The following is a 224,694-nucleotide window of genomic DNA, read 5'->3' as shown; positions in this document are numbered from 1 at the left end:
CTGCTTCCAACCAAGGGCCCCTGTGAGAAATGTGCATCCACGCACTCCTTCTCTGACTATAGAGTATGATTTTGATTCCCTTCCTGGGGTTAAGATTTGAAGCTGGCCTTCTTTTGGACTAATGGGGACCTCCTCTGGGTGGTCCCTGTTAACCCAAATCTATTTTGCTTGTATTTTAAGAGCTTCCCCCTCTGCTTTCAGAGGGTGCGCTTTACTCCAAGAAACTGTTGCCATGGTTACTGGTCTCAGTCACACCTGCCTTCCCAACCTTTGCAGAATTTGAATGTGGGACACAGGAGTCCCACGTACAGTTAGGAAATCTGTGTCCACATGGACAAGAACAAAGAATGTGCTTTACTACTCCATAGGAAACTCGTTAATCCACAAACAAGTGTTAATGCTGCAAATAACAATTTTTTAAAAATGTTTTTGAAGCTTATTTTCAGCCAAATAGGAATATTGGAGAGGGACTGGCAGTGACCAGCTCTACTTGGGTTTTGGAAGGTCTCATCTCATTGGGGTTTTAGCAGATATGCTGAAGTTTGGGATTAGGTGGAACTTTTAGGAACCCTGCTCGGTGGGGTGGGCTGGGAGAGTTAAGGTAGTTTGACCCGCAATGCTGCGGAAGTGCCGAGAAATCCCCTGCACTTTAGGGCTGGTGAGGCCGTCCCAATAGCTGTTGCTCATTGACCTCTAGTGGTGAATTTCTAGAATACTAGTCCATTATGGGATCTTCCAAGAGTCAAAAGAGCTTTATCACTTCTGGGTGGTCATCAGCAAAAACTGGAATGTAGTGTCAGATGATACTGTGGCTTGTTTTATGTTTGTTTCCCTTATTCAAGAAAAAGACCAAGGAATATCATTCTGTAGTTCCTAAAAATACTGACTTTTTTCACTACTCTACATAAAGGGAAAGTTTTATTCTTTTATGGAACACTTCACCAGTACTCATTTATTAAAATAGGAATGTGAATGCTATATACTCTTTTTATATCAACTGTGTCAAGCACTTATTTTCATTCTATGCATTGTTTGTCTTTTATATAAATAAAATGTTTATTCGATTGAATAAAACAAAAATACTCAGGTCAGCTTCCTGCCTCCTGTTCCTATTCATAGGGGTCCACAAGCCTCATTTGGTTATTTTGCAGTTTGTGCAGAAAAAGCCACAAGACAAATCCTCTCCAACTTTTCCATATTCACTGTCTTCTTCAACTGACAGTGTCAGGTCCCTGTTTTTTTTGTTTGTTTGTTTTTTTGCTGTACGCGGGCCTCTCACTGTTGTGGCCTCTCCCGTTGCGGAGCACAGGCTCCGGACGCGCAGGCTCAGCGGCCAAGGCTCACGGGCCCAGCCGCTCCGCGGCATGTGGAATCTTCCCGGACCGGGGCACGAACCCGTGTGCCTTGCATCGGCAGGCGGACTCTTAACCACTGTGCCACCACGGAAGCCCAGGTCCCTGTTTTTAAAAAAGCAGTCACTTCAGTACTGGGAAATGTGACAGATACTGGTGGTGGCTTGCCCCTTATCCCAGGTCCGGCACGGTGTCCCTCTACATCCCCGACCACCATCTCCCCTGTCCCCGGGTCCCGAGAGCGGCCTGCATCCACACATGGCTTCTCGCGGGGTGTGCAACCGGCTTCTCCCTCCCCACTCCTCTCAGTTAACAGGCTGCTGCTATCTCCCCCCTCCCCCCACCCCGCCATGTGTCACGCTTCCTCCCTCTTCCTTTCTACCCAGCCACCCCATCCCACTTGGAGCTTTTTCATTGAGGTATAATTGACATACGAAATTGTATGTTTCAGGTATACAACATAATGATGCAATATTTGTATGTACTGTGAAATGATCACAGTAAGTCTGGTTAACATCCGTCATCATACAGTGTTGCAGAATTTTTTTTTCTTGTGATGAGAACGTTTAAGATCGACTTTCTTAGCAACTTTCAGATATGCAGCACAGTATTAACTATCGTCACCATGCTGTCACACATTACATCCCCAGGACTTATTTATGCTATAAACTGTAAGTTTGTACCTTCTGACCCCCTTCACCCATTTCATCCACTCCCCACCCCCTGCCTCTGGCCACCACCAGCCTGTTCTCTGAATGTCATTTTGTTTTTTCCAATTCCACATATAAGTGAGATCATATGGTATTAGCCTTTTTCTGACTTATTTCACTAAGCGTGATGCCCTCAAGTTCTGTCCATGTTGTCACAAATGGCAAGATTTTATGTTTTTATGGCTGAAAAACATTCCATTGTATACATACGCCACTTTTTTTTTATCCCTTCATCCATCAATGGACACTTAAGTTGCATGGTTATCTTGGCTTTCATAAATAATGCTGCAGTGAACATGGGACGCAGATATGTTTTCAAGTTAACGTCTTCACTTTCTTCAGATAAATACCGAGAGGTGGAATTGCTGGATTGTGTGGTAGCTCTGTCTTTAACTTGAGGACTGTCCACACTGCTCGCCTCCATAGTGGCTGCACCAGTATGTGCACTCCCACCAGCAGTGCACCCGCCCCACAGCTCCAACAACCAGGAATGTCACCAAACATTGCCACATATCCTTTGGGGGACAAAAATCATCACTCTCAGCTGAGAATCACTTAGCTGGATGATGGGGTCCTGTACTACTGTGGGCATTAGTTGTAGTGCTGTCTTAACTAGTAGCTTGGCAGTTTTAGAGGTTACTAATTTTAGCAGTTTCCTGCTCCTCCATTTACCACCTGTGTGACCTGGGCAAATTACTTACGCTCTCCATGCCTCCGTTTAATTATATGTACAGTGGGATTTTACAGGCTTCATCCCATACCAGTGACCACTGTGGTAAGGAATACTGGTGTTGCGTCTTGAACTTGGAAAGCCTTCAGTGCATACTGGCCAGTATTCGGTTGGTTTAGTGTGCCAGGGCTGCTTTCCAAAGAGGCCGATACTGAGATACATCCTAGAGGGTGTTAACAACACAGAGAAGTGGACACACACTGCAGGCCTGGAGCACAGGGAAGCTCCTGTCCTGGGTGAGTACTGGCCATCTGGGGAGGACGCCCATTCACTGAGTACCTGCCAAGACTAGGTCCGTGAAGTAGGTACTGTGCCCATTTTACAGATGAGAAATCACACTCGAAGGACCCCAGTAAGAAGCCTAGGGTCTCACAGAGGTAGGTCTGCTTGCAAAGCCAAGGTGTCCTGGACTTCAAATTTGAAATAATAATTTGGAATAATGCTTGGTTCTTTTCTCGTATTGTCTCCTGAGGGACCTGGCCTGCCCAGCAGGATGAGAGGGCTGTACCACCATGAAACATCCCCATAGCACCATCACTGTTCTCATCCTGTCTGCACAGTGGGAGCAAGGAAGGTGTGTTCTTATCTCTTTTGCTCCACTTGCTTCCACTCACATGAGAAGTGCTGTCTAAATTCTTGCCGAGAGCACAACTGGAGGACGAGTGAATAGTGCTGCCTCGTGTGGAGTGTGCCCACTCCTTCAGACACTTTCAGATTGTGCCAACCTTTAAAAACATTATTTTAGTGGGTCTGTTTTTATTTTAACATGTACTAGAAAAAATAAACACATTTACCCTGGGCTTTCACAAATATTATTGCTTGAAATATAGCTGGGTTTAAAAACTTGAATTGACTTTTTAAAATGCATTAAGTAGATAACAGTCCTTATTTTTGGCAACTGCAGGGGCTGGGAATATGAATGATGAGGTTGGCGTGCTCCCCACAAGGAAGCAAATCTGTATGAATTGCTAACATTCATGGAGCACTCGGGAAGCACCAAACACCATTCTCTGTGTTTTACCATCTTTATCTGCTTTAATCTTCACCACCAACCTATGAGGTAGTCTTACGTCCATATAAGAGGTGAGGAAACAGGCAAGGAGCAAGGTATTACTAAGAGTCCCACAGTGAGCGGTCTTAAGGCCAGGATTGGAACTGAAGCAGTCAGACTCCAGAGCCCGCATGCAGACCTTGAACACAAGGTGAAGCTAGAGTTGAAGGGCCAGGTGGAGTCCTGGAATGCTCGAGGTCTGATTCTTTAGGGTCAAATCCACAGGAGGAAGATGCAGTGCACACTGGAGGGGCCAGGGTGGCCATCAGGGAGCAAAAGTCATTCCTCAAAGGCACATGGACTCTGGGCTCCAGCCCAAGTGCTCCAGCCAAAACAGGAGCTAAGGTCCTCTGACGCCCCCCCTTACAGGCTCTGTTTTACCCGGGTTATTTCAGTCCTGGCTACTGCAAAGTCGGGAGCATTCCCGGTTGGCAGTAAGTCTCCAAGTGCCCTCAGCGGGGTCCTGGTCCTTGCACCCGTCAGCAGCTTTGGAATGCAGGCGCTCTCTGTGCCTGGCAGTGGTGGTTTTTGTTTTAAGCTCCCTATGCAAATGACAGGGTGTACACTAATAGTCTAGTCCCGAGGGAAAACCCTTCCCAGGGTGACAGAGTTTTCATCTAAGCAAGCGTGTCCATCCTTTTTCACAAGTCACCACAGTTGGCATCTGCAATTCTGTTCATTTTCCTTCTGAAATAGGCTGCCTAATCGTTGCTTATCACATTTCCAATTAGTATTTCTTTGCAGATAAAGACAAGATTGTGATCCTTCCCCCATTACATGGCCTGCCAATCAGCCTCACACGGTGTAATTTAATTCTAATACACCTCCTGATCTTTGGTGCATTTAAAAATAGCTTGTTAATAGTCTTCCTACTCATTAAGCTAAAATTGCACACGGTGTGAAATGTGTGCTCTCTCTCACTCTTCCTCTACACACACACACACACACACACACACATACACACAATGCTAAAAACTCACTCTGTGTGCACCCTGTGCAATCGGTGGTGCTGAAACTGTCCTTGAATCTTCCCCCCTCCATGCCTGCTGTGTAGACAATAGAATAATGATAGCCCTGGTGCTGGTGTGTCACCAGAAAGATGAAATGCCTTTGAAATGTCATATTTTGTCTAAATATTCTAACAAAATCATTAAAATTGGGACCTCTGGAGTCAGATCCCCTTGGTTTGGTTCAAATTATTGTCAGCTCCACAATGACTGACATGGCATGAACCTTTTAATCATTTTATTACTTTGGTTTCTTACCATGTAAAATGGGTAATGACAGCACCTACCTGAGAGAGTAGTAAGAATTACTATAAAAATAGAGTTACTGTTTTCAAAGTCATTAGAACAGAGACTGGTGCATGTAAGCATTAATTATTATTATCTACTCCAAAATGAATTTGTGATGTTGTCATATTTCAAAGACATAATGTCTCAACAACACTATCAGAGAAATGCAAATCAAAACTACAATGAGGTATCACCAAGCACCAGTCAAAATGGCCATCATTAAAAAGTCTACAAACAATAAATGCTGGAAAGGATGTAGAGAAAAGGGAACCCTCCTGCACCCTTGGTGGGAACGTAAATTGATACAGCTACTATGGAAAACTGTGTGGAGGTTCCTTAACAAAAACTAAGAACAAAGCTACCATATGATCTGGCAATCCCACTCCTGGGCATACGTCCAAAGAAAACCATGGTTCGAAAAGATACACGGACCCCAACGTTCACTGCAGCATTATTTACAACAGCCAAGACACGGAAGCAACCTAAATGTCCATGGACAGATGAATGGATAAAGAAGATGTGGTACATACATACAATGGAATATTACTCAGCCATAAAAAAACAATGAAATCATGCCATTTACAGCAACATGGATGGACCTAGAGATGATCACACTAAGGGAAGTAAATCAGACAGAAAGACAAATATCATATGAGATTGCTTACCTGTGGAATCTAAAAACTGATACAAATGAACTAATTGACAAAACAAAAACAGACTCACAGACTTAGGAAAGAAACTTAAGAGTTACCGAAGGGGGAAGTTGAGGAAGGGGGAGAGAGAAATTAGGAGGTTGGCATTAACACATATACACTACTGTATATAAAATAGATAATCAACAAGGACCTACTGTATAGCACAGGGGACTCTATTCACCAGTCTGTAATAACCTATGTGGGAAAAGAATCTGAAAAAGAATAGGTACATGTATAACTGAATCAAGTTACTGTACACCTCATAAGAACACAACATTGTAAATCAACCATACTCCAACAGAAAATAAAAATTTTAAAAAAAGGAAAGAAATGCCTACTCTATTCTCCTCAGGACTTGGTGACCTGGGTTGGTGTTACATCCCCTGGAGCCTGAGCAGGCTTGGGTCCCAAGGCTAGACTCTCATGGGGCTGAGGGAGCTGGGGAGAATGTACCAGCAAATGAGCCCCCCTTGGACCTGTAGTGCCTGGTCCCCTCTGGATGGGACCACAAGCTCCAGATCCAGGCAGGCCCTTCAAAAGCTAAACCAAGCCCATTGCACCCAAAGAAGGGTGGACCCTCTGGTTTGGAAGAGCTTTGAAAAGTCACCTGGTCTCCACATCTCCTGGTGGTGGGATTCCTACCTCCATCCTCCTTCCTTACAGTTGCCCCACCTACAGATGACAGCACCCTCAACGTACTGGTTTTGCAGGGTTGGGGTTTGTCTGGTGGGTGACGGGTAAGGGGGAAGAAGTAATGAGACACAAGCCCTCAGGAGTTTTTTCTAGCACATTCCACTCTGATAACCCAGGAATGCGAATTTCCTAAGGCTCTGGTTGCCCAAGTTGCCAGAGTGGGGCATATAGAAATGCTGCTGCCTTGTAGCCATTTCTCATCACAAAAACTTTAAAACTGGTGCTTATGGGTACTTCGTCTTAACAAGACCTGTGGGGGCTATAAATATACCTGCCCTCAAGAAATGTCCTGTGGTAGGTAATCAAAAAGGAATTCAAAACAGGGCCAACTTTCAAGAAGCCAATTTCAAGAGGTAAATTTTACTCACACTGTTTAAAAAAAAGCACATGAAAAGATGCTCAGCATTGCTAATGATTAGAGAAATGCAAATCAAAACTACAATGAGGTTTCCCCTGGCACCAGTCATCAAAAAGTCTGCGAACAATAAATTCTGGAGAGGGCATGGAGAAAATGGAACCCAACTACACTGTTGGTGGGAAGGTAAATTGTAACAGCCACTATGGAGAATGGGGAAGTTCCTTAAAAAATGAAAAACAGAGATACCATAAGATCTGGAAATCCCACTCCTGGGTGTATATCAGGAGAAAACCATAATTCAAAAAGATACATGCACTCCAATGTTCATGGCAGCACTAGTCACAATAGCCAGGACATGGAAGCAACCTAAATGTATATCGACAGATGAATGGATAAAGAACTGGTACGTAGAGACAATGGAATATTACTCAGCCATAAAAAAGAATGAACTAATGCCATTTGCAGTAACATGGATGGACCTAGAGATTATCATACTAAGTGATGTAAGTCAGACAGAGAAAGACAAATATCTATGATATCACTCATGTGGAATCTAATTTTGAAAAAAATGATATAAATGAACTTATTATAAAACAGATTCACAGATTTCAAAAACAAACCTTTGGTTACCAAAGGGGAAACATGGCAAGGGGGATAAATTAGGATCTTGGGATTAACATACACACACTACTATGTATAAAATAGATAACCAACAGGGACCTACTGTATAGCACAGGGAACTCTACTCAGTATTCTGTAATAACCTATATGGAAAAGAATCTAAAAAAGAATGAATGTATGTATATGTATAACTGAATCATTTTGCTCTATACCTGAAACTAACATAACATTGTAAATCAACTATACTCCAATAAAATTTTTTAAAAAGACATAATGTTCCACAAATCATTGGGTAAAATGGACTCTTGAGGAAGATGAGCCATGTCTTCTGTATAAAAACCTTGCCCCTAGCTCTGGTCTGTGGAGCACTCCTAACTACTTTTGGTTTTTTAATGTTTCAGTTTACCTTTAAATACACATGAATATACCACAATTTCTTCATTCACCTTACTCAAAGACACTGGGTTTTTTCCAATTTTTTTTTTATAATTACAAAGTGTTGAGTAGACAGTATGGATCTATTTTATTAGAAAAAGGAAATGATATCAAAATTAATTAAAATAAGATGATTTAGATTATAAAATTCATTGAAAAATATACAGATTGAGCCTGACTAGTGAAAAAACAGGATAAGGAGCAGAAGACAGCGTAATTGTGACACACACACACCCCAAAGTGAGAAAAGCTCTACCAGTTTAAATGCTAAAAAATTGTATGCAGGATCTGTATGCTGAAAACTACAGTAAACTGATGAAAGGAATATAAAAGACCAAAATAAATCGAGTGCTATTCTGTGATCATGAATTGGATGACTCAATATTGTTAAAACATCGATTCTCTCCAATTTGATCTATAGGGTCAAGACAATTAAATCTAAACCCTAGCACTTCTTTTGGTAGGTATCAGCAAGAAAATTCTAAAATTTACGTAGAAGTGCAAAGAAACTAGGATAGCACAAACAATTCTGAAAGCGAACTAAGTTCTATCTACTTTGAAGACACACTATAAAACTATGTTGACCTAAAACAAATAGACTGCCATTTATTTCTCCAGCAAAAATGGGTTTATTTTGGATCCTCAAGAGATTGCAATTTGGAGTCTGCAACCATGGCAAGTCACATGCAAGTCCCCTGCACAGCAAGGAGAGAACTCTTTTAAAGAGAGGTGAAGGAGGAGTGGGAGGTACAATCTGTGGAGTGAAAGATAGGCTCAGTGATGTATTATACAACATGGGGGATACCACCAACATTTTATAATAACTGTAAATGGAAGGTAACCTTTAAAAAGCGTATAAAACTTTTTAAAAAATTAAAAAATAAATAAAGAGGGAGAAAAGAAGTTAAAAGGGCTATAGTAAACAAAGAGTCGACTGGAGGAATTAAGATTTTGAAGAATAGTGGCTTTTCATTGGCTGAGTTGTGACAGTCTCTCATTGGTTGAGCCCTTGCCAGACATAAAGAGAACATCTTTCTTCTTCCTTTCGGGCTCTGCTATGGTCATAAGATGTTTGTTCTCCTTTTCTTTTTCTGTGGTTGATTTCTCATTTCATGCCACTGTGGTCATAAAAGATGCTTGAAATAATTTCTGTACTCTTAAATTTACATGGAGACTAAACTACATGCTACTAAAAAACCAATGAGTCAACAATGAAATCAAGGAAGAAATTTAAAAATACCTTGAGGCAAACGACAATAAAAATACAACCATTCAAAATCTATGGGATGCAGCAAAAGCAGTTCTTAGAGGAAAGTTCATAGTGATACAGGCCTTCTTTAAGAAACAAGAAAAATCTCAAATAAATAACCTAACCTACCACCTAAAAGAATTAGAAAAAGGAGAACAAACAAAACCTAAAGTCAGCAGAAGGAAGGAGATAATAAAGACCAGAGAGGAAATAAATAAAATACAGATAAAAAAACAATTTAAAAAATCAATAAAACCAAGAGCTGGTTCTTTGAAAGGGTAAATAAAATTGACAAACCTCTGTCCAGGCTCACCAAGAAGAAAAGAGAGAAGACACAAATAAACAAAATCAGAAATGAAAGAGAAGAAATCACAACTGTGATGATTCAACATACACAAATCAATCGATGTGATACACCACATCAAATAAAGAAAGGACAAAAACCACATGATCAACTCAATAGATGCATAAAAAACATTTGATTAAATTCAACATTCATTCATGATAAAAACCCTTATGAAAATGAGTATAGTGGGAACATATCTCAACATAATAAAAGCTATTTATGACAAACCTACAGCCAATATAATACTCAACAGTGAAAAGCTGAAAGCCTTCCCCCTAAAATCTGGAACAAGACAAGGATGCCCACTCTCACCACTTCTCTTCAACATAGTATTGGAAGTCCTAGCCACAGCAGTCAGACAAGAGAAAGAAAGAAAATGTATGCAAATTGGAAGGGAAGAAGTAAAAGTGCTATTATACACAAATGACATGATACTACATATAGAAAACCCTGAAGATTCCACACAAAAACTACTAGAACTGATAAACAAATTCAGCAAGATAACAGGATACAAGATTAACTACAGAAGTCAGTTGCATTTCTTTACACTAACAATGAAATATCAGAAAGGGAATGTAAACAAATAATCCCTTAAAAGTTGCATCAAAAAATACTTAGAAATAAACCTCACCAAGGAGGTGAACGACTTATATGCTGAGAACTACAAAACATTAATAAAGGAAGTTAAAGATGATTCCAAAAAATGGAAAGATAACCCATGCTCTTGAATTGGAAGAATTAATATTGTTAAAATGGCAATACTACCCAAAGCAATCTACAGACTTAATGCAATCCCTATCAAATTACCCATTCCATTTTCCACAGAACTAGAACAAATAATCCTAAAATTTATATGGAACTATAAAAGACCCAGAAGTGCCAAAGCAATCCTGAGGAAAAAAAAACAAACCGGGAGGCATAACCCTCCCAGACTTCAGACAATACTACAAAGCTACAGTATTCAAAACAGGGTGGTATTGGCACAAAAACACACATACAGATCAATGGACCAGAATAGAGAGTCCAGAAAAAAACCCACACACCTACGGTCAATTAATTTTCAACAAACGAGTCAAGAATAAACAATGGGAAAAAGTCTCTTCAGTAAGTAGTGCTGGGAAAGTTGGACAGCTGCATATAAATCAATTAAGTTAGAACACATGCTCACACCATGTACAAAAATAAACTCAAAATGGCTTAAAGGCCTAAACATAAGATATGATACCATAAAACTCCTAGAAGAGATCATAGGCAAAACATTCTCTGACATCAATTGTACCAATGTTTTCTTAGGTCAGTCTCCCAAGGCAATAGAAATAAAAACAAAAATAAACAGATTGGACCTAATCAAACTTACAATCTTTTGCACAGCAAGGGAAACCATAAACAAAATGAAAAGACAACCTACGGAATGGGCGAAAATATTTGCAAATGATGCAACCGACAAGGGCGTAATTTCCAAAATATACAAACAGCTCATACAACTCAACAAAAAAACAAAAAACCCAATCGAAAAATGGGCAGAAGACCTAAATAGACATTTCTCCAAAGGAGACAGTTAGCCAATAGGCACATGAAATGATGCTCAACATCGCTAATTATTAGAGAACTGCAAATTAAAACTACAGTGAGGTACCACCTCACACCAGTCAGAATGCCCATCATTAAAATCTCTACAAACAACAAACGTTAGAGAGGTGTGGAGAAAGGGGAACCCTCTTACACTGTTGATGCGAATGTAAATTGGTGCAGCCACTGTGGAAAACAGTATGGAGTTTCCTCAAAAAACTAAAAATAAGAGTTGCCATATGATCCAGCAGTTGCACTCCTGGGCATATATCCAGAGAAAACTATAATTCAAAAAGATAGATCCATCCCTATGTTCATAGCAGAACTATTTAAAATAGGAAAGACATGGAAGCAACTTAAGTGTCCATCAATAGATGAATGGATAAAGAAGATGTGGTACATATATACGATAGAATATTACTGAGCCATCGAAAAGAACGAAATAATGTCATTTGCAGCAACATGGATGGACCTAGAGATGATCATACTAAGTGAAGTGAGTCAGACAGAGAAAGACAAATATCATATGATATCACTTATATGTGGAATCTAAAATATGACACAAATGAACCTATCTACAAAACAGAAATAGACGCACAGACATAGAGAACAGACTTACGGTTGCCAAGGGGAGGAGGGGTAGGGGAGGGAAGGAATGGGAGTTTGGGATTAGCAGATGCAAACTATTATATATAGAATGGATGAACGACGAGCTCCTACTGTATAACACAGGGAACTATATTCAATATCCTGTTAGAAACCGTAGTGGAAAAGAACATAAGAAAAAATATATATTAAAGTATAGATACATATATATATAACTATAGTCACTTTGCTGTATAGAATACAATATTGTAAATCAACTATACTTCAATAAAATAAAAAATAAAATAAGATAAAATAATAAAGAGCCCAGAAATAGACTCTGCAAATATAGGCAACTGATTTTTAATAATTGATGGGGAAGTGTAATATTATAAATAAAATCTTCTGCTAATGAATAAAACCTAGCCACAAAGGTGACAGTTTTATTGTTGACTAAGCATTAAACCAGAGGTTATGTGCCGCTCAGGTAATATGCTAAAGAGATGGTAAAGACAGAAAGAAATAACACAGGATTAGGCACATGAGTGTTTTTCCAGTGGTTTAGCTTTAGCCCCAGGAGGGATGGAACAGGCCCAAATGTCATATAATCTGCTTATGAGTAATCTCCAGGATTGGCAATTCACCCTGGATTGTTCACGTTAGGGGACATGATGCAGAAATTCCCACCTAGACTTGATTACGTGACTGCAACTACAACGCGCATCCAGTGCTTGCAGGAAGTGGAGAATCTCAAACAGATCCTTATCATTTTGCACACCAGATTCGAAGGAATGTGTGTGCTCCTGCCTGGCAAACCAGCAAATCCCTCTAATATGAATATAAGACCTCTCCAGAAGCCATGCAGATTGAGGTGTGTGGTTCTGCCCCAAGGATGTGAGAAATACCAAAATTTATCCTCTAGAAAATTCCTCTCTGGAGACCCAAATGTGAGAGGCCTTAGAAAAACATGGCACAACCTAATAATCATTCAACTAAAAATTCAACTCACATGTTGACTTAAGTAGGATTGGAAGACACATTTTTAGGTTTAGCACAGGTTCTCCAATGTGACAGTAGGGCCCTCTTCCAAGGGCAGGGAGGCGAGGAGGCAATGAAGTTCCTCCAGCATCGATGCTCACCCACTGCCCCACCCAGCCCACCACAGAAAGGCCTCCCCCTGCAGAGAGAACAGCTGTGTTTCCACTATGGTGTAACAACCTTCTCATCCCTTGGTCTGCACCAGAACATAACCTGCCCATAGAAGAGCCTTCAAATAACAGAAAAAAATTGTTTAGGACTCACTATTCACTTGGGTTACATTTTGTGGCTATTTGTATTCTACATTGTTATCAGCTATCAGTCAGAATTGCAGAATATGTCAAATATGAGTGGGTCCTAGGCAGTGTTCATAAAATGTTAACCGATCTATAACTTGTGATTCTTAAAATGAATATGGCTTTAGCCTGACATTCTCTTGTGAGAAAATATTTAGAAATCAAAATCATGCTACTCCCAAGAAGAAAAGTTTTCTCAGATAAGTCAATCTAAATTCATTTTTAGGGGGAAACTCTTCTCTTTTCCTGCAGGGATGCATATACTAACCAGAACACTTGACATTTCAGTTTGTAGCATGTGTTTTAAGATTAAAGGTGACTTCTGTTGGTGGGAATGTAAACTGATACAGCCACTGTGGAGAACAGTATGGAGGTTCCTTAAAAAACTAAAAATAGAATTATCATACGATCCAGCAATCCCACTAGTGGGCATATACCAAGAGAAAAACATAATTCAAAAAGACACATGCACCCCAGTGTTCACTGCAGCACTATTTACAATACCCAGGTCATGGAAGCAACCTAAATGCCCATTGACAGACGAATGAATAAAGAAGATGTGGTATATATATACAATGGAGTATTACTCAGCCATAAAAAGAAACGAAATTGGGTCATCTGTAGAGACGTGGATGGATCTAGAGACTGTCATACAGAGTGAATAAGTCAGAAAGAGAAAAACAAATATCATATATTAACGCATATATGTGGAACCTAGAAAAATGGTACAGATGAACCGGTTTACAGGGCAGAAATAGAGACACAGATGTAGAGAACAAACGTATGGACACCAAAGGGGGAAAGCGGCGGGGTGGTGGTGGTGGTCTGATGAATTGGGCAATTGGGACTGACATGTACACACTGATGTGTATAAAATTGATGACTAATAAGAACCTGCTGTATTAGAAAATAAATAAAATTTAAAAATTAAAAAAAAAGATTAAAGGTGATTTAAAAGCTTTTTCTAAGACATGAGTTAGTTATTTTACATTTACGCATCCAGGTGTTCCCTAAATAAAGAAGTTATCATCTCCAAAGGCAAACTAAATGCACCTACTTGCCAACCTTCCTCACAGCCACGACTATTTATTAATTACTATGTGCTAAGCCCCCTATGGATATTATAGTCTAATTTTTAAATGCATAGAGATATATAATTACAAATAGTGATACGAATATTTTAAGAAAATTATAGAGAGCTTATATTGGGACAGATTCCCTTTTGGGTGGCTGGAAGGCAGGCAGAGAACATCCCTAAGAAACAAAGAATCAAGCTGGGACCAGAACTGTACGCAGAAGTTTAGCTAGGTGGAGGGGGAAACAGCATTGTAGGAAGAGGCAGGACTACATCCACAGGTTTTGACAGCTGGGGTAAAAAGGAGGAGTGGGATCTGAAAAAAGCCCAACTTCCAGCTCGCATGAGGTGGGTGACAGCACAACACAACCTGTATGGGGCTGGAAGGACACAGTGCCTTGGCAGCCACTTCCAGAATTTGATCTTTATCCTGGGAATTAAAATCACCTGCTTTCGTATAGCGTAACTATCAGGGCCACGATCACCTACGCCAACATGATTTAATTTTGTTTCAGGAGATTTTCGCTCAGAAACTTCATGTTGTAAATCAGTGAGTAACTTTACTGTTTGCTTTAGGAAATTCCTGCCAACCAGCTTATCCAGAGAAACACTTGAGTCATCTCTCCCATCAGGACAAAAGAGGGCTCAGCTGTAGAAACAGCTCACTTATCACACAATTTATTTATGGAGACTTGTGCCAAGACACTCCCCTTGCTGTGCCCACCAACCCTACACCATTACATGGTGGACTGTGTCCCAACCAGTTTGCCTTAAAAGACCCACTATTTAAGCCACCTGAGCACACACCTGAAGCCTGTAAATAGGCTTCTTTCAACTCCCCCTTCTGAGACCCCACTGAAATTCTTTCAAGGCAGTGTTGCTCCATACTCAGTAGGGCTAATAAAGTTTTAATTAGCTTTGCGTGACCAACAGCTTTTCTGAAGATCTTCTGCAGAGCTTGTAAAACAGAAAGTGAGAGATAGGATCAGTTTGTGTTTTAATATGGTTGCAGTTTGGTGAGCAGATGGGACAAAGCCCAGAATCAATGTGTGGATGCAGTAAGAAGGCTATAGCTATAGTCCAGAGGAGAGGTGAAAGGAGTTTGGAATTTGGACATGACAATGGAGCTGGGATAAATGGATGGATTGGAGACATGTTTTGGAGGTAAATCCAACAAGGTCTGCTCGTAGGTTGGACACTGGGGGAGAGATGGAGACAGAGATATTAAGCATCAATTATAAATTCTGGTTTGCTGAACTAGATAATGATGTCATTCGCTGAGACGGAAGCATGGACAAAGGAACTTGTTTGAACAGGGGTGTAGAAAATCCTGAGTCCGTTTTGGGCACGCTGAGTTTGAGTGGGACCTGAGTGGAGTTGTCAAGTAAGCATTTGCCCGTGTCGGCATGGAGCTCACAGAGGTCTAAGAAAGCAATGGCCAAATACTAAGAAAATATTTATTCTCACCTCCACTGGGGTCCCTATTAAAATTTCTCACTATTTCAAATCAAAATGCCCTCTAGGCTATTGCCCTCCAACTTCAATGGCAAAAAGCAGACAAGAAAATTCCTATCCTCTGGTTTGAGAAAGGGGCCATGACAGTAAAATTATTGTCCTCTTAGACCAACCTAGTTCTTGATGTTTCTGTTTGCCAAGTAACTGTGGGATGTCAGACACAGATTGCTAGGATTAGTTCAAGATGACCCTTTTCTCTCTATACAGCTACACTAGCAAAGCGAAGAAGTTTAGAGCCTGGGTTCTGGGGTGAGGTGGATTTAGATTTGACCCTGGGGTCTACCACTCAGTAGTCTGATAATCTTGGAGAATTTTCTTACACTATTTGTGTACCAGGTTCCTTGATTGTAAAATGAAGATAATAAAACTCTCACCTTGATCGAGTTTCGTAAGGTGTGTGTAAGACCATGTAAATGTACTAGCTGGCACAGTCCTTGGCATGTCGTATGGACTCAGTAAATGTTAGCTATTGTCACCATCATCCTTGGTTTTCTGCATTAGAGGAGGCTCAAACTTGTAGAATTTGCCATGAGAAACACCGCACCTGCAGGACTAACAGGTTAAAGAAACAGGAAACCTATATTATCTTTCTCTTTTTGGCTATAGCACTCCACATACTCCCCCTGTCCCAGGGGCATTTACTTTAATGGTCTGGGTGTCCAATGCTTCATTGGTTCAGTCTAATGGCCCCCCGGAAGTTGAGACTCGTAACTGATTTCTTGTATCATATCTGGTTGGCTGACTTACAGCTCACATTTTACAAGACCAAAACCAGGTAAAGCTACTCTTCCTGCAGCCCTCACCCCAGTAATGGCAATTCCTTTCTTATGGTTGCCCAAGCCAAAGGTAAATGAAACTATCCTTCATTTCTCATTTCTTTTTAAATACTCTACTCCATTAGCCAAGATTCCACCTTTCAGTGCCTCTGGGATCAGACCCGTTTTCACCGCTTCCTTCACTACACCTCTAGCATAAACCACCACAGTCTCTTGTTTGCGCTATTGCAATTGCCCCCATTTGATCTCCACCCTTGCCCATGCACGCCCTATTCTCCAAACAGCAATCAGAGTGATCCTCCGAAAATATAAGCTGAATCATGTCAATACCCTGTTCAGATGCTCCAGTGTGTTTCCATCTAAGTCTCCATCTACATGGTCCAGTGTCCTGACTCCCAGATACGTCCCTGATTCCATCACCCTATCCTGACTACCACTCACCCCTATCAGTCCCTCCACTCCAGCCACACTTACCTCCACGTTGGTCCCTGGATGGATCACAAGTGCAGCTCCTCAGCCTTTAGCTTACCAAGCCCTCCTCCTGGTACGCCCTTTCCCCAGATACCCACAGGGCTCTCTCTCCACTTCCTTGACCTCCATGCAGAGGTTCCCCTGTCAGCGAGGGCCTGCCTAACCAACTTCTCTCCGACAGCCAAGTCCACCCTCACAGCTACCATATTCCACCCCTTTACTCTCTGTCTTCAAAATACACATCGCCACCTGACTTGTTACATAGTGACTTGATTGTCAGCCCCAAGGATATAGAAAGCTTCACAGGAGCAGAGATTTTGTCTATTTCAGTCACTGGGTATTCCCTACATCTTAGATAACAGTCTGGAACATAGTAGGCCCATTAGCAATACATTTAAAGGGTGAATGAATTACAATTAACCTTTTATCAAAAAATTTTTCTTGACCATTCAGTCAAGTACCTGATTGGGGGTGGTATATCTGAACATTTTAAGGAGAAAGCAGTGGGATGTTCAAAGTACTGGTAGCAGTCAAGTTTTTTTTGCCACTGAGCAAGGAACTGTCATCTTTCAAAAAAAGGCCCAACAGAAGCTGAGCTCAGGCTATTGAGTCTCCCATGACCTGCCTTGTAGATAAAGAAAGACTGAACAAGAGGCAAATCCATACTTGGCTATTAACTGTTTTTTCCACCTTATTCCAGGTGTTAACTAAAAAACAGACCACTTCCAACCTACTGTCTCAATTATTTAACTAAAATGCCAACAGAGCCCAAATTACTTCTAAAATGTATTGGTACCAATGAACTAATTTACAAAACAAACAGACTCACAGACTTAGAAAACAAACTTAAGGCTAACAAAGGGGAAATGTAGTAGAAGGGATAAGTTAGGAGGTTGAGATTAACATGTACACATTAACATATATAAAATAGATAATCAACAAGGACCTGCTGTATAGCACAGGGAACTCTACTCAACACTGTAATAACCTATATGGGAAAGAATACGAAAAAGAAAAGATATACGTATATGTATGACTGAATCAAGCTGCTGTACACTGACAACAAACACAACATTGTAAATCAACTCTACTCCAATATAAAATAAAAATTAAAAAAAAGATTTTAACACTTAAAAATATAAAAAAAAAATAAAATGACTGTGTTACTTACAAAATAAATAAATAAAATGTATTGGTACAATCCAGTAAAGGGGTTGACAGGAAGAGAAAAGCCAAACACGGTGTGCTCACGTTGCTTTTTATTTCATTAAACCCAAATTATTGCAAACATCAATTTCAGAACATTTTAGGAAGACGTTAAAACAAAAAGGCAACAAGAAATGCAATACACACATACTTTGTTGAACTCTGCACCCACACCTCTGAATTCTGTTTATTTCTTAGTCAAAGAAAATTCTGCTAGAAATCTAGGACCAGGATTAGATAGAATTACAATTATCCATTCCCAGGAGAAATGGAGGAGGTGTCTGCCCTGAAAGACCTCTAATTCTCAGATTCTCTGCCCAATATAAATCACTTAATAGTCTACACTGACATTTCAAAGCTTGCAAAAGGGAGTGTTGTATAACCCTGGACTTCATTCTGGTTCTTTCCTACAAGCAGAGAACAAGATAAAAAAAGGGCCCCTCAAGCATAGAGAGGTACCTAATTAGAGACATATATGCCTAACGTCTACTCCCAATTAATGACACGAAAGATTCTGGGAAGTGAATTAGGACTGTTGCTTTGATTAAAAGGACTACACTACGAAGTGTCTGTCTTTTATCCTTATCTCTAATTTAAATAATTTATAATAGATTATGGCTAATTTTAACTTTTGAGAATAAACATTTAGTCTGCATAAAAGATACTTTTTATAAAGTAACCATCTTATATAGTTTCTCTTTTAAAAAACACTTTTGATATACTTCTGATGACCCTAAACATTTGTGCTACAGATGCCACAGCTGCATTTTCAGAGAACGACTCAGGAACCACTGAAATATTAGATATCCTTTTGCTGGCAACACATAAGAGTGCTTATTCAGTCAATTCAAAGTTGTGCTAAACTACTGGTTCTCAGATTTTACCTTGCCTCAGAATCATGTGGAAGCCTCCTTAAAATTCAGAATACCCAGACCACCCCCCGAGTTTCCGATTCAGTAGGTCTGGCACAGGGCTGAGAACCTGCATTTCTAACATGTTTCCAGGTGCTGCTGGTGTAGGGATCACACTGTAAGAACCACTGCTTTAACCCACTAATTTCGATGTTCTTTCAAGAGAAATGAAAGCTTAGAATCCAGAGCCCACGTAGTACTCACTAAACTCTCTCCCAGGCTCTGCCCCAGGGATGATCTGTGAGAAAATCCTTCATTGCAGCAGTAGCACCCAGGCAGCTAAATAGTCCTTAACACTACTTGCTTAGCATTTTGGTTTTGCTGGGCAAGGATGTGGCATGTTTCCTATTTCTCACCAGAAGGGCTGCAATCTCCTATGTGGCCCCAGATGCCCTGGATCTGTAACCCTCCAGGGCAGGACCTGTGCCTCTGGGGGATCAAAAGCCATAGCTACATGTCCCTACCCAGAAGGTCTATCTCATCCAGGAGGAAATCCATGTCCTCCCGTCTGACTTGAGGGCTGATCAGCACCTGCCGGAAGAAGTTGACCTTCCCCCGGTGGGGCTGGTAGCCCAGCATGAGGCTCCCCTTCTTCATCATCCGCTCCTTAATGGCCGGGGCCACCTGCATGGGAGAGGAGGGAGGCGGTGAAAGACCAGAACACTGAGGCATCATGATTGCATTGTACCCAGTCATTGGCTACTCACAGGGCAGCCACTGGTGTGGATGCCATTCTCACACACACAAAGTTGACATTAATAATAATAACCTGCTGAGAACTTATGGCATATAAGTACTGATTCAAGCGCCTTAGATAGATGAATTCACTTAATCTTCACAATAACTCCACAAGGGAGATATTATTAATATACCCTTTCCAGATGAGGAAACTGAGGTGCAAAGAGATTAGATAAATAGCCTGAGGTCCTGCATTTGGTAAGTGGGAGAGTTGAGATTTAAAAGCAGGCAGTCTCACCCAAGCCCATGCTCAGAAACTTAAATCACGATGCAGTGATGCCACATTAAAATCAAACCAGGTGTTTGTTCTCAGGGGTCACAGTCTCAAAAGTGTCAAGTGTTACGTTCCCAAATTTGTTGGAACTAAAAAATACTCCAGTTCAGGCAATTCGAATAAAGAAGATTAGTCAGAAATGGATAAAAAGCACACAAAATAACAGCCATGCCTTGACAGTCTACCAAAGAAAACACTAAAACAGGTACTATGTGCAGTTATATTTTGCAGACTATCAGTTTATTAGTTTATTAATAGAACATACTGGTTTATTAACAGGAAATATAACCACTGTGTCACTTATTAAGAGGCGTACAGTTGGTAATAAAATTAGTAAGTCCATATTTTAAGGATTTCTGGTGAACATGGGAAGAATGGGCCCTGAGAGTCCAAGTGCACACATTTTTCTAATTTTCCACTTCCATTTTCATTTTAACTCTTTCACAGTTGCTGAGCATATCCTCAGTGAATATGGGCAAAGAGAAGAGAATGAGTGTCTCTCCTCTCCTGTCAGGAAGAGGAGACGTAGCTAGTCCAGAAGGGAGAAACGCATAATTAAATAAAACCAGGCACAACGTGGTATAAGATGCCTTAGATGAGGGGCATAAATCTTGGTTCCTGGGAGCCCTTCTCAGAGTGTGACCACCCCACACCACTCTGGTTTGAAACACTTCTATGATTTGTCAGATACTTCCCTAAACACAAGCCAAAGTACTTCACCCAGCTCTCAACAAAATGATCTATTCCAAGCTTATGGGAGGATCAATGCTTCAGACCTCTGGAGATATATGTTGGACTCAACCACAGCCTTCTTAAGCGATGTCCAAGGGTCATTTTAGCTAAATACTTTTTTCATCATGTGCTCATTTTAGAACTTAAATCTTGTAAAACATGAACTATTACTGTGCTTACAACAGCAAAAACGAAGACTTACTCAGCACAGTCACACTGTCATTCTAGCGAAGGACTGGACGTCTCTCACAGTAAAAGGAACATAGGGCTTCCCTGGTGGCACAGTGGTTGGGAGTCGGCCTGCCGATGCAGGGGACAAGGGTTCATGCCCCGGTCTGGGAAGATCCCACATGCCGCGGAGCAGCTGGGCCTGTGAGCCATGGCCGCTGGGCCTGCGCGTCCGGAGCCTGTGCTCCGCAGCAGGAGAAGCCACAGCAGTGAGAGGCCCGCGTACCGCAAAAAAAAAAAAAAAAAAAAGATGGGGAAATTAAAATGCACATAGATGTGTTTTAAGTTAAAATATTTAAGTTACGTATGCATCACATATTTTTCTAGGATTATTTGCTTTAACTTGATCAATCCTCTCCCCTTAGGTAGGTGGGCTTCTAGCGCATATGTGGGTATGAATGCATGTGTATGTGCATGTGTGTATGCATGCATGTGTATGTATGTGCATTTGTGTGTACATGTGTGTTTGTGTGTTGTGTATGTATGTGCATGTGTGGGTGTATGTGTGTGCACAATCACATGTAATTTAAACTTCTAACCCCCCATTTGTCATTTACTGCTCTTAAAATCCTCCTAGTCACAGGACAATGCAGAACTGTGGGCTGACTTAGGCTCATGACAAAGGTACATTTATTTTTAATTCCAAGAGCGAGTGGGCTCTTGCATGTAACCTGTAGGTGTGAGAGTAGGTATGAGAAGGCATGGCCCACAGTGCCCATGCTAATCAATGCCAGGAAGATCTGGTCCATGTGGGGCAAATGTCTGCCCAGGAGAGTCACAGACTATCAATTTTAAAGCTTACAGCTTGTGGTTCTGTAGGCTTTTTTTAAAACAAAAATTCCCTTCGTATTTATCTCCATCTTCCTCTAGGTAGTAACCAGGGTTTAATCCGCTCTGGCTTATAGCAAATTTTAAATTTAAAACAGGCATGTTCTTGGCTCAAACCTAATTTGCATTATCTATTCCTATTTATTTTTCCTCTATTTTTCTTTCCCAAATGATAATTTATGCCTTACCTTTGGAGAGCAGAATTTTGATTCCAGCTCCTAATGTGGCTCACAGGAGGCGCTTATCAAAATGAATGTCAGGTTTGCATTTCTTGTTAGCAAACCAAAAACATCTCCTAATGTGAGCAAGAAAGATAAAACTAAGAGGCACTCAGATGTGTTAATATAAAGATATTTTTGATCTTTAAATTCTTGCTCTTTATAAGGCATAAAAATTTGCTTCCATGGGCAGAACACCTGGCATCAGAACCAAACTTCTAAGCTAAATTTTGTCACTGACTTTAGAAAATTATAAAGAAATGACTAAACATCTGTGTGTTTCAGAGAACTAGCTAAGTAAGGGTTTGGCAGTACAACACACATCTTATTTTCGTACCCATGAATATAAGCTTAATTCCTAGAGGTAATTAATTACTCCTGGCCAAGAGGGGAAAACCTCCTTTGTTTAAATACTCCATGGGGAAAGCAAGCTGTAAGCAACACCAACATCATTCATTAAATCTGCCACAAATTATAACTGTAGTAGTAGCGGTTGTTGTTATTGTTAATATTTTACCAACTCTTTAACATTTGCAATGTGCTTTTCATGTCTCTGAATCTCATAAACCCAAATTAAAGCTTATTTGAAAAGAATCCACATTTTTGCAATTTAGGGACCAGAATGTTCTCGTGACTAGCCAGCTTGTCACCTTTGCACATTAAAAAAAAAACAAAAAAAAACCCACTTCCTATTTATAAAGCTTCAGGCATAATCCAATTCTTGGCAACTAGGATATTCTCTTTTGCTGATCACAGCAGAGAAACAGTCCTAATCCGACAAGATGGAATACTCACAAGGGAAAGAAAATATGTGCAAACCAAATGTAAATATCTGAATATCGCCCCTAAAGGGAGCACGCAAGGAGGAAAGCAATTTAGCAGGAGTGAGATTGCTTTCCAGCTCTCAATTATTTTACTGCTGGTTTTTCCCCCAAATTGTATATCAAATTCTTTTCTCCTGCCTCAGTGCTCTGGTCCCTGCATCTTAAGTGGAGGAAGATCCTGACATTTCTATTTGGTTGCACAGGAACTTAATCGACACATTTCTGTAGGGTTGCTGTTTCCCCCCTTAAATTATGTTTCAGCAATGATTTAGCCATTTAAACAGAATGTTGTTGCCACACCCCTGCTGCATAAATAGCATTTGGTATTTAAAAGTTGCTTAAACCCAAGGAAAAGAAAAAAACAACTCTCTCATTCTGGCCAAGTACAGTAATTTGTTAACAGATAACTGACCAGGTGTCACCAGAGCCTTTTATTAAAATAAAATCGTCATGTCTGTAAAATGACATTTCTTCTTAAAAATGTGTAACTTATTTAATGTTAAACAACATATTTTTTTTCAATATACAAAGTGTTTCTCAAACTCTCTGTGTTTATTTTTTCCAGTCCATTACATACTTTTGTGAAATACAGTAAAAGTGAATAACTAAATGAAAATTAATTACTAAATTAAAATGAAATAAAAAAGACATAAAAACAAGGTCCTACTGTATGGCACAGGAACTATATTCAATATCCTGTGATAAACCATAATGGAAAAGAATATATGTGTGTGTGTGTGTGTGTGTATAACTAAGTCACTTTGCTATATAGCAGAAATTTAAAAAACACTGTAAATCAACTATACTTCAATAAAATTAATTAAAAAAATTTTTAAAAAGAAAGTAAGAAGGTAAAAGGAAGACGTAATAAGTACAAGCTAAATTAGTGGGGTTTTTTTTTAATCAACAGTAAACTTGCTGTTGTTATAAAAGCTTCTGAACAGTAACTCTGGGTTCCCATGTTTTTCTTATGGCAGACACCCAGTTCATGGATCTGCAGGGTGCTGGAGACCACATTTTGAGGATTGCTGCTCTGTTTTAACTCCCTTGTCTCCTTGGGGGTGTATATAATTTTAGTTATGAATGTTGGTGTTATTTTTCATACTTACTTCTGCATATTGGCATAATCTCCATACCATTTTGAATCGTGTTTTTGTTTTTCACTAAACCACTGTGCCATAGTTTACCTAAACATGTCCCACTTGTTAAGTCTTGGAACTGCTTCCAATGGCACTTCAGTGAAACCATGAACCCAATCATGAAAACTCTAAATCACTTCTTCTAAGTCTAGTTCAGAGATGATAAATGTCTCAAAATCTCCTAGACATTAGGATCTTTATACAACTTTTCCCATCAGATGCTCTAAGGGTGAAATAGTCACATTTTCACCTGCAAAATATGGGGCAGCACAACCCCCAGCATGACTGAGAAGATAAGCCCATAATTAAAGGAAGTGATCCTTTTAAGTAAATATGAGGGGCAAAGACTACATACACTTCTACTGGGACTCTAGATAGCAGAATCATTCAGAGCTTCTAATAAACCCAGCAAGATTTGTGTTTTGCTAAATTCTCCCCTAAATTGATGTTCTTCAAACTCCAGATTTTAGAGCTGTTTTCTCAATTTCAATTTAATTAAATCTTCATTCTGTAATCTCTAAGGAAGCAAAGATTTTTTAAGGAGTAGGAGGCTAAACTCATAATAATTAGCACATCTTGTAGGGAGAGCATGGAGTGGGCAGGCAGACTAATAAACTGAAGAATAAATTAGAGTTTTATTGTAATTAATAAAACTTTTTCTAAGATTATTTTGCCTAAAGGAAAGTTAGTTGTATCAAATGCAGAAAATTATCTACAATATTTTTTCTCTCTATAAAAGTCACTTGAAAGAGTTTTTAATTTCCTTATATTTACACTAAACTTCATACATCTTTGGCACCTTTTGTATTTCCCAGAACAGAGTTTATAGCCATACCAAAGCTACTCATTGCAATACATGGTTAAGCAAATAAACACTGAGAAAGCAATATAGTGGGGGCTGATTCAGCTGCTATGTTGAATGTTATTTGCTCTAGCTCTAGTTTGGTAAGCTTTTTTTTTCTGTAAAATGCCAGACAGTAAATATTTTAGGCTTTGTAAGTCATACAAGCTCTGCTGCAAATACTCAACTATGCCACTGTAGCATGAAAGCAGCCCTAGACAATATATAAACAAATGAGCATGGCTATTCAGGGACTTTATTTAGGAACAATGAAATTTAATATTCAATATCATATGATTTTCACATGTCACAAAATATTAACTGCTTTTCATTATTTTTCAACCTCTTAAAAATATTAAGCCCATTTGTAGCTCCTAGGCTGTACATAAATAGGTGATAAGCTAGATTTGGCTTTGGACATAATGTACTACTCCCTGGTCAAAATGGAAAAAAATACATTACGATATATAAAATCTACCCCTTAGAAGGAAAAAGTGCATGAATATTAGGTTCACTGGGCTTCTTTCAGAAACTCTGAATTGGGCCAGGAAATGAAAAAGTTCTTCCTGTCTCTTCTTCTCCAGCAGAGCATGAAACCAGAGCCACAGATGGGTGGGCAGGGTTGCCACAGTGGATTTCTTCCAGAACAATTATTCTTGAACCATCACAACAAGTAGCTTGTTTTATATTGTCTTCCCAAATAATCTGGGTTCCAAATAAGCCCCATGTTCCATGTAAACTTGAGGTGGGTTCTTCTGAGTAGGATATTAAAATCTAGCTCATGAAAAGAGTTGGCAGGAAATGTCCACACTTGGTACCTGGCACCCAACACAAGACTCTTTCTGAGACTTATAACAAGGTATGTAACTCCTTTCCCCATTTAAGTCATTTTTTTTTTTGTATAGTTTGGGGACATCTCAGATTTGCTGAGCCCAGATAGAGATGCAATGCTGATCAAGGTGAGGGCCAGAATTCAGGGCATGAAGAGCAGCAACGGCCAGGATTTAAATGGAAGAATTCCAGTCCAAGAGAAGAATTAGCAAGACTAAACCAGTCAGAGAACTTAAGTGGGCTTTCCAGGGGCCTTCCTTCTTCTGAGAAAAGTGCAGACCAGCACAGTGACAATCTAGGAAGCAAACGGGGCTTTCCCAGTGCATATAAGCTGAAGGCCAATCAATCATCGGAGAAAAGCTACCCTGGAAAGATTCCCCAGGCATTCCTGGATGCCCAATTTTGCAGTTATAGAAAATAAGATGTGAGAAAGCCTGTAAATCCTTTATTTGTTCATTACTTTCCCTGGTATTTATCTCCATAACTAAAGCATCATGATGGTCCTTGCATGAGCCAGTGAATGGAAGGTCATCATAACACTGATACTGGATCACAGTCTAAACACAGATTTTCATCTCTTATTTTCCTTTTGGCTTCAATTAAAAAAAGATATACTCTCCAGTGGATAAGTGCATTCCATCAATTTCTGATCATGAAAAGAGCTCAAACATATAAGAACTTCCCAAAACTTAAATGAACATTTTTATCTTGATTTCTTCTAACTGTACATAAGAACCAGATAACTTGATTTCTTCTGACTGTACATAAGAACTGACTTTTCTAAATTTTAAAATTTGTATGGAAACACAGAAGACCCCAAATAGCCAAAGCAATCCTGAGAAAGAAAAACAGAGTTGAGCTGGGGGAATCAGGCTCCCTGACTTCAGACTATACTACAAAGCTACATTAATCAAAACAGCATGGTAGTAGTGCAAAAACAGAAATATAGCTCAATGGACAGGATAGAAAGACCAGAAATAAACCCACAGACCTATGATCAATTAATTTATGACAAAAAAGGCAAGAATACACAATGGAGAAAAACAGTCTCTTCAATAAGTGGTACTGGGAAAACTGGACAGCTACATGTAAAATAATGAAATTAGAACATTCTCTAACACAATACACAAAAATAAACTCAAAATGGATCAAAGACCTAAATGTAAGGCTGGACATTATAAAACTCTTAGAGGAAAACATAGGCAGAACACTCTTTGACATAAATCACAACAATATCTTTTTTGATCCACCTCCTAGAGTAATGAAAATAAAAACAAACTAATGGGACCTAATTAAACTTAAAAACTTTTGCACAGCAAAGGAAACCATAAACCATGAGAAGAGACATCCTACAGAATGGAAGAAAATATTTTCAAATGAAGCGACCTACAAGGGATTAATTTCCAAAATATAAAAACACCTCATGCAGTTCCATGTCAAGAAAACAAACCACCCAATCAAAAAATGGTCAGAAGATCTAAATAGACATTTCTCCAAAGAAGACATACAGATGTCCAAAAAAGCATATGAAAAGATGCTCAACATCAATAATTATCAGAGAAATGCAAATCAAAACTACAATGAGGTATCACCTCACACTAGTCAGAATGGCCATCATCAAAAGTCTACTAACAATAAATGCTGGAGAGGTTGTGGAGAAAAAGAGAACCCTCCTACACTGTTGGTGAGAGTGTAAATTGGTACAACCACTATGGAGAACAGTAATCCCACTCCTGGGCATTTATCTGGAGAAAATTCCAATTCAAAAAGATACATGCATCCCTATGTTCATAACAGCACTACTTACAATAGTCAAAACATGGAAGCAACCTAAATGACCATCAGCAGAGGAATGGATAAAGAAGATGTGGTACATATATACAATGGAATATGACTCAGCCAAAAAAAGAATGAAATAGTGCCACTTGTAGCAACATGGATGGACCCAGATATTATCTTACTAACTGAAGTCAGACAGAGAAAGGCAAATATCATATGATATCACTTCCATGCAGAATCTAAAAAAAAATGATACAAATGAACTTATTTACAAAACAGAAACAGACTCACAAATATCAAAAACAAACTTATGGTTACCAAAGGGGAAACAAATTTATGGAGGGGAGGGATAAATTAGGAGCTTGGGATTAACATACACACACTACTATATATAAAATAGATAACCAACTGTAACTATTACTGTAGAACTCTACTCAATATTCTGTAATAACCTACATGGGTAAAGAATCTGAAAAAGAATATATATGTGTGTGTGTGGGGGGTGTGTGTGTGTGTGTGTGTGTATACATATATTTGTATGTATAACTGAATCAATTTGCTGTACACCTGAAAACACAACATTGTAAATCAACTATACTCCAATAAAATTTTTTAAAGAAAGATATTTTCATTTTCACAGGTTTAACGTATTTCTGCTGTTTGGATATATGTGAAATTATAAATTAAGGAAAAATGAACACTATTATAACAATGAAACTTCCCATCAAAGAAAAAAAAGAATTGGCTTTTCCTTTACACATGCAATTCAGAACATATAGAAATGGGTTTTGAATTCAGCTAAATATATATCCTCCCATTTGTAACCTCTGTGTTACACAGGGAGGTTGTTGCTAAATGAACAGCTATTGAAAGAAAACATTTCCTTATGGTCTAAACATGATATAGTCCAAAGGAGAAAGTGATTTTTTAGTCTTAAAAAAAGTTCTTTGTGGTAATGGTTAGCTTTACATCCTTAAAATGTAGTAAATGGAATCTCTCACCCGATACTAAAGAAACAGTTGCTACCTCACAATACAGAAACAGTTCCCTTGTATTTCCAAACACTTTAGAGTAATTTGCCCCAAACATGACATTCTATATAGAATAGGCATTTGCCCTCCTAACACAGTTTGCTTTTGTCTAAAATTGTTCTGAGCTCACAGCCCTAAACAGCAGAAATTTTGCTTATGGCTGATCACACAGGCAGTTTCCATCCCCATGAAGGAAGAAACCAGTATCTGCCAGAACAACATTAAAGCACTTCCACATTTCTAAGAGCATTTCTGACTCAAAGAAGGGAAACTGTGATACTGTAGTGTGGATACATGACCATTGGACTATAAACTCTGTTCAAAGCTAGGTCTTCACCTTATTTTTCTTTATATCCCTCAGAACCTAATGTAAAGCCTTGCCAGGAGATAATGTTATGCACTTGTCAAAACTCACAGAACTGTGCACCTTGAAGGGTAAACTTTACGTGTGTGTAAATTAAGAAATGAATAAATTAATTAACTTAAAAACAACAGAGATTCTGAGAGGGCCATGTAGATCATGAGAGGGCCATGTGAGATCATGCAAGTATCTTCAGCTCCTAGTGCCCCAGTTTCCTTATCTCTAGGCAAGAGATAATAATAATAGTACAGATCTCTTCCTAAGATTGATAAAATATGGAATGTGATATTGTGGGTGAAGTGTGTAATGCTGTGAACAGACAGTCCATGATGGAGATTAATATTCTTACTCAAGAAGAATCTAGAAATACAAATCAAAACTACAATGAGGTACCACCTCACACCAGTCAGAATGGCCATCATCAAAAAGTCTACAAATAACAAATGCTGGAGACGGTGTGGAGAAAAGGGAACCCTCCTACACAGTTGGTGGGAATGTAAATTGGTACAGTCATTATGGAGAACAGTATGGAGGTTCCTTAAAAAACGAAAAATAGAGCTACCATTTGATCCAGCAATCCTACTACTGGCCATATATCCAGATAAAACTGTAATTCAAAAAGATACATGCACCCCTATGTTCATAGCAGCACTATTCACAATAGCAAGGACATGGAAGCAACCTAAGTGGCCACCGACAGATGAATGGATAAAGAAGATGTGGTACATATATACAATGGAATACTACTCAGCCATAAAAAAAGAACAAAATAATGCCATTTGCAGCAACAATGGATGCAATTAGATATTATCATAATAAGTGAAGTAAGTCAGACAAAGACAAATATCATATGATATCACTTATATGTAGAATCTAAAATATGACACAAATGAACCTATATATGAAACAGAAACAGAATCACAGACATGGAGAACAGACTGGTCATTGCCAGTGGGGAGAGGGTTGGAGGAGGGATGGAGTGGGAGGTTAGGGTTAGCAGATATAAGCTTTTATGATAAACCATAATGGAAAAGAATATATAAAAAAATAATGTGTATATATATATATGTATACATATGTATAACTGAATCACTTTGCTGTACAGCATAAATTAACACAGCATTGTAAATCAGCTATACTTCAATAAAAAATATTAAAACTGAAAAAAAAGAAGAGTCTAGAGAACAAAATCTGGAAAGGAAATGGAGCATGAATTGCAATGTTTCCTTCTAGTTCTACCACTCATTGCATGTCCTTTAGCAAATCACTTGAGTTCTCTGTATGTCTGAAAATGAGAAGGGTCATGTTGACCACTCTTAGATGCAAAGGATAAAGGTATTTTGGACATGGTGGAACTTGAAGCTTTTCTTCATGGTGGGCGGTGGAGAGTAATGGAAACTGTATGGTCTGAGGTTTTTTGGGGGCTTTGCAGCACATAAGATCAAATATAGTGGGGCTTCCCTGGTGGCGCAGTGGTTAGGAATCCGCCTGCTAATGCAGGGGACACGGGTTCAATCCCTGGGCCAGAAAGATCCCACATGTCGCAAAGCAACTAAGCCCGTGCACCACAACTACTGAGCCTGAGCTCTACAGCCCGCTAGCCACAACTACTGAAGCCCATGTGCCACAACTACCGAAGCCCATGTGCCTAGAGCCCGTGCTCCGCAACAAGAGAAGCCATGGCAATGAGAAGCCTGCGCACCGCAATTAAGAGTAGCCCCCACTCGCCGCAACTAGAGAAAGCTTGTGCGCGGCAGTGAAGACCCAATGCAGCCAAAAATAAATAAATAAATACATATATTAAAAAAAAAGATCATATATACTGTAATAGGGAAAAACAAATCTGACTTTATATTAGTTCTGTTCCTTTTGCTTTAACCTTTGTGCTCCGTTGCCTGTGCTTAGTAATGCTGGCTCTGCACCTTTTGTAAAAGAATGTTGCATATAGCCTGAAATATACAGGATAGCCCATTCTCAAGTCTCTGACCTTTAAGAGTCCATTCATATAAAGGTAAAAAGTTGCAGAACAGAGAATAACATGTGTTTTGTTGGAGGTTTACAGGAGCATCATGACCTATGTGGACAGTTGCAAGAATGAAGGATTCTGGCACCAAGAAGTTTGCAACTAACTCCCTCCTCCCTCTAGTTTGCCTTTAAAAGTGCTTTGCTGAAACCCTTTGGGGAGTTTGGGGTTTTTTCGGCACGACCCACCCATCGCCTAGCATGGCCCTGCAATAAACCTTTGCTCTGCTCCAAACTCCGCCGTTTTGGTTGTTTGGCCTCACTGTGTGTTGGGCACAGAAACTTGCATTCAGTAACAATATCACCGTACTTATTAAATAGAATTCACACATAATTATAGAAGATTTCAGTTGAGCTGTGATTGACTAAGTTAACATAAGGTTCATTATCTGTGATTTTGCAGTTTTTCTTTTGTATTTTGGAGCCATCTTTCAAAGTTAGCTAGTATTTTTATATGCCCCAATTCAATTCTTATACCCCACCCCATGCTTATTTTGCCTGATGACTAAATAAACTAGCTCTATGCACATATGAGTGGCCAAATATCCACTGTCCTCAGGACAGACTCAACTTATACCTGTAATTATCACAGCACTCCTTTTCACTGTTATAAGTGTCCCAATTTAAAGGCTAAGTTATATGGTTTAGACTAACCATAAATGGACCAAGACACTAGTTTACTGACTAGGGACCCAATTCCTGAAATTCTGTGACTCTGGACAAGAACTTTGGACTTAGGACTATGACTCCTGTGGGACTCATAGTCCTCTCTTATGAAAAACTGATAATCCCTTGTAGGACTGTCATGTGGACTAAATGAAATAATATAGATAAAAACACCAAGCATAGGGGCTTCCCTGGTGGCACAGTGGTTAAGAATCTGCCTGCCAGTGCAGGGGACACGGGTTTGAGCCCTGGTCCGGGAAGATCCCACACGCTGCCAAGAAAGTAAGCCTGCAAGTTGTGGCTCTAGAGCCCACGAGCCACAACTATTGAGCCCGCATGCCACGAGTACTGAAGCCTGCGTGCCTAGAGCCCATGCTCTGCAACAAGAGAAGCCACCGCAATGAGAAGTCCGCACACTGCAATGAGAGTAGCCCCTGCTTGCCGCAACTAGAGAAAGCCCACACGCAGCTACGAAGACCCAATGCAGCCAAAAATAACTAAATAAAATAAATAAATTTATTAAAAAAAAACAAGCATAGAGTTGGCATCTGCTAGGCACTCAATAATATGAACTAGTATTATTAATTTCTTAAAATGAATTGGCTTTTAATCAACTTACATTCACACCTGGTCTTTTATTACTCTATTTCATTATCTCTTGAGACACAAGCATTTGAAAGTGTTGTGAAAACATGACTTGTAATTTATTCTTTCTCCCCAAAGCACCTAAACTGTATTAAATAATTCTGAGAGGTTGTGAGTTAGCAGTTTTAGAAATTAAATCTTACACCTCATGTATGCTGCTTCTATATTAATCTTCTATTTATGTTCTAGGTTTTTTCCAAATCAGACAAAAATTAACAAAGCAAACTTTTTCTTTCTTTAAAAAGTAAAACAGTTGTTGATTATCTTGGCCATTTGATGGTGGGGAGAGAAGTTTCCATTGAAATGTACTGTGGGCAGGGATGAGTTTCTATTGTATTCTAGAAATTTCTATGTGCTGTGTAATTTTGCAGCATACAGAAATATTTTCTAAGTAATGAAGTTACTTCTTCTTTGGACATGTGAAAAGTTCACATATAATGAAAAGGTCATTTATCCCCATATTCGAGAGCTTGTATCCAAAACTTTAGTCTCTGTGTTGTCCTGTCACGTACATTTTTATCAAAGGGGGATCAAAGAGCTGTATTAGGTGCTTCCCAAGTGTGCCTGACAATACACGGCACCTGGATCCAGACCCCAATCCACAGAAGCTGAATCTGAACTTCGACGGGACAGGCCATTGGTCTGTATGTTTACTGACCAGGCACTCAAGTTCTTGCTATCATGATGCAAGTTTGGGAACCTGGACAATGGCAGTCCTTTAACTAGGACGTTGGAGACATATGGTGCAGTAGGAGGTGAGAGGTGCTGGACAGGAAAAAACAATTTTGAGAGAGGAAGGAGGTGAGATTGGGAATCTCCCCTTCCTGAATTGCTTATGTTGATTTCATAATAAACGAGTGACCTTCAAAGAAGCTGTTAGCCAACTTTTCTGTTAATCATAAAACATGAAAAAGTATTTAAAACACTTAATTACGGCCCAGGAAACAATGAAACTCTTTATACTGAATGCTTAAAGAATCAATTTTCCTCTCTCCATATATCTCCTGCCATTCCTTACCTGCTCAATTCTTCTCCTACTCCTTTGCCCTCACTCTTTTCCCCTGACGTCTCCCCTCTACAATTTAGAGGTGAGCTGCACTGGTGTGCCTCCCAAGCTTACATTATGTAAAATCGGTGGTCCAGAGCCCATGATCATTTGCGTCTAAGAGATCATTTCAGCTTGGCAGACATGGAGAAACAGGCCACACTCGGGGCATACCTTTTTTCAAATATGGATTTTTACCCTTATTTTCCTCTGGAGTATATCTCAAAATCAGCACAACATTAAAAAGCGCTCCACTTTAAAAGCACTGCCCTGTCTATAACCTCCCAATACAGATGAGCAAAGCCACAGAAACAAAGAGGTCAGACCTCCAGGAAGAATGAAAAACACAGCTTCACATGCGGTGTTTGTAACGTAGAAATGACAATGACGGCAATTCCAGTAAACCTAATGTCAGTCATACATTCAAGGCAGCCAGAATGAACAGTCATAAAAGGAAACCAAACTGAACTGAAAGCTTTAGCTGGAGAATGGACACAATAAATGTTCTACACACTATAAAGTAAAACCTTAATACTCAGTGGTGTCACATGAGCTCACAGCTCCTCAGTAACTGTTGTGGGCCAACCCCCAAATGTTAGCCCATGCTGCGAGATCCCTATATTGTTCCTTAAAATGGCAAGTTATTCGGTAATGCTCAGCCAAGGCTGGCACCACCTCTCGGGGGCATTTGGAAAGGAGTCCAGGCATTTTGGGTTATTGCAATGACAGCTGCGTGTTTCTTGCACTTGATGTGTGAGGTCAAGAGTGACAAATGCTTCACGATGGTTAGACACAACTTGCCCAAGGAAGAATGATGTAGCCCCAAATGCCAGTGATGCCCCTGCTGAGAAATGCTGATCAGGAGCCCTGTGGGCTCCAGGAACACCTTCTCCACTTTGTCTTGACACCTCTGGGTCCTTTCAGTTTCTCCCACAAGTTACTGACCTTGCTTTGAGTCAGAACAGATGACTCAGTTGATGGGTCAGCGAAGTAAATGGGACCCTTGAGGGCAAAAACTAGTCTTTCGTTGTTTCCCTTAGATTCTTTTTTTTTTTTTTTGCGGTACGCTGACCTCTCACTGTTGCGGCCTCTCCCGTTGCGGAGCACAGGCTCCGGACGCGCAGGCCCAGCCGCTCCACGGCATGTGGGATCTTCCCAGACCGGGGCACAAACCCGCGACCCCTGCATCGGCAGGCGGACTCTCAACCGCTGCGCCTCCTGGGAAGCCCTAGATTCTTTTTTTAATGTTTCATTTTTTTCTAGCTTTATGAGATCTATTTGAGAAATAAGAATGGTATATATTTATAGTGTCCAGTGTGATGTTTCGATATACACTTAAGTAACAAAATGCTTTAGCTTTGCACATACTGAGCAAATTAACAAAAGTGATTATACATTCTTCCTTATGGAGCTCCCTCAACACTGTTGAACCCAGTCCTTAAAATTAGAAGTTGCTTTTGAAGCCACATACAAGCCCGTGTATCCCTGACTTTTGAAGTAAAATGCTGACTCAAGAGTTATGATTGGGAATTGTGAAGAGGTAGAAACAGAGAACAGCTGTTGGGCTGGGGAAATGATGACAATTTAGACTATAAATCCATCACATATCAGAATCACCGAACTCCCAGTTCCCTGAAAGATACAGATAAAGGCCTGACACACTCCTGAGAGTTGTTTGTACAGGAAGCAGACCCCCTGCAGGTGGAAACTGCTGACCCCAAGCACATAGACCCTAGACTGGTTGAAACCAGAAGGTTGAAAATGCTGACTCCCAATTACCTCACCACCAGCCAATCAGAAGAATGTCCATCAGCTGATCACGTCCTCTTTGAACCATTACTATAAAACTCCTCACTACCCCCTCCAGGGGTACACAGTTTTGAGGGCATTAGCCCACTGTGGCCCCCCCTTTGCCTGGCAAAGCAATAAAACTATTCTTTTCTACTTCACCCAAAACTCTGTCTCCAAGATTTAATCCAGTGCTGGTGTACACCGGCCGAATGTCAGCGACACTTTTTCCTTAAAGTCATGGAAAAAGTGTTGGCTGCAGGGTGCTGCCCCTGGAAAGAGGGGCTGCCACAGAGGCAAGAAGGAGGCAAAACAGACAGGGCCCTTCTTGGCCTCAACCAAGCTCCTCTTTACCTGTCTTACATGTTGGAGTTCTATGTAAGAATTTGTGTGACAAAAAGGGATCTGCCACTTAAAAAGACCAACTTTGAATTTGATTGGCAATGTATGTATTAATATTATTCAAGAGCTATCATTTTGGAATATCTGCAAAATAGCCCTCTAGATGTTGGCCAAGGGAATGCTCCCTAGATGCTGAGTCGAAGGGCAGAGAGTGGACCCTGGGGTCTGACATTCTTGACCGGGTTGGGGAAGCTAAGAAAATTCACAGGGAAATATGTCTCCTTGCTAAAACTAAGCTTCTTTTATTTAAGAGTTAAGGATAAGGGGCTTCCCTGGTGGCGCAGTGGTTAAGAATCCGCCTGCCAATGCAGGGGACACAGGTTCAAGCCCTGGTCCGGGAAGATCCCACATGCCGCAGAGCAACAAAGCCCATGTGCCACAACTACTGAGCCTGCTCTCTAGAGCCCGGGAGCCACAACTACTGAGCCCATGTGCCGCAACTACTGAAGCCCGTGAGCCTAGAGCCTGCACTCTGCAACAAGAGAAGCCACTGCAATAAGAAGCCTGCGCACCACAAGGAAGAGTAGCCCCTACTCGCCGCAACTAGAGGAAGCCGGCGTGCAGCAACGAAGACCCAAACGCAGTCAAAAATAATTAATTAATTTTAAAAAAAGTTAGGATAATCCATATGTTGCCAAGTTACGTTCCAGTAGAGTAATAATAAATAACCAACAGTAATAAATGACCATTTCACATAATTGAACTTAAGTATGTCCAAAGCGTGGCTATGTAACAAAGCCATATCACATTCCAGGGGCTCTGTTGCCTCTGGCAGGTAATCATCATTCCATTCCCATGCTCTCACTCTCCTGTAAGTGCCCCAGGGTTTCAACTCATCCGCTGGCCACTTGAATGTCCTCTTTTTAAGAACTGCTTGTTCATGTTCTTTGCCCGTTTTGGGTAACCATCTTTTTCTTACTGATTTAGAAGAACTCTATGTTGGTAAGAACATTATCTGATGGCTTTACGTGTTGCAAGTGATTTATCTGCTTTTAACTTGGTTTTCAGTAGCTTTAATTACATATTACAATTTTTAACCCTTAAAATCCTTAAGAAAACCAAGAAACAAGTAATTGAACTGTTACTCTAGCATTTACTGTTTGGCAAACTTAAGAACATATTCCATAACCTCTAAAAACTTACATTTTTCTTATAGCATAATTTCTCCTTAATGTGGTACAAGATGCGTGTTTAATAAACCCAAACATCAAGTTCTACTAATGAACCCAAGGCTAAAGTCTCAGGCAAAGTGGGCTGTGTTTGTATTTCAAGGACATGATGAGAGCTAACTTCAAGTTTTCTCCAAAGTATATTTTTGTTCTCTCAGGGTCAGAATTCTGAAAACAGTATTTTATCAAGCTAGCTTTCTCTAACTGCATATGCAAACAGAACCAGTTTTGGAGTTTCAAAAGAGTTTCATCTTAACCATTTTTTTCCAGAGTCTAAAGAATACCATTGTCATATATTGTTAGAAAAATTATCTTTCTTTTTCTTTAGTTGTAATATCATAGCTAAGGTTTTTCCAATGAATTGAACCTTAATTTCCCATTTTACAAAAGACAACAAAGATACCAATCACACAAATGGAATATACACCCATACACCAGAAAACACAACTGTCACAAATCCTCCGAGAGATGACTGATAAAGTCCCAAACACTTCCCAACACAAACAGGCCTCGACGTCAGACACACATCAGAACCAACTAGCAAAACACCCAAATGACGCTTCGTGCTCAAAAGAGAAGTTTGCCGGGTGCACACCGGTGGACTTACTCAGTCTTGGAGCTCGTCAGCTCTTCCAGAGGCATCTTTCCGTTCTAGCAAGGGAAAGCATACATTGGCAGCCAGGGCTGAGCAGGGGAGAAACAGGGATAAGCTCTGAAACAAATGGTTTGGGCAGCTGCTAGGAATGTCCACACCAGACCCCTCTCTGGGCAGGTCCAGTGAGCCACGACCAGGAGGCTCCTCGCAGCCATCCCAACGAATCCTCATGGCGGCTGCCCTGCTCAGGAAAACCCGGGAGCCAGATATCGCGAGAGCCCAGCCTCACGCTGGGAACCAAATACTTACCTAAAGTGGGTCCTGCTGCTCGCCGCTCAAAAGCCAATAAAGAGGCAAGCCTGGGGGAAGGGAAAGCTTGCTTTATTTTGGAGGCCAGCAACCAGGTTGGGGGGCATGCTGCTGTCCAAAGGCCGACTCCTCCCACTGACAATCAGTCGTCAAAAGCTTTTATAGACAAAGGGAGGGGGCTACATGCAGAAACAGCACACTCAGCTCTGACAGTCATCTTGAAACTGGTCATCGGTGGTCTGACCACCATCATCTTGATTGTTTTAAATACAGTTAATCTTCAGTTCCAGGATGGGTTTGTTCCCATTTCTTTGAGGCCAGTTCTCAGAATTGTGGCAGCTTGTGTCATGGCGACAGTCTGGTCATCATGTATTAACCTCTTCCACCTGGTGGGGGTTTCAGTATCTATAAGACAGCTCGCAGGACACGGCTCAGAATACTATCTATAGCCTTTGAGGAGGTACTAAAGGTCCTTGACTTTGCTTCATGACTAAACTATTATTATTTAGTCTTGTTGGACTGTTTTCCTTTGTTTCTGCATTTTCTCACTTCTCTGATTAAACTTATTCTTCGGCTAAAGTTTTCCCCCAGACAAAAGGCGGGCTGAGAACGTGGGGGAGCAAGGACCATAGGGTCCTGCTCCATTTCAGATGGACCTAGAGATGATCATACTAAGTGAAGTAAGTCAGACAGAGAAAGACAAGTATCACATGATACCACTTATATGTGGGATCTAAAATATGATACAAATCAGCTTATTGACAAAACAGAAACAAATTCACAGACATAAAAAACAAACTGATGGGGCTTCCCTGGTGGCACAGTGGTTGAGAGTCCGCCTGCCGATGCAGGGGTTACAGGTTCGTGCCCCGGTCCGGGAAGATCCCACATGCGGTGGAGCAGTTGGGCCCGTGAGCCATGGCCGCTGAGTCTGCGCGTCTGGAGCCTGTTGCTCCGCAATGGGAGAGGCCACAACAGTGAGAAGCCTGCGCACCGCAAAAACAGAAAAACAAAGAAACACAAAACCCCACAAACTATGGTTGCCAAAGGGTAAAGGGAGTGACAGGGGTAAAGGGAGTGACAGATAAATTAGGAGTTTAGGAGTAACAGATATACACTTTATAAAATAGGTAAACAACAAAGACCTACTATAGCACAGGGAATTATATTCAATATCTGGTAATAACCAAAATAGAAGAGAATCTGAAAAAGATATATATATATATATATATATATACACACACACATATATATCTGAATCACTTTGCTGTTCACCTGAAACTAATATGATATAGTAAATCAACTATACTTCAGTTAAAAAAAAAAGAAGGGATACAAAGAGGAAAAAAACTTCTATTGATATGATTAAAATTATATTAGGCCTATATACTAATGAGGGAAAATTAATCTTCTCATCTAGAATTATAGTGTTTTCCAGTCTCTTTTTTTAATTATACAAATGGTTTATTTGCTTCATCTTATTATGAATATTATACATACTCAGTATAAAACACATACATGTGCATGTATGCATACACATACAAATCACCATCACCATTAAAAATATTATAAATTAGAAAATAAAGATTATCCAAAATATTATGACCCAGTGATAATACCCATCTCTATTTAACAAGAAAATTCTTAATTCGCAGATATCCATAAACAGGGTATAAGAGGGCTATTCTGGATCGTGTTCTCTTCTTTCTTCACTTTATCATTCTTAATAAGTCTTAACTTTTATTTTGAATTTTATTTATTTTTCTATACAGCAGGTTCTTATTAGTCAACCATTTTATACACATCAGTGTATACAGGTCAATCCTAATCTCCCAATTCATCCCACCCCCACCCCCACCCCCAACGCCCACTGCTTTCCCCCCTTGGTGTCCATACGTTTGTTCTCTACATCTGTGTCTCAATTCCTGCCCTGCAAACGGGTTCATCTGTACCATTTCAAGGTTCCATATATATGTGTTGATATACGATATTTGTTTTTCTCTTTCTGACTCTGTATGACAGTCTCTAGATCAATCCACATCTTTACAAATGACCCAATATCATTCCTTTTTATGGCTGAGTAATATACCATTGTATATATGTACCATGACTTCTTTATCCATTCGTCTGTCAATGGGCATTTAGGTTGCTTCCATGACCTGGCTATTGTAAATAGTGCTGCAGTGAACATTGGGGTGCATGTGTCTTTCTGAATTACGGTTTTCTCTTGGTACATGCCCAGTAGTGGGATTGCTGGGTCATACAGTAATTCTATTTTTAGTTTTTTAAGGAACCTCCATACTGTTCTCCATAGTGGCTGTATCAATTTACATTCCCACCAACAGTGCAAGAGGGTTCCCTTTTCTCTACACCCTCTCCAGCATTTGCTGTTTGTAGATTTTCTGATGATGCCCATTCTAACTGGTGTGAGGTGATACCTCGTGGTAGTTTTGATTTGCATTTCTCTAATAATTAGTGATGTTGAGCAGCTTTTCAAGTGCTTCTTGGCCGTCTGTATGTCTTCTTTGGAGAAATGTCTATTTAGGTCTTCTGCCAATTTTTGGATTGGGTTGTTTGCTTTTTTAATATTGAGCTGCATGAGCTGTTTATATATTTTGGAGATTAATCCTTTGTCTGTTGATTTGTTTGCAAATATTTTCTTCCATTCTGAGGGTTGTCTTTTCATTGTATTTATGGTTTCCTTTGCTGTGCAAAAGCTTTTAAGTTTCATTAGGTCCCATTTGTTTATCTTTGTTTTTATTTTCATTACTCTAGGCGGTGGATCAAAAAAGATCTTGCTGTGATTTATGTCAAAGAGTGTCCTTCCTATGTTTTCCTCTAAGAGTTTTATACTGTCCAGTCTTACATTTAGGTCTCTAATCCATTTTGAGTTTATTTTTGTGTATGGTGTTAGGAAGTGTTCTAACTTCATTCTTTTACATGTAGCTGTCCAGTTTTCCTAGCACCACTTATTGAAGAGACTGTCTCTTCTCCATTGTATATCCTTGCCTCCTTTGTCATAGATTAATTGACCATAGGTGCGTGGGTTTATCTCTGGGCTTTCTACCATGTTCTATTGATCTATATTTCTGTTTTTGTGCCAGTACCATATTGTCTTGATTACTATAGCTTTGTAGTATAGTCTGAAGTCAGGGAATATGATTCCTCCAGCTCCGTTTTTTTCCCCAAGACTGCTTTGGCTATTTGGGGTCTTTTGTGTCTCCATACAAATTTTAAGATTTTTTGTTCCAGTTCTGTAAAAAATGCCATTGGTAATTTGATAGGGATCTCATTGAATCTGTAAATTGCTTTGGGTAGAATAGTCATTTTCACAATATTGAGTCTTCCAATCCAAGAACATGGTATATCTCTCCATTTATTGGTATCATCTTTAATTTCTTTCTTCAGTATCTTATAGTTTTCTGCATACAGGTCTTTTGTCTCCCTAGCTAGGTTTATTCCTAGGTATTTTATTCTTTTTGTTGCAATGGTAAATGGGAGTGTTTCCTTAATATCTCTTTCAGATTTTTCATCATTAGTGTATAGGAATGCAAGAGTTTTCTGTACATTAATTTTGCATCCTGCTACTTTACCAAAATCATTGATTAGTTCTAGTAGTTTTCTGGTGGCATCTTTAGGATTCTCTATGTCTCTATCATGTCATCTGCAGAAAATGACAGTTTTACTTCTTCTTTCCCAGTTTGGATTCCTTTTATTTCTTTTTCTTCTCTGATTGCCGTGGCTAGAACTTCCAAAACTACGTTGAATAATAGTGGTGAGAGTGGACATCCTTGTCTTATTCCTGATCTTAGAGGAAATGCTTTCAGTTTTTCACTATTGAGAATGATGTTTGCTGTGAGTTAGTCATATATGGCCTTTATTATGTTGAGGTAGTTTCCCTCTATGCCCACTTTCTGGAGAGTTTTTATCATAAATGGGTGTTGAATTTTGTGAAAAGATTTTTCTGCATCTACTGAGATCATCATATGGTTTTTCTCCTTCAATTTGTTAATATGGTTTATCACATTCACTGATTTGCGTATATTGAAGAATCCCTGCATCCCTGGGTTAAATCCCATTTCATCATGGTGTATGACCCTATTAATGTGTTGTTGGATTCTGTTTGCTAGTATTTTGTTGAGGATTTTTGCAACTATATTCATCAGTGATATTGGTCTGTAATTTTCTTTTTTTGTAGTATGTTTGTCTGATTTTGGTAGCAGGGTCATGGTAGCCTCATAGAATCATGTTGGGAGTGTTCTTTCCTCTGCAATTTTTTGGAAGAGTTTGAGAAGGACAGGTGTTAGGTCTTCTCTAAATGTTTGATAATATTCACCTGTGAAGTCATCTGGTCCTGGACTTTTGTTTGTTGGGAGATTTCTAATCACAGTTTCAATTTCTTTACTTGTGAGTAGTCTGTTCATATTTTCTATTTCTTCCTGCTTCATTCTTGGAAGGTTATACCGTGCTAAGGATTTGTCCATTTCTTGCAGGTTGTCCATTTTATTGGCATAGAGTTGCTTGTAGTAGTCTCCTAGGATGCTTTGTGTTTTTGTGGTGTCTGTTGTAACTTCTCCTTTTTCGTTTCTAATTTTATTGATTTGAGTCCTCTCCCTCTTTTTCTTGATGAGTCTGGCTAATGGTTTATCAATTTTGTTTATCTTCTCAAAGAACCAGCTTTTAGTTTGACTGATCTTTGCTATTGTTTTCCTTGTTTCTATTTCATTTATTTCTGCTCTGATCTGTATGATTTCTTTCCTTCTGCTAACTTTGGGTTTTGGTTTTCTTCTTTCTCTAGTTCCTTTAGGTGTAAGGTTAGATTGTTCATTTGAGGTTTTTCTTGTTTCTTGAGGTAGGTTTGTATAGCTATAAACTTCCCTGTTAGAACTGCTTTTGCCGCATCCCATAGGTTTTGGATCGTGGTGTCATTCGTCATTTGTCTCTAAGTACATTTTGATTTCCTCTTTGATTTCTTCAGTGATCTCTTGGTTATTTAGTAATGTATTGTTTAGCCTCCATGTGTTTGTGTTTTTTTCCCGTCATTGATTTCTAATCTCATAGCATTGTGGTCAGAAAAGATGTTTGATATGAGTTCAAATTCTTAAATTTACTGAGGCTTGGTTTGTGACCCAAGATGTGATCTATCCTGGAGAATGTTCCATGCGCACTTCGGAAGAAAGGGTAAGCTGCTCTTTTGGGATGGAATGTCCTATAAATATCAATTAAATCTATTGGTCTATTGTGTCATTTAAAGCTTGTGTTTCCTTATTAATTTTCTGTTTGGATGATCTGTCCATTTGTGTAAGTGAGGTGTTAAAGTCCCCCACTATTATTGTGTTACTGTCGATTACCTCTTTTAGAGCTGTTAGCAGTTGCCTTATGTATTGAGGTGCTCCTATGTTGGGTGCATATATATTTATAATTGTTATATCTTCTTCTTGGATTGATCCCTTGATCATTATGCAGTGTCCGTCCTTGTCTCTTGTAACATTCTTTATTTTAAAGTCTATTTTATCTGATATGAGTATCGTTACTCCAGCTTTCTTTTGATTTCCATTTGCAAGGAATATCTTTTTCCATCCCCTCACTTTCAGTGTGTATGTGTCCCTAGGTCTGAGGTGGGTCCCTTGTAGATGGCATATATATGGGTCTTGTTTTTGTATCCATTCAGCAAGCCTGCATCCATCCTTTGGTTGGAGCATTTAATCCATTCATGGTTACGGTAATTATCGGTATGTATGTTCCTATGACCATTTTCTTAATTGTTTTGGGTTTGTTTTTGTAGGTCCTTTTCTTCTCTTGTGTTTGCCAGAGAAGTTCCTTTAGCATTTGTTGTAGAGCTGGTTGGGTGGTGCTGAATTCTCTTAGCTTTTGTCTGTCTGTAAAGCTTTTGATTTCTCCATCAAATCTGAATGAGATCCTTGCTGGGTAGAGTTATCTTGGTTGTAGGTTCTTCCCTTTCATCACTTTAAGTATATCATGCCACTCTCTTCTGGCTTGTAGAGTTTCTGCTGAGAAATCAGCTGTTAACCTTATGGGAGTTCCCTTGTATGTTATTTGTCCTTTTTCCCTTGCTGCTTTCAATAATTTTTCTTTGTCTTTAATTTTTGCCAATTTGATTACTGTGTGTCTCGGCATGTTTCTCTTTGGGTTTGTCCTGTATGGGACTCTCTGCACTTCCTGGACATGGGTGGCTATTTCCTTTCTCCTGTTTGGGAAATTTTCGACTATAATCTATTCAAATATTTTCTCAGGTCCTTTTTCTCTCTCTTCTCCTTCTGGGACCCCTATAATGTGAATGTTGCTGCATTTAATATTGTCCCAGAGGTCTCTTAAGCTGTCTTCATTTCTTTTCATTCTCTTTTCTTTATTCTGTTCCACAGCAGTGAATTCCACCATTCTGTCTTCCAGGTCACTTATCTGTTCTTCTGCCTCAGTTATTGTTATTGTTTCCTTCTAGTGTATTTTTCTTTTCAGTTATGGTATTGTTCATCTCTGTTTGTTTGTTCTTTCATTCTTCTAGATCTTTGTTAAACATTTCTTTCATCTTCTCAATCTTTGCCTCCATTCTTTTTCCGAGGTCCTGGATCACCTTCACTATCATTATTCTGAATACTTTTTCTGGAAGGTTGCCTATCTCCACTTCATTTAGTTGTTTTTCTGGGGTTTTATCTTGTTCCTCCACCTGGTACATAGTCCTCTGCCTTTTCATCTTGCCTCTCTCTCTGTGAATGTGGTTTTTGTTCTATTTTCCAGTTTCTTAATGAAGTGGTTTTTAAAATATGGCTGCAAATTCTTTGGCACTGCTATCATTAATTTCCTGGATTGGAGATGATTTGTGGCAGGTTAGTTACCAGTAGAAAGCAATAGACACTGTGTGGTCCCCAAGATGAGGTCAGGAGAGGTATTAGGGCAGAATCCAGCTAGTTCTCAGGGACACTCATCTTTTGAGGTCCAACTATCCTGAGCCCCCCAGCTCTGCTGAATCCCAGGCCACCTGGAGAGGCCTCCAGCAGGTGCTCTGGTTGACAGTCTCCAGTGAGTTTCCTGCCCAGGGCCAACACCAACAATCAGAGATAAGATTGAAGATGCTTCCAGAATATTCCAGCCCCAGCCACTGCATCACCCTCAGCTATGTCAGTCTCCCAGATGCGGCTCCAGACGTCCCATTCCCACTGTGCTGTCTGAATGCCTAACCCACAAAATCTGGGTGTATAATAAAATGGCTGTTTAAAGCTGCTATACTTCAAATAATTTATAAAACAGAAACTGTTCCTGGAACATTAAGGATATTTTTTGGTCCTTAAAATTTTATAGTTTTCTTCTGAAGGTACTATACTTCATTTAATTCAGTTATTTCAAGTATTTTTTGCTATTGTGGTGATGAAATTATTCTGACTAAAAATCTGCCTTCTGATATAAATTTCAATTTTCAAGCTCCTAATTTCTCCTTCTGTATGTAAGAAAAAACTTTTTAGGTATTCAACTTTGTACATCTACTATGGAACATTTCTAAGTTTTTTATTTGATGCCCTTGGGTCTTATAGGTATACAATCATATAACCTAAAATGAATGTATTTGGATCTTCTCCTTTTAAATATTTTAAAGCCAATGTCTTCTTCTGGGTATTAAGCTGGTAGCACTCTTTGAATAACATTAATACACAGAGGGGAGGGCAGATGCTCATAATTTGTTCCTGAGTTTAATGGGAAGGCTTTTTGCGTTTAATATAATTTAATCTTAAGATGTCATATAAGCAAACAAAATGATATAACCATGAGATAACCTCTAACCCTTAACATTATTTTTTTAATTGAAGTATAGTTAATTTACAATGTTGTGTTAGTTTCAAGTATACAGCAAAGTGATTCAACTATACATGTACATACATTTTCATATTCTTTTCCATTATAGGTTATTACAAGATATTGAGTATTATTCCCTGTGCTATACAGTAGGTCCTTGTTGTTTACCTATTTTATATATAGTAGTGTGTATATGTTAATCCCAAACTCCTAATTTATCTCTCTTAACATTAATTTTTTTCTTTTTTTTTTGACTGCTTTGGGTCTTCATTGCTGTGCATGGGCTTTCTCTAGTTGTGGTGCGTGGGGGCTACTCTTCACTGCGGTGGGCAGGCTTCTCATTACGGTGGCTTCTCTTGTTGTGGAGCATGGGTCCTAGGTGCATGGGCTTCAGTAGTTGCAGCACACGGGCTCAGTAGTTGTGGCACGCAGGCTCTAGGGTTCATGGGCTTCAGTAGTTGTGGTGCGTGGGCTCAGCAGTTGTGGCTCATGGGTTCTAGAGCGCAGGCTCAGTAGTTGTGGCGCACGGGCTTAGTTGCTCCGTGGCATGTGGGATCTTCCCCAACCAGAGATCTAACCTGTGTTCCCTGCATTAGCAGGCAGATTCTTAACCACTGTGCTACCAGGGAAGTCCCTTAACATTAATTTTGAACGTCATTCAACGTGTGTATTTTTTTTCAATTTCTAAGGATTTTGTCTTTCTTGCTTCATTTTAAGTGGGAGAAATACTTTGGGACTACTTTCTTGATTTACTTGTTCAGCAATAGGTATAAAATGATGAAATTGCTTTTTCAAACCTGCTTTGGCTGACATTGGAAATAATGGAGTTTGGCAGGATGGAGCACAGAAAATGGAACCTTGGGCACGTGGCTGACTAATCCATCTCCTCAGTTTTGGGGAATCCAAAAACACTATATAAATTAAGTTTGTCTTAATTCAAACAACTTTCATCTTCAGACTCACAAAAGGGTCAGCTTTCTTTAAAAGGATATGGAAACTTAAACCATAGGGTATCTTCTTAGGTTATTTGACTTTCTTTGTTGTAACCCTGACAAACAGAAGACAGAGATCTGGAATAACTGAAATGCCTCAGAATGGCGCCCACATGCTGATGGAAGTAAGTCGAAAGCTGTTGAGTGGACCTGCTTTACCTCACCATTGATTGTTTAGCAAGTCATGGGCACTCGCCCCAGAAAGAAAAATAGAAACACGTGCATGGAAGGTGAGGTAAGGCTGGGTGGTTAGAACAAAACACAGAACAATAACCCACCTGGAAGAGGAGGGGGATCGTGAAGTGTTTACAGGAAGCAGTAACTCTGAGATTTCACAACACACCCTGGTTACCTAAGGGATGGTTAGGAGGATGGAGGTTCTCTAGTTGGCAGATGGGGGACTGATTGTTCTGGCCTGCGGTAGGTTTTATTACTGTCCTCAATTATCCACATGTCCTGCTCACTATAAGAGTGTGCATCCTTGCCCTTGCCTCGCAGCCTGTGGGGCCTCCTTACAGCAGGAGTATGTATCATCCTTTCATCAGCATGTGACCAAGTACCTGCTGAAACTATAAGAGCCCTTGTGTATTTCCGTCAGCCCTTTCCTCCTTTCCCTTTGTTGTGAGGATGGCATGTCCCAGACAGGGGTCCTCCTTCAGCCTGGATGTGAGGATGAGGGCCCTGTGTCAGAGCAGAGCAGCTACTGACCCGCAGCAGACATAAAATGCAATTAAGAAATAAACCTGAGGGCTTCCCTGGTGGCGCAGTGGTTGAGAGTCTGCCTGCTGATGCAGGGGACATGGGTTTGTGCCCTGGTCCAGGAAGATCCCACATGCTACGGAGCGGCTAGGCCCGTGAGCCATGACCGCTGAGCCTGCGCATCTGGAGCCTGTGCTCCGCAACGGGAGAGGCCACAACAGTGAGAGGCCTGCGTACCACTAAAAAAAAAAAAAAAAAAAAGAAATAAACCTGAGATTGGGGAGGGGGAGCTCACTTGTTCTGTAGTATAACTAAGTGAACCCTAATGAATGTGACTCAAACTAAGTTATAGAAGGTTAAATCTAGGCTGAGTCCCACTTTAGAGGAAACTAGGTAACTCGTGCTTGTTTGGAAGTTTGGATCTAACTAATTCTTCCCACATTAGACAAGGGAGACTAAAGCCCTCAAGCCCTGATGACACCACACACTTAGATTTCCACAATGTCAAGGCAACAATCTGGTGATACTAAGCTATTATTCGATGAATATCTGCCATCATGAAAGTGGTTTAGTCATATAGAGAGAGCATCAATCTGTAGCACAGGGGTTGGCAAACTTTTTCTATAAAGGACCAGGTAGTAATAAAAACTTTAGGCTTTGAAGGCCATACAATTTTTGTTGCAACTACTCAGGTTGTAAGTGAAAGCAACTGTAGATAATACAGAACACAGACTATGGCTGTGTTCCAATATAATTTATTACAAAAACGAACACTGGGCTGGATTTGGTCTGGGGGCTGACCCTGCTATAGCATAAGAAAACTTAAAAAACACACAAAGAAACACAAAAAAAATCTTAAAACCAGACTAATGTTTTACAACCACGTTTCTATTGTTTTAACATTAAAAGCCCCACCTAGCAGCCACGGAAGGACATGCATAATTCCTCGGTTTTGCCACAGAGATAATAAAAGCCACTTCATAAGGCTTTTGGAGAAATTAATTAAGATGAAATATAAAGTGCCAATGAGTAAGCACTCAATGAATTTCAGCTCCTTGCATCCTTCTTCATTCTGCTCTACAGACTCAGAGTGGATTCTCACTTTAGACCTATTTAATGCATGCTGAGTTAACGCATGAGGTCAAACAGTAATGAGGCGAAGCAGAGAATCCTTTAAGTCAACATTTGCTGAGCAATTGGTTTGATATGACAAACAGGATAACTAAGAATAAATATTAATATCTGTCATGATTTACATGACCATTAATTAGATTCTTAATTATATTGACCTGACATGGAAGTGCCTTATTTTCAATTCAGGGGTGTATTTTTTTTTTTTTTTTTTTTTTTTTTTTTTTTTGCGGTAAGCGGGCCTCTCGCTGTTGTGGCCTCTCCCGTTGCGGAGCACAGGCTCCGGACGCGCAGGCTCAGCGGCCATGGCTCACGGGCCCAGCCGCTCCGCGGCATGTGGGATCCTCCCGGACCGGGGCACGAGCCCGTGTCCCCTGCATCGGCAGGCGGACTCTCAACCACAGCGCCACCAGGGAAGCCCCAGGGGTGTATTTTGAATGATAGATAATAACTCTGTGTTCTATAGCAAAGTCATGAAATTCCCAAAGCCTTGCATTAGAGCTTGTTCTGCATGGACGAGGAATAGAATAAAGATAGCATCTTAGTGCTATCTGCTCAATTACACAGAACTCAATTATATGACTTACTGAACTCAAGTTTTCTTTTAAAAGACAATGAATCTCAATACTACGTTGCTCTATGTTGTGTTAAATGTCTTCTGACATAAATCGTTAGGGTCAGATGTGCTTAGGACCCCATGGCTGATATCCAGCATCTTTGGTGCATGAGCCATAGAGACAACTGTGGAGATAAGTGAACCAACTTTTTTCTTCCTCTAAATGTACATGCCACCAGAGAAAAGTATATATATTTTTCAATGCATTTTTTTGGCCTGATTTAGCATATTAAATTTATCTTCCAGTCCTCCTCTTGGACTCACCATGTCCCCGAATTTTAAAATCCCCTCCCCTCCATTCTTTCCATTTCTTCTACTGCCAAAATAATGACCAACATCATTAACAACCACACAGTGTCTTTTCTGCCTAGGAGATGGATGATCTGACATGCATCTTAGCTATCACTGTTGCCTTGCAGGACACCAAGGCAGGTATGAACACCTTCCTCCTGGAATAGTGTACAAAGGAAGGGAGAAATATTCTCCTGTAAAACTGGTTATATACTTAAGGAAACTTCTACTTTTTCACAGGGTAGGGGAGATTTTTAAGGTAAGTGAAATTGCTCTGAGGTGATGGTATGGTTGTGTGTTTAAATAAACATATGGAGAAGTGAGTACAGAAAAGGGAGATGAGTTAATATTCATTTAATCCTGATGTTAACATACTTCAAGTATAGTGGTGAGTGGAGACAGTATCATTTACACGAGCCCTGAAGCACCCTGTCTAGTGTTTCCGGAATGTGGACACATTGCCTTGGAATCATCTGGAGATGCTTGTTAAAAATACAGATTTTAGGGTACCACCTACTGCAGACTTACAGAACCTTCATTCTCTAAGAAGTTGAGCCTGGAAATATGATTTTTACCAAAATTTCCCTGTGATTCCAATGTTAAGTCAAGTACAGGAACCTCCTTATGAAGATCATGAGTGAGGCAAACAGACATGACCATGAGTGTTTTCACATAGGCATGAAAAATGGCACTGGGGCCCATTCCACTGGGCAGCAGTGTGACAGGTGGGCTAACATTTCTGTGAGAAGCTTCTTTCTCTTTCTACTTTGTACTTTTCTCTAGGCCATCTGGCATCTCACACTCTCAGGAACATCAACAAATAAAAATGAAGTATAATTTGGGGACTCAAGAAAAAAATTATTAAAATAATTGTCAGTAAAAAATGCCATTTAAATGTTTGAAAAAATGAACCAGATCGATCACATGTACAAAAATCATTCATTTTCTATGAATTCAATGCTGTCTTTAAGCGTTCTTGAGGGCTGGCCATGGAGGAGAGTGAAAATGAACTAGTGCGAGTTTGAGCATTAAAGGGCAGAAGGCCACTGAAAGATCCCTCCATGAAAGAATGCAGTTGAGGCCAGAAACGTCCATCCTTCATCTTCACAGGCTCTTTTGCGTACCCTGTAAAATCACAGCAGTTATATAGGGATGTCTCTAAAACATAGCACCTTTCAGGGTCTTGCACTTTTCTCTTTGCCGCTCAGATGATTTTCATCATCACAGGCCCAGACTAAGCCTTGCACACGAAGCATATCCTCAGATCAGTCCATTAGAACTGGGCTCTGCTCTGTTTATGGTAACAGCAGAATCATCACAAGTGGAACCAGGCCATTGTTCCCTCCCAGAGATTTTAGACCCAGACCACTGGGTTGTCTAAAAGTTCTTTTTTCCCATGGAGCTGCCTCCAGACACAAACATGTCATGAAAAATTTCAGTTTCCTTGGCTACTGACAATAAGGAATCAACTGCATATACAGCTGTCAAAGTAATGGTGTGTTTAGCTATCTGAATAATGGAGCACAGCCTGGGGAGGAGAACATGAGGAACTGTGGAACTAAGTAGGATAAGTTCATATCTATTCATATATCTCATTGGACCGTCATTTTTTTTATATCTTCATTGGAGTATAATTGCTTTACAATGGTGTGTTAGTTTCTGCTGTACAACAAAGTGAATCAGCTATACATACACATATATCCCTATATCTCCTCCTTCTTGAGCCTCCCTCCCACCCTCCCTATCCCACCCCTCTAGGTTGTCACAAAGCATCAAGCTGATCTACCTGTGCTATGCGGCTGCTTCCCACTAGCCATCCATTTTACATTTGGTAGTGTATATATGTCAGTGCTACTCTGTCACTTCATCCCAGCTTCCCCTTCCCCTGCTGTGTCCTCAAGTCCGTTCTCTACGTCTGTGTCTTTATTCCTGCCCTGTCACTAAGTTCATTAGTACTGTTTTTTTAGAGTCCATATACATGCGTTAGCATATGGCATTTGTTTTTCTCTTTCTGACTTACTTCACTCTGTATGACAGACTCTAGGTCCATCCACCCCATTACAAAGAATTCAGTTCTGTTCCTTTTTATGGCTGAGTAATATTCCATCGTATATATAGGCCACATCTTCTTTATCCATTCATTTGTCGGTGGACATTTAGGTTGCCTCCACATCCTGGCTATTGTAAATAGTGCTGCAATGAACATTGTGGTACATGTATCTTTTTGAATTATGGTTTTCTCAGGGTATATGCCCAGTAGTGGGATTGCTGGGTCATATGATAGTTCTATTTTCAGTTTTTAAAGGAATCTCCATACTGCTCTCCATAGTGGCTGTATCAGCTTACATTCCCACCAACAGTGCAGGAGGGTTCCCTTTTCTCCACACCCTCTCCAGCATTTATTGTTTGTAGATTTTTTGATGATGTTCATTCTGACCGGTGTGAGGTGATACCTCATTGTAGTTTGGATTTGCATTTCTCTAATGATTCATGATGTTGAACATCTTTTCATGTGTTCATTGGCAATCTGTATGGCTACTTTGGAGAAATGTCTATTTAGGTATTCCACCCATTTTTGGATTGGGTTGTTTGTTTTTAAAATTTTTTTTAATTGAAGTGCAGTTGATTTACAATGTTGTGCCAATCTCTGCTGTACAGCAAAGTGACTCAGTTATACATACATACGCATTCTTTTTTATATTCTTTTCCATTGTGGTTTATCACAGGTTATTATATATAGCTCGGGTTGCTTGTTTTTTGATATTGAGCTCCATGAGCTGCTTGTATATTTTGGAGATTAATCCTTTGTCAGTTGCTTCATTTGCAAATATTTTCTCTCATTCTGAGGGTTGTCTTTTTGTCTTGTTTATGGTTTCCTTTGCTGTGCAAAACCCTTTAAGTTTAATTAGGTCCCATTTGTTTATTTTTGTTTTTATTTCCATTACTCTAGGAGGTGGGTCAAAAAGGATCTTGCTGTGATTATGTCATAGAGTGTTCTTCCTATGTTTTCCTCTAAGAGTTTTATAGTGTCTGGCCTTATATTTAGGTCTTTAATCCATTTTGAGTTTATTTTTGTGTATGGTGTTAGGAAGCGTTCTAATTTCATTCCTTCACATGTATCTGTCCAGTTTTCCCAGCACCACTTATTGAAGAGACTGTCTTTTCTCCATTGTATATTCTTGCCTCCTTTGTCAAAGGTAAGGTGACTATATGTGCATGGGTTTGTCTCTGGGTTTTCTATCCTGTACCATTGATCTATAGTTCTGTTTTTGTGCCAGTACCATACTTGGACCGTCATTTTTATAGCATCCTCAAATCCAGTTTGTTTTTGAAAGATAGTCTCCAATATCATTTGTGAATCAAATGAATTTTTCAGTATTTGAGAAAAGCAACATTAATTCATCATTTCCTTTGAAATGAAGACCCTAGACACAGCCCTGTCTCACAAACACAGATCCAAGATTTACATATGTGGGCACAGATCTGTACATTTCCCAGGTCTATCACCTTCTGTAAATATTTCTATTCATTATTCATCTGTTGGCCCCACTCAGGGGCCACACCCAGGTTTCAGTTCCTGTCGGGATAGTGCCTTGTGGTTTGAATTGACCATCTTCACAAGGGGGTTAAAACGAATTTGCTTGTGATTCCCAGCACCAGCGAGAGTCATGGGGGCCGCTGATGATGAGTTTAGCAAAGCTTCCTGCCAATCACACAGAAATGTCTCCTGTCAGAACCACTCCCATATACTGACATATATGGCCTGCAACACAGGTCAACAATATGCAGAACTACTCACTGGGTAGCAGGGAAAATCCAGCCATTCTTGAAGGCACAGGGAGGGACCACGGTCAGTTACAGAGGGATGGCTGTGTGTTTCCCCCATTTTCCTGGACCAAAGCAACCATGTAGAGATCACGGATTGATTTGGAACACCATCTAGCGAAGGATTTGAGGAAGTGCATGAACAGTGAAAGAAAATCCCAAGCCCAATCCTGATTCAACTCTTTCAGACTATTTTAAATGGTTCTGAAATGATGATGGTATGATTTTTTTTTTTTAATATAGGGCAAAAGCAAAACAGGATGACCCGTGTGCATTCCAGCAAAGACCAGATTCAGCTAGTTATCCCACCTGCTTCTTAGGATAGAATGGGCACTGCTCCCCTAGCACTTTCTCGTGGACTATAGTAGGAATGGAAGCAACACACGAGTCAGCCCAACCTGCCAGAAAGTCTCTTCTGGGAATGACAACAAAGGACTTGGGAAGTATGATGCGAGGGCACCAGATTTTCAAACACGCGTCTACAAACTGCCATGTTTTTCTTCTAAACAGTATATGTGTCAGAGGCCTTAGCTATGAAAAATTTTTTTTAAATTTCTAGAACTCAATAGCTTTTATTGCCAGAAAATGAGTACCAACATTACCTATTTCACAGCGGGCTACACACCAAAAGCACTCAATAAATATAAGATTGTTCAATAACTAGAGGCGGGAGAGAGAATTTTTTTGTTGTTTTTTTTGTTTTTTTTTTTTGTTGGTACGCGGGCCTCTCACTGCTGCCGCCTCTCCCGTTGCAGAGCACAGGCTCCGGGCACGCAGTCTCAGCAGCCATGGCTCACAGGCCCAGGCGCTCCGCGGCATGTGGGATCCTCCCGGATGCAGGGGGACTCTCAACCACTGCGCCACCAGGGAAGCCCACGGGAGAGAGAATTTTTAACTGGGGAGGAAAGCTGAATACAACTCAACCATTACATTTTGAATTCTTCTATATAAAGCTGTGTCCTTTATTTATTTACTTATTCATTCATTCATCTATAACTTAGCTCCACATTTCAATGTCACACTCCTCCATACATTGATCTACGTGCTCTTGGCATTGAATAAATGTCATGTGACTGCCTCTGAACTTCAGGGGGAAGAAATAAAGCAAACAACAACAACCTCGCACCCCCCAAGCTCAATCTTGTGGTACTTTGACCATAATTAACTATCAGTAGTTTCTAACAAATCTTCATTCATTTTATTCTGACTTTCAAAAAACCTCACTTAACATTCTTGATCAGAAGCTTGCTTTGTCATTTCTAGCTGTTGCTCAGAAGTTACACCCTCCGCTTGCCATTTGGAGCATCACAGTTTCTAGGAGTAACTGATTCTAGCTACTCTAAATGAAAGCAAATGCTGTATTTGTGTTTCTAATGTTGCTGAGTTTTCCTTTTCAGGTGAAGAAAAAAAGCCTCCATCAGGCCTCCCAGCCTCGATCAGAGGTCCCTGGGGAGATGGTGGCCTTCCATCAGGCCCTTGGTCTCTCTCTAATTAGAAGGAAAGAAGGCCAGCCAGAATGGTGGGTGGCTCTTTTACTTCTTCCTTGAACTCTTCTACTGACAAATGGCATATTACTGATTATTATCTTAATCCAGCCCTGCAGTGACTAAGCCACACTTATTTTTTAGCAACAAGTGACTCTCGGGACATTTCTTCAAGAAGTCAACACTTTAAACCAATTGGACTTACTCTGAACTTAGAGAATATAGCAGTTTTCAAACATTTCAACTATGCTTCCCTTACATTTATTGGTGGTCCTTTAACTAATAAGGAGGGAGGGTTGTTACCTGGCAAAACATTCTCAGTCTGCTAGACACTCCGTGAAGAGCACCTGTAGGCAGGCAAGGTGGTCAGATGCTGCTGTTACTGGTTTGAGCCCCACTGCCTGTGTCACTTGCCCTAGTTCAGCACCTCACACAAACAAGCCACCAAGGCTGCTAACAAGGAATAAGTAGGAAAAACACATCATCTCTCGGGGAGGGGTGAGAAAACATGAAAATGACTATTGCATGAAATGAAATGGATTAAATATCAGAACTGAAGAGTGAAATGTGATGGAGATTTAAGACACAGTGTTCTATAGGCAGAGATCAGGGGTGACGGAAAAGAATACTTTGGGCAGGAGAGTTTATACTTTAGACAAGGGTCCAGAGATACTGCTGGCGCTCAATCAGGTGTGCAGTGCGTAGGCAACTTATTATTAATCAGGTTACAGCATAGGAATTTGCAAGTAACTCTTCCTCTTCCTCCTCCTTCTTCAAAGTAAGTTAAAAGCATTTCAGGTTATCCCAATATAACACATCTCTCACTCCTCTGACATGCTTTCATGAAAGAGAGAGAAGGGGTTAAAATTACAATCAAAAAAGTGTATACCAGAGCATTCACCTCTGTTATTTATAATGTTAAAAATGTAGAGGGGAGGGATAAATTAGGAGGTTGGGATTAACATCTACACACAACAATATATAAAATAGATGATAAACAAGGACCTACTGTATAGCACAGGGAACTCTACTAAATACTCTGTAATAACCAATATGGGAAAAGAAACTGAAAAAGAATAGGTACATGTATATACCTGAAACTAATGCAACGTTGTAAAACAACTATACTATAATATAAAATAAAAATTAAACTATAAAAAATTGTAGAAGCAAATGTCAATAATGCAAGACTGAATTATGTAAAACAATGGTATAATACATGCATTCTCTTATGTGTGTAGCCATTGGAAATGCTGCAGACCTATATCAGACACCATGGAAAGATGTCTAAGTGTTTACCAAAGAAAAGCAAACTGTAGAACATTATATATAATATGATCCCATTCGTGTAAAAGTATATTCGTGTATCTGTGTACATATGCCCATATGTAGAGAAGACGAGAAGAATGTTTACCAAGCTGTTAATCCTAGTTATCTCCTGATTCTGACACAATGGATTTTTACTTGTCTTGCACTTTCTGTATTGTTGGGTTTTCCAATTTGTTTTTACAATGAATGTGTATCATTTTCACTAAAACAAAGGTCTCTTCTAAGATGATGCTGGTTTCATCAAACACATATATCAAAATTGAATAAAAATATGCTTTCTGCTTTTGGACCTCATCAGAGAAAGAATCGTGAACTAAAAAAAAAGAGCCTATAACTAGGATGCTGGTTTGCTCTGAGATCCGCTTCACTTTCAAAAGTGTCCTGAGTTAAGCAATACATTGTCTGGTCACCAGACACAAACTGACAGTCTATCTTATGGATGCTCTGTAAGTGGACGGAGCTGCCCAAGTGGGCGGGATGCATTAGCAGCACACACTGCCCCAGGAGCCTGTGGGTCTCCCTCTGCTAAGGTTTCCAAAATGCGATGTCTCCCAAGACATCCAAACAACATTCCAAAGGTGAGGCTGTAAGAAATGTCATAGTCCATTGAGAGGGTACCATTTTATGCTTTCATATGTTGGAAAGCGCACTGGATACAAGTTCCCATCTCTCCCTTCCTTCCCCAGACACCAACCTTTTGCCATACTGCTACAACTAACTGCCAATATTGGCAACACACACACACACACACCCCATATACACAGTCTCTCTCTCTCTCTCTCTCTCACACACCTGTGTATGTAATTTGTTCTGTGGTTTCATACTGCTTGATTTAAATAAGTATCTTCGTCAAACTAATTTACTTTCAGCTCAACTCAAAATAAGTGCTAATTGTCTTTGGTGGGGCTAATGGTGGACTGTGGGAGGGCTCACGCCAAGGAGTACTTCCTGGAACTTCTGCTACCATTGTCCTTGTCCCCACAGTGAGGCACAGCCACCCGCCACCTCTGCAGGAGACCCTCCAACACCAGCAGCCTGTGAAACAAAAACCACATTCACAGAAAGATACACAAGATAAAAAGGCAGAGGGCTATGTACCAGATGAAGGAACAAGATAAAACCCCAGAAAAACAACTAAATGAAACGGAGATAGGCAACTTTCCAGACAAAGAATTCAGGATAATGATAGTGAAGATGATTGAGGACCTCGGAAAAAGAATGGAGGCAAAGATCGAGAAGATGAAAGAAATGTTTAACAAAGATCTAGCAGAATTAAAGAACAAACAAACAGAGATGAACAATATAATAACTGAAATGAAAAATACACTAGAAGGAATCAACAGCAGAATAACTGAGTCAGAAAAACAGGTGAGTGACCTGGAAGACAGAATGCTGGAATTCACTGCTGTGGAACAGAATAAAGAAAAAAGAATGAAAAGAAATTAAGACAGGCTAAGAGACCTCTGGGACAACATTAAACACAACAACATTCACGTTATAGGGGTCCCAGAAGGAGAAGAGAGAGACAAAGGACCCAAGAAAATATCTAAAGAGATTATAGTCGAAAACTTCCCTAACATGGGAAAGGAAATAGCCACCCAAGTCCAGGAAGTGCACAGAGTCCCATACAGAATAAACCCAAGGAGAAACACACCAAGACACATAGTAATCAAACTGGCAAAAATTAACACAAAGAAAAATTATTGAAAGCAGCAAGGGAAAAAGGACAAATAACATACAAGGGAACTCCCATAAGGTTAACAGCTGATTTCTTAGCAGAAACCCTACAAGCCACAAGGGAGTGGCATGGTAACCTTAAAGTGATGAAAGGGAAGAACCTACAACCAAGATAACTCTACCCAGCAAGGATCTCATTCAGATTTGATGGAGAAATCAAAAGCTTTACAGACAAGCAAAAGCTAAGAGAATTCAGCACCACCAAACCAGCTCTACAACAAATGTTAAAGGAACTTCTCTAAGTGGCAAACACAAGAGAAGAAAAGGACCTACAAAAACAAACCCCCCAAAATTAAGAAAATGGTCATAGGAACATACATATTGCTAATCACCTTAAACGTGAATGGATTAAATGCTCCAACCAAAAGACACAGGTTTGCTGAATAGATACAAAAACAAAACCCATATATATGCCGTCTACAAGAGACCCACCTCAGACCTAGGGACACATACACACTGAAAGTGAGGGAATGGAAAAAGATATTCCATGCAAATGGAAATCAAAAGAAAGCTGGAGTAGTAATACTCATATCAGGTAAAATAGACTTTAAAATAAAGAATGTTACAAGAGACAAGGAAGGACACTACATAATGATCAAGGGATCAATCCAAGAAGAACATATAACAATTATAAATATATAGGCACCCAACATAGGAGAACCTCAATACATAAGGCAACTGCTAACAGCTCTAAAAGAGGAAATTGACAGTAACACAATAAAAGTGGGGGACTTTAACACCTCACTTACACCAATGGACAGATCATCCAAACAGAAAATTAATAGGAAACAGAACCTTTAAATGACACAATAGACCAGATAGATTGAATTGATATTTATAGGACATTCCATCCAAAAACAGCAGATTACACTTTCTTCTCAAGTGCGCATGGAACATTCTCCAGGATAGATCACATCTTGGGTCACAAACCAAGTCTCAGTAAATTTAAGAAAATTGAAATCATATCAAGCATCTTTCCTGATCACAACGCTATGAGATTAGAAATGAATTACTGGGGAAAAAACTTAAAAAACAAACACATGGAGGCTAAACAACACGTCCCTAAATAACCAAGAGATCACTGAAGAAATCAAAGAGGAAATCAAAACGTACTTAGAGACAAATGACAATGAAAACACAATCCAAAACCTATGGGATGCAGCAAAAGCAGTTCTAAGAGGGAAGTTTATAGCTATACAAACCTACCTCAAGAAACAAGAAAAATCTCAAATAAACAATCTAACTTTACACCTAAAGGAACTAGAGAAAGAAGAACAAACAAAACCCAAAGTTAGCAGAAGGAAAGAAAACATAAAGATCAGAGCAGAAATAAATGAAATAGAAACAAAGAAAACAATAGCAAAGATCAGTAAAACTAAAAGCTGGTTCTTTGAGAAGATAAACAAAGTTGATAAACCATTAGCCAGATTCATCAAGAAAAAGAGGGAGAGGACTCAAATCAATAAAATTAGAAATGAAAAAGGAGAACTAACAACTGACACCACAGAAATACAAACCATCCTAAGAGACTGCGACAAGCAACTCTATGCCAATAAAATGGACAACCTGGAAGAAATAGACAAATCCTTAGAGAGGTATAACCTTCCAAGACTGTAGCAGGAAGAAATAGAAAATATGAACAGACTACTCACAAGTAAAGAAATTGAAACTGTGATTAAAAATCTTCCAACAAACAAAAGTCCAGGACCAGATGGCTTCACAGGTGAATTCTATCAAACATTTAGAGAAGAGCTAACACCCATCCTTCTCAAACTCTTCCAAAAAATTGCAGAGGAAGGAACACTCCCGAACTCATTCTATGAGGCCGCCATTATCACCGTGATACCAAAACCAGACAAACATACTACAAAAAAAGAAAATTACAGACCAATATCACTGATGAATATAGTTGCAAAAATCCTCAACAAAATACTAGCAAACAGAATCCAACAACACATTAAAAGGATCATACACCGAGATCAAGTGGGATTTAGCCCAAGGATACAAGGATTCTTCAATATATGCAAATCAATGAAAGTGATACACCATATTAACAAATTGAAGAATAAAAACCATATGATGATCTCAGTAGATGCAGAAAAAGCTTTTCACAAAATTCAACACCCATTTATGAGAAAAACTCTCCAGAAAGTGGGCATAGAGGGAACCTACCACAACCTAATAAAGGCCATATAGGACATATCCACAGCAAACATCATTCTCAATGGTGAAAAACTGAAAGCATTTCCTCTAAGATCAGGAACAGGACAAGGATGTCCACTCTCACCACTATTATTCAACATAGTTTTGGAAGTTCTAGCCATGGCAATCAGAGAAGAAAAAGATATAAAAGGAATCCAAATTGGAAAAGAAGAAGTAAAACTGTCATTGTTTGCAGATGACATGATAGAGAATCCTAAAGACACTACCAGAAAACTACTAGAGCTAATCAATGAATTTGGTAAAGTAGCAGGATACAAAGTTAATACACAGAAATCTCTTGCATTTCTATACACCAATGACGAAAAATATGGAAGAGAAATTAAGGAAACTCTCCCATTTACCATTGCAACAAAAAGAATAAAATACCTAGGAATAAACCTAGCTAGGGAGACAAAAGACCTGTATGCAGAAAACTATAAGATACTGAAGAAAGAAATTAAAGATGATACCAACAGATGGAGAGATATACCATGTTCTTGGATTGGAAGAATCAATATTGTGAAAATGACTATACTACCCAAAGCAATCTACAGATTCAATGAGATCCCTATCAAATTACCAATGGCAGTTTTTACAGAACTAGAACAGAAAATCTTAAAATTTGTATGGAGACACAAAAGACCCTGAATTTCCACAGCAGTCTTGAGGGAAAAAAACGGAGCTGGAGGAATCATATTCCCTGACTTCAGACTATACTACAAAGCTACAGTAATCAAGATAATATGGTACTGGCACAAAAACAGAACTATAGATCAATGGAACAGGGTAGAATGCCCAGAGATAAACCCACACACCTATGGTCAACTAATCTATGACAAAGGAGGCAAGGATGTACAATGGAGAAGAGACAGTCTCTTCCGTAAGTGGTGCTGGGAAAACTGGATAACTACATGTAAAAGAATGAAATTAGAACACTTCCTAACACCATACACAAAAATAAACTCAGAATGGATTAGAGACCTAAATGTAAGACCAGGCACTATAAAACTCTTAGAGGAAAACATAGGAAGAACACTCTTTGACATAAATCACAGCAAGATGTTTTCTGATCCATCTTCTAGAATAACGGAAATAAAAACAAAAATAAACAAATGGGACCTAATGAAACTTAAAACTTTTGCATAGCAAAGGAAACCATAAACAAGACGAGAAGACAACCCTCAGAATGGGAGAAAATATTTGCAAACGAATCAACGGACAAAGGATCAATCTCCAAAATATATAAACAGCTCATGCAGCTCAATATTAAAAAACAAACAACCTAATCTAAAAATGGGCAGAAGACGTAAATAGACATTTCTCCAAAGAAGACATACAGATAGCCAAGAAGCACATGAACAGCTGCTCAACATCACTAATTATTAGAGAAATGCAAATGAAAACTACAATGAGGTATCACCTCACACCAGTTAGAATGGGCATCATCAGAAAATCTACAAATAACAAATGCTGGAGAGGGTGTGGAGAAAAGGGAACCCTCTTGCACCGTTGGTGGGAATGTAAATTGATACAGCCACTATGGAGAACAGTATGGAGGTTCCTTAAAAAAACTAAAAATAGAATTACCATATGACCCAGCAATCCCACTACTGGGCATATACCCAGAGAAAACCATAATTCAAAAAACACATGCACCCCAATGTTCATTGCAGCACTATTTACAATAGGTCATGGATGCAACCTAAATGCCCATCGACAGACGAATGGATAAAGAAATCATGGTACATATATACAATGGAATATTACTCAGCCATAAAAGGGAACGAAATTGGGTCATTTGTAGAGATGTGGATGCATCTAGAGACTGTCATACAGAGTGAAGTAAGTCAGAAATAGAAAACCAAATATCGTATATTAACACACATATGTGGAACCTAGAAAATGGTACAGATGAACCGGTTTGCAGGGCAGAAATTGAGACAGAGATGTAGAGAACAAACGTATGGACACCAAGGGGGGATAGTGGGGTGGTGGTGGTGGTGGTGTGATGAACTGGGAGATTGGGATTGACATGTATACACTGATGTGTATAAAATGGATGACTAATAAGAACCTGCTGTATAAAAAAATAAATAAAATCACATTAAAAAGAAAAGTGCTGGGCTTCCCTGGTGGTGCAGTGGTTGAGAGTCCGTCTGACGATGCAGGGGACACGGGTTCGTGCCCCGGTCCGGGAAGATCCCACATGCCACGGAGCGGCTGGGCCCGTGAGCCATGGCCGCTAAGCCTGCGTGTCCGGAGCCTGTGCTCCGCAACGGGAGAGGCCACAACAGTGAGAGGCCCGCGTACCGAAAAAAAAAAAGAAAAGTGCTAATTCATTTGCCTAACTTAGCTTATTTTTTATTTACAATGAAAACCAGGCCCTGGTAGAGCATATAATAAATAGAACATGATATATTTTACATAGTTTTGGAAGACACAGGACCTCATCTGCAGCCCAAGATCAACTTTTGTTGCAAATGTGAAAGGGCATATTTGGTAGAGAAAGAAGTAAAGAGCTATTTCTTAGGCAAACTGAATATACCAAGCAGAGCAGAAGAAAGCCCTCCAAGGTTTTGAATGGCAGTATCTGGGGAAAATAGGCTAATACACAATTTCAAAGACAAATGATTTGAGGGATGATCTTCCTCTCCCCCAGTCTATTTGTACTACAGCTGTGTCCCAGAGACATCAATAGAGGGACTGAGAAACTCAATTAGATTTCTGCTGCACTGACGCCCCCCACTGGTCTCACCATCTCACAGTTTCAGAGGAAAGCCCTTTAGAAAATTTTTCACAGATTTTTGTCACATGCAGGATTTAATTCAGCTTCCCTCTTCGCCCCCGGCCAATTTCATTCCCCTCTCTTTCCAACAAGTGAATGGCAAAGGGTAATGAGGCCAAGGATGAAACGGACAAAAAAAGAAAGAAAGAAAGAAAGAAAGACGTGTGATGGCTGTCCGTCTGAATAAAACAGGTCAAGGTTCTGAAATTAAACCCAGCAGGCAGAATTTTCCAAAGGCTGCCTGACCTGACGGCTGAAACCTCTTTCATCCAAGTTCCAAGTGCTGGTGTGGCTTCTCAGTACACACACACAAAGGGACCTTCACTGACACACCTGAGCTGTCGTCCTGCTCTCCGGGCTTCCTCAGGTAATTTCAGGGTCATTTCCAAGGGATGCAGAATCACAAACTGAGCACTAGCCCAGACTGGCATGAGACAAAGCATACCGTTCTCTCGTTTCATACACTGTAGGGCCTGCCTTTCCTGTCTGACAGTCATGGTACAGTTTAAGTCAGGGTACAGTTTAAGCATAAAATTCATGTAAGTGATGCGCTGTGCATGAAGGTGAAGGAATTTATGGTACAAGAGGATGGGAGGAACAGTGGAGTCTGTGCCATGCTGACCTCAGCTTTAGCTAATGCCCTGCATCTCACAGTTACCATAATTACTGTGCATTTACTGTGCATCTCCATAGCCCTGGAGATGAGGATCACATGGAACTCTGTTTGCTTCTTTAAATCACCAGAACCACTCTGAGACCCAGTCTCAAGGAGCTCTAAGTGACTCTTTCCTCGTTCCTTGTCTCTTCACCTCTCCCCCTTAACACATCTTATAGCTGCAAGAAAATGGTGGCTGGAACACACTCCACAGCAGATGGCAGGAGCAGAAGAGCACCATAGATTGTTCTAGAAGAAACTTCCACCATCTCCTAGTTCTCTTGTGGGTTTCTAGAAAAGATTTGTTTGTTAACATTTGAAAGATGTCTATCACCTGTTAAAACAACCCAACTGTTGGGAGACTAGTGCTTGCTTTATTTAAATTAATAGGATAATTATTTCTTAAAGTCTCAAAAAATAAATGCTAAAAAAGGTGGATGGAAGTCAAGCCAGTATAAGTGGATGACAGCAAACAGGTAAGTCCCTTGAAGTCAGCTAAGAATGTAGACTCTCATCCTCACCAACTTCAATCAGTGTAGGACACTCTATCATTAGAGCAGATGAAGTCTGTCTTTTTAAAAAATTTTTCGTTCTGAAGCATAGTTTTACAATGTTGTGTTAATTTCTGCTGTACAGGAAAGTGATTCATTTACACATATATATATATTCTTTTCTATATTCTTTTCCATTATGGTTTATCACAGGATATTGAATATAGTCCCCTGTGTTATACAGTAGGACCTTGTCGTTTGTCCATCCTATATATAATAGTTTGCATCTGCTAATGCCAAACTCCCACTCCATCCCTCCCCTGATGAAGTCTTAAATTAAATTTCAAGTATATTCAGATTCATAGAGGAGAGTCATAATAGGCATCTTTGTAAACCAGCTTCCTTTAAAACAAAACACTGTCACTGCCAAAAAAAATGCAATGTTTTCTCTTATTGATGAGGCAGCAATTCACAGCCTTTGTGATGTCAATCTGCTAAATAGGCTTGTGAAATATTAACCACACTACAGAGACCCCACCCATGATTGCTCGCAATCGTGTGCGTGGGGATGGTTCCAGTTGACATTACATGCTGTGTCCATAACAGCATTTTTTCTCCGACAGTTATTCCTTCCATTCAGAAGTCTTTCCTCAAAAGCAGCTTTCCTAGGTCCAAATACATCTTTAAAGATCCCAGGGAGAGATTTGCATACAATATGCATTTTGCTTATTTATCTTGGTTAATTGGGGTTCTTGCTTATTGTCTATTTTTAAGTTTTCTTAATTTTAATATTTAGGGAAAACAGAATATAATACTCTCTCAAGTGGTGATTTTTTCCCATTTAAAAAGAAATTAGACAGCAGAAATTAAACACAACTTTGAAAATCAACTCTACTTCAATAAAATTTTCTTAAAAAAGAAAGCAAACTACTTCTGTTAAGGAAGGGTGGTTTCTTATTGAAGGTGATTAATGAGAAACCCTTTTCCCCACCCACCACCACGGAGCTCATCCAACATAACCAAAGACCACAGATGTTAAAAGGATAACTGGTTAGTCCTCCTGCTGAGCAATACTTAAACTCACCCTCTTAACCCCATGTTTACCTGTGGGTCGGGACCTACAGGAGGTCCCGCTGACATGTGGGTAATCATATGAGGAAACCAACGTGAATTTAGTACCACGAAAAATAAACAATGACAGTCTCATTTGCTTCTTAACTATTAAACCTGGAAGGCATGTGTTTCTAGGTAAGATTTAGCTAATTCATAAACTGCAAGAAAACAGGCAAGTTTCTTTGATGCCTTAACCCACTTATGAGGTTCCCGACTCAGTACTTAGTTTTAGTGGTCTCTGCAAAAATAGGTAACTAGAACCTTGACTAATCAGAGAAGAGGAAGCAATTGCTTAAATGACATCACTAGCTGCTAGAAGCACGCTGAAAGTCATGGAGATGCACACAATTTCCCCAGGGGCGATGAGAGCCATTTGCATTACCAATTTCATTTTCTGTCTTGACTTTCAAGTGATAAACTCAATTACTGACACAGGCTCTTATAAAAAAGTAGCTGATTGATATGTGGTTTCTAAATGATTAAAACCCCTTTCAATAAAAAGAGAAAAGAAGGTGTATTAGTTTGCCTTTGAAGTGTGACTCCATCCTTTTCACTTTCTCCAGGGGTTACAAGTCCAGTGTAGTGTAAGGGGCAGGAAGTCCACCATTTATTTTTAACAAGATGTATAAAAAGGGTCCTACACGCGAGCCTTTTGGGACACCAACTATAATTTTATCCAACTAATGAAATAAAAGTTATCAAGTAATATTACCTTCTGGATTCCTTCAGGAAAGAAAAAGGGAGTACGTTGTGACTGCATTTTGAGAGTCATGATGCAGTGACGATGATAAACATTATAAAGCCTAAATCCTAAAGGCATAGGGAAAGAGAGAGCTCCACAGGGTTGCTGATGACAAACTTTTGAAGCTATAGGAGCCTGGGAGCATCAGGAGTATGGAGTCCAGCTTCTACGGCTAAGCTGACAGATGATAAAGTATATTACCTCAATGGGTAAATATTTAAGCTTCATGGAGTGTTAGATATCTGACTGTAAATGAGCCAAGAATACAAAATTAGAAGGAAAAAAACTGCCTGTGAAATTATACTGCAGACACAAACCCTCAACTGCCTGAGAGCCCCAGTTTTTTAAAAGCTGTGGTTGACAGAACAATTTAAGCAGTGAGAGGTTTACTATGGTTAACAGAGATAAACCAGCACATGTAAAAGGTGTAATTACCCAGCATGTTTTCCTAACAATGGCTCTTAACTCTGGGCCATGGGAGCACTGGTTTCTTTTCCTTTCTGAAAAATCATCTCAGGTGCTTGGGAAAAATTTTTTAAGTTTTCTTTAGAAACTAATAAGATGGTTAAATATTGAAAAACTGAGACTTTCATCGAGAAAGCATTATAGCATCTCTGAAGAGGATTTCCTGGATGAAGAATACTATTTAAGCTAGCAAGAAATCCAGAGAATTCGCATTTCTATCAAGGACTTACCTTTCCCTTAATGTAAATTACATCCCAACTAGATATGTCTTGTATTATAATAGGAGATAATAATTATTTATTGACTTGAAGGTATACACACAGAGATGTTTACATTATGAAACCATAAACCTGATTTATTAAAGAACCTGGGTGGTTTTTTCTTGTTATTAAATAGCAACAATAAAAGAGGACAGTTCCAATCTAGCTCTTGGAAGAAGAGAACCACTATAAATAAAGTTTTCTACATAATGAAACTTTTAATAAGTCAAAATTTTCTCTAAGCCAACACTGGAGTAAATACAAAGATAACTAGTCACACATTTAAAAATATATTAAGTTAAAGTCTTGGTGAAGATTCTACCTCTCCATTGGGCATTTCTTGAGCCTGTCCTAGGGTGGGGTTATCTCCTCTGCAATACTGGTAAGACAGGAAATTGTCAGGGGGCTTTTGTTAGGGTGTGACTTTGGAGAGAATATAAACTTTCTGAATGATGGTAAAGTTATAGTTATTTATATGTTTATCTGTATATTTATATGTATTAATGTTTATATTGCATATATACACACATACATGTATATATGGTATGTATTTATTTATTTTTATTTTTTGCGGTACGCGGGCCTCTCACTGCCGTGGCCTCTCCCGCTGCGGAGCACAGGCTCCGGACACGCAGGCTCAGCGGCCATGGCTCACGAGTCCAGCCGCTCCGCGGCATGTGGGATCTTCCCGGACTGGGGCACGAACCCGCGTCCCCTGCATCGGCAGGCGGACTCTCAACCACTGCGCCACCAGGGAAGCCCCTATGGTATGTATTTATATACACAAATGTAATGTTATTTATTTGTCTGTTCATCTGTATATTTATACACATATAAAATATGCACATATGTACATATATGTATATATACATGTATATACACATGTAAATATATATGTATATATAGCATATTTACATGTTTGTCTGCATCCTCTATTAGACCTTAAACTCATCGAGGACACAGAACCCTCCGAGAACAGAGCCTGACATATTGGAAACACTCAATAAATATTTATTAAATGAGTGAGTGAATAAGATAAAGGCTAAATGTCCAGAAACATATGTTATGATAGAAAATGATTTAAACATGTGCCAAAGCACTCTCTTTGCCTACTAAAAGAAAGTGCAAGGCACTCGTCTGTATACCCAACATTCACACAGGTAACCCCAAGTGAGCCTTAAGGGGCTAGTTCCTCTGGGAGAGCCATGCTACCTCACAGGTAGACCTCCGGCAGCCCTCTCCTATGTGATATGAAGAGCCCCCCATCCAGACCATCCATAAAGGCACCGTGCCCAGGCCTGGCAGCAGAGACCTAGCATGGGTCAGGAGACACTCACAGCCAGAGGGAGCTTCCCAAAATGCCTCAGCAGCGTGGAGCCAGCAGCAGCAGAGACAAAATGACTCACCACTCTTTGGGCACACATGATCTAGCTACGTCAAGAGCATTTCTTTTCCCTTCATCCTTTGATGTAATCATCTTCTCATGTGCCATGAAAACCACATGGGGCATGGTTACAATAAGAACTGTATTTAAGTCTTGGCTCCACCTCAACTCTACCTAATTAACTACCTAATGAACTGATCTGGGCCTCAGTTTCTTCATATGTAAGATGGGAATGATCATAAGAATGAAACTGACTTTACAGGATTCTTAGGCAAGTCAAGTGAGACTGTGGATGTGGAAACACTTGTCAAGCCACAGAACACTCTGCAATACGCAAAGTTATAAAGAAAGGGGTCTGTGTGGTAGAATGCTAATTTCTATCCCTCTGCCATGCTTTGCAATGTGACTTTTAAGTTCCCCCCATCAGCAGTGGTGGCGTCTATTCCTCCACCAAACCTCTTCTCCAATCTGTCTGGCTTCGCAATTTGCTCTGATCTATAAAAAACAGCAGAGGGCTTCCCTGGTGGCGCAGTGGTTGAGAGTCCGCGTGCCGATGCAGGGGACACGGGTTCATGCCCCGGTCCGGGAAGATCCTACATGTTCCGGAGCGGCTGGGCCCGTGAGCCATGGCCGCTGAGCCTGCGCGTCCGGAGCCTGTGCTCCGCAACGGGAGAGGCCACAACAGTGAGAGGTCCGCGTATCGCAAAAAACAAAACAAAACAAAAAAACAGCAGAGGTAATGGTGTGGGAGTACTGAGGGCAAGAAGTCCTGCAAACTTTAATTTTCTCTCTTGGAACGCTACCACTGCCAGGACAACGCACCCAGAATAGCCTGGTGAGGATTAGAGTCATTCAGAGGACGGCTCGGTTGTCCCAGCCAAGGTCATCCTAGTACAGCATCCAGCAGCAAACAGAGCCACGATGAGCAGAGCTGCCTGCCTGCCCCATAGCTGACTGTAGGCGTAAAAGGGGCCCAGCCAGGACCAGCAGAACCGCCAGACCATCTGTAAATTCATCAGGACTGGTGACAGCTTATTGTTTGAGACCACTGGGTTTGGGGGTGGTGCGCTACGTGGCAATGGCTCACTGACCTGGCATCATAGCTGCCTACCAGAGCCCTTGGGGACACGTCCAGAGAAGAGGGCTCACGTGGTTGGAAAATGTGTAAGTCAACGACAACTGCATGGTACAGCTTTTCCCTTCAGCTTCCTTCAGCATTTCCAGGGTGGTTTTAACCACAATTTCTGGCTGACCTCAGGACTAAGGCTGAGAGCTTCTGATCTCAGCAGAAAGCCTGCCCTGAGTTCACAGGATACCATGTGAACAGCTGTGCTTCTGCTTCCAAGATGCGATCTAAAAAGAAAATAAGAAATGGCCTCCTGGATCTCATCCCTCTTTAAGTATGCTGTCCCGGCAAAGAGCCAAAGATGCAGGCAGGTCTCTTTTTAAATATAGCTTCTGAAATCAACCTACCCAGACTGACATTTAAAAATCGGCTGATACAGGAAAGCAGGAAGGGATTAGTCAGCAGAAGTGGAAAAGGGAATAGATCAGAGGCTAGATCATCAGAAGCCTATAAAAACCATAACTGTTCAGGATGATTTGTGTGGCAAGGGGAAAGGTAATTAAGAAATAAATGAAAGGGTAAAAGCCATCAAAGTCTTCTTTATGACCAACTATGTCTTTGCTCACAGAGCTTTGGCCACCATAGCCAAGGCTAATGTGATGCCCTTCGTGAATATTCTGAGGATAATCACAGGCCCATGGATTAATGTTTCCCTATATTTTTGCCTTGTTCATGGGAGTTTTGTTTATTTCCTAGGGCTTAACTCTCCCATAGAGTGTGCATAAGCATGGGATGAGGGCCCAGGACTCCAATCATCCAAATATATCTCATGATTAATAGATCAGGTTCACTAAGTTATGAGGACTTGAAGGAATTCTACAACTCCTACAAATATATCCCCACCCTTGCTTAAAGGGTTCTCTTTCTATACTGTAACTTCTGGATACCCAGCCTTCTCTCTTTCTCCTTTATTATCAAAATACACCAGCAGCAAAGCTGTTTAAACAACCAACAGATCAGCAAAAACTAAGAAAAGCATATGAGCTTAAGATCAGAAGGCCAAGTACCCATAAACAATGACTGCAGATACCATTCACGGGGTACTTTACAATGTACTAAGCACCATGGTGTTCATACATTACCTCAAATTTGTCTCTCAACAATTCCATGAGTCAGGTATTTTTAAGCCCATTTACAGATGAGAATTGGCAAGATGCAGTGGCTTGTCCCAAAAGTCTCATAGCTACTTACTGGCAGAGCTGAGAGCAAAACTAAGTCTGGATGAGACCAAAGTACTTCTCTCCCAACAACCACTTGAACCTCAAGCTTTGACTCCAGCCAAAATTCTTTGCATTTGAAAATAATGCTTATTCAACATGTTACAAACTGCCAAGCATTTTGTCAGCTGCCTGAACCAAATGTTTCACCTTCCTGAGTGCATCCCCTTCCTTAGCAGAGCTTGGTCCAGCTCCCTGCAGAGCCCCTCCTGGATGACAATTTTTCTTGTGGCCACTTTTTGCAGCCTCTCCCAGCTCTGCCTTTTGCCCAAGCTCCATTCTCTAGACTTTGCTTTTCATCCTTTTTGCTCCCTTCCCTTTACCAAGAGCCACGGTGCCTGGGCTTAAGAACTTTAGTGTTAGACTAGCTCTGTCATTAACTAACTAACTGATTAACATGAGATGTTTGACAAGTAACTTACCTTCTCTGAGGGTAATAACAGAACCTACTTCATAGAAAAGACTAAATGAGTAGAACAGAAAATTAGCCTCAACAAATTTAAGAGGTTATTTCAAGCATCTTTTCTGACCACAATGGCATGAAACTAGAAATTAGCCATGGAAAGAAAAATGAGACAAAAATGATGACATGGAGACTAAAAAACATGCCACTAAAACACCAATGGGTCACTGATGAAATTAAAGAGGAAATTTAACGATAATTTGAGACAAATGACAATGAAAACACAACCATACAAAATCTAGGGGATGCAGCAAAAGCAGTCCTAAGAGGGAAATTCACAGCAATACAGGTCTTCCTCAAAAAACAAGAAAAATCTCAAATAAACAACCTAACCTACCACCTAAAAGAATTAGAAAAAGAGGAACAAACAAAACCTAAAGTCAGCAGAAGGAAGGATATAATAAAGATCAGAGAGAAAATAAATAAGATAGAGATTTTTAAAAATTAGAAAAAATAAGTAAAACCAAGAGCTGGTTTTTTGAAAGGATAAACAAAATTAACAAACCTCTGGTCAGGCTCACCATGAAGAAAAGAGAGAGGACCCAAATGAACAAAATAAGAAAAGGCTAAATGAAATTATATATGTACTGGGCTTAGTACAGTGTAAGGTAATATAGTAAAAGCTCAAAAATTGTTATGGAAAAATAAATATACGCCTTCCAGGAACATATAAATTTGGTGGAAGGAGAAAGCCAAAACTATTCCTAGATTCTTGTTACTGAGAAAAAGGTCTCCATGGTGACTCCATTCAAGAGGACTTCATTGGAAGTGCATAAAGCAAGTCTTCTTTATATTTGTTTGCTGCTTTACAATTTATAAAGTACTTCCATAAACAGAATCTTATGTCACCCTTGACATGAGGCAGCACTTTCCAAGACGTGGTACCAATGCCACACTCTCGATGACGTCTTCCCTGAACTTCCCGTAGAAAACATTAGGGATTGATTCAGCATCATCCAACCTCCTTCTAATAAAGTCTCTTTTGCAGCTAGGGTGTCTGATGTAATTGAAGGTTAGCCAACTATTGGAACGTGTATAAGCCATCATTTCAGAATCGACTGGGAGAAGGGGCATAATGGCAGGGATCCGTCTTTGCCAGGAAGGTCATGGTGGGGTAGCTGGTTCTGGTGCTGGCATCTCTTATGGCAGATTCACAATTCAACAGGCCACTTCAGACTCGGGAAGGAGCAGCAGTCCCCTGTGTGGCCCAGTTCTGGGGCAGGACTTTGAAACATGTCTTTTCAGCCCTTCAGTGATTATGTAAGACTTTAATTTTCTATAAATCCCTTTATTCTTAAATTAACCAGAGTATGTTTTATTTTCTGAACTTGGTCTCTAAGCAGTCACTTAGGAGAGGAATTCTTCTTGACCTCCTTTCTGTACCCACAGTCCTTTGTTCTGGCCCATAATTCTTGTGACATTTGACTTTTCATTATAGTAACTTTTATACATGACTGTCTCTTTTTCCAATTGAAGGCAGCTTGATAGAAGACATCATTTTCATCTTTGATTTTCCCCACAGCACTCAGCACAATGCATGTGCTGAATGGAACTGGGACTTCCCCACAGCAGCACCGTGGCTGGCGAAAGACTGATTTTGAAATATCACTATGTTTTATTATTCCATGTTTGATCTCTTGTTAAATTACGCCTAAATGTAAGTTTTCAAAGTGGCCATCTTTATTTGTGGTAGACTAGGTAGCTCTTCAGAAATATTTCTTCCCACTGACTCACTTCCAAGGGAGTACTATATTGATTTTGATCACATGGCTTGATTTGGCCTCACACTGAGGTAGAGCATATCTCCACCATCTTTTCATGTCGTGTTCAGTTACATGATTTGCTTTGGTCAATCATCTGTTAGCAGACATGCTATGACAGAGACTCTGGAAATGCCCTTACGCAGTAGGTTTGTGCTCTTGGGTCTCTTGTCACTGTCATAACAACATGCCCCAGAGGGTCCACTGGCTGAAGGAGGAGGATAAGGGATCCATGGAGCACAGCGCCCCCTCCAAGAGTCCAGCTTAAATTAGCACCCCCACCTCTCCTTCCCCTCTCATCTGCAGATGCATGAGTAATACATGCTTACTGTTTTCTATCACTGAGGTTTGTGACACAGTGTTGTTGTAGCAATAAGTCATGTTCCTGGAGAGGCAAAGAGGGAAATTCCCCCTTTCAAAGAAGACTGGATGTATTAGAAAGAGAAGGTGCCTCTTGTATGAAGTTTAATACTTTCCTCCACAACCCCCTTCCTCCTGGAGACTCATCTCCTTCATTTCCACCCAACACACATTGTGGGGTTGGAGCTACTTTCTGCCCTTCCCACCCCACCCTCCTTGTGCTTTTCAGTAGATATTGGCTTCTCTTCATTGAGTCCTCTTCTCTCCTCTCAGTATCATTTTTGAGGACTTGTATCACTCTCTGTGGAAAATTCCCAAACTCTAGCCCCAGTCCCTAAGTTGTCCTCAAGTCATAGCCACTGAGTTCCAGCTGCCAAGAGCCTGTCTCCAGCTGGCACTCCTCACGGGATCTCTGACACGGAACTCCCAGACCACAGCCAGCAACTTCTTCTAATTCACTCTTCTGTCTCCTCTTCCTTTGACCATCTCCCAGGTCATCCATACACAAAAATTGCAGGAATAAATAGTTCTCTTCCTGTCACCAAATACCTGCCAGATACCTTGTAGGTGAACTGATGTGGCTTTCAAAAGCACTCAGAGGGAGTTATTTAGGTTCATGGAGCTTTTAAGTTAAAGGAGCTCTCTCTGGAATAATTCTGTAAAGCAGAGAGACTTTGGCAATGAGGCTTTGCCCTGAATGTGTTCTCTAATTTCAGGATTTTTACTGTATACATTTTCCTTGAATTAGGGGCAGGGTGGTGAGGGACAGAAGATGGAGCCTCACGTATAAAAAGACTGTGGGAACCAGTAAGGGTTTTAGTGGGACACAAAGGGCATAGGGAAACTGTGGCCACGCCCACTTCAATTATCAAAATTAAAGGCTGATATCCTGTACTGCCCTATTCAAAAATCAATGGCTAATAAAAATGTAAGCAATATTAATTCAGGCTGGCAAAACAGGGATTAAAATTTACCATGCAGAACACAGCCCATAAAAATTTTGCAACTAGATTTTTTTTGCCATTCAAAAAGGATATCACACTCTCCAGCTTATAGACAGGCATTTAACGAAAGACTTCTAAAGAGACCCTGGGCATAAATCTCATGTTGGATGCTTTTTTTAAAAACTCATTTTGTATAATTCCAGCTTTTCTTCCAGTCTGGCTGGCTTTCTACCACACTGTCTGTTACTGAGATCTGTCGGGCAGGGACAGTAATGAGAATTCTGGGCACAGCCTCTAGGGAGGAGACGACGAGAGCCTGTCAGAGCCCCTTACCACGTTGTTGAGTTAAAACCAATTCAGAGAATATTTGTTTGGTGGATTCCAGGAACGAATGACAACTGTTTACTAAGTGTGTGTGTGTGTGTGTGTGTGTGTGTGTGTGGGCTTATTGACAAAACAAGTGGCTACGTCTTCTCCCAGGCACCCAGTGTCTGTAGCAAACACATTTTCACATCCCATTAACTGCAGGACTTGAAGTTTTATATGTTTATTTTTATTGCATGGTATATTTTAGCTCCTGTGCCGGCCAAGTGTTTTTGTGCAGATGGAAACTGGGCAAGCTTCCTTCCCTGACTCTGTAGTTGATCCTTGTTCTTTACCCCCCAAAAAGTCTTTGAGTCTAGATTAAACTTTGTCCCATTGAAAATAACAATATTTAGCAGACTGCAGTAATCAAAAAGGGGACTGGGATGAGATTTTCAGAGGTGTGTAGGGGGAGAAAGGGACAGAGAGAAAATGACTTTACTGGACCAGCATTAAGTCAAAAAATCATACTGGAACTCTTATTCTACACCATACCCACAATCGAGCATGCAGACATGTACCAACTGGGGCCAGACGTAAGGTTAATATTTTTAAGACAGTGTTGAAATAGTACAGCACATCAGTATGCTGTCTTTGGCCTTATATATAATAAGAAATGTTTACATGTGTGTACACATACACATACGTATATACATATGTGATATTTCAGGAAGATGGGATGATGAGTGCAGTGAGATTCTAAGAAAAGGGGGCAACTGGGACTAAGGTACAGAATAGAGAGATGAGACTTTGAGCTTGGAGCTCTGGGATCTGAAAGGAACTCGTGCAGCCAGGACAGGTGGGAGGTGTAGCTGCAGGAGGAGGCAAAGCCACACCCCCAAATGCCTCTATGGCCCTGCTCAGGAACCCGCATTTTCTAGAGAAGGTGGCGGGAAGGTCTTTAAGCAGTGGAGCACAGTGATTCATGGCCATTTATGCATGGCCCTCTGACAGTGTGAGGACAGGGGCTTGGAGCAGAGGCAGTGCCGGAAGCAGGTGAGTCAGGTGGAGACATCTGTGGCAATAATCTACATAGGAAAAGTGAGAACATAGGTTTAAAATAGCTTCCAGTTCACCCAGTACCTCAATATAATGTCCCTTTGGAAGGCTATAGTCAAAATTTCCATGTGATTTTTCAGAACTGCCATTACTTGAAAAAATACACAAAACATATCTGAGTTCTCCAGTAAAACAAACTGACCTCCAAAATCAGAGATTAGAAATTTAACAAAAATATTTTTATTAGCTTGTAAACTGTTTTTTATTCAACATACTTTCCACCCTTTGACTTCCATTAAAAGTATGTGTGTGGCTGGTCAGGATGGCTGTTATCAAAAAATCTAGAAACAATAAATGCTGGAGAGGGTGTGGTAAAAAGGGAACCCTCCTGCACTATTGGTTGGAATGTAAATTGATACAACCACTATGGAAAACAGTAAGGAGGTTCCTTAAAAGACTAAAAATAGAACTACCATATGACCCAGCAATCGCACTACTGGGCATATACCCTGAGAAAACCATAATTCAAAAAGAGTCATGTACCAAAATTCATTGCAGCTCTATTTACAATAGCCAGGAGATGGAAGCAACCAAAGTGTCCATCAACAGATGAATGGATAAAGAAGATACAGCACATATATACAATGGAATATTACTCAGCCATAAAAAGAAATGAAATTGAGTTATTTGAAGTGAGGTGGATGGACCTAGAGTCTGTCATACAGAGTGAAGTAAGTCAGAAAGAGAAAAACAAATACCGTATGCTAACATATATATATGGAATCTAAGAAAAAAAAAAGTCATGAAGAACCTAGGTGTAAGATGGGAATAAAGACACAGACCTACTAGAGAATGGACTTGAAGATATGGGAGGGGGAAGGGTAAGCTGCGACAAAGTGAGAGAGTGGCATGGACATATATACACTACCAAACGTAAAATAGATAGCTAGTGGGAAGCAGCCGCATAGCACAGGGAGATCAGCTCATGCTTTGTGACCACCTAGAGGGGTGGGATAGGGAGGGTGGGAGGGAGGGAGACACAAGAGGGAAGAGATGTGGGAACATATGTATATGTACAACTGATTCACTTTGTTATGAAGCAGAAACTAACACACCATTGTAAAGCAATTATACTCCAATAAAGATGTTAAAAAAAAAAATTGCAAGAGGACTACAGAGCTTCCATACGCCCTTCTCCCAGTTTGCCTAATACTAACATTTTATACTACTGTAGTATAATGATCAAAACCAGGACATTAACATTGGGAACAATATTATCAATCAAATGACAGGTTTGATTGAATTTCATCAAGTTTTCTCTGCTAATGTTGCAAAAATTGAATCTACCACCCGGTATTGTATTTAGTTCCCTTGTCTTTTATGACCTAGAAAAGTTATGAACTTTTGGAGTATTGGGCAAGTTATTTTACAAAAGGGTATTCATTTTGGGTCTGCCTGCAGTTCCTTCATTATTAGAACATAGTTACACATGTTTTGGTGAGAATACTACCCAAGTGTTTGCCCTTCTTAGTGCATCACTTTGATGCCAATGTCTCACTGTTGGTGATTATTTGGTTAAAGGGGTGTGTGCAATGTTTTATCTTGTAATTAAATACTTGGGAGAGATACTTTGAGACAATTCTAATATCCCATTTTTTCCTTATACTTTCACCTTCAACTCTTACCATCCATCAATGGATTTTGTATATAATTACCACTATTATGGTGATTTCCTATTTCCCTCATTCCCTTTACATTTATTAATTAGAATTCTTCACCATTAAATTGAACCAGAATCCAAAAAAAAATTAATTTTATGATAATAGCATAGAAAAATTTAATACAAGTATTTTACAAAGATGTAAATTGATATTTCAGATATATATTTATATATTTATATTGGACATATTCACATTTATCTTTAATAATGTAATTACTGAAGCTATTTCATATTTAAACTTCATACCAAAAAATAAAATAAATTGCTTTAAGAAATTTCAAAATTTAGTTCTCTTAAATAATAACTGAGGATATGAAAGGGGAAAAAATCTCAGTGGAATTAAGAGTGTAAGATTTTAGATCCAAGACATTTTCTCTGTTCAGACTATAAGAAGTAGAAAAGAAGTACACAGTAGAAACTAGTTTCTAAGACATGATCTGATAGATTCTGGTGTTCAGAGTATAAAAGAAATCATAACTCAGTTTTGCAACATTTATGTTAGATTACACTTACAATGTAATGTATGCCTATAAGAACAACAGAGCTGCAGGACCACTGCATTATAAACTAAAAACCAAGCTGAACCTTCATTTGTAAAAACTGAGGAGTAATTCAGTTTTAATTTTTTAAATCTTTCCTGTTATCCTTCATAAAACCTCAGTCTCTAATTGTAATTTTTCTAAGCTTTGATCACATTTTATTAGAGAAACTACTCAACAAAAGAGATGTACCCCAAGCACCTAGAAGAGTCTGGTGCATGGTAGGTGCTAGATACATATTTTTTGAATGAATAGGCAGATTCAAATGAGAATTCTGAGTCCCTGATTGTCTTTTTACCCTGAAGCATTATTAACCCATATGAAAGACATGATGAAGACCCAATTCATTACCAACAAGATTCTAACCCAGGCGTCCCCAAACCCTGGGCCACGGACTGGTAATGGTCTGCAGCCTGTTAGGAACCAGGCCACACAGCAGGAGGTGAGCAGCCTGCAAGTAAGTGAAGCTTCATCTGCCACTCCCCATCGCTCCCCATTGCTCACATTACCTCCTGAACCATACTCCACACCCCCGCCCTCCGGTCCATGGAAAAATTGTCTTCCACAAAGCCAGTTCCTGGTGCCAAAAAGGTTGGGGACTGCTGTTCTAGCCCGTTGTAGTACCACCTGGAAAAGCAGCTCCCCCCGGGTTGTAGACTGAAAGACAGTCTCAATTCTGAATCAGACAGGTGGCATTACAATCAACTAAAGCAAGCTCTGCCGCTGTATTTCTAACATTTGAATTATCCCTGCCCCCTAAAACAGTGGAGTGCTATTCTTTCTAGGACCTCCTAGATAGGGGGATATTTTCATAAGAAGCGGAGCATGATTCAAAGATAGGTAGTATGAAAAGTCTGAACTAAAATCGAGAGAGCTATCTGAAGTCAGACTTTAAAAATTTTGACCTTCGAAAATTTCTTTTTGCATTCTGAACTAATGATGATTTGGTGAACAAAACACAACTAACTAGACAGCAAACTACAACACCAACCCTGCTAGATTCACATAGAGACAGAGGAGGTGGCCTCCTCCAATTTATCTCCTCACGATATCTTCATTATTAAGCTGCCCTCATCCTGAGAATCCCTTACACAGATCATTCATAAGATGTGATGGTTCCCAGTCCTTCCTGCATATCAGAAACCAGATAAAAAGGATGATCCCAGCGCTTCACTCCAGACCAACCCAATCACACTCTGAGAATGAACACTCTTAGTTTTTAAAACTTCTATGGGTGAGTGGCTGGGCAAGAAAGGTAAGAACAACTAATGTCTCTAGGAAACCACTATAAGCACGAGAGTCAGTCACCCAAAGGCCATGTCTTTACTCACCGATTCATTCATTTAGCCAACATTTATTGTGCATCTACCGTGTGAGACCAGCGTGAGAAAATGCAAAGAAATAGTAACACTAGCAACTTTCCCCTTATTAAACACTCACACCACATGAGTATACAACCAGGCTGACCTCGTAAGTGTGCAACCAGTGTAGCTGCACAGGGCCCTGGGTGTGGAAGAGCCCCGTGCTGTCACCATCTTGAAATTCTTGATAATTTTGGAACAAAGGGCTCTGCATTTTCATTTTGCTCCAGTATAGAGCTTTAAGGGCTCTATACTAGCCTGGCTTGGGACATTGAAGCTCAAATATGGCCAACCCCAGTGGGACATGCTGCCCACTTTCTTCATCTCCCCTCCATCAACAGTGTCACCAGTACAAATAAGTGAATCTTTGTTGATAACGGGGGTTATCAATGCATCTTCCTTGTGCTAAAATCCATCAGCTATTTCCTGCAATGGGTGACTTCTCACTGCCTACTCCCCTCCTCCCTGGCTTGCCACCATCTTTTCCATTCCCCACCCCAAATGCTGCTATCTTACGGTAACAGCCAAGACAGGGTAGCAAAGATGTCACAGGAGTATATGGAAAGGGTACTCATACTCAAGTGTCAGAAAATGCCTTCTGGGCAAGTTGAGGTGTTGCCAGCCTAATTGAAGGTCGACTCAGACCCCTAGATTCCCTATACTATATTAGGTTGAAAGCTATAAGAGGCTTTGAGAAGACTAGGTCATAGTCATAATACTTCAGAGGAGGAAACAAGTACGTATCTCTGGGGCCTCCAGGAGAAAACTGTACATGAAGAGGGTTAGCAGGAGACAGGGCGTGGAGGCTGAGTTAAATCATATCTCTGCAGTCCCTGAATGTTTGCGGACTCTTTCCTTTGGTACAAAGGGAAAACATAAGGAGTGACATGATCAGGGTTGTATTTTAGAAAGTTTACTGTTGTAATAGTATTTAAGGTAATTTGAAGGGGGATAAGCAAAAAGGCATGAAGAAGACATTTAAGGCTCATACAGCCCTTCAAAAATGAGGAAACAGGATTAATAATAATGCAAGATAATATTTAATGAACACTTACTCTGTGCCAGACACTGTACCTGGATTATGCCATTCAACCCTATCAAAACCCTTTAAGATAGGTGCTTTTTATTATCCCCATGCTATTGAGGAAAAAGAGGAGGTAAAGGGACTTTAAGTAACTTGTCCCTGGTTACACAGCCAGTGGCAGCGAAGGTATTATTTATTTAACTCCAGATTCAATGATTTTAAACTCTGATAAAAATCCTAACAAGATGTCTTTAACTAAAAAAAAGTTCTACAATCCGTACAAAAAATTTTAAATGTAATGTTAAAGAATGCTCTTTTTAAAAAGAACCAGAAGGGTGATATTTTAGCAGCCTTGAGAACTCATTATAAAGCAACACCATTTAAAACCTTTTGTTCCCGACACAAAAACAGAAACACAGATCAATAGAACAGATTGGAAAATCCAGAAATAGACTAAAGTGTTTTAAAAAGTGTAACACATGATAACACAAACTTCCCATAATAAAAAGTGTTAGGAAGAATTATTAAATAAATCAAATTGGAATAACTGGATAATAATTTGGGTGAACTGATCAGGTTAGATACATATTTTACACTGTACACATTCATAGCCTCCACATGAATTGAGTTAAATACAAAAAAAAAAAAAAATGGCATGACAGAAAAACCAGCAGGAGATGGAACAGAATATTTATCAGATTTGTGAAAGAACAATAACTTCAGCTTTGAAGCAGTGGAATAAATCATGAAGGAAAGGACTGACATCTGAATACATAAAAAATCTAAAACTTCTGTACAATGAAAAAACAGCAAGACTAGAATAAAAAGCACATTATACTAAGGGCATTATTTGCATTCCATCTGACAAAAAGGGCTTTAAAACTCAAACTATATATATCCTCATTCAAATTTATAAGGAAACCATCAGACCTCAAAATACAAACACGTAAGATAAAAAACAATGGATACACAGAGAAGCACCAACAGCAAAGAAAAAAATAGAAAATGGTTCAAACCACCAACAACTAATACAATAAAAGCAAAAAAAACTTAAGATAGTATTTTTCCCCTTTCTAAATAACATTTTCCCCCAAGCAGGCAACACACAGTGTTGCCGCAGTTAGACGGAAGGCTGTGTACTGGTGGAATGCAACCTTCTTAAAAATCAGTATCCTAATACACAGCCAGAGTCAGGCTCCAAACCCCAATGATTTCTATAATCAGCAATTACATACCGAGCACTTTATCTTCTGGAAATAATAAATGCAAAAGTGGATTGGGGATGGAGATGGTCATTCGTTACCGCTCACAAAGGGGAAATGTTGGAAACAAACCTGAACACCCCAAATTATGGGAATGGTTTTTTTTTTTTTTTTTTTTTCTTTTTGCGGTACACGGGCCTCTCACTGTTGTGGCCTCTCCCATTGCGGAGCACAGGCTCCGGACGTGCAGGCTCAGCGGCCATGGCTCAAGGGCCCAGCTGCTCCGCGGCATGTGGGATCTTCCCGGACCAGGGCACGAACCCGCGTCCCCTGCATCGGCAGGCAGACTCTCAACCACTGCGCCACCAGGGAAGCCCATGGGAATGGTTTTATAAACTATGACACAGACTATTATTCAGGGTGAGACACTTTAAGCTATTATTTTCATAAGTTTAGTCCAAAGGGATGGAGAAAGAGACAGGGATGTATCTTGAGGGGACAACAGTATTAAGAGAAAAATCATAAAATTATTTCCTTTAAGGTTGTCAGAGCCTGGATGTGCTTATCATTGGAGGGGAGCAATATATTAGAGAAAAAAGAAGAAGGAAAATGTGAGAAGGAGTGAGAGAGAGAAGTAAGGAGAAGAGAGGGTGGGAGGGCAGAGAAGGAGAGGGAAGTGAGTGGTAAGATTGCAGGTGGGATGAAGTCCAGACAGCAGACGCAAAGGTAAGCACAGAGGAGTTTGCCGTGGAAACGAGGAGTGAAGACGAAGAAAGAGCAACAAGAAACACGTTTGAAGTGAAGACACACAGGTCAATTTTATCCTTTGAGAATTCCTCACTCAGGTGAGCTGCTCTTGGTTTGGCAGAATCCAGAAGCCCTGACCCCAGTGATGCTGTAATTCTGTAACATTTTATAACCGCATTTATTCAGTCAGCTTTTAGTGTCACTTCCCAGCAAGGAAAGGAAAAATGAGCAAAAGTGCCACCAGGGGGCAGGTTTGGTACTGGCAAAGGGACTTCAAAGACAGCATGCAAAAAACTATATATATTTTTTCTTTCAGCACAGGATCCATTCTTTGTTTTGCAACAATAAATATTGCATCAAGTCCAGAGAAATTCCTTAATGGATATGAATTTCGCTCAGGTGTGCAAGAAATGTCACAGTACTTTATATCCTTTAAATAAAATTAAATCCAACCTCAAGCCGCTATCCTACTAGGTCAGGTTAAAAGTCAATTTCAGTCATTATTATGGCTCCCACAGCCTCATTGGGTCCTGCAGAGGTTCTTGGGGGTCTCAGCCAGGGCTAACATTTAGGTCATTGGTTCAACATGTGAAATGCTTATGGTCTGAACCAACATGATCCCTTGATAGTCTGTAACTTGTTAGGAATGGGCAGACATTCCATCACCTGGAACACACAAACACAAACACACACGCATGCACACGCGCGTGCGCGCACACACACACACACACACACACACACACACACCTCCTTAGGGCACTCAGAGAAGGGAAGCTGGGATTCATCCTTATCTTTAGAGCTCTTGTCTCCAGCACGCCCCTTTCTGCTCCTCTCTCCTGTGCCTGCCTCTCCGCCTCCAGACTCCTCGCCTTCCTCTATGGGTTTCATCTCAGGCCAGCTGAGGCTTTCAGAAAATCTAGGAAGACAGATGTCTTCAATGCTACAGAAGCCTCAAGAGAAGCATGGAGCCCAGAGGCCAGGTCCAGTGCTCAGGACAGGGAAAGGAGAAAACACAAGAACAGCAAACACCCGTATATCCTAATTGTATTGCCACACTGACCACAAGACCACAGTTCTTAAAACCCCATTTACAAGTCTGACAGCGTGCAATAGTGAGCTGTCTTTTTCTGGTAGATGACACAGAACTCGGACATCTCTCAAAGTTGATGGCGGGCCAGGACTGGCCATCAGATTAGTTGCCCTGGGGGAACAAAGACAAAGACGGGGCACACCCTCATCTCAAGGAGCTTCTGGTGACACATAAAGAGAAACAGGTGATAGGGCATTAATGGATTTAGGTAAGAGTTGCAAACTAAAAGCCTGAAGGACAGAACCTGTCAACCTTAGTAATTTTTCACTTGCCAACATTTAAAACATTAAAAGCAAAGGACGGTTTACATAAATTTCTATAAATCTAGCATCTCTTTAAAAATAAGAAGACCTGGCAACCCAGACCTGCATTTCCACATGGCAGCCATCATTAGGAGCTGAGTAGAGGCTGCCCCCTTTAGCTGGGGCCACTGCTTTCCAGTTGTCCACAGTCCCCACCACTCCCTACTGTGTTATGCCCCGTCTATTTCCCTCATGTATGCTACTGGCCTAGCTTCTATAGGTTTTGAGTCTGTAACTCCTGACTGAGTGAACTAAATAAAATTATACTCAGGGTACAGTGGTAAGTGTTCCATGAAACTAATTAAGCTTCTGCATTTCTTCAATTCACACTCTGATAGATCTGGAAATTCAGAATTATTTCAGATGGGCCTGAAGATTTGAGCAGAGACTGAAGAAACTGTTGTACTTAAGTGATTAACTTGGTTCTTATGCAAATGTTACAGACAAGGCCAGCCATACTCCTGGCATCAAGTAGACTCATTGCTTGTGTGCTAAAGAGTAAACCCAAGGCACAAAAAGATACTTGTGAAATGCAGCTTTAGCTATGTTCTTTGGCCTCATTTCCCATTACTGCTATCTTGAGTGCCCCCTGGAGTGTGTGCTGGTGTGAGTGAGCTACAGAAGGCCACACCCATGGACATTCCTCTCAGACCCAGTCCTGTCCTGACCTCAGGTCCAGGACAGTTCAGCCCCAGCCTGCAGAGACACCCAGCTTCATTTTGCTCAATTTTAACTTTCAATAGATCATTCCAAGTTTAGAACTTCTTGCACAGTCAATAAACTTAGGGGAGAAAAATAAAGGAAAGAAAGAATAACTCTTTGTTGAAGACATCTGGACTTGTCTGGCTTTCCTGGGGATTCAAGTAACTATCCATGGAAATTCCTCTCTATGTGTCTGAAAATAATGTTTAAAAGACTAAAAAGCAACATACGAAATAAATTAACAACACCAACTTGGCAAATGTATTCTACATGTTGAAAGGTGTTGTTGAATACAAAGGTCAACTCATGTGAACTTCTCCATAGTACACGCATATCCAACAAGGATGCTGTTGGAATCTTTTACTGCTTGAAATTTTATTGATCCAATGGAGTAGAGCTATTTAGAAAGCTCTACTTTCTAAAGTAGTAAACAACTGGGGAAGAGAGATGGGCATAAAAGCTATAAGACAGAGTATCCCATGTCCTTCAACAGAAGGGACACCCAGCTTCCCCAGCTGATTTCTGAAGAAGGCCAGACACACAGGACTTACCGAAGTAGCTCCTTGACCCTTAATGACACAGAAGAAACTGATTATAGCTAGTAGAATATCTGACAGATTGTAGAAAATAACATCTCTCCCTGAGAGAATAGTTAAAAGAACAGCATTTTATCTCAGGTCTTAATAATTTGGGGAAAGAGAATATAGTATCTGCAAGAAATAGTACCTTAAGTATTTAGTACATTAAGCATTTTCAAAATCGACATCCCAGCCATCATCAGAAGGAGAGAGTCTCAAGTCACACTCAGAAATATTTTATTTTAAGATACTTCTATATTACATTCTCCTTAAATATAATTTTTTTAAAGTAGAGCTTTAAAATGAGGGATATCCACTAGCAAACAGGATTTTTGAAGATGTTATAATTTCTATATTACAGGGTTAAAAAAGAAACTCATCTTTGAAAATTAAAAAAAACAAAACAAAACACTGTCACACCTTTAAAGAAACGGGTTTTTTTTTTCACAATCCAAAAACGAGTGCTTGCTAAGCAAATGCTGCAGATGATGAGGGAAAGAAAATCAGAATCAAAGTCCTCAAAATACATAGAAGACCTCAAAATGTGTATGGACTCATATGCACTCATGTGAACACACATGCACATACACACACACAGCGGAAACAAGTGAAGCACAGCCAGGGGCACTGAGGCCCTCCCTGATCCAAACCCAGAAAGTGGGCATCCTTGAAAGCACACAACCCTACCCAGTCTACGCTGTCTCATCTTCAAGTGCTGTTCATCAGAAACCCGCCAGGGAGAACACTAGATTCTCTCCAAAGATATTTGGAATACCATATCAAGTTATATCACCAAATAAGCAAAACAACAAACCAATCTAGTAGTTTCTAAAAGATTTATTCTTTGCCTACTGTCGAGGAGAAATGAGCCTATTATAAATGTCTAACATTAGTCACAAATCTGCAGGCCAGTGAATGAAAAAAAAGTTGAAATGACCATGCTTAAGTACAAAGAGACACCTTGGTAATTACTTTTAAGAATGTAAATTATGTTGGTGGAATGCAGGACTGTTTATGAAATGTCGACAAAAGAGGAAATCTTCTGCATCAGAACACTGAGTAATGATGAAATAAAACAAACTGATGAAATTTTCAATTACATTCTCTGGGTCTTATGCTCTCAGCTTTATCTTTGCCCTCTCTCCCCGACTCCCTTGCCCTTCATACCTGATCACCAAGGGAGAAGAAACAAATATACATAATCTTATTTGGGGCAGCCACCTTAGCGAGTGAAGCCTACCTCGACCACAGAGCAGGCAGCTTTCAGGAAGCCCTGGGAAGCCTGCTAAAGCTCTCACCGTGGACCCCAGGGGCAACGTCTCTGAACTTGAAATCAGTGCAGATAGTGTAGGTGTTTCAGTAAGGAGATAAGGAGAGAGAAAAAGAGAAGTAGGAAGGGAAGACAAATTATATACTATGTCTGGGAGCAAGTCATGAGAGAAATTAGTTTGCAAACTAATTGATTTGACTATGGTATAAACATGGTCTCCAAACAAGACAATCCCTTTGGTATAAGAAGAAAAGATTAGAGCATCTCTGAATAATTAAATATTTTAAATCCATCCTTAAAAAAACTTATTTTGTGCATTTTTAAAATGTACATACTATATTTAAAAATGAATACATGTAGATAATTTAAAATAATAAATACATATTGGGGTAAATACTCAATTAAAAAATTTTTTTTTAACTATTAGGAGATTGTGGTCAAAACCTGGGTAACCTTTGCCTGGATAAACACTCAAGGAACTCTAAGGCTTCGTTGGGTCAATTATTCTATACTTTGGTTTATTATTATTATTGTTGTTGCTGCTGTTATTATTATTTTCACAAGAGCAATATATATTAATTGTAGAAAATTAAGAAATTGCAGAGGAATACAAAAGAAAGGAAAAATCATCTGTAACTCTATTTCTAAAATAGTTTGGTGCCCCTTATCTAACCACATATACAATATTGTATATGTATATAAATCTCTATATATATACAATATAGTGACTGTTCTATAACTTATTTTTTCAATTAATAATAAATTATGACTACATTATTTTGGAAGAAAATTTTGATTGTCTACACACTACAAATTTGCATATAAATTATGTACCACATTTTAATCAACTCCGTATAGTTGAATATTTAAGTTTTTAAAATTTTCTTGCTCTTTTAATGCCTGAGGAACAGACATGGAGGCCTTTGGATGCCAAGCAGAATGAACTAGATTTTATACTGTGGACCAGTCATTCTCAAGGAAATGGTATTATACCTCCAGGCAATATCTTCAAAATTTGGGCAGACGTTTTTGGTTTTCATGATGTTTGGGGGTTGCTCCTTGTGTTTAGAAGGTGGGGAACAGGGATGCCAGCTGCCTTGCACTGTGGAGAGCAGTCCTGAGCCAGGAAGAGCTGCCCCATGTCCTGTACAACTTTGAAATGTCCTGCTGGAAATGCAGGAGGCCAGGAGCCTGATTAAAATTATCCAAGCCCAGAATTTAACTCTGGTTTACATGCAAATGCAAACTATTCTGTGCCCATTTTAAATAAACATTAAGTTTTCTACTACCATGTAAATCAAGGGGAAAATGTTTTCTTCAATGCTTTACCAAGAATTGTGCACCTTTTTCGAAAATTATGTCACTAACATCACCCCATTCCTATTATTGGCATCAGCAACATCACCTACTTCTAAGAGTCTGCGTTTGAAGATGGCTCACATTCACAGTGATTCTAAGAGGATGTGTGAGCATCTTATCACTTCCTTGTGTCTTCTGATATTGTCATGCCAAACGTTTATGTAATGAAATACATATCTTTATTATAAAGATTATTTTTCCTTCATATGACATGTAAGGCCTTCTATTGCCTTTTACAAAATTCCATGTAGGTAGGTCCTATTTTCTATTGGTTTCATCTTAGGAGAATAAAGAGAACATTTAACAGCATTTATTATAAACAGGTGGTCATTGGTCGATTGGGTTGAAAGCTGCGAGTGTAAAGCATTTGGAGGCTTCCAGCAGGAAAATGACAGATAAAACAGGGCTGCAGGTATGACTGTGCAGAGAGGAAGAAAAATAAACAGGAGGCAGAAACCAGAAAAGAAGCGAGTACAACTTGGGCAGGGAACTAATGAAGACCCAGAATGCTGCAATGCCTGAAAAAACCAAAAAGAAGAACTTTCATGGAGGACATTTTAAAAAGAGGAGTTGCTGGAACTCGGTGGTTGAACACAGTGTCAGAGAGGGGCTGTCACAGCATCCGTAGACAGCAGAGTGACTGTTCTCAAAAACAGTCTCACGTGTGTGCGCGCACGCATACACACACACACACACACACACACACACAAACACACACACACACACACATACACACACCCAAACTCCAGGTTCTTTATGAAATAATCCCGCTCCCCTCCTGCTGCCAAAGGGAAGACTTATCACACCACTGATTCTGAAATCTGACAGCTCTGCCTGACATGAGTCTGAATTGGAGGGGCGAAGCCTTATTCGGTTTATTTATTTGTTTGTGATTCTCCATCCAAGATAAATCCTAAAACAAATTTCAAGTGTGCTTTAAGTACACTCCAGGTTATAAATCATATACTTGCATTCTCATACTACAGTAAGCATGAAACCACATAGATCAACAACAGATATATATGCCTCCCTTCCTTGCCAAATTCATGCACACACACCCATGCCACGAGAGAGGATAAAAGGAAACTAAGACAGAACCAATGATGATTCACCTGCGCATACATGTTTAGGAATCAGAAGCAACCAGAACAATTAAAATAATATGATATTAGACTGGGCAAGGGCCCCATGGTTCTAAATGGCAGAAAAGTGTTTCCAAAATGAAGGGATGGAGAATCATGTATGTCAATCATGAGAGAACCGATGCTGGAGAATACTGGGGAGAGAAGAGACTGTCCTGACTCATATTTGATCTCCAGTTAAGATTAAAAGTGTATTATATGCTGATTTACCTGATTTTAGCTTATATACCCATCCTCAATTTCAAATTTTCTGAGACTAGATAATGTAAATATTTCTTTAAACAATGGAAGAGTGAGTCCATAGTATCTCCAAACATAAAGAGACTATTTACTTATCCTGATCCGTGTCCATGCAACAGTATTGAGTCCATAAAACACAAATATCAGCTTCTCGGTTGCTTTTCTTAACAATCAGAAAGTGAGAAGGATGGCAGCCATATCCTTCTCAACATCACCAAACAACGTCTGATGCATTCCATCAAAGTGCAAAATGTCCCTGGAAACATCACAATTAAATTCTCACATTGTTTCTTTTTGAGTCACTTACCATCTGAAATGTATTCTTTAGCACTTTCTCATTTACATTGTGTGACAAAAAGACAAACCAGATCCAAGGACCATGCTAACTGCCTGATATGGCCAATGGAGGGTCTGTCTAGGCAAAGGCACAGGTAACTCTGTCCATCTCTCCCCATCTCTGCTGCCTGACCTCAGGTTTAACAAGAGGTAAGACATTTATATATTGAGTATGTATTGTGCTACCATGAAGGAGGCTAAATGAGCCATGAATAAACAGAAAGTGGCCTAAGGCTAAAGAAGATGCTGCAGGTGAGGATCCAGGTGGCTATGACTTAAAGGCCATGGTCTTCCCACCTCTACCTAACTAGGCACAAATTCCAAGCACCTGTCATGGAAGATGAGGCCTCCGTGCGCTCCCGTGCCTGCTGCTCTTGTCCTACTCCTAGCACTGCCCCCTGCCCCCACTGTGGTCTTCGATCACACCCTCCCCTCTTAGCCTCTGGGCCATGATGTTGTGATTCTTCCTGGAGCCCACTTCTTCACAGTTGTCACCGACTCACACCTACTTATTGTCCAAGACTCCAATCTAGTGTCACACTTTGGGGTAGATATCCTTTCTCTCTGCCTTTACAGGGTTTCTCTTCATCTAGGCACCTACTAGTTACCTGGTGATGATCTCTTTACTCATTTGTCACCTAGAATACGAGTTTCCCAGGGCAGGGACCAAGTCTCTTTGATGTTTATATCTCCAGTGCCCGGCACAGTGAGTGCTAAATGTCTGTCCCTTGCATGACTGGCAAGTTTTTCCTTTTCTTCTAGAGGGCAAGGAGAAGGGCTATCACCTAACAAAGCTGTTAAAACTATCACTGATTTCCACACTGAGGGTAAGGAGGGGTTTGCAAGTCACATTTAGTTCAATGATCAATTGAAATTCATTGCTGACATTTCTTTTCTTTTTTATCACATAAGCCCCTTGGTGGAAAGAAGAGAAAGTCTCACACTCACAAAGGGTACCAGATTTAGACTTTAACATTATCTGCTAGTGAAGTGATGCAAGCAGTCACAGACATGCACCAGCAGAGTTTAAGGAAGAAGCCATTCATCATACGACATTAACCATTACCAGATCATGTGCTCTGAAGTGCACTGTGAATTAGAACTTCTGATAAATTCTACCACTCTCTTGCAAACAGCACAATTATTTTGAATATGTGTGTGTCAAGTATCTTGATTTATTTTAACAAATGCTCACAACTGTTTGGCATGTCATTAACTTTTAATATACTAAGAACAACCTCTCTAGATCCTCAAGAAGTTCTTGCAAGTACCAAATCATTTATAGGCTCAATAGACAATGGGCATTGAATCTATTTCATCCAAAGGAAAAAATGCAATATCCTTATCACTCACCAAATGAAGTTTTGCCCAGAATTCAGGTCCTTCCTCCATCTCTCTGAGGCTCGGTGGAATGTACCAAAAGCAAACATTGGCATATTCAGGCTGAAGATGAAGAAAGTTTGAAAGGTTTTAATTAATCTTAGAATGCAATTCAACTCTTAGCTAGTTTCTTTGAGTCATCATGTGTGTCTTACGTTGATAACATCAGAATCTGATAGATTAGACATCTGTTCAGCCTTACTTTTGATAACAGCTTATTGAGAAATTTTCTTCTCAGTTGGGTGCAGCCAGAGAGTGCTCTCCCCTCTGGGTAAGGAATGTGCACAAGATCAAAAATAAACATAATGAAGTTTGAAGCTAACTCATCCCAGCTCTTACTAACCGTTAGTTAGCACCTCATACATATATACCTAGAGATACCGTGGTTCATCCCTCTTCAACCCTAATCCTTAAGTTATATCTCACACCACCATATCGTTCCAATAATTTCTTCTCTACTTAAGGTGGCCAAAGTTGTCTTCTATTACCTGCTACACTTGACAAATACAAAATCCCCAATTACCTGTGAGTCGTTAACATATGATGTACTTGGGCTCCACTTAACCAGCCCTGCTGTGACCCTGGCCAATACAGCATCAGAAGGAAAAAAAAAGCCATCAGTTTGACTACTGGCTTTCAAGTATCAGTATCAGGAAGGGTGTGAGTCTGCTAGATGGCTTGCTCAAAATGAAGACTCTCAGCAACAGGGCTCAGAACACCCAGACCTGAATAAGTCCATCATAGAAATGGCTGAAGAACTGGGTTATGCTGGGTCATGCCCACCCACTCAGCACCTTCCTCATCTGATTTTTCATGCTGATAGTTTTTGAAATGACTGCCATTTTCCCACCACAAACACAGTTTGTAGGTAATAACTGGTGTTATAATAGTTCTCAATAACCAAGTTATGCTCCATTGTCAGTATAAAGTTTCAAAGTATTTCAGAGAGAAGAAACAGCTATCACCTTACATCTTAAAATCAAAACTGGTACTATAAAGAGTTTTGATTTTAGTGGATTTTAAATTACAACTGATAGCCCAGAAACATTCAAGCTCAACAAGGTAAGCTCTTGATCTGATCATCCCTTCACATTTGAAGTTTGTAACAGGCTTATTGAATTTGACTAAAAGAAAAAAAAGGAGCTACAGAAAGAACAAACAAACAGATGAGGAACCAAGATGGCGGACCAGAAGGATGTGCTCTCACTCCCTCTTGTGAAAACACCAGAATCACAACTAGCTGCTGGACAATCATTGACAGGAAGACACTGGAACTCACCAAAAAAGATACCCCACATCCAAAGACAAAGAAGAAGCCACAGTGAGATGGTAGGAGGGGTGCAATCACAGTACAATCAAATCCCATAACTGCTGGGTGGGTGACTCACAGACTAGAGAACACTTATATCACAGAAGTCCACCAACTGGAGTGAAGGTGCTGAGCCCCACGTCAGGCTTCCCAACCTGGGGGTCCAGCAACAGGAGGAGGAATTCCTAGAGAATTAGATTTTAAAGCTAAGTGGGATTTGATTGCAGGACTTCGACAGGACGGGGGAAAACAGAGACTCCACTCTTGGAGGGCACACACAAAGTAGTGTGCACATCGGGACCCAGCGGAAGGAGCAGTGACTCCATAGGAGACTGAATCAGACCTACCTGCTAGTGTTGGAGGGTCTCCTGCAGAGGTGGGCGGTGGATGTGGCTCACCGTAGGGACAAGGACACTGGCAGCAGAAGTTCTGGGAAGTACTCCTTGGCGTGAGCCCTCCCAGGGTCTGTCATTAGCCCCACCAAAGAGCCCAGGTAGGCTCCAGCGTTGGGCTGCCTCAGGTCAAACAACCAACAGGGAGGGAACCCAGCCCCACCCATCAGCAGTCAAGCAGATTAAAGTTTTACTGAGCTCTGCCCACCTGGAGCAACTCCCAGCTCTACCCACCATCAGTCCCTCCCATCTGGAAACTTACACAAGCCTCTTAGATAGCCTTATCCACCAGAGGGAAGACAGCAGAAGCAAGAAGAACTACAATCCTGCAGCCCGTAGAACAAAAACCACATTCACAGAAAGATAGACAAGATGAAAGGGCAGAGGGCTATGTACCAGATGCAGGAACAAGAAAAAACCCCAAAAAAACAACTAAATGAAGCCGAGATAGGCAACCTTCCAGAAAAAGAATTCAGAAAAATGATAGTGAAGATGATCCAGGACCTCAGAAAAAGAATGGAGGCAAAGATCGAGAAGATGCAAGAAATGTTTAACAAAGATGTAGAAGAATTAAAGAACAAACAAACAGAGATGAACCATACAATAACCGAAATGAAACTACACTAGAAGGAATCAATAGCAGAATAACTGAGGCAGAAGAACGGATAAGTGACCTGGAAGACAGAATGGTGGAATTCACTGCCGTGGAACAGAATAAACAAAAACGAATGAAAAGAAAGGAAGACAGCCTAAGAGACCTCTGTGACAACCTTAAATGCAAAAACATACGCATTATAGGGGTCCCAGAGGAGAAAAGAGAAAGGACCCGAGAAAATATTTGAAGAGATTATAGTCGAAAACTTCCGTAACATGGGAAAGGAAATACCCACCCAAGTCCAGGAAGCACAGCGAGTCCCATACAGGATAAACCCAAGGAAAAACATGGCGAGACACATAGTAATCATATTGGCAAAAATTAAAGAAAAAGAAAAATTCTTCAAAGCAGCAAGGGAAAAAGGACAAATAACATACAAGGGAACTCCCATAAGGTTAACAGCTGGTTTCTCAGCAGAAACCCTACAAGCCACAAGGGAGTGGCATGATATACTTAAAGTGATGAAAGGGAAGAACCTACAACCAAGATAACTCTACCCAGCAAGAATCTCATTCAGATTTGATGGAGAAATCAAAAGCTTTACAGACAAGCAAAAGCTAAGAGAATTCAGCACCACCAAACCACCTCTACAACAAATGCTAAAGGAACTTCTCTAAGTGGGAAACACAAGAGAAGAAAAGGACATACAAAAACAAACCCAAAACAATTAAGAAAATGGTCATAGGAACATACGTATTGATAATTACCTTAAACGTGAATGGATTAAATGTTCCAACCAAAGGATGCAGGCTTGCTGAATGGATACAAAAACAAGACCCATATATATGCCATCTACAAGAGACCCACTTCAGACCTAGGGATACATACACACTGAAAGTGAGGGAATGGAAAAAGATATTCCATGCAAATGGAAATCAAAAGAAAGCTGGAGTAGCAATACTCATATCAGATTAAACAGACTTTAAAGAATGTTACAAGAGACAAGGAAAGACACTACATAATGATGAAGGGATCAATCCAAGAAGAAGATATAACAATTATAAATATATATGCACCCAACATAGGAGCACCTCAATACATAAGGCAACTGCTAACAGCTCTAAAAGAGGTAATCGACAGTAACATAATAATAGTGGGGGACTTTAACACCTCACTTACACCAATGGACAAATGATCCAAAATGAAAATAAATAAGGGAACAGAAACTTTAAATGACACAATAGACATGAGAGATTTAATTGATATTTATAGGACATTCCATCCAAAAACAGAAGATTACCCTTTCTTCTCAAGTGCACAAGGAACATTCTCCAGGATAGAGCATATCTTGGGTCACAAACCAAGCCTCAGTAAATTTAAGAAAATTGCAATCATATCAAGCATCTTTCCTGACCACAACACTATGAGATTAGAAATGAATTACTGGGAAAAAAATGTAAAAAAAACAAACAAGTGGAGGCTAAACAATACGTTACTAAATAACCAAGAGATCACTGATGAAATCAATGAGGAACTCAAAAAATACCTAGAGACAAATGACAATGAAAACATGACTATCCAAAACCTATGGGATGCAGCAAAAGCAGTACTAAGAGGGAAGTTTATAGCTATGCAAGCCTACCTCAAAATACAAGAAAAATCTCAAATAAATAATCTAACCTTACACCTAAAGGAACTAGAGAAAGAAGAAAAAATAAAACCCAAAGGGAGCAGAATGAAAGAAATCATCAAATCAGAGCAGAAATAAATGAATCAGAAACAAAGAAAACAATAGCAAAGATCAATAAAACTAAAAGCTGGTTCTTTGAGAAGATAAACAAAATTGATAAACCATTAGCCAGATTCATCGAGAAAAAGAGGGAGAGGACTCAAATCAATAAAATTAGAAATGAAAAAGGAGAAGTTACAACAGACACCACAGAAATACAAAGCAACCTAAGAGACTACTACAAACAATTCTATGCCAATAAAATGGACAACCTGGAAGAAATGGACAAATTCATAGAAGGGTACAACCTTCCAAGACTGAACCAGGAAGAAATAGAAAAGATGAACAGACCAATCACAAGTAATGAAATTGAAACTGTGATTAAAAATCTTCCAACAAACAAAAGTCCAGGACAGATGGCTTCACAGGTGAATTTTATCAAACATTTAGAGAAGACCTAACACCCATCCTTCTCAAACTCTTCCAAAAAACTGCAGAGGAAGGAACACTCCCAAACTCATTCTGTGAGCCCACCATCACCCTGATACCAAAATCAGACAAAGATATTACAAAAAATGAAAATTACAGACCAATATCACTGATGAATATAGATGCAAAAATCCTCAACAAAATACTAGCAAAGAGAATCCAACAACAAATTAAAAGGATCATACACCATGACCAAGTGGGATTTATCCCAGGGATGCAAGGATTCTTCAATATATGCAAATCAATCAATGTGATACACCATATTAACAAATTGAATAAAAAACATATGATCATCTCATTAGATGCAGAAAAAGCTTTTGACAAAATTCAACACCGATTTATGATAAAAACTCTACAGAAAATGGGCATAGAGGAAACATACTTCAACATAATAAAGCTCATATATGACAAACCCATTGCAAACATCATTCTCAATGGTGAAAAACTGAAAGCATTTCCTCTAAGATCAGGAACAAGACAAGGATGTCCACTCTCACCACTACTATTCAATATAGTTTTGGAAGTCCTAACCACAGCAATCAGAGAAGAAAAAGAAATAAAAGGAATCCAAATCGGAAAAGAAGAAGTAAAACTGTCATTGTTTGAAGATGACATGATACTATACATAGAGAATCCTAAAGATGCCACCAGAAAACTACTAGAGCTAATCAATGATTTTGGTAAAGTAGCAGGATACAAAATTAATGCACAGAAATCTCTTGCATTACTATACACGAATGATGAAAAATCTGAGAGAGAAATTAAGGAAACACTCCCATTTACCAATGCAACAAAAAGAATAAAATACCTAGGAATAAACCTACCTAGGGAGACAAATGACCTGTATGCAGAAAACTATAAGACACTGAGAAAGAAATTAAAGATGATACCAATAAATGGGGAGATATACCATGTTCTTGGATTGGAAGAATCAATATTGTGAAAATGACTATACTACCCAAAGCAATCTAGAGATTCAATGCAATGCCTGTCAAATTACCAGTGGCATTTTTTACAGAACTAGAACAAAAAATTTGTAGGGAAACACAAAAGATTCCAAATAGTCAAAGCAATCTTGAGGGAAAAAAATGGAGCTGGAGGAATCAGACTCCCTGACTTCAAACTATACTACAAAGCTACAGTAATCTAGACAATATGGTACTGGTACAAAAACAAGAATATAGATCAATGGAACAGGATAGAAAGCCCAGCGATAAACCCACGTACCTATGGTCAGGTAATCTATGACAAAGGAGGCAAGGATATACAGTGGAGAAAGACAGTCTCTTCAATAAGTGGTGCTGGGAAAACTGGACAACTACATGTAAAAGAATGAAATTAGAACACTCTCTAACACCATACACAAAAATAAACTCAAAATGGATTAAAGACCTAAATGTAAGGCCAGAAGCTATAAAACTCTCAGAGGAAAACATAGGAAGAATACTCTTTGACATAAATCACAGCAAGATCTTTTTTGACCCACCTCCTAGAGCAATGGAAATAAAAACAAAAATAACCAATTGGGACCTAAGGAAACTTAAAAGCTTTTGCACAGCAACAGAAACTAGAAACAAAACGAAAAGGCAACCTTCAGAATGGGAGAAAATATTTGCAAATGAATCAACAGATAAAGGATTAATCTCCAAAATATATAAACAGCTCAAGCAGCTCAATATTAAAAAAACAAACAACCCAGTCAAAAAATGGGCAGAAGACCTAAATAGACATTTCTCCAAAGAGATATACAGATGGCCAAGAGGCAAATGAAAAGCTGCTCAACATCACTAATTATTAGATAATGTAAATCAAAACTACAATGAGGTATCACCTCACACTGGTTAGAATAGCATCATCAGAAAATCTACAAACAACAAATGCTAGAGAGGGTATGGAGAAAAGGGAATCCTCCTGCACTGTTGGTGGGAATGTAAATTGATACAGCCACTATGGAGAACATTATGGAGGTTCCTTAAGAAACTAAAAATAGAACTACCATATGACCCAGCAATCCCACTACTGGGCAAATACCCTGAGAAAACCATAATTCAAAAAGACACATGCACCCCAATGTTCACTGCAACACTATTTACAATAGCCAGGTCATGGAAGCAACCTAAATGCCCATTGACAGACGAATGGATAAAGAAGATGTGGTACAAATATACAATGGAATATTATTCAGCCATAAAGAGGAACGAAACTGGGTCATTTGTAGAGACATGGATGGACCTAGAGACTGTTATACAGAGTGAAGTAAGTCAGAAAGAGAAAAACAAATATCGTATATTAACACATATATGTGGAACCTAGAAAAATGGTACAGATGAACTGGGTGGCAAGGCAGAAATAGAGACACAGATGTAGAGAACAAACGTATGGACACCAAGGGGGGGAAGGTGGGGTGTGGTGGTGGTGGTGTGATGAATTGGGAGATTGGGATTGACATGTATACACTGATGTGTATAAGATAGATAACTAATATTGAACATGGGAAAAATAAGCAAATGATTAAAAAAATAAAAAAACAAATAAGGTACTTTGTAATTCAAGTCAATTACATAAACATTTATCATGAAACTACAATAGTCTTTACAGATCTACACAATTTATACTTGGTTTTCTAATTTATGATTAATTTGGTTTCTCTAGAATAGAATGTCCTGGCCTTCAAATTGTTTAATCATCTAATGTGAATAAATCTTTCTGTGAATAAATAAAGTCACTATGGTTGATTAGAAAGTAGAAAAAAGCAGTTATTATCTGTCACTAGATTCTAGGAATTTCCGTCTTTATATCAACCAAGATTTTTTTCCAGGTGCCATTTATGTCAGTTATCAATTTATTGCCTCTCAGCTCCGAATCCACCTGTTCTTTATGTTCTCCAATAATGGAAGTGGACTCTATAAATATTTCTCCTTGCCATCTGGTCCAATCGGAGACTTTATCACCAGAGGGTGCTGGAGGGACACGGAGAAGGAAGAGGTGTCTCCTCCTGGTCACGTGCACTCATCTCATGGGGCTCCTGCAGTAGGAGGGGCTCTTTTCAGCAGTTTTGGTGACCAGCAGCAAGTGGCCCCTGACAGCTTCCCCCAGCACCATGCCCTGTGGCGGCTTCACAGCAGCCTGGTCACAGGAGGATGACCATAAATGGTTTTTCTTGCACACTCTCCTCCGGGGACTTCATAGGGAGGGCTGCCAGCGATGCACCTTGCCTTGGATGGCTTGAGTGAGTTCTAAAATATGGCAGTGCCCTGATATCAGTGTCCTCCAGCACCCCAGGAGGTGGACTCCTAGAGACCCCACCTGTGTGACACCTTGGGGGACTTCCCTGTCATCTTGGGAGCCACACTGCACCCTCTCCAACCTAGTCTGGATCTCAGCCCTGGGTGGGGGTGGCCTCTTGCTCAGTGCTCCATCTCCGTTCTAGGAGTGATGTCTGTTCTTTACAGTATCTGCTATTTCTGTATTTTTTAGGGTCTCTTGCGAGGCAATCTCCCATGACTCCAATCAACTGTTAATAATTCTTTTTTTAAAATATGGAACTCTTCACAGATCTGCATGTCATCCTTGCACAGGGACCACCCTAATCTTTTCTGTATTGTTCTAATTTTAATATATGTGCTGCTAAAGCAAGCACGATAATTCTTTACATTGCACTTTCCCACTTCAGATTACTGTGCAGCTTTTGTCTTTTTATTGGACCCTAATACATCATTAAATAAGCCATTCTTTTTCATTTGCATGGCAACATTATGAATCATTTTGTAATAGTTTCTATCTGCTACCAGATCTGCTCTATATATTATGTTAGGACCTAGTCCTTTTGAACCACCTTTTATATTTTCTTCCTTGAATAAGTTTCGGTTTATATATATATATACACACACATATATATATATATATATATTTTTTTTTTTTTTTGGTACGCGGGCCTCTCACTGTTATGGCCTCTCCCGTTGCGGAGCACAGGCTCCGGACGCGCAGGCTCACGGGCCCAGCCGCTCCGCGGCATGTGGGATCTTCCCGGACCAGGGCACAAACCCGCGTCTCCTGCATCGGCAGGCGGACTCTCAACCACTGCGCCACCAGGGAAGCCCGGTTTAGATATTTTGGAAGTGACAAATCTGTGATATCTTTGCCCAGTCTCTTTTAGAATGGTGTGGCTCCAGTGCTATGATATTTGAAAACTGGTAAAGCCTTTTTGACATTTCATTTCATTGGAGGAAATTTGATGCTCCATTTGGTGGAATACCTTTACTATAGGCATTCCCCAAATTATTAAAACTTGGAAAAAACATCCCTTGAATATCCACTAGGAACATATTTGAGTTTTCCTGTCTCTTTGCCTCTGTAGCTTTTATTTTATATAGACTTTCTTCAAGTAGCTTCAAAGCAGTAAAGTGTATTTTCAGAGTAGAACCATTCACATGCCACTTAATTCCCTACATATATAAAAGTCTGACCTCTTGGGCGTCTTAGGACCACATTTAGTCCATATTGTCTAACACCACAACATTGAGAAGGCATAAAAGGGAATCCAAGTGTCTAGACCAGACGGATGATAGAGAAGGGTACAATAAACCTGTAGCAGTAAAAGCATTGTCATCATCTTTAAAAATTCATGGAGAAGTAGAGAAATGTCACCAAAGAAAAGATGGGTTCATTCTATCCTGATTTTCAAAGAGAAAGAAAGGAGATATATTCCAAGAAATAAAGCCAGTGCTTTGATGTCAATTCCAGCAAGGATTATTGAGCAAATAATATGAGACCCTTGGGGGAAAAAAAGTCAGTGGTCACCAAGATCCAGTAGCTTGTATTCTCTAAAACTGAGCCTTGTCAAAAGAAATTCATCTCTATTGCTGAAATATCATTAGATCACAACGATGATGATGATTAATAATAGTAAAAACTAGCAGTATGCTTTTTAATAAGTATAAATGTAGCCTCTAGCACATAGACTGAAATGATCAATCATGCAAATATAGAATGGAGAAGGGGGTCATGATGGATTTTACGTGACTCCAAGCTCACAAGTTTTAAGTAACTGATTAGACTACTGAAAAATTCCAAAGGCAGCACTTAGTAGCACAAAAAGCCTGGGTTTTGGAGTCACATGGATGCAGTTTGAATCCCAACTTCCCAGGTCTTTGCTCGGACAAGTGTCAAACTCTCTAAGCTTCAGTTTCCTAATCTATAAAATGGAGATTATATTGTCTACCTCACAGAGTTGGTTTGATGAGTAAAGAGATTATTTCCAACATTTACCACCACATCTAGCACACAGAAGGCACTCTACTAGTGTAGTGACTATTATTTGGAACTATATTGGTAGAAAGATGTGCTTTTCAAGTGGATAAACAGTCCCACTTGAAAATCTTCACTGGGTGAGACACATCACTGTGTTAATTTCTGCCTACATATTAGAAGGGGAACATAAAAAAGTTATAGCATGTCCAAAGAAGGGCAACTGAAATGTTCAATTTCATATGGTTTAAACAAAGAATATAACTCAAAATTTTTATATGTTCTAGATATTGGACCAGGCATTGGGATGAGAAACATGACTTACATTTTATGCTTATCTCCAGGAGCTCAGAGAACAGTAATAAAGCTAGGTACAGGCAATCAAGCTGCAATGGTATGGGTATTTTAAAAGAAGAAATTTCTCATAATCCAAGAAATATTCCTGGCAAAGCGAATAGTACACAGGTAGAAGCTGGTGTATTCAGGGTGATGGCAAGTACTTGGAATGACTAGATGGCAGGGTGTGCTGAAGAGGGGTTATGCTGGAAACAGAGATGGGCATCCTTTCACAAAGGGCTTCCTCACTGGCCATGCTGGGGAGTCTGGGCTTGATTCCAGAGGCAACTGGAGAGTTTCAGTCTAGGGGACAGATTTCATTTTATTAGAAAGCCCACAGGGTGGCTGCAGTGTGGAGTTGGGATAAAGGGGTCTAAGACTGGAAGCAGCAGATGAGTTGGGAGACAGCACCAACCTGAGTGGTAAGGGGAGCCTGAACTAAGGTGGTGGCTTTAGGAGTAGAGAAGGGAAATAGGTGAAGACAACATCGAGACTTTGGTTTAGATAAATCATAGTTCTAATGAAAAAGAAGAAGATGGATCATAGTTCTAATGGAAAAGAGTTCCAAAAATTCATCTGGAAAATGAATTTATCAAAATTTTGGTAAAGAAAATGGCTACACTTCAGCTTTAGAAATGATGAATTTGAGGTGACTGTGGGAGTCTGGAAAATTCCAGGACATACCTATATACAAAGGACTGAGCTGAGGAGACAAGTCAGGGATGGAGACATTATTGAGACTATTGATGACAAAGCTCTAGACATGGATAAAACATTTCAGGGAAATGGACACAGGAAAGGGCCAAGACAAAAGAATGGAGAGCATTTAAGCAGTCCCCAGATGAAGAGACCTTCACACAGAGACTTAGAAGAGAAAGTCACATGGAAAGGAGAAAAACTGGGAAAGAAAGTTAAAGGAACCAAGACAGGAAAGAAGTGGATAATGGTGCAAAATGCTGCAGAAGTCCAAGAAGAAAATTAAAGGATGTGCACTGAATTTAGCAAATAGAAGGTTGTTATGATCTAATAAAACTATATAAAAACTATATTTAAAAAACTGTAAGTTGCAATATGCTTGATACATATCAAATCCTAATAGTAGGATTCAGTAAGTATTAGAATATGAATATTTAGAGCTCCCTGGAAGAGGAATAAACTGTGAATTCTCTTACACAGGAAGTGTTCTGGCAGAAGTTGACTTCCTGTTACAAGAACTATCAAGAGAGGTTTCCTGCACTGAGCAGGAAGTTGACTAGATGTCCTTGAAGATCCTTTGTAACTCAGAAAGTCTATGAAACCTACATAACTCTTTCTAAGGCAGAACTCAGGAAGAGAAAAACAAAAAGTTGAATAATTAGGACTCTCCCAAGAGATCAAAATAAACATGTGAATGATAGTATATACTGCTAAGAAAACATATTAGATCTTAGATCCAACATGGAAAAATAAAGATAGGATTTTCAGGGGCCTATGAATAATGCAGAATTCCTTTGAAATGATAAGTTTCAATCATCTTCAAGAAGATATGCATTACTTTTGTTCTTTTCAGGGAAAGATATTCAAGTACTAGATACTCTGTGTGGTTGTGTTCATTTACTGTTTGTAATGTTCCACTTAACACTCTCACTGCCATCTGCTTCACAGTGAAATATACGTATATATCATTATAGACTTTGTTTTTTCCTAAATTGAAAACCTTGCAGTTTTACAGACCTGGGCTCTCATCAAACCTGTGTATCTCTTCTCTAAAGTATGCATTAGGGTTATATTTAATCAGTGCAAGGAAGGCATTTGTTATCAAAAAGAGGCTAATCGATTTGACACTTATATGTGAAATTCAAGGTCTAAATTTACTTTATTTCTCTAAATGGATATAGAGAAAAGAGGCAAATGCAGATCACATACAAAATCCCTTATAAGTAGGAATTCTGGAGGACCATTGAAGGAGCCACCTCCCCTGCTTTGGGGCCATCTGGCTCCCACAGATAAAATATCCAGGGCAGAAGGCTGCCTAATACTTAAAATCCACCTTAACTTTCATTACAAGGATGTGAATGTTTGCATTTCCCTAAAGATGATGGCAAGAGGTTCCTCCCTCAATTTTTAAGCCTTTAGGAAGGTATAAATAACATTTAAATCAGTTCATTTTTCTCGTCACTTTTCCTCTCAGCTCTATCAAAAGACTGTGCAGTTCTGAGGTGTACAGCTCTTTTCTTAAGACCTATACCTCCCACAGCTAGAGAAATAAAAAAGGCAATTCAAACTTGAGAAAATAAAGAGGTAATTCAACCTCAAGAAAATAAAAAAGGTGATTCAAACTCAAATTCAATCCAGTCAGATAGCTCTTGTTTCATCCTTACATGGTAAGTGTGCATCTCTAGAAAATACAGACATTTTCTTCTGTAGTTATAATGCCATTGTCATGTCTAACAAAATCAGTGATAACTCCTACCAGTTCATATTAGAAATTCCCCAACTGTTTCAAAATTAACTTTTTACAATTGGCTCCCTCAAACTAGGGTTCCAACAGGTGCATATGTTGCCTTTGGCTGTTCTGCCTCTTAGGTTTCTTTGACCCCGGAAGTGATCATCATCACACTCTCCTTTATTTTTCCTCATGCCACTGACCTGTTGAAGAAACCAGGTCAGCTGTACTGTAGAATGTTCCACATTCTAAACTGGTCTTCTTGCTTTTTAGTGGTGTTACCAGAAAGTCATTTAAATATGGACTCTTCTGCTCTTTTTGCAAGTTCCTTTATATCCGTAGTTTTCAGAGAGTCTGGATTCTTAGAACCTTCTGATCAGATGCCCCCTTTGCAGACAGTGGGAGAATCCACGGCCAGGAGTCTCCGGAGCAGTGTTTCCCGAAGTCATCTGAGGACCACCATCACATCTCACCCAAGTTACTGCAACAGTCTCCACCTTCTCTCGCTTATTCTTTTCTTGTCCTCCCCTCACCACCACCCCCTCCCTCTCTTCTCATGATATCCAGCACCATCTTTCAAAATGGAAGTCAGACTCCTCCCTGCTGAAAACTTCTCCAAAGATTACACTTGGAATAAAAGGCAAAGGTCTTTACCATGACCCGCCTGGCTCCAGCAGATCTGGTCTCTGCCAACCTCGCCACACTATCACCGACTATCTCTCCTCCTTGCTTAATGCACCTTCTTTTGGCTCCTCAAACACACAAAACTCTTCCTCTCACTGTTGTGGCCTCTCCCGTTGCAGAGCACAGGCTCTGGACGTACAGGCTCAACGGCCATGGCTCACGGGCCCAGCCACTCCATGGCATGTGGGATCTTCCGGGACCGGGGCATGAATCCGTGTCCCCTGCATCGGCAGGTGGACTCTCTACCACTGTGTCACCAGGGAAGCCCGCACACGGAACTCTTTTCAGCTTCAAGCCTTGGCAGTTGTTTGTTGATTCTATCTAGAATGCCTTTCCCTCAAGCATCTGTGTGGCACACTTCTTACCATCATTCAGCAGGTCTCAGCGCAGAGGCAACCCCAGAGGGCCCTACCTGCATCCCAACCAAAAAGGCCACCACCATCCACACCCCCCATTTCAGCATTTTACCCTATTTATTTCTATTATAGTACTTCCCATATCTGGAACTGTCTAATGAGTTATTTGTAATTACTTATTATCTTTCATGAATCTGTTCTATTGTTTTCTTAAGACTTCCCCCAACTTGATGTTTCCCATGTAATAATTTGCTTGTTTATTGCCTGTCACTTTCCTTTGGAATGTAAGCACCATGAGAGTTGGGAACTTCCCTGTCTTATATCTCCAGCACGTAGCAGTTGCTCAGTAAATCTTGTCAAATAAATGAATACCAAAAACTAGCCAGATTGCTTATATACAGGATACACTCCTAGGCTGCAGTCTCTAAGTGATTTTTATTATGTTAAAAATTGCTATAAAGTATATGCTATAAGAAGAGCTAAGCAAACCTCACACGCTGTATTTCTTAAAAATCAGAATTAAATAATATTCTTCATATTTTCTAACCATATATTTTAGAAAAAACCCCCAATAACCTCTATCTTTGTAACCACCATATTTCTTATATATAGCGAACAATCCAACAACAAAATGCCTTATTTTCCCATTGCTCCAAAGCTAATATGCTCTCATTATTTTATAAAAAGAGAGAACGATATGCATTATTATACATTCACTTAATTGATTTTTCACAGAAGCACCACTATAGCACAGTTGAATATTTGCAGTACAAGCATTATGCAATTTATATATCAAGATACAGGTCATAATTTATTCAGTATTATCCTTGGTAATTATTATTGAGCACTGTAATTTTCAATACTTAAAGGCAAGTGTGTTCTCTGAATCCAACAAAGGAAAAATACTCACTAATAGAGTAAATTAACATAATGGACTCTATGAATTAAGCTAATGGCTTGTTTCTAAGTCTGCAACACAAAAACCAATGAAATGTAATAGATTAGAAAATTACCACCTTCATCACTGTTGACTGACAAAATCACAAGCACAATTCTGTAATCACTTACTTCCATCAGTAATTTGAATCCTTCTCTTTTCTTGATTTCTTCTACTAGGTACCTAAAAAAAAGTCACAATAATATTTATAATCTTCAATCTAAAAAATCCATGAACATGGCTGACATACAATAAAACTATAATTTCTGATGCAGAGACAAGGCTTAGAAATAAGTAAGGGTACATGTACAGGCACAGGTCTGTATTTAGACGGATACACCTGAGCCTACTGCAATCCACTGGGGCCTGAGTAAAAAGGTACATCTCTTTGATGAGATGATGTCTATCTTACATGTTAGCATCAGACTTCAACCCAAGTGTGAAAGCCACACAAAGCAGATTGGATATATATCTCATTCATATTCTAGATGGGAATTTAGCATAGGTACTTAAATTATCTAGCTGGCTTGGTGGTAAAAGTTTTTGGTGTTTAGTCTTGCTTGTGTGTTCTTTTAAGATCAAGGAAGTGCAACACCATCCTTCCCAAGGCCAGGCCAGAGGGAGGAAAGACTGATCACTGGTATCATGCTAAAAGTAAGTGGGTTGTAGCCATTGATAGAATGTCTATGAAGTTATCTTGAATGTCAGGGAAAAAAGAATTATCATGCCATAAGCAAAGGGCACGGCTACATGAGATATGGAATGTGATGGAGAAAAGACTAAAATGACATTGAGAATGTAGAGTAAATGAACACTGACTCTGCCCCACTGGGCTTGGTTATTGTCTAAATAAAAAGATAAACCTTCTGAACAACTGGCCTTGAAAACTAGTGATTTGTTCATGAGCTTTGAAAAGTTCATAACACTTGACCCAGTATTTCAAACTAGGGTGTCAAATGTAAGGAAATGATAGGAGGTGCTGACAAAAATGTACTTTCCAGGGTATTTTGTAATTTTATGTTACAGCCAAAAAGAAAGGAAGGAAGGAAGAAAGCAGGCAAGCAAGCAAGCACTGGCTTTGAAAATCTTGTCCAGTCATATGGAATTATAGTACCATCATACTGAATTGATTGTGTAAATAAATTACACATATTCAATTAATACTTAAGGACAACAGAGAAATGCTCCTCTTTGGACCTCAATTCCCTTACCTGTAAAACTGGAATAACACATTCTGATTTTCCAATCTCAAAAGGACGTTGTAAAAAAATTAAATAAAATCATATGTAAAAAATTGTATAGAATATAAACTGTGGAAATGGGGGATTATTATTACTATGTTTATTTACTAAAGGATATTCTAGAATGTGGATATGAAATACACCAGTTAATGGGATGGAGTTCTTTTTTCCCAAACAATTTTTTTAGCTTTTTGCATAAGGTTAAGTATTGGTGCTTAGCATACAGATTATATCATCTTTAAATTATAAAATATCTTTAAAAATCCTATCGGTATTAACTGGATAATATGAATCTTTTATTTTGAGCAATAATGTTGTGACACCACACACGTGTGTGTGTGCACACATGTGCGCGCACACACACACACACAGATTCACAAAGTATTTGATGTTTTTTCTACATACTCCTTTCCCTGAACGTTTTTTCAGGAGATGTCATGTAGCTGTAAAGTTTTTACACCGTTAGCACACTGCCTAACTTTCGATAAAAGCAATTCCAATGGTCAATAAACATTAGAAAAGATGCTCAAGATCACTGGTAATCAAAGAAGTGCAAATCAAAATAACAATACTAAACCTGTTGCCCACAGGACACTGGAAACAAATTTAAAGAGGGACAACGTCCAGTGCTAGTGAATGTGATAGAAAGCTGCTATAAACCTTTCAAAATTAATAATACTCGTAGCTTCTGATCCAGCAAACCACTTATGAGATGCTGGTCTACCAGGAAAACCTCATCAACACTAAGACAGATAGATAGAGAGATAGAGAGAGAGATAGAGATAGATAGATAGATAGATAGAGAGAGAGAGAGAGACAGAGAGAGATGCATACACAAATGTTGCTGCATCTAAATCTACATGTGCATGTGTATGTGTGTGCATTCCATACGGAATAATTAGAAACAAGATTAATATCCAGAAATTGGCAAAGGGTAAAATAAAATGTATTATAGCAACACATGTACTATGATGCAGCTATTAAAGAGGATGGATTATATCTACTTCAATTAAACCACAGGGATGCTCATGATGTATTAGTAAGAGATGAAAGCAAGGGACTGAGAAACGTAGATAATATGATTCTGCTTTTTAAGAAAATGTAAAAAAAAGAAAAAGCATAAGTGATCCCTCTCCACATGTATATATGATCATGGAATGAAGTATGGAAGACCACATCCTAAAGACATCCTTGATGTCTACCTGAGGAAGCAAGAAACAGGATGCAGTGGGGAGGTAGAGACTGTTTACTCTCTTTTTATATCTCTGCAAAGCTTCATAGGTGTGGTGACTCATAATTTTTGAAAAGGAAATTAATAAAAGAAAAAAATACAAATCACAAAACAAAATAAATAGACATATACAATCTTTATCTATACAAGGAAAGCTTCATGAACCCTATTTTTTCTTACCTTTTCAGGCACAAATATAATGACAATCTGCTAACTCAGTGCCATGATTCCATTCTGAGGGGGCCTGCACTAATCCTGGATACCCCCAGGTTATGAAATCCAGGCAACGACTCTAGAAGATTCTAGTTGTGCAGTTGATCAACTTTGTGATTCTAGGCAAACTCCTCAGACTCCCTGAGCCCTCCTCAGTTTCCTCATGCATGTAATGGAGATGTGGAACTAGATTTGTAAAATCCTTCCCCAACATATAAGACTGTTAAGATGAAACTTCGACACACTGCCCATAGTCTCAGTTTAAAATATCTGTCAAGGGCCTCCCTGGTGGCGCAGTGGTTGAGAGTCCGTCTGCTGATGCAGGGGACACGGGTTCCTGCCCCGGTCCGGGAAGATCCCACATGCCGCGGGACGGCTGGACCCGTGAGCCGTGGCCACTGAGCCTACGCATCCGGAGCCTGTGCTCCGCAACGGGAGAGGCTACAACAGTGAGAGGCCCGCGTACCGCAAAAAAAAAAAAAAAAATCTGTCAAACTGTCTAACATTGCTCCTGGGAGAAAGGCATCCTAAGGCAGAGCTGAATCATTTCAGTTAAAACTCTGCCTTTTGCAAACCACGTGGATCAATGCCCCCGTGCAGTCACTCTCAGAACCTGTAAAGCCCAGTGTAACAAACACTCCAACTGAACTGAGGGTGGAGGTGATTTGGATAAAGAATTATAACAATAATAAAAGGTTTACACCAGAGTTCCCAAACTATGTTCCTTGGTATACCATGTTAATAGGTTTCCCACATGAAAGTGTTCCATTCAAATAAATTTGAGCAATGCTAGGCATATCCATTAGATTGCTTTTGCTTAAAATTAGAAGTGTACTTGGCTGAATTCATGAGAACATTTATTGAGCTGGTTGGAAAGTTCAGTAACGTCACCAAGAAACAGGCATTTTCTATTATTTCAGCCTGCCATGTTCAGAGTGTTAGTGAATTCACTTGTGTTCACAAGATGGCAGCCACAGCTCCACACATCACATCCATATGTGACAGTGTCCCAGGAAGAAAGAGAGGAGGCTGGAGCAAAATGCATTTTCTCTTAATTTCTATTTAGGTAAGAATATTTTCCTCAGAAGCCTTCATAGAATTCTTCCTGTATCTTATTGACTGAACCTAATTCATATATCCATCCCTAAGCTAATGACTGGCAAAGGGGATACGCTTAGGTCAATGATCCCAGCTGGAATGTTGCTATCTATATAAAATTGAGGTTCTGTTGGCAAGGAAAAAGGAAGAATGGTTTTTGGATGAACAGTCAACAGTGTCTGCCTACTGGCTAAAGTTTAAAATGTTCCTATATTACAAGCCCCTCAGAGCCTTTAATGTGCTAATGAACACTTTGAATCTCCAAGAGAGGACCAATGTATTGGTTAGCATTGTCAAAACATATTTGACCATGGAAACATTTTTTGGAAGAACATCTATTAAGATCTTCTGGAAGTCTATTATCCCATGGAGCGTAGGTTCAGAAATGCTAGCATAAAGTGCCTCTTCTATAGGGTACCTACCCTCTTCTTAAATAAATGCTTAGGGACTTCCCTGGTGGTCCAGTGGTTAAGAATCTGCCTTCCAATGCAGGGGACTCAGGTTCAATCCCTGGTCGGGGAACTAAGATCCCACATGCCGCAGGGCAACTAAGCCTGCACGCTGCAATTTCTGAGCCCGTGCCACAACTAGAGAGAAGCCCATGCGCCACAACAAAGATCCCGCACGCTGCAACTAAGACCCAACACAGGGCTTCCCTGGTGGCGCGGTGGTTGGGAGTCCACCTGCTGATGCAGGGGACGTGGGTTCGTGCCCCGGTCCGGGAGGATCCCACATGCCGCGGAGCGGCTGGGCCCGTGAGCCATGGCCGCTGGGCTTGTGTGTCCGGAGCCTGTGCTCCGCAATGGGAGAGGCCACAGCAGTTAGAGGCCCGCGTACAGCAAAAAAAAAAAAAAAAAAAAAAAAAGACCCAACACAGCCAAACATAAAAATAAATTAATTAAATTAAACAAATGCTTAAATGAAATGAGTTTTGGGGGAGGGGATCCAAATAAGGTTTAAGTCACTTCTGCCTACATTCATAGGATGATTTATTCCTCGCAACTTTTCAGTATATGGAAACAGCCTAAAGATAAAATACATTAAAAAAAAAAAAAACTCTATTCTTATCTGATACAAGCCAGAAAAAAAAAGATATACATTGAGTTTTTGGATAAAACTCAGGAACCATAAAACACTTCTACCAAAAGGCATCCAGGTAAATGGGTTCAAAAAGCAACAATAGTGTCATAAAATTCACAGTCCTTCCCACTAAGCTTAGCAAAAAGAGAGAAGAGAGAAAAAAAATACGTATTAGTAAGTTTTCACCAATCCTACTGGGTAAAAAACTCATTTTATTAAGATCCTGGCTTAGTTTTGAAATGTACATTAATGAAATCTTGCTCTGAAACATTTCCCTCCTTAGTTCCATGAGTCCATTTAACAGTTGTGCATTTCACTTGCCCTTTTGCAGGACATACATTCCTTTCCAGAAATAGCCTTTCCAGTCCCTTTCTCAATTCACCAGCCACTTGGAGTCTCCCTGGAGCGCTCTGGACCAAGTGCCTCTCCCAGTCTCATCTCATTTGAAATTTCTTCTGATGCAATGGAACCTCCCAGAACTCCTGGGATTTTTTTCCATATGCTTTCTGTATGCTCTGCATATATGAGAACATATTGCATGGCATGTGTGATTCATCACAGACACCTACATGCTACATTTTACAGCATTGTGATGTTTTTAAAATTACAAATATAAAGAATAAAATGAAAACGTTGGCCCTTCTATAGTCTTCTAGACTCTCTCCCTCTCCTCACCTAGAGAAATACACTAGCACAAAATTGCCTTGTGTTACTGCTTACCTTTTCCATACTGGTACCAATAAATCCCTCAGTGTTCATGCAAGTCAGTGAAATGAATTCCATCTCAGAGATTAAAGAGATTGTGTGTCAGACGAATAGATAAATGATACACTGGAGACCTAGCAACATAGCAGAATGGGAGTTCCTGACCTGTTCGTTGTTCTTGAAAAGACTTATGCACATGACTCTTCTAGATTTGCTTTAAAAAGTACCACTTAGTGAATATCCATTTAACTTGAGTGTTGTAACAAAGGCCTACAAGGTGCCCTCAGCAACCAGTAGCCCTGGGTACTGTAACACATTTTCAACTCTTCTAACTAGATATCAGAGATCACAATCACCTTGTGCCCGAAATGGTGGTTTTAATAAACCTCAGCCTTCTGGGTTTCAATTATGCTTAATAATCACATGCTGCTTTAGGTTCCCAATGTCACTGGTTTTCCAACAACCAAAGGAGAAAGCAAGTTTTTTGTCATTAATATTTCTTGAGAGAAAGGTTATCTCATCCATTGGAATGACAAGGGTCAAATGGAAATTAGGGAAAGCCTCAGAGATCTTCTAGGAACTAATTAGTTCCTTCTTGCTGGATTTCTGACAACTCATAAAATAGGAATCATTGTCCTCTTGAAAAGGTCTGCTCTTGCTTTCCCAAGGGAAGAGGGAACATCTGATCAGGGTGATGGCTGCCCATTGGTCCATCAAAATCTGGTCATTAAATCTTAAGGTCAATATACAAATTTTAAAACTAAGTTCCATTTAGATTCAGGAACATGGAAATGTTGTTTCTATGGAATCACTGCAATCCTTACTGCAATATGCCAGGAGAAAAGATTTGCACAGCCTTCTCTGTGTTTAAGAGACCTGACCTAGGTAGGGCCTGTGGGAATGGGCATCTTATCTCCCTTAGGCTGCTGCTGACAGATGTGTACCACAAATAGTAACACAATTGTCATCTGCAGCTTTATTTTGCTAGAGTTGTTACCTACTGGAGAAAATCATACTTCTTGGAAACAAAACAGTGTTGGTCTGACCTAGAAATTAAGCCAAATATAGTCTTTTGACAGTGGATGAGAATCATTTTTATTAGGTAAACTGTAAAACAAGTGGCTGCAGGTCAGTAGGCTTGATGAGAAATGGTATTTTAACTCCCACCAGCCAGTGGTTTGAACCGATTATGCTGGCTTATATAATCAATGGTAGTATAGAGTTAGTTTGTACTGGCTAGTGAGAGCCAATTGTTAAATAATCAGAAATTTACCAGCCGCCACGGTTGGTAGCTTGCAATTTTCCACAGTGGGAATATTTACACCATGGAAATTGGCAGACATTACAAATTGGGGCCTTTTTCCCCTCCTGAGAAACAGTTTACCAGTGCACAACTGCACATAGGCTCCAACTAATAGAATAGACCTCAGAATTCAGAAAATGTTTCCTCTTTCCTAAAAAGCAGAACCACATTCAATTTGAAAAGACGTAAAATCATGAAAATAAAGCACTTGTGTTGCTAATGTGAAATAATTCTTAATCCCAGAGAAACGTTCTCCAAGTTTATAATTTCACATTCATTCCAAGTGACATGCCTAAAAGGACTCTTCCTTGGCACCTGTCACTGGGGATGGGGGAAGACAATGGCTTTTGCCCACCCCAGGAATGGACTGTTGGATATCAAGAATGTGGAAAGTTAAGGCAAGAAAACCATTATGACTAATGGCATGACAGAAAAGGGATTATTTTAAATATAGGGCACAGAGTCTGCCGTGATGCTCGCTGAAATGTTAATTCAATTCAACTTGACAAACATTTACAAACAATGTGCTGTTGAACTGAATTGAAATGTTTACATTTATCCTCCTGTGATATTTCTCTGCAAAATTAGGAAGTAACCTTAGACTATAAATTAAATTCCACCCTGAGATGAATGTTAACTTTGTAATAAATACGATCATCAAATATTTACATCTAGCCTTGTTTCAAGACACCTGTCATCGAATTACTTAGCAGCTTTGATAAAATAATGCAGAGTCTAGCATACTTAAATAGTATGAGAAAAATACAAACAAGGGAACAGAGCTTCCTGAACTTTTAGTTTAATGGGCAACTATGGATATTTGTGGTAGACAGTTTCATGTTTTCACCACTGTGTAGTTATCTCCCCACTTCTGATGAAGGCACTTTATCCCTGCTTCTAACGGAGGTACACTCCTCACCCAGTGTCAGTATATTCTATATACGTAGGAGGAGTCGACAGTCTTCCCAGTGCCAAGGGAGAGCATGTGACTCAATAGCACATTTCCCTGGCAACAGTGATTGATTCAGATATGGACATTTGCCTCATTCAGAAGGAATTAAAACTCTCCCTGGGATTGTTGAGAAAGGAGCACTCTTTCCTTTTGACCTTGAAGTTGAACCTGGGAGGCTATAGATCTGACCCTCCAGGGAGCTACCTTCCTACAGAGGAATAAACTGAACATGGAGGAGAGCAGACCTGATTGATGAACAGAGATTAAGGCCTGGTGATTTTGTTTAAGCCCCTAGAATAAGCCATTCCATAGTCATCACTACACTGGCTTATCAGTAACATGAGCAAATAAATTACCTTTCTTTGTTTATAATGCCTTGAATGAAGGTTTCTGTTGCTTACCAACAGACAGAGTATTTACAGATTTTTCAAACTACTTTTGAAACCAAAATCACCAGAATTGCTGACTTCTAATAGTCTTCTGAAAGTGCCAAAGCCGTCTTTTTCCCTGTCCTTATATCTAAGCCCTTCGCCATGTAACCTTGCAGTTCTTTCTGCCTCTTGACATTGAGTTTGGCCATCTGACATTGAGTTAGGCCATCTGATCTCCTTTGGTCACTGGAATGCTAATAGACATGATGCAATCAGGAGCTTAAAGTATGCTTGCCTTCTTGGGCTTCTGTTACCAGCATTACAAAACCAGGCTCTGGCTGGCCTGTTGGTCCAAGGAAGATGCAAGACATGCAGGCAGGAGACCCAGACCCTCCTCCTACCCCCACAGCCGCCGCAGGATGAGATGAAGCCATTCCAGCCAACTTGCAGTCCTCTTAGAATAAACGACTGCTGCTTTAAGATATGGGCTTTTAGACAGTCCTCAGTGATGCTCAGAGCATCACTGGCACACAGAGAGGCGTATAGAGCACCCATACCACTTTCCTATAGAGAGAGGAAATTGTTTAAGTCTCTTAAGGAGACACTGCAGGTTTTTGCAATTGAAATATGAACAGGGAGTAAAGAAGGAGAGATTATCCAAACCAGAGATCACAAACTCTGATGCTTCTAGTGGCCAAGCAAGTAAGAAAATAATAACTAATAAAACTCATATAGCATGTGGCATATGCCAGGCACCATCCTGGGTGTTCTACAAATATCAATTCATTTAATTCTATTAACAGTTGTTTGAGTTCGAAGCTGTTGTTACTTCCATCTTACTGGGATGCAATGGAGGTAAAGAAAGTTTTAGCAACTTGTCCAAGTCACAAAGCTTGTAAACGGTGGAGCTAACTTTTGAGTCCCGGCTATTAGCATTCTGTGCCACAGTAAAATAGGCTCAACAAAAACCAGGGGGCGTGGGGGGCACTGTGGGTCTCCAGAGTCAGGCATCACCATGTTCAGTGCCTTGTCATCAGGTGGGACTGAGAACGCTCTGATCTTTTGAGAGAAACCACAAATCTAGATTTTTGACAGTCTCCCTATTAAAAAATATTTGGAATGTTTAAATGTTTGATATTTTAAAACACAATCCAGGTTAACCCAATGGAGCTCAGGCCCAACGAATCACATTCAAAACTACATTTGGCCATGGGCTGCCATCCACACACACTGGTCCACGCTTACCAGCAGAGTCCTGCTCTGGTGGCAAGCACCCAGTACCTGTATCTCAAGAGCTTTCCTAGTGTCATTGAAAGTGGTTTCAAAAGCTTTGTCCTTACGTTACAAGAAGGCAGCAATGACGGTGCTTCCACATCACCCTTACCTGTATGTCTTTCCACCAGCCCCACATTCTCACAGACCATCTTTTCGGGTCCTTGAAGTCACCAGGATCTCCCCCACACCCAGAGATTTGGGCCTGGTGCTCCCTCCTCCTGAATCAATCTTCTCCCCTTTCTTCATTGGGTCTTAGTTGAATGCCACTTCCTCCAGGAAACCTCTGACAACGTCCCTCAAGAACATACTAGGGAACCGTCCCGAGTGCTTCTGGAGCACCGTGTACCTCCCTTTACCAAAAGCTAGGTGCACCTGTATTTTATCTGCTTTGTCACTTGGATGTATCTCTCACTAGGTTGGGATACTGGAGGGCAGAGGGTAGAGCTGCTTTGTTGGCAATTCCTAACACATACTAGGTACTGAGAAAATGGTTATTAGATGAAAGAAGGAATACATATATGGAAGAACATCTTTCTATTAGACACCCATGGACACACACACATACACACAGAGCAAGTACCTAGATAAAGCAAGAGCGCGGTTAACTTTTTCCTCAAGGCCTAATGTGCCCAGGGCCTTCCAGGTCATCCAGAACTTGAATGCGTCCGGTCTTCTGCTACATTGGATAGACTTGTCTCCCGTATCATAGCTGACATCATAGAATTTATCCTGTTGGAAGAGGTAAGATGCCTTGGCAGAGTAGCATTTCTTAAGAAGGTCCTTTCGGGGAAAAAAAAAAAAAGGAAGAAAGACAAACTGTAAGACTGTCCATTTTAGAATGCAGTTGATTTCCAAAACACATGCCCACCAACAAAACCTGTATAATATTCTACCACTTTATGCACAAAGTATTTGGCCTCGCTCTGTGACTGCCCTACGTCAGGAACATTAGGTGTGTATTAACTTTGAGACACAGATGACCCGTTGTGTTTTCAAAAAAACCAAAAACCCCTCAGAGTTGAGAATGCTAAGTCCATCTTCACAGTTGTATTGATGAGTATTAAGAAGCTTTGAAATGATCATATCATCATCTGTATAACATATGACATCAAGATGGGCCAATTTCTCAAGATGAAAAAAAAATTGTCTATAACTCACTCAAGGCTCTGTGTTAGAAAAAAAATACCCAACATATTGTACATACTTTATACAATTTCATAGGCAAAAAACTAGGCTTTTAAATCCAAATCCTTTTTTCAATTCATATCCATATTGAAAAGGCCAGAATTGACAGTAACCCAGAGATTAAAAAAAAAAAACCTGAGGAAAGAGCTTATGGAAGAGTCAAACAAGAGTCAACACGTTTTAACCACCACTAAACAGCACCTACAATTCCATAGAATTGTGGAGGGGGGGGTTGGTCTCACACAGGTTTTATTTGCAACCAAATTCAATTTGCATTTACTGACTGGTTACTTCTCTCTATGATTTACCCTGGGTGACAGTTTGCCCTGTTTATTACCATTCTAGAGTCTTTACTGTGACCTCAAATTATGAGAGTTTAAGCCCTATTTCCTTCAATGTCATGTGGGATCTAAGAAATCCCAGGTATCCTAGCCCATCCTTCACAGCCCCACAATCCCCTGAGCATCTTCACTCCTAGAGAATACCCATTAGAACCTTCTGCTTCCCTAGCATAACCAAACTGCTCAACGCCCCTTAATCACTAGATCATGCCCCATTTGTATCTCTGTTCACACAATTTGCTTCTCTTTGTCTCTGTTTTAATGTATTTGACACACTTGAAAGAATAAATGCAGCATATTTATAAGTTGTGAAGTTTACTACCACTGAACACAGTCGCCTCTCTTTCTCTAGGCCTGCCTTTCCTTTGGGTCCCATCTCAAGTTCTGCTTCCCCTCCAGCTTCTTTATCTGCCCATCACGTTGGACTACCTTCTTCTTTTCACATTTGACTGCATTTGTTGCCTTTGCTCCTGTGCTGCCCCTACTAAGTGAGCAGCCCCACATATTTTCTCCTCGTGAGGCCAAGCAGCTTCTTGAGGGCAGGAATCATTTCCTGTCCATGTCCACATCCACAGAACTTAACACCATTGGGCACAAAGACCCTCACTAAGCAGTTAGGGTGAGGACACCACCCCCCATATTCTGTACTTCTCTCACATCCCCCTGACGTTTAGTATGAACAAAATAAACACAGATACAAGAACTTCTCATTTGGTGCATCTTCCAAACTTTTAACAATGCAGAACCATCAGTGTTGTACAGGAAGCTACGGAGAAACTCCCCACGAGTCACGGAAGTCCTAGAAAGTGATCCCTCCTGAAGAAAGAATGTATTACATGCCTCATTTGAGAGATCATCATGTACTTAAAGAATAAGGAGAAAATCTCAAGGTATCACATTCCAAACAAAAGCACACATTCGTTGTCTTAATAACAATACTGTCTTGAGTGGACACTAATCTGGGTATTATATGCTCCAATACCAAAAAGTATGATTCTATAATATGTAAAAAATGATATACCAACTATAGTCAAGAACTCCAAAATCTGGCTCATCCAGTATCCAAAAGTAAACTGATTTTAAACTAATAAAGGAATACTAGTAAGCCCTCAGCCTGGCTCTGATGGGTAATATTGGTAGACACAGGGGAAGAGGAGATTGCCCCGACCTGATCAGTAAGGTAGAAAAAGCCCTTATTCTTTAATCTTTACTATAATTCTATCATCAATCTCTCAACTCTGATCACAGCTGTAACCACTGCATCTCCCTACCCTCAAAGGTCAGGAAATTTGGTTACTGTTTCCATAGCAACTACAGCCTGACCATATATTATAACATTAAAAGACCACTGCAGTTTAAGGACAAACCACACGCGCGCGTCCGCGCGCGCACACACACACACCACACACTTATACTTGTATCATCATTATAAATTTACTTTCATCAACCATGAAAGATTCAAAAATTCCCAAAGCAGATGACCTTTGGACATGTCTTGGGCAAGTTTCAGTGCCTTCTGCTAGTGACTGAAAGGGAGAGGAAGCCCATCCATTAGAGGAAGACAAATGGCATCATCACAGACAAATGGAGAAGCAAAGAGCCCAGAAAGCATATCACTGAATGAGTGATTACCCTGTAGTCATGACACTGTTGATCTCGCTGCACTGAAAAATCCTCCTGTCTTGGGAAGGTTTCATAAAGAATAACTAAAAATATTTCGGTATTTACTTTATCAAAATAAATGAAAACTTTCCTCCCAAAGTCCCTGCTTTGCATTTTAGTTTCTATCTTTGTATTAAAATGGATGAGCTGTCTTTAGTTTTTTTTTGTTTTTTTTTTTTTGCAGTACACGGGCCTCTCACTGCCGTGGCCTCTCCCGCCGCGGAGCACAGGCTCTGGACGCGCAGGCTCAGCGGCCATGGCTCACGAGCCCAGCCGCTCTGCGGCACGCGGGATCCCCGCAGACCGGGGCACGAACCCGCACCCCCTGCATCGGCAGGCGGACCCCCAACCACTGAGCCACCAAGGAAGCCTGTCTTTAGTTTTAAGATAGACATCAACTAAGAGAAGGTGTTCAGATCTCCAGAGAAAACATTTTAGAATAAGTATGGTAAAAGTTAACATTTTTGAAAACATTTAATTAGTCACTGCTGTGCTATCAAAGAGAAGGACCATGTTCATCTTGCTCATCTTTATATTCTTAATCCTAGCAGGACAGTAAATACTAGTTATCCGAATTCTAGAAACAAGTATTCGATGAGAATGCCAATTGCTCCATATTGTGATAGCGTCTCAAACAGTTCTCAGGAATTAGGAGACATTGGGTTAGGATACACACAGTGACAAGTGAAAGAAATGCAATCAAAGTAACAAGCAAAAAGGAGAATTTTTATAGGCGGATATATTTAACAATCCAGTCATATATAACCTTCAGGCACAGTTGGATCCAGGATTAAATCTACAATCTGTCTTTTTCCTCTTGTTCTGTTTTCTTCTGTATTGGCCTCGCTCCTAAAGCAGAAGGCTGGGAGGAAGCCTTGGAACAGTGTCTTCCAGTAGGACCTGTGAGCCCAGGGGGAGGCTCTGTTTAGAGAGTGATGAGAAACGTAAAAGAGGTAGCCTCGGCTGGTGACGCTACCCAAGCCGAGAGACCACTGGCTCCCAGCCTCAATCTCTTCTGAAGCCAGTGGGCAAGGGAGCCCAGGAAATGTGGTTCCCAGCAGTCAGGTCCCTTGCAGAGCAGAGCTGAGGAAAACTGGAGAATGAATTATACAGTAAAGAGAAATGACAAATGACAAGCACACTACATGAGTGCAGAAGCCACAACACTCCTTTTCACCAAGCATGTAACAATCATGACCAGAGCTAACATTTATGGAGTCCTTACTGTGTGTCAGGCACTGTGTGTGGATGAATTCATAAATCTCATAACAACCCAACGAGGTAGTTCTATTATTTTTCAGTGCCATTGCACAATGTGTGGAAACTGCAACCCAGGGAGGTTCAGTTAATGACGTCAGATCATGTAGCTACTGAGTGGCAGAGCTGGGTTTCAAACCGAGGCTGCTAGGATTCAGGGCGTGAACTCTTCACCCATTATATCCTACTCTCTCTGCACCGGAGCTTAAATATTTGTGGAGGAGAGGGACCTGTAAACGCTCATGAAGAGTTCTTGAACATGGCAGCAGAGAACATACCACAACAGAGGTCAAAGCAACCCACATCCTGTTTCAGCTTCTTTTTTTTTTGACGGTATGCGGGCCTCTCACTGTTGTGGCCTCTCCCGTTGCGGAGCACAGGCTCCAGACGCGCAGGCTCAGCGGCCATGGCTCACGGGCCCAGCTGCTCCGCGGCACGTGGGATACTCCCGGACTGGGGCACGAACCCGTGTCCCCTGCATCAGCAGGCGGACTCTCAACCACTGCACCACCAGGGAAGTCCCTGTTTCAGATTCTTACTTTGTTCCTGTAAATACGACTTCTAGTCTTACTAGTGTAATATCTTCTCTGTAAAGCATTTTGAGATTTTTTCTAAATACTTGTGACTGGTGATACTTAATTTATCACCAAAAATACATCCTGGATGATGAGGTTACGTATTTTCATTGTCAAAATTAGCTAAGCCATCTTTGATTTCCACAGGCCAGACCAGATCTGCAGGCTCTTTCCAAGGAGTCAGTGACCACTCCCAGTCCTCACTTCTCGCAATCATGTTTTTCAGCTTAACAAAATCTCCTAAAAACTCTTCCCGTATGGCTTTTCACATAATCTGTCCCATATCACCATTATTTACATGCAAGAAATTGCCTAGATGCCTTAGGAAGTGGGTATATTAATCATCTTTGTACTAATTAAGTCATTCCAAAATTAGGTATTGAGGACTTTTATAACAAGCACTATGATGCCAGGAGCTTAGATATATAACCCCATGGAGGTACAACACATCTAGGCTCACGCTTGTTGATCGAATGTGCAAAACTAAATTTAGACTATGAATAGCAGGAAGGCTTGGTTGCAATCTAGAATACAAAAGTGAATTTTAAAAATGATTATAGGGCTTCCCTGGTGGCGCAGTGGTTGAGAGTCCACCTGCCGATGCAGGGGACGCGGGTTCGTGCCCCGGTCCGGGAAGATCCCACATGCCACGGAGCGGCTGGGCCCGTGAGCCATGGCCGCTGAGCCTGCATGTCTGGAGCCTGTGCTCCGCAACGGGAGAGGCCACAGCAGTGAGAGGAAAAGATTATAGCTTCTGATGTTGTCTTTATTTATTTATTGAGGAAACATTTTGAGAGCCTGAATATATGCCAAAAGCTGTGCTAGGCACTGGGGCTGTAGTGGTAAATGAGAATGCCACTATTCTTAAGAACTTTAATGTGGAAATGGGAACGGAAACACAGTCAGTTACAGTACAGAGCAAGAAGGAAGGTCATCTTTCACTAACTTAGAGGCATTAGAGGCATTAGCCCACACCACTCCCATATTTTCTTCTGAAATGTAAATCTTCCTTAAATTCGCCCAAACTATGGGTTAGAATGAGCGGATTCAGAAATGAGGAGGCTGAACTAAAAGACATTTTTAAGAAATGCAACTTAATACTTTTAAGCAGTGATGGTACCTACAGGAGAGGGTAAAGTCAGGCTCAGTGTCTCAAAGAACGTGTAAGGGCTTCTATAAATAGGCAAGAAACATTTGATAGCACAGAGAACACTTGGCAATACCTCTGCATGCCCTACACGCATTTAAAAATAGTTCTATCAGGCTTCTCTCTTAGGACAGATGGAGATTTTCTGATCTTCCCCAGGCAACTACCAACATACCTTCTCTGTTAAAGATGATCTAAAACAGTGTTTTTCAGTCTCTGACTACAGCCCACAGTAAGAAATTATTTTTCAATAGTGACAGCATCCACTCTAAAATACATGAAACTGAAACAAAAGTTTCTTGATAGAGTATCCATCACTTCTACATGAAATGCATACTGATATTTTCTATTCCATTTTATTCTCACTGTTCGTTAAAAGGGAAAATAAAACCCTGATGTGACTCACAGTTGACTATATAACTCAAGACCAGTTAGTATGGTGGTTCTTAACCCAAGTTAATATTAGAATTATCTGAAGAGTTTTTTGAAAAATAGCAATGCAGGGTCCTTACTCCAGATCAAAAAATCATAATCTTTGATGTGGGGTAAGGGCAATGCTATTTATTTTAAAAGCTTCCCAGGTGACCCCATTGTGCAGCCATGACTGCAAAGCACTGCTCTGATGGGTCTTCACCTTATGTTGAAAATCCTGATCTAGAAGTTTTGGTCGGCATTACATTCACATTGAATCTAGAAAACTCTCGAGTGTTGAGTTTTCACCAGAGCATATAAACCAGGCTGATTATCTGCCTTCTTTTTGTGCTGTGACTGCCAATCATCCAAGTTTTATTTGTGTGTGAGTACAAGTGAAGAATGACTTTAGTCCATGCAACTAAATAAAGAGCATATAGCTTCGATATGAATAATGCTGGAGTCTTCATCAGGGGCGAAAATGCTCCGAGCTATGAAACATATGTCCAAGGATTTGGTGTGGATGTGATGTGAAAAAAAAACCCCACAACCTTAATCTATTACACTTTTTGATTTGCTGGGTGTTTGTGATGGGAGACAAAGATTCACTTGTTTTTGGAAGCTTAATCATATCAACATGGATACGAGTAAATCTCACTCACTCAACTGAGATCTTGCATTACTCCCATCTCTGAGTTTCTACAATTCTACCTGATACATATCTATTGTCACCCTTCTTGTTGCAAAAGGGAGTTAAGGCAGCTTACAAAAATACGATATGGTGGGATTAGAAGAGAAAAGGAGGAAGGGGAGGCAAGACAGCAGGGAAGGTAGGAGGATGAAGGAGGTGGGGACGAGGGGGAGGGGGGGAGGACACGGGGTCCATTCCGACAGAAAAGGTGATGTGGAAACACGATGAAATGTGGAGTGACATCTGTGCACAAAAGGTACGCCAGAAGGAGAATGAAAGGGGACAGATATTTGCCAAGGTCTCAGCACACCCGGTCCCACAGGCACAGCAAAAGCATCCAGGTGTCACTCGCTGCTTCTGAGCGCTGAGTCTTGACTGTGAACTGTCAACTACATCATGCTGCCCCATCGTCTCACTCATCATTCATCTGTAATTTGAGGATAATGACATTGTGTTGCATCCCACCTCCCAGGGATGGATATTCATGGCACAATGTTTAAGTGAATGTCTGGAAGGAAACATTTATTAACTCAAGACATATTTCTTCAGTCTAGATGGCTTAGTTGCCTCTCTCCAAAATAGGTGGACAGACATAGATGGAAATGGGGTCTTTCAAATTGGACAAAATGGACATCGAGCAAGTGTGCTGCTTTGGACGGGGGCTATGAGAGTGATTCTACAGCAGGAGCACAATATTTAACAAAATCAATCTATGTCTCCAGCTTATTGCAATGCTGTTCACAGGGGCACCTTCAGCAGCAAGGCTGCCGGCCTACATTTCTGGGAGTTTTAGCATCCTTGAGAGGTCTGGCCTCTGAGTCCTGGAGCACAGGTAAGAGATTGATTTTGCACAGGGAAATGCTACCCAGGAGGGCCATTTCTGAAACACAGTTCCCTGATTTTTGTAAAAATCCCATGAAAGGGTTGTTGGAAATTGTTGATATTACCATAACCATGGGCAATCCCACAGAAAACTGGCTTAAATAATAGTTTGAAATGAACTAGGAAGCACTTGGTAAAAACCTCTGAATAGAACCTGGGATGTAGTGAACAAAAGCATTCTTTTCCCAAAGACTCATAAAATACAGAAATGTGCTAAAACGACAAAGAATTTTCCCACTGTACACATGGACCTTTGTCCACACAGAAGAATCTGTGCATTCACGTGTGCCCTCAATCTGGAGAGAACAAGGAAACAAGAAATGGCACGTGCACAGGGTGCCCAGCACACGGCTGGCGGCATACTGTGCACTTCGGGACATTCTCTCACTCAAGGTCATAGCACTTCTTCGAAACGGGAAGTGTCTCCATCTTACAGATAAAATAATGGAATTTCAGAGAAATTATGCGACTTGTCAAAGTCACACAGGGCAGAAGCACAGGCAGAATCCGAACACATGTCTTGCTGGGCATCAAGGGCCCTAGGTGGAGGGAGGCATGCACTGAGAAATCGTATTTAATCCCAGAATTTCCTAGTCAAACTGTGGTCCCAGAGCGTGGGGAAGACAAAGTCCTCTCCTCTGGAGGTTCTAAATCAGGGATGGGCGAGTCTGTAAATGAGTTCTGTAAACAGCCAGAGAGTAAATATTTTCAGCTTTAGAAGCCATGGGATCACTGTCACGGCTATTCAACTCTGGGAGTATAACATGAAAGTAGCCATATGGGATGCTTAAATGACCAGATCACACATTCTCCATTTCGGACTGTTTAGAACAGGTCAGAAATCAGGCAGTAACTGGGGTGAAGGCTTCACTCCGACTCTTACCCCATATCCTCAAGCCCTCGAGCAGACCTCTGCTCAGAACCTCTAGGAAGGCCCTGTGCGCTGACAGGTCCAGTGCCCAGAGGCACAGGAACCGCAAATGAACCACAGCTATCTTTCTTCTCCCGGCCTCCCCAAATCTATGAAATTGGAACAGTGATGAGGGACAGCATATCTTCTCTATGATTTCATGTAGCCCGGAACCGATGAATGACATTTTTGGTCCTAAATAATTATGCCCTGATAAATGCCCTGAATGTAAGTGATGCCCTGTCTCAAGGATGCCTAAAGCAATGGTGGCTTTGGGGGACATCCCCATGTGGGGAAAGTTAACCCCCACGGGTCCCCATCACTTCATTGTTAAACGCTACAGCCAATATCAGACTCTACAGTACACTGAAGATTGCTGGCTCCATGAAGTTCACCTCCCCACCCATCAAGAGTGAGTCAATCCCAAAGCACAATCTTTTTAAATTAAAGAGACATATAAAGAACTTCACTCCCCTGGAGGTTTTCCTCTTGGATTTCAACTGAACCCTTTAAGTGGAAGGCATCCTATAACTCTCATAATGGGAAAATAAAATCTGTTAAAGTGACTAACCTTCTAACACTTGCTGTTGCTACCTCACTGGTAGAAAACAATCTTTTTCTTATTATATATAAATTCCTGGTTCTCAGTAGTTCTGGAAAAAGCTATGTATTTCATTGAATTTCACTACATCTCTGGCAAGTTGGATATTGAAATGGCACAAAAACGCTGACAATACTCTAAATGAATGCATTGGTATTTCTGTGACTGGGTGTCGAGGGTTTAATCCGCACTGTGGTGCTGTCTAAAACTGGTAATAAAACAGAGGAATAATATGCCAAGATAAGATCCAAAGGACATATAATAGTGACATGTGCTACTCCGTGACAAGGGCATTATGAAATGTACTGGGGAGAGAGTAGCCTTATAAAACAGAAGCTGTAAACTTCTTTCTGACAACTGCTGTGAGCTAGAAACAGGCAAGATGCAATCCATCTACCTTGTTCCATTTCAGTTTCTGGACCAGGTTTAAAACTCAGCAATCCATTAGTAAGATGTCACAGCAAGAGATGGAAGACATTTATAGCACACAATTTAGGCTCTCTGCCTGGTTCCCAGGGACTCCTTACTTCCCTTCTCTCCCACAGAGATGGTCACATCACACCGTTCCCCTGCCACATCCCCGTGGTCCCAGCTTACTGGACCAGAGGTGGAGAAGACAAGGAATTTGGAATGAACACTGCGAGATCCTAATTTAGCTTGTGTTCGTCTTTTGGGTAAAGATGTAAACATCATACTGTGAAGTGCCAACTTTTACCTGTCACATGAACTTAAAAACAAATAAAATTGTTATGAATTTCAAAATGATATCACTTTGGATATGCAAAAATGACACTTCACTTTTCTTTCACTGAAATCATTTCTGATTTTGAGCTATGTTTATTTCCAATGCAAACTATTTAATCGGGTCACTTCCAGAAAAACTCAAAGCTCAAACTGAGTGATTTCTCAGACCATGCAGACATAAAACATGGGCAATCAAGATTTTTCCTCTGAGAGTTTTCTTCCTCTTACTTTTTGTTTAACGTCATTGGGACATTCACAAATGCCGCTAAGGAGGGTTATCAGATAAAATACAAAACCACCTATTAAATTTGAATTATATACAAATTTCATATAAATTCCTAAAACCCAAAATTTTTAGTAAAAGTATTATGCCATGCAATATTTAGGATATACTTATACTAAAATATGACAACATGTCATTTATCTGAAATTCAAATTTCACTGTGCATCTTATGTTTTCAATTGCTAAATCTGCCGACTGAAGCTAAGGAGGGGACATCTGTTTCTGCAGTGTGGTCACCGCTGTCCTTGTGCTGACCACCTGACCATCTCTAGCTCTTTCCAGCTGCTCTTTCCTGCTTACGTGTAAAACCCTGCCTTGGGCTGTGGTGGTCAGATCACGAGTCATGCTCCTTGCTTCTTGACCCTATTTCCAGTCTCCCTTGTGCCCCCCATTCATTTTCAGTCACTTTCGGTTGCTTTTCCGACCAGCCACTGTGAAGCCTACAGGAGAACTGGGGGTATTCTCAGGCACTCTCATGCCTTGGATATACCCGCTTCCCATCTCTATTTAATTTCTGCTTTCCAGATTGACATGAGAGGTGGGGGAGAAGGGAGCCTTCCCAAATCTCTGAGCCTCACCTAGAACTTGGGCCAAGAAAGGAAAGAACCCACATATTCTATTTACAGGGAAGTTCTGGTTTTCCTTGAACCCCCTGGGTTTGCTTATTTATATTTAACACTTGGTTCTTCTTCAAACACTCTTCTCCCCGCGCCCCCCCCCCCCCAAACTGGAGGACTGTTTATCTGCTTGGGAAAGAAAATGCAAACTAAAAGTGGATTCTGGATGATAAGATGTCCTTTCAACTTTTGAGTTTAAAAGGTAAAAATTCATCACTCTTGATTTCTGCTTTCATTTTGATTATCTGACTACAATAAAACAAACCAGAATTTCATAACACATCTTAAGCACTTGGGAAGTTAAAATTACTTTTATAAATCACCATTGGCTCGAAGAGTAAATCAACACTGTGATTATAGATTAATTGGGAAATAATTTAAATGAGAATACTCCAAAACAAAATTTAAGGAGCTGAGCCAAAACTGCCCTCAAATGTAAAATAACATTTTTACAGAACAAAAACATAAAGAAGCAGGAGTAAATGAATAACAATTAAATAAACAATAAAGATGTGACTTGAAAAAATAAATGCAAGAAGTGATTCTTATGGAGAGAAGATAAGGTAAGCAATCTAAGAAAAAATATTTTAAAAATTAAGACTTCAGGCAAGGATATAAGGTAAAAATTAGATGAAAATGATGAAATGATATAGATTCTACTAATATACTTGAAAATCTCAATAAAATGTATTAAATATTTGAGAAAATGTTCTTGAAATTGATCAAGCAGAGCATGAAATTCTTAACAGTTGAAATAAAATGGGAAAATAATTATCTCCTTCCAAATTTCTGAACGAGAATTTTTTTTTTTTTTTTTTTTTTGTGGTACGCAGGCCTCTCACTGTTGTGGCCTCTCCCGTTGCGGAGCACAGGCTCCGGACGCGCAGGCTCAGCGGCCATGGCTCACGGGCCCAGCCGCTCCGCGGCATGTGGGATCTTCCCGGACCGGGGCACGAACCCGTGTCCCCTGCATCGGCAGGCAGACTCTCAACCACTGCGCCACCAGGGAAGCCCTGAACAAGAGTTTTATGATTGATTTTTCTCACCATTTCTAAAAGCTGATGATCTCTATGCTCTCAGAATTATTCTAAAACAAATAAGACAGTTGAAAGCTGACAGTCAAAATAATCCAACCAAGATAACATGCACACATACTCGCATGCATACACACACACAGAGTAGATTAATTGTATGTATATAGAGGCCAAAATCTAAGTATTCAAATCCATTAATACATTAAAGCAATTTACTGCAACTAAATGAGGTTAATCAGTAATGTAGAAAATCAATGAACACACATCTAACTTTGTTAGGAGTAAAATGATAGAACTACCTTATCAGATATTAAAAAGGGATATGGTAAAATTCAATACTCATTCCTAGATCATTTCTCAGGAGGATTTATACAGAATGTATATCTTAAGGCAACTTTAATAAAATCACAAAGAAGATAAAAATGCCTTCTATTTACTATTATTACTGAACATATTTTTGGAAATTTTATCAGTGCATTATAATTGCAACTGATATGAAGCAAACAAAATATATTAGAATATTAGACAGCAAACAAAATTACAGTTATATACTAATATTATTATATATTTATAAAATGCAAGAGAATAATTTGAAATCCCTCAGAACTAATATGAAATCTGGTAAGGTGGTCATAGTTAAACAAATGAATAATTTTAAATGAAGATTTTATAAGCCCAAGTGCCTCTGTTTTTTAGATAATGAGAGGGGGTAGGAATGGGTAAAGAAAGGAGATGCTAGTTATAGAAGCAAAATACACGAATCTATATCAACACAGATACAGTAACATATTAATATTCATCTATCAAGAAAATTTTAAATGATTTAACTTTGGTGGGTGCGAGTAATTTTTATATTCTTCATTATGCCTGACACTATGCTATTTTGATCCTATATTGCTTTAAAAATGGAAAGAAAATACCAATAACTGATATGTTAAAGGTCACCTCTGTTTCAATTAAGTTTTCTAGACCAGCTTCTTCAGCAGCATTGTTCTTTCACTTGATCTACATTTCCAAAACACCTGCTTTTTACCCTATTACATAAATACGGGTATTATATTTTAATCATTTACTTAAAATTTGTTTCTTACTATCCCCTGAGTTCACTTATGATAGGGAGCATGTCTTACTCAAGTAACACATAAGAGGCTGCACACATTTGCAAGTGGAATGAAAGGGTGAGTAAATTAACGAATGCTCATCCCCACTGGCAGCACCGAACAGCAGCTGATTATTAAAAGGCCAAAGCCTGACATATCTCAATTCTGGTAATAAAAGACTAGATGAACTCGAAATGCTCCTACGGAAAATAACAAGAAAGGCTGGAAAAAAACATAAAAACTGCATCTAATAAAAAGCGTAGCAGACCTACACAAGGCAGAAGTAAACTTCTGGAAGGTACAGGAGAGGAGTGGAGCTCAGAGGTGAGCCAGAGATGCTTCCACCCCAGGGGCATGTTCAGACTCAGAAGGGCAGCTGCGACAAGAGCTAGAGTGGGGAGATGTGAGGGAAGGGGGAGTGTGTCCTCCACGTGCGGGGACCTGGAGTATCACCATCACTTTTCCTCCTAGCAGGCATTTCATGGGCTTCAGGAAAAAGAGTTCAAAGGTGGTCAATGCAACGAGAGCACTAAAGCAATCTTTTCTCTTGTTTAGGACCCAAAGGTCTCCACTGGAAAGAGAGGTCAAGATTATACTCTGAAGATCCAGAGAATCTTTAAGCGTTGGTCCTGGACTGTTAATCCCCCCCTAGATGCCCAGAGAATGAAAATAAAATCCTCTGTAAAGAAAGAGAGCTTCACTTCTAGTTTCAAATTATTCCTGAAGGTAAATTTTTAAATAAAATATTCAGTAAACCATCAAGGATTGTAAGGTACCTCTCTAGACAATGAGAGCCAGGACTCACAGACTTAAGAAACAATAGGCATAGCACTTGTGGGAATCCAGAAACTAGAGTTAGCAGAGGCAGACTGTGAATCTATGTTCAGAATGTTCATGGAGATAAAAGCTGATCTTAAATATGTCAACAAGAACCTAGAGACCTTCTATATGTAAAAAAGATTCAATTTGATGCTACGAAACCAGAAAGACAATAATAAGGTAAGAACCCAAGGGCTAGTGTTAATAGCAGATTAGACACAGCTGAAGAGAGAATCAGTGAATTTCAAATAGGCCCTAAAAATTATCTGCAAGGAGACAAGGAAAGACAAAGTTATGAAACTTACAAACTACAGTAAGAGAAGAAACAGTAAGAAGGTTTAATATGCATTTAATTGGAGTGCCAGAAAAGAAAGGAGACAAGGTCGCTAATTAAATGGAGAATTTTTAAAACTTATGAAACATGGCAATCTTCAGATTCAAGAAGCACAATGGAGTCTAAGCAAGAAAAACCAAACAAATATATATTAATAACATTATAGATAAATGGCAGAAAATTAAAGAAAGCTAGAAAATCTTAAAGGAAGCCAGAGAAAGAAGTTATTTTGCCACCAAAGGAATGACAGTTAAGTAGTTAACTTTCTAATACACAATGCCAAAAGACAACAACAAAAGTCATTAAAGTTTTAAAGGAAAATTCCTGACATAATTCTATTCCCAGAAAAAAATGAAATAAAGACATTTTCAAAGAAGCAAAGTTAAATAGAGTATGCCACCTTTTGATTCGTTAAGAAATTCCTAAATATGATCTTCAAGAAAAAGGAAAATTATACCAGATGGCACCTCTGGGACATAGCAAGCAATGAAGACATGTACACACAAATGTTCGTAGCAAAATTTTGTAAAAGTCCCGAATTAGAATAACTCAAATGTTCATCAACAGCAAAATGGATAATCAAATGGTGATTTGCTCATATGGAATAGTATAAAGCAGAAAATGAATAACCCTGTGATTGTGCAACTTGTGAATGAATCTTACAGACGTAAGGTAAGTTTGAGCAGCAACAGAGCCAAACCAAAAAATACATACTGCATGATTCCATTTACATAAATTTCAAAAAGGCAGAAGTAAACTAATTATTTGAGAATGCATAACTACAAAGCAAAACTAAAGAGAAAAGTTAAAAAGTCAGTAACAGGAAGGAGCACATAGGGGATTTCTGGGTTTCTGTTCTTTGTTTTAATGTGTGGGAATCACCTGATTATTCTTTTTATAAAAATAAATTAAATAAATGCATTTCATGCGTATTTTATATTTTCCTTATATTTCATAATAATTAATTGAAAAAATATCAATATCATCTAAACTCCCAAATAGCCCTTAGAATGAACTACCAGAGAAGATTCTAATTCCTTTTGCAATTAACAAAACTTCCTAAATTATGATTTTCCATCAGCATCATAGTGACCTAAAGGCAAGTATGTTTGCTGAGTAAATGCACGTGTGCTTGCATGCACGAGTTGTATGTAACTTCAATATATAAAATATGGCAATTATTTTACAGAGTTTCTGTTTTTCTACTCAGTCCACAATTAATTCCTTTATTATATGACAGTAACAATTTCTGTACAAATTAGTGTTTAAGTACAACAGCTAAAAATCTATATAAGATGAATCTCTATTTACCACCTCTGAGTTATCTATAAAATTAAAATACTTCTCTTATTCACATGCACTTGTATCTGCATTTTGAATTGCCATGGAAGAAAAACCCACAAAAAAATGGACTCCCTGAAATTATTTGGCCTTGACACAACAAAGCGAGAAAGCCTAATTAGGAGTGTCAGATACGTTTTTAGATATCTTCCTTGGAAAACAACAAATATGACAGCTAGAAATGTGCAAAGGAAAACAAATGGAACGATTTATGCCAAGAAGTCAAAAGGGCCTCAAGTATCACACCAGAGAGTAGAAATAGAAGAGAAAGCCTTGGTGTAGTGAGTTAATAGTAAAAAATAAAGTAAAGGCAAAAGGCAGATGCTTAGAATATTTTAAAAATGCTAAAATCAAATTTTAGCCTACCCACTGAGGCAGGTGTAGCTTGCTACTTATGGCATACATTTTTCCATTAGCTTCTTTCCAGGTTTTCTTTTATGCCCTAATCCTTATGTTTCTTGGTTTTTTTTAGATTTTAACTTATGTAATCTTCCTATATTATGGGACCCTAATCAGTTTTGTTACAAGGTAAGATAGAGAAAATTCAATCTGTAAGTAGAATCCTCTTTCTGGGATATTTTTCAACTGCTAGTTTTTGTGGAATCAGAGATGACAAAAGGACACAAAGGTAGAATTTCCTATTTCTTCCCTCTTGGTCATTTCTTAGCAAATCTGAAGTTTTCTGTGATGAATGGCAGAGAAGCAAATGTTGCAGTCCCATAGACATGGGATGGCTGTTATGAAGAACAAATTCATGACCTGGAAGAATATCAGAGAAATTCCCATAGTCTTCTGGTTCTCCAGAAATAGACAGGCAGGTGATATTAAATGCAACCACGGGCAGCACCCCAACTCATTCAAGTCAAACTGATGAAATAAATGTAGCTCAATCAGTAGGACCAGGTGGAAGCCACCCAAAGGTTTGAGGGAACTCAGGGATGAAATTAGAAAACTGTTGGCCAAGATGCTTGATCTAGCATTACAAACAGCCACCACCGTTACCCTGGTAGATTGTGAATGTCATTCTGTTCATTAGAAGAGGTCAAGAGAGGACCCGGGAGCCCTGGAAAAGCAAGCTTCTCTTCCGCTTGTCCAGTATCCAATAAAGCACAGCATCATTAGACACTGAAACAAAAATAACTTTCTAGGGGAAAGACAATATGGTTTCTGCAAAAAGGAAAGCATGAGTCACTGATTTATTATTGGTCTCTGAGGCATGTAGATAAAAGGCCAAACGTTGGCACAGTTTAGGGTAGACTTTTTCTAATCACCAACATGAAATGGGATGTAAGGAGATAATGGACATCTCAAACCATATGGATAAGACAAGCAATTTCTACACCCCCTCAAAAAAAAAAAACCTCTATGAACTAGCAAGAAGGGACGCTCTGAGACTTGAAAGAGATCAGGTTGTGATGATAAAGGATCTACTGCAGGTAACAAATTTAAAATATTACCATTTGATAGTATTGGAAAAAGATACAAAGCAAGTTTACTCCAGGAAACCTTTTTATTGAGCATGAATCGAGTGTCAGGCTTTGTACTAAGTTAGTGGGAGTACAGCAATGAATAGACCCCTTCTGCTCTCCAGTAACTCACCGTCTACCATATAGATGATTCCAAGAACCAAGGGATAGGTTCTCTGCTGGGACTTGTGCCCATTTATGACATGATGGCAACTATTGACTGGAATCACATAGTACAATCATGATCATGCAATAACACATCCCTCAGAGCTGCAGTTCACCAAGGAATTAATATACTAGGCTATATGATGCATGGTTCTAAAACAAAGTTACTAGGCTATATGATGGATGGTTCTAAAACAAAGTACAAATCCCCTTGTTAAACTTAATGACAATTGCAATATGAACCCAGTAAATACTAAAACCCAATTTATTGGTTTGTTCAGTGGAGAAAGATATGATGGGTTTTGAACACAAGCAATTCTAATATTAATTATTATCTCTCTTTACCTCATGGGGAAGGAAAGCAGACACTATACCATGTGAAGTTTTTAAAATGTGATATATATATTTCCAAAAGCCTCATGAAAAAATTAACTTTTTTCATTATAATTAAAAAAAAACAGCAATTAAAAAGAAAATGGGCTATTTACCAACCACGAATTTGTTGAGCTCTGCCAGTGTCATGAAATTCTCAACCTTGCTGAAAAGCTGAAGAATTTTCTGAGCTCAGGCAAGACTCTCCAAGATCTGGAGAATAATTTTGGCAGCCTCAAGCCCAGGAGACTGATGTCTCTCCTTCAAGTCAAATGCTTCTTTTTTTCTAATCAGTTTTAAACACTGACCTTCCCCCTTTTCTGTTCCATTAGCTAGAAGGCTGTCATTCCAAAGAAATGTATAATGTACGTGTGTAGGGGAAGTGTGAGTGTTCTCTGGAATGAGAGAAAATAAGTTTTCGATGATCAGATTGTTCAGTATTTTCAAACCATCTAACGGCACTTCCATAGGAACTCCATGAAGAAAAATGAGAGCTGAAAAAGAAATCCTCACCAAAGCAGACATAGTTTGTCCTAGTTTCTCTGATAAGCCATGTTCTCTCCCTTTTTTATTTCCTTGCACATTTTTTTTAATGGCATATAACAGTTTTCCTTCGCAATATCAATGATCATTCAGGATAGAAATTTAAGTGGGTCTGAGAGAGAACACATTTCTCAGGTGTGGTATCCCAGTGAAAAATTCCCGCCTTCTCTTAGGGAACCACACTGGGAGATGGTATGAGTCTCCTTTTCTATTTTTTCTCCATGCATAGCAGTGCCAGGCCCACAGTATACCTTCAATGAGTGTATACTGAATGAACTCCCTGCTCCTCTTCTCCCTGCTACTTCTTCAAAAGAAAAACTGGGGGCTTCCCTGGTGGCGCAGTGGTTGAGAGTCCGCCTGACGATGCAGGGGACACGGGTTCGTGCCCTGGTCTGGGAAGATCCCACATGCTGCAGAGCGGCTGGGCCCGTGAGCCATGGCCACTGAGCCTGCGCGTCCGGAGCCTGTGCTCTGCAACGGGAGAGGCCACAACAGTGAGGGGCCCGCGTACCGCAAAAAAAAAAGAAGAAAAACTGGGACCATCCTGAGCCTCCTCTAGACTGAAGATGAAAGGGAAAGAATTCCAAGTCTATCTCCAAAGCCTCACATTTGAAACCTAGGTAGCCCAGAATTGCATGTCAATACCTCCAGCTAAAGAAGATCCCTGAGTAGGAGGAGATACAGTACATCACTGGATAAAATGAGAAGGAAAATGGTTACGTGTCTGTAAGTATGGGTGTATAAATGTCTTGCCTGTCAAATCAACAAAGCTAAAAACCCTTGCTATGTCAAAAGCTAACACACACACACACACACACACACACTCATACTCTGCTAGTGAGAAGGTAAGCAATTTTTTAGAAGGGAAATTAGGAAACAAGTATTAAAAAGCATCATGAAAGGTGATCATGGCTCTTCAACGTCTAAGAATTTATTCTAAGGGAAAAATAAAGGATATGCCCAAAGATTTAGCCTCAAAGGTGGCAGCCACATCTATATTAGCCCCAAATCAAAACAATCTAGTTGGTCAGTGTAAGGAGGTATTCTAGTTAATTATCAGATATCAAAATGATAGAACACCATGCGGCTATGGAAAATGTATACAATGCATATTGACATGGAGCAATGTTCACAATTTTGTGAAACAGAAAAAGCATGCTAAAATCAAAATATGTTTTTATGTTAGATAAATACATATGTGCACATTTAAATATATAAATATGCCTAAGAAAATATGCATCTTCAGATATTTGTAAAGGGCATCTTTTTTCTTCATCCTTCTCCTTATCTGAATTTTCTGATTCTGGTCTATGATGTAGGTGAATTACTTCTGAAATAAACATATAAAAATGGACATAATAAAAAAAATCCTTAGTATCTACATAGTTTTTCTAAGAAAAAAAATGTCCCTTTAATTATCTATAGCTGCTAGGTTAAACAGGAAATCCTTGTGAGTTAATATTGGATGATGATGATAAGTAGAAATAGAGAGGAATTATTTATTCTCAAAAAGTCATCTGATTAGCATTTTTCATGTTCTCATATATCTGTTAGATTTTTTTTTAACTAAATAGTTCTTCCAATAAACACTAAAAGTCAAAAAGTCAATACTGAGATTTTTCTCCAACTATGCATCTGATTCTTAGACGTATTGTCTTTTATTTTAGAAAAAAGCATCAAAATTGTCTTTGATCCAAAGCAACCATGTAGCCCCAGCATTTACATCTGAAGTCAACCTATTTATAATCACAGATTTTTTTTAAATCCCTGATTTTCTTTTTATCCCTATCATGCAGAGTGTCAGTGATAGTATGACTTGGAGAGCAACAGCTCTTTGTTTCGGAAGCAGTCTTCTTTATGGATACAGGAAATTAAAAATGTGAACAAACACCACCAGCTAGTCAATCAGGAAAACAGCATTGTGAAGGCTGGGGATTTGAAGGTACAATTAGGGAACTGGTTTTTCCCTTAACAGAAGTATGTTCGCTAAGTAATTTGCTTTCTTTTAACTAGAGTTACCCCCTTCCATTAACTGGAGAAGTAAGTCCAGATTAAAATCACTATTCATCAATTGCCTGCTGGAGGCACACTCAAGCCTTGTGTTAGGACTAAGGCAATAAAGCTCATCAACTAGCATTTTAATCATTGCTACCTCAGAGCTCTCAGATGGAATAATTTGGGGTAGGGGAGAAAGTGGAAACTCCTAGTTACTGCTGATATGAAATCAGATATTTCTGAGGATTTTAAATTTACTGAATCATTCATTTTTTCAGTGGATTTTAATTTTTTCCTCGTTCAGTGAGTACTTGCTAGGCATGCGGGATACAGTGGTGAATATAATGACATGGTCCCTATCTATATACAGCTTACATTCTAAGGGAGGGAACATTAATACATGAGAAATCATAATTAAAAATTGTGATGAGCACTTTAGAGGAAGGGAACGGGCTCTGAGAAGGAATCATGGAGAGATGACAGTTACTTGGGTGAGTCAGGAAACTCCTTAAGGAAGTGATACTCAAGCTTTGACACTAAGACAGAGTCACACTCCTCCTAATATGTTTCTATCTATTTCATTAGCATCACCCTTTCCTGGTCCTTCTACTGTCTCCCTGGCCATTCCAACTCAGCTTTCTCACTGCTGGTTCCTCCTCTTAACTCAGACTCTGAAGTTTTCCAGGCCTAAGATCTCCATCCTTTTCTCACTACAAAGTTCCTCCCAAGGCAAGCCATTCCACTTTATGACCTCAAGCATCATCTGCATTCAACAATCCCCTAATATATTTTTCCAGCCCAGAACCCTTTTCCTAGCTTTGGATCCATATGTCAACTGCCTACACGACACCTTCACTTGCATACCACACAGGAGTCTCAAATTTAACATAGCCCATGCTAAATCAAGATATTTCCCTGTGGAATCTTCTCTTCCTTCAGCAATCTCCATCTCCCTACACAGGACCATTCACTCAGTTGCTGTATCACTACTCAGGGAGTCAACCATGATACCTGCTTCCTCCTCATGTCCCATATATAACTGGGAATTCAGCCTGGTCTAGTTGATAGCTAAAATATATCTTGAATTTTATCACACTTTTTCCATACCCTACCATTATCTTGTTTGGATACTGCAAGTCTTTTCTCATCCTGTACCCATTTTTTCCCCCTTTCAATTCATTGTCTTAAATGAAAATCTTTTCTGATTATTCCTTGCTTTTAAAATTCTTCCATTGTTCTGAACATCGAATCATTAAAATGGTTTCTAAGACCCTGCATGATCCATCCACTGCTTAATCCTTTAGTCTCATCTCATACTGGTTTTAGCATTACTCTCTGTACTTCAGCAACTATGAACCTCTTTCAGTTCCTAAAATTTAAAAAAGGACCCTCCTTTCTTAAAGACTTTGCACATGCTGCCCCTTCCATTTGGAACTTCTCAGGTGTCCCTGCTTTGTAGTCTGAGTAACACACTGTTCTCTGTCTCAGATAAGAGTGCATTTGGCTTCAAGTAACAGATTACCCAGTAGAAGTAGTTTTAGCAATAAAGACACTTATCATACATATCACAAAAATCTGGAAGTGGGCACTTCCATACTAAGTGCAATATTTCAAAACTCTTATCCAAGACTATGCTCTGCCATTCTGTGAATGTTCACTTTTTAATTTAGGGTCATTGCCTTATGGCTACAAAGTGGCTGTCAGAGCTCCCTATATCATGGTCTGACACAACAATGTTTCTGCATTCATGGTAGAAAAGGGGGCAAAAAGCTCTCCTCTTGGGTATAGCACCTCTACCAGAAACTAAAACCTTTGTTTCACATTTCTCCCTCATCATAGTGGCCATATCTGTGTCATATAGTGACTCTTAGCTGCAAGGGGGGGCTCATTAGATGAGTATCAGGAAAGAGAAGGAAGTAAGTCAGGACGGCTGGTGAATATATAATCAACAGTGTTCAACATGGTCTTCAGAGCACTTACCAAAATAGTAATCAAACAATTCAATATGCACACTTTGTTCACTGTCTCCTCTGTGAGATTATAAGCTCTTTGACTATGGGGAACATGTCTGTTTCTAAGCCCAGCATCAGTACTGCGCCCAGCCTATGTAGGAGTCAGTTGGCAGTGGTAGAATGAATGAAAGTACGAAAGAAAACAACAGAGGCAGAAAATAGGTACAAAAGGGACAGAAAACTGCCTACACAGAACTTAAGCCGATGGTCATATCTCATACCTCTCGTTTCAATTCTGCATTCCAGGTAATTTGAAAACAGTCTTTCATCAAAGAAAAGGTCCACAACGGTGAGAGGCTCGCGTAACAAAAAAAAAAAAAGGCAACTTTTGTAAGTGCTCCATTCTTTGTACCATGAATGCAATTTTCCTAATCTGTTAATTCCTGCCATGTGAGTAGACATGGATGCTATAGTTTGCATTGAGATCCAGGAATGAATTCTTCAAAAAAATTATTTTAACCACTGTTATATAGCGTTAGATGATCCAGAAAATTTTAAATTGCCTCAAGGACATGAATGTAAATCAATTATTAGCTAAATCACTCCAAATATCATTCAACAAGAAAAATTTATAAAAGCTAGAAAGTCATTTAAAAGAAGAGTCGTAAAATTTGGGGTCTGAATTTTCCACTCCTGAGAGCATCACACTAACAGATAAAGATGTCATTCAGATTATCCGATTAGGGAGAAAGCAGATGTAAAATGTCTGGCACATAAAGGATGCTTGGCATGTTTTTGTTCTTATATCTAGACCATAGGAAAAGCTGGGTTTACTCCTAACTCTTTCATGTCCTATATATGTAACTGTGGGCAAGTTGAATATGTTCTTTGATTCATAAATGATATAGTAATCTTTAACCACCTTTCAGTTATAACATGCTGTCACTCTACTATTGAAAAACTTAGATGAATAAAAGTTAAATGGCATTGAATGCAGTCCATAGTAGCCAACTTAATAAAACATGAAGGAATAGATTCATATTCCCAAGAGTCTCTCTATCTACAGATGCAGAATCTGTTCATAGTTTCTGACGGACATCCTGTTTGGTCATCTCAAAACACAAAGGGCACCAACATGTAAATATCACAAAATTTTTTTAAAGAAAGTTGTAACCATCCACACATACGAGACTAGATTTCAGGTTTTAAATATGGTTGTCATTTGAAATAAAATTCCTTAAAAAGAGAAAATGACTTTAGCATTGGCAAAGGGAGTCCCCTAAGAAAAAAATGTAAACAGATGGCTGAGAAAGATCACCCACATGCTGCACACAGATCTTGAGGAGGCATTTCTAAGAATGAAGTGGCACTTCCCAGCCTGGGCCACGTCCCACAAGGATCCTTATTTAACCCAGAGAAAGCATAGGGTTTCTACCTCTAACCAAGAGGAACTTCAGCCTGCTTGCCTCACAGCAATCCAGACTAGTTTCCAGCTCTCCCCAGTGTTCCAACAGAAGCTAAGTACCAACCACTTGAGAGAGGCAATCCCCTAATAAATCAGGGTTTGATGATCAGCCCTGAACCAACATCTTCCCATATAAAGGGGCTGTTAAGCCCCAGCTAAGTATATTAAGCATTCAATTTAGTGTATGACACACATCTGCTCTCCTTTCTCAGGCAGGAGAAGTTTCAAGATAACTTAAATCCCGGACTTAATCAAGGGGAAAAAATATCTTGGCAATGTTTAAAACTGAGTTTAAAAATATAATCCAAATGAGGGCGAGAGAGACCATTTTGCTCTAAGTAATGAGATTATATAATACCTAAATCAAATACACAACATTACCTGAGCAAAAGCACTTGTTTCTTTTACCTGGGTCTATCCAACTTTCCTTTTGATTCCATCAACATTTACCAAAGACCGTCATCTACCTCTGGCCCAAGGTATAAAATACAAGCAAAACTGGGTCCTCTGAAAATACGGTAATCTGCCCCCCTCCATGCCTGATGAAGGCCATAAGAGGAAAACTCACAGATTTGTCTTTTACAAGGAAAGCACAGCACTGAATCCCAGCCATCAGCATCTTGTGTGGATTCCATGCCACAGAATCAGCCCTGTTACATTAAACAAAGAAAAAAACAGGGTAGGGAGGGGAGACTCAATTAGTTTCTACTGGTGGGAAGAATGCTGGTACATTCAGTATTCACGTCCAAGTTAGTGCTCCAAAGGATTCCTTGTGTGAGCGGTTTAAGGAGTTTGGGATTTTTTTAAACCAAAACAATTCCTTAGTTTTTTGCCTGTTTTCAAAATGGCACTTAATTGGGCAAAGGCCAAAGAGAGTCCCTAGCCTAAATAAAAGGCACTGTGACTGGGGAAACTATATTTACCTGTGGATGCCGTGCAGAAGCTTGCGGTGCTTCCTTGACATCAAGGCTGAGCCACCCCAGGAAGCCTGTTGAGATATTTATATAATCAAAATGATGTTATTTCAATGGTACTTGTTTACCAGCCAGTTGTTATTTGATGCTTTAAGTCGATGTTAACCAATGTGGACTCTAGGAAATTTTGATCACTGGCTCTACCCAGGCGATCAGAACCTCATCACAATAGATGGTCCCCCACTGACGCTTAGGAGTTAAATTCCCACACTATAAGGAAATTGGTATAGTACTCATTGAGTTGCCTGTGGACAAAGAGAAGTGTAAAAGACACAGTCCATATCCTCTCAAATCTTAGAATCTAAAATAGACAATAGCCCTTCAGTGTTGACATCCTACCATACACGATGTACAAGTGCTGATCATGAGACATGGGTTCAGGAAAGGAAATCCCAGAGTCAATAAGTCTGGAGGAGAGCGAGGAAGAATCAATGTGAGAAATAAGAAAGTCAGTTTGGTACTTGAAATCGAGCAGGCTTGTTGTGAGGGAATATGAGGGGACCAGCACGGGAGATGTTGAAAGCTCTCCATGGTTACTTAAACTGCACAATGTTGTACCAAGAACAGAGTTATCATCATGTCAATTTTTTAATAGAAAAACTAAGGTTTGGAGCTTATAAAATTTCCAAGGTCTCATAGGTAATAAAAATCAGGTCTGAGAGACAAAAGTCCATTCTTTTTTTACACTAACATCATATCTTAGGGAAGGTGACCAATTGGCCCGACGGTAGAACTCAGCATGGAGAATCGAGGTAGGAGGGGAGTTGCCTAGAAGAATTTTAAAAGGCAACCCCAATGAACATGTACCCCAACGTTCATTGCAGAGCTAGTTACAATAGCCAAGACATGGAAGAAACCTAAATATCCATCGACAGATGAATGGATAAAGAAGATGTGGTTCATATATATTGGGTTGGCCAAAAAGTTTGGCCAACACAATGCAATGGAATATTACTCAGCCATAAAAAAGAATGAAATAATGCCATTTGCAGCAACATGGATGGACCTAGAGACGATTATACTAAGTGAAGTAAGTCAGACAGAGAAAGACAACTATCATATGATACCACTTAATATGTGGAATCGGAAAAAAAATGATACAAATGAACTTACATAACAAAACAGAAATAGACTCACAGATATAGAAGACAAACTTATGGTTACCAAAGGGGAAAGGAGGGGAAGGCTAAATTAGGATGTTGAGATTAGCAGATACACACTACTATATATAAAACAAGTAAGCGACAAGGACCTACTGTATAGCACAGGAAACTATACTCAATATTTTGTAATAACTTATAATGGAAAAGAATCTGAAAAGAATATATATATATAATATGTATGTATAACTGAATCACTTTGCTGTACACCTGAAACTAACACAACATTGTAAATCAACTATATTGCAATTTTAAAAAAAGATCCTTCTAAAAACTTTATGCCCCAAACTTTGACCTTGAGCATTCTAATATGACTATAGTGAGTATAATAATTTAATTCAAGAAATATTTATTACATATCTAAATAGACTGACACTGAGATAAGTGCTAGAAATACAACAGTAAATAAAACACTGAAATAATAACTCCAAAAAAAAGGTAAGGAAGAGCCCAATATCATGCAGAAAGAAATGGCAAGATTGTGTGCACCATGGATGTGAAGGAGGAAGTAAGTGAGAGGTCTCCATGATCCTCAGAGTATTAAAAAGCTGAGCCCAATGGTGGACAGTAAAGAGTGGCCTTAAGAACAGCTCTCTCATTCAGGGCTGTGCCCAGGGGCAAGTGAGCGAGTCACCCAGGGTGCACCCTTCAGCTCACTCGCAGAGTTGGACTCTTGCATGGCCCTGGGCGTGAATGCCTCCCTAAATTTTCAAATACCAAACTGACTTTCTTATTTCTCACATTGATTCTTCCTCCCTCCCCTCCAGACTTATTGACAATGGGATTTCTTTTCCTTTCCTTATTCTCAGCTCTCCTCTCCTTTGCTCATAATACCTACCTGTCCAATGAACCCTAGGAACCTCACTTGCCTCACCTTAGTCCCAGCCCTGTTTCCAGGGACTAGACTCTCCCGTGACCCCATAGGATTCCCAAAGGTTTGTGGGCCGAAGGTGGTGTGCAGGCGAGTTCCAAAGATGCCCAGATAAAGGACTGATGATCAGGATTGTCAGTCAAGTCCCCTTGCTGCTGCCTTCTCTGTCCCACCAGAGTTCATGATGGACCATGTGTGACCAAAGCTTAGCTATGGAGGCAGCTGCCCTCAGCCTCTGGGAAAACGTGATCTGAACCTGCTAACTGAGGCTCCCCAGACCTGGGGTTTGAGAACTTGACCCTCAGGAACATGAAGATGACTTACATATTAGGTTCTTTTACTTCTCTTATATCCCTAAACTCTAAGTTGCCTGCTTTTCTCAATCTTTTTAACCCCCAACCGCATTGAGAACCTACCAGGGGCAACAAGGGGAAGGATTAATCAGTAAAGCTCAGCCACGCCCATTCACTCTCACCGTTTCCACCTGCCCACTCACACACCTGCCCTCACTGGTGCCTCCTATACTGGCCTCTGCCTCTTCTTCCTCCTCAAAAAGTAGACAACATTCTGCCAATCTTAGTGAGCTGGATTGAAGTTTTAAAATCACATGAACTCTTTCAAGGCATTAGTTCACTGGTTTACAGGGTGGTAGGCAGAGTTAGAAGCAGCTCATCCACAAATGTATTCCACAAAAGAGCTGAAAGGGGAAAGACGACGTGCCTGATGCCAGTGCCCTACTTGTATTGGCTTCGCTCCATAACCCCCTCACTCCAGAGCTCGCAACAACATCGAACCAACGGATGTCATTATTGAGCTATGAGCCAGACACCATGAGTACCATTTTACTACGTTTTTCTCTTCAAGTAATTAGTTAATAATTTAATTGTAGAGCCAATCTTGAATGGGAAGTGGAGGCAGGGTGGAATGTAGAGATGGCAGCCCCTAAAGCCCATGATTTTAAATACAGTGTTTGTCACCTCCCCCGGGACTTGGGATGGAGCGTGGGTGAGACACTGTAGGACGTGTTGCTGGGAGGGTGAGGTTTTGCAGTGGCCGCAGCCTCTGCTTCAGAGAAGAGCTGGACCAGCCCTGAAATCCTGGTCTCAGGCAGAGGCTGGGATAACATTGACTCTCGCAGATACAGAATAATCCTGGAGGCAAAATATTCTAACATAGCTGAAGTTTTTCTTATTCTGTTGTTCAAAAATACATTGTAATTAACCAAATTTCAGACACTATCAGAGGTAAGAGTACCAGTTTTTTGTGGATTGCTAAGAAAGAAAAAAAAATGACATCAACATACCAATTAGGTATATTAAAAATGTAAACAAAATATGTGTATCTTAGAAATAATAAGATATGGTATATATGCCTGGCAACCTGGTTTTATGGAAAATGCAGAAGACCAAGCAATTCTAATTACATTTTTAAAAAGAAATCAAGTAAATGCCAGTTTTTAATATTTTAAAGGATCTTTAAAATACCCTTTAGAAAATTTCACGACTTCCCTGGTGGCACAGTGGTTAAGAATCCGCCTGCCAATGTAGGGGAGACGGGTTTGAGCCCTGGTCCGGGAAGATCCCACATGCCGTGGAGCAACTAAGCCCATGCGCCACAACTACTGAGCCTGCGTGCCACAACTACCGAAGCCCATGCGCCTAGGGCCTGTGCTCTGTGACAAGAGAAGCCACTGCTATAAGAAGCCTGCACACCACAAGGAAGAGTAGCCCCCGCCCACTGCAACTAGAGAAAGCCGGTGTGCAGCAACGAAGACCCAATACAGCCAAAAAAATTCGAACAGGCCAAAGTAATCACCGTAATTTTACTAATTTTTACCTGTAAAATTAATAAACTACCCTTGGTATATGAAGTTTCTTCAAGAGAAGTTATATGCTCTTGCATAAAATTTTATCAGCAGAATGATGTCTGCAATATTAGAGGATGAGTGAGTACTGTCTCAACGTTAGAGCTAATTTCTTTAATAAGTCATATAAACAGTTGTCAAATTTAATCTAATACTACAGACATTCAACTTGAAGCTTATTATATGCAAATAGAACAGTTTGCGTGGCTTAAATATTCCCTTATAAGAGTGTTTTCTTCAAAAATTCAACCTTTGATTTTTAGAAAATCTAGAGAGGTTTTCATTCACATCTTATAAATCACAATTCTTTCTAAGCCCCATAAATCTCTTAATATCATTCCCAATTTGGAAACTGCTGTAGTTACTCTGTTTTACATAAACCATATAATCTATATTTGATGTTTCTTTTATGAGAGTAGAATTTTTAAGTATAACTGCTCATATATTTGATTTTGCCCCTATTTCCGTAAGTATAACTGCTCATATATTTGATTTTGCCCCTATTTCCACAGTCACAAAAGTACTCACTTCATATTATCTTTCAGGACATACTGTATTATTATGCTTCTAAGTCTATAAAAATCAATAAGATATAAGTTGAAATGTGAACAGAAACAGATACTATAATCCCACTTAAAGAAGTCACAAATAATCTACCTGATGTATTGCCATTGGCTTACTAATCAAGCCTATAACTCTAGTGAGCTTTATATTACTACTTCTGCTTTTACCAAATATTAGCATACATTTAATGAAAACTTTGAGTTGCTGAAAAATTCTTTCGATATTATATCATAGAAACTTTACCTTGAAAGCATAAAGTCATCCAAACTATAAAATTATGTGCAGGCATATCCCCCAAAGAAATACTCAGTTACCTAATGTTCAGTAAGTCAAAAAAAATTGTCCTTTCTTTTTCTGATAAGGAGGACACAAAACCACTCACTTACTGGAGGAAAGTTCCTCTCAACTGCAAGTTCAACAGTTCCTTCTACTGGGTTGAATCAAACCAATTAACTGCTGTTTTCACACACACACAAAGAAAACCAAAATGCTCAACAAGCATTCATAACTGGCTGAATTCAATTTTTTAATCTTAAATAAGTAGAATTGTAAGAGTTACTTTTAATTTAGGACAACCATTATTATGAACGACCCTAGGACCTACAAAACTAATTAGAAAAAAAAAAAGGCCAACCCTTTAAGTTATAAAATTGTGAAGAATATAAGTTATCTCAATCCCTCTCCAATAGTTATCTATGATAGATCCAGATAAAACCTGTTTTAATTATGGCATGCAATGAAGTCATGCAGCCTTTTGCATTTTCCAGCTGATTGGAAGCACAGAATGTTAGAGCTAGAAGATCCTTTATTGACCACGTCAGTCATTTCCCTCTTTACAGATGAAACCAAAACCCAAACAGCTGGGGTCAAAATGAAGAGGAGGCAGATTCGAATCCAAAACCAGCCTCTCGACTGCACAGTAGGAAATGTGTCCCCCACACAGTGTTGCCTCAGTGACAGTAGATCCAAGGGACCAAAGAAAAGATTCAGGACAGAAGAGGAAATCTGGAAAACTAAGACAAAATGCGCATCAATGCAGGATCTTCTTCCTTATTACCTAACAGAAAACAACACATTTATTTCCCCTAATTAGAAATATACATTTAAATACAACTAGCTGGGGACCTCACATTTAGTTACTGGGAATACGAAAAACTTCCCACCAAAGCTGCCAAAAGGCTAGAAAGTTTAACAGATATGCACACCCAGATGAACTTACATCCACGTGGAGCCAGAGGCCATGCCTCTCGCAGACGTCCGCTATCTCATCCAGAGGATCGAAGGCCCCCAGTACCGTGGTACCAGAGGTGGCACAGACAAGGAATGGAGCTGCACCCTGTGAGAAGGACCCACACGTGAGAATTATAAGAATCATCATCATCACCATTAAATCTGTGCTGCAGTAGGGTGGTAAACACAAGGGTTATACACCCAGACATTTATCTGGTTTCTTTGGAGATAAACATTCATTGAGTGAGCGTTGTTTACACGTCTCCATCACATGGCCTCTAGTCACTATATATACGCTAAAGAAACAGAAAATGCCATGACAATAGTATCCTTTGTCCCAACTCCACATGCATCCTTATTCTCTTTACGCTCATTTTCTTTATTAGTCTTTTCTGTTCTCTAGCTTTTCTGGATAGAAGTGAATAAACTCAACCTCCACAGCAAACTGGCATCCTGTGTGACTCCTAACTCCTTCCCAGGGAGACTCATGGGGCCTCCCTAACACCTCCAAAATAAGAAGGAACAGGGCTGGAAGACAAACAGCCAGCTCCAGGAGCAGGCCATGCAGGCCTGTCTGCTTGTCACCTGGTAAAGTAAGAGCAGCTACAAGGCAAGGGATGTAATCAGGTATAAATTTGGCGTCAGAGGCGATATGGTAACCTCATTGGGATAAACTCCCCCAAACGGGTGCTGCCACAGAGAAAGTCATTAGAATGTGCTGGAAAAGAGAACCTGCGTCTTTCTGCCGTAATTTTCCCTCCTCATCCAGTCCGTGGCTGCGTCTTGCGGAGAGAGCAGGTACCCGTGAGAAATGGGAGGAAAGGGAGAATGTAGGAACAAGTGCAGAGATGAATGGTAATTCCAGCCGAGCGAGCCAGGCACCCTGGTCCCATGAGGGATTTTATGGCAGCCATGTAGAAGACAGTACACAAGGTTGTTTCCAGATAGATCCATCCCAACGTGTTGGCAGAGGTGTGTTGCTCTCTTTGGAAGTGCCATGAGGGGAAAATTTGCAGACAAAGGTGGTGATCAGGAGAGCAAGTAGAATCCTGATTCTAGAGCACAAGAAGTCAGTGACAAGAATACTTACTTGCAGAGAAAGAGTCAAAGTCATTTTAGGATGGAGTCATTTTCCCCCCAGTTTTATTGTGAAATACACTTGTTCTTGTAAAATAATTTAATGTCAGGGGTGTTCAGCTTGAACCAGATTCATTCCAATTTAGCTGACCTTTGACAGAAAGAAGTTATTTCTCGATGGAAAGCGGGGTAGAGCAAGGACGCTTGGTCCACATCTCTAGGCTGAGATGCACAGGAATCAAAGTGATGGTACACAATGGAAACATCTGCCACGTGGGGAGACAGCTGTGACACATGGAATACAGTCCACCAAGCCTCCTAGAGCACGGCCAGTAGGTGACAGAGCCCCTGGGACCATAGGCTTTGGGACTTCTTCCCTGTAATCAACTACCAACAGATTATGTCTTTATCATGCCCATGACCTAAATGAAATGTGACCAGATTTACATCCATCAGTAAAAGCAATAGAAAAAGTAATTTACTAAAACCACTGAAGGTGTCTTTAATGGTTGAGCTTTCCTTATAAAGTCTATGACATCCTGACAATTGTGAGAAAATATCTATGCTAGCTATTACAGACCATTAATGAGTTTTCCTCACCTGTTTAATCTAGCTATAAATATAAGTCCCAGAAATTCAACTTTCATAATCTGGATTTAACCTTCCAGGTTTTTTTTCCCTTTCTCATATCTCACACTATTAATGAGAAAAGTCAGTGGAAACAGTATTGACTGTGTGTTGCCAATGAGTTGTATTCTCTAAGAAAGTTTGTCATTTCAAATACTCATACACAAAAATACTTCCAATTATTCAGTGTTTATACTAGTTTTATCTTTTTATAAGCACTTTAGAACTTCTGATGCTTCTGTGGTTTTTACCATCTTTGTAATGGCATCAAGGTAAAGGTCACTGCTCAACAGATTTTTAATGGATCGTGGTTGGCCAGGGAATTGAACCCCAGCAGCAAAAAAAAAGTTGATAACTATTTCCTACATCTGTAACAATATGAGTTAAAAACTTGAAACAAACAACAACAAAAAGTAGGTCTGAAGCTACTGAGAAAAAGAAACTAGTCATCAGGTATTAAAATCTCAGAATGGATGCAAGATTTGTCCTTAGTGAATCCAAGCTCAAGTTTTAACTGACTTGAGAGAAAACTGAGGAGGCATGCCAACACTAACCCTGTTGCCCTACTTTCAAATGTGCCTAAAGCAATTTTTACTTTTTAAAAACTTCCCTTTCAAGTTCTCAACTTCATGATATGTCACTTTCATGGACTTTCATTGTCAAAACAAACAGAAATTTGAACAATGAAAATAATAATGACTGCCGTGGAATAAAATCCATCCAATATGTTAGAAGATGAGTTCTTCACGATACTTTAAAAAGAAAAAAATGTTTGGCTATCTTTCAGGATGCCTGGCAACTCACTCACTATTCTGAAAATTGGTAAATAAGGGAAAAGAGTAAAATATTGGTTCTGTCTTGCTTGTCCAAACTGTTTCCTTAGGGAAACCAAATACGGATGAAGAAACAAAAATGCTTAGGGTAGTAGGCCTGCCATTAAATGAAGAAGGAATGAGAGAATGAATTAGAACATCACTAATGAAATAACGGGTCTAGACAATGATGACAAATGGCAGCAAAATCCATGAGGTGAGAGGCTGATGCAGAGTTCTGTGACAGATGGACCGATAACAAAAGGAGGTCCAAGACGTCTCCTGATTGAAAGGCAAAATGCCACCCATGAAGTCGTCCTGGTAAAAATTCCAACCTGAATCTTCCCAAGTCTCAGTATCTAACAGCCAAATTACAGGAAATATAGAAAACAGATGGGGAGGTACAGGGGAGGGGAGCGCTTAGAGTCTCAAATTCTTGATGGAATCAACAAAATCCATAATGTGAAAACTCTACAGGGCAAAGGACTTGGTTTCTCCAACAGATCAGTTGCAGGGGAAAAAAGGAGGGGAGACTGTAGGTTAGAAAAGATTTATGTGATAAATCAACCAAATGCCACACATGGACTTTGTATGACTCCTTATTCAGACCACCAGCTATTTTTTTAAAAAGGCAATGAGAGAAAGTTTAATCAGAGTGAATACTGGATAATATTAAGAACTTATTCTTTCTTATAATTGCGTTATGGGCTTTTTTGAAAGAGAAAGTGCATATCTTTTACAGATATACTGAACTATTTATAGATCAAATGACATAATGTGTAGGATACACTTCAAACTGATCTAGAGGTACTGGGAGGGGATGTGAGCATAAGCTAATGATTGTGAAAGTTGCATGACTGGTATATGGAATCTCATTATATTAGTTTTACATATATTTACAATTTTCCATAATGAAAAGTTTAAAATTGAAAGAAAGAAAGAAAGAAAGGAGGGAGGGAGGGAGGGAGGAAGGAAGGAAAGAGAAAGAGAGGAAGGGAAGGAAGGAAGGAGGAAGGGGTGTTGGTGGGTGTTCCCCACCAACAAGCATTAATAACATAAAGTTCTTTTTGATAGGAACTTCTGTAGAAAAAGATAAAACTAGATTTAAAAAAATAGATAAAACTAGAAGGTGATATCTGTAGTTCACAGCAGAATAAACAGGTTGCAATATAGAATTTTACCCAAGAGATAAAGAAATCTGATAACCTGTACCACCAGACAACTATCAAATCCACTTGTCAATGGAATGTTTTAAAAAATATCGTGCTAAGGACACACACCAGAAGCCAATACATGTGCAATAAAGGCAGAACTTTTAAGTACAGAATTTCACACCAAATACAGTGATCTAGCGTGCCCCAGACAAGTTGAATTTCATGAAAAGTTTTTAAAAATATGAAGAGTGAAAGAAAAGAAATATAATACTAAATCTTAAAAAATAAAAATTAAAGAACCCATCTTTCCTAAAGTGTGAAGCCCTCTGAGGAGAGATAAACTTATATCCCAGCTCAAAAGCTGGGCTTTTAATTTTTCAGCAGTCCCACCCCACGTTGTTGCGGTCTATTGGAAAGTGGTGGGAAAACGGTCTGAAGCTTCACTGGCATGGGGGCTGCGGGAAGATGGGAGGGAAGCAGTGAAGTGGCTGCACCTAATCCAGTAGGCTTTTGGTCCAAGAAGCAAGATGGCTGGCACCAAGACAATGCCACACCCAAAAAGCAGATGCCAGGCTTAGCTGGAGTACAGCAGGTGACCAGGGCCATGCCTTGTCTTCCCCAGCAATGGAGGTGCAAGCTTTAATACATCCTGGCAGCTAAGGAAGAGAGGATAGTCTGCCAGAGCTGAAATACTAGACCCACACCCAACAGGGGGTGATGGTTATGGATGGGCTTTGGGTGGAAGCAACCCAGGAGGACAGTTTGATCAAGAAATCAGAAATCATCCTGAACGCAGCCCAGAGACAACTGGTTTAGCCTGTAGCATCCTCAGAGTCAAGAGCCACGTAGGAGTGTGGATGCTGGGACCCTGCTAGAGAGGCTGGGCTCATCTTTTGAGCCTAATTCTAGGCAAGAATCCGGAATCCAGTGATGTCAGTGTTTTAATAAGCTCCAGCCATCTGGGAATGAGAACATCTGAGAAACTCCGCAGAACGTGTAGAGCAAGCACCCGGAAATAGCACATCTGTAAATGAGCTTCCTCCTTTAATTCTAAGGGGCCCTCTTCTCTCTCCCACACATTCAGACGTGGGCCTGGCTGCTGGCCCTGCATGCTCCCCCAATGCCCAGACACACAAACGTTTTCTCTCCCTCCCTCTCCTTCCCCCTCTCACCTCTTTCTTGACTTGCCACACTTGCCTCTCCAGCTCCTCAGGTATCATCTTACCTCTAAGAGACACAGGTTTGAGACATTGTTATGTTCAGCTGTGAACAGACCTTGGTACTGCTTTTTAAATAGTATCAGTTTCCCCCTCCACCCACCTGGCTTCTGGATCCTGTCCCCATTACCTTCCATCTGTTTCCACAAAGCAAACATTCTCAGTACCAATCCCAAGAAAGGAGGCCGCCTTCTTCATAGAGTAATGACACTACATTCAAAAAGGCAAGGGGGAGAGAGAGACACAAATACATAGCATGAAAAAAGCACTGTTTATTTATCTAAATGGGTGTACATTATACGGCTAAGCCCAATCTTTGGAATAGTATTGCCATAAAAAAAAAGAAAGCCATTTAACTGAGCTCTTTAGTATAGTGGTTGAAAACACTGATTTTGGTTGGGGTCAGAGAAACCAGGATTTAATCCAAGTTTTCCCAGTTACAGCTATAGACCCTTGAGCAAAGAACACATACTCTCCAAGCCTCCATTTGCTAATCTATAAAGCGGACATGTGGATGCCTCCTCCACCTGCTTGTCATGGAGTTAAATGGGTTAATGTATGTAATGAGCTAGCACAGAGCCTGGCATACGGAAAAAACTTGGTCACTGGAGGCTGTTGTTTTAAGTAACATTGAGAAAAGTTTCTCTTGATGCTACTAATAAAACTCAGTATTAATGGAAACAGAATCTAGTCCACTGCTGACTCAAAAGCCCTCTAAGGAGTGAGCAAGACTGTCTCAAAAATTGTAGTCACAGACCACAGGAGGATCTGTTTTCAAGAGTAAACAATGGGTTATAAATGCTGATCAGACACTTGACCAATCTTGTTTAATAGTGAATGTAAGACTGAAATTAGACACACGGGAATGTGGCTAAATCATAACAACAAAAGTAATAATAATTTATAGACACACTACTGATGCAGCCCTGGCATGAATGAGGCTAAGAGCTGGCTTTGGAATTAGGTCTTGTCTATTTCTTATCGGCAAATAGTAGTATAGACTTTGGAGTGTTGGGTCTTTTTGCCCTACGTAAATCCTATCAAATAATTAGCATTCAAACATTGGAGATGTCGCTCTTTATACATTACTGTGGACAGGTGGTCAATTAATTCCTTTTCATGCCAGAAAAAATGAAGGTGCTAAAGGACATTATTGTACCAAAAAACCTTAGTAATTTAATTTGTGGGTATGAATACATTAAAAGAGTAGTCAAGCCTTCACACTTAACTTGATATAGTTCCCTCAAATGTGGTAATTTTTTTCCTCTTTTGTCAAGAGAGTTTTATGGGGAGCTCTTTTTGAGTTCTGCAAAAATAAATGCAGAAGTAACACCATCAGGAAAAATGAAACCATCCTAAATAATTAATTTCCAAATATCAAACAGGACACATTCAAAATGCCTATAGGATGCATTCATTTCGAGTTGTTACAAGAACATGTGCATAGTGAAGAGTAATAATGTACATGAAAATATAGTTAATTCCCTACTTGCTACATCAGCCCGCCATAGCTAAGGTGACACAGCTAAGGTGAATTATTTCTCACCAGAGACTGGGGCTCTGGCACCAAACAGCTATTGATTTCATAATGATAAATAGTAGCCTACCCCCACTGACATCTGCCAATAAGGAAAATCACCTTGCTTTGCCCTGAGAAACAGCAAAATACCCCCAACCAATGGATCTGCTGAATAAAAAACCTGTCATCAGAATAAGAATAGCTTCGGTGGAGCTATTTTTGGGTATCTCAGGGCAAAGTAGAGTCCAATGTCAATCTCAAATGGATACAGACAGCTTTTCACAAGTCTGAAAAACTCAAGTCTAAACATCTGAAAGCATCAGAGGAGGAAAAGAGCCCTGGAAGGGGAAAAAAAAGAGAGAGCAATGCTTCAGACATACTGAGTAGTTTCAAGAGAAGGAAAAACCTAGAAGGCCGGAGTTCAGAAGTAACAGCTGCATTTAGAAACAAGAAGTGCCTACTCCCTTCACTGGCAGAAGAGAAGTTAGTCCCTCTAAGACCCAATCTCCCCCTGAGTTTCACTCGTCCACAGAAGACACACAAATCTCAGTGGGTATTCATTTCTATAAAAGTAAGACGACCAGTGTCCACAGGAAAGACAGAATTGCACTGAAGTTTTCCTTCCTGGTTCCAGCAAGGATTTCATCTGTGACCTTGGGTTTCTCAGTGAGCCACTGCTTTCCCCTCCTGTGGATTGTGTTCTGGACACTTGAAGTCCTATGATGCTGACTAGTTTGAAGTTCAAATTAGCTTCAGGTGGTGGGGAGAGCGGGGTTATGAATGTTATGCCTTAGGAAATAAAGAAAAGGAATGTACAGGGACTTTTCCAAGAGCACGCAGCTGGTTCAATTCCTAAAGAGGCAGAGTCGGAATCCAGATGGACTACCTTACACCCTGCACAACATCCTGAAAAGCACCTGCTGGCCCGTGAATGCCTGCAATGCCATCCAAACTCAGGGCAGCCTCACCTAGAGAGCAGGGCCGTGATGGAGGGAGTCAGGCACCTCAGGTGCAAAATTTAAGGAGGCATGACCTTGAAACATGGACTCTACACGTCTCACTTGCCTCATCCCAGCCTCGATCCTGTTAGTAAGGAACTATGACAACTGATCACTGGCCTGGGAGTGAAAAGTGTTTCTTTTCTCCCTCACTTTTTAGTGGCAGACAATAATCACTACTTCATGCTAATTCCCAAAATGATTTGAATGACAACCCTAAGATTTCTATAAATGTAAGGAATTCATATCTAACTGCTAATCAGGCCACAAATCTGTTCCTTTTATTACTTTTCTCCAAAAGTCCCCTTCTCTTTGGTTCCCGCTTGGCCTGGAGAGGCTACCTTAGATATGCTGACCGTCTAGGGGTCTCTGCTGTGATCTTCCTGGTCTCCACCAACAGCTGAATTACCGCGGACACCTGAAGTGTATGCAAAAACCCCTTTAGTGGCGAGTGCACATATTCTGCATTTGATGGTGCAAGGCAGAGATGGAGTAACTTACCCTGGTTCATCTGGGGCTGCAATAAAAACTGGAAAAGTAAGGCCACCTGATAAAACAATCTGGGAAAATAACCAGGGGGCCATGGGCCAACACCTGAAAAAAACAAGGGGGCTATAACAAAAAGATTAGCATAGGGTTTAGGATCTTTTAGGAAACACAGCTTTCTTTAATTCTTTTTTTTAACTAAGTAATGAATTGATTTGTTGTAAATAGTGGTACAGAGGTCCCTAAAATATGAATTAAAGTAATGCCAATGCTATGACTTGGGTCTCTTTGGCAGAGCAGGGAAAAGAAGGAGCTACAAAGAAGAGTATGGTGGATGGGGTAAAACATATATTCAAGGCTACAGTGTGTTCAAAGTCATGGAATTTTTCTATGGAGTTCACTTTGTTGTGGACTGAAAGTTTGAGTCCCCTCAAAATTCATGTGTGTTTAATCCCTGCCCACCAATGTGATGGTCTCCAGGGCGAGACTCTGATGGGATGAGTGCCCTTGTAAAAAGAGGAAGGCAGGCCTCACTTTGACCACGAGCCTGGACGGAGGCAAGGCCATGTGAGCACAGAGGTTCACTCGCCAGGAAGCAGCTTCTCTCCAGACACCAGCACCTTGATCATGGACATCCCAACCTCCAGAACTGTGAGAAATAGACGTCTGTTGTTTAGGCCACCCACTCTATATTTTGGTAGAGCAGTCTGAGCAAACTAAGACACACATCTAGCTTGGTTTTCTGGCTCCATCCTCTGCTGGTCTGTTAGCCAAGGCATATATTTTACCTCTTTTCGCGCCTATATCTCCACCGGAGATTTTAAAAAATACTTAGTTCTGGGTTCACAACTTTTCAATTTCTTTTCATTCCCAACTTGCCAGCTACACCTGTTACTGATCTTTCCCAGGCATAATCTTTATTTTAGGCTTCCATAGAAATTCTTCCCTCTTTCTGGAGCAATTATCCCAGAAAAGAACTCTGGTACATTTTAAACCAAATGAAGAACAAAAAAGGCAAAAGTAAAAGCACTGCACTGATAGCAGGGCCCCTATTTAATCAGCTTTCCAAGGCATGGAAATAGCAATTCTAATGCAGAGGGGCTCTGCATTTCTGATACACTAGGGTTCCTTCAACTGAAATACCAAGGATTGGAACCCAAGGGTTGGAACCAAAGTTTCCCAGGGCAGGGAAATTCTACTCCATAATCATTCCAAATAACCAAGCATTTTCCACAGATGTCCACATTCCCAAGCATTCTTCTCTTGCTACAGAATGAGCATCTCATGAGGAAGGGCCTGGGGAGCTGAGGTCAGAATCTCAGACTAGATGACTCCTCCCAGCTGCCCCCAACTCAATGCCCACTTTGCTCTTAGCGCTGAACTAACCAGAACTCAGGCAGGGCAGGGGGAACACGCGGGGGTGGTCAGGTTCCTGCACCATTTATACTTTTGCCATAATAAAGTAACCTGCTCTTGAAAGAAAGTAAAAGATACAGGAAAGTCCAGCTGGAATTAACAGAGAATTTTCAGAGTTTGCCCACCTCACATGTTTGACAGGAGACCTAGGATTATTGCAGAAGGTACAGGAGGGGACATGGGGAAGAAGCAGTGGTGGGATGGACCCCCAGAGGCCCCCACTGGAATCACAAAAATAAAAACAAAAAAAGCATCCCTTCTAAGTAAGACTGCATATGAGCTGTGCTCTGCATTATTATTGCTGGGTCATTCTCCTCCTCCTATTACTACTAATAGCTAACGTTTTTGTCTATCTAGCATGTGCCAGATGCTACTTTACATGCTCTAACTCATTCAATCTTTGCAAAAACCCACTAATCAATCAGTGCCTACTAAGCTCATGTCGCCACTGAGCTGCTTTAATGGCCCCAGACTGTTCACTGCTCCCTGCATCCAATCCCTTTTCCTGGTGGCTTTGCAGAGTCCCCTTAAGAGGTGAAGTCTATTTTCCCACTTCTTGGATCTAGGTTCCTATATACAACTTATTTTACCAAGAAAATGAGGGAGAACTGACAATTGCCAGTTCTGAGCCCAGGACTCAGGAGGCCCAGTGTGTGTCCATGCTGTTTTTTACCTGCACCACTGTCATGACAACACACCTGGACTAGCCTGCTGGCAGATGAGAGACACGTGGAGCATCACTGGGGTCATCCCAGCCCAGCCACTCCCAGATCAGCCACTCGCCAGCCAAGTCCAGCCAAGAACAGCAGCACTGCCCAGCTATCTCCAAACTCGAAGGCAATAGTATCTGGCTATAGTCCTATGCCACTGGGTTTTGGAGTAATTTGTTAGATATTAGAGCTAACTGATACACTCATTTTTATAAATTAGGAAACTGAGGCACAGAGAAATTAGTCAACTTACCCAAGGTCACTCAGATAGTAAGTAGTGGAGACAGGAATTGAATCCAGGCAGCCTAGTTGAAAGCCAATGCACTCATCCACAATTGGACCTCCTACTTCAGTGGGGAGCACAGTGAGATAGGGGATCGTGGCAACATCCAACTGTGCGTGTGTGTGCACACGTTACTGAATATCTCCCTTTCCTCTTGAAGAGCCCTTGTGTTAGCCATTCAAAGCAATCAATTTCATAAGGAAATGGGAGTAGAAGACATACCTGATATCAGTAGCAATCATCTAAGTTCTCAAAAATAAGACACTCAGAGATTCAAAGAAAAAGGTGGCACTTTCAAATTAAGTGTTCTCTTTTCTCTAAGAAAATGTTACAGGCTACAAATTTTAAATAAAGGTGATGTACAAAATTGGGTGGCCAGGGCTTACAATATCAAACCGATCAGAATTTCTTTTGGAATGAATACAACGTTGTACGTAGGCACGTGACTCACACATGGATGGGATAAGAGCACATCGGGAGCACCCAAACAAAAAAGCCCTCTTCATGATGTATTCATTCTCAGAAAATCTATATCTCATATCAAAAATAATTTGTTTTTTACCTCTGCCGATGTGAAAAGGATTAATCTTGGCAAGCCAGACAGCCCCTTTTCTTTAATATCAGGACAGTACTTGTATCTGGCTAAATTCATGGCATACATATTGGACACTGAACCACCTGCAAAAACAAAAACAGAAATATGTATAGCGTGACGTCCTTGTTCCCCAAGTGCCGGCTATGGTAGGAGGCATGGATGGCTGCGGGTGCACCAGCCTAATGACAAATTACTGTCAAAATCAAGGGAGCACCCCACCCCCCCAATCCCATTACTCTTACACACTTCCTCATCTCCAGTTCCAGAAGTTTTGGTCTATTCTCTCATTCCAGAGCTTTTCTAAACTAAGAGTTTCCATCTCTGGACTTAGGGCGAGTACCCAAGTCTCCATAGTTAATAATATTCTTTCTGTCTGTCTCTAATCAATAAAATGACAATACATGCTCCTCCCTGGTTCCAAAGAAGGACTGTAGGAGAAATAAAATATGATTCAGGAAACTTCTCAAGTAAAATTAATTGATAAACTTGAAAAACGTATGATAGCCCTTCCTAACTTCCAGCAACAGATAAATTCATTTGTGTTGGATATAAATCCAAAATTGTAGACATCTCATTTGTTAGCATGTATGTCACTTCTGTAGCATTTATGCAAAATATCGTCACTCTGGAGAAAGGCACAAGCTCGATTCTCCCCAAGTGGCATGATTAATATCCAAGTTTTTGTAATGTGGAAGTCTGTGGGAAGTTGTTCCTCAAATAAGGCATGAATAAAATTGTAGATGCTTTAATGGAGGCAATAACTAATTGCACTTACCTGGGTTAAATATTCCATCCCCTTCTTTCCAGCCAATAAATTCAATCATTTTCTTCAGAACCGCTTCTTCCACTAACAGAAACACTGGGGACACCTCATACGTATAACTAGATAGATATAAAAAACACTTCACTTCTATGACTAGAGTCAAACCATCCCTCTGGAGTCCCAAGAAATGCATACAGAGTTTTATTAAACCAAGTGGCTGCTGAAGTGTGGGTAGAGTCTTTGGAAATGAATCCATCAGAAACAGAGAATACACAGTCTATGACAGCGCTGGTCATGGTTAGATAAATGTCAGTAGCTGGTGGCTTTAAGGATACTAGCAACTTTGCAGTCTTAATTTAGAGCAAACCTTCAATTTCATTGGGAGGATCAAAGCAGTGCACCTGGATTCTTTGTATTAGCCATGAACAGCGGCCGTTTAGCTCTTTGGTTGCTGCTTTGGATGCTGGTTAAAGAAAAACCATTGTCATGGTAGCCAGGTTTATTAGGTTACTATCATGAAGTACCCTAGCAGTCAGCTCTAGAACTTGGGATTCCTCCACCACACTCCTGGGTTTGTACAAATGGCAAGAGCACTGTGGACATCTCTTATGATGTGATGATTTTACTACACAGTGCTACCTGGATCCCTGTCATGAAGGTTTGAGGCTCTGGGCTGGAATGCTGTCATTAGAGAGCATTGCTAAGTTAGCCCCTTTAGGAATGTCCTGTGGTGGTTCACACCTGATGACTGGTCCAGCTGGAGGTACAACTGGGCCTGGCCTTGGGGGCCCAGCTCCAGACCACACTGAAGGGCCAGGGTAGCTCCAGAGACGTCTGTGGGGTCAGCCGAGGTGGTCTTAGAGCCTACACAGTGGCTTGACTCCTATCTCTGCCCACTCCTGCTTCCTTCCCCTCCCTTCCCCTCCCTCAAACCCTGTTGACCCCAAGGGTTTCCCTTAATAAACATCCTACTCACTAAGCTCCATCTAGGGCAGCTGCCCAGGAATCCAGCCTGAAACAGTTACCATGTAATTTTATAACGTTTCTTTCTTTCTCCAGATAACTGGAGGGTGACTAATATGTATAATCTCCTTCTTGAACAATTAGGTGATTACCTTAAATTGAATCTGAATAAATAGGTACTCTAAATATGTAAGCTAAGCAGACACATTTAAATTCATAGTCACGGAATTTAATGCAATTATGTTAACATCAGAAGGAAAAAAACTTTAGTAAAGAGGCAAAAAAAAAAAAAAAGGAAAAGAGAACACCTACTGTGTTATCACCTCCCTACCTGCCAAGCACTCTAAAGTTACATCATTTTTCAAACAATTTAGCTTCTATTTTCAACCATGCTAGGAAACCACTTTACACATATCAAAAGTGTGGAAAAAAAGTATATATATATATGTGTACCTACAAATAAAAGTGAAATAATCATTCACTTTTTAGTAAGAAGAAAATACTATTAAACTTGTCTTTGAAAACTAGCTCAACCGTAAACCTAGAAATTGGCCTGGAGGTGGAGGAGAGGACAATACAGAATGTGCTCGTGGCTTCGTGAGATTTTGAGCAGACTCCTCATCTTAGCAGCAATTTAATACTTCAAAAGCCTCTAAATATTTCAGTAAAAGAACCCAGATGAGGAGTTAGAAAGATCCCAGGACTTAAAAGGAGAGGTTCATGGGCTTCCCTGGTGGTGCAGTAGTTGAGAGTCCGCCTGCCGATGTAGGGGACACGGGTTCGTCCCCCGGTCCGGGAAGATCCCACATGCCGTGGAGCGGCTGGGCCCGTGAGCCATGGCCACTGAGCCTGCGCGTCCGGAACCTGTGCTCCGCAACGGGAGAGGCCACGACAGTAAGAGGCCCGCGTACCGCAAAAAAAAAAGAGAGAGGTTCACAGAATTGTGTAATTTCACTATCTTTTCTACCACTTAACTCTTCTACCCATTGTAACCTGGTATCTGGTATTGTCTTGAATTATTCCACGAAAAATTCTGTAACTGAAGTCACCAATGACATCCATGTTGTTAATCCAAGGGACATTTTTAGTCTTTGTCTTAAACACTCTGCTCAACAATAGATGACTCTGGACACACTCTCCTCCATGGCTCCCAGGTCTTCCCAGTGGATTTTCTCCTTCTTCTCTCTCCACTGTAGGCTTATTCTCCTCCTCCCAACCATGAACTATCAGATGCCCTCAAGGCCCAGGCCCGAGTCGTCTTCTCTCCTCACTCTATGCTGTCCTGCAGAAAGTGCTTCTCCATCTCCTGGTTTGTTTTTATTTAAAATATCTCCATCCTGCTCATTAAAATCACTTGTTGGTCTATGAAAATATATCAGTGCCTGGGACACATAGACAGAAATTCAGATTTAATTGGTCTGGGCTGGGACCCAGGTCTTACTATTAACCAAATTCCTAGGTTGATTCTAAACAGCAGAAGGAGTTGAGAATCCCTGATTTTAGGAATCTCATCCATGCCCGCTACTGAAATTACCATCATTTGCCAGTAACACCTAAATTTATAACTTCCATATAAATATCAGAATTTCAGGCCCATATATATCTCAACTCACCAAGAGTATACTCTTAAATATTTCAAAGTTACTGCAAATGCAAATGTTCACAGTTGAAAACTGAATTACTGCTCTTGCCTTTTCAACCATATACTTGAAAATTGGTCCCTCTTCCGGTGCTTCTTATCTCAGTGAGTGACATGACCAACAACCCAGCTATTAAAGCCAAAAACCCTTGAGGGCCTTTATAAGGCATCATCTTATAAACCTCCCTCTTGTTCCCATTTCCAAGATCCAGTATATTATCCAGTTCTTTTTGTTTTATCTTCCAAAGACATTTTTCCCCCTCTATTCCTACCACTTCTGTCTAAATCCAAGCAACTATCATCTCTTACCTGACCAAGGTAATGCCATCCTAATGGGTCTCCTCCAATCCATTCTCCATATTTCCAGTGATCTTTTTACTAAGCAAATGTCACCTAGTGATGTGGAAACCTTCAATGGCTTTTCATTGTACTTAGAATAACTCATAAATGTGGCCCACTGGGCCCTGCACGTCTGGCTCCAATCTTGTCCTCCATGACACCCCCCATAACTTTCTCAGCTACACCCACCCTGACTTTTCGGTTCATAGCACATGCCATGCTGTCTCTTGTCATAGAGTCTTTGAACATGCTGTTCCCTCTGGAACCCATCCCTCCTCTTTTCACCTAGTTAACTTTCATTCATTCTTCAGCACTTAGCCGTCACTTCCTCAGAGAAGACTTCCCTCAGTGCCCAATAAGGAAAACTTGTCCCATTTATATTTACAGCATCATGCACCTCTCCTTCATTTGAAAATAATACATTAATTTGTGTAGATCATTTTGATTAATTTGCATGCATCTCTTATATCACTACATTATTTGCTTCATGGAGGCAAAGCAGAGGTTTGTTTTTACACAAAGTATCTCTCCAGCACCTTAGCACAGACATGGCTTTTCATGCAGGAATGAGTTCCTAATCAATTTTCTCATCTGTTAAGTGGAGATAATTCCTGCCTTACGCATCTCACAGTACCACTATCAGACCAAACTGTTCTTTGAATACTGCAAAGTGTCATAAGACTATTCCATTATTTATGATGACACTGCACAAATGAAACCATTAAATAGAATTTCATGAAATAAAATTTCACCTACTTAACAAAATCTCTAATCCATATTCCTTGTAAAATTCCATTTAAAGGTACTCACACACTTGGGTTTAATGCTTCTGTCATAAATCTGGCCACCAAGGAGTAATAATCGAGTCCAGCATATAACTGGTTGAAAAATCTTGGATGGTCTGTAAATTGAAACAGAATATTAATCTACACAGCAGTAAAAAAGAAAGAAAACTATCGACAGAATAACATAGTGAATCCTTCAGACAATGTAAGCAGCTGGATACAAGGAGTATACAATGCATGATTCCACTTATATGACGTTCAATATGGGGCAAAGCTGATCTGTGGAGACTGAGATTAGAATCCTGGGTACCTTTGGCAAGGAGATATTGATTAGGAAGGGGCTTGAGGGAGCCTCTGGAGTCCCAGGAATGGTGTATATCTTGCTCTGGGTGATGGTCACTTACATGCAGATATGTACAAATTCACTGAGCTGAGCATCTGAGATTTTCCACTTTCCTGAATGTAAATTATACCTCAATTTAAAAAAAAGCATTTAAAACATTGTCATGTACAAGGGAAACAAATGTTGAAGACCCATTTCATAGCCCTGTCTACTGAACAATATGCTTCTAAGCAGAACTTGAGCACTCTTTTGAGAGCTTTGCTTTACCTGTTTCTTTTTAAATACAACCCAGACCCAAACCAGAACCTTGAGAAATGGATTATTTGAGCAGTTTGTCCACGTATCAAAGCCTGCTGCTACCTTTACCTTCTAAAAATATCGATGTTAATTTCCCTAATTTAAACACATTTCACTCACCAACAGGGTTCACTTCAGGCTCCTGGCAGTGAGTGGCCTTTTAATTTTTCAGATTGGACCATTTTTTCTAGTGCAACTGGCATCGTGTTGATGGAGTACGATGTGACTCATCATGCAGCTTACATAAACTTTCTGATTCAATGCACTTCAAAGGCAGTTGCCTTTAAGGCTCGAAAAACTTCATTTCCAACTTTCTATTTTTTTCCTTCCTATAAAAGGTCTCATAAAGGTTCTTGGCTTTACACAGTGTGAATATTCACACCAAACCCCCGGCTAACGGCTGGCTTGACATTCTCCATCATAGGAAGCCCAGTGTGACAAAGAATAAAGAGGCAGGAGGCCTATTTCTAAATTTGGGTATTTGGGAATCATTTTAGTTAGTGACCTCTCATTGCAACTTACCACATTTGCTTTTGGGGTTTTTTTCTCTTGAAACCAGTTCAATGAAAAACAAAAGTCTCAGAAGAAAATGTCTTTTCGTATAAAACGTGGCAAACTTCCTCTAATCTGGCAAAGGAAACCAGACATCGCTACAAGTAATTTTAATAAGGTTTTTTTTTTAGTTCCGCGTTAATTTATGATTGATTTCCATGGTAACTTTATGGAAAGTATCCAGTAAACTGGAAAATCTACTACGTTAAATGTCGTTCTACACTTCCGACATGTACTGTAATAACGAGATATGTATCTCTGCTTTTGAAATGCTAACTGGCTTTTTGATACATACACCAGACTTTCCCAAGGGGATATAAACCAATTATTTTTAGCCAGAATTTTATTATGTTCTTTCCACTAAATTTAGTTCAGAGTCAGAACTCACAAGGCATAACGCCTGTATGGTCTTAAGCACTAGATTACCTTTATATCACACTGAGAAATGCATATTTTGGAAAGTTATTCTTCTACTCCTGACACTTATTCACTGGGTATACAGGATATTAACAGTCAATTGGAATAGGACTTAAGCACAAGACAAATATCATGTTACTGCATTTACAAAAGATCACAGTGGTTAAGCATTATTGTGAAACTATCAGAGCAAAAACTCCCCATGCATTCATTTTCTTATACCTTCCGAAAGGTTTTTATCTTTTGATCCTGCTAGATTTGATCAAATAATTTGGTACTTGCCAACTGCCAAGAGTACTTTACAAATAAATCTATCCCTGTTTATAGTAAAGACACCCTCTTGAACATTTTGGGGGGCCATATTCTGGGTGATCAAGATTTAAAATCCCTTAACAACTTCTAAAATCAAAATACTGTTTATCAGTTTGGACCAACAAAAGAAATGATAAGTAGCAGTCACGATACTGCTACTTATCAGGAGGATGAGGATTGCTGAAGAGGATATAATATTTACATATGACCACTAACCAACAGTTTTTCTATCAACCTATCTTTGGCCTTGACAAATCTATTTTACGGATTAGATGGACCATTGTCAAAACATCAGAACCACTATTTTTGATCCAGCTTTCTCATCCCATAAACAGTGCCCTAGTTGCCTTTACTGTGAGGTAAATACAGGCTTAAGAAAATGGAAGAACGTGTTAGAGGCACGGATCAAGGGAGTCAGTGAAGTTCTTACTGGTCTTGACGCTGTAGCGTATGACGTCCTGGCAGAGTTCCAACAGCCGGTGGTGTGGCTCTCCTGTGTCCCTCAGCTCCAAGTCGAGGAGCTGTTTCAGCTGTTCAGGGGGCCGCCACTCACAGACCTAGAGATTCGGCAATGGCACGGTTAACTGGGCACCCGCTACAGCCAGGTGTGGAGAGGATGTCAGAAGCGTGGCCCCTACCCTTGTGAAGCTTCCAGACAAGTGGGAGAGAGAGAGATTTAACCTGCAACCATAGTTCCCTGTGACCAGAGCTATGATGGTAAAGCAGATGTTGTTGGAACAAAGGAGGGACCCCATCTTACATTTGGGAAGATGTCCTGGAGGAACTGACATCTAAGTTGTGACATAAAATAAGAGTGGGGTGAACCAAGCAAAGATTAAGGGATGGGGTCATGCAAGGGGCCCTCTAGGTGGGAGGAACAGCACAGGCAAAGCTGAGATATAAGGGCACCCACAGCCCTTCTAAAGAGTGAAGTCCGTTGGTGTGGCTTGAACACAGAGCCTGGGGGAGGGAGGGAGAAGTGAAGCTTGGCTCCTGGCATAACTCCTAACTTGTCTCTCTGCTTGTCCCCTGGCCCCATACAATCTACTCTCAACCAGGCAGCCAGAATCCAGAATGCTCCTCTTGTATATGAGCCACGGTCACCCCTCTGCTCAAACGCCTCTGATGGCTCCTCATTCTTTCAAAGTAAAAGCCTACGTCCTTATAATGACCTAAAACGATCCTGTACAACCTCCTTTCCTGGTGGCACTGGTTTCCTCCCAGCTGACTCTGCCCCCACAACCTGGCCTCCTTTCTGTTTCTTAAAAGACCAGGCACATTCCCACCTTTGGGTCTTTGCCCTCAGCCTGGAATGACCCCCCCCTCCAAATATCCTCATCACTAACTTCCTCACTTCATCCAAAACCCTTCTCAAATGTCACTTTCTCAATGAGAGCAATCCTGAGTCCTTATTTAAAATTCCAGGCTGCACATTACTCCATCTCTAGCAATTCCCCCCAACTGTTTCTTCTTTTCCTTCTTCCATAGCACCTGTCACCTTCCAGTGTGCTGCGTAATTCATTTATGATATCCTACACAATCTCCATGAGAGCAGACATATCAGTCACTTTGCTCACCGATCCCAAGTAACTAACATGGCCTGCCATAACAAGAGGTTATCAACAAAGATGTGTTGAATGAATGAATGAATGAATGAAGAGATAAACAAGGCTCAGATTGTGACAGGCTTTGTGTGGCACGTTACAGAGTTTGAACATGGCTCTAGAAAAACTCTTATGTTTTGGACAGGGAGATTATATGATCATATTTGTGTTTTAGACAATAGCTTTGGTTGCTATATGGAGATCCCAAATAAAATTGGAAATAAGAGGTTACTCTAATAAACCAGGCAAGAGAAGGCAGTAGTCTGGATGAGGCTAGCTGCTTTGGGAATGAAGCATATCTGGAGATTTTGAAAATGCACCATCAATAGAACTGAGAAAGCTGTAGCACATCAAGGATGAGGGAGAGCAATGAGCCAAAGGCCATCCTGAGGTTTCCAGCTTGCACACGGGTTGATGGTGGATGGGGTGGGGTGGGGATGATGATTTTGGGGCACATTTAGTCCAAGGCACCTTCAGGACACCCAAAAGGGGTGTAGCAGTTGGACTGAAGCTCTTGTAAAAGATCAGGAACAGAGTTCCAGGCATCCATTATAATATGACACAGGTGACACAGCTCCGAGGGAACCTACAGGAAGAGGGGAAGGTGCAGGGTCTCACCTGGGTGGCGCCAACGCATGAGAAATGGGCAAAGGGAGAGGAGCTCAGTTGTGAGTTGGAGGACAAGCCAGGGAGGCAGGGAGAATCCCAGGAGAGTTTTGTGCTACTAAACAAAGGAAGAAGGATGCTTGAAGGAGGAGACGGTCATCACTGTCAAATCCTGCTGAGAAGCCAACTTAGACAAAGCCTGAGAAGTGCTCCTGGGATTTATCAACAAGGAGGTGTCCTTGGCAAGAGCATTTGACTAAGGGAGGTGGGAGTGGAGGCCAGATTGTGTGAAGTGAGGATGTAGGAGGTGAGGAAGTAGAGGGAGGGGGGCAGTGTTGACAATCTTTAAAAAGTTTCGCTGTGGAGGGGAGGAGAGAGACAGGGGGCCCTCCAGGGAATAAAGACCAGCATGTGGGAGGCTGGGGAAAGCAGGAGGAAATACCAAGTCATGCGAGAGGTATGAAATCAAACTCTCAGCTTAGAACCAAAATGGGCAGAAGTAAATCAAATGGGCTGAGCCCATCAAAAGGAAGGACTATGGGTTCATGTAACGTGGATGAATCTCCAGCACATTTTGCTGAGAGAAAATAGCAAGACTCCAAAGGCTACTTGTGATATGATTCCATCTACCTTACCTTCAGAAAAGGCAAAAACCACAAGGACAAAAACAAAAAACAAAATCCCACAGATCAGTGATTACCAGGGGCTAGAGGTGAGGAGAGAGGTTGACTATGGAGGGGCACGGGGAAATAAGGGGGGTGATGGATCTTAATCTGTATCTTAATTCTGTTCATGGTTACAAGACTTGTCAAAACTCATAGAACTGCACACCAAAAAGAATACATTTGACTGAATGTAAATTACAGCTCAATTAAAAAACAAACAACAAAAAAAGTGGCTGATAAAAAGTGTCTATCAAAGAGGGTACTAGTAATAATCATCTATGTGTGGTGACCCATCCTATCCTCAGGTCACCTTTGAAAGGGGACTTGTTGAATCTCTGACCAAGTAGGCTAAGTCAGCAGCATAAAATCCTCACCTCCCTCTCCCAACTTCAACATAACTTTCAAGCCAGCTTCATATGGATGCATGTCTACTATACTGCAATGGGCTTGGGGTTGCTTAATGGACAACTTAGGGTCTTAAGCCTACCCTTCTCATCCTACCTCCCGTTAGGGCCCTGTATGAGCCCTTCTTTCTAGGTGAAGGGTCCTCTTAGTGTATTAAATACCTTATCCTATTACAACTCTCTCTCTATCATTTACCTTCCGCTTTCTTCAACACACCTGTGCTGACTTCTCTCTGTCCATCAAAACCTTACTTCACCTTCAGACTCTGCATCAAAGTTCAAGGTGCCCACTCCTCAGTGAAATCTCCAAACTCTGCCCAAATCATGCAGCGTTTATCACATTCTTATTGGGATCCCCTGTTCTCTATCCCAACAAAAACTTGTTCTCCCAATGAGATTAAAATTCTGTTCAAAGCTGAACCTTTTTCTTACTTTTCTTAATATCCCCCAGGCCCAAATGTAATGCTTTACCCTTAGCTAACACTCAGTTAATATTTAATGACTGAATAAAGGCTGATATAAAAAAAGTTCCAGGGGAGTAGTTTACTCCAAAGTAAAGCAGGTCCAAAATATTCCCCAAGTACAAAGAAGACAGGAAAATATGCAATTATAAGTACATATCAGGAAACACTTCCAGTGACTTTGCCTTGAATTTAACCATTCCAAGATCATGGGTCATTTCTATCTATTTTCCTGTTAGTTTTCCCAAACGCATGTTACCAAAAATTCAGCATACCACTTCACATTCAAAATCATTTTTTTAAAATGACATTTATTTCTCCTGATAAAATTGAAATGAAAATCTCTCCCTCCATTTCCTGATAATCTGATTCCAGTATGAAAGGTGATCAATGTGATAGAGGTTAATTTTGAGATTTTAAGAGACGTATGGAGGAATCATTAAAAGCACAAGCTCTGGGCTTCCCTGGTGGCGCAGTGGTTGAGAGTCTGCCTGCTGATGCAGGGGACACGGGCTCTTGCCCCGGTCCGGGAAGACCCCACATGCCACGGAGCGGCTGGGCCCGTGAGCCATGGCTGCTGAGCCTGCGCGGGAGAGGCCACAGCAGTGAGAGGCCCGAGTACCGCAAAAAAAAAAAAAAAAAAAAAAAAAAAAAAGCACAAACTCTGAAGCCAGCCTGCCTGGAGTTTAGTATCAGCTCTGAGACTTGCTAGCATGTACTTTGGGGCAACGTACTTGACCTCTTGTGCCACATTTTTTCCCTTGTCTCTAAAATGGAGTTAATAAATAGCACCTGCATCTTAGGGGTCTTTAATGATTAAATACACAAACACATGGATTAAATACACAAATACTACGGAATCGTTCTTAGAATATCACCTGGCACGTAGTAAGTACTGTTAAGAATAGATGTTATTAGTGGTAATTCCAGTATCAATTTGCATCTGAATTTGAAACCTAGAACCAGTCATTGGTACCAGTCAGAAGTCAGACTTAACAACCCAAGATTTCTAGTCTGAGCTCAGACAAGGTCCTGGTAAAGACCCTCAGATAAATTTTTAAACTTTTCACACTTTTTCTACCTTCTGCTTGGTTTTCCCTAGTAACATAAAGAATATGCACAAGAAAATGGAAAGCAGAGTGTGCTTTGGAGAGTGTAGAAATCAGATCATTGGGTGGTTTATAATCTATATTGTTATCCGGGGCAGAAAGCTTCATCCTGTGCTTCACAGCCTTACCTGGTTAAACTCTGGGTCTCAGCCAATTTCCTGACACATGCTGGGTGGCAGAGTAAAAGTCAACCCTCCCAGGAAAACAGAGACTGGGTGGGGTTCTGGAGGCGGGGATGGGGTGGGGAGTAGATACAAACTTTGGTATCTGGGCATCCACTTGAAACAAAGGTATAGAGGAAATGAAAGCATGATTCCCATTTCCCTTACGTCTAGCCATCCAGGTTTGGTTAAAACCTATCTTTCGCATTCTTAGGGTTCCTTATAGGTTTTTATATTTACCTTCTCATTGATGTCTGTAGCCTTCAAAACCACCTCTTCCATTATTAGTCTACAGGCCTCTTCGACAAATTTTTCTCCTGCTTTTGCATCTGTTGTGGGGCCATTCAGTATGACTCCATCCACGAAAACAGTGTTCTTCCTGCCGGGAACCATCTCTTGTGGATCGATATCTCCTGGAAGCACACAATCAAACCGTGTTTGAGAGATAATCTAATTCGAGCACAGAACAAAACACAGGGGAAATGGCTCACCGTCCCACCTTCAAAGGGCATACCTTCTTTTAATACATTTGAGGCATTGAAGCTGACAGCTTCTTATGGTGCCCAATGGCATGACAGAGTTAAAGAAAGAAAGTTCCATTTTCCATTCCTGCAGCATCTTGTTTAGCATCAGGGAGCATGGAGGAGCTCAAGCAACATAAATTCAACCCATTTTACTCACTCATACAAACATCTTTCAGACACATGTACAAAAAGATCTTTGTAAACACAAGCCCATGTCTAGTTCGTGGGCACACACTCTCTTGTAATTTAAGGATGACCATACATTTCCTTTTCATAAGTCATTCCTAAAGAAGAAGAAGTAATGTCAACATGCCTTTTCTCTTAACTTTACGTTTTAAGCCTGTGATTAAATGCCCTTCTGCCTTGTCTATGAAACCCCTTGTTAAACCCACTCGGCCATTTCCTACTGAGAGAAGGAGAAAAGAATGTGAGCAGTGTCGCAATTCCTGTAAACCCGTATTTATAACACCTTTAAACTTTTCAAACTTGCAATTTAGGCAGAAGGATGGAGCAGGACATTTTCAGGACTGGACAGTTGCCAGTCAGTGACTAAAGGTTAAAAGTCAACATGGAAATCTATATCTGAGAATAAAGGTTACTGCCTACCCAAAATAGCTCTCCTCCAAAATAATTCTGGCAACTTAATCCAGATATTCAACCAATATCTGCCTCAGGCTCTGACTCGATTGTGTTCTCTTTTTCTGATCACTATCTCTTTCTTCCTTATAATGTATATGTTCACTGAGTTGTGGAAATTTACAGAAACAATTTTTAAAAGTATTTTTCAGCACCTCAGCTAGCACAGCACCTCACTTATTCTTTGTAAATACACCTTAAATATGCTGGCGGTCTGTATTTCAAACATTTTTATACTTATTGAGGGTTCTAACTGTATTAACAGTTATTATAACCTGGAGCCCATCTTCTCCTCGCAGTTAAATGTTTGGTACAATTCCGTGGTTTCCTAAACCCTTTAATTCTATGACTGGCAAACTCAAATGGTGTCCACGAAGACAGATAAAAATGTCACCAGAAGATTCCGCAATTTGAGAAAGATAGAATCTGTAGCAAAGGATCGATCTTTTATCCTCACACCCAAGGGTAAACCACCCAGAGCTCCCACGATGAATTTCAGTTCCATCCTTCACTTTCACTTATCTTTCACTTGAAAAGATGTATTTGACTTGGTTTAGGACAAATGGTGAAGCCCTGGAGTTGAGCTTTTGGATGGAAATGCTCTACACCTAAAGGTACTTTCCTCCCCACAAATTTTAGGTCATAAAAATAAATTGGAAAAGAGGGCAATTATTCAGGGAACCCTGGTTATGTAACTGGGCAGTGCTATTATTAAGCACATGGAAAAAGTTCAATTTTTTTCTAACCTCATTAATAGGATTTCAGGTTTTTATTGCCCAGGGAATAGCAACCACTCTGTAGGCCTCTCAGAGTTTCTCTCTCTCTCTCTCTCTCTCTAACACACACACACACACACACAAATGTCAAACACCCACTTGAAACCAGAATAGCAGAGAAATTGAAATTAAAATTGTCTGTTTCTCCACAGCCATCAATTACAGAAATCGCCCATAATTCAATTATATAGGAGAAAATACTACTTTAAAAAAACTAAATAGAATTGGGTATAGAGTATGCATCTTTTCTTGATAGCTATGTTTTATTTCTATTACCAGATGTGATCATGTCACTCTTTACCCACTACATTTGCCCAACTGGAAAAGACCCTCCAGAGATTTAACAGTCAAGCTGTGATCTTCTGGGGATGCACACCCAGGACCTCCCATCTAACTGCTAGAGTTGATAGCGGTAAATAATGAAATTGTTCAATGGGAGGAGTGTTCCATGAAGAATATACCCAGAATCTGTCTGCTCTTCATTCCCCGCTCCCTTATCACCATCAAACACTTGGGTTAGCCTTTCAACTAACCCCCGGCTGCCACCCTGCCCTATGTACCGTGTAGACAATTCTCAACATAGTAGCTCCTATGTGTCTTTGAAAAGATGGCACATCACATGATGACTCCTCTATTCAAACCATTCAATGACCCCTTATCTCATCAAATTAAAAGTCAAAGTCCTAATAATGACCTCTAAGGCTTTAAATGAACTCCTCCCCCATTATCTCTTGGAACTCAAACCTCATCTCTTATTCCTGCCCTCAAAGCTCACCATGTTTCACCCACCTTCTCCTCTTCACTCTTCCTCGACTCTTTTCTTAAACACCAGCTTCTCAGCGAGGTGTCCCCGACAACCCCATTTCACACTGCACCACTCCCCTCCCCCACCTTCTTTCTCTGCTTTATTTGACTCAAGAGCAGTGACATACAATTCTTATTAATTTACTTGTTTAAATATTGTCTCTGCAACAGAGGTTTTGCTCTATGGGAACATGAGCTTGTGTCTGTTCCACAGCACCCAGAATGTGCCTGGCAGTTTGTAGGAGTTCCATAAACATTTGTTGGCTATTAAATTTAAAAAGCCTGGGACCCTGGTTCCCTCCACCATTCAGTGATCATGTCCCTTCCTCTAAGGTGCCATCGCAGGTTGCCAGCCCTAACCGAGGAGGAAACACCTTTGGTAGGAATAGGGCAGACATGGAACTCCATTCATGGTCTAGAGAAGGGGCAGCAGGGGCTGCAAGAAGGACCTGGAGAACAGGGTCAACAAGGCAAAACTGAGTTTGCAGTCTGGGTTATCAAAAGAAACAGTTGGTGAGAGGCTCTCACTTTCCTCCCTGAGCCGTTCTTTTCACCAAGGCCACTCCTACTCTCTCTTTTCCCTCCTTCCCTTTTTTATAGTCATATGACTTCTGAAAGTCAGTCCATAACAAATCTCATTCCAGGAACCACAATTCCAAGCGTGGAAGCCAGTCAATCCTGAAACACTCCAACTTCTGAATTTCCACCAATTCCTCAACTCCATACTTTCCAAACCCCTATCTATATAAGCTCAACTTCTGTTTTGTTTAAAGAGATGCCCAGCTCTGCCTTGCTGAACAAACAATAAATTCAGCTTCAAATATTGTTTCAGAGATTCAGTCATGGCCTCTTTCATTGACATATGAGTAAATGAATTAATACAGACGGAGACCTAAAACAATGCCTGGTGTGTAGTGGGCACTCAATAAATGTTAGAAATATTAGCTAACTCAGTAAGTGTAAGTTAATAGTAGTAGGCAGTCAAGACTATTTATTTATTTCTTTTATTTTTTTTCGCTGTATGCGGGCCTCTCACTGACGCGGCCCCACCCCACCTCCGCCCCCGCCCCCGCCCCCGCCCCCGCCCCCGCCCCCGCCCCCGCCCCCGCCCCCGCCCCCGCCCCCGCCCCCGCCCCCGCCCCCGCCCCCGCCCCCGCCCCCGCCCCCGCCGCGGAGCACAGGCTCCATTCGCGCAGGCCCAGCGGCCATGGCTCGCGGGCCTAGCTGCTCCGCAGCACGTGGGATCCTCCCGGACCGGGGCACGAACCCGCGCCCCCCCGCATCGGCAGGCGGAATCCCAACCACTGCGCCACCAGGGAAGCCCAAGACTATTTATTAAATACATAAACAAACAGGAGTAAATTACATGTGACAGTGAGCAATGACAGTAGAAAGGGAGATCTCAGAGTAATCAGATGCCCAGGGTAATGAACTCTAAAGTGGCTGGTGAGTTATCCCCTGGAAGAATGGGAAGACGAAGGCTCAGTGGGAAGGGACTGTCCTTATGAAGAGAGTTGAACTTCTGGCAACAGCCAAGCAGTTCAGCCCACATGGGGTGGGCAGCTGTCCAGACTTCCCACCTTGTCACTTTCCACCTTGCACCGTGGTTATCTGTGTAGAGGTTTTATTTCTTGCACCAGATTGTAAATGCCTACAGAAGGGATCCATGTCTCAATTTTCTGGACATTCCAGAAAACCGTTCAGCCGTTGGCATTCATAGGCACTCAGCAACTCTCTGAGGACTGGCTGAATGTATTGTTATCCTGGAGGTCATCTTATCTAACCCTTTCATACAGTCCCCCAAATCCCCTCCCCAACCCAGTGGCTGATACAACAGGAGAGCTGAGTTCTAGTCTCTCAGGTTCTTTGATCCTGGAATAATACATCCTCTCTGTGCTTCAGTTTCCTCATCTATAAAATAGGAGATAACCTGAGGAAAGTGCTGGGCTGGCTGCACTCTCACTTACACTAACAGTACTGAAATATACTAACATTGCAGGTGGGTTTAGGGACCACTGTTCTGGTTGACCTCTAAGATGCTTCCAGAATCTTAACATCTTCGTTTGCCTGGCTTCCCTCTTATCCTTTAATAATTATGTTTTTCATTTCAACAAACGTGTTATTCACCTACCATGTGCCACACAGCAGGTGGGGGCTAAAGACAGGAATTGGATCATCTCCTTGAGGATCTCAAAGTCTCTTTGGGGAGTTAGGTGCTGAAAATTTACAAGAATAAAAGACATGTGGGGTAGGCTCTGTTCTAAAAATTGTATAGATTTAGCAAATTTAGTTGTCACAAAATTTCCAGTTAGTTACTCAGTTTTATAGTTGAGGAAGCTGAGACACAGAGGGTTTAATTGGCTTGCCCAGGGTCACAGAGCTGGTAAGTAGTGAAACTGCGGTAAATAATATAATATATTGAAGTTCTACAAAGGAGCAATGAGATAGTGCTCTATGGGCATCTACAGTTTGCAAGGCAGTGTTAGGGAGTTAGTAATGACAGCAAGATGAATTAGACTCGGTGTCTGTCCTCGGTAATTGAGAGCCTCAGAGTTTGAATAATGCAATAGAAGATAAAGGGTGTCAAGTGCCATGAGAAGGATACCAATAAAATGTTTTGAATGTAAGCAATGTAGACATTTAGGGTTAAGGCTTAGGGTTATAGGAGAAGTTGAGGTATCAGAGAAGGCTTCTGAATTGGAAGACCTGTCTTCTCTTTAAATATCTGCAGTAAGAAATAATAATAATAATTTTAAAACCTCATTACAAAGTTAGAATTTTAAAACCTCATCTTAAAGTAGCAAGTCCATGACAAACAGCTGTGAGTGGTCACAAAGCTTCTCCTACAGTGACTCAATATGCATTTGTGTCATTTCTTCAGGCTTTTACACTAGATGGGTAGACAAAGCAAGTCTAATTTCTCTTCCATGGGACTCTAATCTAAACACATGAAGACCTTTATCAACTCTCATCTAAATCTCTTATTTTGCCAGTTAAAACTGTTCCAGTTTCTTCGATGGATCTGATAGACCATGGTTGCTAGTCTGGGTCAGTTTATTTCTATCTTACAAAATGAGGCATACCCCAGGTGTGGTCTCACCAACTCAAAATACAGTGAATTGGTATTTCCCCTTCTCTGGTCTTCATGATTCCATTAGTAAGGCTTCTATTAGCATCCTAGTTGATTCCAAAGCTTAAGCTTTGAAACCAGGCAGATCCTGGCCCCAATTCTAACCATGTTGCTGTGATCTTACCCATATCACTTAACTTCCATGTGATCCAGATTTCTTATCTGGCCAACAGAGAAAATAGCCATGCCTATTGCACTGAGTCATTGGGAGGGTTGAATGTGGCCGTACGTGCAAGCTGCAGAGCCAACTGCCACGAGTAGAGTACAGGACACAGAGTATGGGGACCTTTACTGTGGCTAAGTCTACACGAACTCTTCCAGCACCCACATTACACTGCTGGCCCAGGTAAAGTTTAGAATCAATAGCCTTAGGTCTTTGTCAGAAGGTCTGCCAATAAGAGCCAAGCCTCCCATATGAGATTCTTTAATTGTTAAGAGCAAAACAGCACTAGGAAAATAACTCTTGCTTCCAAAGGATGGAAAGAGGAACAATGGATCAAAAGTGAATCCAGGCATCTGGTGGGGAGGCCAAGGAACTCTTCAGAAAACTTGTGCCAAAGACATTGGGGCCCCAGGGAGAGCTGAGGGTCAGGATCTGGAGAGCCCAGTAGGCCAGTCCAAGATAGGAATGAGAAGCAAAACCTGGGAAAAGAGGATAGTATTAATTAATAAATTAATAAGGGCCTACCGTGTACCAAGCACCAGCCTGGTGCCTGGGAATACAGAAATTAAAAAACACAGAATCTCTGCTCTCAAGTTGCTAAAAGTCTTGAAAGACAATATCCAGGGGGCCAGGGAGAAGAAAAATAGAGCTGAACAAAAGTTGAAGAGACATTCTTCTGTTCTGGAGTTTTCCAAGTCAGGTGTCTCTTCTAAGCTCAAAAAAGTGCACACCTAATTTAGTCAATGTACCTGGTCCTGTAAGACTTATACATTGTTTGCATCCCTTTTGAATTTCACAACCATTTTAAGTCATTTTTGTTGTCTTAGAAACAACATGCCAATGCCAGGGTAACTACGAGCAGTCTACAAGGAAGAAGGTTATAGGAAATAAACAAATATTAAGAAATAACAATAATACAAAGCAGTGGCCACAGAAGCTCTGAAGGTGTGGGTAGTAGCAACAAGTACAGGGACTGAGTGTCTGAATCTAGCTCTGTGATTGGTAGAATCATAGACCTGACTTAGAGACCAAACCATGTCCACAGTACAGCCCCCAAATAGGAAGTCACAGGAGAAAATGGCAAAACTATGCTCATAACTTTAGTCAGCTAGAGATGGGCACCCAAAGGCAAAAAAAGAAAAGAAAAGAAAATTTAAATCACTCAGTCTCATTTTGGGGGTTAAACTCTCTTTAGTTGAAATATACAGTGAGTTAATACTTCTTTCATTTATACTTCCCAAAATATATATATATTTTTTTGTGGTACGCGGGCCTCTCACTGCTGTGGCCTCTCCCGTTGTGGAGCACAGGCTCCGGACGTGCAGGCTCAGCGGCCATGGCTCACGGGCCCAGCCGCTCCGCGGCAGGTGGGATCTTCCCGGACCGGGGCACGAACCCGTGTCCCCTGCATCAGCAGGTGGACTCGCAACCACTGCGCCACCAGGGAAGCCCTATACTTCCCAACATATTTACTGAATACCTGCCATGCATAAGACACTGGGGTAGGCACTGTGGGAGACTCAAAGATGGATCAGACACACAGACAGTGACTTCAAAGTCCAATAAGGAAAATTAGACACGTTTATGAAATACCTAGAATCCCATCCAGAAGGTATAAAGCATGATACTTGAGGTCAGACAAAGCACACACTGAACTTCCAGAGGAGGGCTTCTGACTGTGAGAAGCAGAAAGTTCTCTTAGATGATATTTAAGATGGTCCTTCATTCAACCATTCAGCAAATACTTACTTAGTGCCTCTTATGTTCAGAACACTGTGTGAGGCATTGGAAGCCGAGCCATGAACAAGAAGACACAAATTTACATTTACTTGGGATGGATGGGAGACATAGTTAATAAAAAGGCAAACAGATAAATAATTAAAATAACTGCAGACTCCAATAAATGCTCTGAAGGAAATTACCTGAATGACTTGATAGGATGAAAATAAGGAGGTATTTCAGATCTGATCAGGGGAAAGTATTTCTGAAGAAGAAACATTTGGATTGAGATGCAAATGAGGAGAAGGTTCCAGATGTAAAAAGACATGAAAAGAGAATAGTCCAGAAAGAAGGAACAAAAAATGCAAATAATCTATAAATTGTCCTTTTAAAGGAATAGAAAGACATCAGTGTAGCCCAGTATGAGGACGAGGGGAAAGAGGAATAGAGTGAGCTTTGGAAAGACAGACGGGGAGCAGGTTAGGTAAGGTGTTTTATTCTAAAAGCAACAGGTAGCCACTTAAAGATTTTAAACAAAGGAGTAACATGATCTGGTTTACATTTCTAACAGATTTCTCTGGTACCTTGTAGAGGATGGACTGTCTGAGTGCAGATGTGGAAACAGAGAGATTGCTTAGGAGGCTACTACAGAAGTCCGGGCAACAGAGAATGGTGGCTTTGATCCAGAAGACGTAGGAAAAGCATTGCAATCTGGGAAATTTTGGTGGTAAAGCCAAGAGGACTTGCTGATGAAGTGGGTGTAGGGGGTCAAGAAAACAAAAGACTCTTAGATGACAGGGCCTTATGCTGATACACGGACCACTGGAAAAGGGCAGTCGGGTCAATGTGTGGTAAGGTGGGGATGGAGAATCAAGATTTTTGACTGATTTGTAGAAATTGGTTATGATGGGGTAGAAACAAAGATTATGGCAAGGACATTCATAACCAAAAAGGAAACTGAACTAGGCAAAAAAATGTGTGTGTGTGTGTGTGTGTGTGTGTGTCCAGGAAACCTTAAGTACTTCTGTTTGTCCAAGGGGCAGGGTCTGTAAATGGCAGAAGTGACTGACTGCTGAGAGGTGACATGGGCACCAATCTTGCAGGAACCTCACTGGAGACTGAGGAATGTGTATGTTACTTGGTAGGCAATAGGGAGCCATTGAGAACTTCTGATGGGATAAGAGGAGTGCTTTAGAAAGATGAAGTGGGTACCAGTGTCGAGTTTAGGTGGGAAATCAAGAGTTCAAGTTGGGGAGACATGACGGCAATAATCCAGGCCAGGGAGAGGGAGGACATGGACTAGATAATAGACAGGATGGGGGGTTATATTTATTTTGACTTCTCGCCTACAATATTATTACTGCAAACTTGAAGTCAGGAATCCCGTGTCTTTCTAATGAGCCCTACAACTGTACATGGATAGTATAGTTTTCTATCCTCCAGTAAGTCTATGTTCTAAAATGATCTTTGGATGAAAGGTGACAGAATAAGATAGGAAAAGATAATTTTGTGTATCCATACATCAGCTCCTCTCTTGCAAAGCACTGGATGAACACAGAACATTTCAGAACATGTTCCCATTACCCTGGGTTTTATTTTATGAGACCCTGTTGTGTTAGCATCTGGGATGTCAGTCAAAGGACTCCGATTCTGTGGAAACACCAAGGCATGCCCTTTAACAAAAGAGCTGGGTCCATCAACACCATCCATTCTCTGAGAGGACAAGCTTCTTAGAAGGGAGTCTCTAAGGAGCTCCTTAACATAGCTGTCAGTGCCCTGCCAATGGCCAATAAGTGCATGGTCACCATATACCCTACTTATTTATTTTTAATTTCAAAAATGTTTTCCTTTCACTGGGCACCAGGCCAGAAATTGGGTAACCTTCTGATGTTTTCAGGAGAATAGGATTCCCCAAGACACCTACTCCTATGGCTTGAGTAAACATTACTTGACAGGATCTACATGCTGGTATTGTAAGTCTTAGCTTGTCATATTGATGGCCAGCCCGTGAAACCACCCCCAGCCATCATCCCCCCTCTACACTTTATGAACTGATGGGTACTACTTCAGCTTACAGGGATGTGAATGCAGCCAGGCTCTATGAGAAAACTGGACTGGCATACACATATACTAAATTGCAGCCCAGGCTGGAGAACGTGGCTATGGATGGTGTCCTTTCATCTCGCTTATCAGTACCGTGCTCCCCAGAAGCTGCTCTCACCATGTCTGCCCCCTCCTTCACTGGCCACTGCCCCCCAGCATCACCATTTCTGCTGGCACTTCCCCCTCTGCCACCTTGGCTCTGTACCCTCTCTGACTCTTCATCTAGTTTCTTGCCTACATATAGTTGTGAAACATTACATTTGACTTGTTGCTTTATCAGTGACTCCTGTGTTTTCTGAGATTTGAGGATGAGTAGGGAGAACGTCCATTTTGAGTTTGCTTGTTTGCTTGGGGAAGTTTTGGCCTAATCGGCATCCCAACTGGAACCACTCTTCCCCCCCGGACACAGTCTGGGCAGCACCGTCAGTTAAGGTTTTCCCCTTTCATGCTACCTCCAAGTCTCAAGTATTCCAGATCTCCAGATTTGCCTTGGCTCCTGTCTTTTCCAAGGCCTCATTATTTAGCTCTCTCTCCAATTCTGAGTTCTCCCAAATCCTTCCAGTCAACTCCCCCTTCTAGTGAGCAAGAGTCTTTCTGTGTTCTGTGAAAACAGAGAACCATAACTAATATTCTGAAAAACTTGACTTCTGTAGAAATTCCCAACTAAGGAAAGTTAAAGACAACTACACACAGCTTAATAAGTATATTCTCTGTACCTTCAGAGTTTCCCACCTATTTTAATTGTTCTGCAAAACTTAGAGGTCATCCAGTTCCTGTCAAAAAATAAATATTGCATTTTTTCTCTTTTTAAAAATATTCCGGGCTTCCCTGGTGGCGCAGTGGTTGAGAGTCCGCCTGCCGATGCAGGGGACACGGGTTCGTGCCCCGGTCCGGGAAGATCCCACATGCCGCGGAGCGGCTGGGCCCGTGAGCCATGGCCGCTGAGCCTGCGCGTCCGGAGCCTGTGCTCCGCAGCGGGAGAGGCCACAACAGTGAGAGGCCCGCATACTGCAAAAAAGAAAAAAAAAAAAAAAATATTCCACTTATGTACAAGTCAGGATGTTTGTGGCCAGTGGGTAGAGCACTGTCTTAGCAAAAAAGAGTCTAGACAGCCCTGCCAAAAAGAAATACAATTCCAGCCACCTGTGTGATTTTACCTTTTCTAGCAGCTTTTCTAGTAGTAGTGTGGCAGAAAGGGAACAAAAATATAATTGCATTTAGAAAATAACAATAGCTAACATTTATTAGATACTTGCAATGGATCAGGTACTGAGCTAGGTACCTTATATGTGTTACTTCATTTAATTCTCATAATAATTATCTTCATTAACTCAATTTTACAGGTAGGAAAACTGAGGCCAGAGAGATGAAGAGAATTATAATTCAAAGCCAGGCAGCCTGAGTTCGGATATCATGTTCATAATGACTATATTCTAGCTTTTTCCAAAAAAAAGGTGAATAAAGAGATATTGTTTCTCATGTCTTATCAACCTCTCTAAACTATTTGGACACATATTTTATACTCCGAAAGCAATAAGCAATTATCTGGGAACTATGTATTAAATTGCAATGTGCTGCAATGTAATATATAGTTTTAAAACCAATTTGCTCAAGTGTTGACTGCAGGATTTTAAATGATTCCACTTAACCTGCAATTTAAGTGAAAATTTAAATACATGCTATAAATGGGTACCTCATTTACATTATCCATTGATTAACTCTGATGTAATGCTCATTTGTGCCCAAGGTACTGCCTCCTAGCCTAGGCTTTTGGAAGGTCATCTTCCAGGTCAGTAGTGGGCAATTACTCTCAGCTCAGTATTTCAACACACATGCTATGACATTCACACGTGGCCACCCTCAAATGCAGAGAACATCACCTACCAAAACCTCTTTATGGAGTGTATTACATGAGACTGGAAAGAATATACTGAGAAGCTGCTTGGGATGGCAATAAGACCTCTCCAAGAAGCATCTTTAAGTGAAAATAGATGGTCTAAACTGCCTTCTAAGGAGGGAGGACTCTTACTTGCAGGGCAAATGCATTGCTAAATGGGGTATGCAAATTTGGGTTCAGAGATGAAATGCTCAGTAGAGAAGAGGGTGAGGCAACCACCAGCATCTTTCTCCTCATCCTTTATGCTACACAGACTCAGCCTCACCTCCATATAAAATCAGAGCAAATATTCCAAAATTTTAACCTACCTGGGAGCCAACACAGTCACATAAACTGCATTATAGATGGTGCCCCTGAAATGGCAAACGTGGCACCTCTGGGGGATGCCCACACATCTCATTGCTACTCTTATGTTGATAAGTGAGGCACTCACAGAACACTGCATAAAAGACCATAAAGGCATTGGTCTGGGCTAGTCTACAGCTGAGACCCAATGAGGCATGAGTTTAGAGCCATCTAGAATATGTGCCAAGGTGGGGTTCTGGCCAATTTTGTGTAGGATCATGGGATCTTAGAGCTTGAAAAGCACTTACAGATAATTTGGGAAATGTCCTCATTTTGAATTTGAGAGAACTGTGATTCAGTGGCACACAGACTGTTTGATGTTTATGTATCCCCTTCTGTAAGTCTATTGGATCCTCTAAGGGCTGTCCACACTACACCTCTCAGAAGTATTTAGAACCTATTTCACATAATAATAGCTACGATTTATTCAGCCCTTCTATGTGCCAGGTTTGATAAGTCCTTTACAAACAGTAGCACCTTTATCCTACACAACAACCCTGTGAAGATACAAACAACTAAAACCCACTCTGGTTAAGTTAAGCAGAAAAACAATTTATTGGGAGGGTGTGTAAGTTATCTATAGTTGTGTAAAAAATGACCCCAAAACGTAGTGGATTAAGTCAACAAGGATGTATTATTTCCTGTGATCCTGTGGCTTGGCTAGGTCTGGGTAGTTTTTCTGGTCTTCCCTGTGCTAACTCACACACCTGCAGCAACTTGTATGTTGGCTTGGAGCCGAGTTCACAGCTGGGAAGACTGAGATAGCTGGACCTCTCTCTCCCTGTGGGCTTTCATTATCCAAGAGATTTGTTGGGTCTTCCTCAGAAGGTGATGGCAGGTCTGAAAACAGTGAAGGAAAAAGCTGACAAGCTTCTTGAGATCTCAGATTGGATGTCACACAACTTTTTTTTTCTTTTGTTACTTTTGACCCACTCTGTTGGTGAAAGCAAGTCACGAGGAAAATTGTACTCAAAGATACAGGAAAAAGCTCACCTCTTGGTGACAGAAGGCAACATCACATTGCCAAGTGTATGCATTCTAGGAAGAAAGGAATTTGAAGCCACCTTTGCAATCCATCAGAGCCTACCCCCTGACCACAAATTATTCACATTCCTCCCATCTACAAAATACGCTCATTTCCATCCCAGGACCAACCCAAATCTTATCTCATTATAGAAACAGACTTCAATTCTGGGATCTCATGAGTTGTATCAAGTCTACAGACAGATAAGGCTGTTAAATTGCAGCTGCTCTTGATCCAGGGACGCATAAACTAAAACACAAGTTATCAGACACCACGCACAAACAGTGAGAAGAACAGGATAACTGCCACAGACACACCCAGGAAAGAATGAAAGGCCCAGGTCCAGGCACTGACCCATAGCAGTTCTGAAATCTAGCAAGGCGTATATTGCACATATTGAATGTGGTCTGATTCTGCCCTCTGGGATGGTTTCCTAACCCATTATTCTTTGTGACTCTTGGCTCTGCAATCTGGCAGAAGCGAAGAAACATCCCAGCCTCTGTGATATTCTTTGAGGTCGCATACAATGATGGGTAGTCGCAGACATGCAGCAATGAGCTTGGCCTCACTCTCTTTTTCTCTCATCTGGACACTTGGTTCTGGTTCCCCCGAGATGGCAACTACACAGAGAAACAACTTTCTTCCTCCAGCTCCTTTGACAGTCACACTTTGGCAACTGTGTATGCCAGCATTCATGGATTCCCACACAAACTCTAACCTGTCCATTCTTGACGGTGCTTCAGGAAGGCTGGTTAGTGACTTTTCTATGACTTCCAACTTCCCCTTGTGGAATTTTCCTTTCACGGCTCCTCCTACATTTGTGTAAGGTTTAATTCCAATAATAAAGTCCTTATTCCACAATGCATCTTACATACAACCTGTTACTGCATTTAATCTTCATCACAGCTGTACAAGTTATAGACATCCCCATTTTACAGACAAGGACACTGAGGCTCAGAGAAGTTAGGACACTTTCCCATGACTTCACAGCTAAAATATGTCAGAGGTCAGATTTTACCTCAGATTTATCTGATTCCCAAGCCTATACATGTAATTCCTATTCTCCATCTACTGGGAGAAAAGGGATGGGAACAGTGGTGTGCTGCTAAAATTGTTTCTGAAGAAAAATAGATCCTGATAGATCTATTTCAATGTTATGGTATTCCCATCAAGCTAATTTCAAGGTACCAATAGTTTACAAATTGGCTTACAACATTTCTGAATATCTGACACTCATGAGCTGGTATGAAGTGGCTTCTGCCCACCACGGTATAGGGATCTAGGAAAACAAAAAAGGTCTTCAATAAGGAAATGTAGTCATAGTTAACAAAAGTTGGGTAAGGTGGTTCTTTGGGTGTCTCATTCATGTGCAAGCTACCTGATTTCCAAGTGCTAGCACTTTCATCTCTTTGCTTGTGGCCTTTCTAATCTGCCCACTTACATAGCAAATCAGAAGCTCTGAAAAATTAATACCCATATCAGCATCCCTCAATCAACAAGCCATAAAAATTAAGGTGTAAACATCCAGCTGTCTTGTCCTTCATATGCGATAACTCTGAGAGGTGTATTCTTCACTAACACTCCTAGTTACCCAGTGGAAGTAAGCTGTAGTTAACCTCAATGATAACTTGCTTTATAAGGTATTCTTTGTTGGCCTCCCTGGGACCACCTTCCAAAGGTACTACTTATGCTCCAATCCTTGACTGCTTCTGGAAAATCCAAATCAAAACAAATGACTACTGTTTTTTGAATGCCTGTGGACCAGACAAACACTGTACTAGGTACTTATGTTACATGTCTTTATACGAATCTTCATAGCACCTTATGAGGCAAGTGTTACACCCAATTCTACAAATATGGAAATGTGGATCCAAGAGTTTAATTAACTTTATGCAGGTCACATAGCTGGCAGGGCAAAGAGCAGAGCTGATATTTAAACTATGATTGATTGCAATGTCTCTTTTCTTTCCACTAAACCATGCAGCCACTCTTGCCAGGGAGGTTGGACTAACACAGGTGAAACAATAAAAGAACAATTAACTGCTAAGCTGACATATTGTATTGAACACTTCTGGGAAAAAGTGTCATCATATGTATGTTCCACAATTACTTTCTAAAATTCTCTTTTGTTGTGCCATCAACTTGAAAAGTAAGGCCATGGACAAATATTAGGAAATTCAATTTTTCATAGATTTTCTTTCTCCTCTATCACTGCTTCATACAAATTAGGTACTGAAATAAAACTGAGCGGATAGCATAGCAGAATATACCATAAGGAAAATGCATATGAGGAAAATATGTTCCACAGATGTATTTTTTGGCCCACATAGCATCTGAAAGAACAGATACGTCATAAAATACCAACTAAGTCTCTATTGATTTTGTAAGTCGATACAAAGTATTAGAAGATCAAACAACACAGCATCCAGAGTGCTGAATTGGGAATAGGCTTATTGGCTAGGAAACTTAAACAAAGGGAAGATTTAGCAATACATTTAAGAGGCAAAAAATTGAGTGTGGGAATTTAAGATTTGTCAATGCTACAGCTAAATCACCAAAACAGATTTTAATATTTAACAATGGCTTGCAGACCTCAAGTAACTTAGATAGTTGCTCTGCAATATTTCCCACTAAGAAGCTCCTGGATGCTGAAATTCTTAGCACTGCAGGAAGACATGGCAGATGCTGGTGGAAACAAATATAAATCCAACTCTGATTTAATCAGTATTTTGCAGAGTTGATTTCTTACATTTAATTATCTGCTGGACAATATGCACAGAAAGAACACTCTGGAATTTGGAATGGGGTAGGGGTTCTTGCCCCAAGTCTGGCTCTATATAGTTCTGTGGCTGCCAAGTAGTACTTTAACCTCTCTGGTTAAATGATGCTCTCAGTTAAATGGTGCTCTACAAGATGACTTGCCACCCTAACAGTCAGTGATTCTGTGGCTAAAGCCCTTTTTCCAATTAAATTCCTATTCATGTAATTAACATAAATCACATTCCAGCATTTCTAAAAGCAATCCTCATCAATGCTCTGCAGAACTGTGAATTCCTATAATGTTTCAGGACCTCCAAGGTAGTGGCTCAGGGGAGGAACTGATGGAGATGATGAGCAGGTGAGCCTATTTTATCTCAAAAGCCTCTCTATACTGTTTTGCTTAAGTAGAGTTCATAGGCATGAATGAATGAAGGAACACTTTGGCTTCAAATTACAATATGACTGATTGACTTTTGGCAGCCATTACTTTCCCTTCTTTAAAAAGTGGAGAACTTATCTACTAAGCCTCTTGCCATGGGACACTTCATCAGCAGACCTGAGATCCAGCTTTACACACATTTGTCTTCGGCAACTGCACTCCCCCAAGACAGTGCCAGTGTAAAGGGCAGTCACTAAAGCAGCCAATTTCATTTGTTTCAAGGCTATTTGTAGCACGATTACATGTATGACCCTCAGGTATACTGAGAAAATATAGTACTGACATACCTCGGAGATACTGCTGGTTCAGTTCCAGACAACCACAATGAAGCGAACATCAAATAAAGCGAGTCATGTGAATTTTTTGGTTTCCCAGTGTGTATAAAAGTCATGTTTACCCTACACTCTAAACAAAGGGAGGATTTAGCAATATATTTGAGGCAACAAATGAATTGTGAAAATTTAAGATTTGTCTGTGCTACAGCTACAGTTAAGTGTGAATTAGCATTATCTCTAAAACAAACAAACAAAAACCCACTTAACTAAAAATACCTTGTTGCTAAAAAATGCTACCCATCACCTGAGCCTTCAGTGAGTCCTAATCTTTTTGCTGGTGGAGGGTCTTGCCTGGATGTTGATGCTGCTGACTGATCAGGGCGGTGGCTGCTGAAGGTTGGGGAGGCTGTGGCAGTTTCTTAAAACAAGACAGCAGTGAAGTCTGCCACATCAATTGACTCTTCCTTTCATGAATGATTTCTCTATAGCATGCAGTGCTGTTTGACAGCATTTGACCCACAGTAGATCTTCTTTCAAAACTGGAGTCAAACCTCTCAAACCCTCAACTAAAGTTTTTCTAAATCCTTTGTTGTCATTTCAGCAAGTTTCAAAGCATCTTCACCAGGAGTAGATTCCACTCAAGAAACCAATTTCTTTGCTCAACCATAGGAAGCAACTCCTCATCTGTTTAAGTTTTATCATGAGATGTAATAATTCAGTTCCATCTTCAGACTCCACTTCTAATTCTAGTTCTCTTGCTGTTTCTACCACATCTGCAGTGACTTCCTCCACTGAAGTCTTGAACCCCTAAAAGTCACCCATGAGGGTGGGAATCAACTTCTTTCAAACTCCTGTTAATGCTGATATTTTGACCTCTTCCCATGAATCATGAATGTTCTTCATGGAATCTAGAATGGTGAATCCTTTCCAGAAGGTCTTTAATTGACTTTGCCCAGATCCATCAGAGGAATTCCTATCTATAGCCTTATTAAATATATTTCTTAAATAATAAGACTTGAAAGTTGAAATGACTCCTTGATCCATGGGCTGCAGAATGGATGCCGTGTTAGCAGGCCTGAAAACATCATTAATCTCTTTGTACATCTCCATCAGAGCTCTTGGGTAACTAGGTGCCTTGTCAATGAGCAGTAATATTTTGAAAGGAATCTGTTTTTCTGAGCAATAGGTCTCAATCACGGGCTTAAAACATTCAGTAAACCATGTTGCCAACAGATGTGCTGCATCCAGGCTTTCCTGTTCCATTCATAGAGCACAGGCAGGGTAGATTAGCATAATTCCTAAGGGCCCTTTTTCAAAATGGTAAATTTCAAAACTGGTAAACGAGCATTGGTTTCAATGTAAAGTCACCAGCTGCATTAGCCCCAAACAAGAGAGTCAGCCTGTCCTTTGAAGCTCAGAAGTCAGGCATTGACTTTTCGTCTCTAGCAATAAAAGTCCTTTCAATAGAAGACTGCTTCATCTACATTGAAAATCTGTTATTTAGTGTAGCCACTTTTATTAATTATCTTATCTAGACTTTCAGGAGAACTTGCTGCAGCTTCTACATCAGTACTTGCTGCTTCACTTTGCACTTTGATGTTATGGAGACACTTCTTTCCTTAAACCTCATGAACCAACCTCTGCTAGCTTCAAACTTTTCTTCTGCAGCTTCCTTACCTCTCTCAGCCTTCCTAGAATTAAGGAGAGTTAGGTCCTGGCTCTGGATGTGGCTTTGGCTTAAGGGAATGTTGTGTCTGGCTTGATCTCTATCCAGTCCACTAACACTTTCTCCATATGAGCAAGAAGGCTGTTTCTCTTTCTTGTCATCCATGTGTTCACTGAGTAGCACTTTTAATTTCCTTCAAGAACTTTTCCTTGGCATTCAGAACTTGGCTAACTGTTTGGCACAAGAGGCCTAGCTTTTAGTCTGTCTAGGCTTTTCACATGCCTTCCTAAGCTTAATCATTTCTATCATTTGATTTAAAGTGAAAGACCTGGGGGGAGACCTTCAAGACGGTGGAAGAGTAAAACCTGGAGATCACCTTCCTTCCCACAGATACACCAGAAATACATCTACATGTGGAACAACTCCTACAGAACACCTACTGAACGCTGGCAGAAGACCTCAGACTTCCCAAAAGGCAAAAAACTCCCCACAGACCTGGGTAGGGCAAAAGAAGAAAGAAAAAACAGAGACAAAAGAATAGGGATATGACCTGCACCTCTGGGAGGGAGCTGTGAAGGAGGAAATGTTTCCACACACTAGGAAGCCCCTTCACTGATGGAGACAGTGGGTGGGGGACAGGAAGCTTTGGAGCCATGGAGGAGAGCGCAGCAACAGGGGTGCAGAGGGCAAAGCAGAGAGATTCCCTCATAGAGGATCAGTGCCGACCAGCACTCACCAGCCTGAGGAGCTTGTCTGCTCACACGCCAGGGCGGGTGGGAGCAGGGAGTTGAGGCTCAGGCCTCGGAGGTCAGATCACAGAGAGAGGACTGGGGTTGGCGGCATGAACACAGCCTGAAGGGGGCTAGTGCACCACAGCTAGCGGGGAGGAGGTCCGGGAAAAAGCCTGCACCTGCCTAAGAGGCAAGAGACCATTGTTTCGGAGTGCGCGAGGAGAGGGGATTCAGAGCACTGCCTAAACGAGCTCCAGAGACTGGCGCGAGCCGCGGCTATCAGCGCGGACACCAGAGATGGGCATTAAACACTAAGGCTGCTGCTGCAGCCACCAAGAAGCCCGAGTGCAAGCACAGGTCACTATCCACATCTCCTCTCCTGGGAAACTGCAGCCCCCCCCCGCCAGCGTCCCGTGATCCAGGGACAACTTCCCCCGGAGAACACATGGCACACCTCAGGCTGTTGCAATGTCACGCCGGCCTCTGCCGCCACAGAGGACCTACAAAATACGGCTTGCCCCGTATTCTGTACCTCTCCCTCTCCCCGGCCGGAGTGAGCCCGAGCCCACTTATCAGCTGCTACTTTAACCTCGTCAAGTCTGAGCGGAAGAACAGACACCCTCAGGCGACCTACACAGAGAGGCAGGGCCAAATCCAAAGCTGAAGCCCAGGACCTGTGCGAACAAAGAAGAGAAAGGGAAATCTCTCCCAGAAGCCTCAGAAGCAGCAGATTAAATCTCCACAATCAACTTGATGTACCCTGCATCCGTGGAATACCTGAGTAGACAACGAATCATCCCAAAATTGAGACGGTAGACTTTGGGAGCAACAATATATATATTTTTCCTTTTTCTCTTTTTGTGAGTGTGTATGTGTATGCTTCTTTGTGTGATTTTGTCTGTATAGCTTTGCTTTTACCATTTGTCCTAGGGTTCTGTCTGTCCCTTTTTTTGTTTGTTTTTGTTTTTCTCTTCTTTTTTTTGTTTCTTGTTTTTAGTATAGCTTTAGTGCTTGTTATCATTGGTGGATTTGTTTTGGTTGCTCTCTTCTTTCTTTTTTTATTGCTTAAAAATGATTTTTACTTTTAAAAATTATTTTTTATATTAAGAACTTCATTTTATTTTATTTTTCCCTTTCTTTCTTTCTTTTTTTCTCCCTTTTCTTCTGAGCCGTGTTTGGTGCTCCGGGCGGGTGTCAGACCTGTGCCTCTGAGGTGGGAGAGCTGACTTCAGGACACTGGTCCACCAGAGACCTTCTGTCTCCATGTAATACCAAACAGCAAAAGCTCTCCCAAAGATCTCCATCTCAACGCTAAGACCCAGCTCCACTGAACAGCCAGCAAGCTACACTGCAGGACACCCTATGCAAAACAACTAGCAACACAGGAACACAACCCCTCCCATTAGCAGAGAGGCTGCCTAAAATCTTAATAAGGTCACAGTCACCCCAAAACACACCACCGGATGCAGTCCTGCACACCAGAAAGACAAGATCCAGCCTCATCCACCAGAACACAGGCACCAGTCCCCTCCACCAGGAAGCCTACACAACCCACTGAACCAACCTTAGCCACTGGGGGCAGACACCAAAAACAAAGGGAACTACGAACTTGCAGCCTGCAAAAAGGAGACCCCAAACACAGTAAGTTAAGCAAAATGAGAAGACAGAGAAACACACAGCAGAAAGGAGCAAGGTTAAAACGCAGTAGACCAAACAAATGAAGAGGAAACAGGCAGTCTACCTGAAAAAGAATTCACAGTAATGATAGTAAGAATGATCCAACACCTTAGAAAAAGAATGGACAAAATACAACAAATGTTTAACAAAGACCTAGAAGAACTAAAGAGCAAACAAGCAATGATGAACAACACAATAAATGAAATTAAAATATACTCTAGAAGGAATCAAGAGCAGAATAACTGAGGCTGAAGAACAGATAAGTGACCTGGAATACAAAATAGTGGAAATAACTACTGCAGAGCAGAATAAAGAAAAAAGAATGAAAACATTTGAGCACAGTCTCAGAGACCTCTGGGACAACATTAAACACACCAACATTCAAATTATAGGGGTCCCAGAAGGAAAAGAGAAAAAGAAAGGGACTGAGAAAATTTTTGAAGAGATTATAGTCGAAAATTTCCCTAACATGGGACAGGAAATAGCCACATAAGTCCAGGAAGTGCAGAGAGTCACATACAGGATAAACCCAGAGAGAAACATGCCAAGACACATAGTAATCAAATGGGCAAAAATTAAAGATTGAAAGCAGCAAGGGAAAAACAAAAAATAACACACAAGGGAAATCCCATAAGGTTAACAGCTGATTTCTCAGCAGAAGCTCTACAAGCCAGAAGGGAGTGGCATGATATACTTCAAGTGATGAAAGGTAATAACCTACAACCAAGATTACTCTACCCAGCAAGGATCTCATTCAGATTCGATGGAGAAATCAAAAGCTTTACAGACAAGCAAAAGTTAAGAGAATTCAGCACCACCAAACCAGCTTTACAACAAATGCTAAAGGAAATTCTCTAAGTGGGAAATACAAGAGAAGGAAAGGACCTACAAAACAAAAAAAAAAACCCAAAACAATTAAGAAAATGGTAATAGGAACATACATATTGATAATTACGTTAAATGTGAATGGATTAAATGCTCCAACCAAAAGACACAGGCTGGCTGAATGGATACAAAAACAAGACACATATATATGCTGTCTACAAGAGACCTACTTCAGACCTACAGGCACATACAGACTGAAAGTGAGGGGATGAAAAAAGATACTCCGTGCAAATGGAAATCAAAAGAAGCTGGAGTAGCAATACTCATATCAGATAAGATAGACTTTAAAATAAAGAATGTTACAAGAGACAAGGAAGGAAACTACATAATGATCAAGGGATCAATCCAAGAAGAACATATAACAATTATAAATATATATGCACCCAACATAAGAGCACATCAATACATAAGGTAACTGCTAACAGGAATAAAAGAGGAAATTGACAGTAACACAATAAAAGTGGGGGACGTTAACACCTCACTTAAAACCAATGGACAGATCATCCAAACAGAAAATTAATAAGGAAACACAAGCTTTAAATGACACTGTAGACCAGATAGATTTAATTCATATTTATAGGACATTCCATCCAAAAACAGCAGATTACACTTTTTTCTTAAGTGCACATGGAACATTATCCAGGATAGATCACATCTTGAGTCACAAACCAAGCCTCAGTAAATTTAGGAAAATTGAAATCATATCAAGCATCTTTTCTGACCACAATGCTATGAGATTAGAAATCAATGACATGTAAAAAACCATAATAAACACAAACACATGGAGGCTAAACAATACATTACTAAATAACCAAGAGATGACTGAAGAAATCAAAGAGGAAATCAAAAAATACCTACAGACAAATGACAATGAAAACACGACGATCTAAAACTTACAGGATGCAGCAAAAGCAGTACTAAAAGGGAAGTTTATAGCTATACAAGCCTACTTCAAGAAACAAGAAAAATCTCAAATAAACAATCTAACATTACGCCGAAAAGAACTAGAGAAAGAAGAACAAACAAAACCCAAAGTTAGCAGAAGGAAAGAAATCATACAGATCAGAGCAGAAATAAATTAATTAGAAACAAGGAAAACAATAGCATAGATAAATAAAACTAAAATCTGCTTTTTTCAGAAGATAAAATTGATAAACCATTAGCCAGACTCATCAAGAAAAAAAGAGAGAAGACTCAAATCAATGAAATTAGAAATGAAAAAGGTGAAGTTACAATAGACACCACAGAAATACAAAGCATCCTAAGAGACTACTGCAAGCAACTCTATGCCAACAAAATGGACAACCTGGAAGAAAAGGACAAATTCATAGAAGGGTATAACCTTCCAAGACTGAACCAGGAAGAAATAGAAAATATGAACAGACCAATCACAAGTAATGAAATTGAAACTGTGATTAAAAATCTTCCAACAAACAAAAGTCTAGGACCAGATGGCTTCACAGGTGAATTCTATCAAACATTTAGAGAAGGGCTAACACTCATCCTTCTCAAACTCTTCCAAAAAATTGCAGAGGAAGGAACACTGCCAAACTCATTCTATGAGGCCACTATCATCCTGATACCAAAACCAGATGAAGATACTACAAAAAAAGAAAATTACAGACCAATATCACTAATGAATATACATGCAAAAATCCTCAACAAAATACTAGCAAACAGAATCCAACAACACATTAAAAGGATCATACACCATGATCAAGTGGGATTTATCCCAGGGATGCAAGAATTCAATATATGCGAATCAATCAATGTGATACACCATGTTAACAAATTGAAGAAAAAACACCATATGATCATCTCAATAGCTGCAGAAGAAGTTTTTAACAAAATTCAACACCCATTTATGATAAAAACTCTGCAGAAAGTGGGCATAGAGGGAACCTACCTCAACATAATAAAGGTCATATATGACAAACCCACAGCAAACAGCATTCTCAATGGTGGAAAACTGAAAGCATTTCCTCTAAGATCAGGAACAAGACAAGGATATCCACTCTTCCACTATTATTCCACATAGTTTTGGAAGTACTAGCCTTGGCAATCAGAGAAGAAAAAGAAATAAAAGGAATACAAATTGGAAAAGAAGAAGTAAAGCTGTCACTGTTTCTAGAAGACATGCTATTATACAGAGAGAATCCTAAAGATGCTACCAGAAAACTACTAGAGCTAATCAATGAATTTGGTAAAGTAGCAGGATACAAAATTAATGCACAGAAATCTCTCATTCCTATACAGTAATGATGAAAAATCTGAAAGAGAAATTAAGGAAACACTCCCATTTACCATTGCAACAAAAAGGATAAAATACCTAGGAATAAACTTACCTAAGGAGACAAAAGACCTGTATGCAGAAAACTATAAGACACTGATGAAAGAAATTAAAAATGATACAAACAGACGGAGAGACATACCATGTTCTTGGATGGGAAGAATCAACATTGTGAAAATGACTCTACTACCCAAAGCAATCTACAGATTCAATGCAATGCTTATCAAACTACAAGTGGCATTTTTCACAAAACTAGAACAAAAAATTTCACAATTTGTACGGAAACACAAAAGACCCCGAATAGCCAAAGCAATCTAGAGAAATAAAAATGGAGCTGGAGGAATCAGGCTCCCAGACTTCAGACTATACTACAAAGCTGCAGTAATCAAGACAGTACGGTACTGGCACAAAAACAGAAATATAGATCAATGGACCAGGATAGAAAGCCCAGAGATAAACCCATGCACCTATGGTCAACTAATCTATGACAAAGGAGGTAAGGATATACAATGGAGGAAAGACAGTCTCTTCAGTAAAGTGACACTGGGGAAACTGGACAGCTACATGTAAAACAATGAAATTAGAACACTCCCTAACACCATACACAAAAATAAACTCAAAATGGATTAAAGACCTAAATGTAAGGCCAGACACTATAAAACTCTTAGAGGAAAACATATGCAGAACACTCTATGACATAAATTACAGCAAGATCCTTTTTGACCTACCTCCTAGAGAAATGAAAGCAAAAACAAAAATAAACAAATGGGACTTAATGAAACTTTAAAGCTTTTGCACAGCTAAGGTAACCATAAACAAGATGAAAAGGAAACCCTCAGAATGGGAGAAAATATTTGCAAATGAAGCAACTGACAAAGCATTAATCTCCAAAATTTACAAGCAGGTCATGCAGCTCAATATCAAAAAAACAAACAACCCAATCCAAAAATGGGCAGAAGACCTAAATAGACATTTCTCCAAAGAAGATATACAGATTGCCAACAAACATATGAAAGAATGCTCAACATCATTAATCATTAGAGAAATGTAAATCAAAACTACAATGAGATTTCATCTCATACCGGTCAGAATGGCCATCATCAAAAAATCTACAAACAATAAATGCTGGAGAGGGTGTGGAGAAAAGGGAACCCTCTTGCACTGTTGGTGGGAATGTAAATTGATACAGCCACTATGGAAATGTAAATTGATACAGCCACTATGGAGAACAGTATGGAGGTTCCTTAAAAAACTACAAATAGAACTACCATATGACCCAGCAATCCCACTACTGGGCATATACCCTGAGAAAACCATAACTCAAAAGGAGTCATGTACCACAATGTTCACTGCACATCTATTTACAATAGGCAGGACATGGAAGCAACCTAAGTGTCCATCGACAGATGAATGGATAAAGAAGATGTGGCACATATATACAATGAAATATTCCTCAGCCATAAAAAGAAATGAAATTGATTTATTTGTAGTGAGGTGAATGGACCTAGAGTCTGTCATACAGAGAGAAGTAAGTCAGAAAGAGAAAAACAAATACTGTATGCTAACCCATATATATGGAATCTAAAAAAAAAAAGGGGGGGTCATGAAGAACATAGGGGCAAGATGGGAATAAAGACGCAGACCTACTAGAGAATGGACTTGAGCATACGAGGAGGTAGGCTGGGACAAAGTGAGAGAGTGGCATGGACATATATACACTACCAAACGTAAAATAGATAGCTGGTGGGAAGCAGCCGCATAGCACAGGGAGATCAGCTTCGTGCTTTGTGACCACCTAGAGGGGTGCCATAGCGAGGGTGGGAGGGAGACGCAAGAGGGAGTGGATATGGGGATATATGTATATGTATAGCTGATTTACTTTGTTATAAAGCAGAAACTGACACACCATTGTAAAGCAATTATACTCCAATAAAAATTTTTTAAAAAATAAAATAAAGTGATAGACTTGGGACTCTTCCTTTCACTTGAACACTTAGAGGCCATTGCAGGGTTATTAATGGCAGAAGTTCAGCATTGCTGTGTCTCAGGGAATAGGGAGGCCCAAGGAGAGGGAGAGAGATGGGGAAGAGCAGTCAGTGGAGCAGTCAGAACTCACACATTTATCAATTAAATTCACCATTTTAGGGCTTCCCTGTTGGCGCATTGGTTGAGAGTCCGCCTGCCGATGCAGGGAACATGGGTTCGTGCCCTGGTCCGGGAGGATCCCACATGCCGCGGAGTGACTGGGCGCGTGAGCCATGGCCGCTGAGCCTGCGCGTCCGGAGCCTGTGCTCCGCAACGGGAGAGGCCACAACAGTGAGAGGCCCGTGTACCGCAAAAAAAAAAAAAAAAAAAAAATCACCATTTTATATGGGCATGGTTCCTGGCGCTGAAAAACTATTACAATAGTAACTTCAAGGCCCATTAATCACAAATCACCATAAAATATATAATAATAATAATAGAAAATTTTAAAGTATTTTGAGAGTTACCAAAATGTATATAGAGACATGACATGAGAAAATACTGTTGGAAAAATGGTGCCAATATACTTTCTCAACACAGTGTTGCCACAAACCTTCAATTTGTAAAAAAACACAGTATCTGGGAAGTGCAATAAAGCAAAGTATAATAAAACAAGGTCATCTTGGGCTTCCCTGGTGGTGCAGTGGTTGGGAGTCTGCCTGCCGATGAGGGGGACACGGGTTCGTGCCCCGGTCTGGGAGGATCCCGCATGCTGCAGAGCGGCTGGGCCCGTGGGCCGTGGCTGCTGGGCCTGTGCGTCCAGAGCCTGTGCTCCACAGCGGGAGAGGCCACAGCAGTGAGAGGCCCGCGTATCGCAAAAAAAACAAAAAAAACAAATAAACAAGGTCATCTTGTATCTTTATTTTGTTCTCTAATTGATCTTATCTTCCCCATGAGTCTCCATTGATGGAAGGAGTTGACAAAATTTCCTCTATTTAATCCAATCTTGTTAAAATGTGGTCAGCTATGAAAAATTAAACAGTCCCTTTAGGCAATGCTCAGTTTTACAATGCTCAATAAAAATGCTTGATCTCTCAGATTTTTACTCCCCTGTCTCCATATGTTCTTTCTGGTGGCTTCTAGGTACATGGGGAGGAAAGCGTTATGTTACTCAACTTCAGGATGGTGGAAGAGTGGTGGGGTCCTTGGATCCGTGTAGGCTCCCAAGCACCTTTGTCTCTAGCAATCTCACTTATCTACATCTTTACTTCTCTCCCACCTGGCAGTCATGGCTGAGGCATACTTGTGGTCTCTTATCTCTCATCGTGGTCAGATACTGCAGGTGCTCCCTGCCTAAGACGGACTCACCTTGGCTGTTGGTAATGATACAGACCCCTCTGGGCTTATGACACATTCTTCATCAGCTCCCTAATAGAGAAGGTTTAGCCTACTGTTTCTACCTTCATCCTCATCAGAGACCCTTGGGAGGATCAAGGGTACTCTATCCAGCTACCTTCCTCTGAGGAAAAGAGGGTCTTTCTGAGTTACCTCCACCTCCTGAAGAGCTAAGTCCAGCCTCTCTCTCTCTATCCACCTCAGTGGGCCATCACTTTTTGCTCTGAAGAGGTTGCAAGGTGGTCTCCTCCAAGAGAAGTTGGTAAAGATCTCTGTTGTTCAGTGTTTCCATTAAATTACCATGTAAATGATCTACTGCCCCTCACTGTCCCTTGGCTTTGATCTCAAGTAATATGAAATAGAGACAAGTCTTTCAGCACTGACCTATCTTGCTTCAATTTCTTTTTCTGTACCCATTATCTCTTCAGGTCTTAAGTGGAGAATTTTTCATTTAAGTTTTTTACATTAAAAATTCTCTTTTTTGACCCTAGCTTTATGGATAACCTTTAAAGGTGCACAAGGGGATCTCCTCTGTACTATGGACAAAACTCCATGATTTTTGCCTACTAGGTTTAGTAGATCATGTTCAAGGGGAAATAAAAGAATTTAGAGGGGACTTCCCTGGCAGTCCAGGGGTTAAGACTCTGTGCTTCCACGGCAGGGGGCACTATTTCCATCCCTGGTCAGGGAACCAAGATCCACATGCTGTGCAGCGTGGCCAAAAAAAATTAAAAGAATTTAGAAAGTCCTATCTGAAGGCAATAGTCTGTCTTGCAAAACTATTGTTTTGCTTTGAAACTCTTATTTTGACCATAGTAATCTAAACAGTAATTGTCTTTCTCTTTGCATTCTACCCGCAAAGGTCACAATCTCTCTCAGGCAGACATCTACTTGCAGAGAAGAGCAGGTACTCAGAAACAGCAGAAGAAAAGCACAGTAATATATTTTTGAAATATCATACACATGGAAATGCCCTAAAATTGGATTTTGGTGAAGGCTGCACAATTCTGTACATTTACTAAAAATTGAATTGCACAAACAGGTAAATTATATGATATGTAAAGACCTAAAGACCTATGTAAATCATACCTCAATAAAGCTCTTAAAAAATCATGTGCAATGTAAAGAGGAGTGAAGCACAGTTGCCCAGCCTCCTGTAAGCTCTACTACAGACCTCTTAGCAGTGAAACCAAGCAGGACCCTGTGGTGCTCCTGGACATGGAAGCCTTTCTGTGGCCCCCCTTCCTTGTTTATAAGGAAGAGACTCCAGCCTCCTTGACCCTCCCTGAGTTCCAAAGGGCAGATTCGAATGGTTGTCAATCAGGGAAGGAAGGGGATGGAGAGATAAGAGAGGAGCAGCCAAGAAACAACAGTGCAGCCTTGGTGCAGGGTCCTGGTTCCACCTCAAGGGATACACAGAACAGTATCTTTGAGCTCTTTATAGAACAAAACCCCCCAACAAATGGAAGATGGTAGTATTCTTCATTCCAGAGAAGATCACCTGAGGCCAGATTAAAGGAACCAGAGAACCTCATCAAGAGACCACCTGAGGCCAGATTAAAGGAGTGCAGGCCCTGCACACACCCTAATCTTATCAGCAACCCCATACCCTTGAACTACTGCTATAAAACTCCTCACCAAATCCTCCCAGGTTGGGACACACAGTTTTCAAGGGTAAAACTTTGCCCATCGTGTCCCCCTTTGCCTGGCAAAGCAATAAAGTTATTCTTTTCTACTTCACCCAAAACTCTGTCTCTGAGATTCAATTCAGCACCAGTGCACAGAGGCCAAGTTTTCAGCATCAGTAGGGCAGCTGATGGGAGTAGTGTAAATAAAGCAAGTAAGGCAAGAACATGCAGGAACTGACCTTTTCATAAGGGTTAGAGACCAGTCATACTCCCAGTGTAGTTCAGTGAGTAGAAAGCTATAATTTTCCCTTAAACTGGGACTTACCAACTATGTTTACATGTGTATCTCTTGAGCAATAAAATGTTATCCATTTCTTCAAATTGTAAGCATGAACTGTAATAATTCATGCATATGTTTACATAAAAATATACTTTCATCTACAAACACTCTATATGGAAGCTTCTTATCTGGCAACATCGAACATCCAGAACTACACAAGAATACAAGATATGCAAAATAAATAAATAGAATAATGTCAACGTGACAGGTACTTATAAACTCTTCTCATAGACCTCTTCACACCTCATTCAGAGGCAATCTGCTTTCTATCATGGACAATTCCAACCTTTTGTAAGCTAAAAAAACCAAGATAAATAATTGCTAAACTTGTTAAAAACAATAAACTGGAGTAAGTGCAGCAAACGGTCATTAAAAATGCTACTAGGATTTATTAGGAGAAAGAAAATATAGCTGACAATCATGGGAAACCGTGATGAGGGAGACAGCAGCAGGATAAAAGAAGATGCTAGAATTCAAGAATAGCAATCTGACATCGTTCAATGAAGGGACAAAGAAACAGGTGGACACATCTCAGCTCCTGAGAACGTTATAATATTATTCAGTGCTCACAATGGCAATGTCAAAATACACAAAGAAGGTTAAATTGTTCAGGGAGGCAAGTGAACTCTTAAATTATTTTATAAATTTTTCTATCCTTAAAAGTATTTTTATTTGGTTGTCTTTAAATTTGGTATTCCTTTTTTGTTGTGGTAACAAAACACATTGCATAAAATTTACCAGCTTAATCATTTTTAATTATATAGCTCACTATGTTAAGTATATTCACATTCTTGTGAAACAGATCTCCAGAGTTTTTCATCTTGAAAAACTGAAACTCTAAGCCCATTAAATACTTCCTATTCCCTCTATTCCCCCAGCCATTGGCAACCACCATCCTACTTTCCATTTCATATAAGTGGAATTATACAGTATTTGTCTGTTCGTGCCCGGCTTCTTTCACTTAGCATAATGTCCTTAAGGTTCATACATGTTGGAGCATGTGACAGGATTTCTATCATTTTTAAGGCTAAATAATATTCTCTTGAATGTATATTTCATATTTTGTATATCCATTCATCCATTGATGGATATTTGGGTTGCTTCCACCTGTTGGCTATTGTGAATAGTGCTGCTATAAACATGGGCATCTCTTTAAGACCCTGTTTTCAATTATTTGGGATATTTATCCAGAAGTGGAATTACTGGTAGTTTCAATTTTCATTTTTCGAGAAACCTCCCTACTGTTTTTCACAGCAGTTACACCATTTTACAATCTAACCAACAGTGTACAAGAGTTTATAAAAAACTGCCCCATAATGCTCCCAAATTACTAATATTTGAAATATAATTAATAAATGAGAGCATCAACTTTCAACCAATTCATTATAATGCCTAATGAAGTTAACGCAAGAATGGAGGAGTTGAATAGGAGAAACTTAATAAAATGTTTTATTGTCTAATAATAAAAAGCCTTATAGATAAAATGATTTCATGGTTGTTTCTAGAATTTAAGGATCAAACTAATAAATGTAATTTAGCCAAAAGGACTGAGAAAGAGAAAGGGCTAGGGTGGTATAAACCAGAGTTCAAAAGAAGGCAATCTTCAAGGAAAATGTTAAACCATAAGCACAAAGGCAGCAAAATCCAGATTGTGGGGGATTCTGTAGACCAAATGGCCCACGTTCTTCAACAGATAAATTATTTGAATAGAAAAGGACAGTACATCTATAAATTAAAAGATCTATCACAATTTTTTAAATGGGTAGGACTAAATTATTAGGTCTAGAAATGCATATTTGGTTGGTTAAACTATGAAAAATGCAAAAATCAGGGTAATGGTTCCTTACAGGGGAGGGAAAGGGCTATGTCTTAATATGTGTGACCCCAGGACACTGGTAAAATTATACTTCTTCATTTGGGTGGTGGTTCCAAGTGTACAAAATGACAGCTAAGTGTTCTATATAATCAGTCCCTCATAATCCAAAAGGAAGTCTAATGACCACAGTGTGGAGAACAATCATCGTGGAGTTCCAGTCTCTCAGGGACCATCAGAAGCTCAAGGTGAAAAGAAAGTGGGAGGGGCCAGAAGGACTGAGATGGATCCATGAGTGTTGGAGCAAATTTAATGGGAGGGATCCTGTGCCTGAGACATTATTTCCTTTCAGGTATTTTTCCCTTTCCATATCCCTTCTATCACAATGCGGTGGAATAGGGGTACCATCTTCAAATGAAGAGTTCAGGACCTCTAGAGAAGAAGTGTAGCAGAGCTGGATAACAGGGAAGGGATGGGGTCCCCCATACTCAGCAAGGTTATAAGAGTGTTTGGGAGGGAAAACCTCAAAAATGAGGTAGGGATTTCCTTCAAGACTGAAAGAGTTCTCCACATGGAAGAGAAAAGAGATGCTCTGACAGAACCTGGAAAAAGAGGCCCAGGACCTACCTTTCAGTCAGAAAGCTGAAGAAGCAATGAGAATTAGAAAGAAAACAATATCATGATGTCACCAGGGATGCTGTAGAAGTGACATTGTGATTTCTGTGAAGTACATATTGATAAACAGGAAAGGTTAAGAATACTAATTCTTCCAATCCATGAACACGGTGTATCTTTCCATCTGTTTGTGTCATCTTCAATTTCTTTCATCAGCGTCTTATAGTTTCCCAAGTACAGGTGTTTTGGCTCCTTAGGTAGGTATATTCCTAGGTATTTTATCCATTTTGATGTGATTGTAAATGGGATTGTTTAATTTCTCTTTCTGATGGTTCATTATTAGTGTATAGAAATGTAACAGATTTCTACATATTAATTTTGTATTCTGCATCTTTACTGAATTCACTGATGAGCTCTAGTAGTTTTCTAGTGGCATTGTTAGGATTTCTATGTATAGTGTCATGTCATCTACAAACAGTGATAGTTTTACCTCTTCCTTTTTAATCTGGATTCCTTTTATTTCTTTTTCATATCTGCTTGCTGTGGCTAGGACTTCCAATACTAAGTGAAAATGACAGTACTACCCAAGGCAGTCTACAGATTCAATGCAATCCCTATCAAAATATCAAAGGCATTTTTCACAGAAATAGAACAAATAATTTAAAAATAGAAACACAAAAGACTCTGAATAGCCAAAACAATCTTGAGAACTGGAGGAACCACAATCCCTGACTTCAGACTAAAAAGCTACAGTAATCAAAACAGTATGGTCCTGGCACAAAAACAGACACAGATCAACGGAACAGAATAGAGAGCTCAGAAATAAACCCATGCACCTATGGTCAACTAATCTATGACAAAGGAGGCAAGAATATCCAATGGGGAAAAGACAGTCTCTTCAATAAGTAGTGCTGAGAGAACTGGACAGCTACAGGTAAAAGAATGAAATTAGAACATTCTCTAACACCATATACAAAAATAAGCTCAAAATGAATTAAAGACTTAAACATAAGACTGGAAACCATAAAACTTTAAAAGAATGGGAGGAACACTCTTTGACTTAAATCACAGGAATATTTTTTTGGATCTGTCTCCTAAAGCAAAGGAAATAAAAGCAAAAATAAACAAATGGGACCTAATTAAACTTAAAAGCTTTTGCACAGCAAAGGAAAGTATTAACAAAATGAAAAGACAATCTACTGAGTGGAAAAAAATGTTTGCAAATGATATGAATGATAAGAGGTTAATATCCAAAATGTATAAATAACTCATACAACTCAACATCAAAAAACCAAACAACCCAATTAAAAAATGGGCAGAGCACCTGAATAGACATTTTTTTCCAAAGAAGACATACAGATGGCCAACAGGCACATGAGAAGATGCTCAACCTCGTTAATCATCAGAGAAATGCAAATTAAAACCAAAGTGAGATATCATCTCACACCTGTCAAAATGGCTATCATCAAAAAGAACACAAATAACAAATGTTGGTAAGGATGTGCAGAAAAGAGAACCCTAACATTTAGAGAAGAGCTAACACCCATCCTTGTCAAACTCTTCCAAAAAATTGCAGAGGAAGGAACACTTCCAAACTCATTCTATGAGGCCACCATCACCCAGATACCAAAACCAGACAAAGATACTACAACAAAAGAAAATTACAGACCAATATCACTGATGAATATAGATGCAAAAATCCTCAACAAAATACTAGCAAACAGAATCCAACAACACATTAAAAAGATGATACACCATGATCAAGTGGGATTTACCCAAGGGAAACAAGGATTCTTCAATATAAGCAAATCAATCAATGTGATACACCATATTAACAAACTGAAGAATAAAAACTATATGATCATCTCAATAGATGAAGAAAAAGCTTTTGACAAAATCCAACACCCAGTTATGATAAAAACTCTCTAGAAAGTGGGCATAGAGGGAACCTACCACATCATAATAAAGGCCATATATGACAAACCCAAATCAAATATCATTCTCAAGAGTGAAAAACTGAAAGCATTTCCTCTAAGATCAGGAACAAGACAAGGATGTCCACTCTTGCCACTATTATTCAACATAGTATTGAAAGTCCTAGCCACAGCAATCAGAGAAGAAAAAGAAATAAAAGGAATATAAATTGGAAAAGAAGAAGTAAAACAGTCAATGTTTGCAGATGACATGATACTATACATAGAGAATCCTAAAAATGCCACCAGAAAACTACTAGAGCTAATCAATGAATCTGGTAAAGCTGCAGGATACAAAATGCACAGAAATCTCTTGCATTCCTATACACTAATGATGAAAAATTTGAAAGAGAGATTAAGGAAACACTCCCACTCACCATTGCAACAAAAGAATAAAATACCTAGGAATAAACCTACCTAAGGAAGTAAAAGACCTGTACTCAGAAAACTATAAGACACTGATGAAAGAAATCAAAGATGACAAACAGATGGAGAGATATACCATGTTCTTGGATTGGAAGAATCAATATTGTGAAAATGACTATACTACCCAAGGCAATCTACAGATTCAATGCCACCCCTATCAAATTACCAATGGCATTTTTACAGAACCAGAAAAAAAATCTTAAAATCTGTATGGAGACACAAAAGACCCTGAATAGCCAAAGCAATTTTGAGGGAAAAAAACACAGCTGGAGGAACCAGACTCCCTTACTTCAGACTATACTACAAAGCTCCAGTAATCAATACAATGTGATACTGGCACAAAAACAGAAATCTAGATCAATGGAACAGAATAGAAAGCCCAGAAATAAACCCACACACCTATGGTCAACTAATCTATGAAAAAGGAGGAAAGGATATACAATGGAGAAAAGACAGTCTCTTCAGTAAGTGCTAGGAAAACTGGACAGCTACATGTAAAAGAATGGAATTAGAATACTCCCTAACACCATACACAGAAGTAAACTCAAAATGGGTTAAAGATCTAAATGTACGACCAAACACTATAAAACTCTTAGAAGAAAACATGAAAAGAACACTCTGACATAAATCACAGCAAGATCTTTTTTACCCAACTCCGAGAGTAATGGAAATAAAAACAAAAATAAACAAATGGGACCTAATGAAACTTAAAAGCTTTTGCACAGCAAAGGAAACTATAAACAAGATGAAAGGACAATCCTCAGAATGGGAGAAAATATTTGCAAGCGAATCAATGGACAAAGGATTACTCTCCAAAATATATAAACAGCTCAATATTTTAAAAACAAACAACCCAATCAAAAAATGAGCAGAAGACCTACACAGACATTTCTCCAAAGAAGACATACAGATGGCCAAGAGGCACATGAAAAGCTGCTCAACATAACTAATTATTAGAGAAATGAAAATCAAAACTACAATGAGGTATCACCTCACACTGGTCAGAATAGCCATCATCAGAAAATCTACAAACAACAAATGCTGGAGAGGGTGTGGAGAAAAGGGAACCCTCTTGCCCTGTTGGTGGGAATGTGAATTGAGACAGCCACAATGGAGAACAGTATGCAGGTTCCTTAAAAAACTAAAAATAGAATTACCATATGACCCAGCAATCCCACTACTGGACGCATACCCTGAGAAAACCCTAATTCAAAAAGACACATGCACCCCAATGTTCACTGCAGTACTATTAACAATAGCCAGGTCATGGAAGCAACCTAAATGCCCATTGACAGACAAATGGTTAAAGAAGTTGTGGTACATATATGCAATGGCATATTACTCAGCCATAAAAAGGAACGAAATTGGGTCATTTGTAGAGACGTGGATGGACCTAGAGACTGTCATACAGAGTGAAGAAAGTCAGAAAGAGAAAAACAAATATCGTTTATTAACACATATATGTGGAATCTGGAAAAATGGTATAGATGAACCAGTTTGCAAGGCAGAAATAGAGACACAGATGTAGAGAACAAACGTATGGGCACCAAGGCGAGAAAGCAGGGGGTGGTGGTGGTGGTGGGATGAATTGGGAGATTGGGATTGACATGTATACACTAATATGTATAAAATAGGTAACTAATAAGAACCTGCTGTATTAAAAAAAAGAAATTAAAAAAAAAGAGAGAACACTTTTACACTGTTGGTGGGAATGTAAATTGGTGGAGCCACTGTGGAAAACAGAATGTAGGTTTCTCAAAAAACTAAAAATAGAACTACCACATGACCCAGCAATTCTACTCCTGGCTATATATTAAAAAATAATGAAAACACTAATTTGGAAAGATACATGCACCCCAATGTTCATAGCAGCATTATTTACAAGTGTCAATTATGGAAGCAACCTAAATGTCCATCAACAGATGGATGGATAAAGGAGATGTAATATATATATATATATGGATATATGTGCATATGTATATATGGGTATATATACATGGGGGTAGGGGATTAAGAGATACAATCTACTATATGTAAAATAAATAAGCTAAAATGATATACTGTACAACATGGGGAATATAGCCAATGTTTTATAATAACTATAAATAGAATATAACCTTTAAGAATTGTGTATCACTATTTTGTACACCTGAAACTTATTTAGTATTGTACAGCAACTATATCTCAATTAAAAATTTTTTTTAAATGTAAGGTTAAAAGTTACTCATTCACAACTCTATTCCCAAAGAATGGTGACTTAAGAAAAAAAAAAAGGGAAAGAGACCACCCTGCTTTACAAAGTTCTTGTTCCTGGAACTAACTCTGCAAACAAAGAAAGTATACAACTGGTAGCCACCATGAAAACACCTCAAGTACATACACAAAACAATTAGGGAACACTCACTAACTAGTTACTCATGAACTGTCCTAACATCTTTACACAACAAAGGAAGGAAAGCCTAGGGCAGAGGGGAGATGAAAAGTTATCTATGATTTGCAGCAAAGCCATGTATTCAACAAGAAGACATGTTGGAAAATTAGTATCTTTTGTCCTTGGCATTGAGCCATTGGCATTCTTTTTCCTACTTTGGGTTTCTTTTTCAATTGCTCATCTCTTTAAAATCAGTTATGCTTTTTTGTAACTCTGAGATGCTGAAACTTATTTAAATGTTCAAAACAGTTAGGCAGACAAATTTGGAAAATCAGTTGAGAAGACAACTTAAGTGTCCAGTGACAGGGGATTAAGTGATGCAGTGTAAGTGATCTATGATATTGTTTTATAGTACATAGTTCTTGTATTGTGTTTCTTCCTTAAAAAAGAAAGCAAGTTTATTACATAAGAATCAGAAACATAAACAAGCAAAAAAAAAAAAGAATATCCATCATCCCATCTACCCAGAGGCAACACCTATTAATCCTTTGTTATCTCTCCATCTAGATCCTCTTGCAACATATAATCATTTTCCAAAAGCAGAATGCCTTCACATAGCATTTGATAGCCTTCCACAATTTATTTAAGCCATCCAGAAAAGGATATTTATATGTTTTAAATAACACCCTACTGTTTGGCATGTAAATACTTACAAATTTTCACTATTATAAACAACTTGGAGAAGGAAAAAGTGAATATGAATTCAAAACTTAACGCAGAAAACAACAAGGACTGAAGTATTTCAGGAATCACACATTGTTACTTCCCATCACTTTCTTATTCATTCACGTGTTTCTTTATTCAAGAAACATATGTTGAATATATGTACCTACGCTGTGCCAGGCACTTAGCTACGTGCTGGGGATCCAGTAAATAGAAAGATGTGGCCCATGCCCTGTGGATTTTATGTAAGAAACAGAGATATAAACAAACAATTAGAAAACACTTTGAAAAGTGTTAAGATATGGACAAAACAGGGTTTACCAAATTACACTAGAAAAATCAGTGAGCAAGAATCAAAGTCTTGAAAGTTGATTGTGAGGGTAACTCCACGGTGCCATGGACCAAACTGCTTTCTGAAAATCACTGTCCTACAATTCACTTGGACTCCTAACGCATCTTTCTGTTTTAATACATAAATTAACTTCTCCTCAGTCTTTTCCCAAAATGAAAGCCCCAGTTGCAGACACAGCAGCCAAAGCACATACACACACACACACCGTGTGTGGCTGATCACACATCTGGCAGGCTTCCTGCATCAGTAGGTAGACTGTGCTCGGTAGTGTCATATAGTTGAATGGATGTCACGTTAGCCCTATCTTTCTGGGGAGCTGTGTGTTGCTAACACATTCCAATTACCTCATTAAACTTTACATCCAATTTTCTGGATATAATAAGTTTATGGGGAGCCTGCTACTTGCCAGACACTCTGTATATTAGTGCTAATGTTCACAATAATTCTAAATAGTAGATTTTTTAATCTCTGTTTTACAGATGAAGAAACTGAGACTCACAGAGTTTTAATCATGTATCGAGAGATACACATCAGAGCAGGCTGAAGCCAGAGTATTCGCTGTGCATCCTTCTTCTTCTCTTCCCACAGTTCGCCACAGAGAACAGCTCTGCTCCACTGTGGGTCAGCCTGCTCCCAGCCTTCTTTTATTTTATTTTATTTTATATTGGGGTATAGTCGATTGACAATGTTGTGTTAGTTTCAGGTGTACAGCAAAGTGGTTCTGTTACACATATACATGTATCCATTCTTTTTCAAATTCTTTTCCCATTTAGGTTGTTAAATAATACTAAGCAGAGTTCAGGGCACTGCCTTCTAATGTGGACCCATCTGCTGCAGCCTGAGAAAGAAGGGACCCCTGGTCCACCTGCTCCAGAGAAGGGCTTTAGAGAGTGCCCCATGAGGCACTGCCTTCTCCCTCAGAAAGGCCAAGCTGCCCTTCATTCCTAGCAACCAGAGGGTTCCTGCCCCAGGGGCAAAGCACAGGTCCCTACCCTGGTCAGAGGGGCAGAAGGAGCTTCCACTTCCAGCCCTTTGAATACTGATGGTCTTTCCTCCCATTTTCCCACCCAAAGGAAGCGGGAAGAATGCTGCTCTCACTTCAATGAGCTTAGAGCCACTTTCCAGGGGCCTCTCCAGCATTCTACCTGTGGTCCCTGAATAGGGTGGCGGAGGATGCTGTGGGCCACCTGTGGACATTCAACATTGTGGTCCAGCAGGAGGCAGCACAGGCCCTAGGTTAGGTGTTAGGGGCATGTGAACACTCAAAGCTGACAGTCACCCTCTCAGAGCCTCGGTTTTATAAAAAAATATTAATAATAATAATAATAATAAAAGCAGATAGCAATAGTTCTCCTAGCTAGTGAGGGTTAGAGAAGCTGGTGCTTGTAGCTCAGCATAGCAGGTAAGTGAGTGTTCAATAAATGTGAGCACTTCTTACCCTAAACGAGGGATCAGCCACTGGGTGATAAATTTTACCTACAGTGGGTTTCATTTAAATTATGACCAAAAGGAGTAAATAAAAAGTGAAAAGTTTACAGACAGAAAGAAAACGAAGCGATATAGAGGAGGCCAAAAGAATTACACAGAAATTTTGTTCCTGAATATCATGGTTTCAATTTTATTCCAACATCAGACTTACAACAGGCTATAAAAGTCAGATTTTCAACAGAAAAATTTCTGTCCCCTGCTATTAAAACTTAAAATTTTCTTCCATTTTAAAAGTGTTTCAACAAGAAACAAAGCTGCATAAAATAAAAAAGATGACTTTGCAGGCCAAAATTATATGGAAGGTTTGTGTTATGATTTCAAACCAAAAGGAAAAATATGATTTGAGTCCAAATAATTCTTTATTTCTAATGGTATTAAAATTTGAATCTGGTATAATTAATTGCCTAAATTTCTCTGGGATGTACTATGGGCAGATTATAAACTAGATCAAAACATGAGGAGTAGAATAAGAATTCTTTATCTGCAACAGGATTCCCTATGACGTTCTTCCATAATGTATAGTCTGTAACAGATACTCAACCAGAAAGCTTGTTTAACACAGGCGTGTCATTTAACATACTCATCACATGTCACTTTCACAATCTTGTCAAACATACTTGGAAATTTACTAAGTCTGACAGATACATATCCAGTCCTCTTTTAAGATGTCATAGCAAACATTTGGCACAATTGGGTGTTATTGGACGTGTTATCGCCTTGTCACCTGCTCAAGGATAACCAGACTGACAGCAGCCTAAGCCTTTTGGTATCCTCCGAAATTCAGATTTAAGGTTAAACTTTGCACTTTGCTATTCACATATAGTAATTACTGAAGTCCTCACAAGTTACAGACATGCCTGGTTACAAGGACATATGCTTAATTTAGGAAGACTAGATACTTTTTTAAAAAAAGCTTTCTATCAGAGTTCTGAAGGGTTTGTGGCTTTAAAACAGGAATTAAGGTTCCAAACAAAACAAAACAAACAAAAGAGTGCAGCGCTAAGGTCGTCAGATACAATTATCCTGACCATCCCTGCCTCATATAAAGAAGCCTGCCATATTATCAGGAATTTAAAAAAAATTAGTCTTATGTATCAATCAGTTTTCAAATAACCGTTTGTCTTAGATTACGCTGTGTGCTGACCTTAGAAACACAAAAGTAATCATTTTACAAAAAGTTCCAGCAAAGTGCCAATTTATTATGTTATTGAAAACAATAACCATGCAACTTTAAAAACTATATTTTCAAAAGAGGATTCAGGACAGTGATGCTGAGAACTCTGCTTGGGACTGTGAAAGGAAGGAATGAAATAGTTTTTGCAGCACAGTGATTCTTGCCTTACCAATTACTGTGCAAAATTCCTGGTCCGCAGGGAACCCTGCCTGTGCACCTGCCTCACAAGCCCCCAGAGTTTCAACTTAAAAAGCAACTTCATTAAGTCGTGTTCAGTACAGTCCGAAAGGGTTATTGATGCAAAGACGAGTTTATTCCTGGAGGAGCGATCCTCCTAAAAGGTCAACAACTAAGTAGCTAATAGCAATAATGATGACCTTTTAGGGCAGGGCTTTTGAACCACAGGTAACCGGAGGCAGTTAAGGGGTCAAGTTTGAAATCTTTAGCAAACATGCAAATAGGTGAATAGGTGAATTTTGATGGGAAAAAAACGTTCAAAATATTTCATCACCCGTTCAAAGCAACCTGAGACGCTTCCCTCGCAGAATCGTACAACCATTATTTCCCAGTAGAACTAAATGACACCCGAGTTCTGAAGTCAGTTTGAGGAATTCTGCTGCATGATTCCTTCTTTAAACGAGTAACGTCCCGGGTCCCCCACCCCACAGGCTCCAATCCGAAGAACACGAGGGCATCACTCACTCTATAACATGAGGTAGCCTCTTTTGACGCCTGTTTGTGGAAGCGGGGGTGGAGGGGTGTTGCTGGGTACATCCCAAAGTAGAAGCAAAATCATTCCTTAAAGGGAAGGAACTCCCACCGTGTCTAGAGAAACCCGCGGCAGCGCACTGGTCAGTGAAATCAGCTCTGCATTTGATTTGACAAACCCGCACAGCGTGGCACTGCGTTCCAAGAGCGGTTCTCTGCGCTTTAGAAAAGTTAACTTGTTTCATTCTAAAAAGAACCCCAAAAAGAGCAGAAAAGGAGCAAAATTGCAGGAAGACGAGGACTTCCTACCCACACCAGCCGCCTAACGGGGAAATAAATAACCCTGGTCCCCCTGATCCACCGGCACCGGGAAGTTATACCCCGCATGGGGCCGGTTAAGGACTAAGAGGCCGCGGCGCCTGCGAGTCGTTACCGTCCAGCGGGCGCTCGCGGTCCGGGTGGCAGCTCATCTCTGCTCCGGCTCCGGGCGGCCCGGGCGCGGCTCCCGCACTCCAGGCGGCGGCTGCAGTTGCCGAGGCAGCGCCCGCCGTGGGGACCCGCAGGTGCGCGCGGCAGCCGCTGGGCGCTCGCCACCGCGTGGGGACGGATAGGGACGCGCTCGCGCTGCCTGCGCTCCGTAGCCCGAGGCCCCGGCGCCAGCCTTCTGCGGCCCGCGCCTCTCTATTAATACTTGGCGAGCTGCTGGCGGCCTGCCACCCGCTTGACCCAGGGCCAGGGTCCCTCTGCCAGAGCTGCGAAGGGCTGGGGCACGGTGTGCGGGGGCGCGGGGCATTTGCCCAGGTGGGAACGGACAGGGCGGACCCCCAGCAGCCCTTCAGGGTAGAGACTGGACACGAGGTTGGGTGAGTGAGCCTTGGCCTGTGACCTTCCCAGCATCCAGTTTTTTGTAGTCACCACCTCGCTGTGTCTGATCTGGCCAGAGGAGCCCTAAGCTAAATCTGATGCCCGCTCCAGGCCACCAGCGCAGGGAACCTATTTTAGGGCAGCCGCGGTGAATAGGATCCGCTACCCATTCATTCAGGCCTGCCTTGACATTTAAGAGCTCCACAAGCGAATGTCTTGCCCCAGATCCCATTTCACCCTTTTGCCTCTGCAACATTACAAGTTTGGAGAAGGGAAGGCGTCAGCACCTTATTGTCCGGTGGTAAAGAACAAAACGAGGCAGTGAATTCGAAAGGGCCTCTATCTGTTTGGTCTTTAGACTCAAATGTTCACAACACTGTAATTGCTCCAGCAAGCCCCTGCAAGTTAGGCTTCGGCCATGTTCCTATTGTAAATTTAAATTTAATCAGCGAGGGCTGCTTTTTTGTCATCCCTCCAACACGTTTCATGTTTAAATTCCCTTAGGAGCTTTTAACTGAGGCCGTTGAGATGACAGGAGCAATCGGTGAATACCATTTCACAGCACACTGATGACAACTACCTTATAGAACTGCATTTGTAATCCACATCCTTCAAGGGGCTAAAAAAAAAAATCCTCGTTTACTTTCTTAGCAGGTGAACTATTTCCTCTGGCTGCATAATTAAAGTCCATATCAGTGAAGACAGTGCAGCCCTTTTTTCTCAAATAAGAATTGATTATTCCTAATATACATAAGACTAGAGTTATTAAAAATATTAAAGTTAAGACCCTGCAGACAAATTTTATGAAGTTTCTGAGACCACCCTCCCTCCATCTACTCTTCTGTAGGCAGTTTCACCAGATAAAGGACTGAGATCTAGTGATGGAAGCATAAATAAGAACTTCAGGAGTTAAAACTTTGGTGACTCTATTAAAAAAAAATTTAAAGGAGTATACACTCTGGCAAGTTTTTCATTTAATTAATTTTTTTAGCTTTGTACTAAGTGGACCCTCTCCACCCCAGCTCAGAACAGTGACCAGTGTCAGCCTCTGCTAAATTAAATACCTCTCTGTGTGAGGCAAACCAGGACCAACTGGACCCCAGTGGACTCTAGAAATGTTAATTTAAAGACCTGTTCCCTCTCCCCTCCTGCACCAACCAGGGAATATGCCATTTAAAATTTCTTAGATTGAAAGCCAGAAACTGCTCTATAAGCTCACCTCTTACTGGCTTATTTCAACTCTCATATTTACTCCTATGACAAAGGCATTGTGTTATATTCCTTCTTGCTTTCATTTCTCAATTACTTGGCACTTCCTCTGTGCCAGTTACTAGGGATTTCAAGAAAAATCTTGCCCTCAGAATGCTGTAGTGTAGTTGAGAGAGATGGCTTAGAACCAACTACTTTTTCATCATCTGTTTCATGTTCCATGAAAGATATGGGGCACTGAGGAGCCACAGCTGAGGGGATGGCTAATTCTACTTGAAGGATTAAGAAATGTTTCTAACCAGTACTGACCATTTTCACTAATGATAGTAGTTATTATTTTTAAACATGTACTGTGAACTAGGCACTCTGCTAAATGCTTTTCATACATTCCCTTCTATAATCCTTATATGGGATTGGGAATTGTTATTACCCCCTTTTTACAGATGGACAAACAGAGGCTCAGCTTTAGTAATTTGCCCAGAAACACAGAGGGGAAGCATTTCAGAACCATGATTAGAAGGCAGCTTTCTGTAATTACAAAGCCTGTGCCCAGTGTCTACACTGGGTTGCACTGATTAGCAAAGATACTTTCCACAGTCTATGATAAGAGCTTTTCACCAAAACCTTTCAGGAAAATGGGTCCTTGGAAGGTACACAGACAGGCCCCTGGCTGGCGTTGCAGGAAACTGGACTGCGCACTGGCAGTCTTGGCTCCCTCACAGAGTAGCATCCACATTTCATAACAGGGTGGGACCCAAAAATTGTTCTTAAGAAAGAAGTTGGGAATTGTTGTCCCAGGCAGGACTTCTGTGAGAACACCATTCATTCATTCATAAATCCACTCAACATCTATTGAGCACTTACTCTATTATACACACTTTGCTGGAAGCTGATTTCATCTCAACAGATCCCCCTAGGAATGCTCCAAGGAGTTAGGAATTTACATTGAGAGAAAGGAAAGAAAAAGTATCTTTAGACTCAGAGTTGGTTGGTCATTGGGCCAATTTACTGGAGGTTGAAAAACATCCCTTTTGCTGGACAGGAAGTGAGAGAGAAGAAAGAAGATCCTAAGCATCTATTCCAATGAGAAAACTTCCAACTTAGTCACACCTGCTCAAGGAGGCCCACAAGTTGTATTCGTCTAAAATTCTGGAGGCATGTTCAGCTCTGGGGCAGTAAAATGTAATGATTAGAAATCCAGCCTTTTTGTCAGACAAACACTACATTCAGACGCTGACCTGTCAGATCCTGGGTCAATGATGATCCAGTATGGTCAATCCAATACTGTCCAGTGAATGAGTAGTAACTTGGGCAAGTTTTACAAATAGCCTAAGGCTCCATTTTGTAAAATGGGATTAACAGTATAAACCCTATAGGGTTTTTGCATGATAATCTTTGTATTGGTAAATATGTATTAACAGTTTCTAGTACTACAGAACCAAATTAGCAGTGATTTTAAAAAATTAGATTATTTTTCTCCCTTAACATGTAGTAGAGTTAGATGGTCTATACTTGGTACTGAAGCGCCATGCCTTCATCAAGGACCTAGAAGCCTTGTCATTTTCTTCTCCAGCATCCTTAATACAAGCTTCAGCCTCAGGACTTCCTCATGGTCACAAAATGGCTGCCAGAACTCCAGATTGACTCATGTTCAAACAAGGAGAAGGAAGGGGGAAAGGGCAAAAATAACACCTGACAGCTGAGTCGGGTCCCTTAAAATAACTTTCTTGGGAGCCTTATCCAACAACTTCCATGTAAAATTCAATATATATTTCCTCTGCAAGAGAAGCTCGGAAGTGTGTGTGTGTGTGTGTGTTAACCTGGGCATTTTACAGATTCTGTTATCCAGGGAAAGGCAGCCAGCAATCTGTGCCACAGTTGGAAAACCATTTGACACAGTGCCTGGCACAAAATAAGTTTAAAGAGAGATAGACAGAGGCAGAAAGAGACAAAGAGAGACAGTAACTGTGTTAGGGAATCAAGAAGTTCCCCCCAAAAACAGATGATAACAGGACTGGTCTGAATGTATGTGCATGTTGGGCAGGGCAGCAGGGAGTTTGGGTCAGGTGGGTATTTTTCATGAAAGAACATTCATTCATTTTATCAGTTTCAAGCAGAGTTCAAAACTGCCAGGAAACATCATTTAGATTATAATCAGCACACTTTGGTGCTAAAAACCTAAGGAACACAACTTAGAGAAATCAAAGAACTCAGGACAAGAGGAAGAAAGACTACAGCAAATTCACTGAAACAAAAGTGGAGAGAAAAAATGAGAAAGTTATCCACCATTTACTGTTTTGAAACAACCTAAGTGACATCTGGCTACCTTAAGAAATTTTTTTTAACAAGCACTTTATTAGGATATCAAGGGCATCAGACTTGACTGGAGGTTAGAAAATCAGACTTAGAAGTCAAGCAAGAACCAAGCCAGGTCTGAAAGTTCAGTAAGGAGGCGGCACAGCAGCATCTTTTTGAAGGGATGCCCCCCCACCCTGAAGGCCCCATTGCCACCCTCAGACCCTACCTCAAGTACCCAGAAAGAATGGAACTTCTTATTTTGGGATCACTTGATCAAATCAATCAGATGAGTGCACCGGATTGGCCAGCCTGGATCCAATGGTGGATACAGGATGGATCTCTTCCCTTTGGATCTCTTCCCCACGTGCTGAAGTGCCCCCACTATTACCATACTCAAATAGAGGACACACACACACACATAGGAAGGAAGGATAGATGCAGGACAGCCAAAAAAGACAAATGTCACTACAATATCCCCGTAAGCCAAGCTGCGTTGTGAGCACTTGGCATGTGATCTTCACAAGAATCCTGAGAAGCAATTGTAGGGGTTCAGAGCGAGCCTTCCCCAAATGTGCCACTTTTGCAAGGGGATTGTTTTGAGCTAAAGGCAATCAAGAGTCTGTGGGTTCAAGAGAAATTACTGCCCCTCCCTTAACTACTTAGGAGAACGTAAATTGGGAATTTTTCCCAGAAAAGAGTTACTACTGAAGATAAACGTTATCTAAGTGGCCCCATCTATATGCCAGGACAAACATCTAATTACCAAATATCTGTTCTTCTTCTGATCATCCTGTGAATTGCCCTCCTGTCCTTGGAAGCCCCATGACCCTATTCCACTCCTTAGATCAGAATGGCATATATACCTCATTTTACCTTTCTGTCTCTGAAACTCTCATGTATGTAGGGTTCCTGTACATTTGAAATTAAAATTGACGTTCTTCTGTTCCTGTGTCTCATGTCAATTTAATTCTTAGACCAGCTAGAAGAACCTACAAGGGTAAAGTTTTCTTCCTCCTCAACATAATTATTATGACCTCCATTTTATAAATTTTATTAGGCCTTTGTCTAAGGCTACATACTTAGTAAGCAATAGAGCTGGGATTCAAACTCATGGATTTTAAGAGTTCTTCCTTTTTCTAATCTGTGACATACTTCCATCATTTGTTTTATTTGTATTTGGCATCACAAGAAAACACCTGCCTCACTGGGGCTAGGGTCAAGGGATTTGGAAGCTGACATTGGGATATTAAAAGTCACTTGACATTGAACACAGTTCTTGCAGCTAACAGATGACGAAGACACAACAGTTATGCTTTGATGATGTGACAGGCACTGAGTTAAATGTGGTACACAAGTAAGACATGGTCCCTCAGAGAACACTGTCTGGTAGGGGAAATAGATGTGTGAACAGTTAAATCAAAATGTGTTGTGTTAGATGTAACAATAAAAGTAGGTACAGAAGTATGTACAAAAGTAGTGATGAGCAGGCAGCAACTGTGTCAGAATGACCTGGTTTTGCTTGGTAACAAATAAGCCCTCAAATCCCTGTGGTTGATGACAACTAAGATTTATTTCTCATTCCTGCTAAATGTCCATCATGCATCTGGTGCAGCTTTCTTCATCACCCAGCCAGGACCCAGGATGCTGGACCATTGCTTCCTCTGGACCATTAACAGGCAAATCATGCTCTGTCTCTGTTACAGGAATAACAGCCATTATTTCTGGTGATGGTTAATTAGGCAAAGAAAGTCACATGGCCAAGCCTGACATCAGTAGTACAAGAACATAACAGTCTTCCCTCCGAGAGGGACAGTAAATGTTTGTAAACAAGGATATAGCCACCTGGGAGAGGGTAGCAATGGGAAAAGCTTCCCCAGAGAGGAGAAATAAGAAGTGACTGGGATCAAGATAGACTCTGGAATCAGTCTGGTTTGAATTTCACATCTACCACTTGCTTCATAATCATTGGAAAGTCACAAAAATTAGCTAAGCCTCCTTTCCCTCAACAGTTACTATAAAGAGTAAATAAAACAAACATTTAGCACAATGCCTATAATACTTGGATATTATAGTACATAGTAAGCACTTCATAAATGTTAGCAATTATTGGTGTAAAGAGCTGGCTTTTGAGAAATGAACACAAGTGTATCATATTAGGAAATGAGGTGGAATGCCAGTTTTCCAGGCAGAGGGACCAACATAGGCAAAGTGTTGGCATCAATAATTGGGTTGGTGTTTCTCAGAAAGGCTAAAGTGGGGAGATGGGGGTGCCCAGAGATAAGGTCTTAAAGAACCTGTAGTCCATGTTTAGAAGCTTAGACTTTCTCCTGGAGGCAACGGAGACCCAGTGAAGAGTTTTAATCTGGGGCAGATGGAGAGAGGCAGTGGCATTATGGAAGATGGATGGAGGGTGAAACCAGAGGTGAGGAGACCAGTCATTCTAATAATCCAGGTGAGAGATGGAGAAGTGCTGCCACCAGGGAGGGACAGTAAGAATGGGTAGGAGAGACAGGAAGGAAAGAGTAAGAAATGTGTACAATCTGTATGTGGTGGGGGCCTCTGTCTGCCTTCTCCACTACTGAAGGCCCAAACCCAGCACATCATTATGCATGAACCAGGCCCTGAGTAAGGAGCTATTAAGTGAACACATTGGCAGGACTTGTGCTGTGACTAGATTCTGGTCTCCCTTCTCTCAGTATTTTCCAGATTCCAGAGCTTTCCAATTAGACTCACCTCCACGCCCATTCCTATGTCTTGGATGGGAACCTGAAATCTATATTTTTAACAAGCAATATTGATTAGAGGTAAGAAACTAATGATCAACATGAGAAACCCAGCTAAATTGGTTAAAATATTATTAGCTGAGAAGAACAAGGGAGCTATGTATGTCAGTGAGGTACCATTAGGTGATCTAACACTTTGCATTCCTTCTTCTGTTCTGGGAACTCATGTTTGTATTCTAGAGGAGTTACATTATGGTTAGTTATGTCATTTAAAAAATAAATGTCTTTCCTGTAAACAGTGTGGCTTCCACCCACTATTAGGAACCCTGGCTAATATACTAAGTTTTCTAGAAATCCTGCCACCCCATTGGCTCACGCTTTGGGTTTGATCAGAAAGGCAATGGCAATACCTCTAGAATGTTCCTTCTCGGAGTGTAATCTGCAGAACAGTGCCAGTCTGGGAAGTGCTCATAACTGGTCCATGAATAAGTTCAGACAGAAAATGCGGGAGTCATTTAGAAACTGTAATAGAAACAAGCTCAGCACCACTGACATCTTGGACCTGGAGGTGGTTGAATGCTCTGTGCATTCTAGGCTGTGTGGCAGCATCTCTGGCATCTACCCACTAGATGCCAGTAGCACCTTCCTCTCAATGAGGACAACCAACAACGTCTCTAGACATTGACAAATGTCCCCATGGGACAAAATGTTTCTCGTTGAGAGCCACTGCTTTATAGCAATTTGACAGACTAATTTTATGTCTGATGTATCAAATAATATAAACATCAAATTGGGATTTGCATTATGTATATCTTTTTATTTCATTTTTCTAGTAATTTGTTATTATCATATTTTACTATTAATTTAAGGCAGATTTAAAACACGGTCCTTCCCACAGATAGTTCAGAACACACTAATACGAAAGGTCACTCTTAAAATACAGAAGTGTTCCTTAGAGGATCAGGTACACCTGGATTATCCTTCATCTCTCTGCTGTAATAACCAGACGTTACAAGGTGACTTATGAAGAAATTAACTAGCCTTTATGTTTTATGGTTTTGCTCCTGTAGCCACCATGGAAAGTCTCCAGCCCTCCAATGCTACAGAAAAAGAAGTGTCTTCTGGTGAGAGTAAGCAGTTCTCTTGTCTTTCCCAGGACAGAGGAAATTTTGCTGGGGAGGGCATAGGCCAAAACAGAGACAGACCCTAAAATTCTTATGACAGAAAGGCCTAGGTCAGAGGTCACAAACTACCCAGCCACCAGCTGAATCTGGCCTACAAACAGGTTGTTTTTGGCTTCTACCTTGAGTTTTTAAAAAAATCAATTGCCAAACTATTTCTCATGAAAATCTCATTCTCAGCATTTCTTGAAAACTCAGAACCTTTTGGCCACAGTGGGCTTGGCTTCCCTCATGGTGTCAGTCAGCAGAAACTGAAAAGCAGCCACTGCCCTTCGTGCTCTTCTGCTGTCCCCTGACAAGCCCACCTCCTTGTGCATGTGGGCGTGTGAGTTGGCAGAGCCTGGGATAGGCCTCCAGAACAACTAATTGGAAAATTGGAGAAACCCAGATGGCAGAGAATTTGACCTTTGGTGTGGAAGGAAATGGGGCCGACGACTCCCCAAGCCTGGGGGAGGCAGGTCAGAGGTTCAAACAATTGCAGTAAGTTACCCAGGTCTTGGCCTGGACCCTGGGGGCTGGAGGTAGGCAGGCTTCAGAAAGGGCTGGCGATACAGGCACCTCTGGAGGGGGAGGCAGATGGTGTCAGCCTGATCTTCCCGACTGTTCCTTTGGAATTTGAGCCACGATTCTGGTCTGCCTGGTAGGTGATGACCCCCACCAGCTGGTGTGCAGGCCCCTCTCACAACACCAATTACTTGGTATTGTCAGACTCAAGATTCCCCTACTACAGAATGCCTAACCAACCCAGCAAGTGAGTGCTTGAGCCAAACTTAATGGACCTTAGGAAAACAAGTAACTGTGACACTGATTGCACCCTGGGTGCCAGACAGCAATTGCCATCGGTTAGAGAAATACTTCGTGAGTATCTACCATGTACAGGCTGAGGCTACAAAGACAGGTCAGACCAACAGTAGTCTTTTCCCTGTGATGCTCTCAGCTCAGGAGTGGAGGCAGATGTGTAGAAAGATAATTAAGACACACTGGGTGAATCAAATCCTGCAGCAGAGAGAGCATAAGTAACAGGTCTCTGCTTGGAGAAACACGGGCTTCTCAGAGGAGATGGCATTCAGCTGGGCTTAGAAAATGAGGGCGTGTTTACCAAATGAAGAAAAGAAGAAAAGTCATTAGCCACAGGAATCAGCTTGTGCAAAGCCAGAGGTTTGCAGGTTTGCTGAAATGAGCAGCAGGTCAGAGTGGCAAGCACGGGGGTGGGGTGGGGTGGGGGAGTAAACAAAGTGGTGGGGATCTGAGAAGGGGGTTGGGGTAAAGTGGTATCTTCAAGTCAAGGTGTTCAGATCTGAGCTTGTACATTGAATGTCAACTCAACGGGGTATATTATCAACTTTGTTTCTTTGAAAGTCAAATCTGGTGACACATTAAAGATAGACTAGACAACAAGAGCTGGAGATGGACAGAGCAATTCTGAGGCCATTGGTAAACCTGAACTAAGGAATAAGGAGGTAAGGAGGAATTTTCTAGAAAGCTCAACACTTGCATTAAAAGGGGAGGTGAGGAAATCTTCAAGATGGCGGAGGAGAGAGACATGGAGATTACCTTCCTCCACACAAATACATCAGAAATACATCCACATGTGGAACAACTCCTACAGAACACCTACAGAATGCTGGCAGAAGACCTCAGACCTCCCAAAAGGCAAGAAACTCCCCACGTACCTGGGTAGGGCAAAAGGAAAAAGAAAAAACAAGAGACAAAAGAATAGGGATGGGACCTGCACCAGTGGGAGGGAGCTGTGAAGGAGGAAAGGTTTCCATACACTAGAAGCTCCTTCACTGGCAGAGACGGGAGTAGCTGAGGGGAAGCTTCAGAGCCACGGAGGAGAGCGCAGCAACAGTGCAGAGAGCAGAGAGCAAAGCGGAGAGATTCCTGCACAGAGGATCGGTGCCAACCAGCACTCACCAGCCTGAGAAACTTGTCTGCTCACCCGCCAGGGTGGGCGGGGCTGGGAGCTGAGGCTCAGGCCTTTGAGGTCAGATCCCAGGGAGAGGACTGGGGTTGGCGGTGTGAACACAGCCTGAAGCGGGCTAGTGCGCCACAGCTAGACGGGAGGGAGTCTGGGGGAAAACCGGGACCTGCCTAAGAGTCAAGAGACCACTGTTACGGGGTGCGCGAAGAGAGGGGATTCAGAGCACCGCCTAAACGAGCTCCAGAGACAGGCACGAGCCGCGGCTACCAGCACGGACAACAGAGATGGGCGTGGGACGCGAAGGATGCTGCTGCTGCCACCAAGAAGCCTGTGTGGAAGCACAGGTCACTATCCACACCTCCCCTCCTGGGAACCTGTGCTGCCCGCCACTGCCAGGGTCCCATGATCCAGGGACAATTTACTCGGGAGAACGCACGGCGTGCCTCAGGCTATTGCAACGTCACGCCACCCTCTGCCACCGCAGGTTCACCCCCCTCCTCCCGGCCTGAGTGAGCCAGAGCCCACTTATCAGCTGCTACTTTAACCTCGTCAAGTCTGAGCGGAAGAACAGACACCCTCAGGCGACCTACACAGAGAGGCAGGGCCAAATCCAAAGCTGAAGCCCAGGACCTGTGCGAACAAAGAAGAGAAAGGGAAATCTCTCCCAGAAGCCTCAGGAGCAGTGGATTAAAACTCCACAATCAACTTGATGTACCCTGCACCTGTGGAATACCTGAGTAGACAATGAATCATCCCAAGATTGAGGTGGTGGACTTTGGGAGCAACAATATATATATTTTTCCTTTTTCTCTTTTTGTGAGTGTGTATGTGTATGCTTCTTTGGGTAATTTTGCCTGTACAGCTTTGCTTTTACCATTTGCATTTGTCCTAGGGTTCTCTCTGTCCATTTTTTTTTTTTTAGTATAGTTCTTAGCACTTGTTATCATTAGAGGATTTGTTTTTTAGTTTGGTTGCTCTGTTCTATCTTTATTTTATTACTTTAAAATTTTTTTAATATTATTTTTTATTTTAAGAACTTTATTTTATTTTACTTTTTTCTTTCTTTTTTTCTCCCCTTTCTTCTGAGCCGTGAGGCTGACAGGGTTGTGGTGCTCTGGGTGGGTGTCAGGCCTGTGCCTCAGAGGTGGGAGAGCTGAGTTCAGGACACTGGTCCACCAGAGACCTCCGGGCTCCACGTAATATCAAATGGCAAAATCTCTCCCAGAGATCTCCATGCCAACACTAAGACCCATTTCCACTGAACAACCAGCAAGCTACAATGCAGAAGACCCTATGCAAAACAACTAGCAAGACAGGAACACAACCCCTCCCATTAGCAGAGAGGCTGCCTAAAATCTTAATAAGGTCAAAGACAGCCCAAAACATTCCACCGGATGCTGTCCTGCCCACCAGAAAAACAAGATCCAGCCTCATCCACCAGAACACAGGGACCAGTCCCCTCCACCAGGAAGCCTACACAACCCACTGAACCAACCTTAGCCACTGGGGGCAGACACCAAAAACAATGGAAAGTACGAACCTGCAGCCTGCGAAAAGGAGACCCCAAACACAGCAAGTTAAGCAAAGTGAGAAGACAGAGAAACACACAGCAGATGAAGGAGCAAGGTAAATATGCACCAGACCAAACAAATGAAGAGGAAACAGGCAGTCTACCTGAAAAATAATTCAGAATAATGATAGTAATGATCCAACACCTTGGAAAAAGAATGGACAAAAAACAAGAAATGTTTAACAAGGACCTAGAAGAACTAAAGAGCAAACAAACAATGATGAACAACACAATAAATGAAATTAAAAATTCTCTAGAAGGAATCAATAGCAGAATAACTGAGGCAGAAGAAAAGATAAGTGACCTGGAAGATAAAATAGTGGAAATAACTACCACAGCACAGAATAAAGAAAAAAGAATGAAAAGAATTGAGGACAGTCACAGAGACCTCTGAGTCAACGTTCAATGCAACAACATTCAAACTATAGGGGTCCCAGAAGAAGAAGAGAAAAAGAAAGGGAAAGAGAAAATATTTAAACAGATTATAGTGGAAAACTTCCCTAATCGGGGAAAGGACATAGTCAATCAAGTCCAGGAACTGCAGAGAGTCCCATATAGGATAAATACAAGGAGAAACACACCAAGAGACATATTACTCAAATTATCAAAACTAAATAAAAAGAAAAAATATTAAAAGCAACAGGGGAAAAACAACAAATAACATATAAGGGAATCCCCATAAGGTTAGAGCTGATCTTTCAGCAGAAACTCTGCAAGCCAGAAGGGAGTAATAGGACATCTTTAAAGTGATGAGAGGGAAGAAACTACAACCAAGATTACTCCACCCAGCAAGCATCTCATTCAGATTCGATGGAGAAATTTAAACCTTTCAGACAAGCAAAAGCTAAGAGAATTCAGCACCAGCAAACCAGCTTTACCACAAATGCTAAAGGAACTTCTCTAAGTGGGAAACACAAGAGAAGAAAAGGATGTACAATAACAAACCCAAAACAATTAAGAAAATGATAATAGGAACATACATATCGATAATTACCTTAAATGCAAATGGATTAAATGCTCCAACCAAAAGACACAGACTAGCTGAATGGATACAAAAACAAGACCAGTATATATGCTGTCTACAAGAGACCCATTTCAGACCTAGGGTCACATACAGACTGAAAGTGAGGGGATGGAAAAAGATATTCCATGCAAATGGAAATCAAAAGAAAGCTGGAATACCAATTCTCATATCAGACAAAATAGACTTTAAAATAAAGACTATTACAAGAGACAAAGAAGGACACAACATAATGATCAAGGGATCAATCCAAGAAGAAGATACAACAATTGTAAACATTTATGCACCCAACAAGGAGCACCTCAATACATAAGGCAAATGCTAACAGCCATAAAAGGAGAAATTGGCAGTAACACAATCATAGTAGGGGACTTTAACACTCCACTTTCACCAATGGACAGATCATCCAAAATGAAAATAAATAAGGAAACAGAAGCTTTAAATGACACATTAAACAAGATGGACTTTATTGATATTTATAGGACATTCCATCCAAAACAACGGAATACACTTTCTTCTCAAGTACTCATGGAACATTCTCCAGGATAGATAGTATTTTGGGTCACAAATCAAGCCTTGGTAAATTTAAGAAGACTGAAATCATATCTAGTTTCTATTCTGATCACACTGCTATGAGACTAGATATCAATTGCAGGAAAAAAATCTGTAAAAAATACAAATACATGGAGGCTAAAAAATACACTACTTAATAACCAAGAAATCACTGAAGAAATCAAAGAGGAAATCAAAAAATATGTAGAACAAATGACAATGAAAACACAACGACCCAAAACCTATGGGATGCAGCAAAAGCAGTTCTAAGAGGGAAGTTTATAGCAATACAATCCTACCTCGAGAAAAAAGAAACACCTCAAATAAACAACCTAACCTTATACCTAAATCAATTAGAGAAAGAAGAACAAAAAAAACCCCAAAGTTAGCAGAAGGAAAGAAATCATAAAGATCAGATCAGAAATCTATTTTTAAAAATGAAGGAAATGATAGCAAAGATCAATAAAACTAAAAGCTGCTTCTTTCAGAAGATAAACAAATTTGATAAACCATTAGCCAGAGTCATCAAGAAAAAAAGGGAGAAGAGTCAATTCAATAGAATTAGAGCTGAAAAAGGAGAAGTAACAACTGACACTGCAGAAATACAGAGGATCATGAGAGGTTACTACAAGCAACTATATGCCAATAAAATGGACAACCTGGAAGAAATGGACACATTCTTAAAAAAGCACAACCTACCGAGACTGAACCAGGAAGAAACAGAAAATATAATCAGACCAATCACAAGCACTAAAATTGAAAGTGTGATTAAAAATCTTCCAACAAACAAAAGCCCAGGACCAGATGGCTTCACAGGCGAATTCTATCAAACATTTAGAGAAGAGCTAACACCTATCCTTCTCAAACTCTTCCCAAATATAGCAGAGGGAGGAACACTCCCAAACACATTCTATGAGGCCACCATCACCCTGATAACAAAACAGACAAAGATGTCACAAAGAAAGAAAACTACAGGCCAATATCACTGATGAACATAGATGCAAAAATCCTCAACAAAATACTAGCAAACAGAATCCAACAGCACATTAAAAGGATCATACACCACGACCAAGTGGGGTTTATCCAGGAATGCAAGGATTCTTCAATATACGTAAATCAATCAATGTGATACACCATATTAACAAACTGAAGGATAAAAACCATATGATCATCTCAATAGCTGCAGAAAAAGCGTTAGACAAAATTCAACACCCATTTATGATAAAAACCCTCCAGAAAGTAGGCACAGAGGGAACTTACCTCAACATAATAAAGGCCATATATGACAAACCCACAGCCAACATCGTTCTCAATGGTGAAAAACTGAAACCATTTCCGCTAAGATCAGGAACAAGACAAGGTTGCCCACTCTCACCACTATTATTCAACATAGTTTTGGAAGTTTTAGCCACAGCAATCAGAGAAGAAAATGAAATAAAAGGAATCCAAATCAGAAAAGAAGAAGTAAAGCTGTCACTGTTTGCAGATGACATGATGCTATACATAGAGAATCCTGAAGATGCCACCAGAAAACTACTATAGCTAATCAATGAATTTGGTAAAGTAGCAAGATACAAAGTTAATGTACAGAAATCTCTTTCATTCCTATACACCAATGATGAAAAATCTGAAAGAGAATTTAAGGAAACACTCCCATTTACCACTGCAACAAAAAGAATAAAATATCTAGGAATAAACCTACCTAAGGAGACAAAAGACCTGTATGTAGAAAGCTGTAAGACACTGATGGAAGAAATTAAATATGATACAAACAAATGGAGAGATATAGCATGTTCTTGGATTGGAAGAATCAACATTGTGAAAATGACTATACTCCCCAAAGCAAACTACAGTTTCAATGCAATCCCTATCAAACTACCAATGGCATTTTTCACAGAACTAGAACAAAAATTTTCACAATTTGTATGGAAACACAAAAGACCTGGAACAGCCAAAGCAATCTTGAGAAAGCAAAACGGAGCTGGAGGAATCAGGTGCCCGGACTTCAGACTATACTACAAAGCTATAGTAATCAAGACAGTATGGTACTGGCACAAAAACAGAAATACAGATCAACTGAACAGGATAGAAAGCCCAGAGATAAACCCACGCACATATGGTCACCTTATTTTTGACAAAGGAGGCAAGAACATACAGTGGAGAAAAGACAGCCTCTTCAATAAGTGGTGCTGGGAAAAGTGTAAAAGAATGAAATCAGAACACTCCCTAACACCATACACAAAAATAAACTCAAAATAGATTAAAGACCTAAATGTAAGGCCAGACACTATAAAACTCTTAGAGGAAAACACAGGCAGAACACTCTATGACATAAATCACAGCAAGATCCTTTTTGACCCACCTCCTAGAAAAATGGAAACCAAAATAAACAAATGGGACCGAATGAAACTTCAAAGCTTTTGCACAGCAAAGGAAACCATAAACAAGATAAAAAGACAACTCTCAGAATGGGAGAAAATATTTGCAAATGAAGCAACTGACAAAGGATTATCTCCAAAATTTACAAGCAGCTCATGCAGCTCAATATCAAAAAAACAAACAACCCAAGAATGGGCAGAAGACCTAAATAGACATTTCTCCAAGGAAGGTATACAGACAGCCAACAAACACATGAAAGAATTCTCAACATCACTAATCATTAGAGAAATGCAAACCCAAACTACAGGGATGTATCACCTCACACCAGTCAGAATGGCCATCATTCAAAAAATCTAGGAAAAATAAATGCTGGAGAGGGTGTGGAGAAAAGGGAACCCTCTTGCACTGTTGGTGGGAATGTCAATTGATACAACCACTATGGAAAACAGTAAGGAGGTTCCTTAAAAAACTAAAAATAGAACTACCATATGACCCAGCAATCGCACTTCTGTGCATATACCCTGAGAAAACCATAATTCAAAAAGACTCATGTACCACAATGTTCACTGCAGCTCTATTTACAATAGCCAGGACATGGAATCAACCTAATTGTCCATCGGCAGCTGAATGGATAAAGAAGATGTGGCACATATATACAATGGAATATTACTCAGCCATAAAAAGAAACGAAATTGAGTTATTTGTAGTGAGGTGGATGGACCCAGAGTCTGTCATACAGAGTGAAGTAAGTCAGAAAGAGAAAAACAAATACCATATGCTAACACATATATATGGAATCTAAAAAAAAAAAAAAAGATTATGAAGAACCTAGGGGTAGGACAGGAATAATGACGCAAATGTAGACAATGGTCTTGAGGACACAGGGAGGGGGAAGGGTAAGCTGGGACAAAGTGAGAGAGTGGCATGGACATATATACACTACCAAATGTAAAACAAATAGCTAGTGGGAAGCAGCTGCACAGCACAGGGAGATCAGCTCGGTGCTTTGTGGCCACCTAGAGGGGTGGGATAGGGAGGGTGGGAGGGAGATGCAAGAGGGATGAGATATGGGGATATATGTATATGTGTAGCTGATTCACTTTGTTATAAAGCAGAAACTACCACACCATTGTAAAACAATTACACTCCAATAAAGATGTTTAAAAAAAAAAAGTGGGGGTGGGAGAGAGAGAACTGCCTCAGCTTTCTGCCTAGGGAGACTGGGTAGATGATGAACCTATCAACAGAAAGTAAAAAAACGAATAAAGTACTAAAATCGTGTTTGGGAAGATGCATCAATAATGAATTGTTTGGGATAAATTTGAAAGAACTGTGGGGCCTCCAAATGATGCTTTAAAATAGGGTACTAGAGATTCCAAGTCCAAGAGAATGAGAAGGAGATACTAGGACATAGATTTCATGGACGGTGGATGAAGCCACGTGCAAGGCTGACATTGCCAGAAAGAGGAGAAAAGAAAGGCCAGGAAAGAACTTCAGGGAGCCCCAAATGTAAGAAGCAAACAGAGGAGAGGATGCAGCAACAGGAGAGAGAAAAGACAGTTGGAGAAGCAGGAAAGTAAAGTCTAGACAACAGAAGCAAGATCAAGGGGGGTGTTGGGATGGTCACCCTGACATGCTCGCAGAAGCC

The 224,694-nt window shown here is 40.3% G+C and overlaps 1 protein-coding gene and 1 non-coding gene across 2 annotated transcripts; both read right to left on the bottom strand.

The window, feature by feature from the left end:
* Nucleotides 1-19,427: 19,427 nt before the first annotated feature.
* GADL1 (glutamate decarboxylase like 1) lies at nt 19,428-166,918 on the bottom strand. The gene is made up of 14 exons (XM_065885240.1): nt 166,751-166,918; nt 161,931-162,057; nt 159,605-159,695; nt 155,866-155,972; nt 155,058-155,173; nt 149,214-149,293; nt 149,039-149,093; nt 144,186-144,302; nt 138,457-138,521; nt 138,102-138,183; nt 114,222-114,421; nt 104,304-104,355; nt 89,647-89,736; nt 19,428-19,601 (listed from the first exon to the last, which is right to left on the bottom strand). Exons 1-14 carry the CDS (start codon nt 166,901-166,903, stop codon nt 19,428-19,430), a joined length of 1,509 nt encoding a protein of 502 aa, XP_065741312.1. The 5' UTR covers nt 166,904-166,918.
* Nucleotides 97,721-97,827, bottom strand: LOC136130147 (U6 spliceosomal RNA). Its single transcript, XR_010656337.1, has one exon. It is a non-coding gene; the product is annotated as a U6 spliceosomal RNA (small nuclear RNA).
* Nucleotides 166,919-224,694: the final 57,776 nt, after the last annotated feature.

Source organism: Phocoena phocoena, chromosome 10 (assembly GCF_963924675.1).
Source record: "Phocoena phocoena chromosome 10, mPhoPho1.1, whole genome shotgun sequence".
NCBI classification, from domain to species: Eukaryota; Metazoa; Chordata; class Mammalia; order Artiodactyla; family Phocoenidae; genus Phocoena; species Phocoena phocoena.
The sequence above is the reverse complement of the archived record's forward strand: the minus strand, read 5'-3'. Positions and strand labels throughout refer to the sequence as shown.

Coding starts and splice junctions, on each gene's coding strand:
- GADL1 (XM_065885240.1), bottom strand. CDS start 166,903: ATGGTTCCCGGCAGGAAGAACACTGTTTTCGTGGATGGAGTCATACTG. Junction 155,174..155,865: donor GGATGGAATATTTAACCCAG/GTAAGTGCAATT, acceptor TTGTTTTTGCAG/GTGGTTCAGTGTCCAATATG. Junction 149,294..155,057: donor TCCTTTTCACATCGGCAGAG/GTAAAAAACAAA, acceptor TTTTGAATGTAG/TGTCATTACTCTATGAAGAA.